Raw genomic sequence first — 233570 nt, 5'->3', positions numbered from 1 at the left:
GTTCTCAACTTTTGTTTATACAAGCTTTATAATTTCAGATTTTTCTCCCTCCCTCCCCTCCTTCCCCCCTCCCCTAGACAGCAGGTAATCTGATATAGGTTATATCTATATATCTCTATACATATACATATAGATAGAGATATATACACACACATATATATATACACATAATAACATTAATCCTATTTCTGCATTAATCCTGTTACAAGAGAAAAAATCAGAGCAGTGATGCAAAACCTCAAAATAGAAAAAAAAATAAACAGCACCCAAAACAAAAGAAATAATATGGTTCAATCAGCATCTATACTCCACAGTTCTTTCTTTCTTTTTTTTTCTTGGATTTGGAGATCCTCTTCTATCATGAGTTCCCTGGAACTCTTCTGTACCATTGCATTGGTGAGAAGAATATAGTCCATCATCACAGTAGGTCAATCCTCAATGTTGATGATACTGTGTACAATGTTCTTCTGGTTCTGCTCATCTCACTCATCATCAGCTCACATAAGACCCTCCAGGTTTCTCTGAACTCTTCCTGCTCATCATTTCTTACAGCACAGTAGTATTCCATTGTATTCATATACCACAACTTGTCCAGCCATTCCCCAATTGATGGGCACCCCCTCAACTTCCAATTCCTTGCTACCACGTAAAGAGCAGCTATAAATATTTTTGTACATGTGGGTCCCTTTCCCACTTCCATGATTTCTTTGGGCAAAAGACCTAAAAGTGGAATTGCTGGGTCAAAGGGTATGCACAGCTTTATTGCCCTTTGGGCATAATTCCAAATTGCTCTCCAGAATGGTTGGATCAGCTCACAGCTCCACCAACAATGCATTAGTGTTCCAATTTTCCCACAGCCTCTCCAACATTTATTATCTTCCTTTTTTGTCATTTTAGCCAATCTGATAGGTGTCAGGTGGTACCTCAGAGTTGTTTTAATTTGCATCTCTCTAATCATTAGAGATTTAGAGCATTTTTTCATATGGGAATAGATAGCTTTAGTTTCTTCATCAGAAAACTGTCTGTTCATATCCTTTGACCATTTCTCAATTGGGGAATGACTTGGATTCTTATAAATTTGATTTAATTCCCTATATATTTTAGAGATGAGGCCTTTATCAGAAGCACTGGCCTCAAAACTTGTTTCCCAGTTTTCTGCCTCCCTTCCAATTTTGGATGCATTGCTTCTGTTTGTACAAAATTTTTTTAATTTAATATAATCAAAATCATCCATTTTGCATTTTATAATATACTCTATCTCTTGTTTGGTCAAAAACTGTTCTCCTTTCCAAAGCTCTGATAAGTACACTATTCCTTTCTCTCCTAATTTACCTATGGTATCACCTCTTATGTCTAAATCATGTATCCATTTTGACCTTATTTTAGTATAAGATGTAAGATGTTGGTCTATGCCTAATTTCTGCCATACTATCTTCCAGTTTTCCCAGCAGTTTTTGTCAAATACTGAGTTCCTATCCCAGAAGCTGGAGTCTTTGGGTTTATCAAACACTACATTACTAGTGTCATTTACTACTGCATTTCCTGAGCCTAGCCTATTCCATTGATCTACCACTCTATTTTTTAGCCAGTACCAGATAGTTTTGATGACTGCTGCTTTATAGTAAAGCTCCAGGTTTGGTACCGCTAACCCACCTTCCTGTGAATTTTTTTTCATTATTTCCCTGGATATTCTTGATTTTTTGTTTTTCCAGATGAATTTTGTTATTATTTTTTCTAGCTGTATAAAATAATTTTTAGGTAGTCTGATTGGTATGGCACTGAATAAGTAAATTAATTTAGGCAGTATTGTCATTTTTACTATATTAGCTCTGCCTATCCATGAGCAATTGATATCTTTCCAAATATTTAGATCTGATTTGATTTGTGTGAAGAGTGTTTGGTAGTTGTGTTCATAGAGTTCCTGGGTTTGTCTTGGCAAGTAGACTCCCAAGTATTTTATATTATCTACCGTTACTTTAAATGGAATTTCTCTTTCTATCTCTTGCTGCTGGACTTTGTTGGTCATGTATAGAAATGCCGATGATTTATGTGGATTTATTTTATATCCTGCTACTTTGCTAAAGTTGTTAATTGTTTCAAGTAATTTTTGAGTTGATTCTCTAGGATTCTTTAAGTATACCATCATATCATCTGCAAAGAGTGATAGTTTTGTTTCCTCCTTGCCTATTCTAATTCCTTTCATTCCTTTCTCTTCTCTGATTGCTAAAGCTAACATTTCTAGGACAATATTAAATAATAGGGGTGATAATGGACATCCCTGTTTCACCCCTGATCTTATTGGGAAGGCCTCTAATTTATCTCCATTGCATATAATACTTGCTGATGGCTTTAGGTAGATACTGTTTATTATTCCAAGGAAAGCTCCCCCTATTCCTAAACTCTCTAGTGTTTTTATTAGGAATGGGTGCTGTACTTTGTCAAAAGCTTTCTCTGCATCTATTGAGATAATCATATGATTTTGGTTGGTTTTCTTATTGATGTGGTTGATTATGTTAATAGTTTTCCTAATGTTGAACCAGCCCTGCATTCCTGGTATAAATCCCACCTGGTCATAGTGTATTATCCTGGTGATCACTTGCTGTAATCTCCTTGCTAATATCTTATTTAAGATTTTAGCATCAATATTCATTAGGGAAATTGGTCTATAATTTTCTTTCTCTGTTTTTGCTTTGCCTGGTTTTGGTATCACCACCATATTTGTGTCATAAAACGAATTTGGTAGAACTCCTTCTTCACCTATTTTTCCAAATAATTTGTATAATATTGGAATTAATTGTTCTTTAAATGTTTGGTAAAATTCACCTGTAAACCCATCTGGCCCTGGGGATTTTTTCTTAGGGAGTTCATTAATAGCTTGTTCAATTTCTTTTTCTAATATGGGTTTATTTAAGGATTTTATTTCCTCTTCAGTTAACCTGGGCAGTTTGTATTTTTGTAAATATTCATCCATTTCATTTAGATTGTCAAATTTATTGGCATACAGTTGGGCAAAATATTTCCTAATTATTGCTTTAATTTCCACTTCATTGGTGGTAACATCACCTTTTCATTTTTGATACTGGTAATTTGGTTTTCTTCTTTCTTTTTTTTAATCAAATTAACCAATATTTTATCTATTTTATTGGTTTTTTCATAAAACCAGCTCTTAGTTTTATTGATTAATTCTATAGTTTTTTTGCTTTCAATCTTATTGATTTCTCCTTTAATTTTCAGGATCTCGAATTTAGTGTCTAATTGGGGATTTCTAATTTGTTCTTTTTCTAGCTTTTTAAGTTGCATGCCCAATTCATTAATCTCCTCTTTCTCTTTCTTATTCATGTAAGCATTTAGAGCTATAAATTTTCCCCTAAGCACTGCTTTGGCTGCATCCCATAGATTTTGGTATGTTGTCTCATTATTGTCATTCTCTTGGATAAAGTTATTGATTGTTTCTATGATTTCTTGTTTGGCCCATTCATTCTTTAGAATGAAATTATTTAGTTTCCAATTGATTTTCATTCTACTTTTCCCTGGCTCTTTCTTACATGTAATTTTTATTGCATCATGATCTGAGAAGGATGCATTTACTATTTCTGCCTTTCTACATTTGACTAGGATGTTTTTGTGCCCTAATACATGGTCAGTTTTTGAAAATGTGCCATGTACTGCTGAGAAAAAGGTATATTCCTTTCTATCCCCATTCAATTTTCTCCAGACATCTATCATGTCTAACTTTTCTAGTAATCTATTCACCTCTTTCACTTCTTTCTTATTTATTTTTTGACTAGATTTATCTAATTCTGAGAGGAGGAGATTCAGATCCCCCACTAGTATAGTATTACTGTCTAATTCCTCTTGTAACTCATTTAACTTCTCCTCTAAGAACCTGGATGCTATACCACTTGGCGCATACATATTTAATATTGATATTACTTCATTATCTATAGTACCTTTAAGTAAGATGTAATTTCCTTCCTTATCTCTTTTAATGAGATCTATTTTTGCCTGCACTTTGTCTGAGATAAGGATTGCTACCCCTGCCTTTTTTACTTTAGCTGAGGCATAATATATTCTGCTCCAGCCTTTTACCTTTACTCAGTGTGTATCTCTCTGCTTCAAATGTGTTTCTTGTAAACAGCATATTGTAGGGTTCTGGTTTTTAATCCACTCTGCAATTCGCTTCCGTTTTATAGCAGAGTTCATCCCATTCACATTCACAGTTATTATTACTGACTGTCTATTCCCCTCCATTCTATTTACCCCCTTTGTACTTTCCCCCCTTCTTTCACCCTATTCCTCCTCACCGACATTTTACTTCTTACCCCTGCCTCCCCCGATCTGCCCTCCCTTTTTATCACCCCCCTCTCTTTTCTTTACCCTTTTCTCCCTTGCTTTTGTCCTCCCTTCTATCAGTCCCCCCCTTTCCCTTCCCCTTTTGTTTCCCTAAAAAATGAGTTAAGTTTCTTTATCCCAATGAACGTGTATGTTATTCCCTCTTTGAGTCAAATCTAATGAGAATAGGGTTGAAACAATGTTCCCCCTTCCTTCCTTTCCCTCTATTGTAATAGGTTTTTTTCCACCTCTTCATATGATATGATTCATCCCATTCCATCTCCCCTTTCCTCTCCTCCCCATAGACTCCCTTTTTAACCCCTTAATTCTTTTGTATCATTACATCAAAGACAATTTATATTTATACCCTCTCTCAATTTATATTTATATCCTTCTCTCTGCCCAAATACATTTACAGTTCTTAAGAGTTATGAGTATTATCTTCCTGTGTAGGGATATAAACAGTTTAACCTAATAGGGTAACTTTTTTTTTCCCCCTCTGTTTACCTTTTTAAACTTCTCTTGAGTCTTGTATGTTGAGATCAAATTTTCTATTCAGTTCTGGTCTTTTCACCAGGAAAGATTGAAAGTCCCCAATGTCATTAAATGTCCATCTTTTCCCCTGAAAGAAAATGCACATTTTTGCTGGGTAATAGATTCTCGGCTGCAATCCAAGCTCCTTTGCCTTCCGGAATATCATATTCCAAGCCTTGTGGTCCTTTAATGTTGAAGCTGCCAGGTCCTGAGCAATCCTGACTATGGCTCCATGATATTTAAATTGCTTCTTTCTGGCTGCTTGGAGTATTTTCTCCTTCACCTGATAATTCTGGAATTTGGCTACAATATTCCTTGGAGTTTTCCTTTTGGGGTCTCTTTCAGGAGGTGATCGGTGGATTCTTTCAATGATGATTTTATCCTCTGATTCTATGATATCAGGGCAGTTCTCCTTAATAATTTCCTGGAATATGGTGTCTAGATTCTTTTTCTGGTCATGGCTTTCAGGCAATCCAATGATTCTCAAATTGTCTCTCCTCGATCTGTTTTCCAGATCAGTTGTCTTTCCAATGAGGTATTTCACATTTTCTTCTATTTTTTCATTTTTTTTATTCTGCTTGACTGATTCCTGGTGTCTCATGGATTCCTTATCTTCCAACTGTCCCACTTTAATTTTTAAGGCATTGTTTTCTTCAGTGAGATTATGCACCGTTTTTTCCATTTGGCTAAGTGAATTTTTTAAGGTATTGTTTTCCATTTGGCCAAATGAATATCCTCTAAATTCAGTATTTCTTTTTGTACCAGTGACTACTCTGGTTCCCACTGCCATTTTTTCTTCTACCTCTTGCAATTGATTTTTAAAATCCTTTTTGAGCTCTTCCAGGAAGGCTTTTTGTTCTTGCGACCAATTCACCTTCCCTTGTGAGGCTTCAGATGTAGACAATTTGAGGCTATTGTCCTCATCTGAGTTTGTGTTGGCTTCTTCCCTATTGATACAGAAGCTCTCAATGGAGAGGGCTCTTTTTTGCTTCTTACTCATTATTGCAGCTTATTTATTTATTCTTTAAGTTGAGGTCTGCTCTGGGGGCACCAGGGTCCCTGTTTTGGGCTTCTTGTGCAGGGGTATAGGTGCTGTGTGACCGGGCTTTTACTATGAGGCCTTTATGGTGTGTGGAGATCCCCCGCCCTGCACTTCCTGTCTGATTACACTCGGCCAGCCAGGCGCCAGACCCCGGCGTCTGATTCCGCCGTTCCTGGCCCTCTCGGCCGGTGCAGGTAGGTTTTTCCACTGTCCTTCTTGGCCACCAGATTTTTGAACCAGGTTCCGGGAGCCTCAGTTGTCCGGCTGTGGCCCACAGCTCCTGCTGACTTGCCCCGACCCCCCTCGGCGCTGGGTTGCTGCCCTGCGCTGGTCCTCCCCTTTGCCCGAGTCAGACCGACCTTTTCCTGAAGTCTTCTAAATTATCTCTGGTTGAAGGACTGTGTCTCTCTGTCTCTTTGCAGGTTCTATAGTTTCAGAATCCGTCCAGAGGCTTGATTTAATGTTCGTTTTGAGGGAACAGAAGGAGAGCTCAGGCAGCTTGCTGCTTCCTCTCCACCATCTTGGCTCCGCCCCCCCCCCCCAATTATATTTTAATCTGATTCAGGCCCGTGATTCTGTCTCCTCTGATCCAGTCCAACCACTTTCATTTTCAAATTGAGGGAAGCTGCAGCCTAGAGAAGTAAGTGACTTGCTCATGGTCATACAAGTAGCAAATATGTCTGTGGAATGATTGGAATTCAGATCCTCTGACTATAATGAATGTTTATTCCACTGTACCATAAGGGTTATATGATCAGCCATAAATTCTTTCTGAGACAGAGCTATATAACTAAATTTATGCCAGTACATGACTTTTATTTGTTTTGTTTTGTTTTTTTGCGGGGCAGTGGGGGTTAAGTGACTTTCCCAGGGTCACACAGCTAGTAAGTGTCAAGTGTCTGAGGCCAGATTTGAACTCAGGTACTCCTGAATCCAGGGCCGGTGCTTTATCCACTGCGCCACCTAGCCGCCCCAGTACATGACTTTTAAAACCAAGATTTGACAAAGATTTTAAATAAATATAAAGTAATTTTAGCATAAGTTTCAATTCAGAATCACTGGATTGCTTCACAAATTTAAAAATCTATAATCTAGGCTCCTACCATCATCACCTCCAATTAGCCTATGACCTTGGTGAGACCCTTCACTTTGACCCCATGGTAATATTTCTCCCTTTAATCTCTTTTTTAACAGATTTTCTTTGAATCAATTATTATTTCAGGAAACTACTACCATTCAATACAAATGTCACTCTGTTAGTTTATCAATTGATAGAAAAGATGAAATCTTTCCTTATACCCAATGCCCTGGAACTAATATCTACAAACTTCAATAAAGCTCAAGATAATTATCAATCCCTCTTTCTCTCTCTTAAAATAATTGATCTATTTTACTAAGTTGTCTATATTCTTTGGTTTAAAAAATATTACCTTTAAGACTGCAATTGTTGTTGATGGCTTAAAAATATAAAGAAAACCTAATTATTATGAATGGGCACTAACAATCCATTTGCTAACAAAGTACTTAAGTAGCAACTCTATACTTTTTGCCCCAGAGATTCCACTCTTGGTCATAGAGTCTAAGCTGGTCAAAGGCAGAAAGATGCAAATACACTCAACAGACCCATATGTATGTATGTTGATGTAGATATAGATACAGATATAGATATATACACATATATGTGTGAATAGTATATTGATATGTGTATGTAAGTATGTATGTATACATGTATATATATGTATATATACCTATATGTATATCAAAATGTCTATAGCACCACTTTTTTGTAGTAGCAAAGAACTGGAAACAAAGTAGATGTTCATTAAATGGAGAATGGCTACACAGTCTGGCATTCAAATGTCATGAGATTGGGGGCAGCTAGGTGGCGCAGTGGATAAAGCACCAGCCCTGCATTCAGAAGGACCTGAGTTCAAATTCGGCCTCAGACACTTGACACTTACTAGCTGTGTGACCCTGGGCAAGTCACTTAGCCCTCATTGCCCCTCAAAAAAAAAACAAAAACAAAAAAACAAAAACAAAAACAAATGTAATGAGATATCACTGGGCCATAAAGAATGATAAGTATGAAGAATTCCAAAAATATGTGAAAACATATAAACTGATAAAGCAATACACACAATGACCACAACAATGTGAATAAAAATAACAGAACCACTACCATGACAGTGAACACGATCTAATTATAATTACCAATGTTGGCCTCAAACTGGAGATGAAACATGCACTTCTGTCCCTTATTTGCAGAGGTAGAGGACTACAAGTATGGAATATCATATATATGATCAGAAGTGGATCATTTCTTGATGGGCTTCATTCAACTTCTTTTTTTCTCTTTTTCTCTTTTATTCTTTATTAGAAGAACTGGCACTCTGGGTAGGTAAGGAAGGGGGGATAGATCTAAAAATGAAAGTGATATAAAAACAAAAAAATCAATAAATAGTAGACCTATATGTCTCAAGTCATTTCTACATCTTGTCTAGTGGTGTCAAACTCAAATAGAAATGAATTCCTGCAGGCTTCATATTGACTTAGGAAACCACAAATTTACATTCTCTAGGTTGTATTTTTTTTTAATTTTGTCAAACATTCCCCAATTATATTTTAATCTGGTTCAGGTCCATGATTCTGTCTCCTCTGATCCAGTCCAACCACCTTCATTTTAAAATTGAGGAAGCTGCAGCCTAGAGAAGTAAGTGACTTGCTTTCTACATTTACCACCAAGTTATTGGTATACTAGAAAGAAGATGCCTGAATAAATATTGAACAAAGGAGTGGATGCTATATGTATATTTCCCTGGCTCTCACAGTCTTTTTGAATGTGTATTAAATGACACATTCTTGACCACAATAACCTCTAAGCTCTCAGTCTTTGGGGAGCTTACAACTTGACCACAGTATGATAAACTTCCTTTGCTATAGGTACTGCTGTTTCTGCATTTTTCCTGGTATGCTGCACTTAGGAAATGCCCTTTATATTCTTCTCAGGCAAAATAAACACATATGATCTCAGTGAGTCTAACTGGATATTGTAAATAACCCTTTTATTGTACACACACAATAATGCATTTCCAACTTTTCTACATACTTTCTTACCAAAGGAAGTACAGCCAATTCCCAAGAATTTCTAATAATGCTAGGCAGGGATATCATGGATAAATGAAATCCACAAACCTCATTTCAGACAATAGTTTCAGCCCCTTCCTCTTCCAAACCCTTTACCAGACTTCCTAACAGTAGCATAATTATTTGGTTTCAGTTTCACATCCTTTCTTTCCCAAAAGGCATTCAGCCAGTGGGAAGCAGAGGAGAAGCAAGGCTGGGCTACCACGTAACTATCACTTGGGACTATTCCTAGAGAATCCAGAGGAACCATTTCCCCTGGAGAGGTTCAGTGAGTGAAATGATTGCTCTTGCCCAGATGCTCAGCTCTTAACACATACAAAACGCCATGCATCTCTCTTCCTTTCCTAAGGAATCATCAACATGACTTGAGCACCTTCTTAGTACTGCCCAGATTATGTCTATTCCCCTCTCTGACTTACTTCTTCATTAGATCATCCCCTTCTCTTTCTTTCAATGAACAAAAGAGACAAACTCTTCACTAGACCCAACACCCCATCACATCCCAGAGTCCTTTACCATGTTTTCCTCCTAGTTCCTACAGCTATTCTTTATCTTGCAGTCCTTGTTTCCAAAATATTATCCAAGCAATCAGTCTACATCTCAAGCATTGTCACCATTTCTTCCTAACAAAGATCCCTAGATACACAGACTCTAGATCTGGCTGAGACGTAAGATATCTAATCCAACCTCCTCATTATATGGCTAAGGACATTGAGGCACAAATAGGTTAAGGATCTTGCCCAAAGTCACAAAAGTTTTAAGTGGCAAATCTGGCATTTGATTAAAGTTTGTTAATTGTCAATTTAGTGCTCCATTGCCCTAACACCAGGATATTTATTGGCTATAATGATTTCTCCTACTCTGGGATATTAGGGAACCTTTCCCCCCTCATCTTACATCAGTTGAAGGCTTCTGGTCTTCATGCACTGTTGAGTCATGTCTTGCAGCTTCTCTGCTGTGTTCATCCAAACCTCCTTTCTTCCTCCTCCTCCTCCTCCTCCTCCTCTTCCTTTCCCTTCTCCTCCCTAATATCCTCTAAATTCAGTATTTCTTTTTGTACCAGTGACTACTCTGGTTCCCACTGTCTGAAGGCCTGGGTGTTACATTTTACTCTCCCACCATGTTCACCAGTCCCCCTAAGGGACTTTGGAGGGGGTCTGTTCTCTCTACCATTGGTTCAAGCCCTCACCAATCATGCTTGTCCAACTGTAAGGGTCTCCCTGTATTTCAAGCCCATTTACAAAGGGATGTTTACTTGAAAGGAATATCAAGAACAAATAAACGCAATTCCTCCAAGACATCTGTGGAGGCATAATTCCTCTATACCCTTTAATCTTTGGAGGTTTACAACTTACTCAATTCCTATATAGTATAGTCCCAAGTTTCATTTCCAAAGAATCCCTCAGGGAGGGAAAAGCCTCTTAGGGCTTTGCCTCTTGGCTGGCAGCAACATCTAGCCTAGTATCTTAACTCCGAGGTTACCAGGGCCTGAGTTGTAGGTCCAAGGACTCTACCAGCTGTACCTAGAACTGAAAAAGACCAAAACCCCAAGCCCTGTTCTCAAGGCCACACGGCCTAAATGGAAGAGGGAGAAGGTAGGCTTTGTGCTTCTTTAGTCTTATAGTACTTTATGGTTTCCTTAGACACATGTTGAATCTAACACACCTAACTTCCTCCCTTTCAGTAACTTTTGGTTTCTACTCCCTTTCTCTTTGGCCAGTTCCTTCAAGTAACCATTTGGTTCTTCCCACCCACATATTTATGCCTTTGTATCACCTATCTTGGAAGGAGATAGTAAGCATTTTGAACCTACACATTTCACAGCTGAAAAAATTGGGGCCCTTGATCCACCTACTAATAGTAGACCAGTTCTGCTAGAAGGAGAATCAGAAATGGAATCTAGGTGACTCATATCCCAGTCCAATATGTCTTCCAATTTAGTCTGTAGTTCTCAGTGGTTCCCTGCCTTTGTACAAAAGTGAGATCAAAGGCACCCTAGGCTTTGGCTCACCATATACACAGAAAAAGGCCAGGAATATGGCTAGGGTTGTGAGAGGGACAATAATCTTGCCTCTGGTCTTAGCTTTTTCTGCATAGCTTCCCCATCCTAACCCACTCATCCTCATGGGGGAATAGACAGGGCATTGCAGATGATCAGCCAGAGCCTTTGGTAGTTTTGTCAAGAGAGGAATCTTTACATGGATTGTTCTTGAGAAATTAAAATTTAGAAGCATAAGGAATGTACACCATAAACTAGAGGGAGGTCATCACACAGACATACAAGTCCAATGCCAGAAAGTTTGGTTTAACTTGAGTCAAAAAGCACTACCTATCTACTTAGGAAGAAATGTTTCTTCTCTTTGTTGTAAAGACCTTATTGCCCGAACAATCTCCTTTTGAAATTAAAGTTCCAAACTAGGGATATTTTGATTTTTTTCTTTCTCTATGTAAATGTCAATGAACCCCTTCCTAACCAAGGCCTCCATTATTATTAAACATCTCATTCCCATCAGAGTCTATGTAAGTAAATGAGCCAAAGATGATGCTGGCTATAGTTTAAAGGAAACATAACTTGTTGGCATTATTCATGACTTTCCAGGAATCCCCCAACTGTGTCCAGTATTCTCCTGAAACATCAAAATATGTCCAGGCCTTCCGAGGGTTTATACAGCCAGTTCTTTGTACTCATACTGTGTTCTCAGCCTTCTTTGATGGTTTGTTTGTGGCCCCTTTGGGTCATGGTAGATCCAAAGAAATTTCAAAATGCATCCATTCCTTGTCTGGCTCAGTGCCTCTCCCGAGTGAGCTTCTTTTATTTAATATAGAATAACAGTTTCAGGAACTTTCTCTTTAGGCCTGATATACACCACATCCAAGCTATTCACTCTACTGAATGAATTTTTGTCTAGAGTTTCAAGGACAATAAAACTTTAGCAAAGTAGTGAAGAATATAAGAATGTAAGTTGGTCTCTCCCGAAAAGAGAAGGAAGAACTTTCACAAGAATGAATCAAGGTCAATTAGAGGAACACTCTTCTTGGGAAATTAACATTTACTTCATTTACTCAGTGAGTATTTACTGAGCACCTACCATTTTCATGGTACTGTGGTAAACACTGGCATATGCAAGTGAAGTGTGTGCGTGTGTGTGTGTGTATACACATTTATATGTCTGTGATAGACATATGTGTGTGTGCACATGCCCTGTTTTTGTTGTTTGTCCTTCCGTTTTGAAGAGGACCAATGACATCATGGGGTGATGTCTTGACTCACTTGTGAACTGGATTTAAGTGAGGCAGAGTAGCACAAAATTGTAGCTCTCTCTTCCAGAGTCATCAAAATTAGGACAACTGATGATGACCTTGGCATCTTCAGTGTCTGACCAAGTTCTAAGCACGCCGCAGAACCTACCTCAGTCATCTTCATGGCCATTGGAACAAATTGTTCTCACCCACCCACTCTGCTGTGGGGTAATCTTCACATGTTTGTGGTTGAAATCCCCCTAACTCTCCAATAGGTTGGAGGCCCATCAGTTCAGTCCATCTGCCAAGACAGTTTACAAGGTGGGGTCACTGCACAAGCTATAGCTTCTTGGAGACACAGGTGAGAATTTGGTGCCAAGTAGACACCAAAAGTGGATGAGCAACCCTGAAAAGGGTTCAGCAGCCCTCATATCAGAGGTGCTAGTCCTCCCTGAACATCCCATACATGTACAATTATACATACATGCATATGTGTGTAAATATATGGATTGTATAAACATGTGTATCTATATAAGAGCTTCAAAAATATAATATAAACTTCTCTGTTTAACTCTGAAAGCCCCACACAACCTGGCCAGAATTGATCTTTCCAGCCATTATCTTTCATTACTCTCCCTTTTATACCCTGCAATCCAACAACCTTGATTTTTGTCTGTTCCTCATTCATGACATTGACTCTCATCTCCATGTCTTTTCATTAACTTTCCTTCAGCCTCAGAAGGCACTCTCTCCTTACCTTGATCTCATAGTTTCTGTTTCTTTAAAATTTACCTCAAGAATGAGCAGAACCAGAAGAACATTGTACACAGTATCATCAACATTATGTGTTGATCAACTGTGATAGACTAAATTCTTCTCACCACTACAACAGTACAAAAAAGTTCCAAAGGACACATGATGGAAAAGGCTCTCCAAGTCCAGAAAAAAAAAAAAAAGGAACTGTGGAATATGGGTGCTGATTGGACAATACTATTTCTTTTGTTTTTGGTGCTGTTGTTTTTCTTTTTTGAGGTTTTTCCTTTTTACTCTGATTGTTCTAGTATAACATGACTAATGCAGAAATGTGTTTGATGTTATTGTATATATATATAACCTATATCAGATTACCTGCTGTCTAGGAGAGGGGGGGAGGGAGAGGAGGGAGAGAGAAAAATTTGAAATTGGGAATCTTTTATTTATTTTTTTTGTGGAGCAATGAGGGTTAAGTGACTTGCCCAAGGTCACACAGCTAGTAAGTGTCAAGTGTCCGAGGTCGGATTTGAACTCAGGTCCTCCTGAATCCAGGGTCGATGCTTTATCTCCTGTGCCACCTAGCTGCCCCGAAATCGGGAATCTTATATAAACAAATGTTGAAAACTATCTCTACATGTAACTGGAAAATAATATAATACTTTTATTAAAACAAAAATATTTACCTCAAGAACCATCTTCTGCCTTATCTGATACTCCACAATTGCTAGTGTCCTCTGTCCCGAACTACCTTGTATTTAACTACTTTAAATATATAAACATACACATGTATTTAATTCACTTTCAATTTATATGTATTTTTATATATACTAGTTGCCTCTTCCATTAAAATGTGAGCTCCTTGTGACTAGATTGTTTCATCCTTTAAACTTCTATCACAGTGCCTAACATAGTGCTTAAGACACAGTAGGTACGAAATGAGATGATGTGGTTTCTTCTGCCCTCTGTATATGAGTGTGAGGAGGGGCAGCTATGTGGCACAGTGGATAAAGCCCCGGCCCTGGATTCAGGAGGACCTGAGTTCAAATCCAGCCTCAGACATTTGACATTCACTAGCTGTGTGACCCTGGGCAAGTCACTTAACCCTCATTGCCCCCCCCCCCAAAAAAAAAGAGTGTGAGGAGCTTGCCTTGGTAGAAGCGACAAGACACAGAAATGTGAAGCATTATATAGAGATGAAAAGAAATGTAAGGCTGATTCAGGAATGTGAAAATGAAGAAGAATTAGATGAGCCAGTCCATGATGAAAGCAATAGGCCATTTTATTTGTCATATTTCAGGGAAGTCCTAAAAGGCATAGCCATAGGGCTTTTCCTTTTCCCAACAAAATGATAAGGAAGGACTCAAAAGAAACTTACCGAGGCACTCCCTCGTATTGGAGTCAGGTCTAACAGCTCCAAAGCAAGATTAGGAAAGGACAAGAAAAAGGAATATAGTTAAAGATGTTACCAAGGAGTCTCAGATATGATGGTCTTTAGGCTGTGGAAGGCAGAAGGCAACCCTAGTGATCTTTAGACAGGCTGTTCTAGGAGTTGGTGTGACTTCTACACCAAGCTGATAAAAAGACTCCTAAGTCTCTTTATCTAAGTTCAGGGTGGTTCAAGGTTTTGGTTTTATAAGCAGGGAAGGGTCCCACTCAGGTAGAACTGATTGCTTTCCCACCACTGGATTCATTTACAGAAAGTGCCTATCAGCTAGTGTTCCAAAAAAAAACAGGGCCCAGACAGCTGAACTGAAAAAGGCCGGGTTTGAAAAACCAGAGGTTTCGAGACTATACCTAGAAAGAAAGATAGATGCATGCATGCATACATACATACATACATACATACATACATACATACATACATACATACACAGATATAGACAGAGATAAAAAGATAGATACAGAGATGATATAGATTCATCCATGAAGTGATCTATGGATAGAGACAGACAGACAGATATAGATAGATAGGTAGATAGATAAATAGATAGATAGATAGATAGATAGATAGATAGATAGATAGATAGATAGATAGATAGATAGATAGATAGATAGATAGATAGATCGATAGATCGATAGATCGATAGATAGATAGAGATGGATGGATAAATATAGACAGATGATAAATAGCTAGAGATTAATAGATAGCTGATAGCTAACATTTATTTTTTTGTTTTATTTTGTTTGGGGGGCTAAGGCAATTGGGGTTAAGTGACTTGCCCAGGGTCACACAGCTAGTAAGTGTCAAGTGTCTGAGGTTGGATTTGAACTCAGGTCCTCCTGACTCCAAGGCTGATGCTCTTTCCACTGTGCCAGCAAACTGCCCCATAGCTAACATTTATTAAGCACTTTAAGATTTGCAAAGCACTATATATATATTTAATTCATTTTATTTTTTAAATTTATTTAGAATTTTATTTTTTCCAAATAACATGTAATAATGAATTTTAACATTGTGGGGCAATGAGGGTTAAGTGACTTGCCGAGAGTCACACAGCTAATAAGGTCAAGTGTCTGAGGCCAGATTTGAACTCAGATCCTCCTGAATCCAGGGCCAGTGCTTTATCCACTACACCTAACTGCCCCTAGATTGATTTTTAAAACTTTGTGTTTCAAATTCTCTTCCTCCCTCCCTCCCCACACCCCCTTAAAAATTCAAACAATTCAATATAAGTTATACATGTGTAGTCATGCAAAACATTTGCACATATAATTCACTTTTTTAAGTTGAGTAAGGCCCTATAGAATGAAAAATAGATATAGCCTACATGAACAAAAGCTCTTTGAAGGCCTTAATAATTTTAAGGAGGTAAATGGGTGGTAGGCAGAACTAAAATGATGGACTAAAAGAAGCACTTTGACTGAACTCTCTCAACATTCCCCTCCAAACAACTTTACTATGATGCCTCAAATCAAATTCTGGAAAAGCAGAACCAATAAAATGTTAGGGTGAAACATTTTGTCCAGTACAAGACAACTTAGAAGGGGAGAAGGAGAAGTCTGTGGCACTTGGGTCAGTCCTGTCCTAGAGCCTATGTGGGAACAATACCAGCTATGAGCCTTGGAGGCAGCAATAGCAGCAGCAGCTTCAGGATCTGTCAAAATAGAAAGTAAAGGATCAGGCAACTGGTCAGGAAGAGATTACAGGGAACCCCTCTACTAACATTGAAAGCAGAACTGGGCAAGGTTTGTCGACTCAACTGCTCATATTCATTTCTCTGTCACAGTTCCAGGGCTTAGAGAAGCACTTTCAGTCCCAAGGGAGCACAGGGATGAAGAGTAATAACACTTGCAGCTGCAAGGGATCAGGAGAATTTCCTGTGTAACCATGAGAGTACAGTCAAGAGAGCAGTGACCACACCTCTACCCAGTTCACACCACTTTGAAAGCACCAAAAATGTCCAAACCCCTAGAACTAGCTGTGAAAACAGCAGTTCAAAAAAGCCTTAAGCTTGGGAGAGTGACCCTCCACACCACACAATCCTGGGAACATAGCCCAACTTTAGCATAAAGTTCAAAATCAAGAAATAGGCTGGAAAAATGAGCAAATAACAAAAAAGTATAATAACCTGACGATTAAAGGCTACTGTGGTGACAGAGAAGATCAAGACACAAACTCAAAAGAAGGCAACAATGTCAAAATAGCTATAAGCAATGCCTCAAAGAAAAAAATGTGAATTGGATAAAAATACAGCAAGAATTCCTAGAAGAGGTAAAGATGATTTTAAAATCAAATTAACAGTGATAGAGGAAAGAACAATGCAAGAAAATTTGGGGAAAAAAACAATAGATTGGTTTTTAAAAAGATGCAAAATAATGCTGAAGAAAAGAACACCTTAAAAACAAAATTGGTCAAATGGAAAAAAGAGGTACAAAACTTCTCTGATAAAAATAACTCCTTAAAAATCAGAACTGGTCAAATGGAAAAAGAAATACTTTAAAAGGTCATTGTAGAAAATAATTCCTTAAAAATGAGAATTGAGCAATTGCACACTAATTACTCCATGAGACAGCAAAAAACAATAAAACAAAGTAAAAGGAATGGGAAAATGAAGAAAATGTAACATATCTGAAGAAAAAAAAATTTAATGGAAAATAGATAGAGAATAGATAATTTAAGAATTATTTAACTGCCTGAAATCCACAATCAAAGAAAGATCCTATACATCATATTTCAAGAAATTATCAAAGAAAATTGCCCCAATATCCTAGAACCAGAGGTAAATTTGAAATTAAAAGAATTCACTGATCACCTCCTAAAAGAGATACCAAAGGGGTAGCTAGGTGGCACAGTGGATAGAGCACCGGCCCTGAAGTCAGGAAGATCTGAGTTAATATCTGCCCTCAGACACTTGATACTTACTAGCTGTGTGACTCTGGGCAAGTCACTTAACCCCAATTGCCTCACCAAAAGAGAGAGAGAGAGAGAGAGAGAGAGAGAGAGAGAGAGACAGAGAGAGAGAGCAAAATGAAAACTTCCAGGAATAGTATAGCCAAATTCCAAAGCTCTCAGATCAAAGAAAAAATACTTTAAGCAGCATGAAAAAAAAATTCAAATACCATAGAACCAGAGTCAGGTTCTCACAAGATTTAATAGTTACCATGTTAAAGGAGTGGAGGGCTGAGAATATGATATTCCAGAAGGCAAAGGAGCTAGGATCACAATTAAGAAAAAAACCTACCCAGCAAAGCTAAGTGTAATCCTTGGGGCAGGGGTGGGGTTAGAGAATAGATATTTATGAAATACAGGGCTTTCAGGCATTCCTGATGAAAAAACAAGAAATGGGTAGAAAATATGACTTTCAAATACCAGATTCAAGAGAAGAATTAAAAAGAAAATCATAAGTACTCAATAAGGTTAAACAGTTTACATTCCTATATGGGAAGATGATACATGTAACTCCAAAGAACGTTATCATTATTTGGGTAGTTAGAAGAACTCTACATTGACAGAGGGTATGTAATTGCAGCAAATTATATTGAAATGATCTCTAAAAAATGGATGAATGAGAAAGAGAGAGAAGCAGAAAGGGAGAGGAATAATGGAGGAAATTATCTCACATTAAAGAGGCATGCAAGGAAACATTTTTACAATGGAAAGGAAAATAGCAGAGTGGAGAGGGAGCCAAAATTTGAACCTTGCATCTAAATTGGTTGAAAAGAGGAAGAATACACACACACACACACACACACACACACACACACACACACACACACTCACTCAACTGGGTATAGAAATTTATCTTGCCAAACAGGGAAGTAGGAGGGGAAGGAGAAAAGGGAAAGTGATAAGGTGATAAAAAAAGAAGCCAGATAAAGGGAGTGGTCAGAAGTAAAATAAACTTTTGAGAAGGGGCAAGACAAAAAAGAGGGATAAGGAGAAATAAAAGAAATTAGGATGGAGGGAAATGTACAGTTAATAATCATAATGTGAATGTGAATGGGATGAACTCACTCATAAAACAGAAGGGATTAGCAGAATAGATTAGAAACCAGAATCCAACAATATATTTTTTACAAGAAACACACTACTGGGGCCAGCAAGGTGGCACAGTGGATAAAGCACCAGCCATGGATTCAGGAGGACCTGAGTTCAAAATTGATCTCAGACACTTGACACTTACTAGCTGTGTGACCTTAGACAAGTCACTTAACCCTCACTACCCCACCAAAAAAAGAAAAGAAAAGAAAAGAAACACACTACTGATGGAGTCTGAATACAGACTGAAGCATACTTTTTTTTAAATTTTCCTTATTATTCTTGATTTTTTTTTTGGTCTGCATTTTCTTTTTGCAACATGACTACTACAGAAATGTTTTGCATGACTGCATGTGCATAGTGTATATCAAATTGCTTGCCTTCTCAAAGGAAGGGGTAAGGGAGGAAGGAGGGGAAAGAATATGGAGCTCAAAAAGAAAATTTTAATGAATACTTAAAAGTTTTGTTTACATGTAATTGAGAAAAAATAAAGGTAAAATTAAAGGCAAAAACCATCCAGGACCAGATGGATTTATGAGACTTTAAAAATTAATCCCAATACTATATAAACTATTTGAAAAATTGGATAAAGGAGTCCAGTCAAATTCTTTTTATGATACAAATATAGTTTTAATACCTAAACTAAGGAGAACAAAAGCAGAGAAATAATAAATATTACAATAATATTGATGCAAAGATCTTTCCACATCTGATTGGGAAATATTTAACAAAAAATTTAAATGGTTTTAAAATTCAAAAGGGGAGCAGCTAGGTGGCACAGTGGATAGAACACTGGCCCTGGATTCAGGAGGACCTGAGTTCAAATCCAGCCTCAGACACTTGACACTTACTAGCTGTGTGACCCTGGGCAAGTTACTTAACCCCAATTGCCTCACCAAAAAAAAATTCAAAAGGAAAGGAGGGAGGAAGGACATAAACACTATATAATAAAGGATGGAATAATAAGGAAAGGATAGGATTGAAATGATTAGAATGTATTGTACCTGTGTACACTGGTAGAAGCAGCAAGCCAAAATCCGTCCCTTGGGTGTACAACATCTGATAAAGATGAAGCCAATATATAAGGTCATCCAACCCCACTTCACAAAAGTGTCATACCATATAACTTTTAAAAATTGGATGTTTGTTGTTCGTGTGCCAATGTTATAAAAACTTTTCCTCACTATAAAATGGAAAAGAAAAGAAAATGGGGCACGGACCAGAGGAGGCAGCCTTGCTCAGGAGAATTTTGAATGCTGGTCACCTATGGAAGAAAATCCTTTTAATTTTTCTCCTACTTGGAGATATAATAACTCATTCTTGTGAAACTGTCATTCAATTTGATTCAGCAAATGTTTATTAAATGCCCACTTTACACAAGGCATTTGTAGGAGAAAACAGGAGAGTAGGGAAGTGCCCCTGTTTTGCTTTTCCAATTTTATAAAAGTTAATAAAAACCATGAAGAGGTCTGATATTCTAATAACGTTTTAAAATATATTTTTCTTTATTTTTTTGCCATTTATGAGATTTGATTTTTCACACGTAATGTAAATTCATTTCCTGTATATACTGTATATGATGCTATGGTACTGTAAATTAAAAACCAAAAATAAAGTTATTAAATATTTGTGACTTTTGGCTCACCCTCTATATTTGCTGTGGCAGCTAGATGGTATAGTGCATGGAGTGCTGGGCCTAGACACAGGAAGACTTCTCTTTGTGAGTTCAAATCTGTCCTCAGACACTTCCTAGCTGTGTAATCCTGGGCAAGTCACTTAAGCCTGTTTACCTCAGTTTCATCTGTAAAGTGAGCTGGAGAAGGAAACGGCAAACCATGCCAGTATCTTTGCCAAGAAAACCCCAAATGGGGTTGTGAAGACTCGGAAATGACTGAACAATAATAAACAATAATAATAATAAACAATAATAAACTTGGTGTTTGCCAAAGGTAAATTTCAAAGCTTTTGCTACTCCAGAAATTTCTTTTCTTTGTTAGAAAGCTGGATTACAGGATTGGGTTTCCTACAGAATTCAAAACCCCTGTTCTCTGAGCTGAAGGTTGGGGTTCAAGAAGTTTGAACAAAAATATGTTTGTTGTAATTTTAAGGTAGCCATCAGATTGGAAAAAAATAAAAGAGAAAGGAATGAAAAAAAAGAATGTATTGTACCAACCCATTTAGATTTATAACAGCATAGGCCAAGCCTAATTAATTACAAGTTTAGGAGATTTTCATGACCAGACAGAATTTGTCAGACCTGTATGAGATATACAAATGGAAAATGGTCCTTCTTTCCTTCCTGTTAAATGGTTCAATTCTTTTGATGGAGTGTAACTTCAAAAAGACAGACCAAGTATAAATCATTATTCAGGAGGTGTCCATTGAAGGAAATTTCTATTGGAAGTCGTATGCATCTCTAAGTATTGGAAATTGAAGAACCACAAGCATCAGCATTACATATGGACAAAACAGTTAAGTTAGAAAGCCAAGCAGAAGTCTTACAATACTGTATAGTGTTGCATTTTCTACTCTGAAGAATTTTGCAATGATACAGGGTTCCAAAGAGTAGGCTTGATTGGGGAATGTACTCTGAAATAGATAGATAGATAGATAGATAGATAGATAGATAGATAGATAGATAGATAGATAGATAGATAGATAGATAGATAGATATGAAGGCTTTTGTTTAACTTTGTAACTTGTTTCAATCGTATATAATGCTGATGCTTGCACTTATTAAATTCTGTATATCTGTGTGTACCCATTTCCCCCTCCCCTCCAGGGGACACATATTTCCCAAACACTCCAGAATAGTGTTTGGCCATCATTCCCTTGTTCCAATCCTTGCTACTCTCTATTCAATTCAAGTAATTTTTAAAAATAATAAACATTTTATATATAGTTTTGAGTTCTGAACTTTACCCCTCCTTCCCTCCTTCCTCTGCCCCCTCCCTGAGGTGGTAAACAATCAGATATGAGTTATATGCGTGCAATTATGGAATGTTATTTTTTTGTAGGGAAATGAGGATTAAGTGACTTGCCCAGGGTCACACAGCTAGTAAGTGTCAAGTGTCTTAGAGCAGATTTGAACTCAGGTCCTCCTGAATCCAGGGCCACCTAGCTGCTTTACATGTAGAATTATGAAAACATTACCATATTAGTCATTTTATACAAGAAAAATAAAATAAAAGAAATGAAAGAAAGTGAAAAATAGCATCTTCAGTCTGTGTTCAATCAATATCAGTTCTTTCTTTGGAAGTGGATAGTATGTTTCATCATTAGTCCTTTGGGATTGGCTTGGATCATTGTATTGCTGAGAATAGTTAAGTCATTCACAATTCTTTATCAAACAATATTGCTATCTCTATGAACAAAGTTCTCTTGTTTCTACTCACTACACTATACTTCAGTTTATCCAAGTCTTTCCAGGCCTTTCTGAAATCACCCTGTTTGTCACTTCTTATAACACAATAATATTCCATCACCATCATATTACACAACCTGTTTAGCCATTCGCCTATTGATGGGAATTCCTTTAATTTCCAATTCTTAGCCAACACAAAAAGAGCTGCTATAAATATTTTTGTACAAATAGGTCTTCTCTTTTCGGGGATGTCTTTGGGATACAGACCTAGCAGTGGCATTGCTGGATGAAATAGTATGCACAGTTCCATAGCCCTTTGAGCATAGTTCCAAATTACTCTCCAGAATGGTTGGATCTTTTTACTGTCCCAGCTTTCCCACATCCCCTCCAATATCCAATATTTTCCTTTTTATTCAATTCAACTTAACTGCTGTCTATTATACACCTTCATGTCAGGTGGTGCACAGGTTAACAAAGCTAAAGATAGGGCTCCTGTCTTGGAAGAACTTTCCAGATAACAGAAGATAAGATGAACATGAATTATTATAGCAAAAAAATAATATGAGAAAAGGGGACTAAAACATTACATTGAATAGGGGAATTAGGCAAGATCCCTTGGATCAATTGGTATCTTGGAATGGGTAACAAATACATTGAATAAAAATAATAATAACTGACATTTTGATAGCATCTTAAAGTTTGTAAAGCATAATATGTGTATAGAGAGAACAGGAGAGAAGGTAAGAAGTCATTTGACCTACTATGGAGTAGTCAAATAGTAGGGTTATTTCTGTCAGAAGCATTAGAAAGAGTACTAGGAAAATAAATAAATAAATGCTAGATAGATAGATAAAGAAATGAATGAATGAATAGAAAGAAAGAAATTGGGGCAGCTAGGTGGCGCAATGGATAGAGCACTGGCCCTGGATTCAGGAGGACCTGAGTTCAAATCTAGCCTCAGACACTTGACACTTACTAGCTGTGTGACCCTGGGCAAGTCACTTAACCACAACTGCCTCACTAAAACAAAAGAGTACTAGATTAGGACTTGGAGGATCTAAGTTCAAATCCTAGCTTTGACACAATCATATGATTTTAGAAAAGTTACCTGACCCTTTTGGACCTCAACTTCCTCATCTATAAATGGGGGAATTGGGCTAGATGACTTATCAGAATGTTCCACCTAACTCTAAATTCATCATCCTATGATAATCATTTTATAGCTTAAGAAACTGAGTCTCAGAGGAGTTAAATGACTTTCCTAAAGTCATAGATTTGAGTATCAGGGCCAGGAGCTGAACCCAAGTCTTCCTAATTCCAAGTATAGTACTCTATCCATTCATAAGATCAAGAGAAGGAAAGAGAAAAGTAGAGAATAAGGAGGTTATAGTTAGAGATACAAAGCATTTAATAAATACCTTGGAAATAGAGGGGGTATGAGTCATGAAGAACTAGGATAAGCTAGTCATCAGCCACGAAGTATTTATTAAGCACCTACTATGTATGCAGATACAAAGGCAAAAATAGTGAAATAATATCTGCTCTCAAGAAGCTTACATTCCATTGAGAAAGACTTGTGTGTGTGTGTGTGTGTGTGTGTGATAGAATAAATAGAAAATAATTAAAGACAAAGAGTTAGAGGAGGACAGTAAAATCTGGGGGGATGAGTGGGGTCAGGAAAAGTGTTGTGTTGAAGGTAGCAATTGATGAGCATCCTGAAGGAAATAGAGGATCTAAAGTGAGGGAAAGGAATGAACAAATGTAGGAATGGAAGAAGTGGAAGAATTTCAAGGTTACCTTCTTAGGTGTTTCCTTGAAGCTATCAAGGATAATGTCAAGAGAAAGGGTGGAGAAGAAAATTCTGAGTGAATTGTTAAAATTACTGAAGAAAGTAAAAGAGATTTTTTAAAAGTTAGAGGGAAATTCGGAGTTTATGGGAACGGTAGTAGAAATTTCTTCCTTCAAATAGAACGACTTCTTGAATGACACTGATAGGCCAATAATATGCAAGTGGCTTCAGATACAAAGAGTTAATAGGCATCCTACACTTAGCACAGAAAAAAGAGTCCCATCCTTTGATGAGTGCCACAGAAAAAGTGATATCAAATGGGGGAAGTGGTATTGCCTGAAGAAAGTCATATTTCAGTCCCAATAAGGTAGTGGAGGAAATTCTTACAGAAGAAGTTAAGGACATAGGGTTTCTTCAAAATAGAAAAGGGATTCAGTGAAAGGGAGTAGACATTTACTGGGTGAGACAAATTGTCATTCACTTAGAGGCTCATCATTTTAGAGCTAAGGAACCTTGGACCTGATATGTCCAGCCCCATGTTTTTATAGACAAAGAAGTGATGCCCAGAGGCATTGCTTTGTCCAAGGTCGCACAAGTAGCAAGTGTCCAAGCCAAGTCCTCTGACTCCAAATGTGTGGCAAGGACACTGCCCTTTAGTTCCCTGCTCTATGGTGCTGGGTTTAGAGGCTAGGATTCCTCATTAATATTTCTAGTGGGAGTTGCTTTACCCTTCCTCTGAAAGGCTATTGCTGCATTTTATTGATGGTGATAGCCAAGTGAAGGAGCCATGGTAAATGGACCAGGTTTCCACTCCAGGCAAAGGGAGGCCCACATAAAAGCAACATTCTTGGCCAAATTAAAGAAAAGGCAGGACTAATAGGGAAAGATTGAAATAATGATGAATAAGGGGGGAAACACACAACACAGTGTCATTTATTTTTTTCTCTCTTTTAATACCACTGTGAATTTTCTTCTTAGAGAGAACTCTTTTATTCTTTTTCTTCCTTCTTTCTTTCCTTCCTTTCTTCCTACCTTCCTTCCTTTCTTTATTTTTTGCTGTCCTTACCAATATTTTAGCTTCCTGTACATGTGCAGGGTCTGGGATTCAGAAGCCCAGGGATCTTTTCCTGGCTCTGCCTTTAATTCATTCTGGAACCTTACAAAAGCCATCTGGTCTCTCAGTACTTCTGTCTCCTCTTCCGTACCAAATAGGGGATTAAATGCTGATCCATCAGTAGAATACTGAGATTCTCGGGTAGAAGTATCACATAACCACAAAGGAAATCGGTTAGGACACTTAGATCCTATAACGTTTTCATTTTCTAGAAAAGGGTGGGAAACCTTTTTGCGTGAGGAAGGAGCAATATATTTAATATGAAAAACTTACATTTAAAAATTCTCTTAATAAAGGATTCTGAATAAGCCAAAGATTGCTTTTATCCCCGAGTGAAATATCCTTGAATAATAAAAAACATTCTTCCTTTATAAGAAGGAATTTCTTATTATTTATGCTTTGTCAACAGATCTATTTAAATAAAGATGGTTCATCTACAAGGCAGCATGCCTTAGTGGAAATGACATTAAAGTTAATGTCAAGAGATACCAGACAGAATCCTGGTTCTGACAGTTCCTAACTAGGTAAGTCTGGTCAAGTTCCTTAAATTCTCTGAGCCTGAGTTTTCTCACCAGTAAAATTGGAATTATAGTACTTGTGCTACCTACTTCACAGGGCTGGTGGAGCAAAAGTGCTTTGTAAATTGTAAAGTTCTATATAAAATCTGTGATAGCAGAGAGAGAGAGAGAGGGAGGGAGGGAGAGACAGAAACAGAGACCAAGGGACAGAAACAGAGACAGAGGGACAGAGAGACAGGGGAACAGAGACAGAGAGGGAGAGAGAGGGAGAGAGAGAGAAATGGGGGCAGCTTGAGTGTTGTGACTAGAGGTCTTTTGATTCAGGAACACCAAGATTCAAATTATGACTCTAACACATGCTGTCTGTGTGATAGGGACAATCACCTAATCTCGGTGCCCCCAGGCGATGACTCTGAATAGATATTACGATCTGTACCGATGGAGTCAGTTAACAAGCATTTAATAAGAATCTGCTATGTGTCAGATACCATGTGAAGAAAGGCAGAAGATAAACTCTGCTCTCAAGGAGCTTATAGTCCAATAGAATAGAAAACATGCAAACAAATATGTACAGATAAGGCATATCTATAATAAATTGGAAATCATCAACAGAGAGAAGGTATTAACATTAAAGAGGATCAGGAGTTTCCACATGAGGAAAACTGATGACATCATACGCAGTTCATAAGATCATAGAAGTAGAGCTAGAAGGTACCTTAGAAACCATTGGGTCCAAACCCTTTTCTTAGAGAGAAGGAAACTAAGGCACAGAGAAGGATTGTACAGATAGTGGATCTAAGGCAGAATTGAATGTAGATCTTGACTCTAAGACCAGTTTCCTACTCACTATGTCATGCTGACTCATAGGCTCTCTCTCCTTGCCTCCCCGTTCTCCCTCCCTCCCTTCTTCCTCTTTTTTCCTACTCCTCCTTCTTTTCTCTCCAACTACACACACACACATGAAATCATGTTTATATATGTAAGCATACACATGTATACAGACACATACACATTCACATACATATACACACATGTTCACATACACATGTGCATATGCATACACATACATGAAACAGAGAAAGATTCTAGACAAGCAGACTAGAATTTAAATCTGACCCTAGACTCTTACCAGTTGTGTAACCCTAGGCAAGTCACTTAACCTCTATATGCCTCACTTTTCTTAACTATAAAATGGTGGTCATAATTACAACTACCTTACAGGATTGCTGTGAGGATCAAATGAGATAATATTTGTAATGTGTATAAGACAATTCCTGGCACATAGTAAGCACTTTCTCCCTTCCCCCAAGTATAGATGTAACACGAACATATATACACAAATATGTAGGAGATGAGGGATTTCGTGAGACACTAGATATAGCTATAATATGTATATATATATATATATATATATATATATATATACAATCATGCACATGTATACACACAACATGCTGTTGTCAGCCTACAAATTCTGAATAGATGTATGTGACAATCGGGCCAACATGTAGAAAGATCATAGCTAACTGATCCAATCAAAAGTTCTGTATATGAACAACACCAGAGAGTCCTTGGTGACTGATAATGACCTAGTTGCAGGTTAAAGATGATACGGAGATATATGAGTTTCAGGGGAAGGATGTGATCATATAAATCATGAGTATATTACATTACACAGTCCCAGTGAGGTCACTTTTCATTCCAATGGCAAAGAGAATCAAAAGGCAGTATAGGGTGGTAGAAAGAGTTCTGGATTTAACATCAGAGGTCCTTGGTTAAAATCCTGGCTCTACAATCCATGTGGCCTTGAGCAAGTGACTTCCCCTCTCTGGGCCTGTTTATTCACACATAAAAATGAGAAAACTGGACGATATGACCTTTAAAGTTCCTCCTAACCCTAATCTATGAATGGTAGTTCAACGAATCTTGAAGACACTTTAAAACTATTCATTTTAACTCATCTTTAATTAAATTTTCAATTTAAGAGGCATTACAACTGACTACCTGGCCCTGGAAAGTCAAAAACAAAAGGAAATTATCCTTGCCCTCCAGAAATTAGAGAGAGCCTTACAGGATATGGGGGGCATAGTACTGTATATTTAGAACCTGAAGGGGCATCAATGGTCATTTAGTCCTACCTTGGTGTCATTTACAGATGAAGAAGATGAATTTCAGAAAGGACAAGTTACTTGCCAGGGTCACATAGGAAGCAAGTGGCAGAGCTGGAATAGGAACTCGGGTCCTTGACTCCAAATCCAGGGCTCTTCCAGTATGAAAAGAATTTTCTAAAGTCAACAACAGGTTACAATCTGGATGGAAGGAGTACCTTTACATGGGGACATACACTGAAAAAGTTCGACCTGCTACTCAAAAACTGGTAAGTCTCCAATGGATAGGGGCTCCTCCTTTGGTGGCCCCCCTGACAAAGCAGGGACTGTCTTGATTATTTTATGCACACAGTGGTGGTAGTGATAGCACTTTTAATGTTCACAGAGCACGTTAAATATTTCGTCTCACTTGATCTTCCCAACACCCCTGAAAATTCTGCCATTATTATTACCACCATCACCATCATCTATATTATTATCTCCATTACTACCATGGTAGCTTTTCCCCTTGAGCCATAAAATGACTAAGATGGATTCAATGCAGAGAATTCTCAGCACAGAGACAATCTCTCAGGACAGATTGTAACTAAATTCATAGTTGTAACCTGGGCATATTGAGAGGTAAAGGAAGTGAATTGCCTAGCTTCTCACAATTTGTTACCCTGGGACTTGGAAGGGTACTCCCAAATCTATGAGATCACAGTTCCACATGAGCATTTGATACATTGCTACATAATCAGAAAACATCATCATCACAGCAAACAATTATATAACACTTTGAAGTTTTTCATATGATATACATAATCGCTTTTAATCTTCACTGTGGGCACTATTGTTAACTTCATTTTATGGACGAGGAAATTGAGACTGGGGGCAAGGCTGGTCACACAGAAAGTAACTGTCTAAAGCAGGATTAGAACCCTCTTTCCTGACTCCCATTCCAATGCTCTAAACACTAGATTACATGGCTGGCAAAATATCTGATACTCATCACCTACAACTTGATTATTCTGGATAAATAGCACTAGCCTGCTCCCCTTTATTCCTTATAGGGGATGATTATATCTATCATTACTTTTCAATTAAATTGACCTCCTAAGAATTACTTTCCATAGTTAAAGATAAGATAGTTCCCCAGTCATTGGAAATGAGCAGAGACTCACAAATCAATATAAAGACCTGAAGAAGGCCATTAACAATTTTGTTTCTTCCTAAGGTATACCAAAGAAATATTCTGCACTTCCTCCCTCCCACAACTCGCCCGTGTCTCCCCACCACCACCCCATCCGCACCTCAAGGGATGGCACTGATTGTTAATAGTTGAATAGATCACCAACTTTGCATGGAGGAAGTGATGCGTAATCTTGCTGACATCTCATCTAAAACACTTTGGAAAGAGCTGAGAAGGAGACGATTGCCAGCTCAGTCACCGCTGATCACGTCCTTGGCTTCCCTACGTCTTACTTGGCATCTGCTCTTCAGCAGTTGGCTAGCACCGAGTTCTTCGTGAGCATAATTATTGCCTTGGCCAGTATCACCCCTGCTGTGCAAAAAGCTCTACAATCAAGTCAGTACGGCCTGTCTCTCTGGTTCAGGTTACAATAGCTGCACTGGGACAATCCAGCTCTCAAATCTTGCCGTTGAGGACAAAGAATGGTTTGGCATAGGTTTGGATTGCAGGCAAACTGGGTAGACACCTATGTAGGAAGACCCCTTGCCCAAAAATATTTTCTCCACTCATTCCTATTTTATTACTATTTATCATTCTGTTGAGTTAAGCACTATCTTTGCTTTAGAAGAGGAGTTCTTAATCTGGGGTCTGTATGAGATAGAGATAGAGATGATAGAGATGGAGATATATATATAGAGAGAGAGGTAGAGAGAGGAGAGAGAGAGAGGTAGAGATAGAGGTAGAGGGAGATATGGAGGGACAGGGAGAGAGGGGGGAGAGATAGAGGTAGGGGCAGAGGTAGAGATAGAGGCAGAGATAGAGGGAGAGGGAGGGAGGGGGAAGAAGAGAGAGAGAGAGAAAGGAAGGATAGGGATAGAGGAGAGAAGAGAGAGAAACAGAGAGGAGATAGCTATATACACACATATATGTGTATATGTATCTGTGTATGTATGTATTTATGTGTACATATGTGTATATACATATATGTGTGTATACATGTGCACATGCTGGTGTGTGCATTTGTATGTACATATGCCTATGTGCATCTATTTCTATGTATGTATATATGTATGTAGAGAAAGAGGTAGATAAATGATAGAAAGACGATAGACAAATGGAAAGATGACAGATGATAAGAGATGTAGTAGTTAAATGAGAGAGAAGATAGAGACAAACAGATAACTATTTCAATATAAATGGGTTTTCTTTGCAATTATATATATTTTTTTCTTTTATGCATTTAAAAACATTCTGCAAAGGAGTCCATAGGTTTCACCAGATACAAAAAGGATCTAGAACCAGAAAAGGGTTATGAGGTCCTGGTATAGAGGCATCATAGGATCATATATGTAGAGCTAGAAGGGACTTCAGAGGCTGTCTAGTCTGACCCCCTGATTTTATAGTGGCAGAAACCAAATCCAAGAGTTAAAATTCCCTGCCCAAGGTCACAGAGGTAGCAAATAAAAGGCAGGATTTGACCCCAGTGTTTCTGACTCCAGGGTCAGTAACAATTGCCTCTTACAGTGGATAGAGGGCAGGCCCTTGGAACCAGGAAGATCTGGATTAAAATCCTGCTTCCAACACTAGCTTGGAGATTCACGTTCCTCCTATGTAAGATGGAAAAGATAATACCTTTCATAAAGCTATTCTGAAGCTCAAAAAAGATGACTGAAAAGTGCTTTACAAACTTTATGATATATCAGTGAGGGCTAATTTCAGAACTTTTTAAGAGCCCAGGATTTCACCTATGTCACCATTGCCAGATTAGAGCCTACCACCAGCACTTAGAGTCTCTTTGACCTTGGGCAAGTCACTAACCTCCCTCTCTAGGCCTCAGTCTCCAAGTCTGTAAAATGAGTGGATTTGACTAAAAAGGCTGCTTGAGGCCACTTCCCATTCCAAATCTATGATCCAATTATTCTAGATTTTACTAGTCTAATTCACTGACTGACAAATATATTTAATGCTAAATAGACTTGACCTGTACCTGAATTTGATAGGAGAGGTGGGCGGGTCCATTGTATATCCTTTCACCTTCTGAAAAGGAGCAGAATTCCCCACAAGGAATTAGGTTTTCTTTATGTCATCCACCATGAAGAAATACAACCCTGAATGTGGCATTGATTTGAAATTAGCTTAAGAATTTCCTTTACCTTCTATATTTAACAGCTGCCCTTGAATCGTGTAAGTGACTGGAGATCCAAGCAGAGAGTATTTCTTTATAATTCATGACTTATCTCTAAAACAACATCTGTCTCTGCTGCTTATTTCTACATTGAAATCAAAATTATTTAAGATGAGTCAAAGATTCAATCCAGATATCACGGAATAAATAGGTCCGAATCTGACCAAAAATCATCCTGAAAATCCAGCTAAAAATGAGAAACAGAAAGAAAAGAAGTCCCCAACTCTGTAACCTCAGATTAAAAGGACAAAGGCATCATTTTTTATTCAGATGAATTATTAAGCAGATTAAAGGTAACAGAAAATTGAATTTATTCACTAAATGTCTACTTCACAATTCATAATGCTGTAGCAGAAAGAGAATACAGGAGACTCAGCAGACCTGCCTTTGCCACTAATTATGCAACATTGAAACGGGCCACTCGATTTCTCTAAAACCTCAGTTTCTCCATATATAAAACAAGGGTGTTGGACTTGATGGATCCCTCAAGATCCTTTCCAGCTATGATGATTTAATGATTTCAGTGGTGGGGTAGGGAAAGAGGGAGGAGGAGAGTCAGGTCCTGTCATTTCATTGATAAGGTAACTTCCAGTATGTAAAATCCTTCTAGCAATGCAGACTGACAGCCTTAGTATATAACCTCCTGGAGTTTCCTGGAGACACTAAAAGTGACTTACCTGAGGTCATACAACCAATGGATGTCAGGGCAAGGACTTGAACCCATAACAAAATCATAAGTGTAAAGCTAGGACCTTAAAAGCCATATAGTTTTGCTCTAACATTTTATATCTGACATAACTGGAGCCCACGAGATCAGGGCTGGGCTTGCCCAAGGTCACACCAATAAAAAAATCAGAGATTTCGATCTGAACCCAAGTTCTCTGACTCCAGAGGCTGTGGTCTTTCCACCATATCATACCGTGACTTTTCAATTGCTCTCTCCCTTACTCCATGCTGCCTCTCTAAAACAAATATAACATTTCTTGTTGTCATTGTTGTTGTTTAGTCATTTCAGTTGTGTCTGACTCTTCATGATCCTTTTTGGGGGGTTTCTATCCAGAAATACCAAAGTAGTTTTGCCATTTCCTTCTCCAACTCATTTTACAGATGATAGAAACTAAAGAAAACAGAGTTAAGTTACTTACCTAGGGTCATACACTAGTAAGTGTCTGATACTGGATTCAAAGTTGAGTCTCCCTGTTTCGAAGCCCAGTGCTCTATCCATTGTACCACCCAGCTGCCCAAATACAGCATATTCCCTGTCATATATAAAAATTACATCCCTCCTCCTTCAGTAGGACATATGCTTTAGAATATTTTTCCAGTAGGTTGGAATGAGTTAGCAAGCCATCTACTGTGCTTTGCCCAGTGTCCCCTGCCACCTATAAGCATGCATTTATATATATAAAAAAAAAATTGACTGGCCTTTGTAGTAGTCTGTGGCAGTAAAACAGAATGAATTGAACTGGGCCAGGGAAAAAAAGAACCTTTGGACACAGTCTCATGAATCTAGGGAGGTAATCAGCTGACCTAACTAGCCCTGTACCTATAACACCTCACCACTCAATTGTGAGGGTAAGAGCATTTCTTTCAAATGGCACTTAGCGGGGGCAGCTAGGTGGCGCAGTGATACATCACCAGCCCTGGATTCAGGAGGACCTGAGTTCAAATACAGCCTCAGACACTTGACACTTACTAGCTGTGTGACCCTGAGCAAGTCACTTAACCCTCACTGCGCCACAAAAAAGGGGGGCATTTAGGTTATGACATCAAGTTGAACACAAATCAAATGCTGTTCCCTAGCTTCCTGAGAATGTAAGGCTAATGGGGTGGTCATGAAAAGCTAAGCTGCATACCAGCTGCCGCATTCTACAGACTATCCTGTCTACTGTTTCCATGGTCTTCTTTTATGAATAGCTATAACCACCCAAGCCATTGTTAATGCCCTAACACATAATCCTGAACCACTTCTCCTCTGGGCTAACCCACTTACACGCATTATCTCATTTCAGCATCACATCACAGGTACGTTCTATTATCATATTCATTTTGAAGACAGTAAAACAGATGTAGTCATTAAGTAACTTGCCTATGTCAATCAGTCAACACATTTAAGTGCCTAGTACATGCCAGGCACTGCCCTAAGGTCTGGGGAGATAAAGAAAGGCCAAAATATTCCCTGACTTTGAGGAACTCATATTCTAATGGGGAAGAAAACAAAGAACTAGGTACATAATGTTATATATATAGTAGATGGGAGATAATCTCAGAGCAGCTGGCGGGGGGAGGCATCAGGAAAGGCTTCTTGCAGAAGGTAAGATTTGAATTGCATCCTGAAGGCAGGCAAAAAAATAAAATAAAATAAAACAAAACAAGAGACTGAGGTAAGGAGAGAAAGGATGCCGGGCATGGGAAATAGCCAAGATATGAAGTATCATATTTGGGGAACAAGTAGGCCAGTATACCCAGATTAACTGTGGAATATGTAGAGGGGATTGAAGTGTAAAAAGACTGGAAAGGTGGGAAAAGGCCAGGTGATGAAGAACAGGCTCATCCAATAGGTGCCTGAGGCAGAATTTAGATTCACATATGTCTTCCTGGTCCAGTTCCCAGGTCTAGCATTCTATCCACTGCATCAGAAGGCTTCTTCTTAATACTTTAGCACTTTTCCCCAGTCCTTCCACTGCTCTGAGAAGATATTTTCTCCTGAAGGAATGATTAAATATGCCCCTCATCTTAGATAGAGTTTGTTCTGTTATAGATAAAGTATTTCTGTAAACATGCCTCTTTCCAGCCTTAACTTGTAGATAAGCCTAAATATTCTGTCCCCAGGAAACAAGCATGATGCATAACTGCTTCAAGTCCCCTACAACATCCAGAACCAAATTCATATGATGAATTATGTCTGGCAGGATCTATCAGTAAAGAGCTTAGGCTCTACTAATGAGCACCATCATCGTCATCACTAGCATCATGCCAAATAGAAATGGATATTTATTTAGTCATGATAGAAAACCATTGCTTGGAGCCCCAAACCTGCTGTTAAGAAGTACCAATGATACTGAAATCAGACCATAAATAGAATTTCAGAATCAATGTCATTAAAGACCAACCAATAAAGTTTTACAAAAAAAAAAACCTTTTTTTAACCATAACTATTTTTATATTGTAGCTACGGCTAGGTCCCAATTACTGAACTTCCTGGAATAGTATTGGTATTTTTCCAGGTTTTACTGCATATTTTTATTGGGCTGGAACATAATTTTTAACATAATTAAAATTTCAAATAGTTTGAATTTTAATACAATGAACCACTTGAAGAGATTCATTAGTTGCAGTAGTCAGGTCATGGGTCACACATCATTGATCTATGGTTTCATCAGTGTGAGAACTCATCACTTAGTACTCAGGCTTGGAGACTCAGACAGGTTAAGTGATTTGCTCATAGTCACACAGCTAGTATCAGAGATATTATTTGAAACCAAGGTTTTTTTGACTACTGGTCCAGCATGATATTTACTATTCTAAGCTGCCACTAGTACAAAGAATCATACAAAAATTACAGTAATTTTTCAGTACAATTAAAATATGATGGGCACATGCCTTTTATGCCTAAGGTTATAGCAGTCTTGAGTCTTGAAGATGCTCTATCCCACTCTCATTTTAGGCCATTAGGGGACAAATCCTCTATTTCAAAACCAAAGCTACTCCACTAAAGAGCTATACATCCCAGTAACTGGTTGGGTAATTTGCCTTTTCTTTTCTTTTCCTTTCCTTTTTATCACTTTCCAGGGCTGAGAAGGAAGTAGCAGGACCATACCCCTCCCTGGAAACTCTGTCCAGCAGCTTAACATAATGGAAACCTACCCAATCTGCTTTGTGGGTGACATCCAACCCTAGACACTCTGTATAACCTTGGAAAGGACAGATTGTCTTCCGTCTGACTGATTCAGCCTCCATCAGCTTTCCCCTGATCTCACTGAGACCTAAGGATTCATAAGCAGTTGGCTGGGAAGAGGAAAAGTCTGATCTAAATACACACCTGATTTTTGCAACTTCCTACTTCTAACTACATTGGAAAGGACAGGATTTCACACAGGAAATACTTAATGATAATATTTGGAGGAAACCTGCTGACTTAGGAAGACACAGTTGGCCAGAAATCAGGTCAGAAATACCCTGGGAGGTGAGCAGCTCCTCAAATTACAGAGATAAGATTTCTGCAAGCAAAAGCCCACTCTGGGGAAAAAAAAACACAGGATAATTATGCCTACAAAAAAGAAAATAAATGCATTAGCAAAGCTGTGGCCAGTGACCTGGGAGAGTGTGACTCAGGGGTTCCAACAGATCCATAGATGTGATTGCATTAAGAAGGGTAATTAAGAACCCTCAGCTTTAAAAATCAGACCTCAAGGGATACAGTAAAATGAGCCAAACTTCATGGTTGGCAAGATGATTCTCTGGGACTTCAATAGAGACAAATAGGCAAAAGGACTGTGTTGACACATTTTGGATGGTGGAGACATGGAAATACTTTAGCATTATTGATTATGCGAAAGTGCTGCTAGCATGAGGGAACCTCCTCTTTATTCCTCCTGTCACCTAAGGACAATAAAAGGGGAATGTAGACTCATTCTTTTGCTCTTAGAGGACTGACAAGAAGAGATATAAAAGGTATACATAGAATTCCCCATTATATCATGCGGGGAAAAAGAGTGCCAACAGTCTACTATCAGTCAAAAAAAAAAAAAAAACAGAGCTCGGAAAAATACAGTAGAACCTTAAAATCATATTTTTTAAAGAATTCGTTTAATCTCCTCACTTTATATATCAGCCCCGTCAATCAGCTTTTAGCACCTGGGATACATAGACAAAAGTGAGATCACCCTTGATCTTAAAGACCTTCCAATCTACCCCTGGGAGGCAACATTTATAGAAGTAGAAATACACAAAATAGATCTAACAAAGGATAGGGCCAAAATATACAAAATAAATAGATGATCATTTAAGGGAAGGGGAAGAAAGCACCAGCAGATAGCAGCATCAAGAAAGACTTCATGTAGAAGGTAGAACTTGAAAGGAACTGGGGAATCCAAGTAGATTGTTCTTGTTTAAGTCATTTCAATGGAGTCCAACTTTTCATGAGCCCATTGGAGGTTTTCTTGGAAAAGATACTGGAGTGATTTGCCATTTCCTTCTTCAGCCCATTTTACAGAAGAAGAAACTGAAGTAAACATAAGTGACTTGCCCAAGATCACACAGCTAGTAAAGTGCCAGAGGATGTATTTGAACTCAGGTCTTCCTGACTCCAGGTTCAGCTCTCTATCCACTGCACCACCTACCTGCACCATCGAAGTGAATAGAGAATGATTAAGCAATGAACTCCAAATCACACACATAGATAATGGGAGAGTTCCCAGCTTTTGCCTTCTAGTCCAGTTCTCTCTAGATGCCAGTGCCTCTTATCACCTCTTCTCTCCCCGACCCCTTTATCTCCACCCCCATCTCAAACATTCTTCCTGGGTTTCTGCTATTGAGTAGGCAGAATTTGACAAGCTAAGGCAAGGACAGGAGAAAGAGAGACAGAGACATATTGGAGCTGATTAAAAACTTCATCCCCCCATGACTAATACTCCATGTCCTTTCTCTTCACCTTGGTCAGAGGAGGAGGAGGAGAAATGGTCTAACAAACTCATGCTGCAGCTTTCAGGACCCAGCAGACCTCCGATACTGCTGAACAGCACACTTCAGGTAGCTCAGCCTGGGCCGGGCTGGGGAGGAGATGGCCTGGCACAGAGCCCAGCATTCCAGCTGACAGGGGCACATTTCCAGAAGGACAAAAAGAAATGCGTTACCTTGTGTGTTTGACTTTCTTTCTTTCTTCTTCCTACTGCGGATTTGATCAGTGATGCCGCAGTTCTTGCAAAAATCCTCCCAGTTACTAGTAGCTCATATCAGAGATGTTAAATCACAGAAAGGAAAGAAAAGTGGTTTACCTGCAGTTGTCCAAGCAGGACTGGGCCTCTAAAAATGAGGCTGGTGCTTTAGACTCCAATAGGGACCGTGCTACCTTAAATCCATAACTCAACCCTGGGACATGGTGGAGTCTATCTAAATAGGCAGAGAGCCTGGGTACTGGATAATGGGCCAGCATGTAAAACCACATAGTGAAGCTGGAGTTTCTGAGCAGACCCCTACTCTTGAACAAGATAAAACTAAAAAGTGAGATTTAACTTTAGAGTAAAAAGCCATTTCTTGGTAGATTTGAACATGTACTAGACAGCTTGAGGTATCTGATGTGAGAAAAGGGACTGTCACCAAACATAGCTAATAGGGGCATGGTAGACAGCTGGAGAAATTCTGTATTGCTATAACAGGAAAAGGACATAAATGAGTCAGGAGCCCTGCATTCTGCCAGCTAGCTATGTGACCTCTTCCAGGGCTGGTTTTGTGACCTTGGGGGAAAAATCACTTTATTTTCTCATCTAGAAAATGACAAGGTTAGATGAGAAGACCTCTAAAGTCCCTTCCACTTCTGAGACCTATCTCCCAAAGACCTCTAGTTTCCCCCAGAGCATTTAGTTCACTACTTAGGTTGTACAGTAAAAGCCTAGTGATTTCAAAATGTTAATGTGAGGAGGCAGCTAGTGGCACAGTGGATAGAGCACTGGCCCTGGATTCAGGAGGACCTGAGTTCAAATCCAGCCTCAGACATTTGACACTTACTAGCTGTGTGTCCCTGGACAAGTCACTAAACCCTCATTGCCCCACAAAGAAAGAAAGGAAGGAAGGAAGGAAGGAAGGAAGGAAGGAAGGAAGGAAGGAAGAAAGAAAGAAAGAAAGAAATATGAATCAAATGGGGGAAAAAATGTTAACGTGAAAATGTTAAATCTAAGACCGAATTTACTACCAAGAAGTGACTCAGGCATCAGGGCAACCTGACTCACTGGATTTGGCAGGAAACCAAGAGACTTGGCTTTGCCACTAACTCTGTGTGGCCTTGGACAAATCATTTCTCTTCCCTGAAGCTATTTTCTCATTTGTAAAATGAAAACATTGGACTGGATGGTCTTAAAGGTCAATTCTAGTTCTAGTATGATGTGATTCTACACACACATATATATATATACTTATAATATACTCATAAAGTATTTATATGTATGTGTATACATATATATATATACAAATACATATATACATATAAAATATATATTTTCCCTGTCACATTAATCTCACCTGGGAGCAATAAGAGAAATAAGCAAGTCCATTTTAATAATCCATGGAGATTAACAAGCAAAAACCAGGACCAGTCTTCTGGTGATATGATATATGCAGAACTAACACCTTCTGAATTTATACTAATGCATGACCTCATGACAAATTAACTCCAGGAGATGTTAGCTGGTTCAGCTATCTCAGAATTAGTCTCTACCACTTCAACTATTTCAGTTCTGTATAACAAACAAGCCAGTCCTATACACAGGCACTAGGAAAACAGCAACTCCAAGAAAGATATACAGGGTCAGAGAAAATCCACTGAAGTTGGGAGTGGCAAGGTCATTTGTTTTAATGCTGAGGAAATTTTGCTGTCTTCCAAATGGTCCCCCAAGAGTCACATTTCAGCTCACACTGAATCTTCATAAAGATTTCTTTAAGATGACAGTGCTGAATATGGAGTCAAAAGAACTACATTCAAGCCTCAGTTCTAAAAATTAGTAGGACCCTGAGAAAAACACTATAAGCTCCATTTTCCTCACTGGTAAAATGAGATGACTATTAGTCCTTGCTCTGTCTCTCAGGATTATTGCGAGGAAAGAACATGATAAAACAAAGTGCTATAGAAATGTGAATTATTATTATTAGAGCCACTCATTATTTTTAATGCTGAAGTATATCGTCATGGTAACTTTACTTGTAAGGGATATTTCAGTTGGGATCTAGCAGGCAAGTATGTGGGTGCTAGATGATGCTGTATATTTAATGATTAGCTAAAGGACATCTAATAAAAGCCGAGTACATTTGGTGTGTTTACTTAGAAACACAAAGTAGTAGGGATCCTGCAAAATATGCAAGCAAGAAGTCAAACCGAGCTTTGAGTACCGCAGGCATCAGCACATTTTGAAGCTTGTCTCAAACAGTGGGTTGTACCTTGTTACTAGTTATCGATGCTATACAAGCTATATCAGAGGCATCTACCATTCCAAGACTAAACCCTAGCAGGTAAGAAAGATTAGCCTTTATCTTGTCATTCATGAGACCAAGAACAACTGGGAAGTTGATGCTACAGATCTGATAAACCTGAGCTTTTAAGAAAGATTGCTTGAGACTGGCAGGATGCTGTCATTGCAAAGGCCTCTGGAACTATCATTTGTTAAAGGAGACAGGACCCTGCTGGGTTGTCCTTGATTTGCCTGTCAAGAAACAATTGAGGTGATCTCTTCAATTCTGCAGTCACCAGCAGACAGATGCTCAAGATTCTGCCAATGTCAAGGGGTAGTGCCCAGAAGAATATACACTGAGTGCCACCATAATTAAAGAAACTGTTACCTTTCTGAAGATAGTCTGGGGCTGTGTGTTCCAAAAGTAAAAATATTTAAGCTTTTACCCTAGTTTGATGATGTCTTGAACTTGCATTTGAGTCCAGTAATTTAAGCTGTGTGGTCCTACAAAAACAGACATTTCTCCACAGTTATAGGGATAGAAGTCAGAATGTTTCCCTTATTTTTTCTTGACAGAGCAAAGAAACTTCACTCAAGAGATGTGTTTTTATGGGAGACCTCAAATTACAATGACAAAAAAGATAGTTGTAGGATGAGACACTAGATAGTATTGTTTCCTAGTTCAAAGGTTCTCACAAAATAATCTAACTTCTCCTAATATCACTGTGAGGTCTATGCTGGAGGGTGAGGGGAAGCTGTTGCCCATGAGAGGTTAGAAGAGGCTCCCTGAAAGAGATAGTATTTGATTTTGGATTTAAAGGATGGATAGAAGTATAATAGGTTAAAACTGATGAAGAAAGTTGTTTTGTACATAGGGATCTATGGGGTTTTTTTAATATTTTGATAACTGTATTTCAATATTACTATTTTCCCATGTAATCTTTATATATATATATATATATATATATATGTGTGTGTGTGTGTGTGTGTGTGTAGATGTAAACATATATATGTATATGGATGTGTATGTATATGGATGTGTATGTATATGGATGTGTGTATGTGTGTATATGTATATTTATGTGTATATGTATATAAACATTATTCAAAGAAGACATCCATGGATTTCACCAGACTTCTAAAGAGGACCATGACACAAAAAAGGTTAAAAATCCTCCTCTGAAAAATCATCTGCTCAGATTTCATCCCCTATATGTGTACAAATGACACATACATAAAACTTTAGAGTTTGCAAAGCACCTTGCATAAATTCTTATCGCAGTCTTATAGCAAACCTGAAAGGAAGCTTCTACAGAAATCATTATCCAACTTTTATAACTAAAGAAACTGTGGGTCACAAAGGGTTAAGTGATTTGTCCATAGTCATACAGCTTGTAAGGATCAGAGGCCACATTTGAATCCAGTTCTTTCAGACTCCGAATCTAGCTCTCTGTTATGACATGCTGTCTTGGTTTTGTGTGCAGCTTCTACCTTTTTTGTGGAAATTCAAAAAAAAAATAAGGAAAATCATTACAAATTTAGAGACACATTTAAAAATAAAAAGATTTTGCCTACTTCCAACATTTGTATGTTTGGATTTATGCTGAATTTCTTATAGTCCGCATTCCTAAAGCATAAATTTGAGGGGGAGGAGCACAGTGGTAGGGATGGAGAGGGAGATTAGCTAAATGAAGTGGTTGAGAGTCCATGGGAATGCCAAAAGGGACCGTACATATCAGAGAATATGACAGCATCTCCTTCCTCCTGGCCCACCACCAGAATTAGGCAACCATGGCTGTTGTCAGGTAAAACCAGTCCTACCACTCATTTCCCACAATTCCTAAAGCCTGCACAAAGTCCACAGGTCAAGAAAGGAGTTTTAACTGTCTTGTGGTCAATGTATATGAATATCCCCCTACACATACCCCAACATTTGCAGCCTCTGAGTCATGTCTAAGAGCCATGGATGACAGCCCCATGTCTTTGTGGCAGGAAGAAAAATCAGAAATGGACTAGTTAAGCTTTATTAGTTGGGTGACTAAGCTATTGCTTTGTTTTTTCACAGAACAGTCTGGCAAACTGTGCTGTAACAAGGCAATGATTTTAAAATATGATTAATGGAGTTGGGAAAAATGTTCATAGCATTCTCAAAAAGCGAAATGACTCAGAATTGATGTGGTGTGTGTGTGTGTCTGTGTCTGTGTGGATAAAACCAAAGACATTTGCGCCAGTAACATCCTAGTTCCAAGGGTAGAGTTGAGATTGTCTCTTAATCTGTTGAGAATATCAGCCTAGAATCTGGGATAGCAATAGGATTTCATGATTAGCTTCAAACATGATGAGTTTCAGAATCTCCATTCCAGATCAGGGTGACATTTCCTATGGATGTTTCTCATCATGGAACATTGAAAACATATAAAGATTTTACCAGTAGCTGATTAGCTCATTTAGTAAAACACTAATGAAACCAAGGAGGTGTAAAGCTGTTCAAATAAAACCACTTTGAACAGGATCATTGTAGCTCACATTTCAAGAAAAAACAATTAGAAATTCAGCCACTCATTGTAGGATTTGCCTACAGAAAGTCCCAAGGAGTACTAGACACTGCTGAAAGGAATTGGAATAAGTTCTTTGCTTTTAGTTCATACTCGAATTTCTGGTGATCAATAAAGCCACTCAGCAGCTTAATAGTACCTTAATGCCTAAAATGTGTGCAAATACAATGCTTCCTGAATAAGGAGCAACCCCAAGGTTTTCTTTTTTGGTTTGTGGGGTTTTTTTGTAACCAAATATGTTTTATTTTATTTTGTAGATTTTTTAACATTTATTTTAAACAAATACAAAAGGAAAAAAAGGGAAAATGTTGTCATGTACAAAGTAGAACATAGGAGAGGATTCAATATAAAACAATAAATTTCCATTTCAAGAAAACCTACATAATGCTACACATTGTTTTCAAATATGCCCAGTTTTTCTTTCCTTTCTTATTGGTTTTCTTTGGTTCTCCGCTGTGTATGTTTTACTTTATTTTTCCCCAATGTTTTCTCATGATCTTGTCTTGTTTCTCCAAATAGATTGTAATGTCCTCTAGATCAAAGTCAATGACATCTTCTTTTGTTAATACCCACTTCTAGTGTGTAAGCCTGGATAAATTGTAACCATAACAGGCAGTGTAGCATGGTGGATTACCAGCTGGTCTTGAAGGCAGAAAGAGAAGGATTCAAAATAGCTCTTAAATATACTGGCTCATGACTCTGGGCAAGTCACCTAAGGTCTCTCTGAGTTAACTAAGTAATGCTGAAAGATTGTAAATTACAGAGAAGCTACAATCCTAATCCCACTGGTAGAGGGAATATCCTCAACCAGGTATTTCCCATACCAAGAAAATCACAAGTATTATTTCTATCCTGCTGTTGTAAGCATTACTTAAGACACATGCTAACTTAATCATACTGAAAGGGAACTTAGAAATCCTCTAGTCTACCATGATTCTCTGTTGAACTTTAAGCTCAGGTTGTTGAAGTGACTTGTCTAAGATCATGCAACAAATTAGTGATGGATCTGGGTTTGGAAGCTGTCCATTTGGAGACATGTATGATGACAGCATGCTTATTGGGTTGACAATTATTACAATTCAATACTTTAATTTTTGTGTAAAATTGTTAACTTGGGGAAGTTTTTGATTCATATGAGGCAGAATGATAATTACTGAGGGTTATGGCATATAATTAACTTGACACAGATAGAACATGTTTCCATGCCTAGCCTTGAAGTACTTTATATAATCTTCCTCATTTTTCTAAATGGAATATATCCTTGTAATGATAATAATCATAATAATAACTGACATATTTATATGACTTCACATTTATGAGGCACTTTTCTCACTATCAACCAATAAGACAGAAAATAGAAGTACTATTTTTCCTACTTCAAAGATAAGAAAACTGATGCTCAGAAAGGATATATTTTACTCATTATCATATAGATTGATAAGTGCCGGGGCTCATATTCAAACCTATGCCCCCTGACTATAAATCTAGCATAGTTTTCCTTATTCCACTATACCAATACTTCTCAAATTTAGCTACCTGCCCCTATTTAACATTTATTTTTCAGAGTATTAAATGCCATTACATTACTCCATGAATATTTATTTGGTTTGTCCAAACAACATCCCCAGTCATGTGACTAGCTCTGTTTCACTCATTCAAACAAATGAGGTGCTTTGGTCAGGGTTCTCTAGGAAGAGTGGATCACAAAATCACAGAATTTTAGATACAACAAAACCTCACTCTAACCCCAATGTCAAAGGGTTTAGAGAATGTGTTATAGTTGAAATTAATATCTCTGTTACTTAAATTCCTTTGGATAGGGTCCAAGACTGACTGTGCATCATGCAAAATTCCCTACTAGAATGCTAGGCATTACAAAAAGAATATTGCCTTCTGGTCTGACTTGTTCAGATTAGAAGAATACCTTTCCTAGAACCAAAATTCAGCCATATTTCAAAAGAAGCAGAACACACACACACACACACACACACACACACACACACACACACACACACTTCGCCATTTTAAGGACTGACCTTATGTACCTATTCCTTTATTCACAGAGGTAAATCTTGGGTCAGCGAGATGCTATGACTACTAGTGGACTTTAGCCAGAATATGAAGGTACATGTCAGTATCCCTCCTAAAAGGGTCAGGGAAACTTTAATCAAACACATATTGTGCACAAAAACAAAAAAGCAGTTTCTACCGAACCTGAGTGAGGAGTGGGGGTTGGGGGGGGGTAGAAGATTTCTAACATTGAACTCTCAGGCCCCAAAGTAAAAATGAGGGCTCTTTTTGTCTAGGCAGAAAGAATCTGGTCTTCTATACTGTCTATTAAAATCCGACAGTAAAAGAGAAATGTTTGGACATTCATGTTATCCAAGGAAAGATCTGTTTATGTCAGAAGAGTTACATTGAACTTCTAATCTATAAACTCAAGGAATTTGGGTAGGGTAGTGGAGAGGGTAATTAGGATTCCTATTTTAAATTCACACATAGTTTGTTTTTAAATGCTTTAAGAGAAATTTTCCCAAGTCCTTATAAATACATAGTTCTTCAGAAGGCCATTTGTCCTCCTCAGGTGCCTCTTCTAGAACTCAGTCACTTCTTATCATCCTAATGGCAGCTCCCATTGATGAAGGCAGGGCCCCAACATAACAGCAAGAGACAAAGACAACTCCAAAGAGAACTTCTCCTGAGAAGTACTTTGTGGAAATAAAATAATTTTCACTCTAGTCTATACAATTAGAAAGTAAGAAAGGCTAGAGGTAGGGGTCATCTGTTCAATTTCTATTGAGAGGATGTTTTCCTTGTAACACATATGTGCCTGAAGAACTTCAACCAAAGTTTTGTATGATCCCCAATTTACCATTCCTTTTAGGAGTGTGTGCTACATTTAATGACTCGTGAAAGACAGAAATGGCCAGACTTCAATGAACCCCAACATCTGCCACAGCTTGACAAAAATATTGGAAGTCAAAAGCCATCTGTGGTAAGAAACCTATCTTTTTTCCATTATTGGTTAGGGCTTTGTCGAACTTTCCAGTTTGGAATAAGATACCATGATTCCTTTCTTTGGACCCCTTCCAACTTGCCCTAGATAGACATTTTGTTTATTTTTTTTTCTTCACCATTCACTTGGCCTCTTTAATGCCTTAAGCTTATAATCTTCTCATATACCATGGACATTTTTCCTGGGGATGCTTGGCCATACCCCACTCCCAGGTCAATCTTAACCCAACTTAAACTTGAAAAATGCTTCTAGTAAGTGCAATGTTTGCTAGTTCCCGAAATGTGTCAATAAACTAAGTCAAAATAAAAAGGAAGTTTCTTCTCTTGGTATCTCAGCTCTGTTCTAAATACTTACTTCCAAATCTTTCTTAAAAGCACTTTGTATGAACTTTGACATTTTCAAAATGGACTCAAATTTCAATATTATAAGGATCTGGAATTTTATCAGTGTGAAAACTCTCTCTTCTGAATGCGGAACACAATCCTTTTTTTTTAATTTGGTAGATGTTCCTTAAGTGATGTGGCTGAAAATTTTATCACCTCGTAGCTGATGTATTGATGAGACTCTCAAAGATAACTAGCCTTGTCCTTGAACAGCAAACATTTAGCCAACACTAGACCCACATTCAAGGCCTTTCAAGCTAGATGAGACCAAGCTATTGGTATAGGCTGAGTACAAAAGGTCATCTCCCAATCACAATGAGGTATCAAAGAACATGCAGGTTTAGGATGAACACCAAAGCTAAATTCCTTACTCTTGGGCCCCAAGTACCCAGGATTTTTCTACCCCATACAATTTGCTATATGGCAGATAAAGGCAATTTTGTTCCCTTTACATTTAAATAGAGAGAAATTGATGCATAGAGAATTATGATGACCTGTCTGCAATTGCACAGTAATGAAGAATGGACTCGAACTAGAGTACTTCATCTTGTGGCCAAATTCTCCACCAGAAAATGAAATGTAACCAGACAAAATAATAATAATAATAATAATAATTCCTATTTCTGTAATGTTTATGGTTTGCAAAACATTTTCGCCAAAATAGAATCCCAAGGGACGTTGTGCAAGTATTCCTGTCTCCATTTTATAGATTAGGAACCTCAGGCTCTGAAAAGTGAAGTCATTTAATCATGCTCACACAGCTGGTAAGTATTGGGCAGATTCCAGCTGTGTCATAGTGAGAGAAGGGGAGGGAGGGGGAGAGAGGGAGAGAGGGGGAGAGGGAGAGAGAGAGAGAGAGAGAGAGAGAGAGAGAGAGAGAGAGAGAGAGAGAGAGAGAGAGAGAGAGAGAGAATGAGATGTAAGAAATGATAGAGGGTGAGAAAGAGAAAAAGGGAGGGATATAGGGGAAGGAGGAAGGAGGAGGGGAAGAGAGAGATTAAAAAGATGAGCAAAGGAGGAAAGAGAGATAGAGACAAAGAGAAGAGAAAAGAGGAGAGGAGAGTAACTGGGAGGTAAGGAAAGGAAAGAAAAAACAAGAGTCAGAGCTATAGAGAGGAGAGGGAGAAAGAGGGAATGGGAGAGGGAGAAAGAGGAAATGGGAGAGAGGGGGGGAAGATGGAGAGAGAAGAAGAAGGAGGAGGAGGAGGAAGAGAAGAAGAGAGGGGAAGAGAGAGGTGAGACAAGAATGAGATAAGAAAGAGAAATGATAGAGGGTGAGAAAGAGGAAAATATGAGATAAGGGGAAGAGAAAGAGATGATAAAGATGAACAAGGGGAAACTTGAAAAGAGAAACAAAGAAAAAAGAGAAAAGCTAAGAGGAGAGGAGCTAGGAGGGGAGAAGAGGAGAGGAAAAAGAGAGTCAGAGAGATACAAAGAGGGGAGACAGAGACTGAGAAGATGCATTGTTTAATATGTATCAGGCACTGTCCTAAGTGCTGGGGATACAAATCCAGGAGTAAGAGAGTCTATTTATCAAAAGTTCACATTCTACTGGAGGAAGAAAATGCCTGAAAGGGAGCTGGAGACTGGGCAGGTTGCTGGCAAAGAAAACTGAAAAGGAGAAAAATAAGGAGAAGGCTCACCTACCAGAGCCTGCTGATCCAGGGGCAAAGTACAAGATCGGGACTAGGAATAATGACAAAGAGAGGGCCAGGAAGTGAACTCAGGTCACCTGACTCCATGACGAGCACTCTCTGCTCTGTGTTTGCCTCTCAGGCAAAGTGAAGAAGAGAGAGACGAATGTTCTTTGGAAAGCCCTGTCAACAACTGCAACTATTGATTAATTACCAAAAGTCCCAAGGCAATGCTTAGCTTGGGTTCAGGCTAGAGTCTGATCTAGTTCATTTGGCATTTATCCAGAAGATAAGTTCCTAAATCATAAGTCAGCTCAGACTAAACAAAGCAAACTAGATCTGTCTCAGTTACTAATATAGTACTCAGCCCATCACCCAGAGCAGGTGGTTGCAAAGTAAACAGTATTTGAAGATGGAGAGAAGGAGGTAAAAGCAATAGAAATATTTTCATGCATGCTTACCTGCATACACAATATTTTTACTGGAAAAAAAAAGGTTTTGAGTCACATTGAAGATTAAATCTGAAAAAAGTTAAAATTGTTTAATGTGTATTTCAGTCATTTTTCAGTTGTGTCCCACTCTTCTTGGCCATTTTGGGGTGTTTTCATGGCAAAAACACTGGAGTGGTTTGACATCTCCTCCAGTTCATTTTACAGATGAGGAAACTGAGGCAGACAGGATTAAGTGACCTGCCGAGAATTACATAGTGAATAAGTGTCTGTGGCCAGATTTGAACTCAGAAAGATACGTCATTCTGACTCCAGGCCCAGCATTCTATCAACTGCACCACCGCCTAGTGCATTGCTTACACTGTCCTCCAAATTCAATATTTTGGTATTTTGATTTGAGATTCCTAACTCATCACCCTTTTAAAATACCCACCACCACAGTTTACTAGCACTGAACGGGGTTGAATTTCTAAGGCAAGCTCTGCAGTGGATAACTTTTCAATTAAATTCAATAAGCATTTATTACATGCCTGCTATATGCTAGGAAAACTGCCAGCCCAGGGTATACAAAGACAAAAATTAAAAACAGCCCCCTCAGGGCAACTAGGTGGTGAGTTCAAATCCAGCCTCAGACACTTGACACTTACTAGCTGTGTGACCCTGGGTAAGTCACAACCCTCATTGCCCCGCCAAAAAAAAAAAAAAAACAACCAGCCCCCTCCCAAAGGGATCTTAAATTCAACTTTCCTCCTAGGTCCTCTGCTTATAATTCCTGTAACTGGCATAAGGTGAGTTGTGGTATACTGAATTATGGCCAAACTTCGCGAAAGGCAGATAACTAAGAAAAGTGAAAGAAAAGTACATGGACCAATTATTGTAGGTTTTTATTAAAATATGATTATTGAAATAGCATAAATTATTTAATTACCAACTTCATCTTTATTGCTTTAAAGGAAGTCAAAAGATGGAACAAGAAAATACATATATATGTATATGTATAAATAATATATATGCATATTTTAAGCTACTTCAAATCATTTGCAAACTGTATAACTTTGGGAAAGTCAATCAATCACTTGGGGCCTCATTTGCCTTTTCTGGAAAATGAGGGGATCAGACTAGATGATTTCTGTGGTTCCTTCCATCTCTAAACCTATTGTCCTAAGAAATAAACCACCCAGCTACAGACTGACACCTTTCTTCTTTTTTCTTTTTAGTTTATATTTATATTCCACATAATTCCAAAAGGTAGTTTACCTATAAAAAACAGCTAAAGATAAAACACTTAAAAGATCAATCAGAAAAAAAAAATACATCGCAAGAGCTAGAGTAATGAAGTTTGTAGCATAATTTAACACAGTCATTCAAAGATGCTCATTTCACATTAAAAGCTTCATTTTAGCAACTAATTTCCTCAGGGTCCAGATGTACCCTCCTTCATAACATTACCCTTCTCTCAAAAGAGCGGTATTAATGGATTTTAATTCAGCAATCAATTATTAAGCACCTACTATGTGTAGAACCCTATGTTCCTTAAAAGGAGAGAGAGCTGACATGGGACTCAGTCCTTGCCCTCACAGATTTTATAGTTTAATAAGGCGACAAGCCACCAAGAGTGATATTGACAATATGCACTACTATATAAGTACAATAAGTTTCTTATATATAGTAACTACTGTATACAATATTATATAAGCACACCAAGACTCAGAGGATACAGGGACAGACTTTGGAACCAAGAAGAGATGGATTCAAATCTAGCCCCATGCACATACTCAATTTCTCAGGAAATTCCATAAGACTTCAAATTACAAAGAAATTGCTGAGCTAAATCACCACAGCAATAATGGATCTGGATCAAAAAAAAAGAAAAGAAAATGTGAGAGATAGATATAAAATAAAATAAAATGTTTTGTGTGTCTAGCAAGGAAGGTCATTGTGATCAAACTCCATAAATATGAAACTCTGCTGGGGTATTATCCCACACAAGAAACAATCATGTCTCTTATCGAGTGAATTGACCCCCATATTGTTTTTCCTCAAATGAGATTTTGGTGGAACCAAGACCCCTGAGCAGTAAAATGTGCCTGGAACCTAATAAACTAATCCAGCATTAAAACTATACAGAGAAGGGGAGAGACAGACAGACAGACAGACAGACAGACAGACAGACAGACAGAGACAGAGACAGACAGAGAAAGACAGAGATAAAACAATTAGTTTAAAAAATACTATATTGCTTTTCTATTCTGTTGCTGTACCTAGTGTCCCTCAAAATATTTGTGTTTTTTTCTCATGAGGAGAAATTGTCTTTATTACAAAGTCTATGTTTATCTAATTAGCTGCTGTGATAAACTGAAATGTCCTGGTGTTACAGAACTGGAAAGAAGAGCTAAAGAGGCTAAGTAACTTATAGGACCATTGAGAATCACAGCTTTAGAGCAGGAAAGCTCAACCCCCTTATTTGACAGATGAAAAAACTGAGTCCCAGAAACCAAAAGAAAACAAATAATGTCAGATCAAGTCAGATTTTCCTACTTCTCTCAAATGAGGGCATAGAAAAAACACTAAACTTGAAATCGAGATAACTGAGTTCAAACCTAGCTACAATGCTACCTACAGGACCCTGAGAAAATCAACTCAGCCCCATAAAAACCTGACCTTCTTCATCTGAAAAATGGGGATAAGACAGTAAGTTATAATGGAAAGAACACCCAGTCTAGAGTCAAAGACCACGGGTTGTGATCCTGGTTCTGACACATTAACACCTTGTCACCTTGAGCAAGTTACATATCCTCTTTGGGCCTCAGTTTCTTCATCAGTCAAATAAGGGGGTTGGACTAGAAGCCTTCTAAAGTCACTTCTAATTCTAAATTTGATTCTATATAATCCTGTAAGTCACTTAACCTCTCTTTTTTCGCATCTGTAAAATGAGTGAGTTGGACTCAGTAGCCTCTAAAGACCCTGAAGAAGCTAAAGTGGCAAGTGGATAGAGCACTGGATCTAGAGTCAGGAAGACTTGAGTTCAAATTTGACCTCAGAGACTTACTAGCTATGTTGATCCTAGGCAACTATCTCCCTCAGTTTCCTCTACTCTAAAAGAGTTGTTGTCAAGATCAAATGAGATAATATTTATAAAGTGCTTAGCAGAGTGCCTGGTACATAGTAGGTGCTAAATAAATGCTTGTTTTCTTCCTTCCTTCTTTCCCTTCCTTCTAGCTCTAAAGTTCTGATCTAATGATCCCACATCCTGGGTTTATTGTGAGGAACCTTTGTAAACACTAATGGTCTACAGAATTGTGACTTATTAGCTTTAAGATTTGGACCATGAATTTTACTCCCAATTTTCTGGCAGCTGTGGGGGGCGGGGAAATAAACCCATTGGGTTACCTATTTTTTTGAGATCCGTACTTTCCCCCAGTAAATCTCATCTGTTCTTAATCACTACATACTTCCTAGGCCTACACAGAACTCAGCCTGAATATTAAGCTTAGAGACTTTCTATACTTGTGTTCCTTCTGTCCATGCTTTGGCCCTTGGAGTAATTGATGGCTTGTCTCTTCAACCTGCAATATCCCATCTATCTGAGAGAATTCATCCACAGCAGCCATTTCTAATTGTCTATGAGTGCTAACCAGAGGAACAAGGCTTCCTTTTGTTTTGTTTTGGTTTGTTTATTTGTTTTATTTTGCAGTGCAATGAGGGGTAAGTGACTTGCCCAGGGTCACACAGCTAGTATCAAGTGTCTTAGGCAGGATTTGAACTCAGATTCTCTTGAATCCATGGCCGGTGATTTATTCAATGTGCCACCTAGCTACTCCTGGAACAAGGCTTCCTGGTGAACATTTTGCTCCCCATCGTTGACTATATTTTTTGACTGGGGCCCAAACTTTCCCCTTCAGTGTCTGTAACTTGATCTTCCTCTCATCCAACTGAAAAGGCACCACTTTCATTCACTTACCTCCAGCAAGCTGTGTTCTCCCAATTTACACACTGGCTTGATGAAAAAACAATGTTGGATTATGAAGACCTGGGTTCAAATTCTCATAACTGTGCAAGCTTGGACAATCATTTGTCTTGCCAGTTTATTAATCTGTAAAATGGAGAAAATATCACCTAAATACCTTATAAGTTCATTGTAAGAATCAAATGAGATCCTCTATATAAACTTTCCCATCAGAAGGATTCCACCCTGGCCCCTACTTTTCTTTTTGTGGGGTCTCCCCATTAGAATTTGAGCTCTCTTAGGGCAGAAAATGTCTAATATGTTTTATTTGTATCATTAGTGCTTGACACATACTAAATGCTTAATAAATAAATGCGATTTTTCATCCAGTGACCACAACCTTATTGCTGTTCCTTGAACAAGACATTCCTTCTTAACTCTGGGTATTTTCAGTGGCTGCTACCCATCCCTGCAATACCTTCCCTGCTCATCTCTTCCCCAAAACTTCCCTGGCTTCTTTAAAGTCCAAACGAAAATCTCATCTTCTGCTATAAGGCTTTCCTGATACTCCTTAATGCTAGCACCTTACCCCTATTGATTATCATATATATATACACACACACACACACACACATATATAGTATGTGAGAGAGCTTGCATGCACACATTCATATATGTATGTATGTGTATACATATACGTATATATTATTTGTAAGAAACTGTTTACGTCTCCCCTTCTCCTTGCATTGGACTGAGAATTCTTTTAAATCAGGGATTGTCTTTTGCCTTTCTTCATATGTCCAGTGCTTTAGCATACTGCCCCGCTGGTAGTAAGTGCTTAACAAATGCTTATTAACTGACCGATCGAGCCTTAAGCAAATGTTTTGAACTATTTGTTGGTGTTGAGTCATTTTAATCGTGTCAGAATCTTTGTGACCCCATTTTGGGGTTTTCTTGGCAAGGGTACTGTAGTGGTCTGCCATTTCCTTCTCCAGCCCTTTTTACAAAAGAATGAAAAGGAACTGAGGTAAACAGGGTCAAGTGATTTGCCCAGGATCACACAACTAATATGTGTGAGGCCAGATTTGAACTCTCCACTGCACCACCTAGTTGCCTGAACTATTTGTAGAGCTAAGTGTCCTTCTCTGACATCAATATAAACATGACTCTGATTCTTTTCAATCAAAACATGTTTGTTTCCTCTACTTGTTAGCTGTACTTAGTTATCTTTTCTCCCATACATAAGCATTACAAGTTAATTAACTAGTAAAGCATAAGATTAATTGGTTTGGGGGGGGCTTTCAGTTTGATTAATTCCTCAAAGTTTTAAATTTAAAACTTTCTCAATGGAAACCACGGGTTCAACATTTTGTGGACTCTGCCTTAAGTGGCTAATGGAGATAAAGGACATACAGTTGCTCAAAAATCTACCCCCTTCTTTGGCATGGAGCTTGGCACAGCTGGCACTTGAACCCAGGACTCCTTAACCAATGCATCACCCTATGTCAGAGTATCACAAAGATTCCAGTAATAGGCTGCCCTCAAAAGGGCTTTCCTTCTTGCTCTGTTTCCCTGCATAGTAGTCCCAGCTGCTGGGAGGCACTCTGAATTTCACTCTCTCTTCCCCACAATGTCTCCTACCTCCAAGTTTTAATCACTCACTATCTTTTCTTTAGAAATATGGGAGGATAGTGTTGAAGAGAGAAAGTTGAAAAATTAAAAAGGGAAGTGTTTTATTTTTCCCACAAAAGAATTTTTAAGTCAAATTTTATATTATGTTTTTTTTTACAAAATGATTAAAATATTTAAAATAAGGTATTTATCTTTTGTCACATAGCTCAAAAAAAGTGTTAGATCTGAATTCAGAGAGCCTGGGTTCTGATTGCATCTCTAATCAAATTACAGCAATACCTATATGACTGAGAAAGTTGCTCAACTCTCTTTAAGCCTCAGTATTTCCTTTTAGAAAAAGACAGGGTTGGACTAAATCAAAACTTTTCAACCATGGGTGATGATCCAATATGAGGTTGTATAACTGCATGTGGGAGTCCCAAAAAATTTGGCTACAGTAAAAGGTTATGTATACCTATTTTATATACCTATATACCTGAGATGGCATAAAAATTTCTCTGGTGAAAAGGGGTTCATGAGTGGCAAAAGTTTAAGAAGCCCTAGACTACATGATCTCTAAGTTACTTTTTATCTCTACATCAGCAATTCTCATTAATTTGAGGGACTCTGTGACCTTGAAAGGGGAAAAAAATTACATTTTTTTTTCACTAACCACTAACTGAAACTTAGCATTTCCTTCAATAATGATTTCTAAAATTTCTTCTGAGAAGGGATCTCTAAGCTTCAACAAACTACCAGAAGGGTCCATGACACATAAAAAATGTTAAGAACCCATACTCTAAGCACATGCATCTATCATCCAATGACTTCCAAAACTAGTCGCTAGGATCATATTTAAACAAAACCTTTATCAGAGTCAGATCGTTCCAATACCTGCATTGTAACTGGCAAATATCACCAAAGAACTCTCAGATGTAGGAATAGCATAAATTTTTGCCTCCAGAAGGCACTGCCATCTTTGAAAAAGAAAGGATCGAGTGCCTTCATTGCTTGTGAGCTTCCTATCACTGACTTTTGATCTATCACTTGATTATGTTCCTGTCCTGACAGCCTCCAAAGACCTAGAAGGGGAGTGAGAACTTATTCCCCTATGGAGATTATTAGATATATTGAAATTTAGGCTTCTTATATAGAATCTCTGGGCCAGCTAGGTGACATAGTAAATAGAGCAGTGGACTTGGAACCAAAAAGACTCATCTTCATGAATTCAAATCTGGTCTCAGACTCTAGCTGTGTGACCCTGGGCAAGTCATTTTGCCTCAGTTTCCTCATCTGTAAAATGAGCTGGAGAAGGAAATGGAAAATCACTCTAGTATCTTTGCCACGAAAACCCACAAATTAGGTTATGGAGAGCTGGACAGAACTGGAAAAATGAATGGCCCAAGACCATTCATTCTAATGAGAAAAACTACAGAATGTTCTTAGACTTTCCCCAAAGTCATCACTTTTCACTCAAATATGCCCAAGGAACAAATAAACACCTACCCAACCGTTTTGTTATTGAACTTTTTGTGATCCATTTTTTTGGAAAAGATACTGGAGTGGTTTTGCCATTTTCTCCTCCAGCTCATCTTACACATGAGAAACTAAGACAAACAGGGTTAAGTGACTTGCCCAGGGTCACAAGCTGGATTTGAAGTCATGGAGATGAGTCTTCCTGATTTCAAGATCAGTGTTATCTCCCTTCGCTTCTTAAACTATGGGTTGAGACACTGATATGGAGTTGTGTAACTGAATGTGAGGGTCGTGAAAAATGTGGCAATGGTAAAAAGTTATGTAAACCTATTTTATAAACCTATATACCTGGGGTCAATGTAAAAATTTCTCAGGCAAGAAAAAAAGAGGTCATGAGTAGAAAAAGTTTAAGAAACCCTCCTTTATCTATTACACCACCAAGCTGCCCTACAACCCATCTGTTTAATTTGGAGCATGTATCAAAAGAGATGGAAGTGATTGGGGGAAAAAAGGAAGGGGTCAGTCTACTGTTGCATCCAAGCACTTGAATCTGAGGGTTGGTAAGGTAGAAACAACAAAAAAGAATCCTGCCAGTGGTGAACCTCCTTGGAAGTCAACTGCTTCATTTCATCTTGAAGCAATCTGCCTTCGATCTAGATGAGCATCTGCAATTGTTGTTGCCTTAATAACTGCTGAAAGTAGTTTCACCTGTGATTCTTGGGCTATGAAGAAATTCTCTTCCTTAGAACTTTTCCCACCAACCCCCACCACCCTTGAATTCTAACTCCTTTCCATTATTGTCTCCCTCCTCTAACATCTTCTGAATTTCTCCAAGGATTTGCAAGTGTCTTGGGGGAAATTACACTATAGAATTCATCCATGCCTGAAGAAAAATAGTCTATTAAATGAAGCTAGGTTTGAGTTAATAATGTTCTTGAAAAAGACAATCTACTGATTTTGGAGTTTGAGAACCTGGCTTCTAATCCCAGATCTGCCGCTTCTTACCTGTTGTGACCCTGGGCAAATCACTTAACCTCTCTGACCTCAGTTTCCTCATATGAAAAAAGGAAGGGGTGGCCCAGATGGCTTAATGGCTTCTAAGGTTCCTCCTAGCTCTAAATCTATGCACCAAGCACAAAAGAGAGGTGCAGACAATATAGTATGAGAAACTGGGGGAGGGAGAGATTACATCTACGTGGATGAAAGAGAGAGTAAAGATAGTTTCAATGGAAGATGTAGCAGCTAAACTGAGCCCTGAAGAAAAGGGAGGATTTTGACAGGCAGAAGAATCTCTCCCTTCCCTATAAATAAAGTAAAATGTGAGCAAAGGGTCCCAAAGAAGAGAAAGCAAGATAAGAGGAGAAGAGGGTAGACAGTAGTCCAGTCTGGGCAGAGAATATAAAAGAGAGTGTGTAGACACTTCAGTAACAGCATCACCTCGCTAGCAGTCAGTGAAAGTCTGGAGGTAAACTGCAGGTGATGTACATTCCCATCTGGCCAAGACTAAATTGGAGAGAAGAATTTTCTGACAGAAGTATGGAATTAGAATTGGAAGGAATCTTCGAGATAATCTAGCCCAACCCCTCATTTTAATAGATGAGGAAGACTCAGAATATGATTTACTTAAGGTCATCCAGGTAACAAACAGCAGAGATGGTGCCCAGGTGTTCCATCTCTTCACTGTGTTCTTTCCAATGTGATCATTACTAAGGATTCTCTCTTCATCTTCCCCAGAGTCAATGGGGAAAATGAGCCCCTTATATTTCCAAACACAAATAAAACCTTGAGGTAAGGGTACTTTACCAAGTAATAACAGAAATAAACACAGTGACTAATACAGTGCCTAAAATGAAACCTGGGCTTTATCAGAAGATACATCTTTGACCACATTAAATTTTGCCTGCCCTTCTTATTTCACTGAAGCAATGTGATCTTTGGCCGTATTTGTGAATTGAAGAAGAGATTCTATTCTGTGTTCAGTCATTTTTCCAGTTCTGTCCAGCTCTCCATAACCTAATTTGTGGGTTTTCGTGGCAAAGATACTAGAGTGATTTTCCATTTCCTTCTCCAGCTCATTTTACAGATGAGGAAACTGAGGCAAAATGACTTGCCCAGGGTCACACAGCTAGAGTCTGAGACCAGATTTGAATTCATGAAGATGAGTCTTTTTGGTTCCAAGTCCACTGCTCTATTTACTATGTCACCTAGCTGGCCCAGAGATTCTATATAAGAAGCCTAAATTTCAATATATCTAATAATCTCCATAATAAAGGAATCAAATGCAGGGTGTTAAACAAGAACTGAACTTTCTGGACGGTCTGATAAAGATTCTGAATTGTATATAAAGACCTAATCAATAATGACCTATTGTTCAGTTTTTCTTATACATTTCTCATAAATAGTGTTACTTATAAAATAAATGACTCCCTATGTCTGCAAAGAAGAGGCAGGTTGTGGAGAAGGATTTTTTAAAAAGGACCCAGGAAGTAGAGTAGAGGGGTTGGGTCAAAAAGAGGGAAAGGCTGAGGTGGGGAAGTAGAAAGGGGATCAAAAATGCAGAAGGAGATGCGAAGAAAAGAGATTATGGCAGGGGGCAGCTATGTGGCACAGTGTATAAAGCACCAGCCCTGGATTCAGGAGGACCTGAGTTCAAATCTGGCCTCAGACACTTGACACTTACCAGCTGTGTGACCTTGGGCAAGTCACTTAACCCTCATTGCCCTGCAAAAAAAAGAGAGAGAGAGAGAGATTAGGGCAAAACTTCCCCTATCTCCAAGTGACTTCCATAAACCCATGTGATTAACATGCCTTCTCAAAACAAAACAAAACTCCATACCTCCATAGTAGAACACAGCCATTCTCTCTGCTTTTAGAAAGTGCCCAATAAAGAGGAGGGGAAGAACATTCATCAGTTCCATTTTCTAAGAAAAATAGCCAGTTGCCTCCTGGGATTGATATGGTCTAATCTTTAAGCGTGCTATGCTAGTAACCAATTGACAAGTATTACCCACCTTCATTTTTATTTCCCACATAATAATCACCATTTGCTGATGCTCAGAGAAGACACCAAATACAGTGACAGCATACAAAACATCAGTCTTTCAAGGGACTCAGTAGAAGCTGATCTCTTTACAGGAATTAGGATTGAGGTCAGCCTCAGTAAGGAACCCAGGTCACACTCAGCAGGCAGAGATCAATGTGTTAATAGAAAGTCTGCACCAGAAGGCTTCACTTAAAGTACATGTACCCAAAGGAATGAGAATAAAGAGGCTTATAAAATAAAGTGTTGTAGTACTGAGTTTTCCACTGCATTTAATTTTTTCTTTTTAATTTGCTTACCTGAAGTGACAAGCTCATTCAGGCATGTAGTGTGATGATAAGAAAACTAATAAAAGCATGTAGACTCAGGGTTTCTAACCATTTTTGTGTGTTACAAACCCCTTTGAAAGTCTGGGGAAGACTGTGGACCACTTCCCAGAGCAGTGTTTTTATGTTGTTTTGTGTTTTTTTTTAATCATAACAAAATGCCAAATTTCAGTTACAAATTAGTTAAAATAAGGATGTAGCTTTTCCCATCCAGCTTCATGGACTCCTTAAAATCTATCCTTGTACACACCATGTATGCCAAGTTATACCTTCCCCAAACAAAAAGTCATCTGATATCTAATGGAATACTTCAAAGGCGCTTCAGAGTTACTTCACCTGGCATCCCATTGCATTGTGGGACAGTTCTAATGGTTAAAAAATTCTGTCTCATTCTGAGCAGTGGGGAGAAGGGCATACAGAGTGGCAAGGCTACTGAAGAAGAGATGGCCAGGCAGTAAGGTGAACTATAGATGGAGGCAGCCTGGTCTGATGTAGTGGGCCACATGAGACCCTCACAGTTCAGGACAGTCAGAGGCAAAAGGGCAAGAGTTCTGGAAATAGAAATATTTAGAGGCTCTGAGATATGGTAATGAGAGGATGAAAGGGTCACCTGTACACCCAAGTTCTTCAGTTTTTTGCACAAGAATTCGAAGTTACTACACATTGGATAGAAACTCCAACAAGCCAAATTTAAGGTTGCTATAAGTAAAAAAAAAATTACTGGCCATTACAGCTATCCAAATATAGAATGGGCAGCACTGAGTAGTTCTCTTATTTTTGGTCTTCAAGCAGAGGTAAAGTGGCCACTTCGCAGGTATTAAGTAGAAGGGATTCTTGTTGAGGACTCTAGTATTCTATGGTGCTTTAGTCCCTTGTCATTTTAGAAGACTAATGATACTCAAGACTTTTATTTAAAACAAGATTTGGCCTAGCCTTGAACCTTTGTCATAAAGACTTAAATTAGTTATTGCCAAATGGACAAATGACTTATATATAATGACAGATATTGTTGATGGACATCCCTTTGCCAGGTGGCTATCATTTTGATATGAAGCCATGGAAGAGAATAACTGAAGAGACCACTAGCTGTTTCTGGCAGTATGTATGTCACTGGGGATGGCGTCTCCTGTACAGGGTAGACAGTAAATTGCAGCCTATAGAATTTGAGGGGAGGCTGCTGAAAAATCAACCCTCCATAAACAAAATCTCCTCTGCTTCCCCATCTCCCCAGTACCATCACCTACCTGCCATAGCATTATCTTCTGTTGTGTCCTAAAATTCCTACTCTCTAAGTTCCTTTTCAAGATTAAATGGACAAAATGCATTCTGTTTCCAGAAGGCCAGGGTTAAAAATAAGCGTTTTAGGGGCAGCTAGGTGGCGCAGTGGGTAGAGCACTGGCCCTGGATTCAGGAGGACCTGAGTTCAAATCCGGCCTCAGACACTTAACACTTACTAGTTGTGTGACTCTGGGCAAGTCACTTAACCCCAATTGCCTCACAAAAAAAAGAAATTAAAAATTAAAAAATTAAAAATAAGCGTTTTACCTGCTAGAGAAAGGAGGATCTGATTATAGAAAAGAAGTCATTAGCATGAATCCTGGATCAGTAGGTGGAAGGTAGAGGAAGAAATGGAACCTTCCAGGAGTAAATCCATAGAATCTCATATCTAAGTTAGTCCCTAACCTCCAGAGGAAAGAGAAGGGAAGGAGAAGTGAAAAGAAGAAGGAAGGAAGGGAAGGGGAAGGGAAACAGACAGAACGTCTAGCAGAGGTGTTTAAAAAAAGACTTGGGAGTTTGCAAATCTCGAGCTAAAAAGGACTTTGGAAGCCATCTACTGTGATCCCTTCATTTAACAGAGGAGGAAACCAAAACCTAGAGAGGAGAGGTGACTGTTCCAGAGTCATAGCAGTAGAAAGAATCAGCATGGGATCTGACACCAGAGCCTTTATTCTTTCAACTTCTCCAAACTGCTTCCTATAAGGATGGAGTAAGTAAGAGGTACCATGACCATTAGGGTCATGTGGAGAATAAGAACTGATATGAAGTTCATTTTTAGAAATAGGAAGGGAAGAATGGTGAAGGCAGAGGGACAGAGCCAGGAAAGTCAACTGAGACAATTTTTTTTCACCTTCATTCACCATTTGTGTAGACCAACCTTGGTCTTATGTGTTCAAGGTCACTAGTCTTCAGGAAGGATAAAATAATTGCTACCTCAGTTTCCCATCCCCAAAAAAGTGCATATTCCAGAATATTAAGAGATTGGCAGGGTTTGATAGAATTAACATTACTAATAGGTGGAGTAAGAAAGTCTTAAGGACAAACTTAATGAGGATTCAGTCTGTATAGAATCTCATAAAGACTTCTTGTGCATAAGTAATGTAAGAAACCTGAGTGATCAATGATGTCAAATCCTTCAGGGAGATCCATATCTTGGGAAGCTTACAGCTTTGTAATCATAAGTGATCATTCATGAGAATGCCAATAACCAATCAAAATAGTGACATCTCAGCTTTAGAAAGGAAGATCAGTTTAAAACAATACAGCAAATATACTTTCAAAGAGTTAGATTCCAAAGAGGCAAAAGTTTACTCTTATTATACCCTGGTTACTTTCCTGGTGGAAATAGATATGATCCTTCTGTAGACATTCAAAGGACCCTTTTAGAAAACTAATGATATTCAAGAGTGTCTATCTCTTTGTTTCACAAGGATATATGAGTCTTTGCATCACCATATTTATTTCACATCTCCTTGGACCATTTACTGTGGCCATCTCCTTGCCATCCATCCTCCAGATCATCAGATCTCTTTAGACCATGCCTTAGAGGACTGAATCTACTTACCTCTTAAATCCCCACCCTGAAGAGCATGTTGTCCTGATTAATGGATTAGCTAATGAAGTGCATGGCTCATTAGAGTAAGCTACCTCAGACCCCTGAACATACTTCACATCCCATCTTACCATCCACATTGGACATCATGGCCATCTGCTTTGTGCCCCATGTGTATACCTCCCACACTTTATGTTCCACCTTTTGCTTTGGGAATCCTTATCAAAGCAATGCTACCAATACTTCTGAAAGAGGCAAATCACTTACCTTCCCTTGTGGCTCCATTCACTATCCCTATTGATTCCAAAACCAAAACATCAGTCCCTAGGCACCACTCCCTCATATTACTCTATCCACCACTACTATCCATACTAGAATGTAAGCACCTTGAAGGCAGGAACTATCTTGTTTTTGTATTTGTATACCCAGAATTTAGCACAGTAAATTTGTTTCCCTCCTTCATTTGTTTAACTACTTCACCTAGCCCTAAATAAATAAGACTATCTAAAAAAGGATTAAGACTATGAAAAGATAAGAAGGGCAGTTAGATGATGCAGTGGATAGAGAACCAGCCCTGGATTCAGGAGGACCTGAGTTCAAATCTGACCTCAGACACTTAACAATTACTAGCTGTGTGACCCTTGGCAAGTCACTTAACCCCAATTGCCTTACCAAAAAAAAAAAAAAAGACTATGAAAAGTTGGGAAAGATAAAGATTAAAGGAGTATAAAAAAATCTTTTAAAATCATTAAAAGGTATGGACAAGATGAATTCCAAATGCCAAAATATTAGAACAAGCTTGAAGGAGGTAGTTTTGGAACAGAAAAGTATCTCTATAGTAAACATATGGAACTCATTTCCCACAAGAAGTTGAACAAGCCAAAAATGTAAATATCTTCAAGTTAGAGCCAAGCTAAAACTTATCACCCAGGAAATTATTTTGTTACTAGAAATAAGTTAAGAGATATTTCAGGTTAAAATCCAAACTTCTATAGAAGGCATCATAAAGGACAACTATCTTTCTAGTCCATGGGGTAGCATAAAGAACACTGGATTTAGAATCAGAAGACATAGATCTAAATCCCAGCTATACTACTTACTGATGTGGCTCTGGGGAAATCATTTCATCTTCCTGGACCTTAGTTTGTTCATCTGTAAAATGAAGAACAGAGGACCTGTAATAGCATCTTCTAAATCTATGATCCAATGTCCACTAAGCATGTCCTTGGTGCTATCCATTATCAAACACTGGATGAATCCATTGTGTATGAGTATGTGTGTGTGTGTTATCATGGCAAACCTTGATACTAAAAGCATGGTTCATGCTTCAGCTACCTCCCAAACCATCCACAACACTCTAGCTTTTCTGCAATGCCTCCTATCACTTGTCTGCATTCACCAAAAGAAGAAAAAAAATTCTTCTAAGATTCTAGTTCTAGTTGTCCCCCCAAAAATGTTTTGGATTCTAATAAGGCTTCATTACCTCAAAAGATCTATGATCTTTTTATCAAGATTTCTTCTATTACTACAGAATACAATCCATCTGTGACTTTTTTCATTATCTGTGATTCATAGATCTTCCAATGAAGATATTTTTATGTCCTATCTCCCTCCTCCCAAAGACCTTATGAATCTTGAGATATTGCCAGTATTGTTGAATAGCTGAAGAAAAGGTAACCAAAATATGTGGTTCTCACTCTGTTGCAAATAATATCTTCCATCCCAGAACTATAGTATTCACCAGACAATCCCATATGCTACCACGCATTTGACTTCACTGGAAGAAACCTTGAGTTGTGTACTAGTAATCTTGATTCTTGATGTATAGTCCTCACCAGTTTGGTATAGTGAAAAGCTATGAAACCCACAGCCCTTGGGAACTCTAATCAATGTGACCAGAAACAGATTAAAATGTAATTGAGAAATATTTAACAAAAAAATCAAAATGTAATAAAACATAAATGACATCATATTTTATAAATAAGTCAATATGCAACCCACAGGTATCCTTATGAGCCAATTCGTGGTCCCCAATTCCATTTGAGTTTGACACTGCTGGTATAGGGAATACTTAATTTTGATCATGGAAAGGTCACCCAGTCTTTCCATGCTTCAGTTTTTCTCATCTGCGGGTAGGGATAATAATTCTTAATGCATTTACCTCTCCAAGGTTCGTGAGATTCAAATGACATAATAGATGCAAAGTGCTTTTAAAGCACTATGTAAATCAATCAACAAATATTTATTAAATATCTATTCTTTGCCAGATACTGCACTATATAAATGTCAGTTGTTATCATTAAAGTAACTAAGGCACATACTTATTGTGCAGCTTGCAGAAGCAATCCCAATTCTACCTTGGAGATGGGAATTGATAGTGGACCATATAAACTCCTAAATTTAACCTTTTAAAGACCTTCAAGATAATAATTGTTGCAGTACTTACCTCTCAGATGTTTTCTGAAGTTGAAATGAAGTAATAGGTGTATAGAGCCTTGCCAACTTTAAAGAACTATATAGACCAACCAATCAACAAGAATTTATGAAACACCTACTAATAAATGCAGGTTGTTGATTGACAAATGCATTTTTCTTTATTACTCTGCCATCTCTCATATGGTTTGAAATGTATTCTTAATATGTTTCAGTTTGTCAGTGGAAAGCCACACAACATACTCTGGCATGATTATTTTCATATATACTAAAAGTTGCCGGGGGCAACTAGTTGGTGTAATGGATAAAGGACTGGCCCTGGATTCAGGAGGACCTGAGTTCAAATCCAGCCTCCGACACTTGACACTTACTAGCTGTGTGACCCTGGGCAAGTCACTAACCCTTATTTCCCTGAAAAAAAAAAGTTGCCAGATACTTCCCTCCTACTCATTCCAGGGATCTGTCAGAATACTACTACTACTATTAATAATAATAATAATACTTCTAACTAGAGAAGAAGAGAAAAATGAATTTCAATACTGTAGAGTCAGCCCTCAGTTATCTGTTCTGTGGTGTTCGATATGACCAGGACCCTTGTCTTATTATTATCATTTATGACCATCTCTACTTTGAAATTTTTCAATGTCATTCAATCATTCAATCATGTCCAGCTCTTCATGACTCCATGGACAATAGCTTGCCAGGCCCTTCTATCCTCAACTATCTCTCAAAGTCTGTCCAAGTTCATGTTCATTGTTTCTTTGATGCTATCCATCTCATCCCTCTGCCATCCCCCTTTTTTGCCTTCATCTTTCCCAACACCAGGGAGATTTTGAAACCTTGAAATTAGCCATGATTGTTGAACCCACCACTAGATAAGTTACTGTATTACAATTTTTTAAAATACCTTTTAATAACTAAATTTCAAATTATCTGTGTTCTTTGTAACCCTATATATTTTATTGTATGTCTCTAAACATGGGTCCATAAGCTTAAAAACACTGTTACAGAGGTTTATAACACACACCCAAAAAAGTTAAGATTTCGAGGTCTAAATAATCTGTCTCTTCAGTTTTCCCCTCTCCCTTTCACCAATAACAAGGCTCTAATTCCCTAATTATCAACCTTAGGTTTCTTTTGTGGCAACACAATGAATTAATGTTAACAATTCAAAACAAAACTTTTTACTTCCTAGAAAAACAAAGGAATGCAGAACAAGAGGCTTTGGGAAGGGTAAAACATTTCTTGGAGGGCTTCTCCTAAAGGCTGTTGACTTGAGTGTGAAAGATAGAATTTGCTAGATTCTAGAAAGAAGGTCAACAATCCAAAGCTGACAAGGATGGATGCCTGGTCAGCTCCTGATTAATTATACTTCATAAATTGATGCACCAAAACAATAAATTATCTAAAGATATATTGGAATTATATGGTTATTGTTTAAAAAAAAACTACCATTTTATCTCCTAATTTATTTTTGCTGACTCAAATTTTAACATTATTTTGTCTTCCCAGAGCTCACAATCCCTGATAAGTGGAATTGACAAGGAATATTCAAAGCCTATTGGATGGAAAAGGGAAGCCATCCTGGAGTTACACGTTTTCAGCCAATAATCTATATAATAATTTGCATGTGAATACTTGAGAATCATCCCTATGAGATTTGTACCGAACTCTGAGCTGAATAGAATAGAAAAACAGGCAGAAAAGTGTTTCCTGAAATCAGTGATTTTTAAACAAACTTCCTAGCTGCTATATTGGTGTTTAAAAGTTCTATCATTTTGAAGAAAAAGATCCCTTCCTTTATAGAAGGACTATATACTATATTAAGAAAAGCAGAATTTTGGAGATAAACTGCAAGTGTTTAGTTCATCTTAATCTGTGACGACAACCAAGAAGCAAGAATATGAACTAGAATAACAAGTCACCAGGGAGAAAAAGGATGTTATTTGGGCAGAGGTCCACAAATGTACCATGGTCCCTGGCTGGCGTGAATTCCAATGGGAAAGAGTAATTAGATATTTTCACACTCCAACCATCTGGAAGTATAGGAAGCTTCTCAATCTGATTTGTATTGGAAGAATTGTGGTCAAGAAAGAAACATATGCACGTGTGTTTTGGATAAGTTCCAAAATGTGACTTTTTTGGACCCCCAAATCATGTAACTGTAGAAGAAAAATTCGAACAGATTAACTGTCTCCTTTGCCCTAGAGCTGTTTCTTGGAAACTTGTCTGAAGAATTCACCAGAGTTAACAAAAAGTTATATACCCCAAATTTCCAGTCTCACAGCCAATAAACAACACATCACATTTTTCCTTTGTATTTTCATCTTGGAATCTTAAAGTACTCTACCAAATATTATTATTCCCTTACTCCTACCTCTCTAAGCTAACTGTAAATGTAAGGGTGGAATCCAAGGCACCTTTCATTTTAAAGAACTATTGGGATGCATGGTCAGCTGTGATTTCCCTCAAACAGTTAATTAATGGATGAATTGTGCTATATTGCACTTACTTAAAAAGAAGTCTCTGCTTTGAGGGAAACTCCTGTTCCTACAATTTCAGCGATGTTGTTCCAGGCTAGCTCAAGAATGAAACCAATCAAAAACTGTACTAAAGGGGAGGGAAGAACCAAAGTAAAAAAGATGGTCAATTATTCAAGATGGCCACAGAGAACTGGTTTCTATTATAGAAATGGTTTCTCTAATGTATTCAAGTCCTGTGTTTGAGGGATCAGTGAAGAATTGTAAACATTATTCAATGGCATTGTGGTATGCAAAAGGACTAGTTGGCTATAGAAATGAAAGATGATAGAAAGCTCCTCACTCAGCTTTTCCACTTATCATTTTGTCTCTTAATGAAAACAACTAAGTAAAATGCAATTAGTCAAGTCAGCACCTTGATGGTTGGGCTATGCTTGAAGTCAAACTAGATACTTTAAAAAATAATAACACTTAGGCCAAAGCATTAAAATCTTTTTTGAGGTAGAATTCAGCATTTCAGTTACTCACTCTGCTTTGGCATGGACTGTCCCAATGACTAGAATGCACTCTCTCCTCACTTCTATCTCTTAGAATCAGGGGTATCCTGGAGTCAGCTAGAACCTATCAATGTGAACATTCAGAAATCAGCAAATGCTTGGAAAGACTTCTATGAACTGATGGAACGTGAAGTGAGCAGAACCATTAGACACAATACCAACAATATTGTAAAGATGGTCAACTGTGAAAAACTTACCTACTGTGGTCAATATAATGATCCAAGACAATTCCAAAAGACTCATGATGAAAACACGTGATCCACCTCCACAGAAAGTACTGATGAACTGAGAATGCAGAGTGAAATATAGTTTTTTTCATTTGATTTTTCTTGCTTTTTTTGCCATGTGGCTAATCTGGAAATATGTTTTACATTATTTCATATGTATTCATATTGCTTGCCTTTGCAATTGTAGGGGAGGAACAGAATAGAGTCTTGAAATTTTTGTTAAATTCGTGTTAAAATAAGGTTTGTTTTTTTTCAAATAAATCATCAAGGGGCAGCTAGGTGGCACAATGGAAAAAGCACCAGCCATGGATTCAGGAGGACCTGAGTTCAAATCCGGCCTCAGACACTTGACACTTACTAGCTGTGTGACCCTGGGCAAGTCACTTAACCCTCATTGCCCTGCCATAAATAAATGAATGGATGGATGGATGGATGGATGGATGGATGGATGGATGGATGGATGGATGGATGGATGGATGGATGGATGGATGGATGGATGGATGGATGGATGGATGGATGAATGGATGGATGAATGGATGGATGAATGGATGGATGAATGGATGGATGAATGAATAAATAAATCATCAAATGGCTATAAAGCAGAGCTTGGTTTACTGTTCTATTGGTGATCCAGACCTAAGAAAGTAATGGGAAAATGTTAATAATGAATATTAAAAGTGTGTTGTGGATGCATTTTTTTTCAGAGTCAGTTGTTAAGCATTTGCCAGCACACTCCAATTTAAAAACTTTTAGCATCTTTCAAAGTCCAATCCAGATGCCATTGCTAACATGAAGCCTTACCTGATGCTCTGAGATGTTAGTGGTCTATCCTTCCAGAAATTATATTGTATTTATTTATGTGTTTTGAATTTATTTCATTTTTAATCTATGGAACAAAACAAGCATTTCTATAACATAGTTTAATTTTTACAAAGCATGATTGCACATGCAACTGCAAATCTTCTATGTACAACTTGCTATTCCTTTTAAAAATTCAACAAAGTTATCATTTTGAATACACAACAAAGTTACACATATATATTTGTGTGTATGTGTACATGTGTATATATGTGTGTGTATGTTTTATGTATATGCTCATGTATATATGTATGTATGTGTGTATATACACACACCTATATATATAAAAGTGTTCTATACATACTTTTATCAGTTCTTTCTCTAGATGCAGAAAGCATCTTTCTTCATATATCCTTTAATTATGTATGTGTAAATGAGTTGTATCCCCCAATAGAATGTACACTCCTTGAGGGCAGGACCTGTGTTGTTTTTCTCTTTTTATTTGCATCCAAGCACCAGCAGTGACTTGAACATACTGATTGCTTAATAAATGTTTTCTGATTTGTTCACCAAAAATGAATAAATGCTAAAAGAAACATCATTTTGGGCAGAAGAAAATGGCTAAACAATGTGGTACCAGAATTAAAAGGAAAGATTCTCCCCTTCTTCCAACCCCCTTGGGCTAGGACTGTTCCAGTTAGGTTTTCAAGTCCCCTGAGTGTCATATATAAAGAAGCAACAGAAATTTGGAAGAAACTGCTAAAGTAAACAGATCAAAATTAGAATAAGTAAACAGCCAGTACCTAGGTTTGAACAAAAGGAAAGGAAATGAGAAATATTGTAATACATTTCTCTCTCCCTAAGTGCTTCCAAAAGCTGAAAATGTACTGTATTCCTATGAATCGCCATACCCTATAGCAGAAATGCTTGTACATTGGGAAAAGGTTAGATGTTAATAAACAATCATTTGTTTTTAGTCAATAGATATATTATAGTCAATAGGCTATAAGATCTCTTACCTCAAGGAGTTTACAATCTAGTCCGGAAAATAAAGGAAACATTCATGTATAATAACAGATACTACTGTGAAATACTAGATGTGTAACTTTTCCTACCTCCCCTCTCCCTTTAGATAAAAAGAGAGCAGAGTTCATTGGGAGAAAACAGCTCATGCCCTCAGCAATACATGGCTTCCATCAACTCAGTCTTCCAGAGGAAATCTGAATGAGCCCCAAGTTCAAGTTGTAAGGTCTAGCATAGGAGAGTTATAAGGTAATTTATAAAACCAAACTATGACTCAAAAGCCCTTTCAAACTCCGATGCCTGAAATTCAAGATTGTGGCATAGTCTATGAAATTCAAACAAGAAGAAGAACAAACCTTCAGGACTGTACCCTCTGATCTCAGATAACAACATACCTGCAGACAAAGGGAACAAACTTATTAATAAAAGAGAACCTGGCTTACAAACCCCCATCAGACACTAGGGCTGGAACAATAAAACACAATTCAGCTACACCTAAATGGACAGAGGAAGAATAGAATGAGAGAGTGGATCAAGGCTAGAAAGTGGAAAAAGGATAAATTCAACAGGTTCCACTTCCAGGAAGGGATATTCAGGAAAAGAGCAAGTTCTGAGAAGATAGACCAATCCTTCAGGGGATCAGGAAGCCAGACGAGACTCCATCTGCTCACAATTATATTCAATTTCTGGTCTTGGCATATGCCTACACTAGATTCCCTTTACTCTTTTTGTTATTGTTCTTGTTGTTGTTCAGTGGTTTTTCAGTCATGTGTGACTCTTCTTAACCCCATTTAGGGTTTTCTTGGCAAAGATACTGGAGTGGTCTGTCATTTCCTTCTCCGGCTCATTTTGCAAAGGAGGAAATGGAGGCAAACAGGGTTAAGTGATTTGCCCAAGGTCACAGAACTAGTATGTGTCTGAGGCTTGATTTGAACTCACAAAGATAAGTCTCCCTGAGTCCAGGCCTGGCACTCTATCCACCTCACCACCCAACACCTTTGATCTTAACAAAGCTTTAATGTTTCCAGGCTTCCCTATCCTGTTAGGCTCCTACCTCACATCATCCTTCAGTTCTTCCTTCTAGCTAGAATTGCACTTCCCATAATCTTTCCTACAGATACATGTCCACACTTGAAATCATATGATTTATCCCACTGATTTTCATAGCCATATTCATTTTATTAGGTATTTCCTACAAACAATTGGGACCCTTTTGCAAATTTTCTATCTTCCTGGGGCCAGAGGCAAGGCTGAACACAGAAGCAGGAAAAAGCCTTGGTACACATCTTTTCGGAATGGCCTCCAAACTATAGTGTGTCTTCTGGGTGATGGACAAAGGCTGCCAGGTTATTTTTGCGGGGAAGAATGTGGTATGCCAATGTAGAACATCGTCATGGCAATCTTTGTACTTTCATCAATGCAGTTTGTTTCTCAGAGGTCCACCTACCCCTTTAATTCACCTAAAAACTTAATCCAGCAAACATCCATTAATTGCCTAAGGCACTGACCTAAACATGACATAGAAAGACTTTTAAAAGTAAAATAATGGAGCAGCTAGGTGGCACAGTGGATAAAGCACCGGCCCTGGATTCAGGAGGACCTGAGTTCAAATCCAGCCTCAGACACTTGACACTTACTAGCTGTGTGACCCTGGGCAAGTCACTTAACCCCCACTGCCTTGCCAAAAAAAAAAAAGTAAAATAACTCCATTTGCATGTTTCTCATGTTTAAAAAGTGCTTTCCTGAAAACAGCTCTCTGAGGTGATAAAAGCATTATCCTCATTTTATAGATGAGGAACTTCAGGCCAAAGAAGTTAAATGATTAAGCTATTATCCAAGCAAATGTCAGAGCCTGGTAGCTAGACAGCACAGTGCCTAGAGTGCCTAGGGTGCTGGGCCTGGAACCAGGAAGATTCATTTTCCTGACTTCAAATCTGGCCTCAGACACTTATTATCTGTGTGACCCTGGGCAAGTCACTTAACCCTGTTTGCCTCAGTTTCCTCATCTGTAAAATGGGCTAAAAAGGGAGATAACACAACACTCCATTATTGGCCAAGAAAACCCTAAAAGGGCTCACTAAGATTTGGACACGACTGAAAAAAAATGACTGAACAACAAAAACAATGTCAGAGCCAGGATTTGAACCAAAGCCTCCCCATTCCAGGGCAACCACTTGGAATCCAGCGGAAAATGACAATTCCCCTCAAACTGCTTACAATCTAATAGGGAAATGAGACAAATACAGAAAGTCAAAATACAAATTAGGAGATTATCATAAGCATATGAGTAGATGGAAAGGTTTTAAGAAGGAGGGCACATTAAGGACACTGCAACAGAAATGACAAGAGCATGCAAGATTCACAGAATGTGTGTCATATAAGTACCAGATAATTCTAGAGAGTAATGTAGAAATATAGAAAGTAACATAGAAAAGTACTATCAGGGCAGCTAGGTGGCACAGTGGATAGAGCACTGGCCCTGGATTCAGAAGGACCTGAGTTCAAATCCGGCCTCAGGCACTTAACACTTACTAGCTGTGTGACCCTGGGCAAGTCACTTAACCCCAATTGCCTCAGGAAGGAAGGAAGGAAGGAAGGAAGGAAGGAAGGAAGGAAGGAAGGAAGGAAGGAAGGAAGGAAGGAAGGAAGGAAGGAAGGAAGGAAGGAAGGAAGGGAAAGAAAGAAAGAGAAATAGAGAAAAGAAAAGTACTATCAAGCTTTATCTGGATTGTGGACCACAAGACAAATATCTTTATAGTTTTAATATTGATACATTGGTTTTCTAGACATAAGGAATCATCTATGGTATATAGATATATACGTACATATATATGTATGTGTGTGTGAATTTTTATATATTTTATGAAGAATTTCTTTAAGGAACATACGGATAATTTTTCAGCCCCCTACTGATTTCACAGGAATGATTTGAAGATAAATGAAATGAAGTCCTCTGTAGGCAGACTTGTCAAGGTTTTAGAGGAGAAGTACTGTGTAAACTCAAGGCATTAAAAATATCAAAAGGTAAGAAGTCTTGGATTAAAATTACTCTTTCGGGGCAGCTAGATGGCACAGTGGATAAAGCACCAGCCCTGGATTCAGGAGGACCTGAGTTCAAAATCCGGCCACAGACACTTACTTGACACTTACTAGCTGTGTGACCCTGGGCAAGTAACTTAACCCCCATTGCCCCACAAAAATAAAATTAAAATTAAATAAAATAAGGTTTAAAAAAATTACTCTTTCTTCTCCACACATCAGAAACAAAAAAAGTTCATTTTTTTACTATACTAAAAAAGGGAAGGGGGGTGTGTATAAAGAGTAGGATTGTTCAGAGAAGAATTTGCCTGCAGAAATGCAAGCTGTAAAATGATTCCTTTTCATGTCATTGGCTCATCAACCATTTAAAACTAAAAGGGACCCCAGAGATCATTTAAATCCAAATGAACATCTTTGTGTTACCTACATGAGGAAACTGAGAGCCAGGGAAGGTAAGTGATTTGTTCTAGGTCATGTAGCTGGTGAGTGACAGAACTGCACCTGGAACCCATGACTTCTGACCCCACTGATCTCTACTGTTAGACCTCCCAAGGTGACAACCCAAAGGAGACTCGATTCTCAGGAACCAACAGTTTAGCATCACCACATGACAACATACCAACCAGAAGTATGTAAGTGGCCACATGCTAAGTAAGTAGTATAGTTTTGTTGCCCTCTCTGAAACGGTTTCATGTTTACTTAATAACCTCACATACTCTAAGAAGAGGAAATGAAAAGAGAACATCTGGGAGGTATCAAAGATTCAAGAGGGAATAAGGAGGAAGGATGTTACCAAGTTTTCTGAGCTCATGTCAAGTAGAAAATCGAGAGACAGGATCCCAAGCTTGTTCAGAACTGGATGCTATGGGTCTAAGGAAGGATTTTTTTGACTTTCAAAAGCAGCTGATCTGCTTTTGTTCTTTGAATTTTGAGAAGTATATGCTGGCATGACCAACATATTGTGAAGCACTGCTACCCCTCTCTAGAGAAGTCTGGTAACGTGAATAAGTCTTTAGAAATCATCTGGAGGTAATGCTGTGTCCCGTTGGAACTACTGGAAAAGTTTGTTCTTGATATTAAAAAAATAAATAAATAAGTGTTGTACTGCCATCTAGTGACTGATGAATAGATGACATGTTGTTCCTTGGGAAATTAATGGGTACCATCTTCTCAAGGGCTTCTCTGAATAAAAGGATGAATTAGAGTAGTAGGCTCCAAACTTTTTTTTTCAGGGCAATGAGGGTTAAGTGACTTGCCCAGGGTCACACAGCTAGTAAGTGTCAAGTGTCTGAGGCCGGATTTTGAACTCAGATCCTCCTGAATCCAGGGCTGGTGCTTTATCCACTGTGCCATCTAGCTGCCCCCAAGCTCCAAACGTTTTGATCACACACTGCAGCATTTTTTCAGATTAACGTACATATAGACATATATTATATAAATTTTATTTTAGAATTATATATTTACAATATATGATATAATTGCAATATATCATACCCTATTGGAAGAGCTAGGTACCTGAGTAGATAGACCACTGGCCCTGAAGTTGGGAGGACCTGAATTCAAATCTCACCTCAAACACTAACTAGCTGTATGACCCTCAGCAAGTAACTTAACCCCAACTGCCTTACACATCTAGGGCTGTCTCTAGTTGTCCTGATATATATCTTGCCACTGGACCCAGATGGCTCTGGAAGAGAGAATGAGGTTGCTGACCTTGCACAGCCCTCCCTCACTTAAATCCAATTCAGTGCAAGTCTGGACATTGCTTCCTGATGTTATGGTCCTCTTCAAGACTGAAGGACAAACAAAAACATATACTATAAAGCCACAAATTAACATTATTTCTGTTGCATTTTCAATTTATTTTGTTAAACATGTCCCAAATACATTTTAATCTGTTTCCAGAGTTTTGTAGACACGAGTTTGAAACCTCTGTTGTTACACAATAAGCACAATAACATAAAGGAAAACAACCAAGAGAGACACATACAAAATGAGGCATGAATTTTCAGAAATGACCAGTGTATTGATTTGGTTTGATTAAATGTACACTTTTTTTTACAATAAAAGGATCCACCAGAGATAGGCTTGTTGCAGTTGAGTCATTAGAAAGTGACAACAAAGTTTTGGGATTGGTTGTTTGTTTTTTCAAGTAGCAATGAAGTTACAACAGAAAGAACACTGGTTCTAGTATCAGAGGTGTGGTAAAAAGTGAAGGTTTTTTTAACAAGTCGGTTAGGACGCCAGTTTTTGAAGGACCACCCTTTCGGGGAGGAGACCCTGACGAACCGCCAGTGTGTCTGCTAAGCACTCCACTTCCAGGGTGCGAGCTTAAAAGGCAAGGAGAGAACGGAAGTGATGTCTTTTTTCTGCTCTCCTCGTCCGCTGACTTGCACTGCACACACAGACGCTGACTCAGGTTCGACTCAGCCCAGTTCTCGGTAACAGCACGTGCTTGACTTGGCTCTCAGCCTCAGAGGTGGCCTTGGGTTTTTGGTGAGTTCTATACAGAATATAGACTAAGTTTAGATCTAAGACTGTTTGTATTTCTACTTTCCTATCCCTCTAATCAACATCACCTTGTAATTCCCAAACAATAAAAGCTCTAACTCAGAGGTTTGTTTAACTTACTGGTCTGGGAGATAAATAAGGGAAAGGTTAAAGCGGAGTTTAATGCTCTTGTATCCAATTTTAAATCTCACAGAGGGCTTGGGTTCAAATTCTACTTCCTGTGTGACTTGGTCAAGTTACTTAACCTCTGACTTAGTCTCCTAAAGTATAATATGAGAGGGCTTAGAATAGATGGCCTCTAACATCCTTTCCAACTATATAGCCCTATGATAAATAAAACTTTTTAAGGAGAAATATTAGGGCTGGATGCATATATTTGGAATCAGTTTTGTAGGAATGGTAACTGAACTCATGAAGCTGATGAGCAGACCAAGAAAGGGTATAGGATAAGCAGAGAAAATTAATGCCCTAGGGCATTTTAGTTATGGCAAAAAGGGAGGTAGGTTCCAGGTTTGCAACTGCAGAAGGATGCCAATCCAGGGTCAGCAGCTAAGGACAGTGGTAAAGACCTTCCTGGTGTGGAGCTGACACTGGAATGAGGGGGACTGGGTTTAAATTCCCACTTTGTTATTTATTCCCTGTGTGACTTGAGGCAAGTCACTTCACCCGGATAAGACTGTTCCTCTTCTTTAAATGAGGAGACTTAGTTAGATCATGTATGATGATCCATTGATCTAACAAATGAAGAGTTGGTCTTCAGCTTCAAGGACAAGGGAGGGACGGATGTCCTGAGAAACAGATTTGTCATCAGCCAGGATGATTGCAAGTGTATATTATCTTATTGTGGCTGGTTTTTAAAAGGACCAATATTCTACATAGCTTTTATTTTATTTTCCTTTTCTTTATTTTTACAATAAATTTTATTGATATATTTTGTTTTTACATTGATCAAATTTCTCCCAGTATTCCTTCCTTGCCCTCTCCCTTAGAGTCACCCCATATAACAAATCCTATTTTTTAAGACAATAAAAGAGAAGGGAGAAAGAAAGCAACAAAACTGACCGATACATTGCAAAAGTCTAAAAATAAATGCAATGTTCCACACTTGTAGATCTCCCAATTCTGCAAAAGAGTGAGAGAAGACAACTTCTCAAATAGTTTCTTGGGATCCGTGCTTGTTCTTTGTAATATCACATTTCACTTTTGATGGTTTTGTCGTTGCTCTTTCCATTTCCATTTCTGTAGTCATTCTTTTCCTGGCTCTGCTTACTAATTTAGTAATATTCTGTTACATTCATGCACCACAATTTGTTTATTCATTTCCCAAACAATGGTCATCTGCTTTATCCACATATTATATTAAATAATAATTATTATAATAGCTAACATTTATATAGCACTTATTATATGCCAGGTACTTTACCTGATACTATGTGATAAGAGCTTTACAATTATTATCCCATTTCATCCTCACAATAATATTGGGAGGTGGGTCCTATTATTATTCCCATTCTATACTTGAGTAAACTGAGGCAGATAGAGGTTAAGTAATTTGCCCAGAGTGTGCAGTAAGATTTGAACTCAGATTTTCCTGACTCCAGACCCAAAGCTCCAACCACTGAGTCACCTAAATAAATATCCCCAGGTCTTCTGGGGTCAAGCCTGTCTAGCACCCAAAGGACTTCTTTATACACTGAGTACTCAGGAATGTTTATTGATAAACTGGATGTTTATTACTTTATCTTGACAACAATGCAGGAAAATAGAGATGAGTAGAAATAATGCCTTTAGGCTTCATCATGGCACCATTGGCACTTGGGGCCAATTTTTATATAAATGTTGAAAGCAGGACAGAGTCTTGATCTGTGCCCTTTACCATTTCGTCCTATACCACTGCACCACTGAGGGGGAGAGAGACAGAGACAGAGACAGAGCATTTTCAGTAAATGTCCTTCATCCATCCATCATAAGGTCATAGAAAAGCAAAGGACAGTAGGGGCCATCCAGGTCTACTTCTTCATGTTGTAAATGAAAGAGGTGAAGACATTTCCCAAGCTCATACAAGTCGCAAGCTCCCTATTACCTCTGGGATCAAATTCTCAACCCTCTATTTGGATTGTAAAGCCCTTTACAATCTAGCCAACTCCTACCTTTCCAGTCTTCTTACACTTTACCCACTTCATGTTCTCAGTAATCTAGCGACATGGGCTTCCTTGCTGTTCCTCACTCTCCATCTCCAGTTCCAGGTGTTTCCATTGATGGCTCCCCATGCCTGGAATTCTTTTCTTCCTTATTTTCATCTCCTGGCTTGCCAGTCTTCCTTCAGGTCCCAGCAGAAACCCCACCTTCTACAAAAAGTTTTTTCCAACCCTCTACTCCCCATTTAATTCTAGTGTTTTCCCTCTAAGATTGCTTCCACTTTATCCTCTATGATGATTTATCCTACACAATTAATAAACAACTATGTTTGTACAGAGTTCTTTGCATGTTGTCTCCCACATTAGACTGCCAGCTCCTTGGGAGCAGAGACTGGTTTTTTTTTATCTTCTTTGTAACCCTCTACACTTGGCAGAGTGCCTGATACATAAATGATTATTGGTATCACATTGCATTTCAGGGACTGTTTTCTATAGGTATTGTGTTCTTTCTGACCATAGATGAGTTCTAAGATGCTGTCTGCTTAGCACACTTTCTTGGCATAAAGTAAGGACTTAATAAATGCTGAATGACTGGCTTGAATTTTCCCAGCCTTTATATACAACTTAGGGAAGTTAGGTGGCACAGTGGACAGAGTGCTGGGCCTGGAGTCAGGAAGACTCATCTTCCTGAGTTCAAATATAGACTCAGACATTTATTAGCTATGTGACCCTGGGCAAGTCACTTTACCCTGTTTGCCTCAGTTTCTTCATCTGTAAAATGAGCTCTAGAAAGTAATGACAAACCATTCTAGTATCTTTGTCAAGAAAACCACAAATAGGGTCACAAAAAATGACTGAAATGACTGAACAACAGAAGCATACAACTTAAAATATTCTTTCTTTCTTTTTTGGCTGGACAATGACTTGCCCAGGGTCACATAGCTAGTAAGTGTCAAGTGTCAGGCCAGATTTGAACTCAGGTCCTCCTGAATCCAGGACCAATACTTTATCCATTGTACCACCTAGCTGCCTCCAAAATATTCTTTCAAAAAATGGTTATTAAGGCAGAAAAGAACAAGACATATTCAAGGCATTGGTTTGTCTGGAGGATCAGTTGGCAATGAAAAAGCATTTGTGTTAGAGAGCATTGTAAGATAAGAGTGGGAAGGTAGGTTGAAACTAAATGTTGGAGAGCCCTGAGTGCCAAGTTAAGGAGTTTGTACTTCATCCTGCAAGCTATGAGGAACAATTAGACATTTTTAAATGGTCAGTGGTGTTGAAAATTATATAGAAAGTAACAACATTCCCATAAATAAATTCTTTGCAAATTGCCCCTCTGAAAATTTCACAATTTCACAATACACAATACACTTATGAATTAATAGTAGGAAATGGTCAAGTAGAAGAATGTATACTGATTGGGGGTAAAATGAGGTAAGGGATTTAACCTGTAGTATTTTTGGTCCACCGGAAATATCTGACTTGTGGGATTTTAGTAGCCTGTAGCAAAAAAGTGAATCAGCAGAAACACACACACTCACTTAAGAGTAAACAGGCACACACACACGCATGCACAATCAGTGCCTAATAGAATCCAATGTCATTTCTGTAACTAAGACAAACAAATTTTAGTTTAAAAAATATTCATCTATCTAACATAAATGAAAGACAGAAATATCACAATCCAATGATGTTGGGGACTTTTTTATTCTTTGCACCTATAAAGTATCTGACACACAGTAGAGACTGAATAAATGCAGGAGTGAATGAATCCTAAAAGATTTGTACCCCCTTCTTTCTATCCACAGTGCCACCTATCTGCCCCCTTGATAAAGAGCATTGTGTGGTTGAAAGGAAATTATTTAAGTGAATTTTTTAAGAAACACAGAATTGAAAGCAAGACAATTCACTGAAGTAGAAAGTGGGGGATATGATGTTTTTATTTTTCTCTTAAATCTTGTATTTTATATTTTAAAGTTCTTTTTCACCTCTGTCTTTTTTCATCAAGAATATTTGAAAGTCCTCTGCTCTTCACCAATGGGATTGGTGTGGAAGGGAGGAAAAATAAATTTCTTTTAAGTAAACAAAAAAGGGGGACACTACAGATGTAGAATGTTGCATTCAGAGGAGTTTTATTTATTAGTTAATAATAAAACAATAAATAAATGTAATTTATTTGTTTTATTTAACTCCTTTACTTTTTGACAAGAGACCTCTGGGCATGGGAGGGAATCTCTAAATGTCAATAACAGGGAAAAATAAAATACATCAAAAAAACTTTAAAAAACAAATTTTAAAAAGAAGGATGAGGCTAGACAGGATAATGATAGACAAAATAATGGAAATGGTTTATAATGGAACAAATAGCCCAAAACATGAATCACCTGAATTAAAATTAAAATAGCCTGCAGAGATCAATCAATCAATCACAGGAGGGCACCAGGTATATTACAGAATGGGTCCTCAAACTATGCATTCATTGATGGAAGGGATGATGATTTTGGAGTGAAGAAGGGTGGGGCAGGGGAGGTGATTGCTGAAAGAAAGGGGGGAATAAAGAGTCCCTCAAATTTCCATGAAAACCCTTATCCAAGACGGAAAGAACTGTCCACAGAGTTGTTATGGTGCACACTTCCTGATTTCTTTTGGTCCTGAATCATTCCTGTGGGCTGCTGTTTATTTTCATGGTAGTAAATGTTTGTAGTTGGTAGTAAAATTGAGCACTGTACATATTAATGCCACATGTTGTTTTTAATTAAGAGAAATTGTATTTATAGAATGTTTTTCTAATAAAAATACCAAAATAGCAATTCAGAGAGGAAGAAGACAGAAAGTCAGCATAACTGCTGGACCACTGAATTAAGCAATGCAGCTGGAAAGAGAGGGAAGCACAGTATAGTGAGTGAGTCCTTGGTTTCAAAAGAAACTCAGATTGACAGTTCTCCTGAGCAGCTTCCATAGAAGCAAAGGGTGGATCATGGCATCAGGGAGATGAAAGATTAGCCTGTCCCTTTAAGGAATTGAGCCTCAAAGACAGGCCACCCCCACACTCCATCCTCTAGTGATTTTTTGTTATCCTTTTGTCTTTGCCACTTCTTCTAGATCTGTGCCTTGGGCCAAGATAAAGCTTCCTAAACTTCAAGAAGCCCGAGTATAGATGGATTAGAAAGAGAGACTAGACCATGTGATTTCATTGATGTAGAGAATTCCCAGGTGAGGAAACTATCCATTGCAGTATGGCCCTTTCTCTGCAACAGAGTCTCAGAGAACTGCCTAAAGCATTAAAGATTAAGTGATTTGGGGGGAAAGTTGGAAAGCTGGGAGGGGGAAAGGAGGAGCATTGAACAGCCACTAAGTAACTGAGGCAGAATTCAAACTCAGGACTTCTTATCTCCATGTTCAGCATATCCATCTACAGTGATATTCCCCTTGATGAAATCTTCCTTTTTCAGATGGGAATTGTCCACTTGTATCCCCCAATCCCATTTGTACCCTGAAACAGTGTAAAAAAAAAAAGCTGTGGAGGAGAGATGAATAAAAAGTAAGGAGAAAAAAATAAAAGATATTATCACCAGCCAGTCAACGGAGTGGTAGAGGGACAAAGAGCCCAAGCCTATATTCTAAAAGAATGTTTGAAATCTTAATCTCATCTTCCAGGGGAAACTATGCCTCAGACTTTATCTACCTTCTTATAATAATAAATTTCCATATGTGTAGCACTTTCAGTGCACAAACACCATTGGGTTACCCAATGGGTAGAGTCAACATTTGGAAATCCTTTTCCTCACAAGCCTTGGGCCATCCAGACTCCATGAGAAGACCAGCTGGGGAAAATAACATTTATACACCACTTACTATGGGCCGGGCATCATGCTAAATGCTTTTTCCCCAAAATATCTCATTTGATCTTCACAACAATCCTGGGAGGTAAGTGCTATTATCACCATTTTGCAGTTGAGGAAACTGAGGTAGGCAGAGGTTAAATGACTTGCAGATGTAGTAAGTGTCTGAGGCCAGATTTGAATTCGGGTTTCCTGACTCCAGACCCAGTGCTCTGTGCACTGTGAAGCAGCTTGCTTTTGGGGAAAGCCCTTCTCTATTCCTTTTCCTTTCCATCCTCCCCTCCACTGACCCCCCACCTCCAGAGCAGCCTGGGCAATACAGCTGCTCACCCCAACTTGAATGAGCTGGGGCTCACACCAACAACATTTCTTGTGTTAAGAAAAAAGACCACCAGACCTTACCACCTGCCCTACCACTGTTGCCTAAAGCCTTCCAGGGTTCACAATCTGCCCCATCACCCCACATCTTCCAAGCCCTCAAGCACTGCCACCATCTCACACGCTGATGGACTCTAAGCACCCTCCAACCTTGCCATCCAAGGAGCAGCCCCGGCAAACCTGTAGGACTTCCAAGAAATTTTCTCTGCAACTAAGCTGTCTTAGGTCGTGAACAGGGACTGTCATGACTTAAATGTGTATCCCTAGAATTTAGAATGATGCTTGCCATGAAGTAAACTTTTAATAGATGCTTTTCTGTGTGTGGTAAAAATAGATAGTGTAGATATTTGTATCTCTGTTTTACAAATGAGGAACCTGAGGTCAAAGAAATTAAGCCAGTGAGTAAATTAAACTGGCTAGTGTCAGGGCCAGGAAGTAAGCTCAGATGTCCTGACTCCAAAGCCAAAGAAAGCCCTTCCCAATGCCCAATGCTGCTGCTCCTGCTGTATTGAAAAGCCAGTATTCTAATGGCATCCTAGTAATGAGAGTGGACAAAGCCCTTCAGCCATTGATGCATTCATTAAGCACCTACTGTGTACCAGGCACTGGGGAAACATATACGATGTATGAAATAATCATTGCACTCAAGATGGTGACAGTGAAAATGAAATTAAGGCAAAACCTAGAAAGAAGCACACCCCTGCACCCAGAAAGAAGATCTATTTTTCCTGTCAAGCCAGAAGATCCGATTCTTGGCTATCCCCATGCACTCACCATGTTAAAAGATACAGAAAGCGTTTGTGTTGGAATGTGCATAAATGTCTGCATAGGACACCAGCCAACTGTTTACCGCTGTGATAAAGGCCAGGCCATTTTCTTCAACTGTGATCGATTTTCCCCAAGGAACTTTTTGTCAGGGCTCTTTTAAACATCTTCAAGACAAGGTAAGGGAAGCTGGGGATTCATGCAACGGGATGGGAAGTACAAATATAAACAGACCATTATCAGAATACCAGAATCCAATTGGCAGAAACAAATACTGGCTGCTTTTGGATGAGCCATCTGCTTCTCCAAGACTTTAGAACACACAGCTCGTGAGCAGGCTCCAAATTCAGTTGTCAACTTGTTGACCTTTTGTTTGTGTGCATGCCATTGCCTAGGAAACATGTAAAATGGCAGCTCAGGTGCATTCAGCTGAGACCTTGGGGAATCCAACTCTTAGTGCACCGCAGTAAATAAGGATCTAAAATGGGGTGAGTCCATTCAACATCTATGGGCCTAATTTATGCGAGGCACCGTATTCAATACTGAATTCACAAAGTAGAAAACAGCATGTGCCCCCAAGGAGCTTATATCCTACCAGGGAGTTACAACACATATTCAAAGTCTAAGTATTTAGTAGTAGTAGTATTGTTATTATTATTATTAACTTTTGTGGGGAATTCCCAATCATCAGCATAAAAAGATTCCTCTATCAGTGCTAATTAGCACTGGAGACCTGCCCAGGGGTTGAGGTTGTTGTTAAATTATTCTCAGTCACGTCCAACTCTTTGTGACCCTATTTAGGTTTTCTTGGCAAAGATACTGGAGTGATTTGCCATTTCCTTTTCCAGTTCATTTTATAGATGAGGAAACTGAGGCAAACAGTTTGAAGTGGCCATTAATAAGTGTCTGAGGCCAGATTTGAATTCATGAAAATGAGCCATTCTGAGTCCAGGCCCAGCACTCTAGGCACTATGGTGCCCCCTAGCTGTTTTACCTGAGGGGGTACTGATAGGTTAAGTAAATTGTCCAGTTACAGATTCAGGACTTGAACCCAGGTCTTCCTAAGTATCTCATTATACCATGCTATTCATTTTCCTAATTAGGGATCTGTATCTATTTTTGATTCAGATCAGAAATTTTACTGGTGTTAAGAATTCATATTGATGAAAACACTCCTCATATTTTAAAAAGTGTGTGTGTGTGTGTGTGTGTATAAAGGCTTTGTAGAAGTAAGAGATGATAACTAAGGAGAGCCTTGAAGAAAACAGGAGATTCAAGGCTTGAAAATTAACTGTAATTTAGGTATTTGTACTGCCTAAGGACAAGCATTCCCCCTCAAAACCCTGAGAAGTGATCTGAAGACTATCAGACTCTTTGAGTCTTAAGGCAGAAGAGACAGATTGAGAGATAATGGTGGGGACCTCAACAGCAGCAGCAGCAATGGATCAGCCTTCCAAACCCTGCCCAGAACTTAATTGTTGTTTGTCCTTTATTACCAAAAGGGACCATGACAGTTGTCATGACTTGCAGTGAACTGGACTTAAGTGAGGGAGAGCTGTGAAAGGTCACCAGCCTCATTCTCTCTTCCAGAACCATCTGAATACAGTAGCAAGATATACATCAGGAAAACTAGAGATGTCCCCAAATGTTTTAAGGTAACTGGGGTTAAGTAACTTGTCCAGGGTCACATAGCTAGGAACTGTCTGAAGTGAAATTTGAACTCAGGTCCTCATGATTTTATCCACTTTATCCACTTCACCACCTAGCTGCTTCTCCAGGGATTAATGAGTGGGTGCTGAAAGAGTCGGTGTCACAGGGCAACAAGAGAAAGGAGAAAACAGAGAGAGATTAACTTCAGTGAAGAAGGGAAGGATCAAGGAGGGCAATAGTCCCTATGTGTATCTCCTAACACAAGACTCCTAACTAAAACTATTGGTTTTATGTACTTCTTTGAGGTCTAAGGGAAGTTCTATGAAAAGATCTGCTCTTTCCCCAATTCCCCTTCCCCAACTTTGTCTATTAGCAGAAACTGGAATGTGTTCTGCTCGTTTCTTTACCCAAATATTTCTGGCAACTTGAATTTAGTTTCAACAAGAAAGGCCAGAGGTTAGTTAAGAGATAAACATAAACTTACATTAAGACTGAGAGTCAACTCTGCCTAAATGTTAGGGATTTTCCGAAACTAAAGGCTTTGAGTAATTGTGTCTATACTATTAACTTTTAATATTAATTCCAGAAAGCATCAGAGCAGGGGACAAGGTGAACCTGAGGGCTCATTATTTTGTTAATTGTTGTAATAGGGTATGTGTGGCTGATTAAATCTCTAGAAACAAAAGAGGTTGATTGAAAAAGAGAGGTTGGGGGGTGGGTAGCTAGGTGGCACAGTAGATAAAGCACAGGCCCTGGATTCAGGAGGACCTCAGTTAAAATCTGGCCTCAGACATTTGACACTTACTAGCTGTGTGACCCTGGGCAAGTCACTTAACCTTCATTGTCCTGAAAAAAACAAAACAAAACAAAACAAAAACAAAAAAAAATGAAAAAGAGAGGTTCCATTAACCTGCATCCCTTCTGGTGACACTGTGACCTAATCTTGTTACACACAGGCCCACAGGCTGGTGATAAAATACTGATTTCTGTGAAAAGCCAAGTGAGACAATACTGAGTGCATGAAAGGATCAATGTGAAATAATTCTGGAAATGTAGGTTGAGAACCAGAGTGTTGAATGGCTTTAAAAGTCAAGCTGAGGGGCAGATAGGTGGCGCAGTGGATAGAGCACCAGCCCTAGAGTCAGGAGGACCTGAGTTCAAATCCGGCCTCAGACACTTAACACTTACTAGCTGTGTGACCCTGGGCTGTGTCACTTAACCCCAATTGCCTCACAAAAAAAAAGTCAGGTCAAGCTGAGGAATGGACCTTACATTCATCAGAATAGGCTCAAAAACCTTAATCTCCTCAGAGTTGGCTCAAGGAGGGATCAACATACACACTCAATTGGGTAGAGTAATCTATCTAAGGTGAGCAGTGAATGAACCTTACACTCAGAATTGGCTCAAAGAACTTAATCTCATCAAAGTTGGCTCTAGGAGGGAATAACATACTTACTCAATTGGTTGGAGTAATCTATCTAACCCTGCCGGAAAGTAGGAGGGGAAGGGGATAAGGAGGGAGAGGTAAAAGAAGGGAGGACAGGTTGGGGGAGGGGGCAGTCAGAAGCAAATCCCTTTTGAGGAGGGATAGGGTGAAAAAGATAGATAATGGAGTAAATATCATGGGAAAGGGAATAGAATGGGGGGGGGCGGAAATAGTTAACAATAGTAACTGTGAAAAAGAGAAAAGGAAAAAATTGTACAAAAAATATTTATAGCAACTCTTCATGGTGGCTAAGAATTGGAAATCAAAGGAATGTCCATCAATTGGGGAATGACTGAACAAGCTGTGGTATATGATTGTAATGGAATATTATTGTGCTATAAGAAATGACAAGCAGGATGCTTTCAGAAAAACCTGGAAACATTCATATGAACTGATGCATAGTGAAGTGAGCAGAACCAGGAGAACATTGTGCACAGTGACAGCAATATTGTTTGATGAAGAACTGTGAAGGACTTAACTCTTCTCAGCAATACAATGAACCAAGATAATCCCAATGGACTAATGATGAAGCATACTATCCACCTCCAGAGAAAGAAATGATATTGATTGAACACAGACCGAAGCATGCTATTTTGTGCTTTCTCTTTTTTTTTTTTACTTGAGTCTTTTTATGTAAAATGACCAATATGGTAATGTTTTACATAATTGTACATGTATAACCTATACTGATTGCTTGCAACTTTGGGTAGGGGTGGGATGGTAGAGAGGGACAGAATGAGAGAGTGCTAGAATTTAAATAAATAAATAAACAGGAAAAAAAAGTCAAGCTGAGGAATTAATGATTTTTTTTCCTGGAGGCAGGAGGGAGCCTTGGAAGTTTCTTGAGAAGGAGAGAGATATAGATAGATCTGTAGTTTAGGAAAATTATTTCGGCAGCTCTGCAAAGAATGAAGCTGGAAGGGACCCAACAAGATCATCTAGTCCCGATTTGTCACTGATTTCCTAAGATTACACAGATGATTAAACAGAGCTCAAATGCCCTGACTCTCAGTCTTGTGCACTCTCCAGAGTCTGATACTGACCCTATGGAGATCTGAGAATGTATATGAACCTGCCCAGGGGCTGCAGGACACTTCAGAGACTGAGGAATTCATGAGTTTAAGGATAGCCCCAGAGCAGCTAGGTGGCGCAGTAGATATATCACCAGCCCTGGAGTCAGGAGGACCTGAGTTCAAATCTGGCCTCAGACACTTAACACTTACTGGCAGTGTGGCCCTGGGCAAGTCACTCAACCCCAATTGCCTCACCAAAAAAAAAAAAAAAAAAAAAGGATAGCCCTCTGAGCATCAATAGTAGCAGAGCTCACAAAAGGAAGAAGTTCCTGAAGGGATAATGTAGTTGCCTTATAGGGCAGTGGGCTGATTTAATATCAGGTTCTAATATTCTACAAAAGTCAGCAATATCAGGTTCTAATATTCTACAAAAGTCATCCCATACCACCTCTCTTTTTTTGTTTTGTTTTGTTGTTTGTTCTGTGAGGCAATGAGGTTAAGTGACTTGCCCAGGGTCACACAGATGCTAAGTGTCAGGGGCCTGACACCACCTAGCTGCTGCCAAGACCACCTTTCCATGTTAAGTAACCCTAGAAATTAGTACAACAGGTCCACCTACCAACTTTAACTGAGGTCAGTTAGTAAGTCAACAAACATTTATTAAGTGTTTACCATGAATCCGGCACTGTGCTAAGCATTGTGGAAATAAAGAAACAACAATATCATCTCTTCTCTCAAGAAGCTCACATTCTAATGGGGGGAAACTGAAAAAAAAATGTACATGTGAGATATGTGCAGGATAAATGCATATATATACTCAAGATGAGTACTTCCTGGTGTCCCCCCCACCCCCAAAGCCCTTGCCCCACCCCTTTAAGTGCCTTTTTTGTGTATTGTTTCCTACTTTAGATTGTAAGCTCCTTGAGGTCAGGGACTGTCTTTTTTATTAATTGTATCTTCATCACTTAGCACAATGCCTGGCACATAGTAGACATTTAATAAATGTTTATTGGATGGTGTGTTCAGTCCTGTCCCACTCTTCATGACCCTATTTGGGGTTTTCTTGGCAAAGATACTCAGGTGGTTTGTCATTTGTTTCTCCAGCTCATTTTTACAGATGAGGAAATGGAGGCGAACTGGGTGAAATGACTTGCCCAGGATCAGTAGGGTTCCACCAGTCGTGGACAACCATGAATTAGTGCCTTGAAGAGCCACAGGTCACAGTGTGGCTGTGCAGTCCGATACAGGAGCCGCATCTCCTGCCGCAACAAGGACATTGGAAAACCGTGCTCTCTGTTGCCCGTCAGTTCCTGCATCTCATTCATTTTTCTTCCTCCACAGCTTGAAGGCCCATCTCAGCTGTGTGCAAGCTGCTCCTGAGTACTGAACTCCATCGGGCGTGGTCCTTGGCCATCTCCTTCCAGCTGCCGGTGTCTATTCCCAGAGCCCTCAAGTCTCGCTTGCATACATCTCTGTAGTGAAGTTGGGGGCGTCCAGCAGGTCTTTGGCCTGAGGCTAACTCGCCATAGAGTAGGTCTTTAGGAATGCACCTGTCTTGCATGCGGTGCACATGACCGAGCCAGTGCGGCCATCTTTGTTTCACTAGCGTGTAGATGCTCAGAAGTTGTGCGCATTGGAGCACTTCTGTATTGGTGATCCTATCTGACCAAGATATGCCAAAGATTTTCCAAAGACAGTGCATGTGGAAGCTGTGAAGCTTCTTCTCTTGTCTAGTATATGTAGGATCACACAACTAGTAAATGTATGAGGCCAGATTTTATCTCAGGGAGATGAGTTTTCCCAAGCCCAGCCCAGCACTCCATCCAGCGTGCCACCTAATTAGATTAAACAGAAGGTAATCTTAGAGGGAGGACACTAGCAACAGGAAGAGAAATGGGACAGGTCTCCTTCAGAAAGTGGCATTTGAGCCTTGAAGAAAGTCCAGACATGGAATTGAAGAAGGGGAGCATTTCAGTCAAGGGAGACAATCAGGGCGAAGGCACAAATTCAGAAGATTCAGTGTCATGTGTGAAGAAAGAACTTCACAATATAAACTCCCTCTCCCAGAAATACAGGGTAAAACCCTGTGCTTGGCTAGCAACCAGATCCCTAGATACAAACTCACCCACTGGGAAAATACAGGGCAGGACACCAAAAGGGCAAGAGGTCAATCAGTAATGGAAACCCTTCAGGGAAAACCAATCTGCCCAAGCCTCTCTGACACTCCCTGTGCCACTGCACAGGGAACTACCCAGCAAACTGGGCTCCAGACCTCTTCAAGATAATAAGCAGCACCAATGTCTGAAGATATATGGAAAGGGGGCCACCACCTTCTATTTCTAATTTTTCCTAAAGCACCCACACATCTAGTCTAATGTGAGTCATCTTTGCCCAATTCATTTTGGTAGGGCCAGAATTAAAATATGTAGCATCAGGGGCAGCTAGGTAGTGCAGTGGATAAAGCATTGGTACTAGATTCAGGAGGACCTGAGTTCAAATCCAACCTCAGACACTTGACACTAACTATCTGTGTGACCCTGGGCAAGTCACTTGATCCTCATTGCCCTGAAAAAAAGTTTTATATATATATATATATATATATATATATATATATATATATATAAATATATATACACACACATATACATACATGTATACACACACATATATATATACATATACATACATACATACATATATATCACCAGCTCTCACCCCTAGCCTTGCCATTCAAAGCAGTCCCTTTGTGTAAGTGCACAGTAGCAGACATGCTATCTTTGGTCCCTCCTTCCATTTCCTCCTTTCCTCTTCTCTGCCTTTTCCTTTCTAATTCTCATCTCTGTTTCTCTTCTCTCTGTTCTTCTTAGCCTCTTCTCATTTTTCAAGAAGTTCAAAAGGGGAGTTGTGTACTTAGCAGTTAATTCTTTAATTCTTGCTTCTATTTCTTCTAACAGATGCTCTGAAGTAGATGTCCATTTCTCTACATCTGCACAATAACTTACCAAACATGTTTGTCTTCTAGGTCATTAGCAATAATCCCAGCTTGAGCATCTTCTTTTCTTTCCCACAGATTTTTGGAAAGGCGTGATTTGCATTCTGCCAAGATACTCCTGACCTTTATGATCAATGACAACATAACCATCAAAGTGATTCCCAAATAAACAATGTCTCCTGTTTTTCACATTTGACATATGCTCTAGAAAACAGATAATACCAACTAGAATAATTAACAAATTTCCAAGGGCACAAAAGGCATTGACTAGTTTAAACAGTTCTAAGAGGTATCTGAATTTAATTCAATCAATCAACCAATATTTATTAAGCATTCCAAGTATTGTGCTAAGCAAGAATATTAATTATTAAGCATTAGTATTTAATTAGTACCTACAAAGAGCATAGCATCATGATGCTGGGCACCCTGTCAGACACAGAGGTATACAATAAAGTTCTTATCTTCTGGAAACTTACAGCCCAGCTATGAAGTCAGGACATTTAGAATGTTCAATACCAAACAGAATGAGGGTGGAGCTGTGACTCCCACAAGTTCCCCATAAACCCATCTACTCACTCCCAAATAATGCCATAAAAAAACCAAAGCAGCCTAACTCACACAAGAACCAAGTGAGACTATTTTTCAGCCAAAAACAACAATTGAGATGACCTTCTGATCAGCTGAGAGAGGAGTTCAGTGTGTGGCCAGGACCCAGCCAGGAACAGACGGTGCCTACAGTGCCTCTGAGTCTTGAGCACCAGGGGCCTTTTCTGAGGCTCAGCTAGTAGATGGTGAGGGGGTTCGGCGGTTGGCCAGGGTGAAGTGGTCGTATCTCTGCTGGAGTTGGGGTGAAGCTCCCTGGTTCTGAACCAGTGGGCTGAATGGAGTAGTGGCAGTCCAGTGGGGGAGGGGCACCGGCAGGCCAAGCTTACCACCATAGAGAATCAGATTTCAATCAGACATCTGCTTCCGGGTCAAGATGAGTCAGCAAAGAAAACAGTGGACAATAGACAGCTTCTTTGGGGGAGGGGCAGACCAGAATACACCCTCAGAAGAAGATAATAACAAAGTCAAAGCTACAACATGAAAAGCTACAAGCTTCCAAGAAAAATATGAATTAGTCTCAGGCCATGGAAGCATTCATAAGGGACTTTGAAGAGAAAGTAGGAGAGATAGAAGAAAGATTTAAAGAGATGGAGGAAAGAATGGAAAGAGAAATGAGAGCAATGCAGGAGAGTCCTGAGAAAAAAGTCCACAGCTTGAAAAGTCAAACAGAAAAGGAGATATAAAAGCTCTCTCAAGAAAATAATTATCTAAGAATTAGGATTGAACAAATGGAAGCTAGTGACTTTGTGAGAAACCAAGACACAGTAAAGTAAATCCAATTGAATGAAAAAATAGAGGGCAATGTGAAATATCTCCTTGGAAAAACAGCTGACCTGGAAAATAAACCCAAGAAAGATAATTTGAAAATCACTGGACTACCTGTAAACCATGACCAAAATAAGAGCCTAGACATCATCTTCCAAGAAATTGTCAGGGAAAATTGGCCTGATATTCAAGAAGCAGAAGGTAAAATAGAAATTGAAAGAATCCACTGATCACCTCCAGAAAGAGATCCCAAAAGGAAAATTTCCAGGAATATTATAGCCAAATTCCAGGGATCCCAGGTCAAGGAGAAAATATTACAAGCAGCTAGAAAAAAAAAAGAATTCAAATACTGTGGAAACACAGTCAGGATAACACAAGATTGAGCAGCTTATACATTAAAGGATCAGAGGGCATGGAATATGATATTCCAGAGGGCAAAGGAACTGGGTCAACAACCTAAAAAAACCTTCCCAGCAAAACTGATTATAATGTTTCAGGGGGAAAATGGGACTTCAATGAAAAAGAGGACCTTCAGGCATTTGTGATGAAAAGACCTGAACTGAATAGAAAATTTGACTTTCAAATACAAGACCCTAGAGAAGTATAAAAAGGTAAACAGGAAAAAGAAATCATGAGGGGCATTAAAAGGTTAAACTGTTTACATTCTTACATGAGAAGATAATACTTCCAACTCATAAGATCTTCCTCAGTATTAAGACAGCTGAAAGGAATATACTTAGATAGAGGGCACAGGTGTGAATTGAATATGAAGGGATGATATCTATAAAGCATTTGTCCTTGTTTTTTTGTGGGGCAGGCAGGCTGGGGTGGCTTATGTCTAGGGCTATTTTAGGGCTCAGGGTCTCCTGAGTCCAGGGCTGGTGCTTTGTCCACTGTGTCACCTAGCAGACCTATGATGACATCTTTAAAATAAAGTTAAGAGGTAAGAGAAATGCACTGGAAGAAAGGGAAAGGGAGAGGTGGAAGGGTGTTAAAAAGTTCACATAAAAGAAAGAAAAGGCTTGTGGAGTGGAGAGGGAAATAGGGAAGGAGTGGGGGAGTGAGTAGACTATACTTTCATCAGAATTGGCTCAAAGAGGGAATAACAAACACTCAAATGGGTATAGTAATATATTTTGCCCTTAGGGAAAGTGGGAGGGGAAGGGGAAAGAGGTGGGAGAGGTGAAGGAAGAAAGTGCAGATTGGGGCAGAGGGCAGTAAAAAGCAAAACACTTTTGAGGAAGGTTAGGGTGAAAGAAGATAGAAAATGGAGTAAATATCAAGGGGAGGGAATAGGACAGAGGGTAATACAGGAAGCAATAGTAACTGTGAAAGAAATGATGAGCAGGATGCCATCAGAAGGTCATATGAAAGGTGCAAATCAAACTGATGGTGTTTGCATAGGGATAGAAGTGTGGTTTTGATTGTTGGGTTCCTCTTTCTGGAGTGGTTCTGTCTGTTTTCTGTCACAATTTTACTAACGTAAAGATGCTTGGCATGACTGCACATGTATGACATATTGAATTGTTTTATTCCATAGGGAGGTTTGGGGAGGGAGGGAGGAAGAAAATTTAGATCCCAAACTTTAAAAAATCAACGTGAAGAAATGATGAGCAGGTTAATTTCAGAGAAATCTGGAAGGATTCACATGAACTGATGCTGATTGAGATGAGCAGAACCAGGAGAACATTGTTCACAGTATCAGCAACATTGTGTGTTGATCAACTGTGATAGACTTGACTCTTCTCAGCAATACAGTGGTCCAGGATAATTCCAAAGGACTCATGATGGAAAATGCTCTCCAAAAAAAAAGAAAAGAAAAGAAAAGAAAAAAAAGAACTGTGAAATCTAGATGCAGATTGAACCATACTATTTCTACAGTTTTTGTGTTTTCTTTTTTTTTTTTTTTTTGAGATTTTTCCCTTTTGCTCTGATTCTCCTTTAACAGCATGGCTAATGTGGAGATACGTTTAGTGTGATTGTACATATATAATATATATCAGATTACTTGCTGTCTCAGGGAGGGGGGAGGGAAGGAGAAAAATTTGAAACTAGAAATCTTATCAAAACAAATGTTAATAATTATCTCTATACGTAACTAGAAAATAATGAAACACTTAAAAAATACCAAACAGTAATTTGGGCTTAAGGGCCAAAATGAGTAGTATACACACTACTGTTGAAATCCCTGACTTCAAGGCTCAACTCAGAAATCGCCTCCTCTGTGAAGCCACTGAAAGCCAAGATGAAAGCAATCCAACCCCCTCAAATTTCTCATTGAACTTTGCCCAGATCTCTCCTTTGTACTTATCTCACTCTCCCTACAATTTGGCAAACGTTTACTCAATGTTTAATCTATCTACCATATGTAAGGCACTGTCTTAAGCACTGGGGCTATTGATTTGTGTTCTTTCCATCCCTGTCTTCATCACATCTAAATTGGAAATTCCTTGAGAGGCATGCTGCAGAGTAAAGGGCCCTGAAATAGAGCTTGGGTCAGGACGACCTGAATTTGAATTCTACCTTAGACACTTACCAGTCGTGTGAGCTTAGGTGAATCCTTTACCTTTTATCTCTACACTTCAGACCTAAAGGTTCAAAATCCTATCTTTTAGTATAACCATGGGCATATCACCTGACCTATCCTAGCCTAAGTTTCCCCAATTCTAAAATGGAGAAAATAATTCTTGCAAGGGTTGTGATAAGAATGCCAACCAGAAAATGCTACATAAATGTGAGTTATTTGGGGGAACAGCATCTGAGCCAGATGTATTCTAGTATTCCCCAGGCCTCAGAACATATGAGGTGCTTTCTAGCTGCTTGATGAGTTGAATTGAATTACTACGGGAATTGAACAGAAGAAAAGATCAAACAAGATCTTTTCCTAGGACAAGAAGCTTCTTGAGAAAGGGAAGAATTGAAAGCCCAAGAGTACTCTGAATTTGGAGGAGAGACAGGAGCAGGGGTGTACTGGTAAATTGTTTAGCAACTGTCTTCCTAAGAGGAAAAAAAAAGTACAAATGGAAAATGTTTAAGTTTATAGAGAGAGCATTACTAACATGATCTCCATTCTTTTCTTAAATCTAGACAATCAACAGAACAATAAACCAAAGTCTGATTTGTAGCACTGAGAACTCAACAATCGGTTCTCAAGAAGCAGCCAAGTGGACTCCAGCGCACCCCTGCAACAGACAGGGAGCAGCATGGGCAAAGACAGAAAGAAAGAGAATGAGCTCTGTGGATGGGAGGAACATTGTCTCTATCATGACTAGCTCCCTTTCCTGACCCATGTTTCTTCTGTTTCTTTAAAAGACTCCACCATTTCTCCAGTCACTCAGGATCAAAACTTTCCAAATTCTCTTTGACTCATACCTTTGCTAAATCTCCAGTATCTGATCTGTCAGGACCCTGAGGGGGAGGGTAGGCGGCTGGCTGGGTACTAGGGGAGGAACCTGGAAGCTATAGCCAGCTGGAGGAGGAGATACCACCAGGTGCAACCAGGTACCTTAGGGCCCCCTAGGCTCTCCTCCTCCATAATTACAGAATGAAAGGCTTGTCTTTTGTTATGGGAATTAGGGAGAAAGTGAGACAGATATTTTTGGCTACAGGGAGATTTCTCCCTAGTCCCTAAAATCAGACTATTCCCAAGTAGAGCCAAAAGATGAATTAACTTTCCAGTTCTAGTGTCTAAGGAGTGTGAGTCAGAAGAGATCTTTCCCCTTGTCCCTCTCCAGTGACCCTAACCTGGCCCTTCCTCTCCCTTTGTCCTAAGACTCTTTAATGCCAGAAGTGGGTTTTCTGGAAATCCTGCTGTCACACCTAGATCAAGCAACCCACAGAGTATGCCCACTCAAAGCAAATGGGTGGAGAAAAGGAAATCTTAGCCTTAGGTCATGATGGGGGTTGTGGTGTAAGTATTTAGGCTTGAACAATCCTTCTGTTTGATCTGTCAGGACTCTGTTATTAGAGAATAAAATCCAGAGTTTTTGTCTCTTAATGTGGGTGAGTTATCTGTGTATGATAGAGGCTTACAAGTACCCAGATGGAAAAGTCAATTTCCTGGAAGGAGGGGAGGGGAATGGAACTGTTCATGGTTATATGGGTTGGTGATTGCATTTGAAAATTAAGAATGGTCTGGGAACGATCAATGTATTAGTTAGGCTAGCAGTGACCAGTTAACTGGGTCAGTGGCCTCTTTCTATGACCAAATACCCTGAATTAGGGCTCACTGGCCTTTATACAGTTTTGTAGAGTACAGAGTGGGGTAGGTTGGGAAGATGCTACGATTGGTTACAAGGCAGACAGTAGCTGCAGGGGTGGAGGCAACATGATTGGTTATTTTAGAGAAAGCAGGCTAGCACACCCACCTAGAAGCTAGTGACTACAGAATGTTAAGGAATGTTAATTCTTTTATGAGACCCATCAGCATCCTGTAGACCTGAGTTAGAAGACTCCCTGGCTCCTAGAAGGGCTTGTAGGGCTAAACAAGCAGATATCCATGAAGTATCCTAGGGGATATCTAGATAGCAGCCTTTCTTTCAAACTGACTTTAGGCTAGCTCAACCCAAGGTCAACCCAAGCCAGGTGGATGCAGACCCGCTTATAAAATTATTACAGCATAAAATCAGTTACATTGTAGATCAATAGAAATCAATACTAAAGAAATCAGAGGTAATATTAATTTTGATCTTTCCGATAGGTAGCTATAAAACTAAAAGCTCAGCATAACTTAACCACTAACCCTTTCTCTCTCTCTCTCTCTCTCTCTCTCTCTCTCTCTCTCTCTCTCTCTCTCTCTCTCTCTCTCTCTCAGCTATTTAGGGTAAGGTACCTATTACTCTTCTAAAATAGTAAAGAAAACAGATTTCCTGTCTTAGTCTGACCAAGGGTTTATAAATCTTTCCTATAAGGCTCATAACTCTAACAAGTATTAAACCCAAATTTTCCCTTTTTTGATACATATCCTTACAGCCTATAGAGGAGGTATTATTATCCTGGGTTCTATAAATAGGGCAGAGAGAGAGAGAGAGAGATGAACAGGCAAATAGATGCATATATAGATAAATAGAGGGGTAGATAGATGGGTAGATGGACAAATGGATAGAGGGATTAGATATAGACATAGATCTGTACATATATGCATATCTGCATTTCTATACAGTATTTATATGTATTTATACAATATGTATGTGCATGTTTATGTATGTATATAAATGTTAACTATTATGATTGGGTGTATACATCCATATAGAATTGTATTTCAATATAATTGCATTCCTTTGTACTCATATATTTTATTTTATGCATATAAAAGCATCACTCTGAGAAGGGTTCTCTAGGCTTCTCCAGACTGCCAAAAGAGTCCATGACAAAGAAAAGCTTAAAAGCCTGCCCCAGAGGTTAGGTCTTGGTGTCACCTTTGCAAAGTGATGCATTCTCCCTCCTTTGAAACTGCCTCTGCATTCATACAGAGACTCAGCTGGAGGCAGCCTCTCTGTATCCTCTTTTTTGCAGAATAACATTTCTTCTCCTCTCTCTAAACCATGTTATAGATCCCTCTGGCAGTTTTGTGAAGTCTATAAACCCCCTCTCATGGTAATGTTTTTAAATATATAAAATAAAATGCATAAGATTGCAAAGAAACTTACATCAAAATCCAAAAAAAGTCTTTTGCAGTTTTAAGCCACTGAAACTTAAAACTACACTAAGAATTTTGAGACATCTTGTATAGTCGTCAAGATATTAAAAAATAAAAGTTCATCAGTCTCGGGTTAAGAGCACTGGTTAGCTAATCAAGGTTGTTTCTTGCCAGTGCTTGGGTAGAGCAATCTGTGCCTTACTCCCTATGTCCTTTTAAAACTGATTGGAAGGTGAGGGTCTTTCAATAAAGATGGCAGAATTCTAGGAAAATGATGAAATCTTCCAGGAAGATAATAGAATGAAAGGCCAAGAGGGAGCTTTTCTCCTTCGAATCTCTATCACAACCCACAACAGAAACACCAAAAAGAACTACTTCAAATACTTAAAAGAAAACTAAAAAAATTACTCAAAGAGAAGAACAAACCAAAGAAGGGCTCCAACCTAAGGAAAAACAATTATGGAATAAAGGAAAACCTTAGTACTTGAAGGAGCTGTTGTTTTGATGGAGTAGAAACTCCCTCTACATAAACACCTCACAATTCTTCTACAAATTAGATGGTCTTTGAGAGTCCCTGTTGCCCTCCAAGCACTTAGGAATGGGTCTGGGGGAAAATGGCAGGGGAACAATGCATTAAAATAACAGCAAGAGTAGAATCAGAATAAAAGCAAAAATGTTATCAGGACACAATAACATGAATAATAAACCCAATGAATGAAAAAAATAGAATTATGAAGAAGGAGAAGGGAAGTGGGTGAGGAAGGAAAAGTACTAGCAATATTATCCTTCTCCAAAGAATTACACCCTACCTGGGGCAGTAGGGGCTTCCAGGCACGATGGGATCATGAACTTAGAACCAGTAGAAACCTTAGATACCATGGAGCCCAATGCTCTGATTTAACAGATAAGAAAACTGTGGCATGGAAAGCTTAAAAAAAAACCAGGATAATAAAAAATCAAGATTTAGGGCTAGAAGGGACCTTAGAGACAATGTAAGGAAATTCCCTGGTTTGACAAATGAGTAAACTGAAGTGCACAGAGGGTAAGTGACTTGTCCAGGTTCATAAAAATAATAACTATCTCCAGCAGGATCTGAAACCTGGTCTTCCTCACTCTTAAGTCCAGTACTTCAACCACTATACCATGCTGCCTCTGCAAAATCATGGTTCCCAGAAGTCATACCAGGCTTCTTCCGTGCAAACCAGGCATCCCAACTGCTAGGCTACATGGGTAAGTTTTAATTCATTTTAATGAGGCACTAGGCAACATTAGGCAAATCAACTCCATGCAAAAACAACAGCTTCCAACAACAACATGCCAACTGCTATACCTGCCTGATAAAAATGATCACATTCTCTATGACATTAAATATGTCAGGGATACTTTGTTAGAAGCTTCATTAAATCGAAGGAGTAAATTCAACACACTTTTGCTCAGTCTTCATGGATAGTGGCTCATGGAGCTAGACCCTCCCACACAACGTTAAAGGACACACAACAAAATCACTGGAAGACCGTAAATATGGACTGGAAATCTCTGTCCACTAACTGATTGCTGACATGTTCAAGCCACAAACATTTGATAAGCTTGCCAGCTTTGAAGACTAGACAAAATCTTTTACCAGAATGCCCTTTACAATCCATTTCCCTAAACAAGCCAAGACAGAGAGAAATTTACATTAAGGAAACCAGTCATCTGAATAAAACCAATAACCATCAGCCAAGAACAACCAAGTTTAAAAAAGAGATAATGGGATATTTTTAAATAACTTCAATGGGTTAAACAAAATCATTTGGCCAAATTGTATTATATACGTTGACAGGCTAATACAGCCATTTTAAATCACTGACCATTTCTAAATATATCAAGTGAAAGAAAAAAATAAAAATTAATTGTAACCTTTTCTGAAGTCACAGAGAAATTATTTCCCTCTCCATCAACTCACAGAAAATGTTGCATTTAGGATACTTAAGGATATACATTAACATTAGTATATACAAAAAATCACCAAGCATTTGGCTCTATTTTTCTATTTCAAAATAATCCTCAAAATCCAATTCACCTGAAAGTAAAAAGCAGAGGAGAGCTCAGAGGTTTTCCTTGCTGGAGGACAACTGGATACCCAAGGGAAGCCACTGTTCTCAGCAGCAATATTATACCTATTGCTTTTTCTCTTTTATTTGTAAACTGCTGATGTCTAATATCAAAGAAGGACAGTTTAAGTGTCAACCACAAGGAACATTCCAGTAAGCTGAATGAAACTTTATCAGATCTTTTCTGTTTGAGACTAGCAGTGACATTGAATTTTATCTTTTTAAAATCTCATGTCCTGAAAAGGCTAGTTTCAAAGAATCAGAGTCAGCACTATATTTTAGGAAGTGATGTTAATATATACATCAAAACCCTTTTCAGCCTTTCATGCTATTATTTAATGACATAAACCAACAATAACAGCTGTCATTTTAGAATGCTTTAAAGCTTGCAATAATAATGGATAGTGACAATAGAATGCCTTAAAGTTTGCAATAAGGGCAGGTAACCCAGTGAATAGAGTGCCAGGCCTGGAATCAGGAAGTCCTGAATTCAAATCTGGCCTCAGACACTTACTAGCTGTGTGACCCTGGGCAAGTCACAACCTTGCTTGCCTCAGTTTCCTCATCTATAAAATGAGCTGGAGGAGAAAATGGCAAACCACTCCAAAGTCTTTGCCAAGAAAACCCAAAAAGAGTCACAAAAGATTTGGACACTATTGAAAATGACTAAACAACAACAAAAGTTTGCAAAGTACTTTACACATAGATCATTTGATCCTCACAACAACCCTGAGAAGTGGGGGCTATTATTATCCCTTTTTTTTACAGATAAATAAACTAAGGATTTGGGAAGTGACTTACCCTGGATCACAACAGGTACTATTTGTCTGAAGACAAATTTCAACTCTGCTCTTCCTGACTCCAGGTTCAATACTCTATCCACTAGACCACTTGTTATCTAGCTGCTCCTGCAAATAGAATGTAAGCTCCTTCAAGAGAGGAACTGGCTCACTTTTTTGTTTGTTTCCACAGCATGTAGGATACTGTCTGGCACATAGTAGGCACTTAATAAATGCCTGCTGATCAATGTATTGACTGACTGATTCATCTTCACAACAACCCTGTGAGGTAGGTACTACAAATTCTATTATTCCCATTTTACAGATGAGAAAACTGAGGTTCAGAGAAGTTAGCTGACTTGCTTATAGTCACAAAGAAAATATCAGAGGCAGCATGTAAATACAAGTGTTCTTGACTGGATACCAGCACTCTATCTGCTATGCTATAGTGTGAGAAAATAATGGGATTTGGCAGATACTCAAAGGCCCCACCTGAGATTAATTTAGAACTGATTGAATTAAGGTAGATTGACTTTGCTGATTAACCTACTTAAAGTTAATTCAATTAAAGCCACACCTGGCTAACTCCCAAGAGCAAATATTCTCAGAGGCTGTGGACAATGACATCAACCCAATACCACCCTCAAGTCCAGTGAACCATTGGATTTGGATGATGCTAACCAATTAGCTTGAAGCAGTGTATAAGGACAGCATCTCTGGATCTATAAAAAGCTTCCACACTCAGCTTGCTCGAGCAGTTCATGGTTGAAGCAGGCTCCTGGTGGAGGACTTGAGGAAGAACAAGACCAGACCAGACCAGACCAGACCAGGCTGGAACTCTAGGCTATATAGGCCTTTTCTTAACTTTCTGAACTCCATGTGTTCTCTTTTTACTAATACCTAATAGTATGCTTTAATAAATGATAAATGCCCAAAGACTGATGCTAAAGCTTCCAAGTTACGGTGATCATATATTTAAATTTTAAACATCTGATATGTCTATTTGATGGATGGATGGACAGATGGATAGAATTAATCTTTAGGGTCATCAAGATTAAAAAAAGTATGCCCTGGGCAGAATATTGACAATTAAGGATGATTCCCTTAATTTTAGTTTCTACTATAAGTATTTAATTTATAAAGGTCCAAGAAGTGAATTTCCACTCCCCTTTAGTCATCATTTATCACTCTGTTTCTTATCCTAGGAACATTTTCCCAGAATGTTTAGCTAATTTTTTTAAAAGTACTCTATGTATGTGTCAACATTTATAGATAGATTTATGCATGTTTACATTCATATGAGGAGGATGTGTGAAGTGGTGGAAAGAATTCTGGAATTCAATTCACCAAAATTAGGTTTTATATCTGGGCTCTGCCATTGACTAACCTACCCCTGGTGTTGGCATGAAGCTGTGTTCAGCCCTTCTGGGGGGGCACTAAGCCAGACAATCCTCTCCTTGAACATACCCTTCTCTGCAGTCCCTCCCTCAGCTTCTCCCAGGAATCAGAAGTGGGTTTCTTTTCAAACTGAACTTCTTTTTTTTTTTCAAACTGAACTTCTAAGAAACAATGGAAAGAAAAATGGTAAAGAACTTTCTCTACATCAGAGCCCAGCTAGTCTGGCCACCTCAAGCCACTTTATCTCATTCATTGTCTAGAGGATTGGTATGACAGATCTTTCTTTGCCCTAGGAAATTATAAAAATGAATCAGCAATTCTCTCTCTTCATTTCTGAGCCCCTATCCAGGGGATTAATGGCTAAAAAAAATACTTCACCTGAAAAACCTTTCTCTCTCCTCCAAGATGCTTCCCTAATTGCCCTTTTCCCAGTGCATTTGAATGATGTCACACATGGGTTAGCAATCCAGTGAAAACAACATTTATCTGGATTGCTAGTTTGAGGGGTAAAGTAAAAATAATTGGAAGAAATTGAGATAAGCCTCCTACATACTGTCCCAAGAAAGGTGTTGGGTTTGGGTCCTCACCAAAAGAGAAAAGGGGAAAGGGAAAGTAAGAGATGGAGGATTACTACCTCTGATCTCAGAAATCCTGACTGGTTCCAGCAATTCAGAACGTGTCCCATCTCTCTAATGTTTGATTCAATCACACCATCTCAGCCTCAGGATCCTGTGCTGATGACCTCAAGGTGGCTGATTCTGCCTCTCTTGATATGTCCCCTCCTCTTAAAACTTCTACTATCCACTTCCCAGAGCTTCTCTATCTCATCCTCACAATCTCTTATGATGGGAGGGACTAACCTGTCACTTGACATCTGGCCCCAGCAGTCAAAAAGACAGACAAAATTTCTGGGAAATAGAAAATGGTGAAAAGGGGAATTCTGAGAGACTTCCACCTGATACCACTGGGAATCCATCTCTAAAATCTTTTTTTTTGTGTGTGAGGCAATTGGGGTTAAATGACTTGCCCAGGGTCACACAGCTAGTAAGTGCCAAGTGTCTGACACTGGATTTGAACTCAGGTCCTCCTGAATCCAGGGCTGGTGCTCTATCCACTTTGCCACCTAGCTGCACCTCTAAAATCTTGATGTCCTTGGAAATACCAAGACAGCACTACACTAGTAATATGACAGGTGACTCGATTTTACCAAAACTCAAATTCCTTACCTGTAGAGAGAGCCTTGTACTGGATTTGGAGAATAAAGGAACTAGGTTCAAATCATGGCTCTGCCATCTGCTTTGTGACATCAGTCCATTTACATAACTGCTCTGGGCTTCAGTTTCTTTATCTGTAAAATGAAGGGGTTGAACTAAATCATCTACAAAGTCCCTTCCAATTCAAAAACTATGACGTAAGTGGGTATAGTAATACTTGCACTTCTTACCTCACAGGGTTATTGTAAAAAACAAACAAACAAACAAAAAACCCACTTTCTAAACTGTGAAGTGCTATAGAAATATAAGTGTGCATTTAATTATGGTGCAAATATTTAACATATGAATGCATTTATATGTATACTAATGCTGTAATAGCTACTTCAGTGTCTACACACGTGCAGCTTAGTTCCTAAACCATCATTGAATAAGTGAATCAAAAAATGTCTCCAAAAAAGTCTCAACAGATGTGTTTCTTACTGACCTGTTTATCTATTATATAGATATGTAGATTATGTAGATATATAGGTATAATCTATATATAGATTATATACAGATAGTAGATTTTATATATATATAAATTCACCTGTAATTTAACATTTAAGGTATGCAATTCATTCTACAAAGTTTCTTTCAGTGACACGGATTTAAATTCAACCTTATTAATATTGTCTGAATGTGTCCAACTCTTGATACCAACACAGACAGCAACAGTAACATAAAAGAGTCATATTTACCAACTGATTTACACCCCTGAAGTCTGTGTTACTCAGATAGTGCGGAGTAGTACAAAAAGTACTGGGTTTGGAATCAAAAGACATGGATTCAAATTCTAACTTAACTTCTTGCTCCTTATATGACCTTCAGCAAATCACAACTGAAGACATCAGTCTCCTTATTTATAAAATGGTAAGGTTAGACTACCATAGCCTCTAAGGTCCTTCGAGCTCTAGATCTGATGAGTTCTGAATTATCTTAGAGAGAGAACTTTGTTACCCTTGTGTATTGAATTTGCATAGGTATTATTCTCTTAATAAGTTCAGGTCTGAAAATCTTCATATCAGTTTTAAATGTCCCCTCATTAAGGACTATGTCTTGGCACTGATTTTGTTCCTCTATATAAAACAGGAGTCCTCCTCAGTGGGCCACATCAGGACTTAGTTCTGACATCAATAATGATGCTTCCATAAGATGTTAATACTTTGCCTTATTCTGGGTTACCCAATGAGCACCATATTGAGGATAATATTGATTGATGGTGGTTCATGAACCATAGCCATAACCTTGGACTTGGCTTTTAAAAGAAAGAACAGAAACACCAAAATCAGGGTTCCAACAGAAAAAGAAACTAAATAAAACCCAGATTTGGCACCCTAAAATGAACTTTGGTTTGGCTGACACCTTGGTTGGTTGCAGCCAAGCTCCCTCCTCACCTCCCCAAGAAAACCACAAAAGTGCATTCACTAAATGATGAGGGATTCTGGGGTAAAGATAAGAACTGTGGGAATGTAAGCCAGATGTGATGGAGTGGGAGTGGTGAAGGGATAGTAGTTATTGGAGCAAGTCAGAGGCAGAACTAAAGAACATCAAGGAACAAATCCATGATGTAGAGGAGCAAACTTGGACTTCACGCTTCACTGAAACTGTGAATTATATGAATTGTGCATGCTAGGGGAAGGAGTTTAACTCTTTCTCTAGTAAGTCTAAGTGCTTTCTTCTTGAAAGAGAGACTCCAAATATAGGGTAACATTATAAGTCTGGAGGACTATATAGAGAACCCAGAGGAGGTGAGGATCACCAGAAAAAGAATTATCAACTGTTTTATGGACTTTGGTGCAAGTCCTTTGTGCTTTTTGTTGTTGTTGTTAGCTAAATAAAGTCTGGGTTGTGTTAGAGTTTGATGTATTGCTAGCCAGAGTGTTTGCATAGAACCTGAGGAAGAACCTTTACTTTTTTGTGGAAACCCAAATATGAACCAATTTCTTATATTTCTAGAAAGAACCTTGGTTGGGAACATGGGCAAAAGATTATTCTTATGAGACAATCTCCAAAAACTGAATATTTCTAGTATAAACTCACAGCTTTAGCTCTATATTCCCTTGGTTATGCTGTTAATATGAATATATTTACTTTTAAACAAAGAGTAAATAATGGAGTCTCATGCTGATCATTTTAAATTATGTTCTTATTTTGTTGATGGTTACTAAGTTCAGAATTTTTTAACAACCCTACATAACTTGAAACTGGAGGCATTAAGATATTGAAAAAGTTCCACATCCCCCCCCACCCAAAATATCACCATTAGAAAAATTTCAAAATAAAAAGATCAATTTTTAAAAAATATGTGTGTCCTCAGGGAAACTTTGAGTATTTCAGTCATTCACCTGTAACCTAGAGATGGTTCTTACATTAAATAATGTTTTATTGATACCTTTTAAGATAACTCTTTTTAAAAAAAATTCATTTCATTCTAAACAATAATAAAAATTAATAAAACTCTTTTTTAATCATGGGCATAACTGTATAGAAAGCAGAACACAAAAAGATGATAGAATAGAAAACCATGAATATCTTTTTGATATTGCTTGTTTTTTTAAAAATTAGATAATAGATTCAATGCTAAAACTGAAGCTTAAATATTTTGGTCACATAATGAGAAGACAGGACCCTTTGGGAAAGACCCTGATTTGGGGAAAGATTTAAGGCAAAAGGAAAAGGGGACAGCATAAGATGAGATGGATAGATAGTGTCATGGAAACAATGAACACGAACTTAGACAGACTTTGAGAGATGGTCAAGGATAGAAGGACCTGGAGTCCAAGGGGGTCACAAAAAGTCAGACGCAACTGATTGACTTCTGAACAACAACAAATTTAATCTATTACTTTCAATGCTATCCTCCTTGTCAGTACTTTTTCCTTAATTACCTTCTATATTTTTTTCTGTACTTTAAAAATATTTTGATAGCCCTCCTCAATTTTTCTTTTTTCTTTTATTTTTTGTCATCACCATCGCTGCCTTCAACATTTTGCCTACCCAGAATTTCTGGGACAATATCTCTTTTGTCTCATGTAGTTTTCATTCATGATTTCTTGAAATATTGTTCTGGTAAGCCAGGCTTTGACAAAGCCCATTGGGGTTCTTGACTTGAGCCACTTCACTGTGCCTTTATGCCTTTAAACCCAAATCACTTTGGCTCTCAATGATAGTCCAATAATAGGTCCCAGCCCAAGCCTCACTTGCTAATTGTTTGGGTTTTGAGGACAGAGTGAGTGTAAATAGCCATTTTTTCTGTTGTGGGCAGCAATCCTGAGGGTCTTCCTCTCCCAGATTGATTCTTTTGGGAAGTCAAACTAGCCAATCTTTTACCTCAATTCTTACCTAGCTTTTAGTCACTGTATGGTGTTGCCTCAGGTAAACTGAGACCTGGGAAAGACTAGCTTAAAAAAGCCACAGTCTCCCAGTGCATCCATGTCCATCAACAATCATCTTAACCTATGTCTTGCCACTGGACCCCAATAACTCTTCACGAATTTGCATGTCATCTTTGCACAGGGGCCACACTAATCTTCTCTGTATCATTCCGATTTTAGTATATGTGCTGCCAAAGCGAGCACTGGACTCCAATAAGTCTGGAGGAGAGAGCAAGGCTAATAACTTTGCACAGCCCTGCCTCACTTAAATCCAATTCACTTGCAAGTCAAGACATCACCCTCCTAGTGTCATTGGTACTCTTTGAGAATGAAGGACGAATAACAACAACAACAACAAATAAAGAGTTCTTGCAGCAAATAGCAAAACAAATCCACAGTGACCATGTCCAAAAATGCATATCTTCTTTCAAAGGTTAAGTCAATTACCTCTCATCAAGAGGTGACAGTAAAATCCTTCATCAAAGATATATTCAACATCTGGAGATGCAATTGGTCATTACTTTGATCAGATATCTTAAGTGTTTCTAAGCTGCTTTTTCCTTACAATGTTCTTGTCATTATAAAATTATTCTCCTCGATTTGCTCATTTCATTCAACTTCATTTCCTGTTTTCCAGGATTCTCAAATTCTTTTTCATCATTTCTTATGGCATCATAATATTCCCTTACATTTATAAACCACAATTTATTCAGTCATTACCCAGTTGATGAACACCTCCTTAGTTTCCAGTTCTCTGCTTTTCTTTTCTTTTCTTTTTTCCTTGTAATTTCCCCTTGCAGATTAAGAAGTTTGTTTTGCTTGAGACTATTCCTTAAATGCCTTCTTGACCCACCCCTCCCTATCCCACTCTTTCCTCCATGCTGATATTCTTGTTCTTACACACTCCAATTCTGAGAAATAAAGTTTTACCCTTTTTTATCCTTTCTATGCTAGTATTTTCCTTTATATTCTTAGTACATTTCTTTCCCTTCATAAAACCATCAGAAGATACCTCCAAGAAGACCCCAAACCAAATTCTGTTTTTCTTATGTAATTCCCTTAATGCCCTTTGGATAAATTGAAGTTCTGAGGGAAAATTTTCTTCTCCTCCCCCATTGGACTCATAAGCCCTTCATTGTGATATAGCCCCTTCAGATTGCTCAAGTAAATTTAGCTCAGTTTCTCTTTAGTTTTATGTTTTCATTTCCAAGTTTCTCCTTTACTGATCTTTTCATCCAGAATGCTTGAAAGTTTTTTATTCCATTAAAGGTCTATTTTTTCCTCTAGGGGCAGCTAGGTAGCACAGTGGACAAAGCACTGGTCCTGAAGTTGGGAGAGCCTGAGTTCAAATCTGACATCAGACATGACCTAGCTGGGTGACCCTGGACAAGTCACTTAAGCCCAATTGACTTTAAACATATGGGGTCATCTCCAGTCATCCTGATATATATCTTGCCACTGGACAAAGATGGCTCTAGAAGAGAAAGTGAGGTTGGTGACTTTACACAGCCCTCCCTCACTCAAAATCCAACTCAGTGAAAGCCATGACATCACCTCCCAATGTCATTGTCCTCTTTGAGAACAAACAGGGACAAAAACAATTTTTCCTCTATAGGATTATACTCAATTTTGCACAATAAATTATTCTTGGTTGTAAGCTTAAATCTTTTGCTTTTTCGGAGTATTTTATTGCAAAATCTTCACGCTTTTGTAGTAGAAGCTTCCAAGTTTTTTATCATCTTGACCATTTCCTTGTTAGAAATGGGTATTTAGTATTTTTTGGATGCTTGCAGTATTTTTTTTCTTTTATATCGGAGCTATTCATTTTAGCTATGACATCTAGGACTTTTCCTTTTAGGGTTTCTTTCAAGAAGTTATTAGTGGATCTTTTATATCTTCCCTTGCCCTCTGATTCTAATAGGTTTCAGACGTTTTTAATTATGATTTCTTGATATATAGTATCCAGGCTATTTTTTCCCATGGTTTCTTGGAAATCCAATGATTCTTTTTTTTCTTTTGGTGGGGCAGTGAGGGTTAAGTAACTTGCCCAGGGTTACACAGCTAGTAAGTGTCAAGTGTCTGAGGCCAAATTTGGACTCAGGTCCTCCCGAATCCAGGGCCGGTACTTTATCCACTGTGCCACCTAGCTGCCCAAAGTCCAATGATTCTTAAATTATCTCTCCTTGATCTGTTTTCCAGGTTATTTGTTTTTTATAGCAGATGTTTTATATATTTTAAATTTTTAATTTTGTCCTAATATTTCTTGATGCCTTATGAAGTCATCAATTACCATTTGATTTATCTGATTTTTTTTAGGGATTCCATTTATTGGATATTTGCCACTTTCTATTCTAAGCTATTTATTGACCTAATTCCATCAGAACTTTTATTTCTTTTTATTTTTAATCTCTTGCTTCATTTCTTCTACATATTCATATAATCTTTGTGGAAAATTCATTTTTTTCTTTGAGTTTCTGCTTGCAGTTGTTATGGAGTTATTCTCTATTTCTAGGTTGGCTTTTTAAGTTCTCTAAGAATGTATTATCATTACAGCCTTAGTTCCTGAATTTTGGGTTTATGCCATAAAGCAGACTCCACTCCAACTATATATTTGGGTGAGATGCTAAACACTGTTTTGTCTCAACCTAGGTCATGTGAGTTCCTGCACTGATTTCCAACTCCTAGTCAGGGCACCCTGCATCTTTGAAAATCAGAGTTCTAGATTCTCAGAGCTCTTTATATTATCTCAGGGAAGAGTGCTAAAGACCTAGAACTAAGGACTCCTGCTCTGAGCCCTTGCATGAAGGTTCCATTCTGTGGGTTTCAAACAACTCTGGGGCTTTCTCAGAGGATTCCTCTACTCACCCAGATACAAACCCGTGTTTATATAAACACTTGCAGCATGCCAGGAATCAGATTACCTAATCTGAAGCAAGCTAAGAGAAATATTCTTGCCCAGAAGTTCTAGACATTTGAGAAGGGAAATGGGAAAGTGAAGAAGTAATTCTGGATCAGAGGACAAGATAGAGATGAAGAGAGTCCTGCATAGGATATAGCAGTTGAGAGTTTTGACCAGTAGAGGGGAACATGGGAGCCTTGGACATCCTGGGGGTAGAAAAGGAGAGCCACAAGGTGAAATAGGTTCAGAATGAGAGGTGCATCACTACCAAACAGAAATTTTATCTACTTAGCAATCTTATCTGGGCATCTAATGACAGTTACTCCTGAAAACTGCCTTGGTTCAACATTTGGCATACTGTTGTAGGTTGCCAAAGCTTGACAGACATGGTCAACAGGAAACATTAGTATATTTTAATAATGGCCACACAATAAAAGGCTAATAAACATGAATTGCTTGTGATGGAGATCTGGGATAAGAGAACAGAAGCAATCTCTCCCCTCCCCATCTTACCTATCCACAATGCTTTCTTAGAGATTGACCACCACTCAATCAAACCCTCATTATCTCTCACCTGGGCTATGATATTAGCTTTCTAATTGGTCACACATTTCTCTTCCTCTCCAATCCTACAGGCTTGAAGCACATTTGATTAGGTAACATCCTAGCCATCTAAACAGGCCAACAAGAGGAATAGGCCAATGCTGTCCCTTTGTTGTTATTTTAATGGGTTTACTACAAGGATAAGGAAGAAGGAGTTGTGTTGTGGAGCTGATCTTTGAGATCCTGGCTGCTTAGGTTATTGGCAGCAAGGAATCAGAGGGTGGAATCTTGTGAGCCAAGATATTTTTGGAACTGGAGAGCTTGAGTCGGGCCCCTCATTCAAACACCAACAACAGAGGCTGTTGTAAGCCAAGACCATGCAGCAAACCTGGAGCTGTTTGAGTCAACTTTATCCTCTGGTGGATTGCTCTGGGATCTAGGTATGGACCCTTTGGGAAAGGAAGATATTAAGAGTTTTACGACATTGGCTGGAGAGCTCCCGAGAGCTTTTTGTGGACAGCTTTTATTCTACTCGCCAGTGACTTTACCTGCTTTTACTTCCCTGGACTGCTTTTCACTGCCTTGTGTATTGCCAATGACTTGGGGGTTGTTGGATATTTTTATAATAGGAATTGTTTATCGGAATATTCAGGCTCCAAGGGATCGATTTGTACCAGACATGGAATCATGGGCTCAATGCTGCCCTTTCCTTTATGAGTCTCCAGGCTTCAACTTTCTCTGCCGTAAAATGAAAGACTTGGACTGTGATCTCCAAGGTCCATTCTGCCTCTAAAGCTTCTGATCTTATGAATCCTTCCTGCCTTTCAGCTACTTTGGTGGGTTGTTTTTTTTTTGCGTGTGGTTTTTTTTTCAGTTTGTCAACTAGTGCAGTGAGATTTCAGTGGATAAAAGAAATTGAATTATTTCCAAAAGATGAAAATTCACAAAAATGCTCTGACTTCAGGTTAGTAGCAAATGGAGAATACATGCGGTATTCTTGTATCAGGAGATGACTCGGTATAATGAGAGTTAACGAGGAGGTACAAGGTTGACCACTGAGCAAGACTGGCCTTGGAATGGCTCTGGGGCTGGAAGAGAACATCTCATGATAGTGCCTTTTAAAGGGAGTGGCTGAAGGGTTTAGGCAGAATCTTTTGTACCTTGGCTACCCCTATTTTGGGTAGCCCTTGTATTTCCCATCGTAGGAATGGAGAGCTAGAAAGGATCTCAGATATAACCTAGTACAACCCTCTCCTTTAACACATATTTACACATATTTCTTTTGGACCACATCAGTGAAATAAGACTGACTTTTCCCACCTCTCCCCAGGAACCCTTTACAATAATTAATAATAATCATAATTATTATTATTATTATCATTAATGATAGCAACTCAAATTTATAGAAACCTTTGAACTGTTTAGGATGTGTTTCGTCTTTTGGCAATATGGACATTTCAGCGTCCAGCTGTCTAACAATCTTTCCTCAGAAATGTGGAGTAATGTTCCTCACAGGATTCCATAGCCCTTCTGTCTTGTTAAGAATTGTGTAAGTACTGGGAGAGTTGGTTAGTACTGGGAGAGAGAAGGTTACGGTACATATAAAGCCATTTCCCTTCTTTCCTTATCTCAAACACAAACACCAATACACACTGGATCCAAAATACCTCCACCTTTTTATTACACCATATGGAAGAAGACCATTCCACCCCTTCAGCTGGGTCGCACAGTGGTTAGAGTGCTGGTCCTGAAGTTGGGAGGACCTGAGTTCAAATCTCACCTTACTAACTAGTTGTGTGATTCTGGGCAAGTCGCTTAACCCCAATTGCCTTTATATATCTGGAGCCATCTCCAGTCATCCTGATATATATCTTGCCACTGGACCCAGATGGTTCTGGTGAAGAGAGTGAGTTTGGTGACCTTGCACAGCCCTCCCTCACTTAAATCTGAATCACTGCAAGCTATGACATCACCTCCCACATATCATGGTCCTTTTGAGAATGAAGGACAAACAACAAAAAACACTTTTCCTGGGGGCAGCTAGGTGGCGCAGTGGATAGAGCACTGGCCCTGGAGTCAGGAGTACCTGAGTTCAAATCCGGCCTCAGACACTTGACACTCACTAGCTGTGTGACCCTGGGCAATTCACTTAACCCCAATTGCCTCACTAAAAAAAAAAAAAAAAAAAAAAAAAAAAAAAAAAAAAAAAAAAAAAAACCTGTTCCTGCTAAACTTTGGCTCTACACTCATGACTCATTTGTTTTGTTTTGTTTTTATGGGGCAATGGGGGGTTAAGTGACTTGCCCAGGGTCACACAGCTAGTGAGTGTCAAGTGTCTGAGTCTGGATTTGAACTCAGGTACTCCTGAATCCAGGGCCAGTGCTTTATCCATTGCACCACTTAGCTGCCCCCTTCATGACTCATTTTAGTGAGATAAACAGTTGTGGCCACTACCATGCCCTAAGCCCACCTCTCTTTTCCACACCACCTTACTCCTCCAGCCTAATTTTGAAAATAAAGAGAGTAAAAATTGTGGGACAGCTTCAGGAGAAAATAGCAGCTACATAGAGGAAGGCTGCAACCAGCTGTTCCTAGACACTTTCCTTTCCAAGAAGGAGTTGGTGGCCATGGGCCTGACTGGGTTATGGTCTCATCTATATCACTGTGTGACCTTACACAATCCCCTTTTATCTTTGGCTCTCAGATTCTCAGTTCATCTATAAAATGAGGGGTTTGGATTAGATTATTTCTAATCTTAATCTAATCTTTCTAATTCTAACAGTCTATGAGTATTCTCTGTCCAAACCTTTTCATTTGACAGATGAGAACATTAAGGCTCAAAAATATGACTTGCCTAACACAACTGAGTTAGTGTGAGAGTTGAGATGGTTTCCAGTTGAAGTAGCCATGCTACTTCCCAATAGCAATATCAAACAGTGTGGACAATTTTGGCAGGAATACCACAAATAATATTAAAGAAGTGTATGCTAGGGACCTCAGAGGATGTCTCTTTCTCTGAGCCTCACTTCCCCTAAAATGAGAAGGGAGCAATAAGAAATAGAAGCATCAATGGGAGAAAGCACACTAGCCTATAAAAACTCAGTCTCATGGTCTGACACCATGAAGACGGTGTCCTCTGAGTCATAGAACCAGTCACATCAAAGTGAGTAATCACTTGAGAGCACCCTGAATATCACAAGCTGCAACAAGAGTCCTTGAAATAGCAGAACAGAATTTATGCCCCAGGGTACCATTACTGGTTAGCACTATCTTTATGTTATTATTTTGCACAAGTAAAAAGAGCCTCAATGAAAATGGAGTTATACTATCATCCACTAAACTAATTCACTGGCTGATTTGGTAAATGTAGAGGACTCAAGTGTGATGATAATAGAGACATGAGTTCAAATATCTGTACGTCATTGGGAAAGTGATTACATCTCTCTGTACCTCGGTTCCCATATCTATCAAATGAAGCGATTAGCTAAATGGCTACACAAGTTATGGAGTATGGTTGTAATGGAATATTATTGTGTTATAAGAAATGACAAGCAGGATGACTTCAGAAAAGCCTGTAAAAACTTACATGAACTGATGTAAAGTGAAGTGAATAGAACCAGAATATTGTACACAGTAACAGCAATATTGTTCAATGAAGATCTGTGAATGAATTAGCTATTCTCAGCAATAGAAAGATCCAAGAAGATCCCAAAAGACTAGTGAAGAAGCATACTATCTGCCTCCAAAGAAAGAACTTTGAATACAAACTGAAGCATGCTATTTTTTACTTTCTTCCATTCTTTCTTTTATTTGAGTCTTCTTGTACAAAATGACTAATAAGAAAACATCTTACAGGTTTTCACATGTATAACATATATCTGATGGCTTGCCATCCAAGATAGGGGTTAGGAGAGGAAGGGAGTGGCAAAATTTGGAACTCAAAACTTTAAAAAATGTTTAAAAATTTTTAACATGGGGCAGCTAGGTGGCGCAGTGGATAGAGCACCAGCCCTGGATTCAGGAGGACCTGAGTTCAAATCCGGCCTCAGACACTTGACACTTACTAGCTGTGTGACCCTGGGCAAGTCACAACCCTCATTGCCCTGCACCCCCAAAAAAAATTTTTTTTAATTAACATGGAATTTGGGGGGGAATAAAATACATATTTTTAAAAAATAAAATAAAGAGGTTGAACTAGCTGGCCTCTGGGGACCCTTCTAGCTCCAAAACCTTTAATTCTAGGGTTAGGATCAAGAATCAGACCAAGAGACACAGAGATTTCCTGATGTCTCCGTAGTATAGAAATAGTTCTGGGTTTTCAAGGACTATGCTTAGGAGCACAAGTCCTGGCAAGTGGGCCTGAGAACTGATCAGATATCTTCCACCCAAGGACCAGCTTCGCTTAATTCAGGAAGGCTCATCATCAGAAAATGAACTACCAAATTATGATATATTTGCTTTGGCCACAGAAATTCATGAAGACTCTTATACTAACGTAGTTGTGATTGGTCATGGAGAGAATTTTTGCTTTGAAGATACCATGGAAACCATGGATCATTTTAAGTATTTAAATTTGGAAAAAAAAAAAGATATTTACCTAAAAACAGTAGAAGCAGGCTACAAGAGGACACACACAAGAACAATTCATTCTATCCTATTGTTTCTAAGATAGAAATCCCCAAAGATTCAAATCCTAACCATGGGAAGGACTTTTACTTGGACTTCCCAAAGGAGAAGTTGAATTATATATGTTAGAAATAATGGTGATTTCATTCACCTTGCAGATCACTATGATAGATGATTTCAAAGTTAGAGTTCATTTGCTTGGATTGTTTCACATAGATAATAACGGGAATGACACAATTAATAGCTGTCACTCTGTAAAGCCATGTTCATCTTATTTACATCAAGAATTGAGACAAAATATTAAACCCTGAAACAATTCTTCATTACATAACAATGAATGTATCGCTGAATTGAAAAATAAATGCAAGTTTCAAAAATAATGAGTTCACTTTTCCAAATTTTGATTTTCCAACTGCCGCCTCCAGCCTGATCATTAATCCACTTTTTGGATTCCTCTAACAAAAGAATCTGACAGATATTCTGGCTTAATGAGTTGTGTCTACATATGTGATAGAGAAGAGCTGAAACAAACACTAGACTAGTTTGATTCAAAGCTGAATCCGAACCTGAAATGAGAATGTCTTTGAGGCATTATTTGTTTTCCCTTGAATTAACGGGATAATTAACTCGGTTCCCTGGCTAATGTTGTCTGTACTGAAACTGTAGATCTCATCACAATTTATTCTCTTGATCAATTTCCTAATAAGTTCCCAAATTTGGATGGTCTCACCAATGGAAATATCCACATGAACCTTTTGCCATTTTGTTTTTGTCACTATGAAGAGAAACAATGAAACTTATTCCATACAAAGTCATACACAAAAGATTTGTGATTTGGGCAGGACAGAAAAATTCCTCCACCAACAGAGTGAAACTATGATTTAGTAGATAAGTCCTAGAGTATTCCCAGAGAACCCTCAGGATTTGAAACCAGGTGTCTTCCTGAATTCAAGTGCTGCCTTTCATTCACTATGCTACATTTCCTATGCTATGATTGGAATCATAGCATAGAGACTAGCATAGGGACTAGATGTGTGATTTTATGGCTAAAGGGAACTGCAAGATAGGGAAACCCCCTCCACCAGTACAACTGTCTCTGTACCTTTTAGTCTCAGAGAATCACTTAGATCACAGAGAGGTTAATTGATTTGCCCAAGGTCATACAACCACAGGGCACATTTTGATTCCTAGGATCCTATGTCTAGTGGAAGAAAGAAATAAAACCACATATGCAGCCTGTGGTCTGTTTAGTTTTTTTTCTTTATTCACTCAAATTGCCATTTCAGGATCAAGAAGCAACCAAGAAAAACTTCACAGTCTTGAAGTATCATTAACAAGCAGAAGATTAAAATTGCATTGTCTCCATATGTACACACAATAGAGCAATCTCAGGTCCTTTCAGAAAAATTCTCAGCAAACAAATACTTTCCCATCTTATGAGAAAAGCATTAACAAGCTCAGGTTTATATAGCTGGTCACATAGAAAACAAACAACATTTTATACTGGACTTGCAACATACAGCTTACACCTCCAGGCTGGTCCAATGAACCTTTGCAATAGCACTCAATACATGAATTAATATGAAGCATACCCCATTCATAGATATCACCAAATTTTTCCATTATCTGGGCTTTATTAATTGGTTTTAAAAGCCAGAATTATTCTGAAAGTTCAGGATTGTAAATGAGATGTATAGTATTGCATTTCAGCTCAGACTGCTGAGATCATGTTAATTTTTTCTGCATCTTTCATGCAGGAAAAGTGAACAGGATATAACAGAGTGAAATCAATCAAGAGTTCTTATTTTTCTATCTAAGAATCTATGCTTAAGTGATACTGATTAATATTAAAATGATTGTTGGAAAAAATAAATCAAAGTTAAATATTTTAACTGCACAAAATCTAAAATAGACTCCACATTACATCATACTAAGTTAACATGTAATAGGTTAAAAAGCAGCGAATCAGGAGAAGCCTTTCCTTAAAAATTTAAAGTTTCTGACATCATTTTCCACCACTCCATCAATTCCTCTTTTTCCTCTTCTTTTCTTTCAGACAATGACTCCAATTCAAAATCAACCTAAAGGAGGAAGGGAAAAAAAAACAGTGACTTGGGAAACTACAGGTTCTTCTTTTTTCTTATCAAAACCAAGAAGCAACAGCACTCTTATAGATTTAAAGAATGCGGCCCAATAAAGTCCTTCAAATAGACAGAGCAGTAACTGTTGTTGACTGACTAGGCAATATTTTAAAGAGAAAAAATCAAAGTCAATGTGGAAATGTTTTGCATGACTACACATGTATAACATATTGAATTGTTTGAGTTCTTAAGGGGGTGGGGAGAGAGGGAGGAAGAGACTTTGGAACACAAAGTTTTAAAAATTGATGTTAAAATTTGTTTTTACATGTAATTTGGGAAAAATCCTTCTAAATAAATAGAAAAACATCAAATGCCCTTGGGAATAACGATTTTCCCCTATCTGGGGTTTATAGTTCTAATGCTGTATAGATGTGCCTTACACAATGGCTTTGTAGGATTATCAAAAGATAGAAGGTGTTAACTTGGATCCTTTGTACCCAGATTTTCAAGGCACTTTCTTTTGGATCCTCTGATAGGGCCTGGCATTTTTCACATTCTTTCCCTAAGTCTTCTCTCAGCCCACACCTTAGAATTGTCACTAATGAACCTTCTTTTGCCTATTAAAATGTAGCTTAGAATCATTGACTTAACTTTTTCCCAAAGAAATCATGGAAAGGGAAAAGAGACCCACATATACAAAAATATTTATAGCTGCTCTTTATGTGGTGGCAAGGAATTGGAAGTTGAGGGGATGCCCATCAATTGGGGAATGGCTGGACAAGTTGTGGTATATGAATACAATGGAATACTGTTGTGCTCTAGGAAAACAATGAGCAGGAGGAGTTCAGAGAAACCTGGAGGGTCTTGCATGGGCTGATGATGAGTGAGATGAGCAGAACCAGAAGAATATTGTACACAGTATCATCAACATTGAGTGTTGATCTACTGTGATGGACTATATTCTTCTCACCAATGCAATGGTACAGAAGAGTTCCAGGGAACTCATGATAGAAGAGGATCTCCTAATCCAAGAAAAAAAAAAAAGAACTGTGTAGTATAGATGCTGAATGGACCATACTATTTCTTTTGTTTTTGGTGCTGTTGTTTTTTCTATTTTGAGGTTTTTCATCATTGCTCTGATTTTTCTCTTATAACATGACTTAATGCAGAAATAGGATTAATGTTATTATGTATATATATATATATATATAACCTATATCAGATTACCTGCTGTCTAGGGGAGCGGGGAGGGAGGGGAAGGAGGGAGAAAAATCTGAAATTGGAAAGCTTGTATAAACAAAAGTTGAGAACTATCTTTACATGTAACGGAAAAAAATTAGTTAATTAAAAGGAAAAAAAAAAGAATCATAGACAAGACTAGAAGGGACCTTCTCACAGGATAAGAGAATTAGAACTGGATGGGGTCTCTAAAGCCTCCTAGATCAATTTTCTCATTTTACAAAAGGTCATACAGGTAATAAATAGCAGATTGGGTTAGAAAGCTAAGTTCTTTCCACTGTACTATGCCTCCTAATGATCTTAGAGAGGTGCCTGAGGCTCTGAAAGACACTGACTTGTCTATGGTTACATAAGTAACAAGTAGGAGAGGCAGAATTTGAGTTCATGTCTTCTGACTTCCTGTCTGCCCACCACATTGCCTTGTCTCACATTTTAAAATACACTGAAGATTTATATGTACACACATATAACTCAAGTCACTTTGGAAAGCTCAAGACGCATGTTCTACAAACATAGGTATTCATATACAGACTTCCACATGTACAAATGAACACAATGTGTCCCTCGTTGTTGGAATGGCTCATTTCCACACTGATTCAGCTGGCCTGTTGGTCAACTCATAGCCCTAGGCATGCACTGCACAAAAAGTCAGCTGCTGCCACAAGCAACCGGGCCCAATAAGACAAGTGTTACTCTTGTCCTCATTACCTCTACCCCTTCTCCAGGATGTCAAAGGGCTCTTTCCTCTGTAAGGAATAAACACTTGCACCTCAGTATTTCCACTGACAGTATCTCCTGGGAGAGGCTAGCACTGGGCTTGTACATAATAGGTCTTCAATAAATGTCAAATGGGATTTGACAAAAAAGTTTCCAATTCTGTATCTCTTCCAAAACTAACAGATGATGATGGCACTTCTTCTCTTGAAAGCAGTTAAATGATCCAGCATCTAATTTACCTACAGTATCACCTCTTATGTCTAAATCATGTACCCATTTTGACCTTATTTTAGTATAAGGTGTCAGATGTTGGTCTATGCCTAATTTCTGCCATACTATCTTCAAGTTTTCCCAGCAGTTTTTGTCAAATACTGAATTCCTATCCCAGAAGCTGGAGTCTTTGAGCTTATCAAACAGTACAGTACTAATGTCATTTACTACTGTGTCTCCTGAGCCTAGCCTATTCCATTGATCTACCACTCTATTTTTTAGCCAGTACCAGATAGTTTTGATGACTGCTGCTTTATAGTAAAGCTCCAGGTTTGGTACCGCTAACCCACCTTCCTGTGAATTTTTTTTCATTATTTCCCTTGATATTCTTGAATTTTTGTTTCTCCAGATGAATTTTGTTATTATTTTTCTAGCTCTATAAAATAATTTTAGGTAGTCTGATTGGTATGGCATTGAATAAGTACATTAATTTAGGTAGAATTGTCATTTTTGTTATATTAGCTCAGTCTATCCATGAGCAATTGATATCTTTCCAATTTTTTATATCTGATTTGATTTGTGTGAAAAGTGTTTTGTAATTGTGTTCATAGAGTTCCTGGGTTTGTCATGGCAAGTAGACTCTCAAGTATTTTATATTATTGTGGTAAAAAATGAAAGTTTTTAACTAAAATTTAAGAGTTGGCTAACAATAACTGAAGGATCACCAGTTTTTGAAGGACCGCCCTTTCGGGGAGGAGACCGTGACGAACAGCCATGCGCCTTCTCCAGAGAGCGTGACCAAGCACTCCACTTCTGGCGTGCGAGCTTAAAAACGAGGAGAGAATGGAAGTGCTCCAGAGAGCATGACCAAGCCCTCCACTTCTGGGGTGCGAGCTTAAAAACGAGGAGAGAACAGAAGTGGTCTCTCTCTCTCTCGCTCGCTCTCGACACACACACGCTGGCTCAGGTTTGACAGCGTGTTCGGGTGATCGGCCCTGCTCCTCAGTGCCAGCACGTGCTTGACTCTGGTTCTCAGCCAGAGAAGTAGCTTTGGGATTCGGTGAGTTCTATAAAAAAATATAGACTAAGCTTAGATCTAAGACTATTTATTTGTATTTCTACTTTCCTATTTCTCCAATCAATATCACCTGTTTGTCGGCTAATTAATTCCCAAACAATAAAAGCTAAGTAATCCATCTCTAATTAAAGCTCAGAGGTTTCTTTCTCTTACTGGTCTGGGAGATATATAAGGGAAAGGTTAAAGGGGAGTTTAATGCTCTTATATCCAATTTTAAATCTCACATTATCTACCGTTACTTTAAATGGAATTTCTCTTTCTATCTCTTGCCACTGGACTTTGTTGGTCATGTATAGAAATGCTGATGATTTATGTAGATTTATTTTATATCCTGCTGCTTTGCTAAAGTTGTTAATTGCTTCAAGTAATTTTTGAGTTGATTCTCTAGGATTCTCTAAGTACACCATCATATCATCTGCAAAGAGTGATAGTTTTGTTTCCTCCTTGCCTATTCTAATTCCTTTAATTCCTTTTTCTTCTCTGATTGCTAAAGCTAACATTTCTAGTACAATATAAAATAATAGAGGTGATAATGGACATCCCTGTTTCACCCCAGATCCTATTGGGACAACCTCTAACTTATCTCCATTACATATAATGCTTGCTGATGTTTTTAGTCTTTTTCCCAAAGAGATCATAAAAAAGGGAAAAGGACCCACATGTACAAAAATATTTATAGCTGCTCTTTATGTGGTGGCAAGGAATTGGAAATCAAGGGGCTGCCCATCAATTGGGGAATGGCTGAACAGGTTGTGGTATATGAATGTAATGGAATTCTATTGTGCTGTAAGAAACGATGAGCAGGTGAAGTTCAGAGAAACCTGGAAGGACTTTCATGAACTGATGATGAGTGAGATAAGCAGAACCAGAAGAACATTATACACAGTATCATCAACATTATATGTTGATCAACTGTGATAGACTAGATTCTTCTCACCAATCCAATGGAACAAGAAAGTTCCAAAGGACTCATGATGGAAAAGGCTCTCCAAATCCAGGGGGAAAAAAGGAATTGTGGAATAAGGATGCTGATTGGACCATACTATTTCTCGTGTTTTTTGGTGCTGTTGGTTTTCTGATTTGAGGTTTTTCCTTTGTGCTCTGATTCTTCTCGTATAACATGACTAATGCAGAAATATGTTTAATGTTATTATGTATATATAACCTTTATCAGATTGCCTGCTGTCTAGGGGAGGGGGGGGAATTTGAAATTGTAAATCTTATATAAACAAATGTTGAAAACTCTTTCTACATGTAACTGGAAAATAATAAAATACTTTTATTTTTTTAAAAATGATCCAGCAGTTACTTACCCCCACGGCAGGACTATAGGGCACAGCCACTTTCTTAGTTATTGCTAGGTAACCTGGAGCGGAAGCTGTGAGTTTGTAGTTTCCAGGCACCAGAAGTCTCCAGTAATCACCATCCTTTGCTATGGAGAAAAACAGACCAACAAATCACAATGTGTTTATGTGAAGCTACTAATTATGCTGGTTAAGGGATGCCAGCTTCACTACCACTTAACTTTTGTTATTACCTATCGATTTTAAAGTTCATTTACACAAGCATTAATAAAATTCCAAGGAAGAGACTAGGCAAATACAGTCTTTTTACAGTTTCTAACATTCAACTCAGAGACACAAAGACAAAATGAACAGCCTTGCGATCAGGGAGACGGGTTCAAACCCCATCTCTGACCATGAGCAAGTCACTTAATTCCAAAATATCCTTGAGCAACTCTAAAACTATAAATTATAGATGAATAGCCTGTGTGCCTCAATGGAGGTGAGTCTCCTCTGAAGAAATTCTTCCCTACTGATGAAATCACAGGTAAAGATAAAAAAAATTACATTAAACCAAGATTGGGAAGATACTTGTGTATTAACACATATGCCACAAATATAATAAGAGGTATCAAGTCTGTCCAGCAATGGTGTCAGGACTTCTATAATTTTAAAAAACAAACAAAAAAAATTGAATCTTGCCAGAAGTCAGAGGTTAAAACCCTGGTGGCTTTTGTGGGACAGTGAATTGTGGCAAGGCAAAGGTCTGGAGTGAAGAGAGTTGGGGGAGGCACAGAGGTGGTTAAGGGAAATTTGATTAATAAACCAACAACTAAAGTCAGTTAAATCAAGAAATTTCATATCCCACTTATCTCCTCTCCACTGCCCTCTCTGAATTAAAGTTTATCAGTGACAAAGTTGGGGTTTTGCTTTGATCTTTTGGAAACAAAGTTGGCTCTTGAATCCACAAGGAACATCCTGAGTCTCAGTTTTGTCTTCCATACTCCTTTCTGCCTGACTTCTTGCCTGCCTTTTCAGGAATTAGTAGCAAAGGGGGAAGGAATCTGAAAAAAAAATCACTTTTTCTCTGTTTCAAGAGCCATGAAGAATCTATAAACATAGTTATGTTTCTGTATTTTCTATAGAAGTCTATCCCTCCTGTTTAGGACTGACCGCCTCTGTCCACACCAATTCTAAGGAAAGGGCGCCACCTGCTGCCTTGACCAAATTCTAGTTTCAGTTGCTGTCCGAAGTCTGATTCACCCTTTCTCCCAGGTGAGAAATCGACTGGGTTTCCTAGCCTTAGGGAGGTACAGCCTCCCTCAAGTACCTAATTAAGAGGTCTGAACAATCCAGCTGCTTTTCTTATGATGTGTTTTATAATTACATTAACAAGCAATTGTGCTCTGTGTGAAAGATTGCTTAAAAAAAAAAAAAAAAACTTCCAGAAAGGCAGAGACCACCCACCAGTAGTGATATCATGGTCAATTCCTTCCACGGAGATTGTGGCATTGGCAATCGGTTTACCCTGAAGATCTCGAACAAATCCTTTAACCCCTCTGTGAATCTGTGAAGATCAAGAACCAAAAATGTATTATCAGAAATCATACAAAAACATGTAGCATATAAAGGGATTTCTTGGGGGGGGGGGGTGAGTAAAATACAGTTAACTCCTTTATCCAGATTTTTTAAAAAATCAGAAAACCAAATTACTAAACTGGGGTGGTGGTTGTTATTGTTTTGTTTTTAACATTCTACCCTCTACTTTTTTTTTTTTTTAGTGAGGCAATTGGGGTTAAGTGACTTGCCCAGGGTCAGTAAGTATTAAGTGTCTGAGGTCGGATTTGAACTCAGGTACTCCTGACTCCAGGGCTGGTGCTCTATCCACTGTGCCACCTAGCTGCCCCTACCCTCTACTTTCATGGGAAAGAGAAAGTTAAGGGGTCAAACAATGGGTTCACAGTAAGGGTCCTTTAGGACTAGGCATTTCAGGGTCCTGAAGACCCACAGTCTCCTTCTAGACCTCTCCTCTCCCTTCAAGCCCCAACTCTTATTGCCAATTTCCTCCCTTTCAGCAAATAACATCACTTCTTACTTTACTTAGACTACTTGGGACCATCCATCATGAGTTCCTTCCTCTCCCCTCCTTGCCATCTTAAAATGAGTTTTGCCTTTCTCTGTAGTCTTTCCCATGGTCCCTGGCACATACTAATTTCTTGATAAATACCCCATCACTACTTGTTGCGCTCTCTCTCTCTCTCTCTCTCTCTCTCTCTCTCTCTCTCTCTCTCTCTCTCTCTCTCTCTCTCTCTCTCTCTCTCTCTCTCTCTCTGGTTTCATTAACCTTCTTTTCTGGCAAAGAGTGAGGCTGCTTCTCTCTTGCCAAGAATACTCCATGAGAGCCCTGATCCCATCTCCTCCAGCTTCCTTCCAGAATGTATCTCCTTGGTCATGCCTTCCCTTCCTCATTTCCCCTCTCTCTATAAATATGCTCAGGTCTGCCCATTAAAAAAAAAAATCATTCCTTGACCTTGTCATGGCCTTGTGCTACCATCCTGTATCTCTCCTAACCTGAATGAATGGGTTACTGAGAGCACCACAATGTGCTATCACTGTGTATCTCACCTAACCTTAATAATCTAAGCTTAATAACTAAAAGATGACAGTTTACTCTCGCTGCCTCCATTTCTTCCTCACTCATTTGCTCTTCAACCACTCATAACCTGGCTTCTGAAACAACCACTCCAATGAAGCTACCCAAAGAGATTTAGAAATATGCTATCATTATAGCCTTATAAGCACCCTGGGAGGTAGATGCTATTATTATTCCCATTTTATAGATGAGGAAACTGAGGAATAGAGAAGTTAAGTATCTTGCCCAGGGTCCCACAGCTAGTGTCTAAGGACAGATTTGAATTCAGGACTTCCTGAGTCTAAGTCTAGCACCATTATCAATTGTGTCACTCTAGGATCACACAGATTAAGAGGTCATCTAGTCTAGTCTGAAAGGTCATCTAGTCTTACTTCTATGGCTTTATTTACATAGGAGCATACAGAGGCCAAAGTAGAAAAACTGACTTGCCTAATTCCACATGATCGCCAGATGGTGCTAGAGTCAGGAATACCCGACTTCAAACAGTCTCTACTAGCTGTGTGATCTTAAACAAGTCAACTCTACTTGACTCAGTTTCCTCAACTGCAAAATGAGGGCGATAATATCACCTACTTCCCAGGGCTGTTGTGAGGATCAAATGAAATAATATCTGTAGAGCACTTTGTGGCGGAGCCTCATACACAGCAAGTACCATCTAAATGCCCCTTCTCAATTATTCTTATCATTGTGTTATCATAGGAGTGATGTTTCAGGGGCAAGAAACAACTCCCCAACCTCAGACTGAGCATTCTATCCACAGCATCACGCTGCCACTACTGAGTTAGCATTATTGTTGTTAGGATTTCAAGGAAAGCCTTGGTACAGAAGACTTTTTTTTTAACATTTCTTTGGGGGTATCGTGTGCTTCCTGGCTATTGATAGCTGGGAACCAAGCTAGAACCAAACTGACAAACCATCCCCAAACTATACTCAGGGCAGGATCTGAGAGGAACACATAGGCAATTTCACATAAATTGTAAAGGGCTGTGAGTTTAAAAAAAAATCACAATGCTTTACATATGTGTTAGAAGTTTGCTCACACCTTAAGACTAGGTATCCCTTTTCCTGAAGGACCAAACACTCTGAGGAAGGGAAAACACCAGGCAGCCCTTTACCCTTCAGGCCTAAGTTCATTCATTCAACAACTTACTCAAGAAATATTTATTAAGCATAAGCCAGCGTTGATGGGTGTGGGGCTATCAAGACAAAGGCTCTCAAGAAGTTTACAGTGTGATGGGGGTTCAAGCAGTTCACACAAGCAAGGCCATGTGAACCCCAAAGACTATCCTGAGCCAAATGGATATCTGTTTGATTTTTCCCAAACACTTTTATTCAATTCAATTCATCAAATATATGTGTCAGGCACTGTACTAAGCGACACAAAATTGAAAATGAAACAGGTTCTGTCCCCAAGGAGATTGCATAATTATACTGAACTATAAGTTTCGCAGAAGGCTGGCTCCAGACCTAAGTGGCCATCCATGCCTCAGAACAGGAAGGCGGACAAGGCTTTAGGATAAGGGGTTCAAAAGCGTTTGCACTCTTGGATTTATCACTGTCTCCAGTGTCAAGAGTAGTGGGTTGGATACTAGCCCAGGTGTGTCTGGGAGAGTGAAGCATTTTGTGTTGGGCAATAGAATTCTGAAGGCTGCCTGCTCAGACCAAAAAGTGTAAAGACTAAGGGAGGTCCCTGGGTAGGGACTGGGCCCTGTGCCTTGTGGTAGACACATGGGGTGGATACACCAAAGGCCAAGGTGGGTCATTTAAAAGGATTTCTTTTTCCGGAATCATTTCTGATGAAGGGGATGTTACTTGAACAAATTCTCTTCATCTCTTTCAACGACTCAAACGGGACCAGCACAAAGCACTTCTAAAGGCTGCAGATCTCTTGCTTCACTAGCTCACTTTACCTGCCCGAGGTAATTGATCAGTGAGTTTTTGTTATCATCCCAATAGCTCTTCAAAGTCTCCTCTGGGGGGAACTTGTCGCAGCTGAGCTCCACTGTGATCTCAAAACAGTTGCTGCTGAGGTAATTGAAGTCCTGCATACCTGCCAAAACACCAGAGAGAGAAACTGTAATTTGAGACCTGAGATGCTGCAGAAAATGTTCTGCTACATTCAGTGACCAGGGAGGCATGGAAGGTTTGTGAGGGTGGAGGCCCCTAGAAGGAATTACAAGGATGCTAAACTGCATAGCTCGATTCCTTCTGCAGCCTGAGTCATTTTCGTACAAGAATGTTAGTCATTTTTAAGAAGAAGCATTATTTTCTTAGTTTTTTCCATAATCATTTACTACACGACTTGTTGTTCAGTTGTTTCAATTATGTCTAATTTTTCATGACCCCATTGGGGGTTTTCTTGGCAAAGATACTGGAGTGGTTTGCCATTTCCTTTTCCAGATCATTTCTCAGATGAGGAAACCGAGGCAAACAAGGTTAAGTGATTTGCTCAGGGTCACACAACTAATAAGTGTCTGAGACCAGATTTGAACTCAGAAAGATGAGTCTTCCTGACTCTGGGCTGAGCACTCTATCCAGTGAAATGGAGAAACATTAGTGTACATTCCAAGTATCCTAAAGAAATCTCTTAGAGACTCTTTGTAATCTCCAAGATTCTCTTGACCCCTGGGAGGACAGGTTATTAAAGAATATATATTGGAGTATATAGAGAAAGTTCAATGGTATCACCTAAATGGCAGAAGTACCTGAATCATTGGACAGTCTATATGCTGTGGCATACTGCCATGGCTGGTGGTTGCCAACTCTATGCTAAATGGAATGCTATTGACATAAAATAGTAATGCACTTCTCTAAATGCATTTGTTCTCTTTGTTCTTCAGTCATTTTTCAGTAATATCCAACTCTTCATGACTCCTTTTAGGGATTCTTGGCAAAGATACTGGAGTGTTTAGCCATTTCCTTTCTCAGCTCATTTTACAGATAAATAAATTGAGGCCGACTTAAGTGACCTGCCCACGATCATACAGCTAGTGTCTGAGGATGGACTTAAATTCAGGTCTTCCTCACTCCAGAGCCAGCACTCTATCCACTGTGCCACCTAGCTAACCCTCCCCCATGTATCTTATGAAAATTGTATAATAATAGTCCATTTTACAGTATTTTATGCTTTATAAAGGATTTTCCTTACAACAGTTCAGTGAGATGGGTAGTATAAATGTTATTCCCCACACTGGGGAAAAAGAAAAAAGAAAAAAGAAAAACAAAACCCCTGTAACAAATATGCCTAGTTAAGCCAATATATTCTCAGAATGGTCATATTTTTGCACATAAGGACTTCCCAGAAATTGATAATTTCAAAACAATTGCAAAGTCCTTATTCAAAATTAAAATATACATAGGAACAATCAAATATGAGACCACATCAGACCTGGTCTCTTTCCTATAGGACACATACTGATTTATACTAAGGCCCTAAAAAGTTTGCTATTTTTCTCTTAGAAAGGAAAATAGAGACCAGGTGAAGATCAATTACTTCCAGATGGATTAACAAAAAAGTAGCTGAGTATATGCAGACTCAACTCACAAATGATAGCAATAAGAAGTGGATGAAAAGTGTTAAGATAAATGGCAAAACTCTATCTATATTTCCCAATCTTGAGAACTCATCACCACACAGACAAGAAGCAGAATAATTCTTTAGGACAAGGACTGTTTTGGTGAAGCAATATGAGGATTGGGAATTGAGACCCTGAGTCAACAATCAATCAATAGATATTTATTAGGCACCCACTATATGCCAGGTATTATGCTAATTAAATGTCAACGGCCCAGCTCCATCTACTGACTTCAAAGAAATTTGTACAAGATGAAAGACTATAAGAAGAAGACTATTGAAACCCATTGCAGAGCTTGGCAGGAGAAATCTCGATACCTACTTTGAAGATATTCGTGCTGGGACCAAAGCAGTAAGGATATAATTATCTTGACTTTTAGATTTATTGACTAGTGTGGGACACACTGAAAGACTGAACAGGAACATCATGTAGCCACCGCAGATGTTGCTTCTCTCTAAATCATTGCTATGATCAAAAGTAGGATACTTTTGGTGAAAGTAAAAATGCTACTGGAATTTCCCTTCTGATGCCCATTATGGAAGAAATCAGCAACCCATCTTTGATTATTTTTCACCTGTGTAACACAGTGCCCAGGGCATTGTAAGTACTTAGTCAATGCTTGTTGACTTTGCCTGACATATGACTATGAACATTTAATGTTATTTCTCATTTTTGAATGTCAATGTTACTAGGTGTTTCTATTTACTAGGGAACATTGACTAAGTTCTTCAAGGAAAGATAGTCCTTTCGACTCGGGCTCAGATATCATTTCTTCTCCCTCTGACTCCCTGAAACTTTCTGTGATGTATAAAATCAGTAGGCCTTGTACAAAAGCAGGCATAAAAACTGGATAAAACGTCTTTTAAAAGTCTTAGGCTTTATTAGCTGTGTGACCCTGGGCAAGTCACTTAACCCTCATTGCCCTGCCAAAAAAAAAAAAAATCCTTACCTGTATGTATGCTTTTTAACTGCATATTTATTTGGAGTACAATTTTTATCCCCTTTTCACTTACTATAAATTTCAATCAGCTTTCCCCTCAAGTTCTCTCTGGCTACCTTTGCTTGGCCTGATGTTTTGGGACAAAGCTGGTGTTCTCCCTCACTTCTGGGCCCAGCTCTGTTTTGAACTGCACAGAAACTGAAATAAGAAAGAGGGCAGCGCAATGAAGACAAAATCAGGAGAGAAAAGGTTCTTCTGCAATTGAGAAAACCTCAGTATGAGAATTGGGTAGGTATGATTTGAAGAGAAAAAGAGGAAGAGGAAGTGAGTGAAGGAAAAATTAGGGAAGGATGAGAATATAAAATAGAGAAAGACAAGAAGAGAAGAAAGTCCATTTCTCTAGTTGGAAAGCTCAAGAAGTCAGTGATTTGGCACTATGAAATGTTCCAAGCAAAGCAGTGAGTAATAGTGAATTCAAAATAACGATAAGGAAACAGACCTAAGTCTGACTGAGAGATAATGAATTAAAGATGCACAATGGGATGCCCATTCTCAGACAAGGCTAATATGTTGATTTCTCCTGAAGAACAATACATACTTGTTGCAAGAGAGGGCTTAAAATTGAATAATGGTGACAAATATGCAAAAAAATACATTTTAAATGCACAAAAAATTCTGAAGGGAACACAAATAGAGCAGTTTTGTTGCTACTGTGTTTAAATAAATAGGCACATAGAGTTGGGGTTTTTTAACAAATTATATATAACAAGTCTATCTTTTCTACTTTGGATTCTGAAATGTTTGTGTTTGTTCATTATTAAGTTCACAATAAAAAGAAGATTTATTTTTTTAAATGTCCCCAACTTACTCTGAAGAGCCAATCCTGTTCTGTTCTGTGATTTGTATTTGGAATCATCCACAAACATAAAATGCATGTAGTAAAAAAAATTACATGGTACTATAAAATATAGTTTGGACAACTCCCTTATCCTCAGATTTTCATTTTCCCACTATCAGAGTGAATTGCTGCAGTACTGAATAAGGATGAATTAATAAGAAGGGAAAGGTGTTATCTGTTCATCGGCCAACCAATAAGACTAGGTGATTAGAATGTGGTACAGATCTAATCTCTTAAATTAAGAATTCAAGATTGGCTTTGCCTCTGGCAACCAATAAATTAATTGTGATGAGTATATTTTTTAAAATAACAACTGCCTAAAATACTGGTGGAAAAAAAGAAAGTAAAAGCATTTTCAATTCAATTGAACCAAAAGTTATTACATGCCTATTATGCAAAAATTTCAGAAGAGGGAGATCACTTTCAGTGGGAGAATCAAAAAAGGCTTTCTACAGGAGGTAGAAGCCCCTGAGCTAAGCCTTGAAGAAGGAGAAAGATTCTGACAGGAAGAAATGAGGAGGGAATGTATCCCAGGCACCGGGGATGACTTGAATACAAAGAGGCAGATGAGAGCAATGAAGGTTCAGAATCCCTAGTATCCCAGTTTGGCTGGAATATAGAATACATGAAAAGGAGCTTTGTAAAAAAAAAGACTAAAAAGGTAGGTTGGGGTAAAGCTGTGAGAGGCCTTAAATGCTGGTTAAGGAGCTTGCAGTTTCTATTAAAGACAATAGGGAGCTTCTGTACATTTTTAGGCAGGTAAGTGACCCTGTCAGTCAAATCCATCCAAAATCTGTAGGTTCAGGTGGATTAGAAAGAGAATATACAAGAAAAATAGACTAGTATGGAGGCAAAAAGGGTCTAGAAGGTTTGGCAATTGAATAAAAAAGATGGGGGTCAGGAAAAAAGTCAGATGACTGAAGTTTTGAGATGAAGTTATAAGACGATCTTAACAGAAACAGAAACTGAGAAGCACGGGGTTTAGAGTAAAGATACAGTTGAGTTTGAGGTATTGGCAGGAAATCAAGGTAGAATATGGAAATAAAATGGGAGGAGAGATCGAGGCTGAGCATATAGATCTAGGATTCATTGGCTTGGTGTGTATCAGCTTAGTAGAATCCATGGGCATATAGTAGATTAGAGTATAGAGAATAGGTTCTGGTGATAACTACACTTAAGGGGTCAGGAAGAAGAAAATGAACCAATCAAGACAACTAAGAAGTGGTGGTCAGATACGTGGATGAAGATCCAGGAGACAGCAGTGTCATGGAAGTCAAGGGGTGAGAGAATATCAAAGAGGAAGGGATAGCCAAAAGGTCAAGAATGAATATACAGTTCGTTGGATTTAGCAATTCAGAGCTAGGACTGTGAGAAAGCACTTCTACTGCAATAATGGGGACAGAATCCTGAGTAGTGAGTAGAAGGTAAAGAAATTCCTTGAAAGTAAGAACTTGATATTACTTGTTTGTTTTCCCCATACCTCAAATGGTGCCTGGCACACAGTATGTGTTTGACACATTTATTAAATGATTGATTATATAGGCCACGGATTTGGAGTTGTCATTCTAGAAGTTTAGCAGTGAAAGAGAGGAGAGACATAGCTTGAAGGGAGGATTAGGGTCAAAGGAAAATTGTGTTCGGAAAGAAAGAACTGAATATATAGATGGAAAAGGGCCAAGTGAAGAGGGCAATGAGAGGGGATGCTGGAGTCACACCCCAGAGGAGATCTTGATTCCTAATAAAATCGTTGGGGAAAATGAAGTAATAAAGAACTGGAATAAGACCTTTCAAAATAAACCAAAGTCAATAATAACATATAAACTATCAGTGATTAGCAAAAATAATTTCCCTCTGTTCTAGGATCAAAGCCAGCAGGCAGAGAGGAAGGGCACTAGGTTACAACGCCAACTCCATCTTGTAGATGGAATGCTAGGTTTATCTATGTAAACATAAAATGTTTACAACCAAACCTGGAGTCTGTCAGACATCTCTAGATTAAAAAACATCAACTTGGTCTTTTTTTTTTTACCAATTAGCAATTAAACTGGATTGCTCATATAATCAATCTGAGCCACTTTATAGAAACTGAATCATAATGTGGCCAAAGGAAACCCTAATTTTCTTGGGAAATATGCACATCAGTGTCTCTTTTAAATAGTTTTCCCAAGTGATCAAACATTGATGGTGGGAAGCCTAGCAACAAAAAACATTTTAATGGAAAGAGCAAGTGACAAGAAGTCAGAAGACCTGCATTTTAATCCTGGTGTTTTACTACATAATAGCTACATGATCTTGGAAAAATTATTTAACCTTTCTAAATCTCCATCAACTCAAAAAGTTGTTCTGAGGATGCGAACTAGACATGTGATTTATTTGATATAGGGAACTCCATATTCTCTACTCTCTCTCTGTTACCTGGGGTACGAACAGGTAAGTGACTTGCCTGGGGTCATACCATACAGTCAGTGTGTTTCTGAGATAGGACTTGAATGCAGGTCTTCCTGATTTTAAAGCCATCCTTCTCTCCCACTATACCATGCTACCTTTCAGTGTTTATGAATATGTTTGAGCACATATGTTTCAGTAATATATGTAAAAGGAACACTGTAAACTATGAAGGACTATAATAACATTAGGTATTACTATTAAAGTCTCAGTAATTATTTGTGTTGGTGGTCTTGTTTGTCCTTTGTTCTTGAAGAGGACCATGACATTGGGAGGTGATGTCATGACTTGCAGTGAATTATATTTAAGTGAAGAAGAGCTGTGCAAGGTCACCAACCTCACCCTCTCCTCCAGAGCCATCTGAGTCAAGTAGCCAGATATATGGCCGGATGACTAGATATGGCCCCAGATGTTTAGGGCAATTGGAGTTAAGTGACTTACCCAGGGTCATACAGCTAGACAGTGTCTGAGGTGAGATTGTAACTCAGGTCCTCTCAACTTCAGGACCAGTGCTCTATCCACTGCACAACCTAGCTGCCCAATTATATGTGATGGTAGAATGAAGGACACACAGCTTTCAATTCTATAAAATTAGAAGTACAACTTACCTTCCCCTTTAAATAAATGTCCCCAAAACTCAAATAGTTGGAAAATTCTAATTAAACAAGAAACTTGATGCTTTAGAAACGTTAGGAAATAGAAATAATAATACTAATTAATATGCTACAATTCTATTTATTATATGCATATACTTACATGTTAATTCCCATAAACAGAGACAATACAGACAATAATCTAGCTCCTCAAAGTTTTATCATCAAAGTACAAAACTGATATAATAGAGGAACTGCTGTGGCATTCAGTGAAATATAACAACTGAATGAGCAACAAAGAGCAAGCATAAACCACCGTGCTTCTGCAACTAGGATGTCTGTTAAATAATGCCAAAATCAGAAAACAGACAGAGCAGCCTTTGGGTGCTAGAGCAATGCTACTACAGCTGGGTTAAGAATCTATCTATCAAATTAGAAGGAGTATCTTAAGCATGGGGCTCCTAATATCTGAGGAACAACTGATGCTAATTCTGACTTAGCAAAGTGCGAAGATAAAATGAAAACAAATACTAGCCATCATCAGGAAGAAATAAATACTCAGGACTAAGCTACTACTCAAATGGTTCTGCAATTTGTGTTTCCTTCATGATGTAAATTGCAACCCATCCATGCCTGCCCATCATACTCATCACCCAACTATGCCTCGCTGTGATGTGAGCATAAACCTGGGCTTTCAAAGGCAATGTCAGAGGAATGTAAATCCTGACAGCTTCTACCATATTGGAAAGATTTTGAGCATAGCCCTGACAAGAGATCAAGTAAATTCCTTAAAGAACAGCCTCACTAAGTTCATCACCATTATGCATCACTTGGTGATGAATTCATTTGCCAAGACAACCCTGTTAGACAATTCCGATTCATTCATTCCAATCTTTGGGTTCTGTTACAATAAACTGATATATATTCAATATCTATATCAGTGAGCTTAGAGTGTGGTCCAAGAAGTCCTGAGGGCAGTCCCCAAGACATTTTCATGAGGTCCATGCAGTCAAAATTATTTTCATTATAATACTTAAGACATTTTAATGTTTTATATAGTAAAGATCAATAGACAAAAAGCTCAAGGTGCAGAGGCTCAATAACTTTAAAGAGGGTAAAGGGATCTCTAAACCAAACATTTTGAGAACTTCTGGACTAATTAAGTTTATTTTTTAATGATTTGTTTGGTTTAAACCATTTAAATATAACCAGTTTTCACCCAGATACATTTCATTTAAACTTTGTTAACCAGCGTTAGGGAATTACTGGAGGCTCAAAGATCTTAAGTGAGTTCCTAAGTGTAAGAGGCAGGGCTGCAGTCCTTTCTTTCCCAAAATCCCAGCACTTTATGCATTCTCTAATACCGTTTCTCAACCAATTCATTATGGAATGATAGGTGCAAACTCACCCCCGGGTACACTATACCATGCACCACCATTGGTTGTTCCATCTACAAAGCTGCTGTCGTCATCATTCTTCCGACAGGGGGGCCTGTTGGAGTCAGACATGGCTGGGTTAAGGGACGAGTAGCCCCGAGCCAAGCTCTGGAAAGTAGCATCATCAGGACAAGGGCTGTATTCATGAGCACTGCCTGGAAAACAAGTCCGTGAAGGTTAGGCAAAATAAAATAATTCCCATTTCTCTGGTGCTACAAAGCAGTTAAGTGTTATTAAACTCAAAAAGAAACATATTCCTGCAGGCCACATATTGACTTAGAAAACCACAAACTGACATTTTCCATGTTGTATTATATTTTTGTTTACTTTGCTATATATGTGTTATTTTGGTATTTTACATTTGTAAATTATTAAGTAAACTGATTTCATTATATTTGTACAATTTATTAGTTAAGTTTTCATCTGGTTTGCGCCACACTTGGGAGTCTTGCTACCACCTGTTCAATTTTGACACTTCAGCTTTAAAATATACAAAGTACTTTCCTCCCACACATTCATAGAGATAGGTGGTATATGGCCATCCCCATTTCATGGATAAGGAAACCAAGGCACAAAGAAATAAACTGGCTTTCGTGGGGTTACATAGTAAGTCACAGAAGGACTTACTCAAACTTGGGTCTTTGGGCTTTCTAAAACCAACTACATTTTCCGCTCTTCAATATTGTCTCTCTTGAAAGACAGGTAGAAAATACACAAGCAGACACAGAATGTTTTATATTGCCTGCTAAGGCAATCATTTTCTGGGGTTTCCTTATTTCTAAAGCATGATACAAAGATATGAACTTTAAAGTATCAAACAAAAGAAGGGCCTCCCCATCCCTCCTACAATGGGAGCACAAGCACCAATCATAGGCCTAATTCCACAGCTGATCAGCACAGGAATTTTGATCTGCTGTTTCTGCCCTAGACCCACTCCTTCTGATTGCTCTGTTTCTGATCTGGGCAAGTAAGTTGCCTTCCTTAGGCAACCTGCTGATCCCTTCTCCTAAGTTCAGTCACCCAACTGGCCTAGCCCCTTTCTGCTGCCCAGAAATGCCAAGCTCAAGAGACCCATCATCCTCAGCCTTCCGGTAGCTGAATTTATAGGCATGAGCCATCACACCCAGCCGTGCCCAGGCACCTTCTACAATGGTCATTCTTTGAATTGCTGCTGTCTCTAAAAAACTTTAAGAATCAATACAGGGCAGGGGCAGCTAGGTGGCACAGTGGATAGAGCACTGGCCCTGGAGTCAGGAGGACCTGAGTTCAAATCTGGCCTCAGACACTTGATACTTGCTAGCTGTGTGACCCTGGGCAAGTCACTTAACCCCAATTGCCTCACTTAAAAAAAAAAAAAAAAGAATCAATACATACCAGGGAATATCCTTGAGCAGCAAGAAATTAATCTGAAAAGATCAGTTTGGCTAAGGTCTATTCTGCCTGCAATCTGACAGAAATGCATATTTTAACACCCCTAGAAGCAGTTTCAGTTTCCAGAAGGATCTTTGATACAGCCTAACCAGGTTCTGGATCAAACTTCCAATACCTCAGTCATTTCTGGGTATATATGAAAGTTGACCTGAACCTCAGGTTACCTCTAAAATTTACCCACTTTCTCAATAGATCAGCTGGCCTACACCTTCTAGGACCTCTTAGGGATTTTATTTCTCCATTTTGTTTTAACCCATCTCTTTATACATCAGTTTCTCCTGATCCCAAGATTTATGTAGGCTTCCCTTAAAATGAATACATAATAGCTTTAAGAGTTCTATTCCTTGAGGCACAGAATCCTAACACGTTTAATGAAAGCAAAAGTTTGACTTATTGCTTTTAGCAGTTCTGCCTGAAGGCCTGCCAAGTCGTGACTACAATAAAACGTTCAATTACCCTGACTAAAGGGGAGGGAAGCAAACGTTATGGGCACCATCTGTATTTTGGTGCAGGAATGAAATAAGAAATAACACAAACATAAAGAAGTTTTCATCCCCTCAGCACCTGAAGGTCACCCAACTCCCCACTGTGCATCAATTGTTCATGACCTAAGACATGGATAAATAATAAGACAAGGGTCCTGGTCCTATCGAACACCACAGAACAGACAACTGAGGGCTGACCCTACAGTACAGAAATTCATTTTTCTCTTCTTCTCTACTGAGAAGAAGAGGAAGAACAAGAACAAGAAGAACAAGAAGAACTAGTAATAATACTAGTATATAAAGGACCCAAAGTTTAATGAAACAAAAGATGTCATTTTTTTCCAAGTTCACACAAATGAAGGATTCACTGAAATCTATCTATGGACCCCTATATATACAGGCTATACTGGGGTTTTTTTAACCTGGGATCCATAGAACAGGAGCCTAAGGAAAGATTTCAGGACATACATACATGCATCCATGAATGCACATACACACACAAACACATGTATACACATACATGTACACATGCACGCATATGCACATACACATACATATTTGTGTTCTGGTGCCCCAGACCACCCCCAAGCCTAGAATAGACGTTCATCCTCCATTTCCTCTTAAATCCCAAATCAGATACAAATTACCTGACAGCTTCCCATGAAGTGTCTTATTCCCCATATTAAAGCCTTTTCTCTCTCCTAAAATTTCTTATAGCACTTTGCCTGGCTCTCTCCTTTGTTCCCATCACAAGCTCCCTGGCACTGTAGTTATTTGTATATATGTCTCTCTCCCTGCCCCCATTAGGCTGTAAGTTCCTTGAAGATAGAGTCCGTGTCTATTTCAAGCTTGTAACTCCAACCAAAGCACGATGTCTTGCACAAAATAGGAATAAATGAATGTTATTGAACTGAATAGTTAATTTCATCTTGAACATAACATTCCATAGGACCACTACGATATTTCCAAAGGCCAGAAGAAAGGTTGTAATGTAAGACAAACAAAATCTCTTTCCAATCAAATAAGTTTTGATGGAGAGGACCATGGATTTCAAGGAGGAAAGGACTTCAGAGTTCACCTACTCCAACTCTCCCTCACTTTATAGCTAAAATGAGGTCTAGAAAGGCGAAGTGATATTTATCAAAGGTCAAATGGGTGCCAGAGTTTCTTATGGATCTCGCCATGTACAAAAGGGAATACAAAATGAATACAAAAAATAAGTGTAAGCAGTGACAAACTGCTAAGACAAACAAAGCAACCAGAGAATAGTCGTGAACAAGTACAATGTTAGAGCTTGTAGGAGAATTATGTGTGATTTGACTAGACTCTTCAATTATTTAAAAAAAATTTTTTTTTACAGGGCAATGAGGGTTAAGTGACTTGCCCAGGGTCACAGAGCTAGTAAGTGTCAAGTGAACTCAGGTCCTCCTGAATCCAAGGCTAGTGCTCTATCCACTGTGCCACCTAGCTGCCCCTCTTCAATTCTTTTTTTTATAATTTTTTAGGCAATTGGGGTTAAGTGATTTGCCCAGGGCCACACAGCTAGTTAAGTATCAAGTGTCTGAGGCCAGATTTGAACTCAGGTCCTCCTGAGTCCAGGGCCGGTGCTCTATCCACTGCACCACCTAGCTGCCCCTTTGACTAGACTTTTGAACAAAAAGAAATCATCCCCAATAACCCTGACAACATGTAGATAGTCTTTTTATCAATAGGCCTAATGAGAAAAGTCAAAGGAGCGCCTACCACTTCGAGTCTCATCATATGGATAATTTGCGACCAGGTCTCCTCCATGAAGATTGGCTGAAAGTACGAAGGGGATATCCATAATCCAGTGAATGATAGCCTTAGTCTCTGGAGCAAGCTGTGAGAAAACCAAGAATTACAGTAATTACACATCCAAGAGGCACTGGCCCAATCCCTCTAACTCCTCATTACACAGATGAGACAAAGAAGCCAGCAGATAAGTAGATAGTGACAAAAAGGAAAACAAAGAGAAAAGATCATCATAGGAAAATTAATAAGGCTATAAATATCTGTGGTTGTTTTGCTTAAAAGATATATTTCAAACACATTCTTTTCCTAACTTTATCATTCTCACTTTAATGAGAAACAGTGTTTCAGAAATTAGATCTCCCTTCTGAGAACTGTTTTGCTGAGAGGCCAGCTCTCAGGTTCCAGAGATCAGGAAAATCACTTACATACTTTTTGATTCAAGATTCTTAAAGCCCCTTACATTCTTTTTTAATGCATCTAAGTGGAAGATGAGAAGAAATATAATCATTAAATCCATATAAAAGTAATTTTTCTGTAAGGTGGTTCAGTACTATTCTATTAATATATGTCAAACTTCAGTTTCCTCTTTCAATCTTCAGTTTTCCTTGTTCACCTTGGGTTTCCTATTCTACATTTTCAAAACACATACCAAACCAGGGCTTTCATGTATTCACACAGAGGCTCTTCTTCAGTGAATCACATCCTTCATAAGGTTGACAGAAAAAAAATTTTTTTTGCACAAAAGATTGAACCCAGAGGCAACAGCTTGACATTTTTATATGGTGATTTTTAATCAGCAGGGGCCAGGTTTTCTCGTTCAGCTTCAGCCACTGAAGGATCTCTTCCAGAAAAATAAAATAAAGCATTCCCTGAAGCTCCTAACCTGAAAAAATACCTCTCTATCCTTAGTCCTGTGAGGCTGCACACAGGATGTAACTTCAGACATTAGAGGCTCAACAACATAACATAGGAAAAAAAGAGAAAAATCTCCTAAAGAGTCTTGCTAATCCAGAGGTAAAATAAGTACAAAAGAGACATAGTAAATAGCATGGGTCATTATTGGGATTTTTTTCCCCCAAAACAGGAGCGGGATTAGTTGGGTTTTAATTATTCCTAGTCACTATGAAGGTTTTGTTAATGGTACAGAATCCCCTAAAATATTATCTCCCCCATCCCTTTATGCCTTGGCATAAGCCAACCCCTTACCTAGAATGTTTTCCCTCCTTATTTCCACTTCATGGAACTTTTACTTCTCTTTAAGGCTCAACTCAAAATTCACCTCCTACCCATGGCTTTTCCTGATTCTATTCCCCACAATAGTTAGTGCCACTACCTAAATTATTTGGTATTTTAAAATGTAATTTGTAAATACTCATCTGAGAACATTTACTACTCCAATAGAATGAAAGATCCTCAAGATGGTGGAGGACAGGCAGTGACCCCTCAGAGCTTTTCCCCAAATCCCTTCAAATAATGCCATAAGACAATACCCATAGCAGCAGAACCCACAAAAGGGCAGGGGTGAGGTTATTTTCCAGCCAAAGACTGCTTAGAAGGTCAGTAGGAGGGGTCTGCTCTGCTGGGCTGGAAGTGGAACACAACCCCAAGGTGGAGCAAACACAGATCCAGGCCCAGGCAGGCTGTGCCAGAGAAAGAGACCTCTGGAGAATCTGAAGCAGCTGCAGCGCCAGTATCTTCTGGAACCAAGCTCACAGTCTAGTGAGAAGGCTGAGTGGTTGGAGGGGGGCGGGGATTACAGGGGTGGTCTGCTGGTGCTGAGGCAGAACTCAGTTGTTTTACCTCTGCTGGGAACCAGGAAGCAGCCTTGAGTGGCAGCGGCCCAGGTGGGAGAGGGGCTAAGGCTCACTGGAACTATCAACCCAGAGAAACAAAAATTTTGTTTTCTTGTTGAAGAGTAAGTAGGCCTGGGGTTATTTTCAGACCAGAGCACAGGCCAGGCAAGTGTAAAACATACCTTTCCTTAAACTGTACCACCTGGGACCCCCTGAAGCTTGTAACAATGCAGCCTGGAAGTAGTGCCCCTCTTTAAGAAAGAGTTAAGGGGGCAGCTAGGTGGCACAGAGGATAGAGCACTGACCCTGGAGTCAGGAGTACCTGAGTTCAAATCCAGCCTCAGATACTTAACACTTACTAGCTGTGTGACCCTGGGCAAGTCACTTAACCCCAATTACCTCACTTAAAAAAAAAAAGTTAAAAGTCAAGTAAAAGACAGGCAAGATGAGCAGACGGAGAAAGAGGAGGACCATAGAAAGTTTCTTTAGTGACAAGGAAGATAGAGGTGGACCCTCAGAAGAAGATAGCAACGTTAGGGCTCCTATATCCAAAGCTTCCAAGAAAAATATGAATTGGTCTCAGGCCATAAAGGCACTCAAAAAGGATTTTGAATATAAAGTAAGAGAGGTAGAGGAAAAAATGGAAAGAGAAATGAGAGTGATGCAGGAAAATCATGAGAAAAAAGATCCAGGAGAGATATTTGAAAATTATTGGACTACCTGAAAACCATGATCAAAACAAGAGCTTAGACATCATCTTCCAAGATATTGTCAGAGATAATTGCCCTGATATTCTAGAATAAAAGCTCCTTGAGGTCAGAAACTAATTCACATTATCCTAGTATTCCTAGTGCCTAACGAAGTACCTGGCAAATATTAGGTACTTAATAAATCTTTGTTAAATTGAACTCAACACTTTTAAAAGATCCATGATTTCATTAGTAGAATCCATCAGTGCAAAATACAACTGCCCCAGTACCCTGTAGATACCTTTGCTAATTGCTATGGCAAACCACATTCACTACTTGGTGGACCACCGTCTGGCTAGATGGGCCAGCTCTCAGACAAGACATCCACAATTCATTACCTTGCCCTTTTTTAGAGCCTTTCCTAGCTGAAAGAACCTAAGAGAACCTGAGATCTGCTGGCAGAGCCTTTGAGAACCCTGATAAAGCAAAAGAACTGTTTGAAGGATTTCAAGATGATATAAAAGGTAAAAGGAATGAGGTATAAGGCTATCCTATGCTGTGCATAAAGTGACCCTTTTCCAAAGACTATATATATAATTTTTTTCACATGTAAAGTGACTTTCTACAAAAAATGTTATACTTGCTATCATAGGAAGCTAAGGAGAGACATAAGGGATGGCAGGAAGCTGGCCAAAGGTGGGGGAACCCCAATAAAATTTCTCTTCCTCTGCTTCCTCCCAACACATGTGCACAAATACACACACACACACACACACACACACACACACACAGACTAGCAGACAACTGGTGGAGTCAGGACTGATAAAGGCTTCCACCAAAGGAATCCTCATATGAAGGACTGTAAGGAACTCCAGAGATCTACCACTGTTCCTTGGGGTTAATAATCATTCATTCAAGGGACTCTGTTTTGTTTTCTTTCTTTTTAATTAAAACCTTCTTCTGTAATGTTGTGAAACCTTTGCTTGCAAGTTGGGAGTTCATCTCATTAAACTGCAGGGTACCAAAAATAGAAATTCCCAGGTTTCCTGGGTGAGAGCATATGAGCCAAATGAAGTGAGAAAATTCTCCAAAATGCACCCAGATCTTTCATGCCATGAGCTTCTGATGCAAAGGCTATACTTAGGATGTAGGACTGTAACATCATAAGTATGTACTTTGCTGAAAGAAGAGATTGAAGATAGAAAAAAACCATCAAGGATGTCAGGCTGATATATAACTCTTCCCTTTACCTTTCTGATCGTCAAAGGGGAGAATTTAACAATATGTTTAGTGGATAAAAAGATGTAGGTAGAGGTTTAAAAAGGTGATGAACAATATGAGAAATGAACATGACTCCTCAGCAGTAATCAAAAAATATAGGTTTGAGGAAGACTTAGTAGAGGAGAAATTAGGCTTCCTTCATTCTAGTTCTTATCCTATCTCTTCTCTCTTTCACAGCCCCTCAGAGAAGCACCTAACACAATGTCTTCCACAAAATAAGCATTTACCAAGAACAATTTATATTAACATAGCACTGTAAGGTTTACAAAGTGCTTTCTTCACAAGAACCCTATGAGTTAGGTAGTACACCCATAGTAGCCATGTTCAGGTCATGAAGCCCTGCCATGAATCAAACTTATCTCGTTACTGTTACCCCTCACTGTCAGGGCTACAGATAGCATAGCTACCGGTATATGTATTGAGATTTTCCCACACTAAAGTAGGGTCACCCACTTGATGGGGAGCACATGTATCTAGTTTCCTTCCTTGCTTCTAAGCTGTTTCTCTCACTATAGAAAATAAACTTCTGTCTTAGCCTCTGCACAGTTGTTCTTGCCTGCTCTGACTGTTTGGCTCCAGCCTCCGCAGGCCAAGAGATTTGGTCCAGTTGACAACGTATATCTCTACTTTGTGGCTCTGAGAGCTTGAATGAATCATTCATGTTCACACCTTTTTTGCTACAGCAGAAAAAAAATATTGATTCTGAAGACAGAGGACCTAAATTCATATCTTGAATCTGTCACTTGGTTCCTGTGTAACCATGGGATGTCACTTAACTCTCCTTAAGCCTCATTTTCCTCATATGTAAAATTAGGGGTTTAGACTAAACAGATGCTATGGGTTTTTTTTTTTAAGTGGCTCAGCCCCATCCAAAAAAAAAGTTTAGTTATAGCCCTATCAAAAAATTCTCCATGATTACAAAGATAATTTTTTCAGAGATAGTAAACAGAGTCTATGAATATATAAATATCATTTACCTTTGTGTTCTGGTCCACGATTTTCTTCAAGTTTTTCAACAAGTGATTGTTTGGCCCACCTTCTCTTTCATTCACATAGACAATCCTATCCAGGTCAGGAAAATTTCGGTTCAGATCTATTCCCTGGGCATTGCTTCTACCCACAAACCAATCCTTAAGTTCACCAGGCTGAAAAACAAAAACAACAAAATAACAAATTAATCATTTACTTAAAACATTTTCTAGCCACGGATACCTAAGAATTTAACAACACATTAAGAAGAGTAATTCCTTCATCTCAACAGTACTCGTGTGTGTGTGTGTGTGTGTGTGTGTGTGTGTGTGTGTGTGTGTGTGTGGCAATTGGGGTTAAGTGACTTGCCCAGGGTCACACAGCTAGTAAGTATCAAGTGTCTGAGGTCACATTTGAACTCAGGTCCTCCTGACTCCAGGGCTAGTGATCTATCCACTGTACCACCTATCTGCCCCCTAATTTTTTTCCAACAGTACTTTTTACTATAAGAAATGCTTTGTGGCATTATCCCCTATTTTACTGACAAAAATATAAGATGAGAAGATTAAAATCATGCCTCCTGGTGTTAGCAACTGTAACGATTGGAATGACGCCACCTACTGGAGAGCTACTGTAGGAAAGCTCCGCCATGAGGAGAAGGCGTCTGAAGACAAGCCATGCAGCTTTTCTTTGGCGTCAGGAAGTGACATTTGTTTGTGGGAGGAAGAAGGGGCAAGGCTGGCTCTCTCGCTCTTTTTCATCAGGACTCTCATGGAGAGCGGAGCAGGAGAACTGTAGCTCCCCAAGATAGATAGATGAATCTAGGCCTTTCTCTCTCTCTTCACCAAATTCTTATTCTCCTTAATAAATGCTTAAAAGTCTAAACTCTTGCTAAAGCTGATAATTTATTGGTGACCATTCATTAGATATTTTAGACAGTATAGCTAGAATTTTAGCGCCTTATACAACTACAGTGCAAATAGTGCCCCTGACCCATCAAGGAACAGAGAATGAAAAAAAAAAAACCAGACACATTTCCCTTAGCATATTGTGTTTTTTGAATAAGGAATAGTTGAGGGATTTGCATAAGAGAAAGAGGAATCATGATAAAACTAGTGCTGAAATGCTTTCTGACCTCTGTCACAAACCTAAACTGAGGAAAAGGGGGTTGGCCTCTGAAGGTTGGTTATATTAGGCCAACTGAAAGAGCTATGCCTCTGGACATAATCAGCACATTTTCCTTTGGTGTTTTATCAGTTCAAGCCTCTAGTCAACTTGACAGTGAAGAGACCCCAGATTTAAGTGAGACCTAGCTGTTTTCTCCACTCCAGAGGCTGACCAGAAAGGAAGAGATAAAAGGAAAAGCATATGGAGTTTTTAGACCACTGAAATCATTGTTTTTCCTATGTCTTTCCTTCCTAATAACTCACATTGCATCTGTAGAATTATGGGGCAAATATAAGAAACACCAGCAAAGTGTCCATACTCCTCCTCCACTTAACCACATCCTGCCCTTTCCCTTCAGTCCTTTACCAGACTGTTCCTAAGACTTAGAGGTTGGAAACACAAAATTTCTCCACTTATCCTTCCACATAAATAAATATAAAGAGATTTGCTACTCCGCAGGATTCACAAACCCTTTTTCGTTGGTAGTTAATAGTTAGTAGTTTAAAAAACACTTCACTTTAATTTGGTTTAAGTGATAGTGGTCCTGTAAATAGTTGGTGCCTATTTTTAAATCCCACTGAAAAGAATTGCCTGCTAGGCTTCTCATCTAAAGTGGCTTTGCATGAGTGATATTTAACTTTAAGATGTCTCCCTCTTATTCCCCTACTAAAAGCCAATGAGTTGGACAAAGAAAACACTAGACCTTTGTGATTTGGGACTCTTCTACTCAGTTTTTAAATGTTTCATTACATAGGAAATCTAAAAAAAAATGTTTAATGTAAATTTCATATGTGAATTTTCTTGTTTTGAACAAAAATAATCTATTTTAGAGTTTTAATTCTTCCCTCTCTTGAAGAATGGATAATTTCAAATATTTTAGGGGCTATGGCTCAAAAGCACAGTAAAGATCTTTATTTTAGACAATCACACAGAACTGGATGCCTCTCAAAATACAGGAGACTGAACGGAGATATGTATATGTATGTATATGTGTTTTTACAAGTACTTTGGAAATCACATTAATTTTCCCTTTCATTAAAAGTGAAACTTCTGGACTGTCCAATTTAATCAGATTATAAGGTCTCTATTTTCTTTTCCATTAAAATTTATTTTTATTTTTTTAAAGATCCATTTTCAAAAATAGAGGTAGGACAAAATTGGTAGGTTATTTCAAACAACCAGCATACCATACAAGTATCCTAAAAGTAAGGGAAACAGGGGCAGCTGGGTGGCGCAGTGGATGGAGCACCGGCCTTGGATTCAGGAGTACCTGAGTTCAAATCCGGCCTCAGACACTTAACACTTACTAGCTGTGTGACCCTGGGCAAGTCACTTAACCCCAATTGCCCCACCAAAAAAAAAAAAAAAAGTTAGGGAAACATAGACAATGTATTCTCTCTCTCTCAAAAAAAAATCAAACAACAATAACTCATAAAACGTGGGGTCCCTTTTGCAAGCTTTCCTGGAGGCTAAACAGGTGTTAGATTGCTTTAGTTTGGAAATGGGTTGCATAATTTCTAAAACCAAGATCTTGACATCACTAAAACACTGTCCTCAGGGAAAACCAGTCTTTCTCCTATAAACTCAGCAGAGGGAGCTATCATACCAAGTCACTGATTCATTCCCTTAATATGTATGGGGCATTTTCCAAGACAACAATGGCACTATCAGATCCTCTCCTTATTTCCCCCAAATTTTAGGTTTTTAAACAGGAAATTTGCCAAATCTAAAACCAGGAAATATAAGTATTGTTTATTTAGCAATGTTGAAAGAAAGTCATTAATAGGCTTATCCTCGTATTCATTTTAACTAACAAAGGCTATTCTCTGCTTACTGGATAAATGTTCTACTCACTTGTAAATTTATCACTCTCTTTAGTTACCAGGAGTCAAGTTCTTATAAGCTTTGTGTTTGTACATATATGTATATGTATATATTTTATGTATCTGCACATACAATAAAACAAAACCAATCACTAATTGGTGGCTTTCTTCACACCCACCTGAGATGCTGCTTTCTCAAAACCATCAGGATTCAGGGAAGGCATAATGTGGATTCGAGTATTGTGGATTAGGTTAATAATTGTCTCATTTCCCTTCTGGTATTCATTGCACAGGTACTGAGCCAAGAAGATGAGCAATTCCCGGCCAACAGCCTCGTTACCATGCATGTTTCCAATGTATTTGAATTCAGGCTCACCTAAAAGACAAATGTATATATGAATATTATGACTTTGTACATATATGCCCATTTTATTTCTTAGAATACTGAGGCTCAGAATTGCCCAGGGTCACACAGCTAATAACTATGAGTATCAGGATTCAAACCCAAGTCTTCCTAACTCCAGTCACAACATTTAATCTATCATGCTGCCTCTCAAGACAAGTATTAGAACAATAAATACTCTCCGGCCTTGTACTTTCTTGTCCTTTCTCATCCCCAGGCCGGATGACAAGGCTGAAGCAATCAATCACCTATGAAAACTCACAGTAGCCCCCTCACCACTAAGGCAAGATTCTTTCCCTGTCAGGATGGTATCTGATTAAGCTTTATTCTAATGAGAGTCTTGACTGTCTATGCAAAGTGATTTCTAATCATCAAGAACCATGTCCCTGTATGACCTCCTGTGCTTCTGCTAATCTTAATCTAATGATGAAGTCTAAGCAGGAGCACTACTATTTATATATAACCTGTCCTTTTCTTCCAGAGACAGCCGTCTTCCTAGGGTCTTCTTCCTTTAATCCAAAGATTCTTAACCCAGGGTCCCTAAACATAGATGGATGGATGGCCAGATAGATGGATGGATGGGTGGATGAAAGAGTGACATGGATGAACAGATGGACAGACAGACAAACTATCTCAGTTTAACTGATCTCCTTTGTAACCCTGGATGTTTTATTTTGTGCATTCTAAAATAATTCTTTTGATAAATGACCCAGAAAAGGTTAAGAATCTATGATCTAATAGGTACAAACTTTTTGTTATTTTTTAAAACAATTTTTAAAAGGCTGGAACTAACCATTTTAATAACTATTAAAAATTGGGAATAGCAACAATTCTCTGGAGAGATTTTTTACCCCATCAGATGAACTCATTTTTTCTATTCATGCCCTGATTCTATTTCCTCTTATGTCTATCTAGGTGTGTCCATTTTATCAACAGAAAAGCCACAGAAATTACACAAAAATACCTTCCATTCCATTATCACTGTAATATTTAAAAGGAATTTTCCTTACAACAGCCTTATGGGGTAGGTCATACAAGTATCATCAACCCCATTTTACAGATAAATAAACTAAGGCTTGCAGAAATTGTGACCTGCCAAGGGTCAGACACCTATATATGGTAGAGCCAGAGTCTGAACCCAGGTTTTTCCTGATTCCAAGCCCAGAGGTTTTTCCAACATTCTGTGCTGCCTCTATGTTTGTAGCCAGTTACTAGGGAAATTTAAGAGTTCCCAGTAACCAAAAGAACCTCTAGGACACACTCCCTTAAATTTTTTATGAGTAAGGAGTTATTAGAGTCCTTCCAGTTCCATTTTCTTTCCTTTTTTTTTCTTTTTTTTTGGGGGGAGGGGTGGTTAGATTTTTTTGTGTTGTTGGTTTTTTGTTGTTGTTGTTATTGTTTTGTTTTGAGGAGCAATGAGGGTTAGGTGACCAGCCCAGGGTCACACAGCTAGTAAGTGTCAAATGTCTTGACACTGGATTTGAACTCAAGTCCTCCTGACTCCAGGGCCAGTGCTTTATCCACTGCTCCACCTAGCTGCACCCCGCCCCCAGTTCCATTTTCTTAACCCAGTTCTAGAAAGTATATCACAAAGTTGACTCAACTTCTATAGCTCCAAGTTTCGAAAAGATCTCTAGGCCTCAAGGAAGCAACATGATGTAGTTGGTAAGAGTATTCAATCTAAAGTGAAAGATCTAGAGGCAAAGAATGGGGGCCCATAGCCTGCCTCAGCCACCTAAATAACAACTATTTGCTTCACTGGCCTTCAGTTTCCTCATCTCTAAAATAAGGAGACAGGACGAGATGACCTCTGCATTTCCAGTCCCAATCCCCAAAGGGAATAGATTTAGAGTTGGAAGGAACCTTCGAGGTTATCTATTTAGTCCGACCTCTTCATTTTACCAATGAAGAATAACAGCTAATAGCTAACATTAATACAGCACTTTGTATCAGACACTGGAATTAGCATTTTACAATCCTGATCTCATTGGGCCCTCATAGTAGTCCTAGGAGGTAGGCGTTATTGTTTTACAGATAAGGAAACTGAGGCAAACAGAGTTTAGGTGACTTGCCCAGGGTCTCACAGCTAGTGTCTGAGGCCAGATATGAACTCAGGTCTTCCTGAATCCTGGCCCGGCACTCTATCCATTGGGCCATCTTGCTGCTATAAATGAAGAAACTGAAGCCTGGAAATGACTTGTGCAAGGCCACACAATAAACCTGGATCTAAATCTAAACCAACTGACCTCAGACTCAGAACTCTTTCCACAATAACATGCTGCTTCCTGTGAATGTGAGGTGGAATGTCCCATTATAAGACATGCAAAATGGCAGATAGCTCCACATTCTGGTGATAGCATAGGACAGTGGAAAGGGTACTCGTGCTAGAGTTGGAGGAACTGTTTGAATCTTTCCTCTGTCCCCTATACCTGTGTGACCTTGGTCAAGTCACAACCTTCCTGGACCTCAGTTTTTTCATCTGAAAGATGAACTAGTTGGCCTACAAAGTCTTTCCAGCTCTAGCTCTGCGATCCTATCATCTTCCTCTCCTCTCCAGGGGACCCCTCTTGGAGACCAAGTAGGAGCCAGTATGTCCCCCACGAGTCTTTCTTGGACTGAAGTAGTGTAACGATTGGAATGACGCCACCTGCTGGATACTTACTGTAGAAAAGTTCTGCCCATGAAGCGAAGGTCTTTGAGGGCAAGACCAGGAGTCTTTTCTTTGGCGGGAGGAAGTGACGCGGGCTAGTGGGAGGAGGAAGGAAGAGACTGGCACTGACTCTGGGGCTCTTTCCTGCGGACTCTGGTGGAGAGCGGAGCTAGAAATGTGCTCTCCCTTTAATAGATAGGAATCTAGGCCTTTCTCTCTCTCTTTACCAAATTCTTATTCTCCTTAATAAATGCTTGAAAGTCTAACTCTTGCTAAAGCTTATAATTTATTGGCGACCACTCATTAGATATTTTAGACAGACTAGCTAGAATTTTAGCCCTTAACAGTAGGTAGACATTAACACAGAGACAAGACCACGTTATGCCTTTCCATTCAAAATATTGATATATGGTAATAGAATGCAATCGATTAGAACTTCTCAGCAAAACAGAAGCCAAGTAGCTGATTAATGTGTTTGAGTTTTCATTTGATCTGGGAGACAGGGAGCAAGGTAGAGGAGAAACAGAGCATCCTGAGAAATCACCCCCAAAATATGGGCAAGCTGTGTGTTTTATTTCTTTAAAAAATTAACCTCCAGGTGTTTTATAAAGGAAAAAAGCAGTTATGTTCAACCCAACCCCATGAAGCTAATCAAAGCACTGTGTGTACAGTTCTTCATCACTGTCTTTATTGCATCACTATAATCAGTTTCCCGCCTCTTGGAGATGAGGATCTTAGACAAGAAATGAAGTTGGGAAATTATTAAAGGATAGAGGCAACGATGCCATGTGCAGCTCACTTCCCATGAAATGCTAAGCTTAATTTCCATGGCCACCAAACAAAAGAGAACCACAAGAGATCCTTAACAAGCAGCTGCACAAGCTAATTTGGTCATAATGAGCCTCTCACTTTCCCTATAGGATCCTTTGTCTCTTCATTTGAGCAAAAGGAAAAACAGAGTTCAGTGATTCTCTTCTCTCTGTGTGTCTGTATCCATTTCTCTTTCTCTCTGTATCTCTCCATATCTCTCTGTCTCTACCTCTATCTGTTTCTTGGTGTGTCTCTGTATCTCTGTCTCTCCCCACTGCACTCCCATTTAACTTCCAATTAGTTAGAAAGCCTTGCTTCTTTTTTTTTTTCCTGAGACTACGGAGACTGGATTTACAGGCAGACTAATGAATGAAATGAATGACGCAGTCCTTCCTATTTATAATGACTCTATTGATGAACAAACCCCAGGTTTAAACAGGGTTTTGGCTGCCAGGTACGTCAGATTCCTAGTGAATGCCCAGAAGTGCCCATGTGTTATCTCATCTCTTATAAAGCAGAAAGGAAAAGCAGTCTGAAATTCTCCCAGGTTACTTGGGTTGTTGGGTTTGAGTTGTTTGGGGATTTTTTTTTTGTTTTTTTTAATGTTCCTTTTTTTCACCCTTCTTTCACTAGCTAATCTATTTTGCACCTACCTTATGCAAGAGCAAACCAGAGGTCCTGAATAACAGAATTATTTCTTTCCATCATACTTTGGAAATTCATCCAACCCCATTTGCATTGTTTTTATTTAGAAACAGTAACCCCCTGAAGCTTTGTCTTTCACTGGGTTTCACGTCAGGAGAGCTAATGGCTTTCCAATCATACTACAGGGCATACATTCATTAATCAACCAGTCATTAAAAGACCAGCAGTGTGAGGTGAACCTTCATCTCACAAATCAAATCCATTCAGGCTTATTCCCTCATTCTCAGCATAGATCCAAATGTTGAACTTCACATATAAACAATAGCTCTGGGCTAGGTCTCGCTAGAATAGGGTGCCTATATAACCTTCTGAACTTTCCCTTTGGCAATCTGATGAAGCCTGTGAAGCCCTTCTCAAAATAAAGTTTGTAAATGCATGCAATGAAAAACAAATAATTACAAAGGAAACCAAATAAACTGAAATGCAATTATTAAAAAAAAGTTTAGGTTCCCATTCGGGTTAAAAAAAACCCTGCTATAAGCAGCTAACATGCTAGGTATGGAGTCAAGAAGATCTAGATTCATATCTCTCCTCTAATATTTGCCAGCTCTGTGACCAAGGACATAAAATCATAGCTTGGTGGAGGGTATTCCCACACTGGGAGTTTCCTATGCTGATAAAATAGTAGCCCTGGCTCATTCACATCCATCTGTCACAGAACAAGGGATAGGAATAGGGAGGAGACCTGTGATTTCAATGGTAGAGGGAACTCTGAGATGAGGAAACTCCTTCTACCCATGCAGGTTGGCACAACTTCTCTGCAACTGATAGTCCTATAGGTTTGCCCTAATTTTCCAGGATCACAGAGCTAGTATGTTCCAGAGGTGAAATAAAAAAATGAGAATTTGTGACACCTAGCAAAAAAAGGATTAAAAATAACTTTTTCAATAAAGAAATTTATGAAGATGGTATTTTTTTAAATCCATGTAGAAAAGTATAAGCATAATGGATGCTCATTAAAAATCCTCCTTAAAGGTTTAGAAAGGAGAACAAATTCTTATCTTTCTAAATGCCATTGAAGAAAAGAAGTGGGATGTTGGTGATAGTAGTGATAGTAGAAAAGCTAGTGAATTCCTGGGATAAGCTCTGCATGGACAGAATGGCAAAAGAAAGCAATAGAGTGCCTATAAGGAATAAGGGACAGAATTTAAAGTTTCCAAGACATGTATTTGAAATTTAAATTCTCCAACACATCACAAAAATGAAACTGCAGAACTTCATACCCCATATCAATACTCATTAATACTTCTTCCAGAATGTTCTGAACTACTTTTTTCCTATAAAACAAACAACAAAAACCCAACATGCTAAGTCTGATGTAAGAGGGATTACCACTAGACAAAGGCTTATTGCATAAAAAATTTATAGCTTATTGTTCAGCTTGTCTATAATGATTTAAAATACAATGAAACACTAATTTTTTAAAAAAATGAATTCTGGAATTAAACCAACAAGACTTGCCAACATGCCATAAATGGTGAAAGGAATTAAGACCCTTAAATAGATCAGAAAGATTCTAAGGCAGCATTCCCTCGAGCCATTAGGCAAAGACCAAATCAAAGTCTCTAAGAAGAGAGGCAATTCTGCCAAGACTATCCTTTATCCTTCCTCCTAAAAAGATTCTTAAATTTGTAGTGCTGTAATTACTGAATCCTTTCTTTTCCGGATGAAGTTGCCCCAAGCCCCTGGATGATTTGACAATAGGGCATCAAAGAAATAACAAATGGCACTTAACAAGCCACACAGTATGTAACTTCCCAAAACAAAACCATACCGTAAAGGACATTGTTGTTCGTTCTTCATTCTCAGAAAGGACCATGACATCAAGGTGATGTCCTGATTTGCACTGAACTGGATTTAAGTGATGGAGAGCTGTGAAAGGTCACCAAACTCACTCTCCCCTCCAGAGCCACGTGGTTCCAGTGACAAGATTTATATCAGGATGACTGGAGATGGCCCTGGATGTTTTTTAAGGAAATTGGGGTTAAGTGACTTACCCAGCGTCGCACAGCTAGTTAGTATCTGAAGTGACATTTGAACTCAGGTCCTCCTGACTCTGGGGCCAGTGCTCTACCCACTCTGCACCATCTAACTGCCCTATAAAGTATATTAGGCAGTCTAAGATAGGACTCTGTTAAGCAAGATCAACAAGCAAAATATCTACAACAACAACAATGTAAATGAAATGATCACCAAAAGGACTTTGAATTCTGAGCAAATGAAAAGCCAATATGATATCAGAGAACAGATGATCAAACATACTTCCCTTCTTTTGAAAGGGAGATGATGACTCTAGGTGAGAAGTTACTTAAGCATAGTATATGGCCAGACACACACATTATTAGACATAGTCATTTTGTATCGTTGTTTTTGCTTAACTTATGCTTTGTTACAAGAGAATTTTCTATTTCTGGGTGCAGTAGGGCACAGGAGTATATCTGGAAATGACTCTGGTATAATAATAAAAGACATCAACAAAACATTTTTTGGGGGGTACAAAACATTTTTAAATAAAAAAGGGACAGAACTTTGCAACTTGGCCTGTGGAATCTGAAGGAGCCTATCCCATTTCTTTTTATAGGTACAACTAAATTAATTCTTACTTGGGTGTCAAAATTTTTAATGAACATATGAAAAAAATGTTTAATGCTTTGCTGTTGTACCAATTAAAGGGTCTGTAATGCTTTTCAAATACAAGATCTGGGTGTTTCTCTGGACATCATTGGTATGAAATCACATGCTGCTGAACTAGATTACCCATTGATCAAACTCTTGCAAAAGTGTGAGGCAGATGTGAGGTCCCAATATATTTCTTTAAAAAACTATCTTAAAACAAATAAATACACATAGAATCAATCACTTTAAGGAATAGCACAAAAATGGCAGTGTGAAAAGCATAACCATTGAGTTGATTTAGACACCATTATAAGAATGAAATAGACTGGATTTGCAGACTGCAATCTGCCTTTTCTCCTAGGAGAAGCCTTTGGTATACCAAGAGCTAAAGGCATTTTTGTTGCTAATTATTTCCATTTGCTTGATAACCTTAAATATTTATAACCTATGAATTTCTCTTTCAAAGATTCCTCCAAGCTTCCCAGAGCATGCCAGTAAGAACTTCATTTATCTGCAAATGTTTGAGCATTAATATGGGAAAATTTTGTATGCATTTCCAAAGAAGAAACAAGTCTCTAGGGATCAATTAAACAGATGAAGAGGATGGGAGTGGTTGTAAAAAATAGATTCCTCCTTTCCAGAAGAGATGAGCAGAAAGAAAAGGAAAAAAAGGAGAAAAGAACAGAAAATTTTAAAAGACAAAAACTGCCTAGCCACACAACAACAAAAAAAAAAGGAAGATGTTCTCCCCTCTAATGATTTAATCCACAGTTGTCATAGGATAAATGAAATAAAACAAGTGGTGCTATTTGAACTCCATCCCCAAAATGAAATTATATTTCATTCCATAGCTAATGGGCATTCAAGGCTAAAGGCTTTCCAGAGATGCATTACAGAATTCTTTTCAGAAGTATTAATTATGCATTAACCTCTACATATAATTTTTAATATCCTGAGATGTGTAAGCCACCAAATAGTTTCCTAAAGTCAAGACTTATTTGTCAGCTTTCTCATAGTTTTTAGAATTATATATACCATATAGAAATGTGGTTCTTCCCAAAGAAAGAAGAACAGACTAGAGGATTTCTCAAGGACATTTTCCTGCCTGAGGACTCTATGAAACATACCACTCCCTCTGATACACTCCAATTTAATTCAATTCAGCAGACATTGATTAAGTTTTCCAATATAAACACACAGCTACCATTCTTTGAAATTAGAGCATTTATTGCCATTTAAAGCGAAAGAGCTTTTCCAAAAACATGTGTTAGTCCTCAAAAAAAAAAAAAAACTAACATGTGTTAGTCCTCAAAACGGTTTTCCGGGGGCAGCTAGCTGGCGCAGTGGATAGAGCACCGGCCCTGGATTCAGGAGTACCTGAGTTCAAATCCAGCCTCAGACACTTAACACTTACTAGCTGTGTGACCTTGGGCAAGTCACTTAACCCCAATTGCCTCACCAAAAAAAAAAAATTAAAAAAAAAAAAGCCACCTGTTTTCCAACATATGTGGTAAGAGCCAGTCTCTCTATGGAGTTGATGAGGAATCTAAAGATTGGGGTGGGGGGGGAGATTCTGAAGGATTTTCCTCTAAATACATTTTTAAAACCAGGAAAAGGGAGGCAGCTAGGTGGCACAGTAGATAAAGCATCAGCTCTGATTCAGGAGGACCTAAGTTCAAATCCAGCCTCAGACATTTAACACTTACTAGCTGTGTGACCCTGGGCAAGTCACAACCCTCAGCGCCCCGTAAAAAAAAAACAAAAAAGAAAGAAAGAAAGAAAAAGAAAAACCAGAAAAGAAGAGTTTTCCATTACACAGTTCTACAGTATATTTACAGCAGGACTACCAACTCCCTCATTCTACTACACAATATGCTTCTATTCATGTAGCCTAAGTTCCCTTTTGATTTGAAAGCTAGTATTCTTTACAAGACATCACTGAAAATCATAACTGACTATCTTAAAGCTCATTTTGCCATAAAATAATGCAAGACTAATAGTGACAATATTCTATTAAATTTTCAGAATACCAAACATCCATTCTTTCAATAATGCCTAAGTAAAATGTTTTTTAAATCCATTTTAATAATTCAATTCAATTCAATAAACATTTACTAAATATTTACTTTTGTGTCAAACACTGTGTTAAATGCCAGGGAAACAAATAAGAAAAAGAAATTTTGTCCCTGCCCTCAAGGAGTTTAAAATTTAGTGGGGGAGGGGAGCAGCTAGGTGGCGCAGTGGATAAAGTACTGGCACTGGATTCAGGAGGACCTGGGTTCAGATCTGGCCTCGGACAACTGACATTTACTAGCTGTGTGACCCTGGACAGGTCACTTGGCCCTCACTGCCCCGCAAAATAAATAAATAAATAATGTTTTTTAAAAAAATAATGGGGGAAGACAACACACAAAAGGAAGCTTTAAAAAAAAAAAAAAAAGATGGTGGGACGAGACCAAAGGTACCCTGTGCAGGGCTCATGATGTTCTGTGGAGCACAATCTAAGTAAAGTTGCTAGTGGAAAGAGGAGAATTATCTGGGAAGTTCAAACCTCAGACTAATATAAAGGAAAGCTTTGGGAGGAATTTAGTGCTGTAACCTCAAGTCCTCCAATGAGAGGGGAGAAGAGGCTGAGGGAGTTGAGGTGTTGACTGTCTGTAACTAAGTCAATCAGCATGATGATAAGATTTCAGCTGATCAGTTTATCTTGTGTAGGGCATGATATTGTGCCAATAACTTTATTATTTGCTCTTGTGAATATAAATCTTATGCCTATTCATTGAGAACTTTGTAAATACCCATAGTGAAGTCTATTTTCTTTTAGCTATGCCAGCCTGGCTTTAAGAAGCCAGTGAAAAACTCTGGACTGAATTGAAAGCATTTCTTCTAAAATATAAAGAAGTACTGATATCAGAAGTTCAGAGTGTCTTTCTGCCCTTTCTACACCCTTGCCCTAAAAAATGTCTATAAGCTTAATAAGGATAGGAACATCTCTAAACATTTCAACTGTCCTCCCCTTACCTTTAAGAGACTATTTCCTTTTTTTTTCTTTTTGCAAATGAGATATCCAAAAAGGTAGAACTGAGGAAATTATAGATGATTAATAATTTATGCTTCTACTTTACCTTATTACCCATGATCAGAAGATCTATTAAGAATTTTAGATGCAGAAAAGCTTTTGGTTTGCTTAATTAAATGAAAAGCTAGCCCAGAAAGATACTATTCTTCTTCCGTTCATTTATGTGACCTTCAAACTATAAATCAAAGATTGAATGTAAGTCATGTTAAGTCCCTTAATTTCGTATCTCACAGAAAATGGCCATGACCTCACAAGATATACTCTTCTAAAATGACTCTCACAGACACAAATGGACCACTGATCTTATGAATTTTGAAGTGCCTTCTAATAATCCAGATCGCAACCCAACCATTTCTGCCTTCCCTGTGTGAATCCTAAATGATCTTGATGTATGGAAGGAAGACACGTTGTTGTGAAAGAGCTTATAAGGCAGTGTTTTGTTCTACTGAATCAAATGCTTTTTCATAATCAACCAACAAGCACAATGGGATCTTATACTTTCAACATCTTTCAGTTAATTGTGAAATAGTACAGATAAGGCCCATTGTTGGATATCACTTGTGAAAGTCTGTTTGTTCCCCACTAATATCCTCATCACAAATGGATAGCTCATCCTATTTTGCCTGTGTGTGGGCAGAAGATGAGTAATCATATTGACAGAACCCATGTGAGTGAAGAACATCAAATAATACCAGGAGATAAGAGTGTTGTAAGAGAGACAAATCCCGGTTTTGCTGATAAGCAAATACTGACCTTGTAAATATAAGTACAAGAAACACAATTGATACAGATACATTCCCAGTTAAGCCTAGGGAAATTTTCCTTTTTAAAATCTTTTTTGGGAACTGAGCATTGACTGGAGTCGCAGCCTTGCCTTAAGGAAGTCACTTCTCTAGATTTTATAAAATGGAAGGTTTGACTGTAGCAGGGATTCTTAGTCATTTTAATATTGCGGACCCTTCTGGAATACATGGCAGTCTGGTGAAGCTTATGGACTGCTCAAAGTCATGTTTTTAAAGGCACAAAATAAAGAATAATTGTGCAGAGTGTTTCAAAGATATTGGTGCAGTTTTAAGTTTTAATTTGTCAAAGATAACGTAGTGTAAAGCACTTAGCAGGGAGAAAGGTATTGGATTCATCAAGGGGCTTTCCTCATCGATTTGATATCATATCTCTTTCCCTATAGAGCAGAATAAGACAATGAAGAAGGCTCCCATTTGTTTTCTGGGGACTGAGGCTGTTGCCTAGGAATACCTTCAAGATGACTAGTTGACTAGAATTCTGGGAAGGATGAGGCTCTTACTGGAGGTGTCATCCCTCTGTGAATCATAAGGTCTGGCCTGCTCTGTCTTTTTTTTTAATCACCTTTTTCCTATTTGAAGGTCAGACCAGAGTGCAGTAAATTACAATGGGATGGGAGGGAAAATAGTGGAAGGGAACACCTGTACATGTGTTCAGTGTGCTCCTCATAGGAACCTTTAATGCCACCGTGGAGCAGGAAGCCATAATAATTACATGCAATCACCCACACCTTTCTTGCAAACTCCACCATGAGAACAGAAACTAATAGGGGATTTTTCCAGAACAAGAAATGACAGCAACATATTCAATGGTGACATGTCCAGAATTCTTGTAGAAGCACGTGGTAAAATCAGATTTTACTTGCCCCCCCCCCTCCCATGACCTAGAAAGGGAGTTCATGGCAAATGTTCCTAAACTCCAACTTCCTAGTGAGACAAGGGGAAAATTTTTCACAGAGCACACTGAGTTTAGCCATCTAGCAGAGAAAGTAAATTTTAGGGACAACACCAACACTGAGGCTTGCCTTGAGAGTTATTCTAAGCTCAAGAATTTTTGAGTAAGGGAAGGGCTTATGAGAAATCTATAACTTCGTCAAAATTTTGGATTTTTGACCCACTAACAGCCCACATGTACTTTAGTTCCCTCCCGAAGAGAGCTTATGAATTCTTTGAGGATTTTCTGCATCTTCTGTTATGCTCCTGTGAGGCTTTCATACCTTCTGCATTTCTCTGTGGGGTGAAAAAAAGGTTTCCTTCTAACCATTATCTATTTATTACACTGCAAGCTTGTGTGATGGCTGGGGACCCTATTATCCATACTTGTGAAATCTAGATAAAAACATATTTGGAGATTTCCTTGGGTAGAAACAAATCAACCTAAAAGAGAATATGACGGGGCAGCTAGATGGCGCAGTGGATAGAGCACCAGCCCTGGAGTCAGGAGGACCTGAGTTCAAATCCGGCCTCAGACACTTAACACTTACTAGCTGTGTGACCCTGGGCAAGTCACTTAACCCCAATTGCCTCACTAAAAAAAAAGAGAGAGAGAGAGAGAGAGAGAATATGACCCTTGGTGGGGGGCGGGGAGGGGACAGGGAAAACCAAGAACAGACCTGGTTTGTGTGAAACTAAAGTTCACACAAATATCTCCTACTGGAGATATTTAATCCTATCAGTATTGACATCCTTCTAATAAATGAAGCCATAACACATAAGGAAGTTATAACTAACTAAAGGGATGGATTCTAGTTTCTAAACTGAATATCTGCTGCAGAAAATAAAGAGGCAAAGAAATTCTACAAATAATTGGACAAGTTCCTCCACCCTGACATTATGTGAGTGGGAGAGCTGGACTCCCTACATCTTTGGCATGGTCTTGTGTTTCTCGTCATCAGAGATAATAACAGATTTTCAGATTTAAAGGGATCTTGGCAGCCATTTATTCCAACCAGTATTTGAACAAAAATTCCCTCTGCAGCATTCCCCTGAACTGGTCATCCGCAGGCTTTGCTTAATCAAGGGGGAACCTGTCCATTTGGGAGCAGGTGCAATTGTTTGTAAATTAGGATTCTCTTCCATCCATGGGGATGCAGAGCCCAACCCTATAATTTCCACAGATTCTCTATCTCTCCACAAAGGAAGAGGTAAGTTTCACACAGCCCATACAGGAAAGATAAATAGGAACTTTAGGCCTTGGAAAGAGTTGACTAGGGACCAGATCTGGAAAAAAAGGACTTTAGACAAGAAAGAGGAAAATATTAAGAAATATTAAACCTATATTCCCAGGTATATGCAGGGAAGAACCAGGTTTAGCTTTTTAAGACCTCTGTACCCTTGTAACTTTTTTCTTTTATTTGTTTTTGTCAGAAAACCTATAAAAACAACCTATAGGTTGCTGTTTTCAGGAATCAGGGCTGGAGGAAGAAAAAAACCTACACTTCCTGTCTGCTGAGGAAAGCCTAAAAAGGAGGGAGTAGTCTGCACAAAAGAAAGTGGATTAGCTTCCAGATAGATGAAGGAAGATGAAAGATGAGACAGAGAGATGGAGGAAACCAAGCCCTGTAGCTTAGAGGATACTGGAGGGGAAAGGACAACAGTGAACAACGCTGAGAAAGAAAGAGAAAACACAACAAAAACAAATTGAGGAAGACACAACAAAAGCAAACCACTTACACTAATCAGACACAATAAACAGTCTCTGAAAAACAGTTGCTTCCATCTACTATGCTACAGTTTAGAAGTTCTATTCAATTCTCTTTTTTGTCACTTCCCAACCATAATATTTGGCTTGACGTCTCAAGAAAATAAAATAGGCTAACTGCTTATGAGAAAGAAAAAGAGAAACCCCAGGTGGCCAGCCTGGAAAACACCAAGTAAGAGCTGCAGTTCTATTTTGGAAATAAAACTCAATGTTTGTCTTGTTGTAGGGAAAAAATGCTCCCTCAAGAACGCAATTGCAAATAGATCATTGTAGACAAACAACGACAAACAGCTCCTAAAACACTTGGAAATGTGAAGAATTTTTCATATGAAATATGGAATTAATTCATTATACTTGAATTGTGTTCAATGTTCACTTTGAAATCGTTTACAGGCATAATGTAGGGTGGCAGTTAGGCAACAATGACCATTTATCTGAGGCCAAATAGCAATACTTCTCCAACCAGCAAACTGCCTTTTTCCATTTCTTCCACTAGATGAAAGCCAAACTTGGTTTGTTGGGTGGACTCAGTCACAGAGGAACTACACAAAGAAGTGTGAAAGGATGCCCAGGGTTAACAAGAGCCAAGCAGATCACATTCTAAAGGGCCAGGATCCAGGATATTATAGGGGATGCTTATCCTAATAGCTCTAATTAGGTGTTCCTGTGTGCCACTTGAATAATGTTTGTCTCATCTCTAGTTTGTGCAACACAGTGCACTTCAAGCTCCAAAGGCATGCCAGTGTGCTCACCATGTATCCGGTGGCAGGAAATGAAAAAGCAGTTTCATTCAATGAGTGAAACAAACAAGACCAGCCACAGAATCTTGCTCCCCCAGGAAAGTCAATCTAGCCCATCACCTACTGGGCATGCCTCTTCAGACTTCCAAAATAAATTTGAGCTACCTCTACTCCAGAACATATCTGACTCCCTGGATATCCAGTACCCCAAACTGGCTAATGGCATTTGAGCTCTTAAAAAGACTTTCCTGTTCAGGAGATCTTGTTAGCGCTAACTACTGGTTAATAATTGAAAAGTTCTCTCCAGATAAGGTGAAGTATGTTTTCTAAAGTATTTCACAGGAAAAGTCCACTTCAGTCTTCTAATCTCTGCTTCCTTGGGTTTCCCTCTTGCATTTCCTCTTCCCCTTAGGCTGGAAAGATGTAGGCTGACAGGCAAATAGAAGCTAAGTCTATCGGCGTAGAACTGAACTCACCAAGTCCTGGAACATTAGAACTCTGGAGCTCCACATAGGGACAAAAGGAAGCAGTATTTTACATTGATGAGGTGCAGTCCTCCAAGGGTCAACACAGGCCACATATAAACAGATATAAATCATCCGTATCAGACCCAGTCTTTACTGAAGCACTGCCCTTGTCTCCTTATGGCCCAACAGTGACCTGGGTCTTCAAAGTTTATGCCAGCAGGTCAGAAGCTCTGGCAGGTTATACCAAGTTGGAAAGACTTCCAGAAAGTATTCAAGTTCAGTAACGGACCTTCCCTCTTGCAAGATTTCATCATCTCTGGTTTGTATTACTGCCTTGTATTATTGCAATAGCCTCTTAAATGTTATTTCTGCTCTCAGTCTCTCCCCCTTTCCAATCCAATGTTCATAGAACTGTTCAAAATATCTCCTTAAGGTACAAATATGACAGTGTCATTCAGTCTCCTGCTCAGAAAATCTCAATGGCTCCCCATTGCCTGTAGGATAAAATATAAATTTCTCTGCCTGACATTTTAAACCCTTCATAATCTGGTTCCTACCAACCCTTTCCAGATTTATTCTAAACTCATCCTGCCCTTTTTATATAGTCTACATTTCAGCAAAACTAGCCTACTAACATTTTATCTTCCAGCTCGATACTTTTTCATAGGCCTATGCTTATGACTATACTATGCCTTGACTATACTCTCTCTTGACTTTTGTTACCCCAAAGCAAATCACAAGTCAATGAGATTTGTGTTGCAACTGGATTTATTACAAAAGAAAGGCACATGCACGTGGGAACTCCCTATACCAAGGAGCCCAGCAGGGAAAGCCTTGGCATTTAAGTTACAGGGAAAAGGGGAAAATAATAAAATACTTTTATTCAAAATAAAAATTTTTTTAAAAGAATTCCCATATTCCCTAAGGGTTCAGCTCAGATGTTACCTTTCTATAGGAAACCTTTCTTGAACCCTTTCCTCATTTTTTAGTGTTTTCTTCCATCTTCAAATTATATCGTATTTATTTACCTGTTTACATGTTACATTCCTCTAGTACCCTGTGAACTACTTGAGGACAGAGACTTTTCTGCACGTGTTTAGTAAACATTTGTGGTTAGCTGACTCTGTGTATCTGTGATCTAAGGACTAGCTAAACTACATTTAGAAAGGCTGTTCACAGAACGCTGGCCAGCAAATAAGGAAAATGTTGGGTACAGCGAATTACAAACATTGTCTACTAGGGTCCAGAGGGGATATAATTTTAGTGGGTTGAGGGAATACCCCACACACCAGCGAAATCCCAGATCCTTAAAGTATCATTGTGGCACCATAATGGATTAGTCATTAATGTTTAAGGATTAATATCAAGGAGAACAACCATAATCTTCCACAATGTATCCCTTAATGCCATTGTGAGGAAGAGACTATGGGGCTGGTCCTGACCTAGCATGGCAAGTCTCATGCACTTATGCTAGGTCCTTAAGTCTGAAGAAGGAAAAGAAAAAGATATATAAAGTATCCCTTCAGTACTTTATGAAAATTGAGGAAAATAAGGAAAAGGGATAGGAGTAATCTGAGGTAGAGAGAGAAATGGAAAACTAAGATCTTTCTCTTTCATTTATTCTCCACTTACTACATCCCTCCCTGTTATCTTGATTGTGACCAGGAAATCTGAAGTTACTATGGAAACAGGAAACCAGATTTCTAAAAACCCTTGGGCATAAAAAGAAAGGAGAGTTGGGTTTGCATTGGTGTTCAATGATCAGAAAAACATTGCTCCCTTATTCTTGGTAACTTCAGATCTTAAATGATAAGTATCACAGCTTGGTATAATACCAGAAAATAACAATAATAGTAATTATAGAGAGCTGTAAAATTCACAAAGCACTTTACCCATTATCTCATCTGATTTTCACAACAACCTGGGAGGTATTTATTATTATCCCCATTTTACAGATGAGGACACTGAGACAGATAGACATTAAGTGACTTGCTAGGGTCCCACAGTTAGTAAATGTGTGAGGGAGGATTTGAACTCAAAGTTTCTGACTTGAGGTCCAACACGCCTTTTACAATGCCACTGGAGAAGACACATAGGTCTAAGTTTTCTCTCACACTAAACTCCTCTCAGTGTTTTTCCTCTCGATCTCAATCAACTGATCACAAATGATTACTTAGAGAGTACCCCTAAGATTTACAGAGAGAATGAAGCCTTAAGTCCAGTGTGTCCTCCAAAGGGGCACATGTTAGAAAAAAACTACCAGGAAAAAAAGAAATTAGTTAAAAGCCTTTATTTGATGCACTCAAGTAACAAGTTACTCAACTTGCTCTACATTTTGGTGAACCATAAGAATTACAACTACATGGTAACTAAAGAGAAAGGCAATTCTAATTGCAACCTCAGCATTTTTATTTAAAATAGCAGGAGTTTCCTAACGGGGAGGGGGAGAGGGCTGCAAGTTTTGCCTTTATTTAGGAACTGAGAATCATAAAGAATAGTGATTTTGAGAGGTAAAGACCTCCCAGATGTCCTTTATCTAGCCTATTGTTAAGTCTACATTGTAAAGATACCACTTCCTGTAAGAGAAAAATTTTCCTAAGTGCTCGCCCGTGCTCGCTCGCTCTCTCTCTCTCTCTCTCTCTCTCTCTCTCTCTCTCTCTCTCTCTCTCTCTCTCTCTCTCTCTCTCTGATTTTATGGTTGCCTACTTCTTTCTATGAATTTTTCCTACTGTTTATTTAGTTATGTGACCCTGATCAATTCACTTAACTTCTTTGTCTCAGTTTCCTCAATTGTACAAAGAAAAGGGGGGAGACGATAAATAATATAAATAATGGCCCTATACCACATAGGGCTGTTGTAAGGGCCAAATATGATAGCATATGTAAAGTGTTTTGCTCTAGAAATGCTATTGTCACTATTATCTATTCAATTCATTTTAATTTAACCATTCTATCTTCTGCATGAAAAGATCGAGATTTCACACAAATTGCGTTCAGATAAATTTTAGCTCCCAATTATTGCCACTAATTTACTTTATTTTGCCAATTTCATCTTCATGAGAGGGACTCTTGAGAAGTGACGTGCGTTAACATAGGGAATTCATAACAGTTAATATTTATATAGCACCTTTAAGGTTTGCAGAGTACTTGGCCTGAGTACTCATTTGATCTTACTATTTTATGAAGTAGGCACTATTATTTTCCCTATTTAAAGACGAAGAAACTGAGGCTCACAGAAATCATGGTCACATAGCCAGAAAGTGTCGGAGACCAGATATGAACCTAGAGCTAGATTTATCATCCAGGTCTTGAGTTTGACCATAGGCTCTACCACTAAATGTCATTGCTGCCCTTGAGCAAAGCACTTAAATTCTCAGGGCTTCACTTTTTTTCATGTGTAAAATGAAGGGACTAGACTAGATGACTCTGAGGTCCACTGTAGCTCTAAATCTATTATGCTTCTTTATTTATTAAATGTATCTTTTTGTTAATGGGTACTAAGTGTTAAAAAAAAACAAGCTTCAAAACTATAATGCTAAATTAATCATATTAGAACCCTCTTAGAATAAAAAAGAGTCAAGTTTAAAATGTGTGAAAGAACTTCCTTTTTCAAAAAGGAAATCTTCAATTCTTTTTTTTTTTTTTGGGGGGGGGCAATGAGGGTTAAGTGACTTGCCCAGGGTCACACAGCTAGTGTCAAGTGTCTGAGGCCAGATTTGAACTCAGGTCCTCCTGAATCCGGGGCCAGTGTTTTATCCACTGCACTGCCTAGCTGCCCCCAGAAATCTTCAATTCTAACAATAAATCTATGATTGATATTCTGCCCTACAGTCACATTTCAATGGATCTGAAAAATCAGAAATGTGAGTCCTGCCTCTGCTGGTGCATAAGGTAACCAAACCATACTTCCCAGTGTAAAATCTGAAAACCTTGGAAATACTAAATGGTATAATTGTAGAAGAAAAATGAAGTATAAGAATTTTATTTTATTTATTTGTTAATTTGAAAATCTGGAAAACAAATCCAAGAATTTTACCCTACCCACCCCCCAAAAAAAAGTTATATTTAAGAGGGCCTTTTTCTCCCTTTTATTTCCAGAGCTTCCAGGTGACACTTTTTTTTTAATTAAGTTTCTCCCTAAGTCAGACATAGAGACATGAACATACTCTCACAACCGTGACAATGCATGAAACTACGGACAATTTAAAGAGATATCAACCTATCTCACACACACACACACACACACACACACACACACACACACACACACATAGGTTAGGATCACTTTAGCTGCAACAGATTATACTGTCTATTCGGGTGAGTTAACTATACAGAATACAGATGGCTCTTCTAGAAATAATTTATTTCCAACACTTAGACTAAAAAACTGCATCTCTAATGACTTTTTAACTAAGAAAAAAGATAACCAACACATTCCCTTAAGTTGTTTCTAGATTTGTTTGGGTTTTTTCCTTCTTCTAGCCCTTGGAATTTTGTTTTAATATAAATGCTTTATATATTATTGTCAAATGTTGGCCTTACTTTGTTTTAAAAAAATAATGAATATACCCCCTAATATGAAAGTTTTGGCCCCAGGATGTTCAGTATACCATGTAACAGATGGCAGATTACAGGAGAGCTGAGTTTCACTGTAAACATTTTTATAGGTATATTCACTAAGATGTCATTCTAGACAAAAGCATCTTCAGTGGCCCAGGAAACATTTGAATTCTCAGAATCAATTTTTACATTAGTGTCTAGAATAAAGTAAATAGGAAATTGATCAGACCCTGGAAGCTTACATTTCTGTAATATTTTTCTATAGGTATGTTGTAATAGGGAAAAGTTAGATCAAATAATTTGGTACTCCATTAAATGTAGTTTAATACCAAATGCTCGCATTGATACAAATTATTTAATGACATAATAAAAGGACTTTTTGTTGTTGTTGTTTTTGTGGGGCAATGAGGATTAAGTAACTTGCCCAGGGTCACACAGCTAATAAATATCAAGTGTCTGAGGCTGGATTTGAGCTCAGGTCCTCCTGAATCCGGGGCCAGTGTTTTATCCACTGTACCACCTGGCTGCCCACACTACCTAGTTGCCCCAAGGACTTTCACAGTAAATACAGATAATAATATAAAATTCTTAAATGCAAACATTACCATGTAACGAGTGGGAAAATGGAATTTTGAAGGAGTCATAGGCCCCTTTGAGGTTATTTAGGTAAATCTAACTCATTGCCAGAATCCTACTCACAATATGCTTGAGAGTTAATCATACAGGGGGCAGCTAAGTGGTGCAGTGGATAAAGCACCAGTCCTGGATTCAGGAGGACCTGAGTTCAAATCCGGCCTCAGACATTTCACACTTACTAGCCGTGTGACCCTGGGCAAGTCGCTTAACCCTCATTGCTCTACCCCTGCCCCCTAAAAAAAAAAAAAAAAGAAAGAAAGAAAAGAGAGTTAATCATACAGCTTCTGCTTGTGTTTGTCTAGTGTTTAGGAATTCCCTAAACAATAAGGCAGACTATTCCTTTGCTTATTAACTCTGGTTATTAGGAAGTTTCCTACATATTCTGATACTTTGAGTAATCTATGATCTCATTGGCATGAGGACCCCTTCCACTGATATCAGGTACAATTCTTCCATCTTTCCTCATCCATTGACTCTTGTCCATTTTACCATAAATCAAAGTATTATAGATATAGAGCCAGAATTGGCGTAAGAAGTCATCCAATCTGATGTCTTCATTTTTAAATTAGGAAAATGAGGCCCAGAAGAGTTATTTAACATAGAAGTGTTAAATGATGACACTGCAGGCCAACATCTTGCAACATATTCCACAATAAATTAAAATGGATACATGACCTGAATATTAAATATCCTACAATAAAAATTAGAAGAAAAACAAATCATATTTGTGCAGCTCTGGGTAGGAAATGAATTCTTAAACAAGGGATAGAGGTGATTATGAAAATTTAATTGTTAATTTTGATTAGAGGAAATTAAAAAGCTTTTGTACAAACCAAATTAATGCATCTAGGATAAGAAGGGAAGAGGTAACTAGGAAAAATCTTTATATTGAATCCCTTTTATAATAAGATCAAAAGCCTAATAGAAAAGTGGTCACAGGACATGAACAATTCTTTAGAGAATAGAAATTATCAACAATCATATAAAAGATTGCTTCAAATCATTAATAATAAAAATGCATATCAAAACAACTCTGAAGGTTCACCTTGTATCCAGGAAGTTGGCAAAAATGGCAAAAGACTAGAAAAGTCTTTGTTGGAGGGAATGTGGTAAGACAAGCATCCTAATGCATTGCTGGTGGAGCTAAGAATTGGTACAACCATTTTGTAAAGCAACTTGGATTATAAAAATCAAGGGGCCAACATGTCCATACCCTTTGACCCAGAGATTTTAAAGCTACTCATTTATGCCAAGAAGGTAATTTCTTAAAAAGAAAGGCTCCACATGTAACAAAATATTTGTAGAAGTACTTCTTGAGATACCAAAGAACTAGCAACAACATAGATGTTCATCAATCAGAGAATAGCTAAACATATGAATGTGATAGAATATTACTGTTCTGTAAGGAATAATGCACATGATCAGTATAAAAAGTATGAAAAGACTTGCATGAACTGATACAAAGTGGAGTAAGCAGAACCAGAAAAAAAATTTAGGCAATGACCACAACAATGTAAATGGAAAGAACAGCCACAAAACAATCTGAACTGAATTTTGCAAAGTTATAAAGAACTACCTTGGATCCAAAGAAAAGATGTGAGGAAATAATTTCTTCTGTTCCTTTTGTAGAGCTTGGGTTCCACAGGAGTGGAATATTGTATACTATTTGGGTTTTTTTTAACATATTAATTAGCTTTACTGATTTTTTCCCTTCCTTTTTTTGTTCTTTCTTAAAAATCATTTGTTATAATGGATTTCACTCTGGGATGGAGGAGTGAGAAGTACATGTCCCAAAGCAAAAGATAATCATTTTAAAAATCTATTTTACAAAAAAAAAATTTTAATAACACAATTAGGACTTGATCCCAAGCCCTCTACCTCTAAATCCTGTTCTCTTCACTACAACATGCTGCCTACACAAAGAATTTACCCAGCACACTTGACACCTCCCTCTTGCCCCTGAACATCTCACCAGTACCAGCCTGCTGCTCGTTTTGTTAGACTAAACCCAAATCTCCCTTCCCATGATACCTAATCCCAGGCCCTTCTGCTATCTGCAGCAACACAAAATCATTTCCTCTTCCACAAGACCTCAAATATTTGAAAATGAAGGTCATATCTTCCTTGAGCCTTCTCTTCCCCAGACTCAACAGAACTCTTTGTGTCATCCATCTTTCCTCCTATGAAATGGTTTCCAGACCCCTCACTATTCCATTTACTTTATTTCTTGATGTTTTCCAGTCTGTCTACTTCCTTCAAATGCAGTGCCCAGAACTGAACACAAAACTCCAGATGTCATCCAACAGTGACAGGTACAGTGGGATCGTTTCTTCCCTGGACCTAGACACCGTGCTTACACCAATAGAATAGAATGCAGTGTCTCTGCACAATACAAAATCCCTCTACAAGATCCCTGGGGTTGTGGGGAGGAAGAACTAGCCTTCATAGTCACTTCTGCTGTGTGCCATATGGATAGCAGCACAGAGTTTCTTATATTTTATCTACCAAACAAAAGACTTAAATGGCTCTTCTCTATTGCAAATGGAGCAGAACCAAAACAATTAATACAATAACAATAATATTGCAAAGATAAAGTCACATTTGAAGTTTTCTCTGTGTGTGTGTCTCTCTGTGTTTCTATCTCTGTCTCTCTGTCTCTGTCTCTCTCTGTCTCCCTCTCTGTCTCTGTCTGTCTGTCGGTCTCTGTCTCTCTCAAATATAGAGCACCCACCCTTAATATTCTGAACATTTTTCTGGATGTACGAAAATACATTCATTTAACTACAGCACAAAGTCCTTTCTGTGAAACTCAAGAGCAATGTGGGAACTTAGAAGGCATTCAGAGAAAAGCCACAAAAATAATTTTAGGCTGAAAAATAAAGCTTATGTTAAAGAAGGTGCCTATTTATCTTGGCTTTGAGAAGATGTCAAGGTAATTTAGTGATGGCTTTTGAATATATTGAGTGAATAAAAGTCACCTCTTTTTCTCTACTAGAAAAAAAAAAAGAAATGGCCCTGGGAGTTTATGCTTATAGTCATAAAGATGTGAGTTAGATACATGGATGGATTTCTTGATAGGGTTAATAAGCATTAAGCTAAGCATACTTAAGGATTCTGGAATCTCTTCCTCTAGAAGAATTTAAAAATGAGAGAGATTCTTCTTCTAGGCTGACAATGATTTAGAACTGGTTCTTCCTGGAAGCAAAGGAATAGTCTACATGACTTATTCAGGCTAATGATTTTACAACAGAATCTTAATTGGGCTGCCTTATGGCTTTAGTGCTCTCTAACTTTAGATCAAGCTATTTCCTTCATACTTATCTCTTCAACCTCATTCTCAAGCCCTACTATTACTGCACACCCACAGAACACAAGAGGATTCAAGGGTTTTCTTGACAAAGATTTTGCCTGGTGAGATATCAAAAGAGAATGGAGCAATGAATCCACTTCATTAGAAGACAAAAATGTAAATGTGGAAAAGCTAGTATTTCAAAGTAATATATATGTATATGTGTGTATGTCGCAGCTTTTACAATGTAATACACTGAACTGTTTCAAAACTGTAGTATAAGGGCAGCTAGGTAGCACAGTGGATAAAGCACCAGCCCTGGATTCAGGAGGACCTGAGTTCAAATCCGGCCTCAGACACGTGACACTTACTAGCTGTGTGATTGGGGGCAAGTCACTTAACCTTCATTGCCCCGCCAAAAAAAAAAAAAAAAAAAAAGGTAGAACTACATTACAATTTACATAATAACAATATTATTTAGGACAAAATTTTGAAAAACTTAAAAACTCGAATCAACACATTCAGACTCTGAAGGTGCTGGAGCAACAAAGATGAAACACGCTATTCCCCTCTTGACTGAGAGGGAACAGACTCAGGGCACAGAATAAGACATGTGTTTTGGGATATAGACAATAAGGGTATTTGTTTTGCTTGACAACATGTATTTATTACAAGTGTTTTGTTTTTCTTCCTTTTTTTTCATAGGATGGGAAAAAATAAAAATAGATTTTTGCTCATTGAATTTTCTTTCTTTTTTTTCTTTTCTTTCTTTCTTTCTTTTGTTTGGGGGGTGGGGCAAAGAGGGTTAAGTGACTTGCTCAGGGCCACACAGCTAGTAAGTGTCAAATGTCTGAAGCAGATTTGAACTCAGGCCCTCCTGAATCCAGGGCCGGTGCTTTATCCACTGCACCACCTAGCTGCTCCATATTTAAAAAAAACAACAACAACAAAAACACCTCTTAATAATTATTTGTTCCCATACTATTTCTTTTGTTTTTGATGCTGTTGTTTTTTTTCTATTTTGAGGTTTTCCATCATTGCTCTGATTTTTTTCTCTTATAACATGACTAATGCAGAAATAGGATTATTGTTATTATGTGTATATATATATAACCTATATCAGATTGCCTGCTGTCTAGGGGAGGGCGGAGGGAGGGGAGGGAGGGAGAAAAATCTGAAATTGTAAAGCTTGTATAAACAAAGGTTGAGAACTATCTTTACATGTAATGGGAAAAAATACTTTATTAATTTAAAAAAATAATTATTATTTGTTCCCTTGAAATGATAGCAGAAAATATTACAATTAGAAAGCCCCATTTCAAAAGTCTATTCTGTATTTTGCTTTCCATTCCTGGTGCCAGTGACAAAGATTTTCTGATAGCAAGAGCTCACACAAAATGCATTTGAGGTTTAAGTGCTTAACTGATTTTTTCATCACCAAGACATTAGAAAGTATAATTCAGCATAAAAAAGAGAGACAAGAAAGATGGAAAAGGAAAGAGAATAGAAGGCAGATAAGAAGAAAGCATTATAATTCATTTATCAATTCCACTCTTTCAACAAACCTTTATTACGGTGTCATCATGTGCAATGCACCATTCAATGTGTGAGAGAGAAAAAGAAGCATAAAATGTAGCCCTTCCCTGCCAAAAGCTTTATATATGTGTGTATGCGTATATGTATTATACACATACATATGTGTATACATATACGCATACACACAGAGGTGTTGTGTTTGTGATTGCCTCTTTCCCCAGAACTTCTCACATCATTACAAAGTTAAGTACCAAGTCATGCTGTTGGAAAGAAAACACGCTGTGAATTAAAATTAATACATAAGCAAAGAATGAAATCTGGAATACACAAGTATCCTAACTATAACCCAGTGCTATTTTACCTAGATTCAGGGGCTTGTTGGGAGCTCAGGAGAACCAGTTATTGAATTTTCAGTGTGAGCTTTTTCACCTGAGAAACCAGCAAATACTACAAATTAGGACTTGCTTTATTGACTTGTTGATTTTCTAGACTTAAAAAAGTAATAAGGTAACTGTTAATTCAAATTAGACTTTTAAGTGTGTCATGCATACTTTTTTTGAGAGCCGGTTGTTAAACATTTACAAATGCACTCTGCCTAGAGAAATAATTTATTATTTTTTTTTTTTTAGTAATTCCTGGTTTCCCCTTTTGGTCCACATCATCCTCTATCAAAGCTAAGAATCCACATTCCTTGTGGATGCAGGAGAAAGGGGGTATCTCTGGCATTCTACCACAAACTGTTTTCACTAGGGCTTCTGTCCCAGGCAGAATAAGCAGTCACCTATTATGGGAAGCATATCATAAGGCATAAGCTCCCACCTACCCCCCAAACCTCTCTTTCATATGCATGAAATCTTTATTATAGTTACTCTTTTAGACGAAAGCATAATTTCTGAAAGGTACCAGGTAAAAATGTACATGTCATCTGAAACAATGGTATACTGACCAACTATTAAATGAATACAAGTTAGTCTACCAAAGCAACTAGATATCACCAAGTTGAGAGTAGAATTCTTAAGAGACTAGGCACTGGAAAGGTAAATGGTGATATGGCAGAGAATGCCGGGAAAGATTATTAGAAGGGGCAGGTTACATACAAGAAAACAAACCTAAGTAAAGCACTGCATAGGAGAGCCAGAGGACATGAGGATCCTGGGAACCAGACACGTTGAAATCGGAGCATGATACCTCAAAAGCAGGGGAGGAAACCAAAAAAAAAAAATTTCTCCTACTTTTGTCTGGAGCTGACCCTATATCTGTTCATCAGTGATAAGCAGGGCTTATCATCAGTGGGAAGAAGTCTTATTGACCCAACGGATTAGAGGCTAGAAGAGGCTTGCTACCAGCCAGCAGATTATCTACTTGAATCTTATTTATGCCGTTAGCCTGAATGCTACAGGAGAAGAAAGTGGGAAGGAATAGAAAAGAGAAAGATAAAAAGAGAGGGAGGACAGACAAGGAGATATTAAGAGGAAGAAAGGATGAAAGTTTAAGATCTGGCATGGAAGACCAACAAAAACAATTCTAATCTTTCCTTGTTTACCCATGAGAATGGTCCCACTTCTGCTCTGTAAATATTAACAAACAGACTTTTTAGATTGGGTTTTCAGAAACAGAAGTCACTAAGATAATCAAAAGTATTCATTTTTCTGTAGCCCTGAAAACCAAACTGAATATATTTCAGCGCACACAGCCTCACTGTATAAGATACCACAGAAACAAGTGCAGTATTTTGTGTTTTATTGATCTGTTTTCTATTTTACTCCCTTCATAGCCTCCCAAGGCTAGAAGGGTCATCTAGTCTATCCCCAGCTTTCAGACTGGATTACTCAAGAATTTTAGAAATAAAAGAATCTAATCTCTTTTCAAAAGCTTCCATGGAAGAGTTTAGAATTATAATTCTTCTCTCACCTACAAGCAACCATTGCTTACCCCGCCTCCCCAAATAAAATTACCACAAAGTAATCCAATATCCATTTCTTGTGAAATAATTAATTGATATTTTCATTATTGCCCTTCTTTATTTTCTTCCTTCACTTCTGCATAGCATCCATTACCATATTGGCCACCTCTCCTGACTCTTTCATGTATTTACAGCAAATGCTTGGGCATTTTCACCAGGACCCAAATCATCCTTCCTTCTCCATTCATTTCTATCAGGCTCTATAAAACTCTTTCTTGGTAACCATAGCATACCACAGTAGTCCTACATAAGCTCACAGTCATGCATCTCTGGGTACTGTCTGCCAGGAAAAATCACCATTATGAGCAGAAAACTGCACTGATACTAATTAACTTCAAGTTAAACTTTTATGGCATTACATGGTCCCTGTCTCTACAGGAGACCACATTGTCACAGTCATACAATTGACTGAGGGGGCAGATTCCCCCACAGTATTTATTGTATGTTGATGGGGGGGGGGGAATTGACTAAGTATTTCTACTCCAAACTTACTACAAGGGGCATGTACCAATGCACTATTGAAGAGCTAAGAATTGGCCCAATCAATCTGGAAGGCAAATAAAGTGACCAAGAAGTCTATAGCCTTTGACCCAGACATTCCACTGATGGGCACCTAACCCTAGGAGGAGAATAATGCTAAGAAAGACCCATAAATATAAAAATATCTATAGCAGCTTTTTTTCAGTAGCAAAGTAGATGTTCACTCCCTTTGGAATGACTAAATAAGTTGTGGTACATCAATGTAATGGGAAATTATTGTATTGTAAGGGACAATGAGCATGATGAATATAGAGAAACATATGAAGTCTTATGTGAACTGATACAGTAAGGCAATGCAGAGCCAGTAAAATAACATACATGATAAATACAATGTAAATGGGGAAAATAGAAAATGAAATCTATCAAATTATGGTGACGGGGTAGCTAGGTGGTGCAGTGGATAAAGCATCAGCCCTGGATTTAGGAGGACCTGAGTTCAAATCCGACCTCAAACACTTGACACTTACTAGCTGTGTGACCCTGAGCAAGTCACTTAACCCTCACTGCCCTGCAAAAAAAAAAAAAAAAAAAATATGGTGACCAAGTTTGGCTCTAAAGGAGAGCTATGAGAAGGTTCTTCCTTCTCTTCTTTGTAAGTGGGGAGTCATGAGTGTAGAACACTGCTTAAGTTTTTTAGTTGAACTGTTTCCTTTTACCCCTTTTTATTTTCATTACAAGAGATGGCACTCTAGGGGGGAAAAGGAAAGGGAAAACACTGGGAAATACAGATGATATAAAACCAAAAGGTATTAATAAAAATTTTTGCAAAAAAAATTTATTAAAGCTCTTTTCCAACAAAGAGTACATGCTAAGAACATACAAGATTCTTTGGATAGGGATAAATTTGTTCAATACAGAGATTTGTTCAGCTACAGAGATAAATGTGTTCAGTAGCCCTCTGATTATCAGTATCAAGTAAGACATGAAACAGGAAGGCTTATTCTTGCCAAATGGGATCGCCATTGTCAGAAGATTTCCTGGGCAAATTTCTATACATGGCTAGGTTTTCTATAGTTTATTGTTTGCTGATAACATTGTGCTGATTCCAAGGAGACCCAAAATACCACGGAGTCTCTTCAGTAGTATTGGAAGAGGCACAGAAGAAATTTGGCATAGTAGGAAGATCACTTAAATCTGATATATTTTTCAAATATCATATTACATGGCATAATGGAATGGGAAAAGAGCCAAATCTATATTAAACTCTTTCCCTATAGATAAAAGTAGGAAGAGCCCCAAAGTCTGCCCCTTCACACGCAAAATATTTCTTTTAGCTTTTAGCCTTATTTTTTGCACTAAAATTGCATCCTAAGAGCCAGGAGATTGGCTCACCAGCCTTCTGTATTTTTATGGTATTTGCATAATGTATTCCTACATTTAGTTGTGTTTTAAGATTGCAAAGTTCAATAAGGTTCCTCAGTTTTCCCAAAGAACCCAATCCAGCATCTCATAGCCCTTACTATCAGAACAACCATTCTTCTGGTTAACCTACATTCCTTGAGCAGCAGCTGGAAATCTATTCTCTGTGTATTTTCCTTATTTTTATCAAGAACTCCTAACGTGTTATTTTAATGTTCTGAAAGTTCACACACACACACACACACACACACACCATCAATATTTTTAACACATTAAATGCCACATTCTTCTTAGCCTGAGGGTGCTGAAGTTCTCTACTTGTTATAAGCACACTGTCAACTAGAATCAGAGAATTATGTAATATTCTAAAGGTGGAAAGGAGCAACAGATGCCTAAATCTAACCCCTTCATTTTAAAGATGAGGAAATGCAGGCCTGTCTTAGAATGTTCGCATGACTTCCTCAAGGTCATACATGTGCATGCCAAAGCTTGGTCTCTTGACTTCAAATATAGGGTTCTTTCATGCTACCCTTGTCTCCAATAATCTACATATCCTAAATGGCTGAACAAGTTATGGTATATGGATGTAATGGAATATTATTGTGCTATAAGAATTGATGAACAGAAATACTTGTCACGATTTACATGAACTAATGCAAAGTGAAGTGAGCAGAACCAGGAGACTATCATACAGAATGCAACAGCACCATTGTATGATGATTTACTGCTCTACTCAGCAATACAATGATCCAAGACAATCCCAAAAGAATCATGATGAAAAATGCTATCCACATCTAGATAAAGAATTGATGCAGTTTGAATACAGATTGAAGTATATTATTTTCACTTTTCCCATAGTTTTTTTTTCTTTTGGTTTGTTTCTTCAACAACATAACCAACATGAAAATAGTTGTACATGATCACACATATATAACCATCTTAGAGAGGGGGGAGGTGAGGAAGAGTGAGAAAATTTGGAACTCAAATTTTTTTTAAATATGTTAAAAATTGTCTTTACATATCATTGGAAAAAATAAAATATTATTTTTTGAAAAATCTATACACCCTAAATCAGGACACCATTTTGACACTGATACTTTGAAAACACGGATCTCTATCCTAACTGCAAAATCAACATGCTGATGTGAATGTAAATACAGAAAGTCAGTCTCAATTTGTAGATTCCCTCACTAAAAGTCCAAGTGGGAAATTTGACATGTAATTTTACAAAGTAGGATATTAGATTATATAAATAATAGTTGGATTTTTACAGTAGTAGAGTGAAGCTTATGATGTTTATTGCAACAATAAAAACAAAATATGGTACTTTCCACGTCTGAGATAATATCATGTCGCTAAAAACCGATACCTTTCTATGCTAAAATTGGAAAGACAGTAACCATGATGACTGTCTCTGAGCATCCTTGGTGGAGGGACAAATTCAGTATTCTTTGGGTAATTTTTTCACTGGAGGGGCACACACTGAAGCAATCAGTTGGGACTTCAGGAACTGCCTTGTTATTCTTCCCTCAGACTAAAATGGGACAAGATGGAGAGATGAGAGCTGGATGTTATCATCCAAGGATAGAAGTCCATGGATGCAGAATAATCATTAACATACTGATGTAAAATTAGATAGAGAAATCTAATAGCGTCTAGAAGGAAGAGGGGCGATAGACCCTCTGTGCTCTCCCCTTGTCAAACTATCATATCTGAAATATTATGTTTAGTTCCAGATGCCACATTTTAGGGATATCGTTGACCAATTACCGTGGGTTGAGGGGATGGTGATCAAAGTGGCAAAGGAACCATGCCATATGAGGATTTTTTGGAGAAACAAGGAATGTTACCCTGGAGGAGAGAAAACTTGGGTGGAATGTCTAAAAGGCTGTCACACGGAAGAAGGATTGGATTTGATTTGCTCAGCCTCAGAGGGCAGAAGTAAGAACAATAAGTAGAAATTACAAAAGAAATTTCAGTTTTATTTGAAGGAGAACTTCCTAAAAAATTGACTTATCTGAAGGAAGAATGGGCTAAATGGGGAGTTGGTTGGTTCCCCATTAGTACAGGTCTTATACTAAAGGCTAGATTAATATGTGAACTCCTTGAGAGCAGGATTTATCTCACTTTTCTATATTAACCCCCAGCTCTTTGCAGAGAAGCTTTGCACATAGTAAGCACTTAATAAATGCTTTATTCATTTGGTCATCTAGGGAAGTTGTGGAAGGGAATCCTTTGTAGGCAAAGGTTAGACTAGAGGATCAATATCACTTCGAACACTGAGACACTATAATTCTACAAAGCAGAATTAAACTCCAAAACTTCAAATCTAAAAAGAACCTTTTAAGAGTAAACACCTTTCAGGGTTATATTAGACCATTGCCTTGCTGAAAATAACCCTGAAGGACTTATGAAGATTGCAGCCCATCTGCAGAGAAAGAATGATAGTATCTGAAAACAGATGGAAACACATTTAAAAATTTTTTTCTTTTCCTCTTTGACAATTCCTTAATCTGAAGTTTTGGGGTTTTTTTACTGTTTTCTCTCACAACTAGCTACTATGGGAATTTTTCCATGACTACTCATGATAACTTATTTTGAATTGCTTGAGTTCTTGTGGGTGGGGGATGGGAATGGAGGGAGGAAGAGAAGTTGGGACACAAAGTTTTAAAAAATTGATGTTAAAATTTGTTTTTACATATATTTTGGAAAATACAATTATATTCAAAGCAAAAAAAAGTAAACACCTTTTTCAGTTAATTTCCATTTTCTCCCAAAGGGCAGTACAGAGGAGGAGAAATAGCATAAGACTTAAGAGTTTAGAAGGCTTATATTCCAGTTCTCCAATGCTCCATAACTCCCAAATAAATCATTCATTTCTCTAGACTCATCTTCTTCATCTGTCAAATCAAGATACTACATGCTTTATGAGATTTCTCTGAAGAAAACATTTTGTAAATCTAAATCACAATACAAATGTAAGCTATTGCTATTGTCATTACTATCCTCCCTCCCACCCAGCCCTTCCCCTATAAAATAAATCTAAAACAAAAGGTCTTCACCTCCTCTTGTTCTTGCTCTGGGAATAATAATCAAATCAATACCATGGGATCGCTAGGTGGTGCAGAGGATAGAGCACCAGCCCTGGAGTCAGGAGTACCTGAGTTCAAATCTGGCCTCAGACACTTAACACTTACTAGCTGTGTGACCCTGGGCAAGTCACTTAACCCCAATTGCCTCACTAAAAAAAATTAAAAAATAAAAACATTTAAAAAAATAAAAAAATTCAATACCATGATAAGTATTGAAAAGGGTGTAGAAATTGACTGTCCTATGGCTCCTCCCACTATATCTGTAACTCCTCACACTGAAACACATGTCTCTGGCTCCTAACTTACTCTGTGTGCTCTATCTCCTTCTTAGAATGCACTCTTCTTGAGGGCAGGACCTGTATCACTTTTGTATTTGCATCCACAAGAGTCAAACACAGTGCCTAACACATAATGTTGTTGTTCAGTTGTTTTCAGTCGTTTCTGACTCTTCATGACCCCATTTAGGATTTTCTTGGCAAAGATCCTGGAGTGGTTTTGCCATTTCCTTCTCCAACTCATTTTACAGATGAGGAAACTGAAGCAAACAGAGTTAAGTGATCTGTCCAGAGTCACACAGCTAGTAAGTGTCTGAGGCCTGATTTGAACTCAAGATGAGAACTCTTCCTGACTCGAGGCTCTATCCACTGCATCATCTAACTAGCTGCTTTTGACACATAATAGGTACTTAATAAATGTTTATTAATTCATTCATTGTAATCCCTTCCTATAAATGTAACCTGAATGGCACTTTTCAGGGACCTGAAAGAAGTGTTAGGAGATATAGATTTCAACATGCTTTGTATATACCTCATGGCTAGGTAACTTGGGTAGTTCGTTAATTTTCTTCATTTTGTAAAGCAATCTGTAAAAATGGGGGCAGCCCAGATGCTTGTGTAATTTCCTTTTCTTTTTTTGAGAGTGAAAATATTAGGGTTATTGATATGATGTTACATAGAGAGAGCTTATTTTCCCCCTACTATATACCTGGGGAAGGGCAGCTAGATGGCTCTTTCCTAATAAGCTTTTAAAAGAAAACAAAATGTAAATGGATTGAAATATATAGCAAGGGCATCTCTGAATTCTCTAGCCTGATTATCTATCCATTTAGCTATTCCAGTCCCTGTTTCTCCTCCTCTTCCCTTCTGCTGCCTAATTCTTCAATATTTCACTCTGCATTAGAACTTCCACTCCCCATAGGAAGGAAGGGGAGAAGGTGAAACTTGAGTGAGTCATTTTGTAGGGGAGGCACTGAGAGCTGCTAAATTAAGGTGCTTTTCCTGACTAATGGTGTATTTCATTCATTTTTAAATGAATCTTGTTACCTGAAAATGAACTCATCTCAAACCAGACTAACACAGAGAATTTTAGATCTGGAAGAGCTAACTGCATCGTCTCATAGATGTCTAAATATAATTCTAAAGGTTAAGTTGGACCAGATAGCTCCAAACTGCTATCTCCAGTCATTTTGACCTGTGTCTTGCCTCTGGATGGCTTTGGAGGAGAGAGTGAGGCTAATGACTCTGCATACTCTGCCTCACTTCAATTCAATTCACACACAAGTCAAGGTGTCACCTTTGTGATGCCGTTGGCTCTCTTTGAGAATGATGGACAAATAACAACAACATTTGGTACCAAAAAATAGAAATTAACTTGCTCCTCCTGTAGGAAAAATTGTTCTTATGTGCTCATGGCAACTTGGGGCAGTAGAATTGGTGTCAGATTTGGACAGGGTCAGAATTCCACTATGCCCACTATCTTTCTATGTGACCATGGGCAAACTACTTAGCATCTTGGCATCATTTTCATTGTTCAGTCGTTTCCATCTCTTCATGACTCCATTTGATGTTTTCTTAGCAAAGATGCTGGATAGTGGTTTACCATTTCCTTCTCCGGCTCATTTTGAAATGAGGAGCTTTGGCAAACAGGGATAAGTGTCTTGTCCAGGGTCACACAGCTAATAAGTGTCTGAGGCCAGATTTGAACTCAGGAAGATGAGCCTTCCTGACTTCAAACCTGACACTCTCCACTGTGCCACCTAGCTAGAATCCTAGATTTAGTACTGGAAAGGGCTTTAGAAACCCACTGAGTCCGGCTCCCTCATTTCATAGATGTGGGAACTGAGCCAGAGGGAAGCTACATGACCTGCACAGGGTCACAACATCAGCAAAACAAACTTCAAACATGCAAGCATAATGGAGACTTTGTGTTCCTCAACTTCATAGGGAGACACCCATCTAAAAGAGAGGACAGGATTCCCAAATTTGAGGCATAATTTGTCACTTGTTATTTGGAAGTCACATTACAAAAAGAGAAGACAAGCACCCCCATCTGGTACAGATGACAAGCAAAAACTGTTGGAGGTTCTTTATCTTCTTTTCAAGTTAAGGAAAAAATAACAATAATTCTTCGTGCTAACTTCCAGATCTGACCTTTTGTTATGAGGGAACACTAAGGCTCTAGTAGCAAATATAAGAACAGTGTCCTTTCCAAGTCAGCCTACGTGGTCTGTTTTTTTAGACCACATATGGCCTCTTAGGAGCAACCTTTTTCTTTCTTTTTTTTTTTTTGGTTTTTTTGTTTTGTTTTTTGTTTTTTGTAGGGCAATGAGGGTTAAGTGACTTGCCCAGGGTCACACAGCTAGTAAGTGCCAAGTGTCTGAGGCCGGATTTGAACTCAGGTACTCCTGAATCCAGGGCCGGTGCTTTACCACTGTGCTATCTAGCTGCCCCCGGAGCAACCTTTTTCTTAAGGAAAGCTGCCTTCTGGGATAATGTTTTCAAAAGCTTTTAGAAAATAACTAGAAGTAAAAGCCTAGAAGAAGATCATTCTTTTTTTTTTTTTTTTAGTGAGGCAATTGGGGTTAAGTGACTTGCCCAGGGTCACACAGCTAGTAAGTATTAAGTGTCTAAGGCCGAATTTGAACTCAGGTACTCCTGACTCCAGGGCCGGTGCTCTATCCACTGCGCCACCTAGCTGCCCCGAAGAAGATCATTCTTAAGGAGCATAGCACTGATTATGTCATCACTTTTTTGTTTTATATCATCAAAATCCTCCTCAAAGGATCATGATGACAATAATCATGGTTGACATACATATAGCATTCTATGGTCTAGCACATAATGTACTGCTTAATAAGTGGTTTTTCCCTTTGTAAGCTAAGATCTTTACATAAATTTGATCAAATTTGATCTTTATCACAATTCTGTGAGAAATCTGGAAAGGGATTGTAATGCCTCTTTTTCAGATGTGGGCTCTCTAGGCATCTCTTTCCTAGCCTGGAAAATGAGAGAATTGGGCTGGATAAGGTCTCTTCTAGCTCTGAAATACTGATTTTATTATTTCAGAGGGATGAAGAAGACATTGTGCTTAAATTCTCCTCAATCTGCTGGCAAATATTTACAATTTTATCCACAGTTTCATCACTTGGCTTCGATACTAATTAAAGTACATTAACATCTGCTTTGCCATCACACCCTAAGGACCATGGGACTTTTCCATCTGACTTAAAGCTGAAACTTTCCATGTGTGTTATCTCCCATTCACCTTGACAGTAGAGATTTTTCTTCTGTTTCCAGACTTTCTCCTTATGCCTCCATCCTTACCACTGTAGCCAGTGGAATTTCTCCTTTGCAGGAGATTATGACTGCCCACTTCTATTTTAAGAAATAAGCTGATTCATAGGAAGAAATGTGTGTCCTTTTTCAGGAGTAGGAGGATGGTGATAAGCTGATTATTTCATGCTATCCTTCCTCATTTCTTGATGCTTACTCAGAGAAATGAAAGAGATGAGTAGAGCAGTTCAGCTGACTTATACACAGTCAGGTAAAGGAAGACACTGTCCTCAGTAAACACATAATAAATACTTTTTTCATTCATTCATTCATTCACTACAGTGAAAGGGACCCTGAAACCTGTTAATATTTCAAGGTGATTCCAGATATTTGTTACCTTGGGAAATCACTGTGGTGGTGTTCTGCTTAAATTAAACATGTAAAAGGAAGGGGATAGTGAGGATAACACGAGGGCACCAAAAGACTTTAGAGAGGAGAGAAGCAACAGCGTGTCACTGGGGTTATGTTGTTTTTCTCATTCTAGAATACAACCTGAAAAGTAGAACCAGAAGGCGAGGGCCCCCCCCAAAATACAATTTTCCTTATTGAAAAATTGGTCTAGGGCTAGCCTAGAAGAAAGCATCATCAGAAACTGAAGGTTTATCTCTCCAGCCACCCAACCCCAAGTATTAGAGGTAGCTTGCTGTTGTTGGTTTTCCATTCCAACTCTAATTCCTAGGACAGTTACTATCACTATAGACAATATTTATTAAGTACCTACTATGTGCCAGACACTGTGTGCTAGGCACTATGCTATCACATACACACACATAAATACACATATACATATATATATTTTTTTTCCATGTTTCTCCCCATTAGATGGTAAGTTGAGAGTAAAGACTATCTTTTGCATTTCCTTGTATCTCTAGAACTCAGCACAATGCCTGGTACATTTCGTTCAGCCATTTTTTAGTTGTGTCTGACTCTTTATGACTCCATTTTCAGGGTTATTTTGTCAAAGAGATTGGAATGGTTTTCCATTTCCTTCTCCAGCTCATTTTACAGGTGAAGAAACTGAAGCAAATGGGGTTAAGTGACTTGCCCAGGTTGACCTAGCTAGTCTGAGGCCAGATTTCAACTCATAAAGATAAGTCTTCCTGATGTCAGGCTATCCATTGCACTATCTATCTGCTCTATATTCTTGACACATAGTAGATGCTTAATACTTACTGACTGACTGAGTGCTAATCAGGCATGGTGTCTAATAACAGAAAGTTTGTAAGATTTATTGCTGAAACAGATCTTAGAGATTATCTATAACAATACCTTCATTTCACATTTGAAGCAACTAAAGCCCAGAGAGGTCACTGAAGTTATGCAGTTAGTATACTCATAGCAGAGTTGGGATTCAAACCCATACCCATTAACTAAATCCAGTATTTTTCCCATCACAGCACTCAGAAGCAGAAGAGTATAGAGGATTCCTTAATTCCTTTTTCTCCATTTCATTTTGCCACAAGTATCCTCCTTTACCATTATACCGAAATTTGTCAAATTACTCTATTTTTCTTTATTATTTTTCTGAATAACTCATAAAGAAATGAGGAAGGGTAACATGAAATAATCAACTTATCCCCATTCTACTACTCCTGAAAAAAGAATACACATTTCCTTCTATGGGTCAGCTTATTTCTTCCAATAGAAGTGATCAGGCATAATCTACTACAAAGGAGGAATGCCACTGCTTATAATTGTAAGGATGGATGCATCAGGAGAAAGCCTGGAGACAACATACAAAATGCTGAGGATGCAAAAAAACACAGTAATGAGGAGAATTTATATATCTACACACTTTCATCAATAAAAGACAGAAAGAGAAGATCAACAAACAGGAAATGCAAGTACAAAAACAACTAGAAAACCCAACAAATTAAAACCATCCAATTAAACACTAAAATGGAAATCCTGAAAATCACACAGAAGATTAACAAAACTGAAAGCAAAAAAGAAATAAAAATAAAACTAGGAGATGGTTTGGGAAAAAAACAATAAAATAGATAAGCTTTTAGTAAACTTGTTTTTTAAAGGGAGAAAGCCTGGTTGTAACTTCCAGAAGGGAAAAGGAAAGTGCCTACAGGAGAATGAGAAGAACTAAAACATATTGTGTGTGTGTGTGTGTGTGTGTGTGTGTGTGTGTGTGTGTGTGTGTGTAATCAGGATAAGAATCACACGTTGTCATAGAATCAGACTTTTAGGGCTAGAAAGAATCTTGGAGATCATTTAGCCTCGCCCTCTCACTGTTACAAAAATCTCCGAAGTCCCATTCAATTCTTGAAGGCTGATTCCAGGATTCTGTGCCACCATCTTTTTTTCAGGTTACCATGAGTGATCAGGAAGAATGAAAGCCTATATATAGTTTGGGATAAGACTTCACCAAAAATATGAAGCATGACAATGATATTACTGAGGCACCATGGCAACCTAATTGCTAATAAACTAATATCCTAATTTCTGGTAACTAATAACCCAATACATGGTAACTTAATACCTAGTATTTCATAGAAGAAAAGAATCAATCCCAGAGTTGGAAGGGATGTCAGAGACCATCCAATCCAACCCTGAAATCTCTTTTTCCAAAAAATTCACCTTGTATTTATGCTCTATATTGTCTTACCCCCTCTTCAACATGCACACACACACACAGACACACACACAAATGTAAGTTCCTTGAGGCCAAGGACAATTGTATTTCTGTCTTTGTATTCCCACCACCTTGCCCAATATCTGGAACATAACAGGTGCTTAATAAATGCTTGTTGATTGAGTGAATGATAGGTGAATTGAAATAAACAACAATCTACTGGACCTATACATCAAGACAAGCTATGCACGATCATCATTGAATTTCACTTGAATTCAGTTCTCTCCACTTTGAGGTAACAATTAGAGCATTGAATTTTTTCCTTACTTTTCATTCTCTACTGTTCTCTTTGGCCTTTGGCCTTTATGGTATAGAATACCTTCTATGCTGCAGTGATATTTTTCCAGAAAGACTCATGATTCAGTATTGTAAGGCATCTCAAATCATGTGTAAATCTATGGATGTTCCTAAGGACAAACTATCAGAATGATCCCTGAAATCTACAACTTCCTTGACTCATGACCCATTGGAAAAGGTCCATAATTCCCAGTAAACTATAAAAAAACAATAACAACCTGTTCAAAACATATATTTATATTCTTTCTCTGTTCCCCTGACAAAGCAAGCCTCAAAATAAAAAAACTCTTTTCCGTGAAATATTAAGTTTTTGTGTTTTTTTTTTTTAGTGAGGCAATTGGGGTTAAGTGACTTGCCCAGGGTCAGTCACACAGCTAGTAAGTGTTAAGTGTCTGAGGCCGGATTTGAACTCAGGTACTCCTGACTCCAGGGCCGGTGCTCTATCCACTGCGCCACCTAGGTGTCCCCAATATTAAGTATTTTTAACAACTTCCTGGAACCCCCATGGGACATTCTCAATGTGTTTTATAATAAAACCAACACGTACATGAAATCTTAACTGAAGATGACACATACCTAAGCAAAAGTAAGATAGAAACTTATTGGTTATTATTCATGATGATACGCCACTTGAAAAGTCTATGTGAAAATATAATAATAACCTCTCTGAGAATGCAATAGAAGCCTCACTGCTATAATCTAATTGAGATGCAAAATCTATAATTATAAAAGATACTGTAGTTTTAAAAATCTTGTAGTTGGTCCAAAGAATAGAGAAGAATCTAATACAGGAGATGGATAATGAGTCTAGTCTACAAGAGTGAGAAGCTACTGGTTGGTACAATGACTTGAGTTTGGGACCTGGAGTCAGAAAGACCTGAGTTCACACCCAGCCTCAGAAACTTACCCTGGACAACTTAACCTTTCTTCAGTTTTCTTCATCTGTAAAATAGGATTAATGATAGCACCTACTTCACAGGGTTTTTATGGGGATCAAAGAGATTTTATATGCATATATATAAAGTGCCTTCTAAGCCTTAAAATGCTATATAAATGCTTGCTATTATTATACTTTCTATCCAAATAAAAGAACCTAAGATTTAGATTCATACATTTATGGGACATCTATAAGGTCACTGAGACAAAAAAAAACTAGCATTTTTTGGATGAATGCAGATAAACAGGAATACTTTAGTAGGAATTTTAAAATGTAATCTTTTTATTTCCTCCAAATGAATACTGCCCAGTAGAAATAAAGTAAATAATTTTATCTTCTGTGCTTCTACTAACTTGAGTCACTATATATACATATATGTTTTCTTAATAACAATGCAAGATAATAAATCTATTCATATCACAAACTGTATTAAATCCTAAATTGTTTGCCTCCATCAACCTTGAAACACAAGGGCTCTCTTCATCTTCTCTTAATTATTCTGCATCTCAATTTGGTCAGTTTCTGATGCTATACAGAATCCTCCAATTAAAAAAAAGTTCTTTGAACCAAAAGTATAAAGTCACTGTTTTTTGTTTCTTTTTTCCTAATTCCTTTTCCAAAGATCTTTTTTTGAAAAAAAGAAAGAAAACAGTCAACCCTTCCAGTTAAAAGCAGTCCTCACATAGCAACTCACTAACATCTTCCAAAGAATTCTTTTCTTCCCTTTAAAAAAGTGAATACATCAGATTTAAAACATATTCTGAGTCCTTTATGCAAAAAAAACAAACCCTCTTTTTTAAAATGTTGGGTCACAATTCCTTAGCAAACACCACATTCATCCCAACACACAATAATGCATGTCACATTTGAATTTTCCCATCTCACACAAGCTTAGCCTCTTAATTGATATTCCATTTCCATACTGTCTTAAGCTGTCTTATAATGGTGCCAGGAGTTCTCATCTTCTCCCCCACCCCCCGAAACACCGAGCTGCAGAGAAAGGTTTTATATACTCATAATTTCAGCACGATCTTCTCTAATTAAAGGCTTCTGAATACCATCTGGCCATCTAAAGGAAATGAAATTTTCCTGGAATCTTTCCTTTCCACAGTCTATCTGTCTGGCGTTCTTCTCCCCACCTTCTGGCCTCCTGTCCTGTGGGTAGTTTATGCAACTGACAAACTGCAAGGCTCTACCCACTCTCATGCTCCAGTTCTAGGCTGACATTTTCCCTGGGTCTTTCTTGTTAACTTTCCCTCTTCCACAGAATAGATCTCTGTTCACTCCTGGCTCCAAAGCCTGGTGATTTGTATGTTCATCTACATTAGGGATCAGCAAACTAGAGCCTGCACCTGTTCTTGGACACACTGAAATCTAAGAATGGTTTTTACATTTTTCAATAAAGTTAGATTTGGCCTCAGCTCACATTTTGTCAATCCTTGATCTACATCATTCACGTATATGTTTTAAACTTTTATTTTATTTCTTCTCAATTTACAAGAATTTATTTTCTCTCCCTCCCACCTCTGCCTACACTAGAAAAATAAAACCCTTCTAAGAAATATCCATAGTAAAGCAAAACAAATTTCTGCATTAGACATGTCCAAAAATGTAAGTTGCATGCTTTACCTTAAGTCCCTCAATCTCTGTCAAGATCTGGGTACCATGTTTCACCATCAGTCCTCTAAAATAATGGTAGGTCACTGCATTGATTATAATTCTTAAGTTTTAGGGAGCAGGTAGATGGTATAGTAGATAAAGCACCAGCCCTGGATTCAGGAGGACCTGAGTTCAAATCTGGTCTCAAACACTTGACACTTATTAGCTGTGTGACCCTGGGCAAGTCACTTAACCTTCATTGCCCCACAAAAACAAAAAAATATATAACTCTTAAGTTCTTTCAAAGCTGTTTTTCTTTATAAAGTTGTTACTGTAAAAATCTTCCTGCTGTTCAGCTTTTTTGGCTAGGGAATGGTGGCTGTGAGAGTACTGTAACTGTCACTGAAAGAAGCCATACTCCTTGGATATAATCCAGACATAAACAATGATAAAAATTTGCAATCATCAGGGGGGAGAAGGGGGATGACTTGTTTCATAAGTATTTATTATCATCACTGAAGGACTCAAGGACATCTAAATATGCTTTGAATCAGTCAACATACAAACATGTATTGAGAGTCTGCAACAGACAAGGTCCAGGTGGTAGGTGCCCTGGATAATATAAATAACAACTTGCATTCCTGTATTACTTAATAGTCTTGACAAAGCGTTTTCCTCATCACGACCCCATAAAGTGGGTAATGTATATGTGCTTGTCCCTATTCAGCTGCTCTTATGCTCCTAGGGTCATAGAGTTCAAGCTAGGAGGCACCTCAGTAGTCAATGAATCTAACTCCCTTGTTTTTTTTACAGATGAGGGAACAGAGAGACCCAAGGATGGAAAATAATTTGTTCAAGCTCACACAGGTAGTGAGTGCCAGAGGTGTACACAACCAGGAAGTGGTTTCACAGGCTTCATGATTCTTTCCATCACATCCTGGATCTACACTGGGAATGCGGCATACCTCCAATATTTATGTCAGGTCAACTTGGAGCCACCTCAGTACTCCTCAGGAGGTATCAACAACCACCAGGACTCCTAGCTGCTTCCCTTTGTCTTCTCCTTTGGCAGAACCTGTGGATCCTTGTCATCATTCCATGGCAGCCTGGCAAGCTGCTTCATCCTCAGACTGAAGCTCCATCCTTCCTGTATAGGAAGACCCTGGACTCATCGCATCCCTTCAATGGTTCAGTCATCCCTTCTTTTCTCCTTTCTATCACACATATTTACCTGCCATTCTCCTGACCTATAATTTGGCTTCCCCTTTGTCTATTCTGATTCTTTGTCTTCTTCAATTTTAAAAGTAATAAACATTGTTATTTATAGTTTTGGGTTCCAATTTTTATCCTTCCTTCCTTCCCTCTCCTCCCTCTCCCTGAGGTGACAAACAATCAGATATGGGTTAGACATGTATGATTATGTAAAACATTTCCATTTTAGTCATTTTGTACAAGAAAACTTGAAGAAAAGAAAAAATGAAAGTGAAAAATAGCATGCTTCAGCCTGTTCCATCAATATCAGTTCTTTCTTTGGAGGTGGATAGTATGTTTCATCATTAGTCCTCTGGGATTTTCTTGGACCATTCTATTGTTGAGAATAGTTAAGTCATTCACAGTTCTTCAGCTGTCACTGTGTACAACGTTCTTTTGGTTCAGCTCACTTCACTATACATAAGTTCATACATGTCTTTCCAGGCCTTTCTGAAATCATCCTGCTTGTCATTTCTTCTAGCACAATACCACCACCATTATATACCATAGTTTGTTCAGCCATTCCCCAATTGATGGGCATTCCTTTGATTTCCAATTCTTAGCCACCACAAAAAGAATTTTTATAAATATTTTTGTACAAATAGGTCTTTTTCTCTTTTGGGGGATGTCTTTGGGATATAAACCTAGCATTAGTATTGCTAGATCAAAGGATTAAAATTGGATCAAAATTTCTGCATACACAGTTCTGTAGCCCTTTGGGTATAGTTCCAAATTGCTCTCCAGAATGGTTGGATCTTTTCACAACTCCACCAATAGTGGATTAGTGTCAGGGAAGGCTTCTTGAAGGCAGTATTAGAGTTGGGCTTTAAAGAAAGGGTATAAAAAATAGACAGGCCAAGAGAGGGAGGAGTGAGGACAAGCATTCCAAACATGAGGAACTGTGTGTGAAAAATAATGAAATCAAAAGAGTAAAGGGTGTGTTCAGAAAACATAATTACCCAGATTAGAACACGGCATAAGGTACAAGAAAAGATATAGGAGGGGGCAGCTAAGTGGCGCAGTGGATAGAGCACTGGCCCTGGATTCAGGAGGACCTGAGTTCAAATCTGACCTCAGACACTTAACACTTACTGGCTGTGTGACCTTGGGCAAGTCACTTAACTCCAATTGCCTCACACATACACACACACACACACACACACACAAAAGGAAAGATATAGGAGGAAATGCTAGAAAGGTACCAGATTGTGGAAAGGTTTGAATGCCAGGCAAAAGAGTCTAAATTTTACTCAGTAAGCAATGTGTATGATCACAGATTTATTACTGAAAGGGATGTCAAAGATCATCTGTTCCATCTGTCTCGGGAAACAAACCCACAAAGAAGATATGCTCAAATTGACATAGAGAGGAAGAAGCAGAGAAAGGATTTTAATCCAGCTCTTCTAATTCCAAACCCATCATTCTTTTATACTTCTCTTGATTTTTGAGCTGGGGAATGTCATAACCCTATTAATGTAGAAAGTGTTTAATTGTTGAGGGGGGAAAGAAAGTGTATGGAAAGTTCAGTTGGGAGATTGATAATAGAATAGGCAGATGATAAAAAAAAATCAAGACTAAGGTGTCAGCAATTGGAATAGTGAGGAGAGAAAAGATTGGAAAGACACTGCAAAGTTTCAACCTACTGGACTTTGTGAATTATTGACTGTGAGAAGTGTGGGAGAAGAATAAATCAAAAGCTTTGGACATAGGAAACTGGGTGAATAGTGACAATGCTACAGACTAAAATAATCAAGACAACAGAAAGTGAAGTTAGGAAGAAAGATGTTAAGCTCAATCTGAACTTGCTGAATTTGAGGTGATGGTGCAACGTTCAAGAAAGATATCTTGTAGAGGGTTTTGGTTTTCTTGCCTTCTCAATGGAGGAAGAGGCAGTGAGAGGAAGAGGATTTAGACCTGAAATAAATTCAAATTAAAAAAAAAGGAGGGAAGCAGCTAGGTGGCACAGTGGATAGAGCACCAGCCATGGAGTCAGGAAGACCTAAGTTCAAATCTGACCTCAGACACTTGACACTTACTACCTGTGTGACACTGGGCAAGTCACTTAACCCTCATTGCCCTGCAAAACAAAAAAAAGAAAGAAAGAAAAAGGAAAAGAAAGAAAGGTACCTTATAGATTATTTGATAGGCAGTTCTGGAACTCAGAGGAGACTTCTGGATTTTAACTATAGATTCGCCAAGTTACCTGCCTAAATATGGTAGTTGAAATTGTGGGGGGAAATGAGATTGCAAAAGGGAAAAGTACAAAAGCGAACCACTGATCCTTGGAACATATCTACCTTAAGTGTTCTGCAAGAAGATGAGGGATTAGTGATGGATAAATGAGAGAGACAGGAAAATCAGGAAAGTGTGATGTCTCAGAAGCCAATGAAGCAACAGAGGAGGGAGTAGTCACTAGTTTCAGATGCCTTGGATACATGAAAAGAGATCAGGAATGAAGACAATTGGATGTGGTGATAATGAAAAGTTTCAGTTGAATAACAAGATCAAACTATGAGGGGTAAACTTTTTTTCAAGAAGCTTCAGACTAAAAAGGAGAAAAAGTGAGATGTAGCTAGATGGAGTAGAAAAATCAAAAGACTAGGGAGACCTGAACATGTTTGTAGGCAAATGGGAAAGATGGACCAGGAAGAGAAATACAAAGAAACATGCTGGAGCAAAGTCCTAGAGGAGATGGGAAGAAATCTGACGAAGGGTAGAGGTAGAGGAATTAGCAAGAAGGATGAAAGACCTTTTCTACCACCAAAGAGAAAGAGAAAGTAGATGATGATACTGAAAAGTCGGGAGATTTTGAGGCACTCCCACCAGATGGTTCCAATCTTTTCTGTGATGTAGGAGGTGAAGTGAGGGTAGAGTGTGAAGATGTGGTTAAGGACTAAAGGAAAGATTAAAAAGTAGCTCGGGGCAGAAAGATGGAGGGTGAAATAGATTCAAAACATTCAACCACCTTTTCATACCTAGAGATATTCATTTGGAATTAAGTCATAACAACAGGGCATATTGGGAAACTCACTCTGGCTTTATTTTCTGAACAAACAACACTTTGGCTTATTGGTCTGTCAATCTGGCATTTCTCACAGGCTCTGTCATTCATTTTGAAATGCAAATCAGTTCTAAGCAAACACTCTTCTGTCCCTGCCATTACACAAGGCAGCTTTTTAATACTCCATTTCATTTCTGAATGTACTCTTCACAAACATTTTACCCTTTAAAACATATCACTTATTATGCTGCTGTTCTCCACCACTCAGACACATTTGCCACCAGATTCATTTTTGTAAAACTGCCTTAATAACCAGGCCAACTAACCTACAAGGGAATACTGTTCAGGCTGTAAAGACAATTTATAACAGAAAACATTCTTAGTTATCTGATTGCATCAGTGTGTTTTTTTAAGTTTAAAAAAATCACAAACCCAAAGTGAAAAGTATTCTTGGAAAGAGCACTATTTGTTTTCCCAGATAGTCGTTTGCCCAAGCAAATACACTTGGTTCATATATGATCACCCTTCTCATGATGTAAATGCTGTTGGCTTGCAATAAAGTGTCTCTCTGTGGTTCTATCATTCATCACAGAAACTATTTCTTTATATTATGGGAAGTCAACACATTAGATTTAAAGACAGAGAAGCATTTTCATGGTATATGCACTAAGATTCATTTAAAATTTCCTTAATAGGTTCTTTAAATGAATCTATGAGAAATAAACTGTGAAAGCTTGAAACATAATTACATGCATGTACTGCTTTTTTAAGAAAATTCAGCACCTTTGCTGATTAATTTTGCAATTATAGTGCACTAAAACAAAGTTCTTTAAATCAATAAGAAAATAACAAAATCTGTTTACTAGTGTTTTGTAAACATCCCTAGTTAGAAATCATTTTTCAAGCATCTTTTTTTCTAAATTGACACTTTTGTTATACATTCAAAATTTTTTTCAAGTCCCATCAATAATTTAAGTCATTCTAAAATCATAAGAATATTAGGCTTATTAAGATCATTTATAGTTTACCTCATTACCCAAAGAAGGACTTTCCCTAAAGCATTCCAGAGAAAAATTGAAAGCTTTCTAAGAAATGTTTTTCTTCTCCATAGTGTATAAACATTAGTATACTTAGCTTACATACCATACTTAGCTATTTAAGTAACACACACAGTAAACTATAAGCACCTTAAGGGAAGGGGTGGTTGGTTGGTTGGTTTATCTTAGCAAATTCAGCACCTACTATGGGTTTTTTTGTACCTAGCAGTACTGAATAAATGTTTGCTGGATTAGGTCACACTGGGCTCCTTGGCAAGTTTCATTTCTAACTCTTTTATATATGTCTATGTGACAGTATTTCTGAGGCCCCAGGAATCTTTAGGGCCCCAATTTAGGATTTAGAGTGCTGGTCTTGGAGTCAGGAGGACCTAAGTTTAAATATAGCTTCAGACATTTTCTAGCTATGTGACCCTGGGCAAGTCACTTAACCCTGTCTGCCTCAGTTTCTTCATCAATAACATGAGTTAGAGAAGGAAATGGCAAACCACTCCAATATCTTTGCCAAGAAAATCTCAAATGGGGTCACAAAGAGTCAGACATGAATGAAATGACTGAACAGTAACAAATATTCTTAATACCCAAACTGTTGTTTTATAGCCATACTTTTCTTACTGTGTCCTCCCATCCACACCCTTCTTTCAAGTGTCTTCATTTTCAAAGCATATACGCTCACATAATGCTGCCTTGGCCGACTTTGTTTCACAATAACGTCTTTAACACATAAACAAATGCTATGTTGTGAAACAGCTGGAAGAGCACATGGATTGCTCATTTAGAACATTGCCTCAATGGATCACAAATTTGGAGCTGGAAAGGTTATCTATCTAGTCCAATCCCCTCATTTTATAGATGAGGAAACTGAGACCCAGAAATATTAAGTGACATGTACAAAGGTCACACAAATACTCAGTCATGTACAGAGGTTGCAGAAATATTCAGTGGCAGGACCAAGTCCTCTGACCTAAATCCAGTTTTATTTCCACTGTGCCATGCATTATCTAAAGGTATTTCACCTTGCCAACCAATAATATTGGGTAAGGTTTGCCAGAGTTAGACTCCACTTGCTCCTTATTCTGTAACATGTTCTCCATGACATCACCACCTCATTCTCCCATTTCCTGAAGTACCTCAGAGAGCTTTCCGATGCTCTTTTCCTCTCTGTTCATTGAAGAGATACAGATTTACCATTTTTCTGTACGTGACTTGCTTTCTTCACCATTTTTTATATACTAGTACTTAGTTCACCACTCTGTCAATGCCTTCATCAGATCTGTTTCATAGAATGATATATAAGAGGTGTGATAGAAGACCATTGCACTTGGAGCCAAGAAGACCTGGGTTCAAATCCTGCCTTCACCGGGCAGATCAACCCACTTCTCTGAGCCTCAGTTTTCCCATCTGTAAAATGGGAATAATAATAATAATACCTTTAGTGACTACCTTTTGAGGGCTGTTGTACAATCAAATTAAATAGAAAGTGCTTTCACACACCTTAAATCATAATGTCTGGCACTGGTGCTTTCTATTTAATTTTAATATGCCTTTCCTACCCTACCCCCACCCCAGTGGAGCATTATTTTCCTACCAGTCTATCAGTTTAGGCAAGTGGAATTAAAACTTGCAGTCAAAAAAAAAAACCTTGTAGTCAGCACACCCCCAAAAAAAATGCAAAATAATTCTGAATTGATCATATTAACCCACAGAAACTCTCTTCTGACTTTTTATCCCTATTGCACTATAGACACACAAAAAAAGTTTTGTTTCTTTTTTTTTTTTCATCAAGGATACTGTCTACCATCTTAGTAAAGGCACATATCACTAACATTCAGGAAACTACTTGGCATCAAAAATTACCTGATCCGTCGTCACCCCCACTTTTCTCATGATCCCTGCCAAATCAACCATGTTCACTGTGATTTTATTTTTGCTTCTGATGTTACTTTTATTTTTATTCATCAATTTCTTTTTCACAGATTCTCAGAATTGGTAGGTACCTCAGAAGGCATCTCATCTGATCTATACCTGAACAAGAATTCTCCCCTAAAGTATTGCTGACAAGTGGGCATCCAGCTTCCATTTAAAGGCCTCCAATGAGGAGAAACCCTCTATCTTTTATAGTAACCCATTCCACTTCCAGACGGCAATCATGGTTAGAAGGGTTTCATCTTCCTCATGCTAAAATCTGCCTACCTGGGCAGCTAGGTGGCACAGTGGATAGAGCACCGGCCCTGGAGTCAGGAGTACCTGGGTTCAAATCCAGCCTCAGACACTTAACACTTACTAGCTGTGTGACCCTGGGCAAGTCACTTAACCCCAATTGCCTCACTAAAAAAAAAAAAATCTGCCTACCTGTACCTTCCAACTGTTGCTCCCAGTCCTGGTCCTTAGATTAAGCAGAACAAATGTGAGCCATATTCCATCCCTTCAAATATTTGAAGACATCTATCATGCCTCCCCAAACATCACTTCTCTCAATAGATTCTTACGTGATATGGACTCCAGTCACTTAACTGTTCTGGCCACCCTCCTCTAGACACACTCCATTTTCTCAAATAGCCTTTAAAAATATGACACTAAGAACTAAATGCAATACTCTAGATGGAATCTGAGTAGGAATATCAACCCCCCCCCCATTTCAGAACACCATGCCTTGCTTAATCCAGTCCCAAAACACACTTTTTTGGTGGGGAGAAGCTACTGTGTTATACTCCACTGCAGGAGAAATGTAATATTATATCTGCAGTTCTTATTTTTGTACCTTCTTCCCATCCAAAGTATATCCTGAAACCTCTAATGAGCCATTTTCCATATTCACATATTAGATGTTACCATTGTATTCCTTTTCTCCATTTATTATGGACTCATAGGTTACTATTTTTAACTGTAGCTTCTTGGAGATATTCTGTCACTACAGCATGATATAATGTTCCTTCTATATGACACTCCCTGAGAGTCTTGCATGGGTGTGTCAGGAAGCCAGGAATTTACTTGACCTGAAGCCAGAAGAGCTGGACTGGGAAGACAATGATGGGGAACCAAAATGGGTCAGTAGTGAGAACAGCTAGATTAAGTGCTGATTTCAAACAAGAAGCTAGATTTTACAAATATGTGGAATGCAGGTTTCAGATCTAAAGGGAAAGGCAGTCAGATATTAGGGTATGAGGGATATAGAGACAAGTGTCGTACTTAGAAGAGATGGTCAATCCAAGCACAAAAGACAAAAAGGAAGACCACAAAACAAAAGGTAGCCTAGGTCAGAATCATAATGATCCTAAATAGGAATTGTAAAGATCATTGCTAAAATAAGTTATCTTGAAACAAGGAAGAGTGGTTTCTGGGTTCTGATTAACAGAATCTGTAAAAAGACCCATGAGGGGCAGCTAGGTGGCACAGTGGATGGAGCACCGGCCCTGGAGTCAGGAGGACCTGAGTTCAAATCTGGGCTTAGACACTTGACACTTACTAGCTGTGTGACCTTGGGCAAGTCACTTAACCCCAATTGCCTCACATAAAAAAAGACCCATGAGCCAGCATCATAACATACCCATCTGTTTCGGCCAACACCCACAATTTTCAACTCTTACTCTGAGATCTTCCATAGATCTAAACTAATGCCAACAGAGGTCCTTTCTTTCTAAACTGACATCATTTTGATTTTGTTCTACCTACCCAAAATAGACATGCAGGAACATATCTGATCACTATTTCTTAGATTACAGTTAGCTTGCTCACATCTGAAAACAATACAGGGGGCAACTAGGTGGCGCAGTGGATAGAGTACTGGCCCTGGAGTCAGGAGGACCTGAGTTCAAATCCAGCCTCAGACACTTAACACTTACTAGCTGTGTGACCCTGGGCAAGTCACGTAACACCAATTGCCTCACACACACACAAAAACAATACAAAACTTCCCAGATTTCATGAGACTGACCAAGTAGCAAAATTTCCAAGACCAGTGATGTCCCGTTTGAGAATATTATAAGGATATGGGTAACAAAAGAGGGTATAATAAGCTCAATTACCAGATGCTATTCCTTTTCTTCTCTTTCCCCAGAAAATCTTGGGCTAAGCCAGGGTTCCAAAAAAACTATATAATGGTTTGGCATTCAAATGAGGAAATAAAATTTCCCAGTACCTAAATTATCCCTTGAGAGCAAGTTTAATAACCATGGAAGAATTAAACAAATATTTTTGAGCACCTACTATGTGCAAGGCACTATGCTGGGTGTTGATGGATTCTTAGTCACCAAGTTAGCATTTAGTACAAGCAAGCAATTTCCAATATTTTCAGAATACTAGCCTCAGGAGCTGGAAATTCTTCCAGTTCAAAGAGCTTATACAGCTTCTGACATTCTTAGAGAGAATGAGATAACTTCAAGATTCTGGTACACTGAGCTCCAAGGTATTTGTGAGGACAGAGAATTTGTTTGTAAATCCCACAGGGGAAAGGATTATAACCAAAATTCATTTTGTGGGATGAGTAACAAATCAATTTCAATAGTAAAAAATAATTTTAATGCAACTCTCTGAACCCCAGGTTTGAGAAAGAGAGACACAAACAGACAGACAGAGACAAAGAGAGACAGAGAGACAGACACAGAGAGACACAGAGAGAGACACAGAGAGACAGAGAGAGAGAGAGAGAGAGAGAGAGACAGAGAGAGAGAGAGAGAGAGAGATGAGCTGCCAGGTTCTGCACAGACATCAGGAGTGATAAAATTTGCTCCCCTAATCATGTTTAAATGGTGTACAGTTTCACTCCATGAAGCCAAAAGGAGAGAATCAGGTTGAATTATACATTGTAATAACAATACCATGACATTTTTGAAGGTGAGTAGAACTCCTACAAGAAGACATCTGACCTTATAATAGAGATATGTGTGCCATGTACTCTGTACTCTGAAATACTGTAGTTATTCTAGGTTTCCATTGGAAAATACGCTCAAAAACATTCTGAGGTTTATACCATAGACTGCATAGAAAGAGAAGTCAGGAGATCAGGCTTATAAGAGAGAGAATGGCTGGTAGGGGTCTGCACACTCGCACGCGCGCGTGCGCACACACACACACACAGAGAAAGTCCCAGGTGCCCAAGTTGGCTTACTGTAAGCTTTCCAGAAAGGAATATATTTAATTTTTAAAGGAAAGCTCCCATAGTGAGATAAAACAGAGAATGAATAATTCATTCTGTAATGACTTCAAATGCACATTTTAAAAAAAAAGAACTAAGCAACTGCCAAAGAAAGATCATTTCAAAATAAACCAGTACTGATAGCACCTCTTTTCATATGACTAAAAATATCTCCCTTCGTAGAAACTCACTCTTCTTTTAATAATTTATTTCTATATTTAAAAAAAGCAGAAAATTGTCCCCCTAGCAGAAGAGAAAAGAGCTAACTCAGAAAAAAACAATTAGCTAGAGCCTTATCTAGAGTAATACTGTGGCAGAGGTCCCATAAGATAATACTTGAGTAATCCCACTTCTTCTCTGGGAGACTTGGTGACACCCACAGTACACCACTCCCTGAGGTCACTGATTTTCCACCCCAATGAAACCAGAAGTCATGCTTTACTGTCCTCCTAGTCCCTTGTTTCCAAGGACACTATACACACCTTATAGGAAATTACCTATAAAAGTCACAGGTGTGGAAGAAAGTTTTTCTCCTATCTGTATCAAAGAGCACGTTGGCTAAAAAGAGGAAAAATTAGATCACACAGCTTTAATTTGAAGTATTCATATTGAACCATATCCTCCAAATGTCTAAACTTCTCCAGGCCTTAAAGGAGGTGCCAATGTCAGCCTTTTAGGGAATGATGGGGCAAATTGCTCCATACATATGTTATTAAGTAAATCAACCAAGCCACCCCAAACCACTTAGAGTGACAAAATACTATAGCCTAATACCTTACTCAAATGACAGTGTATCTCAAAAAAAAAATTAAGAAAAGGCATTCCACCTAAATGTAAAAGGGTCTTGGTCAGCCACTAAATGTACAAGAGAGAGATTGTACAGGAAGAATTTTACAATAGGCTAAGTAAACTCATGTAAAATATCATAGTAGTTGAGCACAGGAGTTATTTGAAGCATTTCGATTCCAACAAAGAGAGAGTGGCAAGGAGTTGCCTGGGGTGAAGAAAGCACTTTGGCTTTGACCTCGGTCTTCTTTCTTCCCCTTCCCACTTCCACCCCCAACCTTCTTTGGCCAAAGGAAAAGCTTACAAACTTCAGAAGGTGAGGGATTTCCCTTGCATCCATCAATGTGCTAACATCATCATCCTAGCATAGCAGCAGCTGGCTGCCATGCCTACCTGAAGAGCCAAGGACAGCCTGGACAGAGATTTATACTTCAAACAAGAACCCAGTAAAAAGGCTACACGGCAGGGGCAGCTGGGTGGTACAGTGGATAAAGCACCGGCCCTGGATTCAGGAGGACCTGAGTTCAAATCTGGTCTCAGACACTTGACACTTACTAGCTGTGTGACCTTGGGCAAGTCACTTAATCTTTATTGCCCTGCCCAAAAAAAAAAAAAAAAGGCTATAATACCGTGCCTGAGTAAAGAATCTTGAGCATCCTGTGAAGAGCAGAAAAAGTCTTCCAGTACCTGGGAGTTGTGACCCTTTTGCTACATACATTCTCTAAGTTTACATACACTTTCCCCTGAATTCTATATGCACCTGTGAGAGAGTGTGCACAAACATACTGGGCCACCATAGTAAATTTGCTTTTCAATCGCTTCAGTTGTGTCTGTCTCTTTTTGGCCCCATTTGGGGTTTTCTTTGCAAAAATACTGGATTTGTTTGTCATCTTCTACACTTCATTTTACGGATGAGGAAACTGAGGCAAACAGAGTAGCATTACTTGTCCAGGGTCACACAGTAAGTTTCTGAGGCTGGATTTGAATTCAGGTCTTCCTGACTCCAGGCCTGGTGATACATCCACCAGTCCAGAGCTCACCTTAGAAAATGCTACTTCCTAAAAGCTGCTTGAGCCTTCCTAACTAAATTGGTTCTCAACTGATAATCTGGGAGGGAGAGGTGTAGGTAGAGAGAGGAGGTTTTCACTGGTGGGGACTTAAGCGCTATGGTGGGAGGGGAAGGGAAGGAGATGTACATTTATGTGCCAGGTGCAGTGCTAAGTGGTTTTTACAAATATTATCTCATTTGATCCTCACAACAGCCCTGCAAGGTAAGTGCTAATATTAGCCCTATTTTAGCAGTAAGGAAACCCAGGCAAACAGAGGTTAAGTGATTTGCCCAGGGTCACATAGATAGTAAGTGTCTGAGGTGAAATTTGAATGTAAGATTTCCTGATTCCAGGTTCGACTCTATCCACAATGCCACCAGTTGCTTCTGTAGAATGAGACTAACACTCCCTGAGTCCTCAGAGGCACCTCTGGAAGGCTGAAAGGATATAGTAGTAGCCATGATATCAGGACCTGAGTTATCAGTGGGAGGGGGAATTGAGAGAGTCACCTCAGCATGTGTTACAGAGATATTGCCTGGGAACCAGAATTCCTTTCTTTGCTTTTTCTAGAGTTTCACATTATTACTCATTGCCTGTTATGTCAGATGCTATCGAGGCTATTTTGGCAAATTTGGAGATGATGAGATTCTAATGTAAAAATATTTTTGATGACTAGCCTAATTTGGGGGGCTAATCTGACCAGAGGACTAATCTGGGGACTGTTGACCAACTGGCTATCTGACTGCTATTAATTTAATGTGGACCGTTTATAAAGTTCCACCACACTGCTCCACTCCCAAATTGATAAGCAAAGTATTAAGAAGCCTCTTAAATAAATAATCAAAGCAGAGTTTATTTATGAGATACTATTGAAAATTAAGAATACAGGGAAATAAAATGTACAACCTGACTGCATTGAGGTGCCTCTCTACTGCATCTCTTTCCCACCTGCTGTGCCTCGAACTTTTTTAATACAATAAGGGCCTTAGCCGCCTCCGGCCTCAGGGCAGCTCCACCCTCACCACTCAGGTCCCTTCTTTCTAACTCTCACTTTGTATAAATCCCCCTGCTTCTAACTTTCCTCTCCTTACTGCCACTGCTGAACCCCTGTGCTTCTCTCTCACCGACCTTCTGTCTGTCTGTCTATCTGCTCTGTCAGTCTGCCCTTCGGCCTCTCTTTTCTCTGCTCCTAGTCCGTTATCCTTCTCCTGCATCCTTGTAGGCCCGTCTCTAGTCTGCCGCGCTCTAATCTTGTCAGTCAGCCTCCAGTCCTCTTCTCAGTCCCCGTCTCCTTGTCATAACCCCCTTCTCAGCCTCTCTCGTCTGTCCCCCCAAGTCTAACCCCCAGGTCTAAATATATATATTTCTTTTCTCCACTCAAATCTCGGGGCTTCCTGCACCCCCACAGACCAAGCTAATCCACCACAGGCTATGACAGAGCCCAGCATCTCTCAGATACCTCCACTCAGGTCGGAGGGAGCTGGGGGCTTATTCCCTGCAGCTGTCTGACCTGGCATCTTGTACAGCCCACAGGGCTTTCTGGCTCAGCTGAAGCAGAGGGGGAGGAGCACCAGCACCTCCCACACAGAAGGGACCCTGAGGGCCTAAGGCTTTCTAATCTCAGCCTAAAGGTAGGGTCCCCAAATCAAAATAAATTTCCATACTAACATTCAATTGCCATTTACATATAAGGCTCTCACAGTTCAAAGTGTTATTGGTCTCTGGTGTGATTTCATTTTAGGGCTCAACTGTGAATCAGACCTTTTAGTAATTGAAAAGAAGTGAGTCTATCCTGTGAAGTGATTCAACCATTCTGGAGAGCAGTTTGGAACTATGCCCAAAGGGCTATAAAGCTAATACATACCCTTTGACCCAGCGATACCACTATTAGGTCTTTTTCCCAAAGAGATAATAAAAAAGGGAAGAGGACCCACATGTAAATATTTATAGCTGCTCTTTTTGTGGTGGCAAAGAATTGGAAATTGAGGGGATGCCCATCAGTTGGGGAATGGCTGAACAAGTTGTGGTATATAAATGTAATGGAATACTAATTCGCTGTAAGAAACAATGAGCAGGCGGATTTCAGAGAAACCTGGAAGGACTTGCATGAACTAATGCTTAATGAGATGAGCAGAACCAGGAAAACATTGTACACAGTATCAACAGTATTGTGTGTTGATCAACTGTGACAGACTTGAGTCTTCTCAGCAATACAATGGTCCAAGATAGTTCCAAAGGACTCATGAGAGAAAATGCTCTCCAAATACAGAAAAAAAGAACTATGAAATCTAGATGCAGATTGAACAATACTATTTCTATTTTTTGTTCTTTTTCTTTTTTGAGACTTTTCCTTTTTGCTCTGATTCTTCTTTCACAGCATGACTAATGCAGAAATATGTTTAATGTGATTATTGTACATATATGACCTATATCAGATTGCTTGCTGTCTTGGGGAGGGGAGAAGGAGGGAGAAAAATCTGAAACTAGAAATCTTATAAAAACAAATGTTGAAAACTATCTCTACATATAACTGGAAAATAATAAAATACTTTTATGGAAAAAAAAGAAAGGATTCTATCTCTTAGATCTCAGCACTGAAGAGTTATTTTTAATGAATGGGTCACAGTTCCACTATTATTCTTCTACTGGATATACTCAGCTGATAGCTGTCCATCCAATCCAAATATGACCTATATACTTCTGCTATTTTTAAGGCTTGGTTTCTTATAATTGAGCTTTTAAAATCTCTATGTTCCAAGGAAGGTCATATATTTCAAAGACAGGAATTATTTGCACCGAAAAATTTCTAGCAGCACTTTTTCAAGTGGCAAAGAGCTGGAAAGAAAATAGATGCCCGGCAACTAGAAAAATGGCTAAACAAACTGATATGTGACTTTTATGGAATATGACTGTGCTGAAAGAAATTGTGAATGTGGTGAATACAGAGAAGCATGGAAGGACTCACATGTGATACAGAGTAAAGTAAGCAGAACCAGGAAAACAATATGCTCAATGATTACAAAAACTTAAATGGAAAGAACCACCACCCAAAGAACAATTGAAAATGAATATTGCAAAATTACCAAGAACACAAACAGCCTCAAAAGCATTTATTAAAGAAAAGATTCAAGATACTTTAACTCATTCATTTGCAAATGTGGGGAGTCGACAAGTGTGCAACATTGTGTATACTGTCAGGTTGTTTTTTCCTATGTATTGATCAGTTTTGCTCATTTTTTCCCTTTTTCTTTTTTTCTTGTCAAAAAAATTCATCATTATATGGGATAGCTAGCTCTCTTGAGAAGGAAGAAGAGGAGAGATACTGGGAGAAAATATAGGCAATGTTAAAAATAGAAAATAGTGATAAAAATAATCACAATTTTTTTAAATCTCAGCCTTCTACGGTTAATAAACAAAAACCTGACACAAATAGTGTTATATAGACAGAAGGCTAAGATCCAGGAACCCCACTATTTCTGGCTAAGTTGCTCACTATACATGTAATCTTGGGAAAGTAATTGTATCTTTCTGGGCTTCAATTTACTCACCTGCCAAATGAGGATGATTAGACTAGATAATAGTAGGAACTTTGTTGTTGTTGTTCTGTCATTTCAATCATGTCTGACTTTTTGTAACCCCATTTGGGGTTTTCTTGGCAAAGATACTAGAATAGTTTGCCATTTCCTTCTCCAGCTCATTTTACAGATGAGGAAACCGAGGAAAGCAGAGTAAAGTCCCTTGCCCAGGGTCACAAGGCTAGTAAATGTCTGAGGCCAGATTTGAACTCAGGAAGATGTGCCACTCAGCTACCCCACGGCAACTTAATCAAGGTTTATTCAATGAAACTAGGAATCTTTGTCTGATTTGGGTGTATTTGTGAAGAGAAATTTCAGAGTAAGAAGGGATTAAAGTCCTAGTCCTAGGAACCCAATGGACATCTTGGCTTCCATATTGCTTGACTGACTTATTTTGAGTGTGTAGTCAACTAGACAGCATGAGGTGGTGAAATGAGTTCATTGGGAGTGGGAGACCCAGCATTTGAATGCTGGTTCTGTTATCTAACACCCAAGCCATTTAACTCCTCTGAAGGTAAGTGAGAGGGTTGGAACACCTCCAAAGGACCTGTGAATTCTTATAAATCTTATCTGTCTCCCAAAACTACCACCTGGAAAGTACATATAGAAGTTAATTTGCAAATGCCTACATGAGTTAGACACAGCCATAGCAATAATAATTCATATGTATAGTGTGTGTGTGTGTGTGTGTACATACATACATATATAGTATAGCTGTATAGTGTGGAGGGTGAGCATAAATTTGGAAGTCAGAAGACCTGAGTTCTGCCTGATTCTGCTGCTAACAACCTGTGTGATTTGGGGCCATTTTCTAATAGACCTGAACCTCACTTTCCCCATCTTTAAAAGGTCAGGAGGGGGAAGGGAGAGCTAAGGGGAAATGCAATTAACTTGATGGATTCTGTTTTCCTATATTTCATAGCAAAGGCTTCAAATACACTTATTAAACAGTTACTCTATGTAAGGAGAGCTAGGTTGCACAGTGGTTAGAGCACCAGATCCAGCCTTAGACTCTTACTAGCTATGTGACTCTGGGACTTCACCCTGTTTGCCTCAGTTTTCTTATCTGTAAAATGAACTGGAGAAGGAAATGGCAAACCAGTCCAGTATCTTTGCCCCCCAAAAAATGAGGTCACAAAGAATCAAACACACCTGAAAATGACTCAACAACTACTATATGTAAAGGTACTGCATAATATACTGTTTAGATGAAATACCAACCTCATGGAATTTATAATCCATAGCAGTAGGCATTTGGAATACCTGCAGGGACGACTGCCTTAAAGTTTACTGACCCACATCATTCGACCTGACATTAAGTCTGGCTACATGATTATTATCATTATTAAACTGCTCTCCTGGGTCTGCTCAATCCTGCCATACCTTGACTTCCAAAGGAATTCCACCTAGAGGATTAGACAAACAGGAGTAATAATTTTAGCTGTAGCTCCTGAAGCTCTTAGGACCCATGCTACTCCTTGGAAATTAAGTTGGATTTCCTTGGAAGCTATATTTTATAGCAGTTACATACACAACAACTTCATACTGGGTCTCCAAAAGCTGCCTAATTTACTACCTGGACAATGTCTATATAATGCAATGCAAGCAGTACTAGGAACCAGGAAAAACAAGTGCATGTCCTAGAAGAGGAGGAGGGTAGGAAGGGAGGGAGGGAGGAAGGAAGGAAGGAAGAAAGGAAGGAAGGAAGGAAGGAAGGAAGGAAGGAAGGAAGGAAGGAAGGAAGGAAGGAAGGAAGGAAGGAAGGAAGGAAGGAAGGAAGGAAGGAAGGAAGGAAGGCATTTATTAAGCATCTATGTGACGGGCACATAGTAAAGTGTTAAAACTAAGCACTTTACAAATATAATTCCATTTTTTCCCCTCATAACAACCCTGGAATGTTGGTACTATTGTTATTTCCATTTCACTAACTGTAAAGCTGAAGCAACAGAGGTGATCATTGTGACCCTGGGCAAGTCACTTGACCCTCATTGCACTGCCAAAAAAAAATGTTCTTTCTATCTACGTAATTTTACAGATATATCATATCAAAATAATTTGAAACCCTAATGTATTCTAAATCATTTGCCATCTCACCACTGTCATAAATGTTAGAATTCTATTTGCCAGTACAAAAGAAAGGGATTTCATTTTATTGTAAATTGGGATTTTTCCTACTATTTTTTTTTAGCTCATTAGGGTTTTCCTTTGTGGTGCATGCACCAATAGCACAGACCAACTCTCCTTTCAGCTATTGCCTTTTCTTCCCACAAATGTGTGAATGATTCAACAGAATTCTCAGGTTCTATTCACAGTTCTTCTAATTTTATACAGAACATACAAATCACACATTTCAGGCAGAAAAGGGAGACCTTCAAAAGTCTTCAGCATAAACTTGTTAACAATGTTACTTTCCAGGGCGGCTAGGTGGCGCAGTGGATAAAGCACCGGCCTTGGATTCAGGAGTACCTGAGTTCAAATCCGGTCTCAGACACTTGACTTACTAGCTGTGTGACCCTGGGCAAGTCACTTAACCCCCATTGCCCAGCAAAAAAAAATAATAATAATAAAATAAAAACCAATGTTACTTTCTACAGAGGGATCCATTAACTAACAGCATAAATTTGTTTTAGTGATCATTTCCTATTTTCAGATCAATTGGATAGATAAATCAAAAAAGCATTTATTAAACACCCACTATGTGCTAAGGCACCAGTGATATGGACAAAAATGAAACTAGGCATACTAATTAAAGGTCTGCCTCAAATTAAATCTGGAATTTTCAAACTTTAGCTCAGTACTGAATATTTAATTGTACTTACCTAGTTCAAGTTCAAGAAAAAGGAGAAAATGGGACTTACACCGTACTGAGGGTTTTCAAAAGAGCAGACATTATCCCAATGGAGCAGCACAGATTTTAAATAACATTATCTAAGCTGTGAGTTCTGTTCTCAAAAAGAGGTCATTTTCTTTCTATTCTTAAACCTGACAGATTACTTCAGTTTTAAAACTGGTTTTTTCTTCAGAGGAGTATTATTACTTCTGTAACAAGGTCTTTAATCTTTAGATATTTTTTTAATGTAGTCTATAAGAGGTAGATTCTCTATGTGTGTAAATATTCCCAGGAAAGAAATTAAGCACTTTTAAAAGTTTGATTCATTCTTAGTGATATCAGGAGAAAATAATTCACAGTTCTACTAGGCTCAGAAAGTAAATCTATCTCTGATGTTTAATTTTCCATCAGGAAGTAACTTTTACATTGGCAGTATATGGATAATGAGGAAGCAATCCACATAAGTATGCCAGTACCCCAATCACAAATGGATTGGCTTAAAACAACAATGGCTCACATAGTTAAGAAATAAGCCTTTGCATGTGTCTTTATGAAACACTCTTATTTTGGCTGAAAATAATAAAAACAAATTCTTGAATCCTGCAGATTTCTTCCTTCAAAATGTCTTTCCTAAGGTCCAACCATTCTGGAAAGCAATTTGGAACTATGACGTATGGGCTATAGAACTATGCATATCCTTTGATCCAGGAATACTCCTGCTACATTTATATCCCAAAAAAGATTCTCCAAAAAGAGAAAAAGACCTATTTGTACAAAAATATTTCTAGCAGCTCTTTTTGTGGTGGCTAAGAATTGGAGATCAAAGGAATGGACATCAATTGGGGAATGGCTAAACAAGCCGTGGTGTATGATGGTGATGGAATATTACTGTGCTATAAGAAATGACAAGCAGGATGATTTCAGAAAGGCCTGGAAAGACTTGTATGAACTGATGCACACTGAAGTGAGCAGAACCCAAAGGACAGTGTACACAGAGACAGCAATATTGTTTGCTGAAGAACTGTGAATGATTTGACTGTTCTCAGCAATACAATGATCCAAGACAATCCCAAAGGATTAATGATGAAAACATACTATTCAACCCCAAAGAAAGAACTGATATTGATTGAACATAGACTGAAGCATGCTATTTTTCACTTTCTTTCATTTTTTTCTTTTCTTCAAGTTTTCTTGTTCAAAATGACTAATATGGTAATGTTTTCTATAACCGCACATGTATAATCCATGTCCAATTGCTTGCCACCTCAGGGAGGGGGGAAGGGAGGGAGGGAAGGAAGGATAAAAATTGGAACTCTAAACTATAAGTAAAAAATGTTTATTACAAAGAAAAAAAATGTCTTTCCTAACTGTCTCTTCCTATATGAAAGCATATACTAGATGCTCCTGGCTCTGCCTTACTTAAATCTAATTCACATACAAGTTAAAACATCACGTGTAATGTCATTGGTCCTCTTCAAAAACGAAGGATAAACAACAACAATACCATACATTACTAAGGATTTCATTGCCTCAGATTCCACCAGGACCTCTCAAACCCATTGATCTTCCTAAAACATTTTGCTCCATATTCCCTTATTTAAGGAGATGTAGATTGCCAAACTAAACTCTCATGGCCAACTATGATCTGGCTTCACCTTAATCACCTTAATCATACCTCAACATGGCCCTTCCACTGCGGTATGGGAGTTCTCCTCACTGTCTCCCTCCCCCACACTTCATATTCATTCCCAAATCAGACCTTTATCCATGTTTCTGCCCTGATCTGAGGGTGCTTACTCCTCTCCCTATAGTGCCTTGCATTTGTATATTCATTTGTCTCTCCCAACATTACCCATCCTTCAAGGGCTAGGTCACACTCAATAGCTTCCATGGAGCCTTTTCCTAGTATTCAAATCCATTCATGAATGTTCAACAGACATTAATTATTCACCTACTATTTTCCAGGCACCGTGTTAGAACCTATAAATACAGAAAGAAAAAGGAAACAGTTCCTGTGTCATGAAGCTTACATAATCCTCGTTAGCCTCCTTATTCTCTGAAGTCTTGCTATACTTAGGAGCCTCACTTTGACTTCTGAGATAATCAATACAAAATGGTATTTGTTTAAGGACTCCCCTTCTCTCAAGTTTTTCATGTGTTTTTCATCATGTGAAAGTGACCCTATGTTGTCAAAAGTTATGACAATATAAAATCATGATCTTACCAAGCTGAACAGGATTCAAGGATGGGCGCACTGGCAGATTGTATGTCAGCTGTCCAAGGAGCAACCTGGCTAAGACTGGAGAGTCTCAATGTCAAATTGACTTTACCAGGATGAATTTTTCAGCCACACTAAAATATTAAATGCCAAGAACCAAATGTGCAGCTAATAAGTGAATTGGGATTTTAGAGAAGGGGTTAATTACCAAGATAGCTGGAGAAGACTCCATAGAAGGAAGGATGCCTTGAAATAGACTTTGAAGGAAGGGTAAGAGTTAGAATAACGGAAAGGACAGAGGCAGCAATTACGTGGCACAGTGGATAGAGCACCAGACTTGGAGTCAGAAGGACCTGAATTCAAAACTGGCTTCAAACACTTACTAGCAAGAGGAGAGGAGAGGAGGGCAGAGGAGAGGGAAAAAAGAAAGGACAGAGGATATTCAATGCATGTAGAATGATGTAAGCAAAAATTCTGAGGCATAAATGCACATGTACTCAACAAAGGGTAAGGAGAACAATTTGGTCGAATAAGAGATTTCAGGTTATAGAGGATAGTGCTGGAAAGATATATTAGAAAGATGGTTCGGGGCCTCTTTTTGGACTTGATTCTGAAGCCAATAGAAAGCTATTAGCTGCAGTGAAGACTTATGAGCAGGAGGACAACATAATGAATTGTGACATTTTAGGAATATTAATTTGGAGCTAGCCAAAAAATTTCATTGAAACGAAAAGGCTAATTGGAATATAACATTGTGGAGCTGTTTGAGAAGGGAAAAATGTGTCTGGCATCCAAGGAATAAGCACATGGATAGCCCAAGGCTACCAAGGTAGCCACAAGGTTTTGGGGGGCTTAAAAGAAGATTTCCAGTACACTAGATAGAATGTAAGCCCCTTAAAAACAGAGAGGATTTTGTTTAATTCCCCAGCTGAAACACTCCTTCTTTGCTACCATCTCCATATGTGTGTATTAATTTTCTATTAGAATAAAGGATTCTCTTGCTCTGTTTGTAACCCCAGCATTTGACACATGACCTGGCATATAGTACATGCTTAAAAATGCTTTCTCATTCATTCATTTTTGTCTTTGTATTCCCAGGGACTGAGGACACAGTACTCGAAACACCATTAAATAGCTGATTAATAAATGCTTTTTGAACAAATGAACCCCACTTGGATGATTTATGGGAGGACATGGAAGAGAATCACATGAGATAAGAAGGTGCAGATGGACTCAATCTGAATTGAAGAACAGAGTGCCGTATCAAGGAAATCTCAGATACATCAAAGTATCGAGGTAATATAGTGGCAGCATGTAAAATGTATCAGAAGAAAAAAGACGAAAAACAAGAGATATGAGATAATCCAGGCTAGGGTAATGAAACCTTGGATTAGGATGGTGGCCCTGGGAAAGGAAGAGGAGAGATAGAGAACTATCACAAAGGACTGACAACTTTCTGGAGAGGCAGAGTGGTTTAGTCAGTTCAAATTCTATTTTAGACATTCAACCATCTGACTTCAGGCAAGTCACTTAAATTTTCTGTGCCTCAGCTTTTTTATCTGTAAAATGAAGGGGTTTGAACTCAATTGCCTCTGAAGTTCCATTCAGTTTTAAGTCTGCGATCCTTTGAGTTGAGGATAAGAATAAAAAGAAGTAGCCAATAAGGACTCCAAAGTTTGACATTTGGAAGACATAATGACAGTATCACATCTCTCTTCTACGTACAAGTTCCACTTAAATATCAGGGGAGAATGCAATGCTTGTGTGACCTTAACCTCAGCAAAACAAGAAAAAAAACCAAAAAGAAAAATTCTTTCAAACACTTTCCTATGAATTTCAAACTATCGTTTGAATAGGTTCCTTGTGATCAAATATCCAAACCTGGAGTCCTGTGCTAGCTCTTTATAATATTTAGCATAGGACACATTCACATTTGATACCAAGAGGGATTACTACATGAATGATCAAAAATACCTCATTAACGAATGTGAAAGTGGTTTTGAAAATTAACACTGTATAATACAGCACAATAAAATAATAATAATTCATTATTAAAGCACTTAAAGGTTTACAGGATACTTTCTTCACAACCCCTTGAGGTATAAAAACCCATTATTATACCCATTTTACAAGGGTGGAAACTGTGGCTCAGAGAAGTTAATAATTTGCCCAGAGTCACACAGCTAAAGGTTGAGCAGTATATCCAACATCACACAGTTGGTTAAATGTTAAAGTTATGGCTTAAACCAGGTATTCTATTCTGATTATAGCTTCCTCAGTGCAGCATTAGCCTTGGAAACAGCACTACTATAGGGATCAAGGGATATTCTGAGTCTGGATTCTGTGCATAGCAAGTATTATCATTAACATAAATGTGTTTGAAGTTTTTCCATCCCTTACTATCTTTGAAATCTATTTTATCTCCATGAAATACAAATAAAAACTGGCCACATGACTGTACATGTATAATCTATATCAATTTGCTTCCCATCTCAGAGAGGAGAAAGTTGATAAAGGGAAGGAGAGAATTTGGAACTGATTTTTTAATGAATGTTTAAAAAAATCTTTTTACATGTAATTAGAAAAAATAAGATATTAAAAAAGATTTTTTTTAAACTGGCCACTTTCCACTGTAAATGCATTCAATTTAACAAAAAATAATTGCTTAAAAAACATAGAACTATTTTGTAGTTTTGGGACCCATTATGAGAGACTATATTGTATCAAAGGAGTAGATTATTAGTCATGGTGAGGTTAAAATAAGTATGCAGGGGTACATGCTTGGCCAATTAAATTTTTATAATGCCCGTGGGCTGAATAGTAGATCCCTGGCATTCTTTGTGTCAAAGCCTAAAAATCCTAAATTAAGACTTTGCCACAAGCAAGGGTTTGGGGAAGGAATTTCTTAGTCATTGACTGATTAAAAGAAAGTAATGCCTAGGATTCTCATTTTCTAACATATCAACTGGCATCATCCAATATCCTTTGTGTTACAGAACTGCACCTTTAAATACAGCTAATGCCAGATGGTCTCTGTAATAAAAAGCAGCAGGAGACAACATATTAATGCAACTCAAACACAGCTCTACAGCTAGTCAGCCAATGAAATCACTCCCAACCTGCTTAGCTGTTCTGCTGCCATGGCAACATCTACTTCACAGAAATATTGAATGTTCGAGTCAAATGAGCCACCTAGCTTAAGACATAGAGAGGCTGCCCATAGAGATGTTCCAACAAGAAACACTCACCGAAATGAACCAAAAGGGATAGTTTTTACTAACCTCCAATCTCAATTATCTCACAACCAGTTGTTTGTCTTTTTATTTTCTAGATACTTTGTGGGGGAGGCAATTGGGATTAAGTGACTTGCCCAGGATCACAAAGCTAGTAAGTGCCTCAGGCCAGATTTGAACTCAGGTCTTCCTGACTTTAGGGCTAGTGCTCTATCTACCTGACTTCCCCTTAACTTTCTAAAATGACAAATAAATTAAATATATATATAATGGGCTATAATATATGCATGTATGTATGTATATATGTACAGTCAAAGAGAAAGAGCTGAAAAGTTTTGCAACATTTCCCTCAACTCTTCTCCCTCCTACTGGGGTCATAATCATGCTGCATATAGTATTAAGAGAGTATAAGTAGAAGAACTAAGAAGGTGATCATGAGCAAAATACCAATCCCATTATCTGTCTCCCTTAGCTCCTCATTAGAGGAGGACTAAATATATATGCCTTAGTTCAGACCCTCATCATGACTATTGCAATAGCCTCCTATGGGGTGTCTACTGATCAGGGATGCCAATTTCCTAGAATCACTAGTTTCTTTCCAAGTATAGCTCAAATGCTGCCTTCTACATGAGGCCTACCCTGATTCCCTCCACTCCCCAAGCTGATACTGCTTCCCCCTGAAATTATTTTGCATTTAATTTGCATATATTTACATCATGTTTCTACGTGTATATGTTCCCCACCCTCACCCCCCAACCCCCCAGCCCTGCCAGAGTTCCTTTGAAGTTATTTCATTTTTATCCTTAGCATCTAGCACTATGGCTAGCCTCTAGAAGGCACTTAATAAATGCTTATTGATTGATTTCTCAATTTTGTTTCCACAATAAAGATCTCAGCCAGTTTTCAAGTGCATCAATTCAGAATGAGTATAAAGACTTTCTAGTTAGTTTTACAATAAGATTTGTTGTATCTAGCGAATTTCATACATTTCTATATCAAAGCAGACATGTCTATCACAGTTCTCTGTCCTCTGAGTTCAAGACAAGATGGCATAAATAAGAAAATGAAGTTTATACTACTTAAATTAGTGCAGAGACCATTTTCCCAGATGTGCACTGAATAAAGGGGGCATATTTGTCTTCACTTTCACTATTAACCTATTCTAGTAACACACCAAGGAGACATTAAGGCATTAAAGTGACCCTGGGTTTTCATTTGAAAGGGCAGTGGTATATAAGGTCCCACAAAGCCATGAAGGTTTCAAGTTCAGGCCCTGAATGTACAGTACATTTGTTGTCCATCATTTAAGATACTGAAGATCAGAGGACCTCTTCATTGGAAGATTGGCCACCAGGGGAATAATTTTGATTGCAGCAACTGACCAGTAAGCAAATTAAGAGAGCATGGAAATTTTTACCTGTCAGATCCACGGATAAGGGAAGAATTTATGACCAAACAAAAGATAGAGAGCATTACAGGATGTAAAATGGATAATTTTGATTATATTAAATTTTTTAACATTTGCACAAACAAAATCAAGTGAAACGTTCATGTATTTGGAATGATTTCTAAAATAATGTTACATTTTACTCATACTGTTTTCAACACAATTTTCTTTCATAGTTTTCCTTCATACAATGTCAGCATTTCTCTGCTGATCTCCTCAGGTATGATAGCCCTGTACTTCATTCACCCAAGAAACCCTTTTTCCATCTTTAATTTATTTTTACAAGATCATGCATTTTAATTCACACATGAAATGTATTCAGAAGTGACATGTCATGCATCATAATCCTTAAATTACAATGCTTCTATTCTGCATAATTTTGAGTGGGGAAATAGGTGAAGCATGGATAGGGCTACTTTGTGTTATCTTGCTGAGTGAAAAGGAAGTAATGAAATGCTCCACTGGTTGGAGCATTGGTTGGGTTGAGTTGGGTTTTTTTTTTTATCAGTCTTACCTGTCTTCTCTTTGACATTTATAAAAGTTGTAGCTTTCACAATTATGAAGATGCATTTTCTGGCACATGCAGCTTTGACAAAAGCAGAACAGCAGTAATTTAAAGTGTGGGAATTGAGAATTACAGTTAAAAATAGTAACTGACATTTATAAAGTGCTTTAAGGTTCTCAAAGCACTTCACATAAATTTCTAATTTGAGCCTCAGGATGACCAGATGAGGCAGGTGCTGTTTGTTAGTTTACACACGTTTAACAATGAAAAAACTGAAGCTTAGAGATTTGGTGTCTTGGCCAGCTCTGAGGAGAAAATTAAAGCCCAGTCTTCCCAATATGTGATGTTTAAAAAGTTCAAAAAGCAGTTTCTAGGTAATTAATGATTTAATTAATAATGCCATCATATTATCAATAAAAAGAATGGTCATTTAGCCTTCTCTCTTAATTTTATTTATTTTTAATTTCTGGAGGGTAATCAGGGTTAAATGACTTGCCCAGGGTAAATCTGAGGCCAGATCTGAACTCAGATCCTCCTGACTCCAGGACCACTGCTCTATCCACTTCACCATCCAATTGCCCCGGTCTTCTTTCTTGGACCAAAGATGATTCATGGCAGTGGGCTCACAGTTTATATGCCCTTGGAAGAGTGGGTGTTCCTAAAACTCTGACTGGTTAACAATTTATGATGGAATGAATATTATACTGAGAGGTGGGCTTATTCCAATGAGGGCCCTGGGGTACATGATGCTGAGCACCCAATAATGCTCAAAGAGATTTATCAATATCCATATTACTGGTCTGACAAAAGGAAGAATCCATATTTTCCCAGACCTTCCTGAGTCAACACGATGGGCCATGATCAATCAATTCACCTAACTATCTTTTTAACGGATCTTAGTTCTTCCTCTCAGTATCAACCCTGCACTTCAAAGTCCACCTGAATAACCTACAGGGGATGATTTTTGAATGAGGAAGTAGAAAAGGAGAAATACCTTGGTCCTAACTCAATAATTAGTTACTAAATATGAGAGAGAAATAATCATTTCTATCAAATGTCAAGCCCAACCCTCTAGCTACTATGCCATGTTGCCTCTCCAATTTAACCAAAAATGGTATCAAGAACAAAGCAACTGTTTTTTGCCAGGCAATGAGGGTTAAATGACTTGCCCAGGGTCACACAGCTAGTAAGTGTCAGGTGTCTGAGGCTGGTTTTGAACTCAGGTCCTCCTGAATCCAGGGCCAGTGCTTTATCCACTATGCCATCTAGCTACACTGCGCCCCCTTCCCTACTTCTAAAGATTCCTCCTTTGGGCTTCAAGTCAGCCTGCATTTACCTGGCAGTAGTTTCCTTCTCCTTATTGGCAGCTTTGATGCCTCTAGTCTCTGAAGTTAAAACTTTTCCTTAGCACAAATTATCCAAAGGAGTTTTATCCAAAATGCTAAGGGTCATCCTCTAGGCCTGTTGACATCATGTGGACACAAGAGCAGGGTGCAAGCTATCTCTTGCTTTATAGCTGACCCAGCTTTGTTTCCCAAAATGCACCTCTTTGATGATGTCTTTTAACATCATTCTTTTGCACACAGCTTGTCAGTTGATAATATGTAAAGGTCAATGAAAACATAAGGTTGACATAACCAGATTGCTTTATATTAACAATGATTCAGATTACTGGGGGGAGATTTTGGCATCTATGTTGTAGAGAATTTCATATAGTCATGCTAGAGATGGGAACCGCTCATTAGAGCTAATCTAGTCAAATTTCTCCGTTTTACAGATAAGGAAACTTTGTATGAAATGATGGGGGTGAGATATTTAAACTACTCACTAGTTAATGTTATGTAGATTCAATCTTTGCTGACAGCAAACCTTAAAAGTTTCACTTTGAGTGAAATTTTGTTCTCACTTGAAAGAACATTTTTCTAGTAAAGGATGGTTTATAATTAAAAGAGGTGATAGTAAAATACTTTTCATGGAGAGCCTTCTGGTTTTAATATCACAGGGTTCAAGTCTGTCCTCAGACACTAGCTCTGTGGCCATAGGCAAGTCGTTTAACCTTGCTGCCTCAGTTTCCTTATCTTCAAAATGGAAATGATAATAACACCTACTTCCCAGGGATTTTGTGAGAAGAAAAGGAATATCTGTAAAGTGCTTTGCACTTTTGTGATCCAAGGTCAAAGAGAGATTAAGGAGCAAGGCTGATATATGAATAGACCATCTGACATAAGACCCACACACAGCGTTTTTCCTTAGCAGATTGTCATGCAGTTCTATGAGGATTTATCATTTCTCCATTCACAATGTCATTTAACATTTGTAGCTCAGGGAACACTTCAGCTCCCAAAGGTTAGGCGACTTTCAAATTAAACTCCTATTCTCAGGGGACAGACTTGAAGACTGGGAACCTTTGTGAACTAAAACTTGCAGCTGCATGTGTCTGCACTATTTCATAACAACAGTAGGAATGATAGGCCGTGTTGTAAGAGAACAAAAATGTAAATGAGTGATGTTATATATGTGGGTTTTTCCAAACAGTTTGGTTTTTTTCTTGTGTGGAGGAATGAATACTTATTGTTTGCAAAAACCGTTCTGGTTATTGCTATATGCTTAAAGTATTCTTTCCACAACGTGGGCTGATGATCATTAGATTTTAGAAAAACCCCTCCCGTGGAATTGGAGTGTATTTGTGGGGAAAAGAGTTGGTGTGAGAAAAAGGCACCTGAGGATGAGTCAACAAAAGATAAGCTAAGGAAGTGGGTGAAGTTGGTTACCTGGGCTATGATCGGCTCTATCCATCATTGTAGCTCTGTAAAGTGAGTTAGAAGCTAAATGATTCTCTGGGTCAAGAAACAGAACATATAAACTTTAAACAGAAAGAGAAAGTTGAGGAAGACATGTTCAAGGTATAAATATAGATTTAGAGCTAGAGAGGGCCCCAGATAACATCTAGTCCAACCCTCTCATTGTACACATGAGGGAACTAAAACCCAGGGAGGTTGTGACTTACTCAAGAACAATTAAGTGACTTACTCAAGAACAATTAAGTACTGACTCAGTAACTTTCTGTTGTACAATGATGCCTGAATGGGAAGTGCCTATTTCATAGCTGTAACAAAAAACAAATTTGCTTCAGTTTATAAGAAAAGAGAAAATAGGCGAAGGAGGAGTTTTAACTTCAAGGACTAGAGGCATCAAAATTACCAAGAGGGAGAAAGAGGCTACTGCCAGGCTTAAGTGTAGCTGGCTTGAAGCCCAAAAGAGGAATCTTTAGAAGTAGGGAAAGGACTTTTTATCCACAAAGTCAAAGGACCCATAGGATTTTCAAGTACCTGAGAATCATTAAGACCTTCCAGGAGGCTGAGTAAGATAGCTGTCAGGTCCTTGTAGACTGAACGGAAACTGATAAGAGGAACTTCCCACAGCCAATCATCTGAGATTGTTTCCACATCCCAACCGAGAGAAATTCTGAATGGGTTGAAATCAGAACAAAATCATGAAGTGAAGATGATCGGGAAAGAGAAGGAACTAAGAAAGACTAAGACATAGTTTTCTCTATCTATGTTTGATTGAAAGAATAATTAGCTAGCTGTGTAACCCTGGGCAAGTCACTTAACCCTCATTGCCCCACCAAAAAAAAAAATTAGCTATTTAAAACTTTTTTAATTTGTAATTTTCCTGCCTTCTTAGTAGAAATTGCTATTTTTTGTTGTGCTAATTAAACTTTAGATTCAAGCTAATTCAACATTTATTAAGCTGCCTGGCCACTGGTGCAGTCCCTGATTCAGTCCTAGACTAACAAGATGATAAGTGAAACAAAACAAGACATGTAAAGAGCAAATGTGTACTGATTTCAGAGGAAACAAGGCTGATGAGATGAGAGATTTGCTTCCTCTTTCATAGGTAAAGACACTGCTTGGGGAGTAACTAGATGAAGAAAAATGATAAGGGCAGTGATTCCTGTCTCTGGAGGAGAGGAGCACTTCTTCATTATACCAAGTTCTTCATCACAAAATAAGACTAGAAAATGCATTTTCATTTATTCCCACTGCTCTGCCCCTTATCCCCTATCCCCTACTACAGGTAAAAAGTGACAAAAGAGGAGGCTGCCACCGGTCGTAAATTTTCTTTATGTTTCAAATGTTTAAATCGTCAAATAATCGGAATGAGAAGTTTGAGTAATTATGAGTGGAGCAATATCTCCTGCAGCTGCCAAAGGCTCACAACATGCTTCAGAGAGTGACATAGATAGTGTTTTGGTTATTTCAGAAGGATCACGTTTCCTTTAAAGTCAATCTTACCTTGAATCTGCTGCGGAGATTTTCAAATATTTTCTCTGGTTATGAGAGATAGACAGTCCAAGAGCCCTGAGTATATTCATGGCATAGAGAAATTGAGGGGAGTACCTCCTGGAACATTGGGTGAGCCCTTTGTGTCAAACTTATGAGAAGACATGGAAAAGAGTCATGTAGGATGGATAGGTATGGATAACATATAAACACATACATAGGATATATATATATATATATATATATATATATATATATATAGTCTCTAGAAATTGTCTGCCTAGAAATGATAAATTGAACTTGAGAGTGTTGATGAGGTAACTAAGAGAAGAAAAGAAGACAGGACAAAATCTTGGGAAAGACTCATAGTTAGGGGGTAGTATATGGATGATGAATCAGCAGAGATTTAGAAGAAAGAGTCAGACTGGTAGGAGGAGAAAAACCAAGGCAACAGTTTTGTTTTGTTTTGTTTTGTTAAAAAAAAGAGGTAAAGGGCAGCTATGTGGTGCAGTGGATAGAGCACTGGCCCTGGAGTCAGGAGGACCTGAGTTCAAATCCGGCCTCAGACACTTAACACTTACTAGCTGTGTGACCCTGGGCAAGTCACTTAAACCTCACTGCCCTGTAAAACAAAACAAAACAAAACAAAACAAAAAGGTAAAAGAGTAGGCATTTATTAAGCACCTACTATATCTCAGTCACTGTGTCTTACAAATATTATCTCAGTATCAAGGAGAAGATGGTCAATATTGAATTCTGCAGAGATATCAAGAAGGATGAGGACTTAAAAAAGTCCATGGGATCTGGCAATTAATTAGTAACTTTGGAGATTTCAGTTCCAGTTGAGTGGTGAAATCCAAAGGCATATTGCAAGAGGTTGGGAAGTGAGTGAGAGAAAGTATGTATAGGCAGTAAATGTGTAGGCAGTTTCTAGAAGTTTAGCTATGAAAGGAAAGAGAAATATCGCACAACAGTTTGAGGGCATGATTGCAACAAATTAAGAAAAGGGGCATTCAGAGTGAGTATTCCACTCTATAGCATACAGGTCATGATCAAAAATATGCTGCAGTCTGCTTGTGCTCACCATGTGTCTTTCCATTGCCTTTTGAGGCAATTGCAAGTTTAATTCTTTGGAGTTTTTTAAAAGAATACTCTTAGTTCTTTGAAAATCTTTAAAAGATTTCCAGCTACATAGATAGCATGGCTGAGAAATATTTTGATTGAAAAATAAATGAGTCTGCATCAAGGAGTATATTGATATTATTTGTTTTGTTTTGTTTTGTTTTTTTTAGTGAGGCAATTAGGGTTAAGTGACTTGCCCAGGGTCACACAGCTAGTAAGTGTTAAGTGTCTGAGGCTGGATTTGAACTCAGGTCCTCCTGACTCCAGGACCAGTGCTCTATCCACTGCTCCACCTAGCTGCCCCTATTGATATTATTTTTAAAAATACTATATACTTTTCCAAATACAATCCAACCTACTCTTCCTCCATTTCAGTTATGGATTCAACCATCATCTAAAATTCTTAATACATGTATTAAGAATACTTACAACATAAATAGGTTCTAACATAAATAACTGGGCATATGATCTAACTTGATGACCTGCCTATCCAACTGTATGCCATTAATTTTTTTAAATCAATTTTGTTTTTCCTATGTGAATTACTAGGGTAATCTATCCAGAATAATAATGGATCTCATTGAAAAGTTCCTGTAGTGTTCTGGGGTTTCATACAATCAGCTTGATTATTATCTATTAACACAAGAATCTGGAGAACATCATAATCAGTATGGAATCCCTTTTCCACCTAGCTCCTGTATGAAATATCATCAATGATTGTGGTGAACCTTTGTTAAGTATCCATAGTTAAGTCGCAAGGGAAACTAGAGATAAATAATTTTGAGATTAATAATCAGATGGTAATTGAGCAAAGTAGATTTTAATACATGTCAAAATATTTTAAACACTCACTACTTTAATGAACATCCTTATAAAATTTCATTTGTCATAAAAAAATTTCCCCAAATGTTCATTCATAATAAAATTTCATTAAAATGTCCATTTTTCTTTTCTTTTTTCTTTTTTTTGCGGGGCAATGAGGGTTAAGTAACTTGCCCAGGGTCACACAGCTCGTAAGTGTCAAGTGTCTGAGGCTGGATTTGAACTCAGGCCCTTCTGAATCCATGGCTGGTGTTTTATCCATTGTGCCACCTACCTGTCCCCGAAAATGTCCATTTTTAAATGATTGAAATTTAAAACACTTTGGCATTTGTGAAAAATTCATTTATATGGAACTTCATGCCCAACTTATTGTCAGATATGAGGGGTTTTTATCATAATACTATAAGCTCCTTGAGGGCAGAGACTGTCTTTTGGCTCTTTTTGTATCCCTAGCACTTAGCACAGTGCCTGGCACAGAGCAGGCACTTAATAAATGTTTACTGAATTGAAATGTAGACATGTATCAAATTTCTTTGAAACTGTGTTTTTTTCCTTAGATTTTTAATTTTTATAGTAATTTTATAGGATTATTTATATCATTATTATATATAATATATTATATTATATTAATTATTTTATAGTAATTTACTTTTTATAGTAATTTGAATAACATCATATTGCAAATGTTTCTGCCCTTCAGAATACTTTTATAAGATTCAACATTCCTATGTCAATGATTATAAACTAAAACCTTCTCAAAGTTTTGGTATGCTTAGCAAATAAATGAAGAAAGTAGCAGTCTTTTGGAGCAGTTCAACTTCAGCCCCAGCAATGAGTCAGGCAATTAAAATGTAAGAGATTTTATAACTATAGAATTTCAAAAGCAGTATCTTATGATTATGACTTTAGAGCTTTAACATCTGAAAACATTTGTCAGAAAACAGGTCTCTTATTTCAGTGAATGATATTTAATGCCTATTTGGGGTTTTTTCATCTGTTTTTTGTTTGTTTTTTAAGTAGGTTTTCAGGACCTAGAGAATAAGCAGTGACAATGTAGCTATTAAGGGTACAGGACATCTTGTCCCTTTCTATTCCTTCCTTCCACAGTTCTGTAAAATACATATTTTCTTAAATGTATTTCTTGTTTCCCGATCCCTTTAAAAATAAACTACTTAGGCTACCTCTCCTATTTATATTGTTTCTATTCTCAGTACAAATGCTAACATTTTAAATCCAAATTTCCCAAGTGCATAAATACCCAGAATAAGACTAAGTCCACATAGCAGTAAGCAGACATTTCAGCAGGGTGTAAAGTTATTTGAGGGCAGTTAGGTAATGCAGTGGATAGAGTACTGGACCTGAAATCAGGAAAACTCATCTTCATAAGTTGAAATCTGGCCTTAGACACTCACTGTGTGACCCTGGGCAAGTCACTTCACCCTGTTTGCCTCAGTTCCCTCAGCTGTAAAATGAGCTGAAAAAAAGAAATGGCAAAAGTCTCTGGTATATTTACCAAGAAAATGAGATCATGAAGAGTCAGGCATGCCTGAAAACTGACCGAATAACAACAGAAGTGTTCAGATGGCTGTGGCATTATCTTAAAAAGGGAAGAGATTTGCCTATTCCTTCTTTGACTTCAAACCATTCATTTTTACCAAGTGCATAAGGCCCTTCCATTCACTGGAGATACATTCTAGAAATCTTTAAGAATATGCAAATCCCTGGCTGCCTTACTAATCTGTAGTAAATGGAGACCAAACAACTAGCTGTTAAAAGAGATGAGCTGCTATTGGTTCTAAGTACTTAAATATTCTCAACTTCCAATCATGAAGACTTCTTTTAGGTGAATTTCTCCTATAAGGTTTCTAAACAAAAGCCTTCTCCTTTTGACTGGCACATTCCCACTCTCTTTTATCTTCAATTTCCTTTCTAGAATCTTAGTCTAGAACTAGAAAGGACATTAGACATTACCTAGTCCAACCTCATTATTTTACATATGAAGAAACTGAAGACTGGAGAGATTAATCAATTTGTACAAGGTCAAAAAGATGGTAAATCATCCAACCTGCTTTTCACTAGAGCACATAACATCTCATAGATAAGTGAAAAAGATTTGGGAGTGGGAGGAAGAAAGGAGGAAAAAATGGAGAAGAGCCAATGTTTAGAACAAAATAATGAAGTACAGATTTCTCAGCCTACTGAAATGAGTACACATCTACCATCCTCCAGAATGTGAAAAGGCATTTTTTTTTTTTGTCTTTAGTCATACTGGTAATATCCAATCCAACTTCTAACATGTGTGAAGTGCTACAGTGGTCTAGGAAAGTTTCTCAGAAGAAAGATTTTAAGAATTAATTTAGAGGCCAGAGAAAACTTTCCAATCCCTGGGAATTGTGTGTACATGCACAAGACATTTCTCAATATAAATGCATAGGACAACTTGAAGTATAAACACAGAATTTAAAATAACCGCTCACCCTCGTGGGTATATTGTCATAAAAAACAATGATGGTACACATACAGGCTAATGATTAAATTAACAGCATATTATATTCTTAATGTAAACCATCTTTCCCCCAAAAAAATTTGCCTTATTTAAACCCCACGTGTGGCCTAAGATCAGTGTTATTTTTCCAATATGTACGTATAAATTTTTTTCAGAGATCTCATTTTAGGGATATGTCCTTTATTGGGGATTGAGGAAGGGAGAAAAATATCCCTGAACTTGAGACAATGGACATAGTGGATAAAGTGCTGGACTTGCAGTCAAGATGACCTGAGTTTGAATATCAACTCAGACCTAGGATCATAGATTTAGAGGTAAGAGGGACCTTAAATACCATATAATCTGAATTCATTTTACAGCTAAGGAAACTGAGGCGCTGGAAGCTTTAGTGACTTGCTCAGGGTCATAAAGATAGTATCTAAAGCAGAATTTTAACTCAACTCATCCTAACTCCAAGTATTGTGCTTTACATCAACTAGCTGCCTCTTTTACTGAATAAATGTTATTTTTTAAAGATTAATAATGAGATAAATAGAGGGTAACTGAACAAAGTAGATTTTTAATAAACATCAAAATATTTCAAATGTTGATCACTTTAAGGGACATCCTTATAAAATCTCATTTAACCTATTGACTGCAGGGTCTTCTGAGCCTCCATCTCATCATCTGTAAAAAATGAAAATAATAATTGCATCTATATCATGAGTCAGTGGGTTTGATATAAGCGAGTATTAGTGATTTGCAAACCTAAAAGTACCATATAAATGTCAACTTTTGTTATTTCCATCCACATTTTAACATTTTTATCATTAAAAAATGCTAAATAGAAAAAAAACAAAATTTTAATAAAATAAAATAAAATGCTAAATAGAAGAAATATGTTAAGAGAAATAAATAAATGAGATGACTGATTTAAAATATAATATTTAATAAGCAAATTCACCTCCTTACATAGCCTCCTCAAGGCAGAGAATGTTCTTATTTTTCAGTCTGCACTATTGGCCTGATATAGTTAACACGGATTCCCGTAGTGCCGCCTTATTCCCTGGGTGCTAATTATTTTGAAAATCTGGCTCCACATTTATGGAGTTCCCACAATTTTTTAAAGACAAGTTTCCTTTATTAATTGTTTTTAAATCTGTCCTACGTGAAGTATATTTTAAATAGTCACTTTTAAGCAAAGCCCAGAAGCTGAGATGAATGGGATCTCACAAGATCCTAATTCCAAAGTGAAGTTGGCCAGCTGTCCCACTTTCAGTAATGCTCTCTTAGACCAATGCTTACATGCACAGCCTCCTCCTTGAAATGTAAATGTCTCATTTTGAGTCTCTGATGTTTGTTCTAGTTTTTTTCCCCTCATACAAACCATCTTTATGTTGGTTGCCTTGGCAGTGGGTATGTGGTGACCTCTAAAAGTACAGGGAACTTTAGGTCTGGAACATTTATGCATACATTTTGCAAGCACGGCAGGACTTAAAACACAGTAAGCCACTGAGGAGTTTTGATGGGAAGGAACTGGAAGACAACATTTTCAACAAGTGCAAATAACACTACCCCACAAAAAGACAAACTGGCAGATAAAATGAAAATGCTAGACAAACAGGAGGCATTTAATAAATACTTGCCAGACTGAATTGAAAACAGATCACCCATGTGACCCACTGTCAATGTGGCCTAAATTTCCTTTGAATCTCTTTAAAAAAAAAAAAAAGTTGGCCAACCTGGTGCAACCCCTTTATTCTGGTGGCAATGAGAAAGGGGCTTGGAGGATTTCCTTTTGCCTGGGGAGCAAGAAAGATAATGTAGTATTCTCAGAAGACAGAAGCCCACTACTGCAACAGAAATTCTGTCATCCTGAATAGCCAAGACTTATTATGGGTAGGCTGTTGAGTTCTGTGCTGGAAATAAGGGATGCCATAGGAGAAACGACACATTGGAAATGAGTAGTGGGCTTCCCTTTACAGGGAAAGAGAGAGTTTGCAATTTAGGTTAACTTCGGCTATGGCATCAATGAAACTGGGTAGTTGAGTGGGTTCTTTCTTTTTTTTTCTTAATCTACTTTTGGGATTGATGTTTCTGATTGGCTATCTCCATTGATTAAATAAATTAGACAGTTATTCAATCCTTCCACAGTTGTGCTTTAAAATGCAGCCTGACTTTGTTTTTTAACAGTATGAACACTAAAGCAAAGGTCAGATTTAGACACGTTTCAGAAACAATCAGCATGGGTTTATGAAAGAAACGATCAGCATTTGTCAAAAAAGCAGATTTCCTGAACTTCGGCCCAAAATATGATTTTAAACAATGACGCTTTTAGGCCTCTCCAGTGAAGTTACAGCCATCTGGTTTCTGTGAATAACAAGCAATTCCATTCACAAGGGCTAGAAAACCCACAGGTGTGAATTGTTATTTTGCACCTAAGTCAGAACTTTACTTGTAAGGTACTTTGTCATCATTGAACAGTCAGTCCTGCCTGACAGACAGCACTGGTGTTCCATATTTGAGTCACTTTGTCCATCCAGAATGGCTAATTGGGGTTTGACTGGAGAAGTAGAGAGCATAAACTGGTTCATAAACCATAATTTACCAGAGATAGCTGGGAGCTGGATCCCTCAGGAAACACCACATCCTGAATCTGGAGAGAAGGAAAAATACCAAAAGGGCAATGAGCTCACAGTGATTTCAGTAATTATGGGGGAAAGGACTAGAGTCAAACATGTTCTAAAGTTAGATCAGTCATTTCAAACATCAGTTTGCTTTTAGCTAACCCTCTTCATTGACTGGAATCTTCGAATGCACAAATCTGATAATATGTTGAAATTAGCAAGAAAAGGAAAAAAAGAATCAGATGTGATTCCTTCAGTACTGAGAAAATACACATAACCTAGATGTTTCACATTAAAGGGGCAATGACTGTGTTCAAATTTCCCAAAACTATACTAAATTAATTTCTCTTGGTTATTTTTAAATTTTTTAATACCACAGACAAGATCACACAGGTATTAACACATAGGATCACCGGTCTGGAACTAAAAGAAACCTTATATGTCATCTATAAAACAATCCCTCCTTCACTTTACAAATGTGGAGACTCAGCATCAGAGACTAAACAGTTTATCCAAGGTCATACAGACAGTAAGTTACAAACAGAGCTAGAATTTGAACCCAGGTCCCCTGACTCTAAACCCATGCTTTTTCCCAATACTCCCTACCCTTGAAATTTATAAAATGCTTATACCAGAATCACATGTGAAACACAAACACAAAGGCCAAGTCTAAACCCTATGAGGCGAGAAGGCTCAAACTGACAAGAAGGGCTATTGGAATGGTTCTGCCAATACAGAGAGCACAGCACAGGTCGCAGATTTATCCATCACACACAACTTAATACATATATACATATGCATCATGTATCAGGTTCACATGCCTTCTCAGTTTTCATAGCTCTATCTCTGTAGATCTGTTTCTGTGTCTGTTTTTCTCTCTGTGTGTCTCTCTCTTTCCCTTCCTCTTTGTATCTGTCTATGGGTGTGTGTGTGTATATACACACACACACACACACACACATATATACACACATCTATACACATACACATATGCATATTTGCACATCTATACACACATACACCTATGTGTGTATTGTATGTGTGTGCATGTATATAGTATGTGTGTGCATATATGTAGTATGTGTGTGTAAGAATAGAAAAAGAGATAGAGATGAACCAAAAATATATATTTAATATATTACAGTACATGTGAACCCATGAAAAATGAGTAGTTTCATTCCTTCCCACCCTTTCTCAGAATTCTGCCACATTCACATGTATACAGTAAGAATCTGTCTTTAATATGACTTTATCTTTATGATAAGTGGAGAAGTGGGGTAAGGGGACAGTTTGCCTGCATACTCTAAATACTTCAAGAAATTGATAGGATGATCAAGTCAACCTTGGTCCAATACAAAGATATCATTTGTTTTAGCTGCAGAAAGGAGCTGAGCCACAGGGACATCCTCCCTTAAAGAAAAGATGAACTTTCTCACTGTTTTCACTGCTCTCCCTGATCACTGCACAGCAGAATGCCAAGCCCAGGCCTGGAAGCATTTACAAAGTGGAGAAAAACAGGAATATACTGAAACCCATCATGTTTTCCAAGAGACTAGAAAAAGCAAGCAGCAAAAGTGTTTTCCTGGAAACCCCCTCCCACCCTGGTCAGGCTTTTTCAATAGTCATTTAACATATGACAACTGAAAGAAAGTACTGAGTAGGAGTAATACAAACAGATAATATGAAAACAAACATGGCCAGAATTAGATTAATTTGAAACTAAAAGAACAAATTGCATAGATTGTCTAATAGTATGAAGATGTAGGAAATTTCCACAAGATCAATTGACACCTTTAAAAAGGTTGATTGGATCTCAGATTCAAGCTGGGAGGGACCTTTCTAGTATGAATAGGACACCCTCATTTTACAAATGGGGACACTGAGGCACAGAATGGTAGCTTACCCAAGGTCAATAAGGTACTAAGTGGTAGAGAGGACTCAAACTTAGGTCCTCTAAAGCTAGTGTCTGTCTCACCATAGAGTACCAAATTGTATCTCTGGTTCACCAATGAAACCCAAAAGTTAAAATAAGAAGTAGGACTTAAAACACATTATTGTTGCTTAATATTTAATTTGAGTAAAACAAAAGAACAAGCCCAATACTCCATTACTTTTTTTAACTTAGGGTGTATTTTCTTTTTTAAAAGTTTCTAATAGTATTTTATTTTTCCAACTACATGTAAAGACAATTTAACATTCTTTTTTAATAAAATTTTGAATTCCAAATTCTCCTTCCCTTCTTTCCCTCCCCCCTCTCTAAGTAAGCAATTTTTCAATTTTCTATTTCAAAAAAATTTAATTAATATATCTACATTTATCAACCATTTACAATAATAATTTTTTTTGGTGAGGCAATTGGGGTTAAGTGACTTGCCTAGGGTCATACAGCTAGTAAGTGTCAAGTGTCTGAGGCCAGATTTGAACTCAGGTCCTCCTGAATCCAGGGCCGGTGCTCTATCTACTGTGCCACCTAGCTGCCCCTACAATAATAATTTGTCTAATATTTTTTATCTTTCCATGTTTTGCATACATTAACTCTTGTTCCTGCTAATTACTACCTCATGGGCAAGTCCTTGAAATCTGGGACTTTCATTTTTGACTTTGTTTTCTTCATCATCTGGTGTCGTGTACCTTGACTGTAGTAGGGTACTTAATAAATGTACCTAGAATTGTGAAATGGGAATAATAAAATCTGTAGGACTTACCTCATAGAGTTGTTGTAGGGTTCAAATAAGATAAATCTTATAAACATCATATATCAGCTATTATCCTATGTAACATCCTTGAATGACAAATGAAGAACTCAGACTGCAAGATACACAGGCATTTTCCAAGAAAGGTCAGTTTCCAGGTATGGTTGTTTAAGATGCATATCAGCAGGTAAATATAAACATCCAATAAAATTGGAGCAAAGTCAAAACATAAGCTTTTGGATCGACCCAAAACAAGACCTGGGTGAACATTTACCTGAGCATTCTGTGAAACAATCTCTGGCTTCCCTAAAGGAGCTCTAAGATCAGCCTGACCAGTGCAATAATCTTTGGGTTAGACAAATTTAAAGCTAGGTTTAAATAAAGTTAACAAATAATAAATGATAAAGTCTTTTCCCCACAACCAACTTGCCAGATTCTTCTTAGTAAAACTAAAACATCTTCACAATTAGAAAGTTAGTGAATTATAGTCATGATTTATTAAGTCGCATATCTCAATGGATAAGAGGAGAGGGCCATCTAAGTAGTCAAAATAGCCATTATTTTTTCTTTTCTTTTTTTTCTTTTTGTTTCTTCTTCTTCTTCTTTTTTTTTTTTTTTTTTGCAGAGCAATGAAAGTTAAGTGACTTGCCCAGGGTCACACAGCTAGTAAGTGTCAAGTGTCTGAGGCTAAATTTGAACTCAGGTCCTCCTGAATCCAGGGCCTGTGCTTTATCCACTGCACCACCTAGCTGCCCCCACTAATTTTTTTCTGCTTCATGGTCTCCTTTGCCTGGATAGAAGTTTCATCACAACATTCAACAAATGCAGATTAGAATTCATCCACTTTAAAATTTAATAGATTTGGGGGGAGCAAATCCAACAAATCATTCTAGCATTTGGATGCATCATCTATCCTCTAAAGAACTTTTTTAATGACACTTAAGCTCTTAGGCAAACTTGTTCGTCAAAGGCAGTCTGAGATCATGTGAGAGAGTTCAGTATTTAGACAAACTAACCTTGACTCATATTTAATCTTGAGAGGAAGAGTAGCCTAGAAATCATTTTCCATAGCTTAATTAATTTTATTACTTTATAGGTTTATGTGCATGCTAAAGCAAGGAAAACATGAAAATTTTCAAAGCTAGTTTGTTCCATGCCTAAAAGGAAGAAAAGGAAGCTAGCTAAATACCTTGGAATAAACCCTGCCCTTTAGCCTTTTTTCCTGTCCTACATCGAACCACAATCAACTTCCAAACTCTGAGGCACTCAGAATCATGTCCCCTTCTTGGTGTCAGATGTAGGACCTAGAGTTACTATGACTGTTAGCTGTTGCCGCCTCAGCAAGTAGCCTTCTGTAATTCACTTCTCTCCAACAAATTTACTAATGGTTTCCGGCCTTAAAGATTTATTTATTAATAAATTAATTAATTTCTATTTAATTTCATTAATTTATTAATTTAATTAAAAATGCAATTTAAAGTCCACATTCTCTCCCTGTCTTAGCCTAACTGAGAAAGCAAGTCAAACAAAACCGCTGTTACAAATATGTATATATAGTCAAGCAAAATTAATTCCCATATTGACCATATCTTTAAAAAAAAATGTCTCAGTCTATACTCCAAGTCCATCATCTATCAAAAGGTTAATAGTTCACGTCCTCTAGATTTGTGGTTTTTCATCGTGCTGATCACCATTCCTAAGTTTTTCAAAATTGTTTGTTCTTCTAATATTCCTGTAATGGTATAAATCACTCTAGCTCTGCTCACCTCACTCTGCATCAGATCATACAAGTTTTCCCAAGTTTCTCTGCAACCATCCCCTTCAGCATTTCCTACAGCAAAATAGTCTTCCATCACAACTTGTTCAGCCAACTTCCCAATTGATGGGCTTCAAATTCTTTGCCACCACAAAAATCATCAGTTTTAAATATTTTTGTATATATTGCTCTTTTTCTTTTTCCTCAGAAAACTGTCTATTCATATCCTTTGACCATATACCAATTGGAGAATCAGCCCTGTTTTTTCCATGACTCCAAAGTCAGTGGCCATTATATGAAGTTAAGTCAACAAGCATTTACTAAGTAAGTACCCACTATGTTCTTGGTCCTGTGCTAGGCCCTGAGGATGAGGCCCAACATTCAAATAGGTAGAAACTGTGTTACTCTCCCTTCACGTCCAAATTTACTTGTGGTTTAGAATATAAATTCCTTGAGATTAGGGATTGTTTCATTCTTTGTAGTTGTTTGCCCAACACTTGACACATAATAGGGGCTTAATATAGGCATGTTGACTGACTGTGTGACTTTCCTCCCTATTCCATTCAGCCTCCACTATGATACACACAAACCTACACTCTCAGAGGCTATGCCAGAGAAGTGCCAGTCTGGATTGTAGTGCAAGGACAAGCTAGAATTTGGAGATATTCATGACAAGATGAGTGGCTACCAGGTAATGATTTTTTTGAGCCACAACAACCCACAAAGACTGTGGGGTCTCTATCTTACCAGGGGAGGAAGTATAACGACCACTTGTGGTTTAATCCTAATGCTAATCCGTAAGGAAGATTTAGCCTGTTCTGTTTGTCTGATCTGAACTGGTTCAACCCTCCTTACTCAACGTAGCGGTCTTCCACTCAAAGGGACTCACTACATTAGTTCTGGATGTCACGGAGACACCCAAAGCTAGCCCTACTGCAGTTCTGAATTCCCAAACTCAGAGATCCACCAGCCTCAGTCTCCCCCAGTTGCAGAGACTACAGACCTGGACCACTATGGCCTGCCTCAAATCTCATCTTTTCAATCTGGGATTGAATACTATATTCCAAATAGTATATTCCCAAATACGATATTTCTTATTATAATCTACCATTAACACATCCTTTATGGTTCAGATGAAGTCCTGAATCCTGGATAAATATTCTCCTAATGATTCCAGACCAAATTCAATTTCTCTCTTCTCTGAAGTCTCATGGCCGTTACTTACTCTACTATTTTAAATATACCATATTGTTATTTTTATTATTTCATGTGTCTTCAGTAAGATTATAAATATTCTGGGGGGGGGGAGCAAAGACTATACACCTGGTTTTTTTCTTTCATTTCCTGTAGCATCTATTGCAGTGCTTTGTAAACAGCAGAAGCTCTAAATGTTGCTTGAATGAAAAGGCATTCTTGATTGGGGTTTTTTTTGGCATTCTTTATTTTAAGAGGAACAGTACAGTGTGATGGAATGAGTAATGAGTTTGGAGTCTGAGGAGCTGGGTTCAAATCCTGTCTCTGATGCTCAATACCTGTGTGACTGTGGCATCTTTAACCCTTAGTTTTCTCATCTCTAAAATGAAGGGATTGGACTGGATGTCCTTTGAGGATCCTTCCAAACCTACACCTATGATCCTATAAGATCATGGCTTGCTTCAGTGATAGCTCCCATGTACAGAGCACTTTGAAGTTTATACATGTTATTGAATTTGATCTTTAGCCCCATTTTATTGCTAAGAAAATTGATGCTCAGAGATATTAAATGATAAGTAAGTGACAAATGTGGGAACTTAATCCAGGCCTCCTGACTCCTGATCCAAAGCTCCTTCCATGAGACCACAGACTTTGTGATAAGCAGATGTGTGATCAAGATGTCACCAAAAAGTATATTCCTGGGTTAAAAAAAAAAAAAAATTTTTTTAAATAGAGCATTTAAATTTCTGCTTCATGTAGTGGGGTGGAAATGTTGCTTTCACATTTCGCAAAACAACTGGAAAATAACTTTTAAATGCTTTAATTTAGAAGGGCTCTCGAAAATGTTTTGCAGCAGCCCAGTATAAACATCCTTTAATGGAAACTCTGAAAAGTTCAATCAGAGAAGGAATGCTGTGGCAGCACTCAGTAGTTGACCCATCAAATTTAAGTACTTATCAGTTCCCTACACTTATCAGTTCCCTGCAGATTCTTAACCTATTTAAGCCCTTTATAAAAGACTGAATTGGAAGAAGTAGGGGCGGTAGGAGTCTACAGGATGTTTCATAATAAGAGCAAGAGGGGTCATTTTTTATTGGCCTCTGAATGAGCTCCACCTTTAAGACTAACAAAAGGGCATCCTATCACCTTGCAGTAGCCTTGAACTAAAAGCCCTCTTCATTTAGTCTTACATTTGACAGTATACAGCACAAAGACTAAACATGAGAATGATCTGTTGAACACAGGAAGAGTTTAACTTCTGAATTCATACATACCTAAGTACTGAAACAGTTTAATGGGGGAATGGGAAAGGCTCCTTCCAATGTACAATTTTTCCTTTCTATACAAAAAATATGGTTAATAAAAGAATGAAAGAAAAGTCCAACACAATAATATATGCCAAAATAAAATCTTCTAATTTAACGTAGGTTAATGGTATCTGGGTCATGATTCAAGGAAGCATTTTTTCAGTGTCATCATTTTGAGGTGCATAAAAGTTTCCTAATGTGAGAATCAACTGGGACATTTCCCCTTAATGCAGAAAGGGGGAGGAAAGGATTGTTTTGTTATTTTCTGAGAATACTTTTCCCATTTTATAAAATAGTATTACCTTGCCTGTTAGAGAATATTATCTGGCAATTTTCTAAAAGTTTATTGAAAATTATTAAATCTGATGAACGAGTAAGAATGCAAACCTCTAAATAGTATTTTAAAGATATAGTCTATTCATCCCATAAATTAAGCAGTATTTGAGGGATCAAAATGGCTCCAAAATGACCACACATTTTAAATACTTTCCCAAATAGTGCCTATTCCGTTTCATAATAAAATGATTCTGACATTATGACAAAGTATCATTAACTTCATTCTGCATATTTCCTTTGCTTTGCAAGATTTTATATTTTACATCAGTGTTCCTAGACCTCATTTTTCAACACTGTAATTACTGCCAGAAAACACTAGGCCTGAGGTAATGGATAATTTCCAAAGGTCAGAAGAATAGTAAGACAAGCCCCAAGAATACTTGAACAGGACCTCTTCATTAAATCCATCAAGTTCATCAAAAGTAAAAGGTGCCTTTATTCAAATCTCAGAAAGCATCACTTGTAACAGCAACCTGAACACAAATGAGTCTTCTCCAGTGATTTCATTCAGCACAAGGAGCAAAATGTTAGCTTTTCAAGGGGAATAGCCCCATGTGCGGTTCCAAAAGCTAATTACGGTACCTATCAAAGGCCACTGTTCAATCTTTGGACCGCAACCCACTCACGCCACCCCCATACCCCACCTACACAGCCTATCTCACAAGTCATCTTTTATCATTCATTGAGACAACTTGGACGTAAAATGCATAGACGAAGGCATAGGTACACATAACACAGGTTTGTTTGTCTTTTAAGACCGTGGCTCCCTGGAAAAATTACATGTGTTGTGATAAAGAGTCCTTTTTCTTCCTCTATTTGCCATAGCCCCAACTGTACTGTCCTCTCTGTACATTTCATAGGAGAGGACAGCCTCCTCCCGGGAAGAACACAATCCACATGCCCTAGGAATGCCAATGTATAGAAGAGAGCCCGATTCTTCCCCCTCCCCCTCCTTTTCCCCTTTTCTCTATCTCATCACAGCTGAGGGTTAATCTTTCAGCCTCTCCTCAGATTTACTCAAAAGGGGGAAAGGGGAGAGGACGGCACTGTAGGTGAGCTCCATCTAACTCTGGGGATGCTACTGGGTTACTTTCCATTTATAATGAATAGATCTTTCACGGACATTTTTTTTTTTTTTGCCTGATGTCTCCCCTATTAGATGGGAGCTCCTTGAGGTCTGAGACCGCGGTTTTGCTTTTTTGTTTGTTTGCTTTTGTTTTTCTCCTTTGCTGTTATCTCCAGCGCTTAGCGCAGTGCTTGGCACCTAGGAAACCTTAAATAAAAGGACGCCGGGCGCTCCACATCTGGAGCATGGCCGGACATTCCCCTCCTTCCGGACCCTGCACCAGCAGTTGTCCCCAGCCCTATTTCCCACCCCACCCCCACCCCGACCCCTCCAGGGATTCTTGGATGGGTAGCTCCCCATTGAGCACCTTTCACCAGCACACCCCTCCCCTCCCTTCCCTTGGTGGAAGACAGGGAGCCCCCGGGGTCCCCAAGGAATGACTTGGAAGTGCGGGGAGGGGTGGGGGAGAAAGAAAGCAGGCGAGAGGAGGAGGAGGAGGAGGAGGAGGAGGAGGAGGAGGAGGAGGAGGAGGAGAAGGAGGAGGAGGAGGAGGGAGAGGAAGGGCAGCGCCCCTACCAGGCTCATGCTCCCCGGGGTTGTCGGACAGCTCGATCACCAGCAGCTCCCGGCCCTCGAAGCTGCGCCCCACCGTGTAGATCCTGCTGATGGACGGGCACTGCAGCCACACGGACACCAGCGCCTCCCGCAGCTCCGGGTAGCGGTGGTACTCGAAGGAGATGCCGTCCTCCTGGTGCAGCCGCCGCCGCCGCCGCATCCCCGCCGCCCCGGGCTCTCCGGCCGCGGCCGCCGAGCCCAGCAGCCAGGCGCAGGCAGTGAGCGCGGCGCCCAGCGCCAGCAGCGTGCTGCCACCCCTCCGGCCCATCACTCGACTCCCCAAGCCCCCGGCTCGCCTAGAACTGCCTAGTGCCCCGCGCTCCGCTGCGATGCAGCTGCCCTGGCCGACTGCGCTCCGGTTCCGCGATGTCCCTGGTCCAAAGCGGACTCTTTTGTCTCCCCCTCTCTCTCCTCCCCTCCTCCCTGCGCTCGCCCGGCTCTCGGCTCTGGGCTCTGGCCGGCTTGGCTGGGCTTTTTTCAGAAACTGGCCGGCTGTGCCCTGCAGCCAAGCAGCGCCCTCTCTTCTCACCTTCCTCAGCTGAGTGTCAGCCCCCGGAGCTGGGTCCACCCAGAGGAAGGAGGCGAGCCAGATGCTCTGCAGGCTGCACTACTCGCTGCCGCGCCGAGGGGAGACGCAGGAGATACCATTGCGGGAGGGTGTGAGTGGAGGGGGGAGGGGGCGGGGAGAGTGGGAGCAGCAGACACGCAGGCACAGGTTGGGGGGGGGAGGTTGGAGAATGGGTCTTCTGGACGAGAGGGTGTAAGAGCGTGCGTGTGTGCTTCTGCCTTTGTTGGCTCAGACCCACGTCAAAAGCCAAATGCCGCAGAATCCCAGGTGAACAAACTGATTGGGGGGGGGGGGGGGGGAGGGAATGCTTAAACTCTTGGTCTGGGAATCCTGGTGTCTTGAGACCCTACCAAGAGGACCTTAATATTGCACTGAGAGGATAAGGAAGATTCTTGAAGTTATTATGACTGTCTTTTAAAGTGAAGTCCCGACCCACACAGGTTTCCATCTTGATGGACCAACAATGACCGAATATTCCAGAAAGAGAAGCACAAAAAGGAATTTGAAGACGCTTCTACATACATATACACACGCATCCTTTATGATACTGATGCCACAAACACCCTAACTCAATGGTTGGAGGTTCATTGAGCACAGGAGCTAAGAAAATAAAACAGGAAGCTGCTACTCAAAGTACCAGAAAATTACATTATCTTTCTATGTATGTGGATATATTAATAGTTTCTGGGTGCTGCTTCATAGAAGGTAGCATTGTTTTAACCGGCAAAGCACACACACACACACACACACACACACACACACACACACACACCTATCTGAATCGGAGGAGAGTGAACCAAGGTCCTTCTGGGCTTAGATAAACAAAGGCTTTAACCTAATGCCAAACTAAATCCTGTTATGAAAATAAAACTCCGATAGTACTAAATGAAACCTCACTTGGCCGAAACCAAAAGATATTGTTAAAACAACAGAATTTCATTTAAATAACTAAGCACTCAATTTTTTGCAGGATTCACCGTTGCTTGAATATGTTGCTCTATACTACTTTTTAGATATGTTGTCAATCATCTAGCAGTGTGTAGAACTGGAAACCCAATGAGTTAAAACAGTTTCAAGAAAGGGAATAGGGACTAAACCTCTGATTTCAAATATATATATATATATATATATATATATATATATATATATTTGACTTGGGAAACGGGGAAGGGAGAGAGAGAAGGAAAAGAGAAAAGGAAAGAAGAAAGGAGGGAGGGAAGGAAGGGAGGAAGAAAAATAGCAAGAGTTAGAATTAAAATCAAGTCCTCTGAATCCAGATTCATTACTTATTTCACATTCATATAGCAATTTCCACTTTACAAAGCACTTTCCACAAGCAACCCTGGGAATTAAATAATACATCTGTGTCTCTGTCTCTGTCTGTCTCCGTGTGTCTGTGTGTCTGTGTGTCTGTATGTCTGTGTCTGTGTCTGTGTCTCTCTCTCTGTCTCTCTCTCTCTGTCTCTCTCTCTGTCTCTCTCCCCTCCTCCTCCTCCTCCTCCTTCTCATCCTCTTTTCCTCTCTCTGAAGTACCTTCCAACTCTATAACCAAATAAAATAAAGTGCTTTGTAAAACTGCAAACATACATAAATAAATGCCTGTTATTTTTGTAATGATGCTGCTGATGATATTTTTATTCCCCTTTTGCAAAATAGGATTAAAAAAAGTGTAGTAGCTTGCCCACTTTAGGGCAGCTAGTAAGCGATGGAGTCAGAAGTTAGAGGCAGTCTTCTAAGTCCAAATCTAGTGCTCTTTCTTCTAAACCACACTGCATTTTTTCAAGCTAAATGTAGATCCCCCCCCCAAATCTTGTTATTACACTGCATAGTTTGTGTGCATCACACTGAATAAAGTTTTTTCACTTGGAAAAACATCAAAATATTTCAATGATGTCATCAGGCCTAAAAATTTTTCCCCTAGGGTGCTGCCAGAGAGATCTGGCTACAAACTCATTTGACTCTTTTTACCCAAGGTGGTCTGGATTTCTTTTCTTTTTTTTTCAGATGTAGGAAATATGTTGGCATAATAGAGACATGCCACTTCAAATGAACTTGGATCTAGATGCATCACTTGTCATTGTGCCCCAGCTAAGTATTTTCCACTATGAAAGGTCTGTATTTGCCTACATAGTCCAAAAGTTTTAAACCAAAGCTATAATTATATTTCTAAAAGCAGACCAAGCCCAGCAACCTCTGGGCACACTGGGAAAAGAAACAGATTAGTTGAAACCAAAGGCTTCAGAAGTGGAAAGTTAACAGTTTCATGTCAGTAGCCCAAAGCAGCCCCATTCATTTTGTGGGCAGGAGAGGTGGATGAGCAGTGACATATATAAGAAACATTCTTTGTGGTTCTTTGGTGTTCCTTTCTGAGGTGGCAGTCAACTTTAACGGGTTATGCTTTTCTATTCTTTTCCAAATATACATTGTAGGAGACTTTTTAAATGGACTTTAGAGTTTTCTTTTAACCCTCGTTTGACAAAGCTTATTAAATAATGCTATCCATGCCACAAACACCAAGTCCAAAGGAAGAGTACTAAAGAAGGAGTTTCAGCTCAATGCCTCAATGAGTTCCCAGCTCATTTTTGGTGTCATTAAGGAGCTATCTGTGATCTCAATAGATTGAGATGTCTCTCAACTAATGCTGATTGAGGGAAACCCAATTTTCACTTAGATACATCCTAGGGACATACCTGAGGATGATATAAGCAAAGTAAGTTGACCGGGGTGGCACAGTATAAGCAGTATACTCAGCAGGTGATATTTTTTTTTTAAAGCAAGGACATATGGGGGCAGCTAGGTGGCGCAATGGATAGAGCACCAGCCCTGGATTCAGGAAGACCTGAGTTCAAATCCAGACTCAGACACTTGACTTGACACTAGCTGTGTGACCCTGGGCAGTCACTGAACCCTCATTGCCCCGCAAAAGGGAGTACAGAGGTCACCTTGTCCAATTTTCTCATTTTGGAGATGATACCTGATAATCTTCCATAACTGCCTAGGGCACTCAGAGGTTAAGTGGCTTGTCCAATGTCACACAGCCTGTACGTGTCAGAGGTAAGTCTTGAACCTAGTAAGTCTCCCTAATTCCAAGGCCAACTATCTGTCAGTTATGTTACTGCTGCCTCTTGTGGCACATACATATTCAATGAAGCATGTATGTATCAAAGGATCATGATTTTGCACTGGAAGGCACCTTGAAGGCCCAACTCCTTATTTTACAGATAAGGAAAATGAGACCTATAACCAAGGGCACATAGCTATTAAACATATGAGGTAGGACTTGAACCCAGGCCTTCCTGACTCCAAGCCTAGTGCTTTATTCACTACACCATGCTCTCATGATGGGCTGGCAATATATTTAGAAAGTGAATTTAAAAAAAACAACTATACAATATTCTTTGTTTTAATTTTTGTTTTTGTTTTTAGTGAGGCAATTGGGGTTAAGTGACTTGCCCAGGGTCACACAGCTAGTAAGTGTTAAGTGTCTGAGGCCGGATTTGAACCCAGGTACT

At 38.5% G+C, this 233570-nt stretch overlaps 1 protein-coding gene and 1 non-coding gene across 2 annotated transcripts; both read right to left on the bottom strand.

The window, feature by feature from the left end:
- Positions 1-103533: 103533 nt before the first annotated feature.
- Positions 103534-103640, bottom strand: LOC122733103. The gene has a single exon (XR_006353706.1). It is a non-coding gene; the product is annotated as a U6 spliceosomal RNA (small nuclear RNA).
- A 9106-nt stretch (positions 103641-112746) lies between these two features.
- CPE (carboxypeptidase E) lies at positions 112747-230058 on the bottom strand. The gene is made up of 9 exons (XM_043970295.1): positions 229452-230058; positions 142243-142439; positions 139082-139249; positions 134312-134429; positions 130625-130807; positions 122676-122815; positions 119580-119679; positions 118143-118261; positions 112747-113585 (listed from the first exon to the last, which is right to left on the bottom strand). Exons 1-9 carry the CDS (start codon positions 229756-229758, stop codon positions 113487-113489), a joined length of 1431 nt encoding a protein of 476 aa, XP_043826230.1. The 5' UTR covers positions 229759-230058; the 3' UTR covers positions 112747-113486.
- Positions 230059-233570: the final 3512 nt, after the last annotated feature.

Source organism: Dromiciops gliroides, chromosome 6 (genome assembly GCF_019393635.1).
Source record: "Dromiciops gliroides isolate mDroGli1 chromosome 6, mDroGli1.pri, whole genome shotgun sequence".
NCBI lineage: Eukaryota > Metazoa > Chordata > Mammalia > Microbiotheria > Microbiotheriidae > Dromiciops > Dromiciops gliroides.
This window is presented reverse-complemented; position numbering and strand designations above follow the sequence as displayed.

What these genes read in the sequence shown, in the direction of transcription:
- CPE (XM_043970295.1), bottom strand. Translation starts at nt 229,758, where the DNA reads ATGGGCCGGAGGGGTGGCAGCACGCTGCTGGCGCTGGGCGCCGCGCTC. An exon ending in ATATGATGAGACTCGAAGTG is followed by an intron (nt 130,808 to 134,311) that starts GTAGGCGCTCCT and finishes CTTGTTTTCCAG; the next exon opens with GCAGTGCTCATGAATACAGC. An exon ending in TGATCAATTACCTCGGGCAG is followed by an intron (nt 119,680 to 122,675) that starts GTAAAGTGAGCT and finishes TGATCTTCACAG; the next exon opens with ATTCACAGAGGGGTTAAAGG.